We start from the raw sequence: 288,358 nt of genomic DNA on the forward strand, positions 1-288,358 counted from the left end.
TGATGGAGAGAACAGAGAGAACAGAGAGAACCAAAGAGAGGGATGGAGATAATGATAGTGGATGAGGTGATGAAGGTTAACTAGTTGTGATGGAGAGAACAGAGAGAACCAAAGAGAGGGATGGAGATAATGATAGTGGATGAGGTGATGAAGGTTAACTAGTTGTGATGGAGAGAACAGAGAGAACAGAGAGAACCAAAGAGAGGGATGGAGATAATGATAGTGGATGAGGTGATGAAGGTTAACTAGTTGTGATGGAGAGAACAGAGAGAACAGAGAGAACCAAAGAGAGGGATGGAGATAATGATAGTGTATGAGGTGATGAAGGTTAACTAGTTGTGATGGAGAGAACAGAGAGAACAGAGAACCAAAGAGAGGGATGGAGATAATGATAGTGGATGAGGTGATGAAGGTTAACTAGTTGTGATGGAGAGAACAGAGAGAACAGAGAGAACAGAGAACCAAAGAGAGGGATGGAGATAATGATAGTGGATGAGGTGATGAAGGTTAACTAGTTGTGATGGAGAGAACAGAGAGAACAGAGAGAACCAAAGAGAGGGATGGAGATAATGATAGTGGATGAGGTGATGAAGGTTAACTAGTTGTGATGGAGAGAACAGAGAGAACAGAGAACCAAAGAGAGGGATGGAGATAATGATAGTGGATGAGGTGATGAAGGTTACCTAGTTGTGATGGAGAGAACAGAGAGAACAGAGAACCAAAGAGAGGGATGGAGATAATGATAGTGGATGAGGTGATGAAGGTTAACTAGTTGTGATGGAGAGAACAGAGAGAACAGATAGAACCAAAGAGAGGGATGGAGATAATGATAGTGGATGAGGTGATGAAGGTTAACTAGTTGTGATGGAGAGAACAGAGAGAACAGAGAGAACAGAGAACCAAAGAGAGGGATGGAGATAATGATAGTGGATGAGGTGATGAAGGTTAACTAGTTGTGATGGAGAGAACAGAGAGAACAGAGAGAACCAAAGAGAGGGATGGAGATAATGATAGTGGATGAGGTGATGAATTTTAACTAGTTGTGATGGAGAGAACAGAGAGAACAGATAGAACCAAAGAGAGGGATGGAGATAATGATAGTGGATGAGGTGATGAAGGTTAACTAGTTGTGATGGAGAGAACAGAGAGAACCAAAGAGAGGGATGGAGATAATGATAGTGGATGAGGTGATGAAGGTTAACTAGTTGTGATGGAGAGAACAGAGAGAACCAAAGAGAGGGATGGAGATAATGATAGTGGATGAGGTGATGAAGGTTAACTAGTTGTGATGGAGAGAACAGAGAGAACAGAGAGAACCAAAGAGAGGGATGGGGATAATGATAGTGGATGAGGTGATGAATTTGAACTAGTTGTGATGGAGAGAACAGAGAGAACAGAGAGAACCAAAGAGAGGGATGGAGATAATGATAGTGGATGAGGTGATGAAGGTTAACTAGTTGTGATGGAGAGAACAGAGAGAACAGAGAGAACCAAAGAGAGGGATGGAGATAATGATAGTGGATGAGGTGATGAAGGTTAACTAGTTGTGATGGAGAGAACAGAGAGAACAGAGAGAACCAAAGAGAGGGATGGAGATAATGATAGTGGATGAGGTGATGAAGTTTAACTAGTTGTGATGGAGAGAACAGAGAGAACCAAAGAGAGGGATGGAGATAATGATAGTGGATGAGGTGATGAAGGTTAACTAGTTGTGATGGAGAGAACAGAGAGAACAGAGAGAACCAAAGAGAGGGATGGAGATAATGATAGTGGATGAGGTGATGAAGGTTAACTAGTTGTGATGGAGAGAACAGAGAGAACCAAAGAGAGGGATGGAGATAATGATAGTGGATGAGGTGATGAAGGTTAACTAGTTGTGATGGAGAGAACAGAGAGAACCAAAGAGAGGGATGGAGATAATGATAGTGGATGAGGTGATGAAGGTTAACTAGTTGTGATGGAGAGAACAGTGAGAACAGAGAGAACCAAAGAGAGGGATGGAGATAATGATAGTGGATGAGGTGATGAAGGTTCTGTTGTGATGGAGAGAACAAAGAACCAAAGACAGGATGGAGATAATGATAGTGGATGAGGTGATGAAGGTACAAACTTTTCTGATGGACAGAACAGTAAGAACAGAGAGAACCAAAAGAGGGATGGAGATAATGATAGTGGACAGAGGTGATGAAGGTTAACTAAAGTTGTGATGGAGAGAACAAAGAACCAACAGACAGGGATGGAGATAATTAGTGGATGAGGTGATCTAAAGTTAACTAGTTGTGATGGACAAACTTTTCTACCAACAGACAGAACCAAAGAGAGGGATGGAGATAATGATCTGGATGAGGTGATGAAGGTACAAACTTTTGATGGAGAGAACAGACAGTAACAGACTTTCCTCACCCATCCAAAGTCTGGGATGGAGAGTAACCTTTGATAGTGGACAGAGGTAACAACTTTCCTCACCCATCTAAAGTCTGTGATGGAGAGAACAGACAAACAGAGAGAACCAACAGACAGATGGAGATAATTTCCTGGACCCAGGTCTAAAGTCTGTAATCTGTTGTGATGGACAAACCTTTTCAACCAACAGACAGTAACAACTCACCCAAAAGTCTGGATCTGGAGTACAAATTTTCAACCAACAGACAGTATGAACTTTCCTACCCATCTAAAGTCTGTAATGTGTTGAGGCAGATACAAACCTTTTCAACCAACAGACAGTAACAACTTTCCTCACCCATCTAAAGTCTGTAATCTGTGAGAGTACAAACCTTTTCAACCAACAGACAGTAACAACTTTCCTCACCCATCTAAAGTCTGTAATCTGTGAGAGTACAAACCTTTTCAACCAACAGACAGTCAACCAACAGACAGTAACAACTTTCCTCACCCATCTAAAGTCTGTAATCTGTGAGAGTACAAACCTTTTCAACCAACAGACAGTAACAACTTTCCTCACCCATCTAAAGTCTGTAATCTGTGAGAGTACAAACCTTTTCAACCAACAGACAGTAACAACTTTCCTCACCCATCTAAAGTCTGTAATCTGTGAGAGTACAAACCTTTTCAACCAACAGACAGTAACAACTTTCCTCACCCATCTAAAGTCTGTAATCTGTGAGAGTACAAACCTTTTCAACCAACAGACAGTAACAACTTTCCTCACCCATCTAAAGTCTGTAATCTGTGAGAGTACAAACAAAAGGTTTCTGATCCTCCGGTTCTGAACATTCTGTTTGAGTTGGAGTCTTTATGGCTCAGAAATGTAAGTGTTCTTCTCCATTTATTTCTGACATGGAGAGCGCTGCAACGTCTTCCCTTTTGTGCATTCCACATTTCCTGTGGAAGGAAAATGGTTTGGGAGATGAAAGTCTGGCAAAGAAATAAGTATTGACTGGACACTATATTTTGGGAGAGATTGAGAGCTTTTCAGTGGAAAGCTGAATTAATATTAGCAGCACATATGCACAGAGCAGTTCTGTTCAGCAGTGGGAAGGACACGCAACACCTGAAACACACAGCCTAGTTTACATCAGCTTGTGAGCTGCACAGAAGCAAGCGCTGAGCATTGGCAGACAGGCTCAACTCCGGATCAGACTCGGATTATACACATCACCCAGGTGACTCTCTTGCTTTCCCATCTCCACCAGCCTTCTAGTTAGATACCCTTTGGCTGGTTAAGAAACACAAGATCCTTTATTAAATGAAAAACAATAGCAGTATTAAGTGTAATAGTAAAACAACAGTCTAGCTATGCTTTTCTATCCATTGATTAAATAAACGTTTTAGAATTTGTAGTTTCGCTCAACCCTCGCATTTTCCCATCTGCATTTCATAGCCAGGTTCTGTAGCCAAGGGATGACCCAAGTCTACCTCTTGATTGAAGCCATTACCATTCAAAAGATATGACCCATAATACCGGCGCGGAACGTTCTAAAACTAGGCTACTCGAGGACCGGACTGTCATCTGTTTAGGCTACAACTTGTTCAGTTATGTTACCTCATTAGCTAGCTAAAGATAACAACCTGGGGGTGCATTCAGCAGGACGCAACGTTTTGGAACGTTCAGATAGAAATATGCTATGTAGAACAAGCATGACATGTAGAATAAGGATTAACGTCGGCTCTATTGACATAATTTCCATCTGCGAATGAACGTGGCCCTGGTAACATTCCCAGTAGCATATATGTAAACATTTGGTGCCACAGAAAGAAAGGAACATGTGTAGAAAACAATTGATTCACAAAATCCCTCTTGCCACTACACAACACTGAGTGTACAAAACATTAGGAACACCTGCTCTTTCCTTGACATAGACTAACCAGGTGAATCCAGCCGAAAGCTATAATCCCATGTTTATGTGACCTGTTAAATCCACTTCAAATCAGATATAGATATGATATATGCCATTTAGCAGACGCTTTTATCCAAAGCGACTTACAGTCATGTGTGCATACATTCTACGTATGGGTGGTCCCAGGGATTGAACCCACTACCCTGGCGTTACAAGCGCCATGCTCTACCAACTGAGCTACAGAAGGACAGTGTAGATGAAGATCAGTGTAGATGAAGGGGAGAAGACCAGTTAAAGAAGCATTTTTAAGCCTTGAGACAGTTGAGACATGGATTGTGTATGTGAGCCATTCAGAGGGTGAATAAGCAAGACAAAAGATTGAAGTGCCTTTGAACGGGTTATGGTAGTAGGTGCCAGGAGCACCGGTTTGTGTCAAGAACTGCAACGCTGCTACCCTAAGTGTTCATTACTATTACAGGGCTCCAGACTAACATGTTCCCCTGAATCATCACCTACCCTAAGTGTTCATTACTATCACAGGGCTCCAGACTAACATGTTCCCCTGAATCATCACCTACCCTAAGTGTTCATTACTATTACAGGGCTCCAGACTAACATGTTCCCCTGAATCATCACCTACCCTAAGTGTTCATCACTATTACAGGGCTCCAGACTAACATGTTCCCCTGAATCATCACCTACCCTAAGTGTTCATTACTATCACAGGGCTCCAGACTAACATGTTCCCCTGAATCATTACCTACCCTAAGTGTTCATTACTATCACAGGGCTCCAGACTAACATGTTCCCCTGAATCATCACCTACCCTAAGTGTTCATTACTATTACAGGGCTCCAGACTAACATGTTCCCCTGAATCATCACCTACCCTAAGTGTTCATCACTATTACAGGGCTCCAGACTAACATGTTCCCCTGAATCATCACCTCCCCTAAGTGTTCATTACTATCACAGGGCTCCAGACTAACATGTTCCCCTGAATCATCACCTACCCTAAGTGTTCATTACTATCACAGGGCTCCAGACTAACATGTTCCCCTGAATCATCACCTACCCTAAGTGTTCATCACTATTACAGGGCTCCAGACTAACATGTTCCCCTGAATCATCACCTACCCTAAGTGTTCATTGTATCACGGAGGCGCTCCGCACCGCTAAAGCTAACTCTCTCTCCTCTGCTCTCATCCTTCTAGACCTATCGGCTGCCTTCGATACTGTGAACCATCAGATCCTCCTCTCCACCCTCTCCGAGTTGTGCACCTCCTGCGTGGCCCACGCTTGGATTGCGTCCTACCTGACAGGTCGCTCCTACCAGGTGGCGTGGCGAGAATCTGTCTCCTCACCACGCGCTCTCACCACTGGTGTCCCCCAGGGCTCTGTTCTAGGCCCTCTCCTATTCTCGCTATACACCAAGTCACTTGGCTCCGTCATAACCTCACATCGTCTCTCCTATCATTGCTATGCAGACGACACACAATTAATCTTCTCCTTTCCCCCTTCTGATGACCAGGTGGCGAATCGCATCTCTGCATGTCTGGCAGACATATCAGTGTGGATGACGGATCACCACCTCAAGCTGAACCTCGGCAAGACGGAGCTGCTCTTCCTCCCGGGAAGGACTGCCCGTTCCATGATCTCGCCATCACGGTTGACAACTCCATTGTGTCCTCCTCCCAGAGCGCTAAGAACCTTGGCGTGATCCTGGACAACACCCTGTCGTTCTCAACTAACATCAAGGCGGTGGCCCGTTCCTGTAGGTTCATGCTCTACAACATCCGCAGAGTACGACCCTGCCTCACACAGGAAGCGGCGCAGGTCCTAATCCAGGCACTTGTCATCTCCCTTCTGGATTACTGCAACTCGCTGTTGGCTGGGCTCCCTGCCCGTGCCATTAAACCAATTCAACTCATCCAGAACGCCGCAGCCCGTCTGGTGTTCAACCTTCCCAAGTTCTCCCACGTCACCCCGCTCCTCCGCTCTCTCCACTGGCTTCCAGTTGAAGCTCGCATCCGCTACAAGACCATGGTGCTTGCCTACGGAGCTGTGAGGGGAACGGCACCTCAGTACCTCCAGGCTCTGATCAGGCTCTACACCCAAACAAGGGCACTGCGTTCATCCACCTCTGGCCTGCTCGCCTCCCTACCACTGAGGAAGTACAGTTCCCGCTCAGCCCAGTCAAAACTGTTCGCTGCTCTGGCCCCCAATGGTGGAACAAACTCCCTCACGACGCCAGGACAGCGGAGTCAATCACCACCTTCCGGAGACACCTGAAACCCCACCTCTTTAAGGAATACCTAGGATAGGATAAGTAATCCTTCTCACCCCCCTTTTAAGATTTAGATGCACTATTGTAAAGTGACTGTTCCACTGGATGTCATAAGGTGAATGCACCAATTTGTAAGTCGCTCTGGATAAGAGCGTCTGCTAAATGACTTAAATGTAAATGTAAATGTAAATGTTCATTACTATCACAGGGCTCCAGACTAACATGTTCCCCTGAATCATCACCTACCCTAAGTGTTCATTACTATCACAGGGCTCCAGACGAACATGTTCCCCTGAATCATTACCTACCCTAAGTGTTCATTACTATCACAGGGCTCCAGACTAACATGTTCCCCGGAATCATCACCTACCCTAAGTGTTCATCACTATTACAGGGCTCCAGACTAACATGTTCCCCTGAATCATCACCTACCCTAAGTGTTCATTACTATTCCAGGGCTCCAGACTAACATGTACCCCGGAATCATCACCTACCCTAAGTGTTCATTACTATTACAAGGCTCCAGACTAACATGTTCCCCTGAATCATCACCTACCCTAAGTGTTCATTACTATTCCAGGGCTCCAGACTAACATGTACCCCGGAATCATCACCTACCCTAAGTGTTCATTACTATCACAGGGCTCCAGACTAACATGTACCCCGGAATCATCATCACCTATTACAGGGCTCCCTAAGTGTTACCCTAAGTGTTTGTTACTATTACAAGGCTCCAGACTAACATGTACCCCGGAATCATCACCTACCCTAAGTGTTCATTACTATCACAGGGCTCCAGACTAACATGTACCCCTGAATCATCACCTACCCTAAGTGTTCATCACTATTACAGGGCTCCAGACTAACATGTTCCCCTGAATCATCACCTACCCTAAGTGTTCATTACTATCACAGGGCTCCAGACTAACATGTACCCCTGAATCATCACCTACCCTAAGTGTTCATTACTATTACAGGGCTCCAGACTAACATGTTCCCCTGAATCATCACCTACCCTAAGTGTGCATTACTATTCCAGGGCTCCAGACTAACATGTACCCCGGAATCATCACCTACCCTAAGTGTTCATTACTATTACAAGGCTCCAGACTAACATGTTCCCCTGAATCATCACCTACCCTAAGTGTTCATTACTATTCCAGGGCTCCAGACTAACATGTACCCCGGAATCATCACCTACCCTAAGTGTTCATTACTATCACAGGGCTCCAGACTAACATGTACCCCGGAATCATCACCTACCCTAAGTGTTCATTACTATTACAGGGCTCCAGACTAACATGTACCCCGGAATCATCACCTACCCTAAGTGTTCGTTACTATTACAGGGCTCCAGAATAACATGTACCCCGGAATCATCACCTACCCTAAGTGTTCATTACTATCACAGGGCTCCAGACTAACATGTACCCCTGAATCATCACCTACCCTAAGTGTTCATTACTATTACAGGGCTCCAGACTAACATGTACCCCGGAATCATCACCTACCCTAAGTGTTCGTTACTATTACAGGGCTCCAGAATAACATGTACCCCGGAATCATCACCTACCCTAAGTGTTCATTACTATCACAGGGCTCCAGACTAACATGTACCCCTGAATCATCACCTACCCTAAGTGTTCATCACTATTACAGGGCTCCAGACTAACATGTTCCCCTGAATCATCACCTACCCTAAGTGTTCATTACTATCACAGGGCTCCAGACTAACATGTACCCCTGAATCATCACCTACCCTAAGTGTTCATTACTATTACAGGGCTCCAGACTAACATGTTCCCCTGAATCATCACCTACCCTAAGTCCAGGGTTCATTACTATTACCCAGGGCTCCAGACTAACATGTACCCCTGAATCATCACCTACCCTAAGTGTTCATTACTATTACAAGGCTCCAGACTAACATGTTCCCCGGAATCATCACCTACCCTAAGTGTTCATTACTATTACAGGGCTCCAGACTAACATGTACCCCGAATCATCAACATGTACCCAGGGCTCCAGATCATCCCCGGAATCTACCTACCCTAAGTGTTCATTACTATCACAGGGCTCCAGACTAACATGTACCCCGGAATCATCACCTACCCTAAGTGTTCATTACTATTACAGGGCTCCAGACTAACATGTACCCCGGAATCATCACCTACCCTAAGTGTTCATTACTATTACAGGGCTCCAGACTAACATGTACCCCGGAATCATCACCTACCCTAAGTGTTCATTACTATCACAGGGCTCCAGACTAACATGTACCCCTGAATCATCACCTACCCTAAGTGTTCATCACTATTAGGGCTCCAGACCTATCACAGGGCTCCAGACTAACATGTACCCCTGAATCATCACCTACCCTAAGTGTTCATTACTATTACAGGGCTCCAGACTAACATGTTCCCCTGGCTACAGGGCCCCAGACTAACATGTTCCCCTGAATCATCACCTACCCTAAGTGTTCATCACTATTCCAGGGCCCCAGACTAACATGTTCCCCTGAATCATCACCTACATGTTAGTCTTGCTTTTTTATGGTGTTTTTGGAGCAGTAGCATCTTCCTTGCTGACCGGCCTTTCAGGTTATGTCGATATAGGACTTGTTTTACTGTGGATATAGATACTTTTGTACCTGTTTCCTCAAGCATCTTCACAAGTTTCTTTGCTGTTGTTCTGGGATTGATTTGCACTTTTTGCACCAAAGTATGTTCTTCTCTAGGAGACAGAACGTGTCTCCTTCCTGAGTGGTATGAAGGCTGCGTGGTCCCATGGTATTTATACTTGAGTACTATTGTTTGTACGTGGCACCTTCGGGCATTTGGAAATTGCTCCCAAGGATGAACCAGGCTTGTGGAGGTCTAAAAACAATTTTATGAGGTCTTGGCTGATTTATTTTCATTTTCTCATGATGTCAAGCAAAGAGGCCCTGAGTTGGAAGGTAGGCCTTGAAATACATCCACAGGTACACACCTCCAATTGACTCAAATGATGTCAATTAACCTTTCAAAAGCTTCTATAGCCATGACATCACTTTCTGGAATTTTCCAAGCTGTTTAAAGGCACAGTCAACTTACTGTATGTAAACTTCAGACCCACTGGAATTGTGCTACAGGGAATTATAAGTTAAATAATCTGTCTTTAAACAATTTTTGGAAAAAATTACTTGTGTCATGCACAAAGTAGATGTCTTAACAAACTGTAGTTTGTTAACAAGACATTTGTGGAGTGGTTGAAAAACGAGTTTTAATGACTCCAACCTAAGTGTATGTAAACATCCAACTTCAACTGTTAGTACAGAGGGGATAATGTATCCTGTGTTCCCCATTATCCTTGTCGGTTATCGTTCCCCATTATCCTTGTCGGTTATCGTTCCCCATTATCCTTGTCGGTTATCGTTCCCCATTATCCTTGTCGGTTATTATTCCCCATTATCCTTGTCGGTTATTGTTCCCCATTATCCTTGTCGGTTATCGTTCCCCATTATCCTGGTTGGTTATTGTCCCCATTATCCTTGTCGGTTATCGTTCCCCATTATCCTTGTCGGTTATCGTTCCCCATTATCCTTGTTGGTTATTGTTCCCCATTATCCTTGTCGGTTATCGTTCCCCATTATCTTTGTCGGTTATCGTTCCCCATTATCCTTGTCGGTTATCGTTCCCCATTATCCTTGTCGGTTATCGTTCCCCATTATCCTTGTTGGTTATTGTTCCCCATTATCATTGTCGGTTATCATTCCCCATTATCCTTGTCGGTTATCGTTCCCCATTATCCTTGTTGGTTATTGTTCCCCATTATCCTTGTTGGTTATCGTACCCCATTATCCTTGTCGGTTATCGTTCCCCATTATCCTTGTCGGTTATTGTTCCCCATTATCCTTGTCAGTTATCGTTCCCCATTATCCTTGTCGGTTATTGTTCCCCATTATCCTTGTCGGTTATTGTTCCCCATTATCCTTGTTGGTTATTGTTCCCATGTCCACTGGTCTTTGAGTACCTGTACTTTGTTGTTTTGGCTTTCGTGCTCCGTGTAATTGTGCACTTGTTCTTTCGGGTCTCGTCCCATGTAATATTTAGAGGTTTAAACCTCGCTCTTTAGTAGTAGTCAAAAGTCATACTGTAGTAAAAGTATAGATAGATACTTTTTCAGACAATTACTCAAGTAAAAGTGAAAGTCACCCAGTAAAATACTACTTGAGCAAAACTCTAGAAGTATTTGGTTTTAAATATACTTAGGTATATAAAGTAAATGGAATTGCTAAAATGTAAGTATCAAAAGTAAAAGTGTTAATAATTCAAATTCCTTATATTATGCATATCAGACAACAGAATGTATTGCTTATTTATTTATTTACAGATAGCCAGGGGAACACGACCACACTCGGACATTAATTAGCAAATGAAGCATTTGTGTTTGGTGAGTCCGCCAAATCAGAAGCAGTAGGGATGTTCTGTTGATAAGTGTATCTGACTTAGAGCATTTTCCTGTCAAAATGTAGGAAGTACTTTTGGGTATCAGGGAAAATGTATGGAGTAAAAAGTACATTATTTTCTTTACGATTGTAGTGGAGTAAAAGTTGTACATAGGAAGCTTTAAGTGAGGTGACAATATACAACTTCTACATTTATAGTCACCCTTTCTGTTTTTTACGATCCATGATGTTGGCTGTCTTACTGATGACTTACTGATGACTTACTGATGTCTTACTGATGACAGAGCAGGTCTTTTTGATTCCATGTTTGACTTTGAATGTGAGTTTGTGTGAACACCGGGCTGACCCATGTTAGTAAAGTGTAACGGCTTTCTTCCTGGGAAGGAGAGGAGGACCAAAATGCAGCATAGTTCAAGTTCACGGTTCTTTAATAGGAGAAACTAAACATGAACAGAATACAAAACAATAAACGTGGCAAAACCGAAACAGTCCTAACTGGTGCAGAAAACACAAAGACAGGAAACAACCACCCACAAAACCCAACACAAAACAGGCTACCTAAATATGGTTCTCAATCAGAGACAATGACTAACACCTGCCTCTGATTGAGAAACCATATCAGGCCAAACATAGAAACAAACAAACTAGACACACAACATAGAATGCCTCACCCAGTTCACGTCCTGACCAACACTAAAACAAGGAAAACACACAAGAACTAAGGTCAGAACGTGACAGTAAGGGGGACTGGACAGCCAAAGGTTCATTATAGATTATTATGACAGAGAAATTGCACACAAAAAAAAATCATAAAACAAAAATACATCTTAACAGGCCCATGGGCTGCTAGATATGTCACCTTGTTCATTGTTTAATATTTAGTGCTCTCAGAAAGGATTCATACCCCTTCACTTATAGTACATGTTGTTGTGTTGCAGCCTGAATTCAAGATGGAGTAGCTTTCTCTTTTCTTTTTTAATTGTTTTTTACCCCTTTTTCTCCCTAATTTCGTGGTGTCCAATTGTTGTAGTAGCTACTGTCTTGTCTCATCGCTACAACTCCCGTACGGGCTCGGGAGAGACGAAGGTTGAAAGTCATGCGTCCTCCGATACACAACCCAACCTAGCCGCACTGCTTCTTAACACAGCGGGCATCCAACCCGGAAGCCAGCCGCACCAATGTGTCGTAGTGCAGCACCCTTAACCACTGCGCCACCCGGGAGGCGGAGTAGCTTTCTCACCCATCTACAAACAAACCCTTAAAAACATGTTTTTAGAAATGTTTTTCAAAATTTATTGAAAATGAAATACAGAAAAATCTTCACATACGGTAAGTGTTCCCACCCCTGAGTCAATACTTTTTAGAAATACCTTTTGGCAGTGATTACAGCTGTGAGTCTTTCTGGCTAAGTCTCTTCGAGCTATCCACACCTGGATAAGTATTCAATCCCTTTCTTATGGCAAGCCCAAATAAGTCCAGGAGTAGAAATGTGCATCATATGTCCCATAATAAGGTTGCATGGTGTAACACAGACGCTGGGAGTCGGGAAGCAAGTCCAGGGGGTCAATTTAATCATGCAAAAAATACATGGCCCAAAACAACAGTAGCATCTGGACATGAGACACACAACTTAATACTGCCTGGGGTCTGAACCAAATGGAGAGACAGATATGTGGGAGGTAATCATAGAAGTGATGGAATCCAGGTGAGTCTCGTGAGGCGCCGGTGGGCGTAACGATGGTGACAGGTGTGCATCATAATAAGTAACCTGGCGACAACGAGCGCCAGAGAAGAGGAGCGGGAGTAGACATGACACATGAACTCGCTTTTTTTTTTTATGATTACCTCATCTCTGTTCATTAAAATTACATTAAAATTACATTACAATAAAATACATTTGAATTTGTTTTACGTGTAACTCTGTGTTGCTGTCTGTTCACACTGCTATGCTTCTATCTTTGCCAGGTCGCAGTTGTAAATGAGAACTTGTTCTCAACGAGGCTACCTGGGTAAATAAAGGTGAAATAAAAATAAATATACAGTAATGCTTTCCCAAAAGATATGTTACTACTCTGGCCAGTCTAAATCAGGCCACGTGAGACCTATCCATTGAGTGCTTTATGGAGTTTCAGGCTGGGTATCTGTTAAACACTTTGTGAAAACTGCTAACAAAGGGCTTTATAAAAATATAATAAAATGTATGTATGTGATTGATTGATTGATTAATTCATTGATTGATTGATAAACCACTCTGTTTCTTCGTATTGCTCTGGACCTCACTTTTGGGAAAACAACATCTTCAGAGCGATGATAATTATACAGTAACCTCACTATGGATCACCTCTATAACTAAATGAATATTATCTGTCAAATCATTAGCTCTCTCACACACTACTACATATATGTAGTAAATATGTTCTCCCTCCGTTGTAACTGGACAATATTAGCTGTTGGAGACCATGGTGGAATGTATGTAAAAGTCAAGGACACACAGTGACGCAGTGCTACGCATTCAGGAGGGATTTTTTATTTTATTTTACCTTTATTTAACCAGGCAAGTCAGTTAAGAACACATTCTTATTTTCAATGACGGCCTGGGAACAGTGGGTTAACTGCCTGTTCAGGGGCAGAACGACCTTGTCAGCTCGGGGTTTAAACTCGCAACCTTCCGGTTACTAGTCCAACGCTCTAACCACTAGACTACGCTGCCGCCCCACCCAGCCCGGTATTAAGAAACCAAGCCTTGCGTGATCGGAGGTACTGACACAGGATTAGGCCTGTGTTTGCTTTATGTTCTGAACTGCTGGCCTTATGTGTGTCCTTCTGGCTGAGACACAACTCTCTGAGAGAAGCTAGAGTCAGGTACACTAAGCTCACGGAGTCCTTGAGGAGCAACAGTGTACTCCTCTGGTACTGTAGGGCGAAGCAGGAAGTGCCACGGAGAGACAGGCAGTGTGTTGCACAGATAAGAGATGACAGGACTGAACCAGGGCCCAGCTAGCTGTACATTTCAGTCCCCAACCAACAACGTAAGGCCTTGAAGAGGCAGAGGAAGAGACGGTGTCCCCACACAGCATAAGGCATGTCACTCTGGTTACCTTGTTGTGTCAACTGCTGTTAACACCTAAGCAAACAAACACTGTGTCTTCAGACCATGAGGTTCTGGGCTGACTCACTGCACGCTATATCCTCATCGGAAACATCTGGGAAGGAGGTTTAGGATATGTTTTTTTAGATATTCTTTGACTTAGCAGTTCATATGCTATTACGTGAAAGTGTGTTGTGCAATTCCGGCATTTGCTCTGACGTTTTATCATAGCTGGTTTAGATGTCTAAGGGAGTGGAATAATGTTTTGACGCATGTGACAATACATTACATTACATTTAAGTCATTTAGCAGACGTTCTTATCCAGAGCGACTTACAAATTGGTGCATTCACCTTATGACATCCAGTGGAACAGCCACTTTACAATAGTGCATCTAAATATTTTAAGGGGGGTGAGAAGGATTACTTTATCCTATCCTAGGTATTCCTTAAAGAGGTGGGGTTTCAGGTGTCTCCGGAAGGTGGTGATTGACTCCGCTGTCCTGGCGTCGTGAGGGAGTTTGTTCCACCATTGGGGGGCCAGAGCAGCGAACAGTTTTGACTGGGCTGAGCGGGAACTGTACTTCCTCAGTGGTAGGGAGGCGAGCAGGCCAGAGGTGGATGAACGCAGTGCCCTTGTTTGGGTGTAGGGCCTGATCAGAGCCTGGAGGTACTGAGGTGCCTTTCCCCTCACAGCTCCGTAGGCAGGCACCATGGTCTTGTAGTGGATGCGAGCTTCAGCTGGAAGCCAGTGGAGAGAGCGGAGGAGCGGGGTGACGTGAGAGAACTTGGGAAGGTTGAACACCAGACGGGCTGGGACCATAAAATATTGTTCTATTACCGCATTACAACCCTATTACCTCATTACAACCCTATTACCTCATTACAACCCTATTACCTCATTACAACCCTATTACCTCATTACAACCTGAGACCATAAAATATTGTTCTATTACCTCATTTACAACCCTATTACCTCATTACAACCCTATTACCTCATTACAACCCTATTGCCTCATTACAACCCTATTACCTCATTACAACCCTATTACCTCATTACAACCCGAGACCATAAAATATTGTCCTATTACCTCCTATTACCTCATTACAATCCAAACCATAAAATATTGTTCTATTACCTCATTACAACCCGGGACCATAAATATTGTTCTATTACCTCATTACAACCCTATTACCTCATTACAACCCGAGACCATAAAATATTGTTCTATTACCTCATTACAACCAGGACCATAAATATTGTTCTATTACCTCATTACTGTCACGCCTTGGTCTTAGTGTTTTGTGTTTTCGTTGATTGTTTGGTCAGGCCAGGGTGTGACATGGGTTTGTTTTGTTGTATTTCGTATTGGGGTTTTGTGGTTATTGGGATTGCGGCTGAGTAGGGGTGTTGTATGGGCTTGGCTGCATGAGGCGGTTCTCAATCAGAGTCAGGTGATTCTCGTTGTCTCTGATTGGGAACCGTATTTAGGTAGCCTGGGTTTCGCTTTGTATTTCGTGGGTGATTGTTCCTGTCTCTGTGTAGTTTCACCAGATAGGCTGTAATTAGGTTTAAACGTTCCGTTTGTTGTTTTTGTATTTGTATAGTTATTTCATGTGTCGCTTTTTTCATTAAAGTCATGAGTAACCACCACGCTGCATTTCGGTCCGACTCTCTTTCGACAAACGAAGAACGCCGTTACAATTACAACCCTATTACCTCATTACAACCCAGTACCATAAATATTGTTCTATTACCTCATTACAACCCAGGACCAGAAATATTGTTCTATTACCTCATTTACAACCCAGGACCAGAAATATTGTTCTATTACCTCATTACAACCCAGGACCAGAAATATTGTTCTATTACCTCATTACAACCCTATTACCTCATTACAACCCGAGACCATAACATATTGTTCTATTACCTCATTACAACCCAGGACCATAAAATATTGTTCTATTTACAACCCAGGACCATAAATATTGTTCTATTACCTCATTACAACCCAGGACCATAAAATATTATTCTATTACCTCATTACAACCCGAGACCATAAAATATTGTTCTATTACCTCATTACAACCCAGGACCATAAAATACTGTTATTTTACCTCATTACAACCCGGGACCATAAAATACTGTTCTTTTACCTCATTTATAACCCAGGACCATCAAATATTGTTCTATTACCTCATTACAACCCAAGACGATAAAATATTGTTCTATTACCTCATTACAACCCGAGACCATAAAATATTGTTATTTTACCTCATTACAACCCAGGACCATAAAATACTGTTATTTTACCTCATTACAACCCGAGACCATAAATATTGTTCTATTACCTCATTACAACCCAGGACCATAAAATATTATTCTATTATCTCATTACAACCCGAGACCATAAAATATTGTTCTATTACCTCATTACAACCCAGGACCATAAAACACTGTTCTTTTACCTCAACTACTACATCCCAAAGTGATTGTGAGCCCTGTCATGCTCCACCATATTGTCTGTGATTGATTTGTTTCTATATCAAGACAGAGTGCTGCTGTACCTCGGAGAGTATTCTGACCTTTTCCAACTCAAGGAAAATATTAGGAGTGTTCATTTGTATTGTTTATTTCACTTTTCTATATTATCTACTTCACTTGCTTTGGCAATGTTAACATATGAGAGGGAGAGAGAGAATTTGTGACCTGTTGCCACAAGAAAAGGGCAACCAGTGAAGAAAAAACACCATTGTAAATACAACCCATATTTATTTATTTTCTCTTGTGTACTTTAACTATTTGCACATCGTTACAACACTGTATACAGTAATAATATGACATTTGAAATGTCTTTATTTTTTTGGAACTCCTGCGAGTGTAATGTTTACTGTTCATTTGTGTTGTTTATTTCACTTTTGTATATTATCTACCTCACTTGCTTTGGCAATGTTAACATTATTCCCAATAAAGCCCTTGAATTGAATTGAATTGAGAGAAATCGAGAGACAACCTCCTGGTCACAATAGCTCCACCAGAACTAGTCTTTCTCATTCATCAACATCTAATATACTGTCCTCTGTTTGTTTGAAAAGTAATGTTACTGTAGACAGTCACTTTAAACAGAAGGTACACTGAAGAATGGTGTTGTCTGGAGTCAGAGATGTGCGAAGAAACAACCAAAGGTGTGAGGGTGGCACCAGGTTCAGAGACGAAAGAGGAAGATCACAAGCTTTTTTCTGAGTCACTATCAAATCAACCATGTAACGGGCAACGTGTTTTTTTACAGTGATGTTTTCATTATTTTCACTTGTTTTAAAGTTTCTAGCTTTTTTTAAAAGCCGATTTTCATTTTGTACCGTTCTCCTTTTTGACTGATTGTTCCTGGTCTTCTTTATCTCTGTGGGAAAGCTGTTAAATCAATGATAAAGATGTCAACCCTTTTTCTTCAACCCATTACACAAACAGAGTAGGCCCCTCAAAACACACCGAGGGATCGACAAATAGGTTCACGTCCTGGTTACAGACACAATAATACAGCAATAACAAAAGTCTCTATATCAAACACGTGTGTGTGTGTATACATGCGTGCAATCAGACATACAAAACACACAGGTCTATACAGTCACAGACAGACACCGACACAGACAGAGACATAGACACAGCCACAGACACAGACACAGACACAGACACAGACACAGACACAGACACAGACACAGACACAGACACAGCCACAGACACAGACACAGACACAGACACAGACACAGACACAGACACAGACACAGACACAGACACAGACACAGACATAGACACAGACACCGACAGACACATATAGCTCAACATGGAATAAAGAGCAATAACAAAGCTTCTGAGAGGACCTGCCAAATCTGTCAGTGCCAGTAGCAGACAGACGTGAGGTTCTCTGAAGATCAACAGTCACCAAGACACCTGAGACGAATGAACTTATACCGGGCTTAAGCATTTGACATTTAAAGAAAGAGGAGAAGAGTTGGGGTCAGGAGGAAGAGAGAGATTATCACTCCTCTGGGATGTTGGACATGTAACCATCACTGAGTTCCGCTTCGCGACCCCTTTATTCCCAACAGCAACTTCTCTTGCCATTCTTCAAATCAAAATCAAATAAAATGTATTTGTCCCATACACGTGTTTAGCAAATGCTTGTGTTTCTAGGTCCAACAGTGCAGTAATATCTAACAATTCACAACAATAAATACACAATACACACAACCTAATATAATAATAATGGAATTAAGCAATATATATGCAATGTCGAAGTGGCATAGACTAAATAGAGTAGAATAAAATACAGTATATACATATGAGATGAGTAAAGCATGTAAACATTAAAGTGACTCGTGTTCCATTATTAAAGTGGTCAGTGATTTCTAGTCTATGTTTATGGGGCAGCCTAGTGGTGGCTATTTAATAGTCTGATGGCCTTGAGATAGAAGCTGTTTTTTCAGTCTCTCGCTCCCAGCTTTGATGCACCTGTACTGACCTCGCCTTCTGGATGATAGCGGGGTGAACAGATAGTGGCTCGGGTGGTTGCTGTCCTTGATGATATTTTTGGCCTTCCTGTGACATCAGGTCCTGTAGGTGTCCTGGAGGGCAGGTAGTTTGCCCCCGGTGATGCATTGTGCAGACCGCACCACCCTCTGGAGAGACTTGCGGTTACGGGTGGTGCAGTTGCCGTACAAGGTGGTGATAAAGCCTGACAGGATGCTCTCAATTGTGCATTTGTAAAAGTTTCTGAGGGGTTTATTTAATTTGGCAAGTCAGTTAAGAGCAAATTCTTATTTACAATGACGGCCTACCCGGCCAAATCCGAACGATGTGGGGCCAATTGTGTGCCGCCCTATGGGACTCGCAATCACGGCCAGATGTGATGCAGCCTGGATTCAAACCAGGGACTGCAGTGACGCCTCTTGCACTGAGATGCAGCGCCTTGGACTTCTGCACCACTCGGGAACCCAATTTAGGTGACAAGCCAAATTTCTTCAGCCTCCTGAGGTTGAAGAGGCGCTGTTGCACCTTCTTCACCACACCATCTGTGTGGGTGGACCATTTCAGATCGTCGGTGATGTGCACGCTGAGGAATTTGAAGCGTTCCACCTTCTCCACTGCTGTCCCGTTTTGAAGCTTTCCTGAAGTCCATGACCAGCTCCGTTGTTTTGTCAACATTGAGTGAGAGGTTATTTTCCTGGCACCGTTCATAAATTCGCTCTGGCACCACACTTCCAGGGCCCTCACCCTCCTCTCTGTAGGCTGTCTCGTCATTGTTGGTAATCAGGCCTACTACTGTCGTGTCGTCTGTGAACTTGATGTTTGAGTTGGAGGCGTACGTGGCCACGCAGTCATGGGTGAACAGGGAGTACAGGAGGGGGCTGAGCACACACCCTTGTGTGTGCTCACTGACCCTAACCCTGCATCACTTCACTGACCCTAACCCTAACCCTTCATCACTTCACTGACCCTAACCCTTCATCACATCCACTGACCCTAACCCTAACCCTTCATCACTTCACTGACCCTAATCCTTCATCACTTCACTGACCCTAACCCTTCATCACATCCACTGACCCTAACCCTAACCCTTCATCACTTCACTGACCCTAACCCTTCATCACTTCACTGACCCTAACCCTTCATCACTTCACTGACCCTAACCCTTCATCACATCCACTGACCCTAACCCTAACCCTTCATCACTTCACTGACCCTAATCCTTCATCACTTCACTGACCCTAACCCTTCATCACTTCACTGACCCTAACTTTCATCACTTCACTGACCCTAACTTTCATCACTTCACTGACCCTAACCCTAACCCTTCATGACTTCACTGACCCTAACCCTTCATCACTTCACTGACCCTAACCCTTCATCACTTCACTGACCCTAACCCTTCATTGGTCTCCATCTGTCACATCCGTCACATCACATCACTTGCAGCAGAGCAGTGTTTAAAGGCAAAGCAGCAGACCTCTTTAAGCAACACAACCATCAGATCACATATGATGACAAGTCGTGTCATGAGAGACTACCCAGACCTTTCCTGTATCCCAAATGACACCCTATTTCCTACATAGTGCACTACTTTTGACCAGGGAGAGCTTGGTAGTACACTATGTAGGGAATAGGGTGCCATTTGGGACGGAACCCTAGACTTCGTTGACAAATCAGATAGTGTTGTTTTTCATAGTACAGATCTTTGAATGTCTCACAACTGTAATGAAACATCACAACAGGAATGTTGTCACAGTAGGAATGCTGTCACAGTAGGAATGCTGTCACAGTAGGAATGCTGTCACAGTAGGAATACTGTCACATTATGAATGCTGTCACAATAGGAATGTTGTCACAATAGGAATGCTGTCACATTGGGAATGCTGTCACAATAGGAATGCTGTCACAATAGGAATGACATCACAATAGGAATGCTGTCACATTAGGATGTTGAACATGCTTGAGAAATGAACCATAAAAAGTGGGTAAATGGTATGAGAACTGAACCAGCCTTTTAATAATTAGCTGTCTATTTGTCTATATTCATCATTCAGGGAGCCTTTCATCTAAATTGAACTAAAATGTAACACAACCAGTAAAGTGTTGGTTCTATGTTTCATGAGCTGAAATAAAATATCTAAACAATTCTTAATTTGCACAAAAAGCTTATTTCTCTCAAATGTTGTGCACAAATTTGTTTACATCCCTGTTAGTGAGCATTTCTCCTTTGCCAAGATAATCGATCCACCTGACAGGTGTGGCATATCAAGAAGCTGATTAAACAGCATGATCATTACACAGGTGCACCTTGTGCTGGGCCAATAAAATGCCACTCTAAAATGTGCAGTTTTGTCACACAACACAATGTCATAGATGTCTCAAGTGTTGGCATGCTGACTGCAGGAATGTCCACCAAAGCTGTTGCCAGAGAATTAAATGTTAATTTCTCTACAATAAGCTGCCTCCATGGGCAGGCATAAGCTATGGACAACGAACACAATTGCAATTTATCAATGGCAATTTTAATGCACAGAGATACCTTGACGAGATCCTGAGGCCCATTGTGCCATTCATCTGCAGTCATCACCTCATGTTTCCGATTAATAATGCATGGCCCCATGTCCCAGTTCACCAGACATGTCACCCATTGAGCATGTTTGGGATGCTCTGGATATATGTGTACAACAGCGTGTTCCAGTTCCCGCCAATATCCACAAACTTCGCACAGCCATTGAAGAGGATTGGGAGAACGTTCCACAGGCCACAATCAACAGCCTAATCCACTCTATGCGAAGGAGACGTGTCGCGCTGCATGAGGCAAATGGTGGTCACACCAGATACTGACTGGTTTTCTGATTTATTTTTACGACATCTGTGACCAACAGAGGCATATCTGTATTCCCAGTCATGTGAAATCCATAGATTAGTGCGTAATTATCTTTTTTCAATTTTCTGTAACTCATTCAAATCTTAGAAAATGTTGAATTTATATTTTTGTTCAGTGTAAAGCTGTATAACAAAACAGTACTGAAAGCTTTTTAAAGAGTTTAAAGTTCAAAGAGATCAAAGTTTGGAGATATTATATATTGGGTTTCTGGAATCATCGCAGGGGGAAGAAGGCGATAGAAAAGGCAGAGGAGGGTGATAGAAAACGTGGGGTAGAGAATTGAGCAATAAGATAAAAACATGAGCAAGAGACATAGAAAGGGGGAGGAACAGAGAGAGCTCAATGATAAATACAGACTCACAATGCTTGGGAGAAGACTCAACAAGAATAAAGAGAAGCCCAGAGTCTCAACGAGAGCCGAGAAAAGCCCAGAGACTCAAGGAGAGCAGAGAAACACCCAAGAAGAACAGTGAAGCAGCGAGAAGCACAAAGGACAGAGAAGCAGTGAGAAGCAGACATAAGCACAGGGAAGCAGAGATAATCCCAGAGAAGCACAGAGAAGTAGCTGGAATCACAGAGAAGCAGAGAGAAAGACAGAGAAGCAGAGAGAAGCCCAGAGAAAGACAGAGAAGCAGCGAGAAGCAGACATAAGCACAGAGAAGCAGAGAGAAGCACAGAAAAGCACAGAGAAACACAGAGAAGCAGAGAGTAGGATATGACTTCCAACGCCAAGATAATATTTCCCATGGTTCTGCACCTGTCTCCCACAGAGTGGGGGAAATCACTAACACTCTCACACACACCAGAGGACCTGTCAAACCCGTCAGATCACCACAGGCCTAGCAGCATTGTTACTACAAGGTCTTTCCTCCTAAACCATTATAATTGGTCCACACCAAACTCCTGTCGTTTTAACAGGTTGGCCCCTACGGTGCTACGGGAAATCCCATGAACATTACAGCAGCATAATTGGAAAAATAAAGATTCTCTTGAAAACAACAATCCCATTTGATATATCATGGCAAATTAAAAAGAGCCTTAGGACAGCAACTTGAACTAGAAATAGGACCCGATAACGAATGTTGTTCCCTCACATTTCCACCATAGTGTATTTCCATGGGAGAGAAAGGATAATTTGATTTACCATTGAAAGTGCACTTAACATACCTCACAATGGCATCAATATCTTCTGTACCTCACAATGGCATCAATATCTTCTGTACCTCACAATGGTATCAATATCTTCTGTACCTCACAATGGTATCAATATCTTCTGTACCTCACAATGGTATCAATATCATCTGTACATAACAATGGCATCAATATCCTCTCAACCTCACAATGGTATCAATATCATCTGTACCTCACAATGGTATCAATATCTTCTGTACCTCAATGGCATCAATATCATCTCAACCTCACAATGGTATCAATATCATCTGTACATCACAATGGCATCAATATCCTCTCAACCTCACAATGGTATCAATATCATCTGTTGCACATCAATGGTATCAATATCCTCTCAACCTCACAATGGTATCAATATCATCTGTTGCACGTCATTGGTATCAAATCAAATCAAATTGTATTGGTCACATACACATGGTTAGCTCGGGTGGTTGCTGTCCTTGATGATCTTTTTGGACTTCCTGTGACATCGGGTCGTGCCACCGGTGATGCGTTGTGCTGACCGCACTACCCTCTGGACAGTCTTACGGTTGTGGGCGGAGCAGTTGCCGTACCAGGCGGTGATACAGCCCGACAGGATGCTCTCGATTGTGCATCTGTAAAAGTTTGTGAGTGTTTTCGGTGACAAGCCAAATTTCTTCAGCCTTCTTTAGTACGCTGCTGCGCCTTCTTCATCATACTGTTTGTGGGGTGAACCATTTCAGTTTGTCCGTGATGTGTACGCCGAGGAACTTAGAACATTCCACCTTCCCCACTACTGTCCCGTCGATGTGGATAGGGAGGTGCTCCCTCTGCTGTTTCCTGAAGTCCACGATCATCTCCTTTGTTTTGTTGACATTGAGTGTGAGGTTATTTTCCTGGCACCACACTCCCAGGGCCCTCACCCTCCTCCCTGTAGGCTGTCTCGTCATTGTTGGTAATCAGGCCTACTACTGTCGTGTCGTCTGCGAACTTGATGTTTGAGTTGGAGGCGTACGTGGCCACACAGTCATGAGTGAACAGGGAGTACAGGAGAGGGCTGAGAACGCACCCTTGTGGTGCCCCAGTATCAATATCATCTGTAGCACATCATTGTCTCTGATTGTTTTCTTTTTCTCATAATTGTTCATATGAATCTTCGGTAACACCTCATTTTACAGGGGCCTTATTAGAGTGTATTTGCATATGTAATTACACATATTGTAATAGTTAATAGTTACAGTGTAATAACAACATGTAATTTGTGGTAATTGCAATCTGTAATTACAGAGGTGTAACAACAAATGCTTGTTACCGTGCTTGCTACAAATGTTAAAGTTTCCTATAGCAACCTTGCAAGGTTTCCACTGTTGAGGAACATTCTCACTTTTGGATGGGATGTGTTGGTGCAATGATTTATTTATGCCACAAGGCATCATGTCAAGATCTGCCCCTATGCGCAACAGAAATAACAGACATAACGACAACCTCGAACGTGTCCCACGTGTTGAGACTGAGGTAATGTAAAAGTGTGCAAAGAATGGGGTCGAGAAGGTCAGTGTGCAAATTCCAGACATTAAGGATTGCCATGAAAGAGAAGTGTTGTAGGTCAAAAAAACATCAACACGGGAGAGAGAAAGTAAGTTTCACATTAAATTTGTTTTGCTTTTTTGGATACATGAATTCTGCTGGATGATTTTGAATAGGTAGTTAGCTAGCTAGCTAGCAAACGTTGGCTGCCGTTTTTGTTGAGCCTACCAACTAGGCTTGCTTGCTAGCTAGTAGCCCAAGACATACTCTTAAGGAGACTACCGTTAGTCCTTAATTGCTAGCTAGTAGCCCAAGACATACTCTTAAGGAGACTACCATTCGTCCTTAATTGCTAGCTAGTAGCCCAAGACATACTCTTAAGGAGACTACCGTTAGTCCTTAAGGTCCAATGATCTGACAGTGACTTCAGAAAGTATTCAAATCAAATGTATTTATATAGCCCTTCGTACATCAGCTGATATCTCAAAGTGCTGTACAGAAACCCAGCCTAAAACCCCAAACAGCAAGCAATGCAGGTGTAGATGCATGGTGGCTAGGAAAAACTCCCTAGAAAGGCCAAAACCTAGGAAGAAACCTAGAGAGGAACCAGGCTATGTGGGGTGGCCAGTCCTCTTCTGGCTGTGCCGGGTGGAGATTATAACAGAACATGGCCAAGATGTTCAAATGTTCATAAATGACCAGTATGGTCCAATAATAATAAGGCAGAACAGTTGAAACTGGAGCAGCAGCACGGCCAGGTGGACTGGGGACAGCAAGGAGTCATCATGTCAGGTCGTCCTGAGGCATGGTCCTAGGGCTCAGGTCCTCCGAGAAAGAAAGAGAGAAAGAGAGAGAGCACACTTAAATTCACACAGGACACCGAATAGGACAGGAGAAGTACTCCAGATATAACAAACTGACCCCAGCCCCCCAACACATAAACTACTGCAGCATAAATACTGGAGGCTGAGACAGGAGGGGTCAGGAGACACTGTGGCCCCATCCGAGGACACCCCCGGACAGGGCCAAACAGGAAGGATATAACCCCACCCACTTTGCCAAAGCACAGCAAGTATTGACAACCATTAACTTTTTAAAAATGTTGTTGTGTTACAATCTGAATTTAAATGTAATCATATGGAAATGTATTGTCACTGACATACACACAACACCCCATAATGTCAAATTGAAATTCGTTTTTTCAAAATTTTTAACAAATGAATTAAAAATGAAAAGCTGAAATGTCTTGAATCATGAAGTATTCAACGCCTGTGTTATGACCTCAATAAGTTCAGGAGTAAAACTTTACTTAACGAGTCACATAATAAGTTGCATGGACTCATTCAGTGCAATAATAGTGTTTAACATGATTTTGAATGACTACCTCATCTCTGTACCCCACACATACAATTATCTGTAAGGTCCTTCATCTCTGTACCCCACACATACAATTATCTGTAAGGTCCTTCATCTCTGTACCCCACACATACATTTATCTGTAAGGTCCTTCAGTCCAGCAGTGATTTTCAAACACAGATTCAACCACAAAGACCAGGGAGGTTTTCCAATGCCTCACAAAGAAGGGCATCTGTTGATAGTTGGGTAAAAAAATACAGACATTGAATATCCCTTTGAGCATGGTGAAGTTAAGTACATTTTGGATGGTGTATCAATATACTGTACCTAGTGACTACAAAGATACAGGAGTCCTTCCTAACTCAGTTGGTGGAGAGGAAGGAAACAGTTAAGGGATTTCACCATGAGGCCAATGGTGACTTTAAAAACAGTTACAGAGTTTAATGTCTGTGATAGGAGGATGGATCAACAACATTGTAGTTACTACGCAATACCAGCCTAAATGACAGAGTGAAAAGAAGGAAGCCTGTACATATCACTGTTTTTCAAAAACATGTATACTGTTTGCAACGAGGCACTAAATTAATACTGCAAAAAAACGAGGCAAAGCAATTCACTTATAGTCCTGAATACAAAGTGTTATGTTTGGGGAAAATCCAATACAACACATTACAATACTTGTGGCTCAGTTGGTAGAGCATAGCACTTGCAATGTCCCATGAGGGACCAGTATGATAATGTATGAACTAACTACTGTAAGTTGCTCAAGATAAGAGAGTCTGCTAAATAACTCAAATGTAATTACTGAGTACCATTCTCCATATTTTCAAGCATAGTGGTGGCTGCGTCATGTTATTAGTAATCGTTAAGAACTGGTGAGTTTTTCAGGATTAAAAAAAAGAATGGAGCTAAGCACAGGCAAAATCCTAGAGGAAAACCTGTCTGCTTTCCACCAGACACTGGGAGTTGAATTCACCTTTCAGCAGGACAATAACCTAAAACACACGGCTAAATATACACTGGAGATGCTTACCAAGAATACAGTGAATGTTTATAAATGGCTGAGATACAATCTGGACCTAAATCTACACTGGAGATGCTTACCAAGAAGACAGTGAATGTTTTGAATGGCTGAGATACAATCTGGACCTAAATCTACACTGGAGATGCTTACCAAGAAGACAGTGAATGTTTATAAATGGCTGAGATACAATCTGGACCTAAATCTACACTGGAGATGCTTACCAAGAAGACAGTGAATGTTTATAAATGGCTGAGATACAATCTGGACCTAAATCTACACTGGAGATGCTTACCAAGAAGACAGTGAATGTTTATAAATGGCTGAGATACAATCTGGACCTAAATCTACACTGGAGATGCTTACCAAGAAGACAGTGAATGTTTATAAATGGCTGAGATACAATCTGGACCTAAATCTACACTGGAGATGCTTACCAAGAAGACAGTGAATGTTTTAAATGGCTGAGATACAATCTGGACCTAAATCTACAATGTACCAAGAAGACAGTGGTTTTAAATCTGAGATACAACTAAAAACAGATTTACCAAGAAGACAGTGAATGTTTTTTTAAAGAATAATGGGCAAATGAGTTGCACAATCAAGAAGACAGTGAATGTTTATAAATGGCTGAGGACCTAAATCTACAAGATCTACCAAGAAGACTTGAAGAGACTTAAATCTACACTGGAGATGAAAGACTCTCATCTGTAATCACTGCAAGAATGGTGCTTCTAAAAAAGTTTTGACTCATCTGGACCTAAATCTACACTGGAGATGTTTGAATGTTTTGAATGGCTGAGATACAATCTGACCTAAATCTACATATTTCTGTTTTTAATGGCTTTTCTAAATCTACACTGGAGATTTCAAGAAGAAAATGTTTAAATGGCTGAAAATCTGGACCTAAATACACTGGAGATTTCACTTTGTCTAAATTAGATGCTTACCAAGAAGACAGTATGTTTTGTTAGATAGACCTAAATCTACACTGGAGATGTACCAAGAAGACAGTGAAAAAATTATCCATTTAATACATTTTGAATTCCGACTGTAACACTGGAGATGCTTACCAAGAAGACCAAATGGCTGAGATACAATCTGGACCTAAATCTATACCAAGAAGACAGTGGTAAATGGCTGAGATACTGGACCTAAATTACACTGGAGATGCTTACCAAGAAGAATCTGACCTAAATCTACACTGGAGATGCTTACCAAGAAGACAGTGAATGTTTTGAATGGCTGAGATACAATCTGGACCTAAATCTACACTGGAGATGCTTACCAAGAAGACAGTGAATGTTTATAAATGGCTGAGATACAATCTGGACCTAAATCTACACTGGAGATGCTTACCAAGAAGACAGTGAATGTTTATAAATGGCTGAGATACAATCTGGACCTAAATGTACTTGAAAATGTATAGTACAATGTGAAAATGGTTGTCTAGCAACAAACAATTTCACATTTTTTTAAAGAATAATGGGCAAATGTTGCACAATCCAGGTGTGGAAATCTCTTAGAGACTTACCCAGAAAGACTCTCATCTGTAATCACTGCAAGAGGTGCTTCTAAAAAGTTTTGAAGGCAATGTTTTTAATTTTCAATTACATTTCGAAAAATGTTTATGTTATTTTCAGAGGAAAAATTATCCATTTACTACATTTTTTCTGGCAGCCAAAAGCCAAAAGAGACAAATACTCTATCTAAACATGAATCGATTCTCAATTGCAATACGGTTCTAGAAACATAAAGCCCTTTACTTTCATATCATATCAAAATAATTAAATAAATGCAAAATATATACTTACCGTACTTACCGTTTAATCTGCTTTATCACAGTTGCAGCCTACAGCATTTTTCAGTGACAACACATTTCTTACATTCCACACAGGTGTTCGGAGCATGCTTATATAGTTAATTAGCACAGGTGGTCCCTCTCTGTCTTCCGGCTGTCTTACATAAACATGTGCTGTAACATGGAGTCATGGCCATGTGGGAAAACTAACCAGAGATCCTCTTTCCTCACAATGAGGGTACAGGCCAGGCAGCAGGCTGTTAGCCAGCCTGGCAGATTAGTGGAGTCGACCCCTAGCACAGTCAGTGTAGTCAGCTCAGTTTTCTTCATTGAGTATGTGCCTGTGCCTCGATCTAGGTCGGGCAAAAGTAAACATGGTGGTGTTCGTTTTAGCAATCTCACTGGAATAACGTAAAGGCTAAATGTTTTTTCCTCATAATCCTGGACTATTGGACCACCATTTTATTACGTTAGCAATTGCAACAAATCATTTGCTTCCACTCCAACCAAGGATTATCCAAAGCTGCGCTATAAATTCTTGGACATTCCCCAAGATTCCTAGATGCCTACCCAAGGACATTCAGAGTACAAAAATAAGTTAACCATCTAACCTAGGCTCTAAATTTAAGCTTGCGGTAGTACCCTAAATGCAGTCGCACCGATAAAAACGAAAAGAAACTAGCTCCCTGGTATACATAAAATATGCGAGCACTGAAGCAAGCGTCCAGAAAATTGGAACTGAAATGGCCCGTCATGTAATTGGAAGTGTTTCTGACTAGCTTGGAAAGACAGTACCATACAATATCGACTGCCCTCACTGCTGCTCGATCAGCCCAGTTTTCCAATCTGCTTGAGTTGAATAAAAACTAAATGTATTTTTGATACTGTCGCATTCCCCAAGTGAGGATGGCCTTCACTTCAGCAGCGATGAATTCATGAATTTATTTGACAAAAAGATCTTAATCATGAGAAAACAAATGACAGACTCCCCTTTGGATAGGCATATTTCTTCAAAACTCATTTGTCCTGAGTCTGCACAGAACTGCCAGGACCTTGGATCAATAGAGACACTCTAACTTTTTTATCCTGTATCTCTCTACACATTTACAAAAATAGTCATGGCCTCTAAACCTTCCAGCTGTCTACCGGAACCCTATTCCAATTAAACTACTGAAAGAGCAACTTCTTGTGCATGGCCCTCCTACAGTATGTTGAACATAATAAACGGCTCCCTATCATTCGGATGTGTACCAAACTCACTAAAAGTGGCAGTAATAAAGCCTCTCCTAAAAAGACAAAACTTGTCCTGGAAATGTAAAACTATCGGCCTATATCAAATCTCCCATTCTAAAAAGGTTTAATTAAAAAGTCACTGCCTTCCTGAGGACAAATAATGTCTATGAAATTCTTTTAGACCCTATCATAGAACAGAGACCTCATTCGTGAAGGGGATAAATTACCTTTTAATGGTGTCATACCAAGGCTCTGCACCTGTCCTGGTCCTGCCAGACCTTAGTGTCACTTTCGACACCACATTCTTTCGGAGTAATTGGAAACCCTAATTGGTCTATGCAGGTTTATATCTTATCTGTCTGAAAGTTATCAGTTGGTCTCTGTGGATGGTTTGTCCTCTGACAAATCAATGGTAAGTTCCGGTGTTCAGTTCTAGGACCACTATATTGTTTTCACTATATATGCTGCCTCTTTGTGATGTCATTCAGGAACACAATGTCAACCGTTACTGCTATGCAGACGACACACAGTTCTAACATTTCTTTTTTCAGCAGTCTTGTCTCATCACTGCAGTTCCCGTACGGACTCAGGAGAGGCAAAGGACAGGAGCCTCCGAAATACAACCCAACCAAGCCGCACTGCTTCTGGACACAATGCCCACTTAATCCAGAAACCAGCCGCACCAACGTGTCAAAGGAAACACCGTACACAAGTGTCAGCGTGCACTACGCCCAGCCCACCACAGGATTTGCTAGTGCACAATGAGACAAGGACATCGCTGCCGGCCAAACCCTCCCCTAACCTGGACGACACTGGTACAATTGTGCGCCGCCCCATGGGTCTCCCGGTCACGTCCAGCTGCGACAGAGCCTGGACTCGAACTCAGGATCTCTAGTAACACAGCTAGCACTGCGATGCAGTACCTTAGACCACTGCGCCACTCGGGAGGCCTACGGTTCTATATTTTGATTAAATATTGTGTAACCACAAAATTGCCTACACAGGAAGCCTGTGTTTCAGAAAAAAGAAAATGTATTAAGGTCATACCAAGGATCCTTTAGCTATTAGATTTTGAATTTTGAGACCCCTTAAAAAATATTTGATGGCCGTACTGCTATAGGCCCACACAGATTAATTGAATAACAGATTCACTACATGGAACAACAGATTGTCCCCTCAGAAGGAAGTTTGTTCTGAAGTGTCTGTCCTGTATCTGAGAGATACAAGAAAGATCAGGATTTTATATTTTTTTACCCATTATGTTAGACACTAAACAGTCTAAGTCCTGTCTAAGCCGGGGGAAGGAGGGTTCTACTAAGCTATATGGAATTGTTTTAAGAAGGTCCTACCAAGGATCATTTTGCTGTTTGATTTTGAATTTTAAGACCCCTGGAAGTAAAAGTAATCTATAAATTATTTGATTTAAATTATTATTGGGTCCTATATCTGAGAGTTATAAGAAAGATTTTTTTTTAAATTCCATGTATTTGTCCCTTATTTTTGGGACTTAACAGTCTCCATATGTACCTCCATTCATGTTTTACAACTGGTACCAGGGGATCTTCAGACTAGTTTTGTGAAGCCTGTGGGCGTCCTAGAGGATAACAACCAACATGAACATGTTCATGAGAGTCTCACCTTTCCATATTAGTGTGTAGAACAACCTGTTTGGACGCAACAGACAGAAGTTGGCTAATGGTCTGTACTGACTTCAGAGGAGTCCAAAGATGTTTGTGGGGGGCTGTAGAGCAAAACAGAGAACACCATTGCGTTTGTAAGAGTCTTGTCTTACCAAAATGGGGGCATATTTTGTAGGCCAAACCATTTGGACGCTACAGACGATTTTGTGAGAAGATGTCTCATGGTTTGGCAAACACCGCTCTTTCTCCCGAGTGGCGCAGTGGTCAAAGGCACTGCATCTCAGTGCTAGAAGCATCACTACAGGCCCTGGTTTGATTCCAGGCTGTACCACTACAGGCTGTGATTGGGAATCCCATAGGGCGGCGCACAATTGGCCCAGCGTTGTCTGGGTTAGGGTTTGGCCGGGGTAAGAATTTGATAAGAATTTGTTCTTAACTGACTTGCCTAGTTAAATAAAATCGCTCTTTCACTGCAGATGTGGAAGTCAGACATAGATGGATCAAACCAAATTTGATTTGTTACCTGCGCCGAATACAACAGATGTAGAACTACCGGTGGAATGCTTACTTACAACCTCTTAAACAACAGTGCGGTTCAAGAAGAGTTAAGAAAATATGAACAAAATAAACTAAAGCAGAAAAATATATAAAAAGTTACAAAATAAAATGACTGAGATATCTCTATCTTAAATTGACAGATTTTTATTGTTGATTTCTTTATTAAGCTAATCTGATTTCCGCTGGGGCGAGGACATCAACCTTACGGGGGTTAAACTCCAAAAAGAGATGCTGACCTCAAGAAACAATCTGCTTTCAGATCTGACAATGAATCTCCATGGTTGAAACAGTCAAATAAAACTGTGAAGAACGTCCAGTTACTCTGGACACTGATCTCTCTATTTTCTTCTTTCTCTCCCCAATTGCGATCTTGTCTCATTGCGACAGATTCTCTGCAATAAAAGATTGGACAACATCTTGCCAGTTGTTTTTACAATGAGAATACCTTACACTGACAGTGGTGAAACATGGAGGGACTCAGTCTGGGTTGAACACATCTTCCCACACGCTTGTAGATTTGAAAGGACCAGTTCAAGTGATACAGGACAAGATCCTCCCAGTCTATCAAAAGGCATAGGGGCTAGGATTTAGAGACAAAAGGGTTGATTAGTAATCAGCATTGCAGGCTACCATGCTTCCATAACTTGGAGGCAGTAGTAGCTGGGGGTGGGAGATTAGATTCCTCATGTGATTCTAAAACACACAACAATATACTGTATAAAAAGCATGCCGAGTCAATGTGTTTAAACATACCAGTTATAAATGATTTGAATACCTGTTTTTGTTGTTGGTTTGTCTTGGAGATCTCCTCCACCTCGCTGGCGTCTGATTTCCAACATCTTCACATTGCCTGTTTTGATTCTGAATGGTTGGGTGAGGGTTCGAACAATTTAACAGTAATTTCTAACAACCAACAGTTTTTACTTATATTGCGTTTTCAAGTTGAAATATATTTGCTATTTACCTGATTTCAGTTTTATCCTCAGAAGCTGAAATGACTTCCCTTTCAGAGAGGCTGTGGACCAATCGCTTTACTGCTCATATTGATTTGGGGGACACCACAGTTCGGTTGTTTGAACCAATGCTCTGGAATAACACTTACTTCTCATTGCCCATCCACGCTGCTCTGGCCCACATCCTCTGAGATTACAACCTGCGGAAAAAGACATTATTAAACAATATAAAACTATTCCAATACATCTGATCTTACTTGGCAAAACTGTGCAAGAGAGCGATCACTATGTATTGCCTACGATAGTGCAGACGAGGTCAATGACGAGAGCGATCACTATGTATTGCCTACAATAGTGCAGACACACAGCGTGGCTGACGAGGTCAATGACGAGAGCGATCACTATGTATTGCCTACGATAGTGCAGACACACAGCGTGGCTGACGAGGTCAATGACGAGAGCGATCACTATGTATTGCCTACGATAGTGCAGACACACAGCGTGGCTGACGAGGTCAATGACGAGAGCGATCACTATGTATTGCCTACGATAGTGCAGACGCACAGCGTGGCTGACGAGGTCAATGACGAGAGCGATCACTATGTATTGCCTACGACAGTGCAGACACACAGCGTGGCTGACGAGGTCAATGACGAGAGCGATCACTATGTATTGCCTACGATAGTGCAGACACACAGCGTGGCTGACGAGGTCAATGACGAGAGCGATCACTATGTATTGCCTACGATAGTGCAGACACACAGCGTGGCTGACGAGGTCAATGACGAGAGCGATCACTATGTATTGCCTACGATAGTGCAGACACACAGCGTGGCTGATGAGGTCAATGACGAGAGCGATCGCTATGTATTGCCTACGACAGTGCAGACACACAGCGTGGCTGACGAGGTCAATGACGAGAGCGATCGCTATGTATTGCCTACGACAGTGCAGACGCACAGCGTGGCTGACGAGGTCAATGACGAGAGCGATCACTATGTATTGCCTACGACAGTGCAGACACACAGCGTGGCTGACGAGGTCAATGACGAGAGCGATCACTATGTATTGCCTACGATAGTGCAGACACACAGCGTGGCTGACGAGGTCAATGACGAGAGCGATCACTATGTATTGCCTACGACAGTGCAGACACACAGCGTGGCTGACGAGGTCAATGACGAGAGCGATCACTATGTACTGCCTACGATAGTGCAGACGCACAGCGTGGCTGACGAGGTCAATGACGAGAGCGATCACTATGTATTGCCTACGACAGTGCAGACGCATAGCGTGGCTGACGAGGTCAATGACGAGAGCGATCACTATGTATTGCCTACGACAGTGCAGACACACAGCGTGGCTGACGAGGTCCTCCGGATAAAAACGTTTTCTTTTGCATTTGTGTATATTTGAGATACTAATGATGTTGACAACTTTGGGGGCACATGGAAGAAAGATGGAGTTGTCAGTTTGAGTATGGTGAATGACATCACAGACAAGGTTTCCATTGCCTCTTGTTTATTTGACAGATCCATATTTGTCCCGGACGAGGAAGCAACCATCTGGCATGTTATTCTTGATGCATGGTTGGATGTTCTTGGCAGTATGTTTCACTTGGCTTGAGTCAGATAGTCGCCTCATCACTTTGTACCAAGGGATTATGTGGGCTTTTTGATGGCACGTTTATGCCACTGCAAATGGTTCTCAAACTCAAAGCAATTGAGGTCATTGAGCAGTTGTGAAATGCAACCATCAACTGCCAAGTGAGTGAGACCATGTACATTGTAAACTGTAAATTAATCATCATAGACATTCTTGCTTATCTCAAAGTGCATCAGCAGCTGTTCTGCATAATGTCTTCTCCGGCCATAATCTGGATCGATCTGACATGGCTACACTGAGGGACAGCAGCGATAGACCTTTTTGGAAACAAAATCCTTCAATTCTATGGGACCCGTGTAGAGCAAAGAACTGCCTGAACTCAGTGGCCTTCCATCGGTCAAGTTCTGCCAGTTACCGAGGTTTTCGGGCAAATTCTTTTTTTTGGCAATAAGCCTAGAAAAGAGATCAGAGCCTCTGACAACTTGGTTTCCTGAGAGAAAAACAAGTCTGCATGTTCTAGATCCTGGTTTAAGGGAAATCAACATCTTCCTCATGACAACCAAGCACACCATATGCATAGAATCTAATGGAAACCCTGAAATAAAATAAACTCTAGCGTCTATCGATGGAGATGATGGCTAGCCAGGTAGACCAAGTTATTGAATTCACCATCATTTCACTCCGGATGTGTGCCCTCAGAGTGCAACACTACCCTTCCGTTCCCAAAGCCTTTAATCTGACCTTTCTCATGCTAAATATCTACTATGGGATTTGATGCACTCTGGCATGGCTGGTCTCACTGGTGCATCACAAAGACAAGCTTCGATTGTGACATGGTAATGACCATTTGTCCGATTGACACTTGAAACCAGGAGCACCTTCAACTGAGACAGGACACCACTCAGGTAATCATCCGCAGCAGTCACTCCAATGAATGGATGGAAATCATTAATGCTGCACAAAATAGGCTAAAGTTGGCAGCTAGATGATTTGAAGAGAAAAACACCATCAATGTTGATTTTCAAATAAATATGAAACCTCAATGAAATCTGGATGCTCAGCCAGTCTTCATTATACCCTGCTCAACACCAGAAATAAAATAATTTGTTACCCTGACATTTCTCAATAGTGTTGTATTTTAGTACGATCACATCGAGAAAGTGTCACTTAGGGGACCATTTACACTAGTTTCAGTAGAAATGTCAGAAGTTCCATTAATTGCTAGACTCTGACAGATTCTAAAACATCCACATGGAATTTACTCCACCGTTTATGGTAAGACACTGTTTATGGTAAGACACCGTTTATGGTAAGACACCGTTTATGGTAAGACACCGTTTATGGTAAGACACCGTTTATGGTAAGACACCGTTTATGATAAGACACCGTTTATGGTAAGACACCGTTTATGATAAGACACCGTTTATGATAAGACACCGTTTATGGTAAGACACCGTTTATGATAAGACACCGTTTATGGTAAGACACCGTTTATGGTAAGACACCGTTTATGGTAAGACACCGTTTATGGTAAGACACCGTTTATGGTAAGACACCGTTTATGGTAAGACACAGTTTATGGTAAGACACCGTTTATGGTAAGACACAGCTAAATTGCAGTAGTCCCAACAAATCAAACTAAGTCCCATTTGCCTTTACAGGTGACAAAATGATTGTGTTTTACCTCTTCAAAGATCGTCTTCTTGTCCACCGGGCTTGATTAACTTGAAATTGGCTGTACTCTGTGTTCATTTTCTTCTTCTATGGTATTATGGTGGTCTGCAAACATATGTTAGAGGTGCATGCTGCTACCCACTGTATGGGGTAGTATACAATATTTTTTTTAAATATATTTTTTTAACATATTCCGGGAAATTAACAAGAGCATCTTCAAACAGTCTTTTTTGTTTCAGACATTTTTTGTTTCAGCCACAATTATGGCCAGTTTCTGAGACTTCTTGCTCGTTTGGGCAGTACAAAAAATCACATGCCATAAAATCAACCTTCTTCACGAGCTGCATGTCAGTTTCCCTCAACTGTTGAATGACAGTGAATCTCCACAGGCTACGGGGCATCCACCACCATATCTTCAGCTCCCTTCGGCTCCAACTATTTTGTGTGCCTCTGTGTAGGGGACCTGCTGTACAGCCCTGACCCTTAACCCTTCAAACTCATTTACCCTAATCGGGCACTCTGGGAAATTAGGAACGTGATTTCCAGCACAATTACAATACCGTATATACTCAGATTCTTCAACATTATCCCTTCAGCACACACTTGATACATGGCTTTATGCACGGCTTGGTGCACGGCTTGGTGCACGGCTTTGATGCACGGCTTGGTGCACGGCTTGGTGCACGGCTTGGTGCACGGCTTGGTGCACGGCTTGGTGCACGGCTTGGTGCACGGCTTGGTGCACGGCTTGGTGCACGGCTTGGTGCACGGCTTGGTGCACGGCTTGGTGCACGGCTTGGTGCACGGCTTGGTGCACGGCTTGGTGCACGGCTTGATGCACGGCTTGGTGCACGGCTTGGTGCACGGCTTGGTGCACGGCTTGGTGCACGGCTTTGTGCACGGCTTGGTGCACGGCTTGATGCACGGCTTGGTGCACGGCTTGGTGCACGGCTTGGTGCACGGCTTGGTGCACGGCTTGGTGCACGGCTTTATGCACGGCTTGATGCACGGCTTGGTGCACGGCTTGGTGCACGGCTTGGTGCACGGCTTTATGCACGGCTTGGTGCACGGCTTGGTGCACGGCTTGGTGCACGGCTTGGTGCACGGCTTGGTGCACGGCTTGGTGCACGGCTTTGTGCACGGCTTGATGCACGGCTTGGTGCACGGCTTGGTGCACGGCTTGGTGCACGGCTTGGTGCACGGCTTGATGCACGGCTTGGTGCACGGCTTGGTGCACGGCTTGGTGCACGGCTTGGTGCACGGCTTGGTGCACGGCTTGGTGCACGGCTTTGATGCACGGCTTGGTGCACGGCTTTGTGCACGGCTTTGATGCACGGCTTGGTGCACGGCTTGGTGCACGGCTTGGTGCACGGCTTTGATGCACTGCTCGGGCACGAGAGCTCTCAGCGCATATCTCACATATCTCAGCTTCACATGTGAAGGGAGATACTCTTTGTCAAACATCAATTATATGGACAGGTTCTCTTTTCTACCGTCCACTACACGGTTCGGACGGCGTGCTCCAACTACTCCTGGTACGTTCCTTGTAAACCACAAGGCCTCCACATCCGACTCAACCCCAGAGATAACACCTTTTAACCGTGTTCTGCTCCAAAAATCTTAACTCTCCACTTCATACGTTGATAGTTTGTAGAGCCTTATTGCCTTTTCCTTCTGCTAAACAAACCGACCTCGGGTCACTGTGACTGACACCTTTCCTAATAAATCCTTTACCTTTCCTCGATATTTCAAACGGATCTCAAAAAAAAGCTGAATTGTTTGTGAATCGTACTCGAACAAAAACAAAACATACGTTCATTTACAACTTTATCAATTTTGTATTTTTTATTTTGTATTTTAATTTTTTTATTTTTTTTATTTTTTTATGCTCCATGTGACATGTGCCATGTGCCATCAGACTCAATCCCGTCCATCCCACCTTCCATATCACTCCACTCCGGTAACCGTCACCCTTCTCGCCCTGTCATTGTATCTGGCGTCTCCATTCCGTCCGAACCATCCAGCTTCCTCGTGCCGCCGTCATCAGTGTTAATTACTATAACAATAAAGCAATCAGGTCAGTAGGGTGCAGTGGTCACACAACGTCACAAACAGGTTGAGAAGACACCTTTCTCACTGGTGTGAGACTTAGCACTATAAATAGAACGCTAAATACATTATATTAATATAATAACGATTTACATTGGGATGTTGTCTTATCCATATACAGTATATTATGCATAACATGTTTATAAAAAGGCAATATCCAAAGGTAAATCATTAGTATTAATATCACGAATTTGGCATCCTTATAAAGCTAATGGTGACTATTTCAAAACGTCTAAAGATCAATCATGAATGAACGATATACCAAGCTACACGTTGAAACTATGTTGTCCTTTGGGAAAATTAGATGTCAATGTACTACATTCAATGTAGCATTCTACATAAACCCAACGTCACTCCAAATTCACTTTCACAAAGCTTGTGTAAAACAAGTTTAGAGGAGTTACTTTCAACTATTCATCGTTATTAAGGTCGAGCGTAGCTACGCAGATGACAACATATACGTAGTTTGATGATTATGTTGAAATTTGATTGATGTAACAACCTGTTAGTCAGGTTAAGACATTGTATTTAAGTTGAAGGTTGACCCTAATTTCAATGTTTGCAACGCTGGTTGAAATGATATGAAAACAGCACTGGTTGATGACTTTTTGCAAATCCAAATGTCTTTCAAAGATAGATTCAATGTCACAATATGTTGACAAATTACGTTAAAACAACGTTGATTCGACCAGTTTGTGCCCAGCCAGGTATGTCTTGGTTGATCGGATTGTAGCTCCCAAGTGCGCTAGAAAGATAACAATATTGTCAAGAAAACGTAGATGAAATTCAAACATTTTAAAGAAAATGTTTACATGTTTGAGAATAGACAGCATTAATGACAGAAAATAACACAGGATTAATATTATTATTTGCTCAAGGACCTTTTTTGCTCATTCAACTGAAGTGAATTCACAGCCTGTATTCTTCTTGTACACACGTCCAAATGCACAACATGTAAGATGCTGGAGAGTTTAGCTGAAATAACGGTTTTGTAATACAGGAAAGGTCACCTCCAGTCCAAGGGACAGGAACACCTGTCTCTCAACAGGTCTGTTCTTGGGAGACGTCATAGCCGTGAATGAATGGAGACACGAGTATGAGAGTGATTGTATAGTGACATCTACTGGTAGTTGAGTAGTATTACACCTTCAGTTTATAAACCAGGGGGGTTGTTCAGGATCACAACATTTTACAACCGTTTGCAACGAATCAATTAATCGGAATAACTAGTACTCCCTGCTCAAACCTCCATGCTTCTGCAGTACACCCTGCAGAAGAAGAAAATATATATATCTGTGATAACAGGCTTACACACTCTTCTGAAGTGCAAGAGACCCGAGGTTCAAACTCCAGCAGGTCACTTAAATACCAGATGCATTTCCTTCGCAATAAGAGTCGCATTATTAGGAACCAACCATAGAATGGTTGAAAATTGTCTGGTGAATGTATCCGACTCAATAGCTCACTCAAAACTGGAATTTCAATGATGTTGACGGATGATTAACTAAATCCACTAGATGGCATCATTGTCACGAAAAAGAGGAAGAGGGCCTGGTGAAAGCCTGTTAGGTAGGCTTTACACACGGCCGCCGTTATGGGCAGGCCTTAGGGGGCATTGCCCGCCCTACCGTACCTCCTTGCCTATCCAAATAAAATATAGAAATATTGATCATTTATTTGACCGAGACGCAGGCCGACACAAAGACGCATCAATCTCAGTTAAAGCAGCCGAGCGAGCAAAACACCGCCCAGCTGTCTCAGTATATGTGGACTATGTATATCAGATACATTGGCTACATAGTGGGGCGCTGTTTCCCTATGCTTTCTCCGGTGATCTACCATAGTTTCAACCGAGAGGAAGAGGCGAAGCTAAAAAGGGCTCACTCTCGCCAAAATCTGTCCAGTATAAATCCAATGCGTTTCTATGGGAATCATTTGCAGACCTAACCTTGTCGCCTGCCTTCTCGAATTTTGGACAAGGAGTCCCATTGTTAGGGCGGAGACATGAGCATCTCGTCATTATAAACAGGTCTCTGGTTTCAACTTCTTGTGAATTGGAAAGGAAAGTATGCGGGTGCACTGTTAGGATGCTGGATTGCCCTAAAGTAAATTGATGTTTCGCATAAATTATATAATTACTTCTATCTAAATCCAATTTGTAAGTCGCTCTGGATAAGAGCGTCTGCTAAATGACTTAAATGTAAATGTAAATGTAAATAAAATACACCAGGGAGTATGACTTAGCCACGGGGATCATTTGCTTCTATTTAAACAATAGCTGTGGATTGTTTCAAGTCACAAGTGTGTTTAGGAAGATCAAATCAAATCGTATTTGTCACATGCGCCAATACAACAGATGTAGACCTCACCGTGAAATGCTTACTTACAAACCCTAACCAACAACGCAGTGCAATAAATAGAGTTAATAAAAATATTAACTAAATAAACTAAAGTAAATGCCAAGAGTGTGCAAAGCTGTCATCAAGGCAAAGGGTGGCTATTTTGAAGAACCTCAAATATAAAACATATTTTGATTTGTTTAACACTTTCTTGGTTACTACATGATTCAATATGTGTTATTTCATAGTTGATGTCTTCACTATTATTATGCAATGTACAAAATAGTACAAATAAAGAAAACCCTGGAATGAGTAGGTTTGTCCAAAAGTTTGACTGGTACTGTATATGTCCTGGATGTCAGGAAGCTTGGCCCCCAGCTTGGGCCTTATGCCTTACAGGTCAGATGCCGAGCAGTTGCCATACCAGGCGGTGATGCAACCGGTCAGGATGCCCCCGATGGTGCAGCTGTAGAACCATGCCAAATCTGTTCAGTCTCCTGAGGGGGATAAGGTGCTGTCGTAGCCTCTTCACAACTGTCTTGGTCTGTTTGGACCGTTATAGTTTGTTTGTGATGTGGACTCCACAGAACTTGAAACTCTCGACCTGCTCCACTTCAGTCCCTTCAAGGTTAATGGGGGCCTGTTCAGCCCTCCTTTTCCTGTAGTCCACGATCAGCTCCTGTGTCTTGCTCATATTGAGAGAGAGGTTGTCCTGGCACCACACCGCCAGGTCTCTGACCTCCTCCCTATAGGCTGTCACCACCGGTGATCTGACCTACCACTGTTGTGTCGTCAGCAAACTTGATGGTGTTGGAGTCGTGCTTGGACACGGAGTCATGGGTGAACAGGGAGTACTGGAGAGGAATAAGCACGCACCCCTGAGGGGCCCCAGTGTTGAGGATCAGCGTGGCAGCTGTGTTGTTGCCTACCTTCACCCCCTGGGAGCATTCCCATCAGGAAGTCCAGGTGCAGAGGGAGGTGTTTAGTCCCAGGGTCCTTAGTTTAGTGATGAACTTTGTGGGCACTATGGTATGTGTGAAGATAATGTGTCTGGAGTATAATTTTAAATGTTGCATAAAGAAAAAGGGGGCGGGGTGTGGCAAAGCTATGGTGCATCTCAGGAATGTTTGCCCAGATATGGTGCATCTCAGGAATGTTTGCCCAGATATGGTGCATCTCAGGAATGTTTGCCCAGATATGGTGCATCTCAGGAATGTTTGCCCAGATATGGTGCATCTCAGGAATGTTTGCCCAGATATGGTGCATCTCAGGAATGTTTGCCCAGATATGGTGCATCTCAGGAATGTTTGCCCAGATATGGTGCATCTCAGGAATGTGCCCATTTGGCAACGTCTTATTTCTGTGTCTTAACTCACCACGTACACCACTAGTTTTTTTCTTCGCATCACACAAGTCAACAAAGTCTGTTTTTTAACATCCATTGCGAATGATAGTTCCTCAGTATTTGAAAAATCTTTCCAACACTCCTGACCTCAATCACCAAGCCTCGGTGTGAAAGAGCCAAATATCATGATCTGATGAGCCCATATATCCAGTGGAAATGTATATTTTTTTAAAGCTTTCTGTTCTGAGCTCACAGGTGCAGGAAACTTTGAGAGCCCGAAATAGGCTAGTTGACACTGTTGCAAGTTCGTTAGCTACAACTTCATTCAGGCTGTTGATGTGATAACTTGGTACAAATGTTGAACACTAGCAATAGCTCAAGTCAAGACAGATAGAAAGGGAGGCAGTCAGGCAGAAAAGAGAGATGAATGTGAATGAAAGAACCAGAATTTTGAAACTGCCTGACTATGGTCTTTATTAAAACACCCGTTTTCGAAATGCACGTGCACACATAGGAGGTCCCATGAAAAATATAGAAATCAAACACCCCTCCAACTGATTCCTTCTGGTGCGTTGGTATGGCTACATGCAGAGAAATAGTACTGAATTATGGGGAAATCACTTCTGAAATATAAGAATACAAGGTCATATATAATAAATGCCATTTAACATTTAACACTTTTATCCAAAGCGACTTACATTTGCGGGAGGGGTGACAGGTAGCGGCAGGTAGCCTAGTGGTTAGAGCGTTGGACTTGTAACAGAAAGGTTGCAAGGTTGAAAAAAAATCTGTTCTTCTGCTCCTGAACAAGACAATTAACCCACTGTTCCTAGGCTATCATTGACTTGCCTAGTTAAATGCATACATTTTTCCTACGGGTGGCCCCAGCAGGAATCGAACCCATGATCACTGTCAGGGCCATGCTCTACCAACTGAGACACACAGGACCACAATGCAAAAAGGAATCTAAAGCATGGAGAACTGTCTCTACCGCCAAAACTATGGTAATCAGCGTTTTTGGACGGGCATTGTCACATCTGGATTAAATCCTTTTCGCCTTAATCCTGATACTATTGTTATATATAAACATAACCTAAATCAAAACATTGTAATACATTAAATGATGAATAATGTTTTATCTAAATGTCACATTCAGGGGTCGAAGATAAGGAGCTTTGAGAGCATTTTGTGCACATGTATTAATTAGAGGACAATTGAGTCACTGACATTGTGTGTATAGACACACACACACTTTACCAGAAGTGCACAGGGTCGACACTGAGGAAATATAATGGACAAGCTCCATACCTCTGGTGTGTATAGGCATGTTTATAATACTCTGTGTGTGTTTCTCAATATGCATACTAACTACTCAACACGCTTATGCTTCAAGTGCATTTCCGAGGAGAAGTTCTCTTAAGTACTTTCTTGTGAGGACGAGTGTGGAAAACGCATAAAACAATACATTTGAGAAGCATTCCACCTACTGTATTACCTCACAACACTGCACCTCACCATTCACTGAACCTTCTTCCAGCCAGAGATCTGTTTCCTGATGTGTTCCCCACGACGGGCTCTGACGTTATGCATCGGGTTAGGGCCTGTTTTTTTCCATCAATAACTAGAGTACGGTAGAGCTCGGCTATCACTAAATTGATCACGAAATCCTTTTGAAGTGGAGCCATTTGCTCATGCTCTGCTACACAGTACATAATATGGTTTCGGAAGTGCTTCAACCTCCTCAAATATAAGACAAGAGAGATTCTTTCACAGAAAATAATGTTCCTTGAGTTTTGTCAGAGTTTAGTGATGAAAAGTAGCTAACAGCTAACTGGTCTCATCAGTGGCGATATTAGCATGCAAATCTTAGTGGGGCAAACTTAAAAATAAATCAAATGTTTTAGATGCATGCCAGCAAAGCCACTACACTACACAACACTAAACAATACATGCATTGCACTATAACAGTGACTTGAGGTGCCCACAAACTGTTAGGACCTACATAAAGCTGTCCCAACAGCAGAGCTTTCTTTTCAGCACCATGGAGTGAATCCTTACCACCACTACACATGGCTATCTACCACAGCGCCACCTGGCTATCAGCAGAGCCTTGTCTGGTAGCCAAACAATTCATTCAGCCTCATTTACTGCCTTTTAAAAAACATAGATGATATGGCTGACTTGCTTAAGGATCTGACCCCTTTTCGCAATTTTGCCTAAAATGACATACCCAAATCTAACTGCCTGTAGCTCAGTACATGAAGCAAGGAAATGCATATTATTGAAACCATTTAAAAGGAAGTTTGTGGAAATGTGAAAGTAATGTAGGAGAATAAAACACATTAGATCTGGTAAAAAAAAAATTACATCATCTTTTAAATGAAAGAGAAAGGCCATAATGTACTATTACAGGTTAGGAGCTATTTAGATTTTGGCCACTAGATGGCAGCAGTGTTTGTTCAATGTCTTAGACTGATTCAATGAACAATTGCATTTCTATTCAACATTTTGTATCAAGTTGGCCCAAATGTGCCTGATTGGGTTTTTTAATACATTTTCAAGTTCAGAACTGTGCACTCTCCTCTAACAATAGCATGGTATTATTTCACTGTAATAGCTACTATAAATTGGACAGTGCAGTTAGATTAACAAGAATTTAAGCTTTCTGCCCATATCAGATATGTCTATGTCCTGGAAAAATGTATTGTTACTAAATGCTAATCACGTTAGCCTAAGTTAGCTCAACCGTCCCTGGGGGGGGCGAGGGGACACCGATGCCATAGAGGTTAAACAAATGTGGTTTGTACTGACAATGGAGATGTACAAACTATGGCATAAGGGAACGACAAGCGGATAAGAGGCAGTCCGTCTTATCAATTAAGACATTAACGAGCAAGCTAGAGATGGCCGCCTCGCTTCGCGTTCCTAGGAAACTATGCAGTTTTTTGTTTTTTTACGTGTTATTTCTTACATTAGTACCCCAGGTCATCTTAGGTTTCATTACATACAGTCGAGAAGAACTACTGAATATAAGATCAGCGTCAACTCACCATCAGTACGACCAAGAATATGTTTTCCGCGACGCGGATCCTGTGTTCTGCCTTACAAACAGGACAACGGAATGGATCGCTTGCAGCGACCCAAGGAAACGACTACGAAAAAGAGGGAAACGCGGCGGTGTTCTGGTCAGACTCCGAAAAAGGGCACATCGCGCACCACTTCCCAGTATTCTTCTTGCCAATGTCCAGTCTCTCGACAACAAGGTTGATGAAATCCGAGCAAGGGTGGCATTCCAGAGGGACATCAGAGACTGCAACGTTCTCTGCTTTACGGAAACATGGCTTACTGGGAAGACGCTATCCAGGGCGGTGCAGCCAACGGGTTTCTCCACGCATCGCGCCGACAGAAACAAACATCTCTCTGGTAAGAAGAGTGGCGGGGGCGTATGCCTCATGACTAACGGGACATGGTGTGATGAAGGAAACATACAGGAACTCAAATCCTTCTGTTCACCTGATTTAGAATTCCTCACAATCAAATGTAGACCGCATTATCTTCCAAGAGAATTCTCTTCGATTATAATCACAGCCGTATATATCCCCCAAGCAGACACATCGATGGCTCTGAACGAACTTTATTTAACTCTTTGCAAACTGGAAAACATTTATCCGGAGGCTGCATTCATTGTAGCTGGGGATTTTAACAAAGCCAATCTGAAAACAAGACTCCTAAATTTTATCAGCATATCGATTGCGCAACCAGGGGTGGTAAAACCTTGGATCATTGTTACTCTAACTTCCGCGACGCATATAAGGCCCTGCCCCGCCCCCTTTCGGAAAAGCTGACCATGACTCCATTTTGCTGATCCCTGCCTACAGGCAGAAATTAAAACAAGAGGCTCCCACGCTGAGGTCTGTCCAACGCTGGTCAGACCAAGCTGACTCTACACTCCAAGACTGCTTCCATCACGTGGACTGGGACATGTTTCGTATTGCGTCAGATGGGAATATTGACGAATACGCTGATTCGGTGTGCGAGTTCATTAGAACGTGCGTCGAAGATGTCGTTCCCATAGCAACGATAAAAACATTCCCTAACCAGAAACCGTGGATTGATGGCAGCATTCGCGTGAAACTGAAAGCGCGAACCACTGCTTTTAATCAGGGCAAGGTGTCTGGCAACATGGCTGAATACAAACAGTGCAGCTATTCCCTCCGCAAGGCTATTAAACAAGCTAAGCGTCAGTACAGAGACAAAGTGGAATCTCAATTCAATGGCCCAGACACAAGAGGCATGTGGCAGGGTCTACAGTCAATCACGGACTACAAGATGAAATCCAGCCCAGTCACGGACCAGGATGTCTTGCTCCCAGGCAGACTAAATAACTTTTTGCCCGCTTTGAGGACAATACAGTGCCACTGACACGGCCTGCAACGGAAACATGCGGTCTCTCCTTCACTGCAGCCGAGGTGAGTAAGACATTTAAACGTGTTAACCCTCGCAAGGCTGCAGGCCCAGACGGCATCCCCAGCCGCGCCCTCAGAGCATGCGCAGACCAGCTGGCCGGTGTGTTTACGGACATATTCAATCAATCCCTATACCAGTCTGCTGTTCCCACATGCTTCAAGAGGGCCACCATTGTTCCTGTTCCCAAGAAAGCTAAGGTAACTGAGCTAAACGACTACCGCCCGTAGCACTCACTTCCGTCATCATGAAGTGCTTTGAGAGACTAGTCAAGGACCATATCACCTCCATCCTACCTGACACCCTAGACCCACTCCAATTTGCTTACCGCCCAAATAGGTCCACAGACGATGCAATCTCAACCACACTGCACACTGCCCTAACCCACCTGGACAAGAGGAATACCTATGTGAGAATGCTGTTCATCGACTACAGCTCGGCATTCAACACCATAGTACCCTCCAAGCTCGTCATCAAGCTCGAGACCCTGGGTCTCGACCCCGCCCTGTGCAACTGGGTACTGGACTTCCTGACGGGCCGCCCCCAGGTGGTGAGGGTAGGCAACAACATCTCCTCCCCGCTGATCCTCAACACGGGGCCCCACAAGGGTGCGTTCTGAGCCCTCTCCTGTACTCCCTGTTCACCCACGACTGCGTGGCCACCCACGCCTCCAACTCAATCATCAAGTTTGCGGACGACACAACAGTGGTAGGCTTGATTACCAACAACGACGAGACGGCCTACAGGGAGGAGGTAAGGGCCCTCGGAGTGTGGTGTCAGGAAAATAACCTCACACTCAACGTCAACAAAACTAAGGAGATGATTGTGGACTTCAGGAAACAGCAGAGGGAACACCCCCTATCCACATCGATGGAACAGTAGTGGAGAGGGTAGCTAGTTTTAAGTTCCTCGGCATACACATCACAGACAAACTGAATTGGTCCACTCACACTGACAGCGTCGTGAAGAAGGCGCAGCAGCGCCTATTCAACCTCAGGAGGCTGAAGAAATTTGGCTTGTCACCAAAAGCACTCACAAACTTCTACAGATGCACAATCGAGAGCATCCTGGCGGGCTGTATCACCGCCTGGTACGGCAACTGCTCCGCCCTCAACCGTAAGGCTCTCCAGAGGGTAGTGAGGACTGCACAACGCATCACCGGGGGCAAACTACCTGCCCTCCAGGACACCTACACCACCCGTTGTTACAGGAAGGCCATAAAGATCATCAAGGACATCAACCACCCGAACCACTGCCTGTTCACCCCGCTATCATCCAGAAGGCGAGGTCAGTACAGGTGCATCAAAGCTGGGACCGAGAGACTGAAAAACAGCTTCTATCTCAAGGCCATCAGACTGTTAAACAGCCACCACTAACAGTGAGTGGCTGCTGCCAACACACTGTCATTGACACTGACCCAACTCCAGCCATTTTAATAATGGGAATTGATGGGAATTATGTAAATATATCACTAGCCACTTTAAACAATGCTACCTTATATAATGTTACTTACCCTACATTATTCATCTCATATGCATATGTATATACTGTACTCTACATCATCGACTGCATCCTTATGTAACACATGTATCACTAGCCACTTTAACTATGCCACTTTGTTTACTTTGTCTACACACTCATCTCATATGTATATACTGTACTCGATACCATCTACTGTATGCTGCTCTGTACCATCACTCATTCATATATCCTTATGTACATGTTCCTTATCCCCTTACACTGTGTATAAGACAGTAGTTTTGGAATTGTTAGTTAGATTACTTGTTGGTTATCACTGCATTGTCGGAACTAGAAGCACAAGCATTTCGCTACACTCGCATTTAACATCTGCTAACCATGTGTATGTGACAAATAAAATTTGATTTGATTTGATTTAGGATGGACGTAGTCAATATAACTATACGTTCAGCACTTTGTAAATGTACTGCGACAGAATTCAGAACAAAGGCCATTCTTACAGTATTCTCCCTGTACACCAAGTCAGAATAAATAAAAGTGGCATATAAGCAGACATTGAAAGCTTTTACAATATTGAATGATTTCATTTCTCTAAAACAGGTTACAGGCTACATGTGCACCACCAAGTCAGAACAGTAGGCTAGGTTATGAGGGGGAATGGGACCAAATTATTAGGATGAAGCAGATTGGCTACTGACAGCTTACTACACAACATACACTTAGTATTACTTTCTTATCTACAGCATAGATATCTCCCTGGCATATTACATCATTTATGTAGCAGTATACAACACATGTTTTGACTCACCTTGTTGTGCTGTGCTCAGTTGAACAGGAAGTGCTCAGTTGAACAAGTCCTTCTTGTGGTCAAATTTGTTCATCAAACTTTGTCATCAAAGTCTGGTAGTCTTTGGATTTATGGTGCTTTCAAGACAACTGGGAACTCTGAAAAAAAACAGGTTGAATCATGACGTCAGTGATCTTCAGGTCGGAGCTCTAGAAAGAGGCCTGAGATAAGATGGCACAGACGTTTTACGTGTCCCCAAACTATTGTGTTTTTTTTCTGTTTATTTGCATTGTTGTAACTTGTTTTTTTGCTTATTTTGTATATAATGTTGCCGCTACCGTCTCTTTTGACCGAAAATAACTTCTAGGCATCAGGACTGCTCACCACGGACTAGCAAAATCCTTTTTTTCCTTTCACGACTCTGACGAGCCCGGCACGAAGGATATACTGCATTCTCTGGAACAGGCCCAGATCCCCGCGATTTGCATGAAGAGGAGGCGGAGAAAAAGGGGCCAAATGGCAGGCTGCCTTCTGAGAATTTGTAGGCAATCGAATAAACCCCCACTTCCCTCCATTCTGCTAGCAATCTTTGGAGGATAAAATCGACGAGCTAAGCGGATGATTAAACAACCAACTGGACATTAAAAACTGTAACATCTTATGCTTCGCGGAGTCGTGGCTGAACGACGACACTATCAACATAGAGCTGGCTGATTACACGCTATACCGGCAGGATAGAACAGCGGTGTCTGGAAAGACAAGGGGTGGCGGACAATGTATTTTTGTAAATAACAGCTGGTGCACAGTATCTAAGGAAGTCTCAATCTATTGCTCGCCTGAGGTAGAGTATCTCATGATAAGCTGTAGACCACACCATCTACCTAGAGAGTTTTCATCTGTATTTTTCGTTGCTGTTTACATACACCCAGAGTCAGAGGCTGGCACTGAGACAGCATTGAATGGGCTGTATTCCGTCATAAGCAATCAAGAAAATGCCCAACCAGAGGCGGCGCTCCTAATAGCCGGGGACTTTAATGCAAACTTAAATCCGTTTTACCAAATTTCTATCAGCATGTTAAATGTGCAACCAGCGGGGGAAAAAAACTCTAGACCACCTTTACTCCACACACAGAGATGTATACAACGCTCTCCCTCGCCCCCCACTTGGCAAATCTGACCATAATTCTATCCTCCTGATTCCTGCTAACAAGCAAGAAGCACCAGTGACTACATCAATAAAAAAAGTGGTCAGATGAAGCAGATGCTAAGTTACGGGACTGTTCTGCTAGCACAGACTAAAATATGTTCCGAGATTCCTCCGATGGCATTGAGGATTACACCACATCAGGCATTAGCTTCATCAATAAGGGCATTGATGATGTTGTCCCCACAGTGACCGTACGTACATACCCCAACCAGAAGCCATGGATTACAGGCAGCATCCGCACTGAGCTAAAGGCTAGTGCTGCCGCTTTCAATGAGCGGGACTCTAACCCGGAAACGTATAAGAAATCCCGTTATGCCCTCTGACGAACCATCAAACAGGCAAAGCATCAATACAGGACTAAGATCAAATCGTACTACACCGGTGCTCATGCTCGTCGGATGTGGCAGGGCTTGCAAGCTATTACAGAATACAAAGGGAAGCACAGTCGCAATGGCAACTGCTCGGCCTCCGACCGCAAGGCACTACAGAGGGTAGTGCCAACGGCCCAGTACATCACTGGGGCCAAGCTTCCTGCCATCCAGGACCTCTATATCAGGCGGTGTCAGAGGAAGGCACTAAAAATTGTCAACGACTCCATCCACCCTAGTCAAAGACTGTTCTCTCTGCTACCGCACGGCAAGCGGTACCGGAGCGCCAAGTCTAGGTCCAAGATGCTTCAAAACAGCTTCTACCCCCAAGCCAGAAGACTCATGAACATCTAATCAAATGGCTACCCAGACCAATTGCATTGCCCCCCAACCCCCCTCTTTACACCGTGGATACTCTGTTGTCGTCATCTATGCATAGTCACTTCAATAACTCTACCTACAGTACATACTACCTCAACTAACCGGTGCCCCTGCACATTGACTCTTTACTGATACACTCCTGTATATAGTCTTGCTATTGCTGTTTCACTGCTGCTCTTTAATTACTTGTTACTTTTATCTCTTATTCTGGTCCGTATTTTTTGAAAATGCATGGTTGGTTCAGGGCTCGTAAGTGAGCATTTCGCAGTAAGGTCTGTTGTATGTAAGTAAGCATTTCGCAGTAAGGTCTGTTGTATGTAAGTAAGCATTTCGCAGTAAGTATTCGGCGCATGTGACTAATACAATTTGATTTGAGTTCCCGACTTGGAATTCCGAGTCGGATGACAGTTCAAAACATATTTTCCTAGTCGGAGCTAGTTTTTTTCTGAGTTCCCAGTTGTCTTAAACTCACTGAAGTCTGAGATTTCCCAGTTCCGAGTTTCCAGTTGTTTTGAACACGGCAGAATAAATTGTGGAATGATAGCATGGCCAATGTATTCAACTTTCTCTTGCCCCATGGCATGTGAATGTTTATCCTTTTAATCTTGGAAAAGAGACCCTTAAACCCAGATTTAGACCACACACCCACTCCATTGAATAGCAGGCTAGTGATTGCTTTGCAACTCTTGCAGTTGATTCCTTCAAACCACTCATTGTTAAATTTGCGATTTCCAACTTGTTGTGTAATGTTTATGTCCAATTGCCAATGAGCACCAATACGTTGTATCAATCATTTCTCTTCATTATTTATCTTCATATGACAAGGATTAAAAAGGTTTTGCCAGTAGATTGTCAACTTAATTCATGATGATGACTGCTAACTTGCTAGCTAAGATTTTGAATGTATGATGTTGACATGATCAGTCCAATCAAAACCACGGTAGATGACGATATGTGACACATACTAATGTCAAAATAACATGCAAAACAGGCAACAGGTGGGGTTCAAACAATTCTTATTATTATTTGTATTTTTTTTTTACCTCAACAGGTCAAGCTCAGACATTCCTGCAGTCAGCATGCGAATTGCACACTCCCTCAACTTGAGACATCTGTGGCATTGTATTGTGTGACAAAACTTCACATTTTAGAGTGGCCTTTTATTGTCCCCAGCACAAGGTGCACCTGTGTAATGGCATGCTTTTTAATCAGCTTCTTGATATGACACACCTGTCAGGTGGATGGATTATCTTGGCAAAGAATAAATGCTCAAAAACAGGGATGTAAACAAACGTGCGCACAACATTTTAGAGAAATAAGCTTTTTGTGCTTATGGAACATTTTTATGGTATTTTATTTCAGCTTTGCACCAACACTTTACAGGTTGCATTTAAATGTTTGTTCAGTGCATAGTTTGTTCAGACCATAAATTATGTGAAGAATTGTATAAACTGCAGACACATGAGTTCACTCCTGATTCAGTCTTTGTTTGTGCCCAGGACTGTTATTAAGATGCACGTTAGATATGAAGATCGGTGTTTCCCTTTAAGAACCAACGTAGCATTACGCATCTGCTTTCAACAACGCACTTGTCTTTCCGTGCGGCTCTCAAACGCAACTCAGGCATTCCGGTCATCCACCTCCAGCGCCTGAGCAGAGGCACACCGAGTCCTTACCGGAGACGGGAATCGCGGGGTAATCAAGAAGGCAGGCGGTAAACCATCCCGGGCTATAACGATGGAACCGTAAAAATAAATACGGAAGGGGGAACAGGTGAACCTCATTCTTTTTCGATTCAAGACGTTGTAGCCTAATGCCATTTGGCTTTGCTGTCATTTTACTAAGGATGCTCCGGTGTAGGGCACATCAACGACTGTGAATAAGTATGAATAGAGTATTTGATAAATGGAGAATGCAGAGAGAGCTGCAAGATGTTGCCAAGCCGAAAAAAAATATTGTTTATAAAGAGCAGAGTTACGCACGCACTTATAGCATAGGCCTAATGTTATGATGGTTGGTTGTTTGTTTGTGTCGCTGTCCAGCAGCGAGCCTGCTGCTGCTAGGATGCAGCGCAGATATGTGTTTACCTTGTCATCCTGCGCTATACGTTGGTAGTAAAGGTACTGGGCTATTCTCCGGCCAGGTGATCGCAACCCTTGCAGATTACGCGTCGGTCATTTGAGAATTGGCGTTATACATTATTGATGCAATCTATTTGGAAAGCTTTTGATAGAGATGGTTCATATAAATGGCAGGTTCAGTAAGCGTTGGGAAAAAGCACAGTAATCTCAAACCAAAGACCTGCCATTTTAGTAGCCTACTAAAGTCGTGACTGGTCTCCTGGCATGCAATTTGACCTTGCAGTAGTTTTCGATTTTCAGTAAAATAGGAAATCTCACGGAAATATAAACATCTGTCTTGTGAAAGGGCTCTGGACTTTGTGTTTGTTGGTGGGGACATTCTAGATTGTAGGTCAGGTTACTCACACTCTCTCCAAATGTCCTCTAGAAATATATGTTGTTTTCCCAGGAGTCTGCAGTGACTCAGCTTTGCATTGTGGTTGTTGGTGCATATGTTGATGACCTTAGGGGTAAAGGGCCCAGTTGTTGAGAACACATGCACCACACATACAACCTGCATACACCACGCATGCTCCACACATACACCACGCATACACCCCACATACAACCTGCATACACCCTGCATACACCACGCATGCTCCACACATACACCCCGCATGCTCCACACATACACCACGCATACACCCCACATACAACCTGCATTCACCCTGCATACACCCCGCATGCTCCACACATATACCCCGCATGCTCCACACATACACCCCGCATGCTCCACACATACACCACGCATACACCCCACATACAACCTGCATTTACCCTGCATACACCACACACGCTCCACACATACACCCCACATACAACCTGCATTTACCCTGCATACACCACACACGCTCCACACATACACCCCACATACAACCTGCATTTACCCTGCATACACCACACATGCTCCACACATACACCCCGCATACAACCTGCATTTACCCTGCATACACCACACATGCTCCACACATTCACCCTGCATTCACCCCACATATAACCTCTGCCTGGTTCCAAAACAACCTCTGCCTGGTTCCAAAACAACCTCTGCTTGTTTCCAAAACAACCTCTGCCTGGTTCCAAAACAACCTCTGCCTGGTTCCAAAACAACCTCTGCCTGGTTCCAAAACAACCTCTGCCTGGTTCCAAAACAACCTCTGCCTGGTTCCAAAACAACCTCTGCCTGGTTCCAAAACAACCTCTGCCTGGTTCCAAAACAACCTCTGCCTGGTTCCAAAACAACCTCTGCCTGGTTCCAAAACAACCTCTGCCTGGTTCCAAAACAACCTCTGCCTGGTTCCAAAACAACCTCTGCTTGGTTCCAAAACAACCTCTGCCTGGTTCCAAAACAACCTCTGCCTGGTTCCAAAACAACCTCTGCCTGGTTCCAAAACAACCTCTGCTTGTTTCCAAAACAAACTCTGCCTGGTTCCAAAACAACCATAGCCTGGTTCCAAAACAACCATAGCCTGGTCCTTTCCTGTCTAACAACATCCTCTTTAGTGTTTGCAGATTGGAGAGGACTGTCACCGGACTGATCACATCAAATCACATTTTATTTGTCACGTGTCATAAACAACAGGTGTAGACAAACAGTCAAATGCTTACTTACAGGGTCTTTTTTCAACAATGCAGAGACACAATATAAATATATATATATATAACAATTTAAATAGTGACCCAATTAATAAATACACAGTGAATATTGAATAACAATGACAAGTAAAAATAACATGGCTATATACAGGAAGTAGAAAATAACATGGCTATATACAGGAAGTACCAGTAGTGAGTCGATGTGCAGGGGTACGGGATAAATGGGCTAGATATGTACTGTACATATAGGTTGGGTTAAAGTGACTAGGCAACAGGATAGATAATAGACAGTAGCAGCCATTTGATTAGCTATTTAGCAGTCTTGTTTAGCAGTCTTATGGCTTGGGGGTAGAAGCTGTCCAGTTATTGTGCCACCACCTATAGCCTTCAATGGACTCAGTGATGCTTTCCCCTCAGATCTGCAAACACTGAAGGTGTAAGGGCTAGAGGTTGGACCAGGCCTGCAGGGTCAGGCAATTTTCTGCTGTCCAATCCCAGTGAACGAATGACCAATCCACTGCCAGTATCATATTCGCTAGCTACACACATCCTGATATTAAAAACACACCCTTGATCCAGTCTGTTACTGGGCATTGGGCAGCTCACCTTTTGGATAAGTGGCGGAATGACTGTCTCCATGGTAGCTTGGCCATCACTGTCATAGCATGCTGTTTCCTGTCAGTCTCCATTGTACATATCTCTCTCTCCAACTCCTCCTGAGGTAGAGTACCTCATGATAAGCTGTAGAACACACTATCTACCAAGTGAGTTCTCATCTATATTATTCATAGCCGTCTATTTCCCACCACAAACCAATGCTGGCACTAAGACCAGCTATATAAGTGATTCATCCAGTGGCACTGAGGAGTACACCACCTCAGTCACCGGCTTCATCAATAAGTGCATTGACGATGTCATGCCCACAGTGACCATAAGTACATATCCCAACCAGAAGCCATGGATTACAGGCAACAGCCGTACCGAGCTAAAGGCTAGAGCTGCCGCTTTCAAGTAGCGGGACACTAAACCGGACACTTATAAGAAATCCCACTATGACCTCAGATGAACCATCAAACAAGCAAAGCATCAATACAGAGCTAAGATTGATTCCTACTATACAGGCTCTGATGCTCGTCAGATGTGGCAGGGCTTGCAAAGTATTACGGACTACAAAGGGAAACCCAGCCGCGAGCTGCCCAGTGACACGAGCCTACCAGATGAGCTAAATAAATGCCTTTTATGCTCGCTTTGAGGCAAACGACACTGAAGCATGCATGAGAGCACAAGTTGTTAAGGACGACTGTGTGATCACACTCTCCGTAATCGATGTGAGCAAGACCTTTAAACAGGTCAACATTCACAAGGCCACACGGCCAGACGGATTACCAGAGCATGTACTCAGTGCATGCGCGCACCAACTAACAAGTGTCTTCACTGACATTTTCAACCTCTCCCTGACCGAGTCTGTGATACCCCCATGTTTCAATCAGACCACCATAGTCCCTGTGCTCAAGAATACTAAGGTAACCTGCTTAAATGACTACCGCCCCATATCACTCACAGTAGCCATGAAGTGCTTTGAAAGGTTGGTCATGGCTCATATCCACACCATCATCCCGGAAACCCTGGACCCACTCCAATTTGCATACCGCCCCAACAAATTCACGGATGACCCAATCACAATCACAATCCACACTGCCCTTTCCCACCCGGACAAACTCCATTGTTCAACACCATAGTGCCCACAAAGCTCATCACTAAGCTAAGGACCCTGAGACTAAACACCTTCCTCTGCAACTGAATCCTGGACTTCCTGACGGGCCGCCCCCCAAGTGGTAAGGGTAGGAAATAACACGTATACCACACTGATCCTCAACACCGGGGCTCCTCAGGGATGTGTGCTTACTCCCTGTTCACCCATGACTGCGGGGCCAAGCACGACTCCAACACCATCATTAAGTTTGCTGACGACACAACAGTGTTGGCCTGATCACCGACAACAATGAGGCAGCCTATAGGGAGGAGATCAGACACTGCCAGGACAACAACCTCTCCCTCAATGTGAGCAAGACACAGGAGCTGATCGTGGACTACAGGAAAAGGAGGGCCGAACAGGCCCCCATTAACATTGACAGGGCTGTAGTGGAGCGGGTTGAGAGTTTCAAGTTCCTTGGTGTCCACATCACAAACAAACTATCATGGTCCAAACACACCAAGACAGTTGTGAAAAGGGCATGACAACACCTTTTTCCCCTCGGGAGACTGAAAAGATTTGGCATGGGTCCTCAGATCCTCAAAAGGTTCTACAACTGCACCATCGAGAGCATCTTGACCGATTGCATACGACCCAATATATCACTGGGGCCAAGCTTCCTGACATCCGGGACCTATTTACTAGGTGGTGTCAGAGGAAGGCAGCAGGTAGCCTAGTGGTTAGAGTGTTGGGCCAATAATCAAATCGCAGAGCTGACAAGGTAAAAATATGTCGTTCTGCCCCTGAACAAGGCAGTTAACCCACTTTTTCCTAGGCCGTCATCGAAAATAAGAATTTGTTCTTAACTGCCTAGTTTAAAAAAAATACAAAAATTGTCAAAAACTCCAGTCACCCAAGTCATAGACTGTTCTCTCTGCTACCGCACGGCTATCGGTACCGGAGCGCCAAGTCTAGGACCAAAAGTCTTCTTAACAGCTTCTATAAGACTGCTGAACAATTAATAAAATGGCCACCCGGACTATTTACATTGACCCCCGTTTTGTTTTAAAACTGCTGATACTTGCTGTTTATTATCTATGCATCTATGCCACTTTACCCCTACCTACATCTACATTACCTTGACTAACCTGTACCCCCTGTATACAGCCTCGTTATTGCTATGTCATTTTATTCTGTTATTTTTTATTAATTTTTTTACTATAATTTATTTAGTAAATATTTTGTTAACTCCATTTCTGGAACTGCATTGTTGTTTAAGGGCTTGTAAAATCAGCATTTCACGGTAAGGTCTGCACCTGTTGTATTCGGTTTGATTTGATTTTGATTGACTTCTCCTCCTAGACCCACAAGCAGCTTTGTTAGTCCATTAAGCAGTAGTCTTTTCACCGGCCTTCTTGTCTCAATGTGCTCCCAAGCTTTCACCCGGACACTGCTCACTATATAAGATAACATAAGACATATGAGACAATTACTGCAGTGACTCCAGGCAAGGGAATTGCATTTCATGCTAAATGAAAGCAGTCCGAATGACTGAAGGATAGTCCTTCTGTAGCTCAGTTGGTAGAGCATGGCGCTTGTAACGCCAGGGTAGTGGGTTTGATTCCCGGGACCACCCATACGTAGAATGTATGCCCACATGACTAACCCTAACCCACATCACATAAGTCGCTTTGGATAAAAGCGTCTGCTAAATGGCATATTTATGGGTTGATTTAATTAGCATTATCTGACTGATTCTTTGTTCTTTGTTTCATTGGGGATTTGCATGCAGTGATATCCAACTGTAACACCATCTTGTTGAAGGGCAACAGGAATGTAATCTGAGCCAGTGACCCTCTCCTATAGCACTCTAACCACTGAACCCACAGTATCTTACTCTCTGGATGTCTGCATCTATCTTCTCTCTATTATTCACAATCCTGAAGTTTAGTTGGATAAGTCAATATGCTGAAACGGGCTACCAACGTTCTAGTTGGTGGAGCCTTCCTCTTCCAAGCTTCTTTCTTCCTGGAAAGACCTTTTCATGTCATTATTCCTGTGAGCCGGTCGCTCTCCACAGTACAAATGCTGAACTCTGGAATTCCAAGCATCTGTCCATAGTGCTGAAACAGAGATTGCCATATTACCGCTTATTCAGGGTATTCTTTTTTTTCAACATCGGACCTTTTTAAACTTGACAAAGTCAACATAGTTCTCCAGTTTAGTGCATTTTGACAGGTTCATTTCCTGTGAACTTGTCTCTTTGGGACATCTTTTTCAATTTGTCCCAGTTTTGCATGTTTTCCCAACAAGCTACTTTTGGTTTCTTCTTTGTTAATACTGTGATGTCCCTGTACACGATGCCATCTTCATCCTGAAGGCAATCTAATCGAAAGATTGAATTTAGAAAACATGTATTTCCTGTTCCACCATGTCCCTACACTGATCATGGCTCAGAGAGAAATATTGTGCTTAGTGAGATTACGAATCCACATGTACTTCATATTTTTGTTGTTGATTTTTGTTGTTGTTGCTTTCTTGGCAATGGGGGTGAATCACGGTGGACAATGCCCCGAGCCAAGCCTGTAAATAACACTCCTAACAGCAGTATGGAGCTAACAGGGAGCGCTAATGGCCATTGGGCACATGTACAGTACACTCGCACAGTCTCTGGTTAAACAGGGTTTCTAGAGGTCCTGATAACATCACAGATAGACTGCTCAGCGAGAGGGGTCTCTGGTCAGTTAGGGGCAGGATGCTGCAACGGGATGTCAGGATCTTTCTGGAGAGCGCTCAAATTGAAAAACTAAAGCTGTGTTCAAATACTCATACTAACCTTACTAACCGTACTATTTGTGATGTAAATTGAGTATGTAGTATGCTTATTGGTCATAGTATGGATATAGTTAGTATGCCAAAAGTTACCGGATGTCGTACAACAACGGCGAAAATACAAAGTATACAAGCAGTGGACACTATTTCCGTGCTTTTAGGGCCCATAATGCAATTCTTCAGAAAATGGGCGTGGCCTCACATCGTTTTCAGATTTGAAGAAAATGGACGAAAATATCCAATGAGAGTGGATACAAATTCATTGCTTTAACTAATTATGACAAATGTTTAGAAAATGTTGGGCAATGTAATAATGTTATGACTTTTCAAATAAGTTATGTTGGCTGAAAATGTGTTAGCTATGCTGTCCTTACGAACCACATCATTACAGCAGTATGTACCGGTATGTTGGCTAGCTACCTAACGTTAGTTGCCTACTAATACATCAAACCTGCCAGTATATTAACTATATGCTATCTAACTAACTACCAAACGTTTATTGACATGATGAATCCTGTAATTCTTAGCTTAGCGAAGTGGTATAGTCAATTGTGCGTTCTCAATGGACATTCTGTTTTTTTCGTAAATTCGCTCTGGTTATCTACTCCGATTACACTCTCATCTGAGTGTACCAGAGCGCAGACTAACTGCTGAATTTACGAACGCTGAACACCCCTTGAATATGGCTGGAGCAAAAATAGCATAATTACATTGTTGAAAGCAGCACAGTTACAGTCACCAACGCTCTGATAACATGAAAACTACCTAACCAGCTCTGCTAGGGCGAGTAAAATGGTCACAGTCACGTGTTCTCTCATTTGTTTCTGGAAGTAGCTGGCAAGCTAGCCAAGGGTCAACCCTAATCCTCGGTCAGAGCGTTCCAGTGTGGAAACAAACGCTCTGAATTTCCAAACGGCGAGAGCGCACTCTGAGCACCCTCTGGTACTCCAGTTTGTATTTAAGAACACACACACAAAGTCGTAAAATGTCTAGCTAGTCATTTGTTATGCTAAGAAGCTAGTAAGAGGTTGCAGAGCAACAGCATCAACTTCCGGGAGACAGGCGAAGAGCTAGTACGCTCAACTGAAAGGATACTGTTCGTTTACAGTGTACTAAAATTAACTAATAGTATGTACTCATTAAGTATGTAGTATACAGTATATTAGTATGGGTATTCAAACACATCTTAACTCTGGACCCAACAGATTAGAGCAAATCATGGTTAGCAATCTGGATAAGAGCGTCTGCTAAATGACTTAAATGTAAATGTAAATGTAAATGTTGGCTGTGACTCATCTGCTTAGGATCTCCACTGTCCAATGGGTGGAATTTCCCTCTTCGTACCAAAGTCATTTGAGTGGTTTCAAAACCCAACGTACGGAGAGAAAAGCAACATGGTTGTAACATGGGCACTGTAGTAGCGATGGTGGAAAAATCCATGCAGTTACATATCGGGATATTATATTCTACGATTAATTGCAATATTATATTTGACTTTATTGCAATATTATATTTGACATTATTGCAATGTTATATTTGACATTATTGCAATATTATATTTGACATTATTACAATATTATTTTTTTGTGCTAGTCAGATGTACCTGCACCAAAACTCTGGTATGTTTCCTCCTAAAGCTTGTTCTCTATCTACTTAAAAACAAAACAAATCTGTACTTTTATTTCCCATACTGATCAAAACTTGTTTCCTTAATGGATGTCTTTTGTGCCTCTGCAGCAGACATATGGTGAGCAATGTCTGGTACAGCAAATCGCAGTATCGAATCGCAATACATATAGGATCGTAAGAATCTTGAGAATTGCCATACATATCGTATCAGCACCTAAGTATGGTGATAATATGGTATTGTGAGGTCCCTGGGGGCAATTCCCAGTCCTAATATGTATACGGTGTTTATATATCAGGCCTGCTTGCTTAAACCACAATTCCAGGGCGAGGAGAGGTTCGTGAATATGTTAACAAAGATGGCAACACACATAAACATTGCATGTGGCAACATTTGTTATGATAATCTTTGTCACTTTAGTGGAGGTGCTCTTGCTGTTTCTCAGAAGGGGACCGGTGCTGGATCCTGACCTGTTATATCCAGATGTCAGCCCAATATGACTCCCCTCTCCTTAACTCCCCTCTCCACCTCGCTTCTCCTCCCCTCTTCCCTCTCCCACACTCCTTCCCCTCTCTTCCCTCACCCCTCTTCTCCATCCCCCTCTTCTCCCCCTCTCCACCTCGCTTCTCCTCCTCCTGCTCTCCACCTCTCTTCCCTCTCCCTCCCCTATCTTCCCTCATTCCTCTTCTCCACACCCCTCTTCTCCCCCTCTCCAAACCTCTCTTCCCTCACTCCTCTCCCCCTCCCTCTCCCGTTTTCCTCCCCCTCCCCTCTCGTAGCATTTTCGTGGATGGGTGTACAGAGCTCTGCTGCTGTAAGCTGCTCTGCAGTGCAGTGACTAGGCAGGATTTTTTTTTAAATGTGTTGTCCTGCCGAGTGCCACAAGCTACTCTCCACTTGGCCTCAGAGCCCACACTGTCCCCTTTGGACATACAGGAGAAGAATACCTGAAACCAGTTAGAGGCAGACTACTGCACTGGAGCTGTGTCCTGTCAGAGCTGAACCATGTCTTTAGGGTTGTAGCTGGGAGTCCTACTTAGCTGGGAGTCCTACTTAGCTGGGAGTCCTACTTAGCTGGGAGCCCTACTTAGCTGGGAGCCCTACTTAGCTGGGAGTGCTACTTAGCTGGGAGTCCTACTTAGCTGGGAGTCCTACTTAGCTGGGAGCCCTACTTAGCTGGGAGCGCTACTTAGCTGGGAGTCCTACTTAGCTGGGAGTCCTACTTAGCTGGGAGCCCTACTTAGCTGGGAGCCCTACTTAGCTGGGAGTCCTACTTAGCTGGGAGTCCAACTTAGCTGGGAGCCCTACTTAGCTGGGAGCCCTACTTAGCTGGGAGCCCTACTTAGCTGGGAGCCGTACTTAGCTGGAAGTCCAACTTAGCTGGGAGCCCTACTTAGCTGGGAGCCCTACTTAGCTGGGAGTCCTACTTAGCTGGGAGTCCTACTTAGCTGGGAGCCGTACTTAGCTGGTAGTCCAACTTAGCTGGGAGTCCAACTTAGCTGGGAGCCCTACTTAGCTGGGAGCCCTACTTAGCTGGGAGCCCTACTTAGCTGGGAGTCCTACTTAGCTGGGAGTCCTACTTAGTTGGGAGCCGTACTTAGCTGGGAGCCGTACTTAGCTGGGAGTCCAACTTAGCTGGGAGTCCAACTTAGCTGGGAGTCCAACTTAGCTGGGAGTCCTACTTAGCTGGGAGCCCTACTTAGCTGGGAGCGCTACTTAGCTGGGAGTCCTACTTAGCTGGGAGTCCTACTTAGCTGGGAGCCCTACTTGGCTGGGAGCCCTACTTAGCTGGGAGTCCTACTTAGCTGGGAGTCCAACTTAGCTGGGAGCCCTACTTAGCTGGGAGCCCTACTTAGCTGGGAGCCCTACTTGGCTGGGAGCCGTACTTAGCTGGAAGTCCAACTTGGCTGGGAGCCCTACTTGGCTGGGAGCCCTACTTAGCTGGGAGTCCTACTTAGCTGGGAGTCCTACTTAGCTGGGAGCCGTACTTAGCTGGGAGTCCAACTTAGCTGGGAGTCCAACTTAGCTGGGAGCCCTACTTAGCTGGGAGCCCTACTTAGCTGGGAGTCCTACTTAGCTGGGAGTCCTACTTAGTTGGGAGCCGTACTTAGCTGGGAGCCGTACTTAGCTGGGAGTCCAACTTAGCTGGGAGTCCAACTTAGCTGGGAGTCCAACTTAGCTGGGAGCCCTACTTAGCTGGGAGTCCAACTTAGCTGGGAGTCCAACTTAGCTGGGAGTCCAACTTAGCTGGGAGTCCAACTTAGCTGGGAGTCCAACTTAGCTGGGAGTCCAACTTAGCTGGGAGTCCAACTTAGCTGGGAGTCCAACTTAGCTGGGAGTCCAACTTAGCTGGGAGTCCAACTTAAAGTTGTTTTGATCTTTTGGTTGTGACTGGGAGTGTACTCTCCACTCATACATTTTGTCAGTGTGATGATGTTAATATCTGTGGCATTAGGAGCTGTTCTGGGCTGGTGTTGTGAGCGGGGACAAACTCCACTATCGGCTGGCTTTTCTGGGCTGGTGTTGTGAGCGGGGACATGCTCCACTATCGGCTGGCTGTGCCGGCCGTCCTGATAAGAGCGTGTGAGTTATCATCATCCAGGGAGGAGAAGTGCAGCGCTGAAAACAAAGATAGATCTATTATGCTTTAGAAAAACTGTCAGATCAACTATTGCGCCTAAAGCAAACTTGTATACAAACTTGCATACTTGTGAGTGACAGGAAAAACACCCTTTCTCTTTTCCATCTCTCTCTCCCTCTCTCTTTGTCTCTCTTCCCATCTCTCTCTCTCTCTCTCTCTCTCTTCCCATCTCTCTCTCTCTCTCTCCCCCTCTCTTTGTCTCTCTTCCCATCTCTCTCTCTTCCCATCTCTCTCTCCCCCTCTTTCTCTCTCCCCCTCTTTCTCTCTTCCCATCTCTCCCTCTCTTCCCATCTCTCTCTTTCCATCTCTCTCTCTCTTTCTTCCCGTCTCTCTCTCTCTCTTTCTTCCCATCTCTCTCTCTCTTTCTTCCCGTCTCGCTCTCTCTTTCTTCCCGTCTCTCTCTCTCTCTTCCTGTCTCTCTCTCTCTCTTCCCATCTCTCGCTCTCTCTCTTCCCATCTCTCTCTCTTCCCACCTCTCTCTCTTTCTTCCCATCTCTCTCTCTTCCCATCTCTCTCTCTTTCTTCCCGTCTCTCTCTCTTTCTTCCCGTCTCTCTCTCTCTCTCTCTTCCCATCTCTCTCTCTCTCTTCCCATCTCTCTCTCTCTCTCTTCCCATCGCTCTCTCTCTCTCTTCCCCTCGCTCTCTCTCTCTTCCCCTCTCTCTCTCTCTCTCTTCCCATCTCTCTCTCTCTCTCTTCCCATCGCTCTCTCTCTCTCTTCCCATCTCTCTCTCTTTCTTCCCCTCTCTCTCTCTTCCCCTCTCTCTCTTTCTTCCCATCTCTCTCTCTCTCTTTCTTCCCGTCTCTCTCTCTCTCTTCCCATCTCTCTCTCTCTCTCTTCCCATCTCTCTCTCTCTCTCTCTCTCTCTCTTCCCATCTCTCTCTCTCTCTCTCTTTCTTCCCATCTCTCTCTCTCTTCCCATCTCTCTCTCTCTCTCTCTCTCTTCCCATCTCTCTCTCCCTCTCTCTCTATCTATTATCTTTCTTCCTCAAACACATGTGCGCTGCAGCGTCCTGTACAGGAAGTTATTGGTTGTGTATGAGATTAGTCGAGGTCACTTTTCCCGGGGAGAACATGAACATTCCCTCTATTTCTTTCTCTCTCTAATATATGAAGACTCTCCATCGATCTCTGGCCTCCTTCCCTCTCTTCTCTCTCTGTCCACATGTCTCTGTCATCAGCGTTGAAGCATGCTGCTGGACTTTTCTGATCCTGCCAGTGGTTCTGGCTGGGGATGCTGTTACATAAGAGAGCTTAATAAATCCTGTATGAATGCCTTATGATGTAAGTAGTAGGAAATACTGCCTGCCTGCTCCTGTCAACCAGGGATATTGGTGCTGGAGCAGAGAAGAAGAGGATGGGAAAGTCTAGTGCTGAGTGATTAACACAGATGTCGTTTTTTCCCCGCTTATTAAACAACTAATTGTCCGATGTCGGTTCAATTACTTAATATAATAATATAAGCCATTTAGCAGACGCTTTTATCCAAAGCGACTTACAGTCATGTGTGCATACATTCTACGTATGGGTGGTCCCGGGGATCGAACCCACTACCCTGGCGTTACAAGCGCCATGCTCTACCAACTGAGCTACTTGAATTCCATTTCTGTTTTTTTTTTTGTGTGAGCCCAACGCAGCAATACTCTAGAGATAAATCAAATCATTCACGAGAGAAATTAAGTCAAGAATGATGTTTGACACTGGGCTTAAGGGAGTTGTAGTTTTCATTAAGCAAATATACATCCTAGTTCAGCGCAGAAACGTGGTAATTAACTACACTAACCATAATCCATTGAGGCTGACGAATGCACTTTTACGCACAGATCGCATGAGAGAGGAATGTAGGCTACACAACACAACAATGAGAGGGATAGAGAGTGACAGTTCGTGAAACATATCTACTTTGAAGAACTAGTCAAATGATTTCGTCAGACATCTGCGGCATACTTTGGCAGCCTAGATAAATATGATGACTACAGACGGTACAGTTTGGGGAGCACAGAGATAACGTTGTCGAGCTGGCTGCTACTGTCTGAGCAGAGATGATGACTTTGAGAAGAGACAAATAATAAAGTAATCAAATAAAAACTAAGTAATACATATTTTATTATTTCATAGTCATTTATTATTTTTATATCGATGTCTACCCAATGTGGAGCTGACAGAGACAATGGAATATTTTCTATGTTTTGGCAATTGAATGTCCACCATTTTTGTCTTTGGAATTTCCATCTAAAATGATTTTAATGCCATTATTTCATAATGCATTTAACGTGTCAAAAACATTATTGAAACCAACATTTTAAAACATAATTTTTTAATAATCGAATCTAACCAAAACTGACCTCAAAAAGCACTAATTGCTCAGCACTGCAGCAAACATCCCAGAGAGTTCAGCTCCTTTCGATCTGATCTTTACTCTGTTTACTACTACTTTATGGGAGCGTGTGTGTGTGTGTGTGTGTGTAAGAGGGATTGTTTATTTTTGTTTATTTTTGTATTTAATCATGTTACCCTGTTTTCCCGAATCAAAAGGCTTTGATTGGCGCAGAGGGTTTGACGTTGCTAAGTGACAGCCAATAACAGGAAAGCCATCATGGCTTCCTCCTCCTAGCTCACGCCCTGTGGCTGTAGAGATCCCAGAGGGGGTTATGAGTGATGAGATAAGGTGACACCCAGCTGGGTCTCTCTCTGTCAAAGGGTGATTCAGCACAGTTACTCTACACAGCAGGGTTGGAACAAACAGTACATTACTGCTCAATCCTGCAGGGCAAGGAAGGTGGAGCAACATAAGTGTGGCATTGTCTTTGAGAGTCTGATGGACTGGCTGTGTTCACATAAGAGTAGGGCCCTTTCATGATCAAAAACACTGTATAGATATAGATATATAATTTAGGAGACACTCTAATCTAGTAGTGAGTGCATACATTTTCATATTGGCCCCCCGTGGGAATCTAACCCACAACCCTGGCTTTGCAGGTGCCATGCTCTTCCAACTTAGCCACACGGGACCACAGATGGATGGATGGATAGAGTAGACCCCACCTCCACATTAGATCCCGCCTCCTAGCCAAACTATGGTTCCACATACAACACATAACTGATAACAGAGGGAAGGAAGATGGACAAGAAAGGAATAACTATATTGGAGAGTATTTTCAGAAGACGGGAGGAGAGGAAGAGAGGGGATGAGGTGGAGGAGAGGGGATGAGGAGGATGAGGAGGAGAGGAGGAGGTCAAGACCAGTCGTGAGAGAGTAAGGAGGGTTGGGAAACTGAGAAGGCCTCTTGAAGTCAGAACAGGGAGCAAAAGGAGGCCACCTCGGTAGCTCTGAGCCCACACAGACAGAAGGATGGGTGGGTTTATGGAGAAGCCTGAGGGAGGTTTAGGGCGCATCCTTAGGGTGGACACTTGGCTCCTGAGCTCACTAAATCCTGTGTTCTATTATTGATGGGTTTAATCCCCTCTTCCCCTGCATGTACTCTCCCCCCTCTCTCTCCTCTCATTATGCCTGCTGATCACTCTATCGCTCCCCTCTCTCTCTCTCCCCCCTCTCTCTCTCTCCTCTCATTATGCCTGCTGATCACTCTATCGCTCCCCTCTCTCTCTCTCCTCTCTCTCCCCTCTCTCCCCCTCTCTCTCTCTCCTCTCATTATGCCTGCTGATCACTCTATCGCTCCTCTCTCTCTCTCCCCTCTATCCCCCCTCTCTCTCTCTCCTCTCATTATGCCTGCTGATCACTCTATCGCTCCCCTCTCTCTCTCTCCTCTCTCTCTCCCATCTCTCTCTCCTCTCATTATTCCCGCTGATCACTCTACCTCTCTCCTCTCATTATGCCTGCTGATTGCTCTACCTCTCCCCCTCCCCCCCCCTCTCTCTCTCTCTCTCTCTCTCCTCTCATTATGCCTGCTGATTACTACCTCTCCTCCCTCTCTCTCTCCTCTCATTATGCCTGCTGATTGCTCTACCTCTCCCCTCTCTCCTCTCTGCCCTCTCTCTCTCTCTCTCTCTCTCTCTCTCTCTCTCTCTCCCTCTCTCCTCTCATTATGCCTGCTGATTACTACCTCTCCTCCCTCTCTCTCTCTCCTCTCATTATGCCTGCTGATCACTCTACCTCTCCCCTCTCTCCTCTCTGCCCCTCTCTCTCTCTCTCTCTCTCTCTCTCTCTCTCTCTCTCTCTCTCTCTCTCTCCTCTCATTATGCCTGCTGATCACTCTACCTCTCACTTTTTCCCTGCATGTACTCTCTCCCTCTCTCTCTCCCCTCTCATTATGCCTACTGATCACCCTACCTCACCCCTCTCTCTCCTCTCATTATGCCTGCTGATCACTCTACCTATCCCCTCTCTCTCTCTCCTCTCATTATGCCTGCTGATCACCCTACCTATCCCCCTCTCTCCTCTCATTATGCCTGCTGATCACTCTATCGCTCCCCTCTCTCTCTCTCCTCTCTCCCCCTCTCTCCCCCTCTCTCTCTCTCCTCTCATTATGCCTGCTGATCACTCTACCTATCCCCCCTCTCTCTCTCCTCTCATTATGCCTGCTGATCACCCTACCTATCCCCCTCTCTCTCCTCTCATTATGCCTGCTGATCACTCTATCGCTCCCTCTCTCTCTCTCCTCTCTCTCTCCCATCTCTCTCTCCTCTCATTATTCCGCTGATCACTCTACCTCTCTCCTCTCATTATGCCTGCTGATTGCTCTACCTCTCCCCCTCTCTCTCTCTCTCTCTCTCTCTCTCTCTCTCTCTCCTCTCATTATGCCTGCTGATTACTACCTCTCCTCCCTCTCTCTCTCTCCTCTCATTATGCCTGCTGATTGCTCTACCTCTCCCCCTCTCTCCTCTCTGCCCCCTCTCTCTCTCTCTCTCTCTCTCTCTCTCTCTCTCTCTCTCCTCTCATTATGCCTGCTGATTACTACCTCTCCTCCCTCTCTCTCTCTCCTCTCATTATGCCTGCTGATCACTCTACCTCTCCCCTCTCTCCTCTCTGCCCCCTCTCTCTCTCTCTCTCTCTCTCTCTCTCTCTCTCCTCTCATTATGCCTGCTGATTACTACCTCTCCTCCTCTCTCTCTCTCCTCTCATTATGCCTGCTGATCACTCTACCTCTCCCCCCTCTCTCCTCTCTGCCCCCCTCTCTCTCTCTCTCTCTCTCTCTCTCTCTCCTCTCTCTCTCCCATCTCTCTCTCCTCTCATTATTCCCGCTGATCACTCTACCTCTCTCCTCTCATTATGCCTGCTGATTGCTCTACCTCTCCCCCTCCCCCCTCTCTCTCTCTCTCTCTCTCCTCTCATTATGCCTGCTGATTACTACCTCTCCTCCCTCTCTCTCCTCTCATTATGCCTGCTGATTGCTCTACCTCTCCCCCTCTCTCCTCTCTGCCCCCTCTCTCTCTCTCTCTCTCTCTCTCTCCTCTCATTATGCCTGCTGATTACTACCTCTCCTCCCTCTCTCTCTCTCCTCTCATTATGCCTGCTGATCCTCTACCTCTCCCCCTCTCTCCTCTCTGCCTCTCTCTCTCTCTCTCTCTCTCTCTCTCTCTCTCTCTCTCCTCTCATTATGCCTGCTGATCACTCTACCTCTCACTTTTTCCCTGCATGTACTCTCTCCCCTCTCTCTCCTCTCATTATGCCTACTGATCACCCTACCTCACCCCCTCTCTCTCCTCTCATTATGCCTGCTGATCACTCTACCTATCCCCCTCTCTCTCTCTCCTCTCATTATGCCTGCTGATCACCCTACCTATCCCACTCTCTCTCCTCTCATTATGCCTGCTGATCACCCTACCTCTCCCCTCTCTCTCCTCTCATTATGCCTGCTGATCACCCTACCTCACCCCCTCTCTCTCCTCTCATTATGCCTGCTGATCACTCTACCTCCCCCTCTCTCTCCTCTCATTATGCCTGCTGATCACCCTACCTCTCCCCCCTCTCTCCTCTCATTATGCCTGCTGATCACCCTACCTCTCCCCCTCTCTCTCCTCTCATTATGCCTGCTGATCACTCTACCTCTCCCCCTCTCTCCTCTCTGCCCCCCCTCTCTCTCTCTCTCTCTCTCTCTCTCTCTCTCTCTCCTCTCATTATGCCTGCTGATCACTCTACCTCTCACTTTTTTTCCCTGCATGTACTCTCTCCCTCTCTCTCTCCTCTCATTATGCCTACTGATCACCCTACCTCACCCCTCTCTCTCCTCTCATTATGCCTGCTGATCACTCTACCTATCCCCCTCTCTCTCTCTCCTCTCATTATGCCTGCTGATCACCCTACCTATCCCCCTCTCTCCTCTCATTATGCCTGCTGATCACTCTACCTATCCCCTCTCTCTCTCTCCTCTCATTATGCCTGCTGATCACCCTACCTATCCCCCTCTCTCTCCTCTCATTATGCCTGCTGATCACTCTATCGCTCCCCTCTCTCTCTCTCCTCTCTCTCCCCCTCTCTCCCCCCTCTCTCTCTCTCCTCTCATTATGCCTGCTGATCACTCTACCTATCCCCCTCTCTCTCTCTCCTCTCATTATGCCTGCTGATCACCCTACCTATCCCCCTCTCTCTCCTCTCATTATGCCTGCTGATCACTCTATCGCTCCCCTCTCTCTCTCTCCTCTCTCTCTCCCATCTCTCTCTCCTCTCATTATTCCGCTGATCACTCTACCTCTCTCCTCTCATTATGCCTGCTGATTGCTCTACCTCTCCCCCCCTCTCTCTCTCTCTCTCTCTCTCTCTCTCTCTCTCTCTCTCCTCTCATTATGCCTGCTGATTACTACCTCTCCTCCCCTCTCTCTCTCCTCTCATTATGCCTGCTGATTGCTCTACCTCTCCCCCTCTCTCCTCTCTCTCTCTCTCTCCTCTCTCTCTCTCTCTCTCTCTCTCTCCTCTCTTATGCCTGCTCTCTCTTATGCCTGCTGATCCTCTACCTCTCATTATGCCTGCTGATTACTACCTCTCCTCCCTGCCTGCTCTCTCTCCTCTCATTATGCCTGCTGATCCCTACCTCTCCCCCTCTCTCTCTCCTGCCTCATTATCCCCCTCTCTCCTCTCTCTCTCTACCTCTCTCTCTCTCTCTCTCTCCTCTCATTATGCCTGCTGATTACCCTACCTCTCCCTCTCTCTCTCTCCTCTCATTATGCCTGCTGATCACCCTACCTCTCCCCCTCTCTCCTCTCATTATGCCTGCTGATCTCCCCTACCTCTCTCCTCTCTCCTCTCTCTCTCCTCTCATTATGCCTGCTGATTACTACCTCTCCTCCCTCTCTCTCTCTCTCATTATCCCTGCTGATCCTCTACCTCTCCCCTCTCCTCTCATTATGCCTGCTGCCCCCTCTCCTCTCTCTCTCTCTCTCTCTCTCTCTCTCTCTCTCTCTCCTCTCATTATGCCTGCTGATTACTACCTCCTCCTCTCTCTCTCTCTCCTCTCATTATGCCTGCTGATCACCTCTACCTCTCCCCTCCTCTCTCTCTCTCATTATGCCTGCTGATCTCTCTCTCTCTCCTCTCTCTCCTCTCATTATGCCTGCTGATCACTCTACCTCTCACTTATGCCTGCTCTCTCTCTCTCTCTCCTCTCATTATGCCTGCTGATCACCCCCTACCCCCTCCCTCCTCCCTCTCTCTCCTCTCATTATGCCTGCTGATCACCTCTACCCTCCCCCTCCTCTCTCCTCTCATTATGCCTGCTGATCTCTATCCCCCTCTCCTCCTCTCATTATGCCTGCTGATCTCTCCTCTCTCCTCTCTCTCTCTCTCTCATTATGCCTCTCTCTCTCTCTCTCTCTCTCTCTCCTCTCATTATGCCTGCTGATCACTCTACCTCTCTCCTTTTTGCCTGCATCACCCTACTCTCTCCCCTCTCTCTCTCCTCTCATTATGCCTACTGATCACCCTACCTCACCCCCTCTCTCTCCTCTCATTATGCCTGCTGATCACTCTACCTATCCCCCTCTCTCTCTCTCCTCTCATTATGCCTGCTGATCACCCTACCTCTCTCTCTCTCCTCTCATTATGCCTGCTGATCACCCTACCACTCCCCCCCTCTCTCTCCTCTCATTATGCCTGCTGATCACCCTACCTCTCCCCCTCTCTCTCCTCTCATTATGCCTGCTGATCACCCTACCTCCCCCTCTCTCTCCTCTCATTATGCCTGCTGATCACCTCTACCTCTCCCCCCCTCTCTCTCCTCTCATTATGCCTGCTGATCACCCCTACCCTCCCCCCTCTCTCTCCTCTCATTATGCCTGCTGATCACTCTACCTCTCCCCCCTCTCTCTCCTCTCATTATGCCTGCTGATCACCCTACCTCTCCCCTCTCTCTCCTCTCCTCTCATTATGCCTGCTGATCACCCTACCTCTCCCCCTCTCTCTCCTCTCTCATTATGCCTGCTGATCTCTCTACCTCTCCCCTCTCCCTCTCTCTCCTCTCATTATGCCTGCTGATCACCCTACCTCTCCCCCCTCTCTCTCTCCTCTCATTATGCCTGCTGATCACCCTACCTCTCCCCCTCTCTCTCCTCTCATTATGCCTGCTGATCACTCTACCTCTCCCCCCTCTCTCTCCTCTCATTATGCCTGCTGATCACCCTACCTCTCCCCCTCTCTCTCCTCTCATTATGCCTGCTGATCACCCTACCTCCCCCTCTCTCTCCTCTCATTATGCCTGCTGATCACTCTACCTCTCCCCCTCTCTCCTCCTCTCATTATGCCTGCTGATCACTCTACCTCTCCCCCCTCTCTCTCCTCTCATTATGCCTGCTGATCATCTACCTCTCCTCCCCCTCTCTCTCCTCTCATTATGCCTGCTGATCACCCTACCTCTCCCCCCTCTCTCCTCTCATTATGCCTGCTGATCACCCTACCTCTCCCCCTCTCTCTCCTCTCATTATGCCTGCTGATCACCCTACCTCTCCCCTCCCTCTCTCTCCTCTCATTATGCCTGCTGATCACCCTACCTCTCTACCTCCCCCTCTCTCCTCTCATTATGCCTGCTGATCACTCTACCTCTCCCCCTCTCTCTCCTCTCATTATGCCTGCTGATCACCCTACCTCTCCCCCTCTCTCTCCTCTCATTATGCCTGCTGATCACCCTACCCTCTCCCCTCTCTCTCCTCTCATTATGCCTGCTGATCACCCTACCTCTCCCCTCTCTCTCTCCTCTCATTATGCCTGCTGATCACCCTACCTCTCCCCTCTCTCTCTCTCCTCTCATTATGCCTGCTGATCACCCTACCTCTCCCCTCCCTCTCTCTCCTCTCATTATGCCTGCTGATCACCCTACCCTCCCCCTCTCTCTCCTCTCATTATGCCTGCTGATCACCCTACCTCTCCCCCCCTCTCTCTCCTCTCATTATGCCTGCTGATCACCCCCTACCTCTCTCCCCCTCTCTCTCCTCTCATTATGCCTGCTGATCACCCTACCTCTCCCCCTCTCTCTCTCCTCTCATTATGCCTGCTGATCACCCTACCTCTCCCCCTCCCTCTCTCTCCTCCTCTCATTATGCCTGCTGATCACCCTACCTCACCCCCTCTCTCTCCTCTCATTATGCCTGCTGATCACTCTACCTCTCCTCTCTCTCTCTCCTCTCATTATGCCTGCTGATCACCCTACCTCTCCCCCCCTCTCTCTCTCTCCTCTCATTATGCCTGCTGATCACCCTACCTCACCCCCCCCTCTCTCTCCTCTCATTATGCCTGCTGATCACCCTACCTCACCCCCTCTCTCTCCTCTCATTATGCCTGCTGATCACCCTACCTCTCCCCCCTCTCTCTCCTCTCATTATGCCTGCTGATCACCCTACCTCTCCCCTCCCTCTCTCCTCTCATTATGCCTGCTGATCACCCTACCTCACCCCCCTCTCTCCTCTCATTATGCCTGCTGATCACTCTACCTCTCCCCCCCTCTCTCCCTCATTATGCCTGCTGATCACCCTACCTCTCCCCCCCCTCTCTCTCTCTCATTATGCCTGCTGATCACTCCTACCTCCCCTCCTCTCTCTCCTCTCATTATGCCTGCTGATCACTCTACCTCTCACCCCCTCCTCTCTCCTCTCATTATGCCTGCTGATCACTCTACCTCTCCCCCTCCTCTCTCTCCTCTCATTATGCCTGCTGATCACCCTACCTCTCCCCCCTCTCTCTCTCCTCTCATTATGCCTGCTGATCACCCTACCTCTCCCCCCTCTCTCTCCTCTCATTATGCCTGCTGATCACCCTACCTCTCCCCTCTCTCTCTCTCCTCTCATTATGCCTGCTGATCACCCTACCTCTCCCCCCCCTCTCTCCTCTCATTATGCCTGCTGATCACCCTACCTCTCCCCCTCTCTCTCTCCTCTCATTATGCCTGCTGATCACCCTACCTCTCCCCCCCTCTCTCTCCTCTCATTATGCCTGCTGATCACCCTACCTCACCCCCTCTCTCTCCTCTCATTATGCCTGCTGATCACCCTACCTCTCCCCCTCTCTCCTCTCATTATGCCTGCTGATCACCCTACCTCTCCCCCCTCTCTCTCCTCTCATTATGCCTGCTGATCACCCTACCTCACCCCCTCTCTCTCCTCTCATTATGCCTGCTGATCACCCTACCTCTCCCCCTCTCTCTCCTCTCATTATGCCTGCTGATCACCCTACCTCTCCCCTCCCTCTCTCTCCTCTCATTATGCCTGCTGATCACCCTACCTCACCCCCTCTCTCTCCTCTCATTATGCCTGCTGATCACTCTACCTCTCCCCTCTCTCTCCTCTCATTATGCCTGCTGATCACCCTACCTCTCCCCCTCTCTCTCTCTCTCCTCTCATTATGCCTGCTGATCACCCTACCTCCCCCCCTCTCTCTCCTCTCATTATGCCTGCTGATCACTCTACCTCACCCCCTCTCTCTCCTCTCATTATGCCTGCTGATCACCCTACCTCTCCCCCCCTCTCTCCTCTCATTATGCCTGCTGATCACCCTACCTCTCCCCCCCCTCTCTCTCCTCTCATTATGCCTGCTGATCACTCTACCTCTCCCCCTCTCTCTCCTCTCATTATGCCTGCTGATCCCTACCTCTCCCCCCTCTCTCTCCTCTCATTATGCCTGCTGATCACCCTACCTCTCCCCTCCCTCTCTCCTCTCATTATGCCTGCTGATCACCCTACCTCACCCCCTCTCTCTCCTCTCATTATGCCTGCTGATCCTCTACCTCTCCCCCTCTCTCCTCTCATTATGCCTGCTGATCACCCTACCTCTCCCCCTCTCTCTCCTCTCATTATGCCTGCTGATCACCCTACCTCCCCCTCTCTCTCCTCTCATTATGCCTGCTGATCACCCTACCTCTCCCCTCTCTCTCTCTCCTCTCATTATGCCTGCTGATCACTCTACCTCTCCCCTCCCTCTCTCTCCTCTCATTATGCCTGCTGATCACCCCTACCTCTCCCCTCCTCTCTCTCCTCTCATTATGCCTGCTGATCACCCTACCTCTCCCCCCTCTCTCTCCTCTCATTATGCCTGCTGATCACTCTACCTCTCCCCTCTCTCTCTCCTCTCATTATGCCTGCTGATCACCCTACCTCCCCCCCCTCTCCTCTCATTATGCCTGCTGATCACCCTACCTCTCCCCCTCTCTCCTCTCATTATGCCTGCTGATCACCCTACCTCACCCCCCCCTCTCTCTCCTCTCATTATGCCTGCTGATCACCCTACCTCTCCCCCTCTCTCTCTCCTCTCATTATGCCTGCTGATCACCCTACCTCCCCTCCCTCTCTCTCCTCTCATTATGCCTGCTGATCACCCTACCTCCCCCCTCTCTCTCTCCTCTCATTATGCCTGCTGATCACCCTACCTCTCCCCCTCCCTCTCTCTCCTCTCATTATGCCTGCTGATCACCCTACCTCTCCCCCCCCCTCTCTCCTCTCATTATGCCTGCTGATCACCTACCTCTCCCCTCTCTCTCCTCTCATTATGCCTGCTGATCACCCTACCTCTCCCCTCTCTCTCTCCTCTCATTATGCCCTGATCACCCTACCTCTCCCCCTCTCTCCTCTCATTATGCCTGCTGATCACTCTACCTCTCCCCCTCTCTCTCCTCTCATTATGCCTGCTGATCACCCTACCCTCTCCCCCTCTCTCTCCTCTCATTATGCCTGCTGATCACCCTACCTCTCCCCCCCTCTCTCTCCTCTCATTATGCCTGCTGATCACTCTACCTCTCCCCCCTCTCTCTCCTCTCATTATGCCTGCTGATCACTCTACCTCTCCCCCTCTCTCTCTCTCCTCTCATTATGCCTGCTGATCACCCTACCTCTCCCCCTCTCTCTCTCTCCTCTCATTATGCCTGCTGATCACCCTACCTCTCCCCTCCCTCTCTCTCCTCTCATTATGCCTGCTGATCACCCTACCTCTCCCCTCTCTCTCTCCTCTCATTATGCCTGCTGATCACCCTACCTCTCCCCCCCCTCTCTCTCCTCTCATTATGCCTGCTGATCACCCTACCTCCCCCCTCTCTCTCCTCTCATTATGCCTGCTGATCACCCCTACCTCTCCCCCCTCTCTCTCCTCTCATTATGCCTGCTGATCACCCCTACCTCTCCCCCCCTCTCTCTCCTCTCATTATGCCTGCTGATCACCCTACCTCTCCCCCTCTCTCCTCTCATTATGCCTGCTGATCACCCTACCTCTCCCCCCCCTCTCTCCTCTCATTATGCCTGCTGATCACCTCTACCTCTCCCCTCTCTCTCCTCTCATTATGCCTGCTGATCACCCTACCTCTCCCCCCTCTCTCTCCTCTCATTATGCCTGCTGATCACCCTACCTCTCCCCCTCCTCTCTCTCCTCTCATTATGCCTGCTGATCACCCTACTCTCCCCCTCTCTCTCCTCTCATTATGCCTGCTGATCACCCTACCTCTCCCCCTCTCTCCTCTCATTATGCCTGCTGATCACCCTACCTCTCCCCCTCTCTCTCCTCTCATTATGCCTGCTGATCACCCTACCTCACCCCCCTCTCTCCTCTCATTATGCCTGCTGATCACTCTACCTCTCCCCCTCTCTCCTCTCATTATGCCTGCTGATCACCCTACCTCTCCCCTCTCTCTCCTCTCATTATGCCTGCTGATCACCCTACCTTCCCCCTCTCTCCTCTCATTATGCCTGCTGATCACTCTACCTCTCCCCTCTCTCTCCTCTCATTATGCCTGCTGATCACTCTACCTCTCCCCCCCTCTCTCTCCTCTCATTATGCCTGCTGATCACCCTACCTCTCCCCCCTCTCTCTCTCCTCTCATTATGCCTGCTGATCACCCCTACCTCTCCCCTCCCTCTCTCTCCTCTCATTATGCCTGCTGATCACCCTACCTCACCCCCCTCTCTCTCTCCTCTCATTATGCCTGCTGATCACCCTACCTCTCCCCCTCTCTCTCCTCTCATTATGCCTGCTGATCACCTCTACCTCCCCCCTCTCTCTCTCTCTCATTATGCCTGCTGATCACTCTACCTCTCCCCCTCTCTCTCTCCTCTCATTATGCCTGCTGATCACCCTACCTCTCCCCCCTCTCTCTCTCCTCTCATTATGCCTGCTGATCACCCTACCTCACCCCCCTCTCTCTCTCTCATTATGCCTGCTGATCACCCTACCTCACCCCCTCTCTCTCCTCTCATTATGCCTGCTGATCACCCTACCTCTCCCCCTCTCTCTCCTCTCATTATGCCTGCTGATCACCCTACCTCTCCCCCTCTCTCTCCTCTCATTATGCCTGCTGATCACTCTACCTCTCCCCCTCTCTCTCCTCTCATTATGCCTGCTGATCACCCTACCTCTCCCCCTCTCTCTCCTCTCATTATGCCTGCTGATCACCCTACCTCTCCCCCTCTCTCTCTCTCCTCTCATTATGCCTGCTGATCACCCTACCTCTCCCCCTCTCTCCTCTCATTATGCCTGCTGATCACCCTACCTCTCCCCCCCCTCTCTCCTCTCATTATGCCTGCTGATCACCCTACCCCTCCCCTCTCTCTCCTCTCATTATGCCTGCTGATCACCCTACCTCCCCCCTCTCTCTCCTCTCATTATGCCTGCTGATCACTCTACCTCTCCCCCTCTCTCTCCTCTCATTATGCCTGCTGATCACTCTACCTCTCCCCCCTCTCTCTCCTCTCATTATGCCTGCTGATCACTCTACCTCTCCCCCTCCCTCTCTCTCCTCTCATTATGCCTGCTGATCACCCTACCTCTCCCCTCTCTCTCCTCTCATTATGCCTGCTGATCACCCTACCTCACCCCTCTCTCTCTCTCATTATGCCTGCAGATCACCCTACCTCTCCCCCTCTCTCTCTCTCCTCTCATTATGCCTGCTGATCACCCTACCTATCCCCCTCTCTCTCTCTCCTCTCATTATGCCTGCTGATCACCCTACCTCTCCCCCTCTCTCTCCTCTCATTATGCCTGCTGATCACCCTACCTCTCCCCTCTCTCTCTCTCCTCTCATTATGCCTGCTGATCACCCTACCTCTCCCCCCTCTCTCTCCTCTCATTATGCCTGCTGATCACCCTACCTCTCCCCCTCTCTCTCCTCTCATTATGCCTGCTGATCACCCTACCTCTCCCCCCTCTCTCCTCTCATTATGCCTGCTGATCACCCTACCTCTCCCCCCCCTCTCTCCTCTCATTATGCCTGCTGATCACTCTACCTCTCCCCCTCTCTCTCCTCTCATTATGCCTGCTGATCACTCTACCTCTCCCCCCTCTCTCTCTCCTCTCATTATGCCTGCTGATCACCCTACCTCCCCCTCTCTCTCCTCTCATTATGCCTGCTGATCACCCTACCTCTCCCCCCCTCTCTCTCCTCTCATTATGCCTGCTGATCACCCTACCTCACCCCCTCTCTCTCCTCTCATTATGCCTGCTGATCACCCTACCTCTCCCCCTCTCTCTCCTCTCATTATGCCTGCTGATCACCCTACCTCTCCCCCTCCCTCTCTCTCCTCTCATTATGCCTGCTGATCACCCTACCTCTCCCCCTCTCTCCTCTCATTATGCCTGCTGATCACTCTACCTCTCCCCCCTCTCTCCTCTCATTATGCCTGCTGATCACCCTACCTCTCCCCCTCTCTCTCTCCTCTCATTATGCCTGCTGATCACCCTACCTCACCCCCTCTCTCTCCTCTCATTATGCCTGCTGATCACTCTACCTCTCCCCTCTCTCTCCTCTCATTATGCCTGCTGATCACTCTACCTCTCCCCTCTCTCTCTCCTCTCATTATGCCTGCTCCTCTCATTATGCCTGCTGATCCCCTACCTCTCCCCTCTCTCTCTCTCCTCTCATTATGCCTGCTGATCACCCTACCTCTCCCCCCTCTCTCTCCTCTCATTATGCCTGCTGATCACCCTACCTCTCCCCCTCTCTCTCTCTCCTCTCATTATGCCTGCTGATCACCCTACCTCTCCCCCTCCCTCTCTCCTCTCATTATGCCTGCTGATCACCCTACCTCTCCCCCCCCTCTCTCTCCTCTCATTATGCCTGCTGATCACCCTACCTCTCCCCCTCTCTCTCCTCTCATTATGCCTGCTGATCACCCTACCTCTCATTATGCCCCCTCTCTCTCCTCTCATTATGCCTGCTGATCACCCTACCTCTCCCCCCTCTCTCCTCTCATTATGCCTGCTGATCACTCCCTACCCCCCTCTCTCCTCTCATTATGCCTGCTGATCACCCCTACCTCTCCCCCCTCTCTCTCCTCTCATTATGCCTGCTGATCACCCTACCTCTCCCCCCTCTCTCTCTCATTATGCCTGCTGATCACCCTACCTCTCCCCCTCCTCTCTCTCCTCTCATTATGCCTGCTGATCACCTCTACCTCTCCCCCTCTCTCTCCTCTCATTATGCCTGCTGATCACCTCTACCTCTCCCCCTCTCTCCTCTCATTATGCCTGCTGATCACCCTACCTCTCCCCCTCTCTCTCTCCTCTCATTATGCCTGCTGATCACCTCTACCTCTCCCCCTCCCTCTCTCTCCTCTCATTATGCCTGCTGATCACCCTACCTCCCCCCTCTCTCCTCTCATTATGCCTGCTGATCCCCTACCTCTCCCCCTCTCTCTCCTCTCATTATGCCTGCTGATCACCCTACCTCACCCCCTCTCTCCTCTCATTATGCCTGCTGATCACTCTACCTCTCCCCTCTCTCTCCTCTCATTATGCCTGCTGATCACCCTACCTCTCCCCTCTCTCTCTCTCCTCTCATTATGCCTGCTGATCACTCTACCTCACCCCTCTCTCTCCTCTCATTATGCCTGCTGATCACTCTACCTCTCCCCCTCTCTCTCTCCTCTCATTATGCCTGCTGATCACTCTACCTCTCCCCTCTCTCTCTCTCTCTCATTATGCCTGCTGATCACCCTACCTCTCCCCCTCTCTCTCTCCTCTCATTATGCCTGCTGATCACCCTACCTCACCCCCCTCTCTCTCTCTCCTCTCATTATGCCTGCTGATCACCCTACCTCTCCCCCTCCTCTCTCTCTCCTCTCATTATGCCTGCTGATCACCCTACCTCTCCCCCTCTCTCTCCTCTCATTATGCCTGCTGATCACCCCTACCTCTCCCCTCTCTCTCCTCTCATTATGCCTGCTGATCACCCTACCTCTCCCCCCCTCTCTCTCCTCTCATTATGCCTGCTGATCACCCTACCTCTCCCCCCTCTCTCCTCTCATTATGCCTGCTGATCACCTCTACCTCTCCCCCTCTCTCTCCTCTCATTATGCCTGCTGATCACCCTACCTCTCCCCCCCTCTCTCCTCTCATTATGCCTGCTGATCACCCTACCTCACCCTCTCTCTCTCCTCTCATTATGCCTGCTGATCACTCTACCTCTCCCCCTCTCTCTCTCTCCTCTCATTATGCCTGCTGATCACCCTACCTCTCCCCCCCTCTCTCTCCTCTCATTATGCCTGCTGATCACCCTACCTATCCCCCCTCTCTCTCCTCTCATTATGCCTGCTGATCACTCTACCTCTCCCCCTCTCTCTCCTCTCATTATGCCTGCTGATCACCCTACCTCTCCCCGCCCTCTCTCTCCTCTCATTATGCCTGCTGATCACCCTACCTCTCCCTCTCTCTCTCCTCTCATTATGCCTGCTGATCACCCTACCTCTCCCCTCTCTCTCTCCTCTCATTATGCCTGCTGATCACTCTACCTCTCCCCCTCTCTCTCTCCTCTCATTATGCCTGCTGATCACTCTACCTATCCCCTCTCTCTCCTCTCATTATGCCTGCTGATCACTCTACCTCTCCCCCTCTCTCTCCTCTCATTATGCCTGCTGATCACCCTACCTCTCCCCCTCTCTCTCCTCTCATTATGCCTGCTGATCACCCTACCTCTCCCCCCTCTCTCTCTCCTCTCATTATGCCTGCTGATCACTCTACCTATCCCCCTCTCTCTCCTCTCATTATGCCTGCTGATCACCCTACCTCTCACCCCCCCCTCTCTCCTCTCATTATGCCTGCTGATCACTCTACCTCTCCCCCTCTCTCTCCTCTCATTATGCCTGCTGATCACTCTACCTCTCCCCCTCTCTCTCCTCTCATTATGCCTGCTGATCACCCTACCTCTCCCCCTCTCTCTCCTCTCATTATGCCTGCTGATCACCCTACCTCTCCCCCCCTCTCTCCTCTCATTATGCCTGCTGATCACCCTACCTCTCCCCCTCTCTCTCCTCTCATTATGCCTGCTGATCACCCTACCTCTCCCCCTCTCTCTCCTCTCATTATGCCTGCTGATCACCCTACCTCACCCCCCCCTCTCTCTCTCCTCTCATTATGCCTGCTGATCACTCTACCTCTCCCCCCCTCTCTCCTCTCATTATGCCTGCTGATCACACCCTACCTCACCCCCCCTCTCTCTCCTCTCATTATGCCTGCTGATCACTCTACCTCTCCCCCTCTCTCTCTCTCTCATTATGCCTGCTGATCACTCTACCTCTCCCCTCTCTCCTCTCATTATGCCTGCTGATCACTCTACCTCTCCCCCCTCTCTCCTCTCATTATGCCTGCTGATCACTCTACCTCTCCCCCCTCTCTCTCCTCTCATTATGCCTGCTGATCACTCTACCTCTCCCCTCTCTCTCCTCTCATTATGCCTGCTGATCCTCTACCTCTCCCCCTCTCTCTCCTCTCATTATGCCTGCTGATCACCCTACCTCCCCCCTCTCTCTCCTCTCATTATGCCTGCTGATCACCCTACCTCACCCCCTCTCTCTCCTCTCATTATGCCTGCTGATCACCCTACCTCTCCCCCCCTCTCTCTCTCTCCTCTCATTATGCCTGCTGATCACTCTACCTATCCCCCTCTCTCTCTCTCCTCTCATTATGCCTGCTGATCCTCTACCTCTCCCCTCTCTCTCCTCTCATTATGCCTGCTGATCTCTACCTCTCCCCTCTCTCTCTCTCCTCATTATGCCTGCTGATCACTCTACCTATCTCCCCCTCTCTCTCTCTCCTCTCATTATGCCTGCTGATCACCCTACCTCTCCCCCCTCCTCTCTCTCCTCTCATTATGCCTGCTGATCACCCTACCTCTCCCCCTCTCTCTCCTCTCATTATGCCTGCTGATCACCCTACCTCTCCCCCCCCTCTCTCCTCTCATTATGCCTGCTGATCCCCTACCTCTCCCCTCTCTCTCTCCTCTCATTATGCCTGCTGATCACTCTACCTCTCCCCCCTCTCTCTCTCCTCTCATTATGCCTGCTGATCACCCTACCTCTCCCCCCTCTCTCTCTCCTCTCATTATGCCTGCTGATCACCCTACCTCTCCCCTCCCTCTCTCTCCTCTCATTATGCCTGCTGATCCCCTACCTCCCCCCCCTCTCTCTCCTCTCATTATGCCTGCTGATCACCCTACCTCTCCCCCCTCTCTCTCCTCTCATTATGCCTGCTGATCACCCTACTTCTCCCCTCTCCTCTCTCTCCTCTCATTATGCCTGCTGATCACCCTACCTCTCCCCCTCTCTCTCTCCTCTCATTATGCCTGCTGATCACCCTACCTCTCCCCTCTCTCTCCTCTCATTATGCCTGCTGATCACCCTACCTCACCCCCTCTCTCTCCTCTCATTATGCCTGCTGATCACTCTACCTCTCCCCCCTCTCTCTCCTCTCATTATGCCTGCTGATCACCCTACCTCTCCCCCCTCTCTCTCTCCTCTCATTATGCCTGCTGATCACCCTACCTATCCCCCCCTCTCTCTCTCCTCTCATTATGCCTGCTGATCACTCTACCTCTCCCCTCTCTCTCCTCTCATTATGCCTGCTGATCACTCTACCTCTCCCCCTCTCTCTCCTCTCATTATGCCTGCTGATCACTCTACCTCTCCCCCTCTCTCTCCTCTCATTATGCCTGCTGATCACTCTACCTATCCCCCTCTCTCTCCTCTCATTATGCCTGCTGATCACTCTACCTCTCCCCCTCTCTCTCCTCTCATTATGCCTGCTGATCACCCTACCTCTCCCCCTCTCTCCTCTCATTATGCCTGCTGATCACCCTACCTCCCCCCTCTCTCTCTCCTCTCATTATGCCTGCTGATCACTCTACCTATCCCCCTCTCTCTCCTCTCATTATGCCTGCTGATCACCCTACCTCTCCCCCCTCTCTCTCTCATTATGCCTGCTGATCACTCTACCTCTCCCCCTCTCTCTCCTCTCATTATGCCTGCTGATCCTCTACCTCTCCCCCCTCTCTCTCCTCTCATTATGCCTGCTGATCACTCTACCTCTCCCCCTCTCTCTCTCTCCTCTCATTATGCCTGCTGATCACTCTACCTCTCCCCCTCTCTCTCCTCTCATTATGCCTGCTGATCACTCTACCTCTCCCCTCTCTCTCCTCTCATTATGCCTGCTGATCACCCTACCTCACCCCCTCTCTCTCCTCTCATTATGCCTGCTGATCACCCTACCTCACCCCCCTCTCTCTCCTCTCATTATGCCTGCTGATCACCCTACCTATCCCCCTCTCTCTCTCTCCTCTCATTATGCCTGCTGATCACTCTACCTATCCCCCTCTCTCTCTCTCCTCTCATTATGCCTGCTGATCACTCTACCTCTCCCCTCTCTCTCCTCTCATTATGCCTGCTGATCACTCTACCTCTCCCCTCTCTCTCTCTCCTCTCATTATGCCTGCTGATCACTCTACCTATCCCCCTCTCTCTCTCTCCTCTCATTATGCCTGCTGATCACCCTACCTCTCCCCTCTCTCTCTCTCCTCTCATTATGCCTGCTGATCACCCTACCTCTCCCCTCTCTCTCCTCTCATTATGCCTGCTGATCACCCTACCTCTCCCCCCTCTCTCCTCTCATTATGCCTGCTGATCACTCTACCTCTCCCCTCTCTCTCTCCTCTCATTATGCCTGCTGATCACTCTACCTCTCCCCCTCTCTCTCTCTCCTCTCATTATGCCTGCTGATCACCCTACCTCTCCCCCTCTCTCTCTCTCCTCTCATTATGCCTGCTGATCACCCTACCTCTCCACCCCTCTCTCTCCTCTCATTATGCCTGCTGATCACCCTACCTCACCCCCTCTCTCTCCTCTCATTATGCCTGCTGATCACCCTACCTCTCCCCCTCTCTCTCCTCTCATTATGCCTGCTGATCACCCTACTTCTCCCCCTCCCTCTCTCTCCTCTCATTATGCCTGCTGATCACCCTACCTCTCCCCCTCTCTCCTCTCATTATGCCTGCTGATCACCCTACCTCTCCCCCTCTCTCCTCTCATTATGCCTGCTGATCACCCTACCTCACCCCTCTCTCTCCTCTCATTATGCCTGCTGATCACTCTACCTCTCCCCTCTCTCTCCTCTCATTATGCCTGCTGATCACCCTACCTCTCCCCCCTCTCTCTCTCCTCTCATTATGCCTGCTGATCACCCTACCTATCCCCCTCTCTCTCTCCTCTCATTATGCCTGCTGATCACTCTACCTATCCCCTCTCTCTCCTCTCATTATGCCTGCTGATCACCCTACCTCTCCCCCTCTCTCTCCTCTCATTATGCCTGCTGATCACTCTACCTCTCCCCTCTCTCTCCTCTCATTATGCCTGCTGATCACTCTACCTATCCCCTCTCTCTCCTCTCATTATGCCTGCTGATCACTCTACCTATCCCCCTCTCTCTCCTCTCATTATGCCTGCTGATCACCCTACCTCTCCCCTCTCTCTCCTCTCATTATGCCTGCTGATCACCCTACCTCTCCCCCCTCTCTCTCTCTCCTCTCATTATGCCTGCTGATCACTCTACCTATCCCCCTCTCTCTCCTCTCATTATGCCTGCTGATCACCCTACCTCTCCCCCCCTCTCTCCTCTCATTATGCCTGCTGATCACTCTACCTCTCCCCCCTCTCTCTCCTCTCATTATGCCTGCTGATCACCCTACCTCACCCCCCTCTCTCTCCTCTCATTATGCCTGCTGATCACCCTACCTCTCCCCCCTCTCTCCTCTCATTATGCCTGCTGATCACCTACCTCTCCCCCTCTCTCCTCTCATTATGCCTGCTGATCACCCTACCTATCCCCTCTCTCTCCTCTCATTATGCCTGCTGATCACCCTACCTCCCCCCTCTCTCTCTCCTCTCATTATGCCTGCTGATCACCCTACCTCACCCCCTCTCTCTCTCTCCTCTCATTATGCCTGCTGATCACTCTACCTCTCCCCCTCTCTCTCCTCTCATTATGCCTGCTGATCACTATACCTATCCCCTCTCTCTCCTCTCATTATGCCTGCTGATCACTCTACCTCTCCCCTCTCTCTCCTCTCATTATGCCTGCTGATCCTCTACCTCTCCTCCTCTCTCTCCTCTCATTATGCCTGCTGATCACTCTACCTCTCCCCTCTCTCTCTCCTCTCATTATGCCTGCTGATCACTCTACCTCACCCCCTCTCTCTCCTCTCATTATGCCTGCTGATCACCCTACCTCTCCCCCCTCTCTCTCTCCTCTCATTATGCCTGCTGATCACCCTACCTATCCCCTCTCTCTCTCTCCTCTCATTATGCCTGCTGATCACTCTACCTCTCCCCTCTCTCTCCTCTCATTATGCCTGCTGATCACCCTACCTCTCCCCCTCTCTCTCCTCTCATTATGCCTGCTGATCACCCTACCTCTCCCCCTCTCTCCTCTCATTATGCCTGCTGATCACCCTACCTATCCCCCTCTCTCTCTCCTCTCATTATGCCTGCTGATCACCCTACCTCACCCCCTCTCTCTCCTCTCATTATGCCTGCTGATCACCCTACCTCTCCCCTCTCTCTCCTCTCATTATGCCTACTGATCACCCTACCTATCCCCCCTCTCTCTCTCCTCTCATTATGCCTGCTGATCACTCTACCTATCCCCCTCTCTCCTCTCATTATGCCTACTGATCACCCTACCTCTCCCCTCTCTCTCCTCTCATTATGCCTACTGATCACCCTACCTCTCCCCCCCTCTCTCTCTCCTCTCATTATGCCTGCTGATCACTCTACCTCTCCCCTCTCTCTCTCCTCTCATTATACCTGCTGATCACCCTACCTCTCCCCTCTCTCTCCTCTCATTATGCCTGCTGATCACCCTACCTCTCCCCTCTCTCTCCTCTCATTATGCCTGCTGATCACCCTACCTCTCCCCCCTCTCTCCTCTCATTATGCCTACTGATCACCCTACCTCACCCCCTCTCTCCTCATTATGCCTGCTGATCACCCTACCTCTCCCCCTCTCTCTCTCTCCTCTCATTATGCCTGCTGATCACCCTACCTCTCCCCCTCTCTCTCTCCTCTCATTATGCCTGCTGATCACCCTACCTCTCCCCCCTCTCTCTCCTCTCATTATGCCTGCTGATCACCCTACCTCTCCCCCTCTCTCTCTCTCATTATGCCTGCTGATCACCCTACCTCTCCCCTCTCTCTCCTCTCATTATGCCTGCTGATCACCCTACCTCTCCCCCTCTCTCTCCTCTCATTATGCCTGCTGATCACCCTACCTCTCCCCCTCTCTCTCCTCTCATTATGCCTACTGATCACCCTACCTCACCCCCTCTCTCTCCTCTCATTATGCCTGCTGATCACCCTACCTCTCCCCCCCTCTCTCTCTCCTCTCATTATGCCTGCTGATCACTCTACCTCTCCCCCTCTCTCTCTCCTCTCATTATGCCTGCTGATCACCCTACCTCTCCCCCCTCTCTCTCTCCTCTCATTATGCCTGCTGATCACTCTACCTCCCCCTCTCTCTCCTCTCATTATGCCTGCTGATCACCCTACCTATCCCCCCCCTCTCTCTCCTCTCATTATGCCTGCTGATCACTCTACCTCTCCCCCCTCTCTCTCTCCTCTCATTATGCCTGCTGATCACCCTACCTCTCCCCCTCTCTCTCCTCTCATTATGCCTGCTGATCACCCTACCTCACCCCCTCTCTCTCTCTCCTCTCATTATGCCTGCTGATCACTCTACCTCTCCCCCTCTCTCTCCTCTCATTATGCCTGCTGATCACTATACCTATCCCCCTCTCTCTCCTCTCATTATGCCTGCTGATCACTCTACCTCTCCCCCCTCTCTCTCCTCTCATTATGCCTGCTGATCACTCTACCTCTCCTCCTCTCTCTCTCCTCTCATTATGCCTGCTGATCACTCTACCTCTCCGACCTCTCTCTCTCCTCTCATTATGCCTGCTGATCACTCTACCTCACCCCCTCTCTCTCCTCTCATTATGCCTGCTGATCACCCTACCTCTCCCCTCTCTCTCTCTCCTCTCATTATGCCTGCTGATCACCCTACCTATCCCCTCTCTCTCTCTCCTCTCATTATGCCTGCTGATCACTCTACCTCTCCCCCTCTCTCCTCTCATTATGCCTGCTGATCACCCTACCTCTCCCCCTCTCTCTCCTCTCATTATGCCTGCTGATCACCCTACCTCTCCCCCTCTCTCCTCTCATTATGCCTGCTGATCACCCCTACCTATCCCCCCTCTCTCTCTCCTCTCATTATGCCTGCTGATCACCCTACCTCACCCCCTCTCTCTCCTCTCATTATGCCTGCTGATCACCCTACCTCTCCCCCTCTCTCTCCTCTCATTATGCCTACTGATCACCCTACCTATCCCCCTCTCTCTCTCTCCTCTCATTATGCCTGCTGATCACTCTACCTATCCCCTCTCTCCTCTCATTATGCCTACTGATCACCCTACCTCTCCCCCTCTCTCTCCTCTCATTATGCCTGCTGATCACCCTACCTCTCCCCCTCTCTCTCTCTCCTCTCATTATGCCTGCTGATCACTCTACCTCTCCCCCTCTCTCTCTCTCCTCTCATTATGCCTGCTGATCACCCTACCTCTCCCCCTCTCTCTCCTCTCATTATGCCTGCTGATCACCCTACCTCTCCCCTCTCTCTCCTCTCATTATGCCTGCTGATCACCCTACCTCTCCCCCTCTCTCTCCTCTCATTATGCCTGCTGATCACCCTACCTCTCCCCCTCTCTCTCCTCTCATTATGCCTGCTGATCACCCTACCTCTCCCCCCTCTCTCTCTCCTCTCATTATGTCTGCTGATCACCCTACCTCTCCCCCTCTCTCTCTCTCTCATTATGCCTGCTGATCACCCTACCTCTCCCCCTCTCTCTCCTCTCATTATGCCTGCTGATCACCCTACCTCTCCCCTCTCTCTCCTCTCATTATGCCTGCTGATCACCCTACCTCTCCCCCTCTCTCTCCTCTCATTATGCCTGCTGATCACCCTACCTCTCCCCTCTCTCTCCTCTCATTATGCCTGCTGATCACCCTACCTCTCCCCCCTCTCTCCTCTCATTATGCCTACTGATCACCCTACCTCACCCCCCTCTCTCTCCTCTCATTATGCCTGCTGATCACCCTACCTCTCCCCCCCTCTCTCTCTCATTATGCCTGCTGATCACTCTACCTCTCCCCCTCTCTCTCTCTCCTCTCATTATGCCTGCTGATCACCTACCTCTCCCCCCTCTCTCTCTCCTCTCATTATGCCTGCTGATCACTCTACCTCTCCCCCCTCTCTCTCCTCTCATTATGCCTGCTGATCACCCTACCTATCCCCCTCTCTCCTCTCATTATGCCTGCTGATCACTCTACCTCTCCCCCTCTCTCTCTCCTCTCATTATGCCTGCTGATCACCCTACCTCTCCCCCTCTCTCTCCTCTCATTATGCCTGCTGATCACCCTACCTCACCCCCTCTCTCTCCTCTCATTATGCCTGCTGATCACTCTACCTATCCCCTCTCTCTCCTCTCATTATGCCTGCTGATCACTCTACCTCTCCCCTCTCTCTCTCTCCTCTCATTATGCCTGCTGATCACCCTACCTCTCCCCCTCTCTCTCCTCTCATTATGCCCGCTGATCACCCTACCTCACCCCTCTCTCTCCTCTCATTATGCCTGCTGATCACCCTACCTCCCCCCCTCTCTCTCCTCTCATTATGCCTACTGATCACCCTACCTATCCCCCTCTCTCTCTCTCCTCTCATTATGCCTGCTGATCACTCTACCTATCCCCCTCTCTCCTCTCATTATGCCTACTGATCACCCCTACCTCTCCCCCTCTCTCTCCTCTCATTATGCCTACTGATCACCCTACCTCTCCCCCCTCTCTCTCTCCTCTCATTATGCCTGCTGATCACTCTACCTCTCCCCCTCTCTCTCTCTCCTCTCATTATACCTGCTGATCACCCTACCTCTCCCCCTCTCTCTCCTCTCATTATGCCTGCTGATCACCCTACCTCTCCCCCTCTCTCTCCTCTCATTATGCCTGCTGATCACCCCCCTACCTCTCCCCCTCTCTCCTCTCATTATGCCTACTGATCACCCTACCTCACCCCTCTCTCTCCTCTCATTATGCCTGCTGATCACCCTACCTCACCCCCTCTCTCTCTCTCCTCTCATTATGCCTGCTGATCACTCTACCTCTCCCCCTCTCTCCTCTCATTATGCCTGCTCACTATATCCCCCTCTCTCTCCTCTCATTATGCCTGCTGATCACTCTACCTCTCCCCCTCTCTCTCCTCTCATTATGCCTGCTGATCACTCTACCTCTCCTCCTCTCTCTCTCCTCTCATTATGCCTGCTGATCACTCTACCTCTCCCCCTCTCTCTCTCTCCTCTCATTATGCCTGCTGATCACTCTACCACCCCCCCCTCTCTCTCCTCTCATTATGCCTGCTGATCACCCTACCTCTCCCCTCTCTCTCTCTCCTCTCATTATGCCTGCTGATCACCCTACCTATCCCCCTCTCTCTCTCCTCTCATTATGCCTGCTGATCACTCTACCTCTCCCCCTCTCTCTCCTCTCATTATGCCTGCTGATCACCCTACCTCTCCCCCCTCTCTCCTCTCATTATGCCTGCTGATCACCTACCTCTCCCCCTCTCTCCTCTCATTATGCCTGCTGATCACCCTACCTCTCCCTCTCTCTCTCTCCTCTCATTATGCCTGCTGATCACCCTACCTCACCCCCTCTCTCTCCTCTCATTATGCCTGCTGATCACCCTACCTCTCCCCCTCTCTCTCCTCTCATTATGCCTACTGATCACCCTACCTATCCCCCTCTCTCTCTCCTCTCATTATGCCTGCTGATCACTCTACCTATCCCCCTCTCTCCTCTCATTATGCCTACTGATCACCCTACCTCTCCCCCTCTCTCTCCTCTCATTATGCCTACTGATCACCCCTACCTCTCCCCCTCTCTCTCTCTCCTCTCATTATGCCTGCTGATCACTCTACCTCTCCCCCTCTCTCTCTCTCCTCTCATTATACCTGCTGATCACCCTACCTCTCCCCCTCTCTCTCCTCTCATTATGCCTGCTGATCACCCTACCTCTCCCCCTCTCTCTCCTCTCATTATGCCTGCTGATCACCCTACCTCTCCCCCTCTCTCTCCTCTCATTATGCCCTGATCACCCTACCTCACCCCTCTCTCTCCTCTCATTATGCCTGCTGATCACCCTACCTCTCCCCTCTCTCTCCTCTCATTATGCCTACTGATCACCCTACCTCACCCCCTCTCTCTCCTCTCATTATGCCTGCTGATCACCCTACCTCTCCCCCTCTCTCTCTCTCTCCTCTCATTATGCCTGCTGATCACTCTACCTCTCCCCCTCTCTCTCTCTCCTCTCATTATGCCTGCTGATCACCCTACCTCTCCCCTCTCTCTCTCCTCTCATTATGCCTGCTGATCAGTCTACCTCTCCCCCCCTCTCTCTCCTCTCATTATGCCTGCTGATCACCCTACCTATCCCCTCTCTCTCCTCTCATTATGCCTGCTGATCACTCTACCTCTCCCCCTCTCTCTCTCTCCTCTCATTATGCCTGCTGATCACCCTACCTCTCCCCTCTCTCTCCTCTCATTATGCCTGCTGATCACCCTACCTCACCCCCCTCTCTCCTCTCATTATGCCTGCTGATCACTCTACCTATCCCCCTCTCTCTCCTCTCATTATGCCTGCTGATCACTCTACCTCTCCCCCCTCTCTCTCTCCTCTCATTATGCCTGCTGATCACCCTACCTCTCCCCCTCTCTCCTCTCATTATGCCCGCTGATCACCCTACCTCACCCCCTCTCTCTCCTCTCATTATGCCTGCTGATCACTCTACCTATCCCCCTCTCTCTCCTCTCATTATGCCTGCTGATCACTCTACCTCTCCCCTCTCTCTCTCTCCTCTCATTATGCCTGCTGATCACCCTACCTCTCCCCTCTCTCTCCTCTCATTATGCCTGCTGATCACTCTACCTATCCCCCTCTCTCTCCTCTCATTATGCCTGCTGATCACTCTACCTCTCTCCCCCCCTCTCTCTCCTCTCATTATGCCTGCTGATCACTCTACCTCTCCCCCTCTCTCTCCTCTCATTATGCCTGCTGATCCTCTACCTCTCCCCTCTCTCCTCTCATTATGCCTGCTGATCACCTCTCCCCCTCTCTCTCTCTCCTCTCATTATGCCTGCTGATCACTCTACCTCTCCCCCTCTCTCTCCTCTCATTATGCCTGCTGATCACTCTACCTCTCCCCTCTCTCTCCTCTCATTATGCCTGCTGATCACTCTACCTCTCCCCCCTCTCTCCTCTCATTATGCCTGCTGATCACCCTACCTCACCCCTCTCTCTCCTCTCATTATGCCTGCTGATCACCCTACCTATCCCCCTCTCTCTCTCTCCTCTCATTATGCCTGCTGATCACTCTACCTATCCCCCTCTCTCTCTCTCCTCTCATTATGCCTGCTGATCACTCTCTACCTCTCCCCTCTCTCTCCTCTCATTATGCCTGCTGATCACTCTACCTCTCCCCCTCTCTCTCTCTCCTCTCATTATGCCTGCTGATCACTCTACCTATCCCCCTCTCTCTCTCTCCTCTCATTATGCCTGCTGATCACCCTACCTCTCCCCCTCTCTCTCTCCTCTCATTATGCCTGCTGATCACCCTACCTCTCCCCTCTCTCTCCTCTCATTATGCCTGCTGATCACCCTACCTCTCCCCCTCTCTCTCCTCTCATTATGCCTGCTGATCACTCTACCTCTCCCCTCTCTCTCTCCTCTCATTATGCCTGCTGATCACTCTACCTCTCCCCCCCTCTCTCTCTCCTCTCATTATGCCTGCTGATCACCCCTACCTCTCCCCCTCTCTCTCTCTCCTCTCATTATGCCTGCTGATCACCCTACCTCTCCCCTCCCTCTCTCTCCTCTCATTATGCCTGCTGATCACCCCTACCTCACCCCTCTCTCTCCTCTCATTATGCCTGCTGATCACCCTACCTCTCCCCCTCTCTCTCCTCTCATTATGCCTGCTGATCACCCTACCTCTCCCCCTCCCTCTCTCTCCTCTCATTATGCCTGCTGATCACCCTACCTCTCCCCTCTCTCTCCTCTCATTATGCCTGCTGATCACCCTACCTCTCCCCCTCTCTCTCCTCTCATTATGCCTGCTGATCCCCCTCACCCCCTCTCTCTCCTCTCATTATGCCTGCTGATCACTCTACCTCTCCCCCTCTCTCTCCTCTCATTATGCCTGCTGATCACCCTACCTATCCCCCTCTCTCTCCTCTCATTATGCCTGCTGATCACCCTACCTATCCCCCTCTCTCTCTCTCTCATTATGCCTGCTGATCCTCTACCTCTCCCCCTCTCTCTCCTCTCATTATGCCTGCTGATCACCCTACCTCTCCCCCCCTCTCTCTCTCTCTCATTATGCCTGCTGATCACCCTACCTCTCCCCCCTCTCTCCTCTCATTATGCCTGCTGATCACTCTACCTCTCCCCCCTCTCTCTCCTCTCATTATGCCTGCTGATCACTCTACCTATCCCCCTCTCTCTCTCCTCTCATTATGCCTGCTGATCCTCTACCTATCCCCCTCTCTCTCCTCTCATTATGCCTGCTGATCACCCTACCTCTCCCCCCTCTCTCCTCTCATTATGCCTGCTGATCACCCTACCTCTCCCCCCTCTCTCTCTCCTCTCATTATGCCTGCTGATCACTCTACCTATCCCCCTCTCTCTCCTCTCATTATGCCTGCTGATCACCCCTACCTCTCCCCCCTCTCTCCTCTCATTATGCCTGCTGATCACTCTACCTCTCCCCCTCTCTCTCCTCTCATTATGCCTGCTGATCACCCTACCTCACCCTCTCTCTCCTCTCATTATGCCTGCTGATCACCCTACCTCACCCCTCTCTCTCCTCTCATTATGCCTGCTGATCACCCTACCTCACCCCCCTCTCTCTCCTCTCATTATGCCTGCTGATCACCCTACCTCTCCCCCTCTCTCTCCTCTCATTATGCCTGCTGATCACCCTACCTCACCCCCCTCTCTCTCTCCTCTCATTATGCCTGCTGATCACCCTACCTCACCCCCTCTCTCTCCTCTCATTATGCCTGCTGATCACTCTACCTCTCCCCTCTCTCTCCTCTCATTATGCCTGCTGATCACTATACCTATCCCCTCTCTCTCCTCTCATTATGCCTGCTGATCACTCTACCTCTCCCCCTCTCTCTCCTCTCATTATGCCTGCTGATCACTCTACCTCTCCTCCTCTCTCTCTCCTCTCATTATGCCTGCTGATCCTCTACCTCTCCCCCCCCTCTCTCTCCTCATTATGCCTGCTGATCACTCTACCTCACCCCCTCTCTCTCCTCTCATTATGCCTGCTGATCACCCTACCTCTCCCCCCTCTCTCTCTCCTCTCATTATGCCTGCTGATCACTCTACCTCTCCCCTCTCTCTCCTCTCATTATGCCTGCTGATCACCCTACCTCTCCCCCTCTCTCTCCTCTCATTATGCCTGCTGATCACCCTACCTCTCCCCTCTCTCCTCTCATTATGCCTGCTGATCACCCTACCTCTCCCCCTCTCTCTCTCTCCTCTCATTATGCCTGCTGATCACCCTACCTCTCCCCCCTCTCTCTCTCCTCTCATTATGCCTGCTGATCACCCCTACCTCACCCCTCTCTCTCCTCTCATTATGCCTGCTGATCACCCTACCTCTCCCCCTCTCTCTCCTCTCATTATGCCTACTGATCACCCTACCTATCCCCCTCTCTCTCTCTCCTCTCATTATGCCTGCTGATCACTCTACCTATCCCCCTCTCTCCTCTCATTATGCCTACTGATCACCCTACCTCTCCCCCCTCTCTCCTCTCATTATGCCTACTGATCACCCTACCTCTCCCCTCTCTCTCTCTCCTCTCATTATGCCTGCTGATCACTCTACCTCTCCCCCTCTCTCTCTCTCCTCTCATTATACCTGCTGATCACCCTACCTCTCCCCCTCTCTCTCCTCTCATTATGCCTGCTGATCACCCTACCTCTCCCCCTCTCTCTCCTCTCATTATGCCTGCTGATCACCCTACCTCTCCCCTCTCTCTCCTCTCATTATGCCTACTGATCACCCTACCTCACCCCTCTCTCTCCTCTCATTATGCCTGCTGATCACCCTACCTCTCCCCCTCTCTCTCTCTCCTCTCATTATGCCTGCTGATCACCCTACCTCTCCCCCTCTCTCTCTCTCCTCTCATTATGCCTGCTGATCACCCTACCTCTCCCCTCTCTCTCCTCTCATTATGCCTGCTGATCACCCTACCTCTCCCCTCTCTCTCCTCTCATTATGCCTGCTGATCACCCTACCTCTCCCCCTCTCTCTCCTCTCATTATGCCTGCTGATCACCCCTACCTCTCCCCTCTCTCTCCTCTCATTATGCCTGCTGATCACCTACCTCTCCCCCTCTCTCTCCTCTCATTATGCCTACTGATCACCCTACCTCACCCCCTCTCTCTCCTCTCATTATGCCTGCTGATCACCCTACCTCTCCCCCTCTCTCTCTCTCTCCTCTCATTATGCCTGCTGATCACTCTACCTCTCCCCTCTCTCTCTCCTCTTATTATGCCTGCTGATCACCCTACCTCTCCCCTCTCTCTCTCTCCTCTCATTATGCCTGCTGATCACTCTACCTCTCCCCCTCTCTCTCCTCTCATTATGCCTGCTGATCACTCTACCTCTCCCCCCTCTCTCTCTCCTCTCATTATGCCTGCTGATCACTCTACCTCTCCCCCTCTCTCTCTCTCCTCTCATTATGCCTGCTGATCACCCTACCTCACCCCCTCTCTCTCCTCTCATTATGCCTGCTGATCACCCTACCTCTCCCCCCTCTCTCCTCTCATTATGCCTGCTGATCACCCTACCTCACCCCCCTCTCTCCTCTCATTATGCCTGCTGATCACCCTACCTCTCCCCTCTCTCTCCTCTCATTATGCCTGCTGATCACCCTACCTCTCCCCTCTCTCTCTCTCCTCTCATCCAATTTGTAAGTCGCTCTGGATAAGAGCGTCTGCTAAATGACTTAAATGTAATGTAAATGTCATCATGCCTGCTGATCACCCTACCTCTCCCCCTCTCTCTCCTCTCATTATGCCTGCTGATCACCCTACCTCGACCCCTCTCTCCTCTCATTATGCCTACTGATCACCCTACCTCTCCCCCCTCTCCTCTCATTATGCCTGCTGATCACCCTACCTCTCCCCTCTCTCCTCTCATTATGCCTGCTGATCACCCTACCTCTCCCCCTCTCTCTCCTCTCATTATGCCTACTGATCACCCTACCTATCCCCCTCTCTCTCTCTCCTCTCATTATGCCTGCTGATCACTCTACCTCTCCCCTCTCTCTCTCTCCTCTCATTATGCCTGCTGATCACCCTACCTCTCCCCCTCTCTCTCTCCTCTCATTATGCCTACTGATCACCCTACCTCTCCCCTCTCTCTCTCTCCTCTCATTATGCCTGCTGATCACTCTACCTCTCCCCCTCTCTCTCTCCTCTCATTATGCCTGCTGATCACCCTACCTCTCCCCCTCTCTCCTTTCATTATGCCTGCTGATCACTCTACCTCTCCCCCCTCTCTCCTCTCATTATGCCTGCTGATCACCCTACCTCACCCCTCTCTCTCCTCTCATTATGCCTGCTGATCACCCTACCTCTCCCCCTCTCTCCTCTCATTATGCCTGCTGATCACCCTACCTCACCCCCTCTCTCTCCTCTCATTATGCCTGCTGATCACCCTACCTCTCCCCCTCTCTCTCTCTCCTCTCATTATGCCTGCTGATCACCCTACCTCTCCCCTCTCTCTCCTCTCATTATGCCTGCTGATCACCCTACCTCTCCCCATCTCTCTCCTCTCATTATGCCTGCTGATCACCCTACCTCACCCCCTCTCTCTCCTCTCATTATGCCTGCTGATCACCCTACCTCTCCCCCTCTCTCTCCTCTCATTATGCCTGCTGATCACCCTACCTCTCCCCCTCTCTCTCTCTCCTCTCATCATGCCTGCTGATCACCCTACCTCTCCCCTCTCTCCTCTCATTATGCCTGCTGATCACCCTACCTCTCCCCTCTCTCCTCTCATTATGCCTACTGATCACCCTACCTCTCCCCCTCTCTCCTCTCATTATGCCTGCTGATCACCCTACCTCTCCCCCTCTCTCCTCTCATTATGCCTACTGATCACCCTACCTCTCCCCCTCTCTCCTCTCATTATGCCTGCTGATCACCCTACCTCTCCCCTCTCTCTCCTCTCATTATGCCTGCTGATCACCCTACCTCTCCCCCTCTCTCCTCTCATTATGCCTGCTGATCACCCTACCTCTCCCCCTCTCTCCTCTCATTATGCCTGCTGATCACTCTACCTCTCCCCCTCTCTCTCCTCTCATTATGCCTGCTGATCACCCTACCTCACCCCCTCTCTCTCCTCTCATTATGCCTGCTGATCACCCTACCTCTCCCCCTCTCTCTCCTCTCATTATGCCTGCTGATCACCCTACCTCACCCCCTCTCTCTCCTCTCATTATGCCTGCTGATCACCCTACCTCTCCCCCTCTCTCTCTCTCCTCTCATTATGCCTGCTGATCACCCTACCTCTCCCCCTCTCTCTCCTCTCATTATGCCTGCTGATCACCCTACCTCTCCCCCTCTCTCTCCTCTCATTATGCCTGCTGATCACCCTACCTCACCCCCTCTCTCTCCTCTCATTATGCCTGCTGATCACCCTACCTCTCCCCCTCTCTCTCCTCTCATTATGCCTGCTGATCACCCTACCTCTCCCCCTCTCTCTCTCTCCTCTCATCATGCCTGCTGATCACCCTACCTCTCCCCCTCTCTCCTCTCATTATGCCTGCTGATCACCCTACCTCTCCCCCTCTCTCCTCTCATTATGCCTACTGATCACCCTACCTCTCCCCCTCTCTCCTCTCATTATGCCTGCTGATCACCCTACCTCTCCCCCTCTCTCCTCTCATTATGCCTGCTGATCACTCTACCTCTCCCCTCTCTCTCTCCTCTCATTATGCCTGCTGATCACCCTACCTCTCCCCCTCTCTCTCCTCTCATTATGCCTGCTGATCACCCTACCTCCCCCCCTCTCTCTCCTCTCATTATGCCTGCTGATCACCCTACCTCCCCCCCTCTCTCTCTCTCCTCTCATTATGCCTGCTGATCACCCTACCTCTCCCTTTCTACCTCCCCAATCAGGTCTGTCTCTCTCAATCCATCACTGATTGTCTCCCCAGACTATGTACCTTGATCACTAGACAGACTTTGTACCTTGATCACTAGACAGACTGTGTGCCTTGAACACTAGACAGACTGTGTACCTTGAACACTAGACAGACTGTGTACCTTCAGACCCATATCTTATAATTGGCCTTCACCCAACATTGCGATGAATTTCAACCTGAGCTTTGACAGCATGTTTATTAGGTCGTATTGAAAGATCAAAACAACTGTCTTGACAGACTTTATTTAGGTTTTGTTTATTATCACTAAATCAAATACAGAATTATTTTCTGTTGAAGCACAAACACTGTCAGACGAATGAGTGGTGATTGGCTGCTTCTCCCTAATGTTCTGTCTGGCCGGGCTGATCCCAGATCTGTGCCATCCCTGGCTCCTGCCATCTTGTGTCAGCTCTCAGCACAATGCTGAGACATCCATAGTTCTCACCAACGAAGCCTGCCTGCGCGCGCGCGCGTGTGTGTGTGTGTGTGTGTGTGTGTGTGTGTGTGTGTGTGTGTGTGTGTGTGTGTGTGTGTGTGTGTGTGTGTGTGTGTGTGTGTGTGTGTGACCTCACTGTCTTCTTCATGCTTGAATGTAATAGCTTGTTTTGTTGGTTTAAAACAGTATGTGATGTCATGTCCTGCCTCGTCCACAGAGTCAGTACCTGTTTGTGTGTCGTTTGTTTTCCTCTCAGGCTGGCTGTCACTGCAGAGTGATAGAGAGACACGGAGAAAGACGAGAGGAGGAGAGAGGAGTCTGCCTCCATGTCTGCTCCTGTCCCTTCCAGTCGGAGATCTGCGTCTGGCTCACGCAGGTACAGCACTGCAGACACAACTACCTACCTACCTATCTAAAACTCATACTCTCTCTGTCTGTCGTCATTTCTCTAAATCTTTCTCCTTTCACTTTCTTTTTAGATTAACTTAACTCTTATGTAGTCAACCTCTCAGTCAACCTTCCTCAATCAACCCCCTCAGTCAACCTCTCAGTCAACCCCCTAGGTCAACCTCTGTCAACCTTCTCAGTCAACCTCTTATTCAACATCTTAGTCAATCTATTAGTCAACCTTCCTCAGTCAACCTCTTAGTCAACCTCTTAGTCAACCTCTTAGTCAACCCCCTCAGTCAACCCCCTCAGTCAACCCTCTCAGTCAACCTCTTAGTCAACCTTCCTCAGTCAACCTTCCTCAGTCAACCCCTCAGTCAACCCCTCAGTCAACCCCTCAGTCAACCCCTCAGTCAACCCCTCAGTCAACCCCTCAGTCAACCCCTTAGTCAACCCCTTAGTCAACCCCTTAGTCAACCCCTTAGTCAACCCCTTAGTCAACCCCTTAGTCAACCCCTTAGTCAACCTCTTGGTCAACCTCTTGGTCAACCCCTTAGTCAACCTCTTGGCCAACCTCTTGGTCAAACCCTTAGTTAACCTCTTAGCCAACCTCTTAGTTAACCCCTCTCTCTCTTGCATCTCTGTTGTTCTCCATACCTCCTATTTTGTCATCTTATTATCACCCACAAGAAATAGTCAGTGGTGAAGATAATGGTTCTGTCCCACCCAGGGACCATTTCTAATGATGGGGAGTCTCCTTGGATAGTAAATGTTGTGTGTGAACTAGAGGTCGACCGATTATGATTTTCCAACGCCAATACCGATTATTGGAGGACCAAAAAAGCTCGGCCAATTTTTTTTTGTTTTGTTTGTTTTTAATAATGACAATTACAACAATACTGAATTAACACTTATTTTAACTTAATATAAATCATCAATAAAATCAATTTAGCCTCAAATAAATAATGAAACGTGTTCAATTTGGTTTAAATAATGCAAAAACAAAGTGTTGGACAAGAAAGTAATGTGTGCCATGTAAAAAAGCTAACATGAGAACATATGAAAGTTGGTGGTTCCTTTTAACATTGGGGTGGCAGCGTAGCCTAGTGGTTAGAGCGTTGGACTAGTAACCAGAAGGTTGAGAGTTCAAACCCCCGAGCTGACAAGGTACAAATCTGTCGTTCTGCCCCTGAACAGGCAGCTAACCCACTGTTCCTAGGCCGTCATTGAAAATAAGAATATGTTCTCTGAGTTGCCTGGTTAAATAAAGGTAAAAAAAAAAAAATTAAAACATGATTGAGACTTCAATATTCCAAGGTAAGAGGTTTTAGGTTGTAGTTAATATAGTAAAAGCCGCTAAAATAACTACTCCAAATCTAAAAGCGAGTGATGTTTGAAACAGTGTTAGCGCACAGCTAACTAGCTAGCCATTTCACATTGGTTACACCAGCTTGAAGGCATTGAAGAGCTAGCGAAGAGCTGCTGGCAAAACGCACAAAAGTGCTGTTTGAATGAATGATTACGGGCCTGCTGCTGCTCAGACTGCTCTATCAAATCAGACTTAATTATAACAAATTCTGGCAGAAATACGAGCCTTTGGTCATTAATTTGATTGAATCGGGAAACTATAATTTCGAAAACAAAACGTTTATTATTTCAGTGAAATACGGAACCGTTCGGTATTTTATCTAGCGGGTGGCATCCCTAAGTCTAAATATTCTTGTTACATTGCACAACCGTCAATGTATGTCATAATTACATAAAATTCTGGCAATGAGCCAGGCAGCCCAAACGTGCAATGAACGCAAGAGAAATGACACAATTTCACCTGGTTAATATTGCCTGCTAAACTGGATCAGTAGTTATAACTAGTGATTATGATTGATTGTTTTTTTATAAGATAAGTTTAATGCTAGCTAGCAATTTACCTTGGCTTCTACTACATTCGCGTAACAGGCAGGCTACTCGTGGAGTGCAATGTTTAGAGCCTTGGACCAGTTAACTGTGCGGTTGCAAGATTGGAACCCCTGAGCTGACAAGGTGAAAATCTGTCGTTCTGCCCCTGAACAAGGCAGTTAACCCACAGTTCCTAGGCAGTCATTGAAAATAAGAATGTGTTCTTAACTGACTTGCCTAGTTAAATAAAAGGTATACAAAAAAAACATTTAAAAAAATAAATAATAATATTCGGAAATCGGCGCCCAAAAATACAGATTTCCGATTGTTATGAAGACTTGAAATCTGCCCTAATTAATCGGCCATTCCGATTAATCGGTCGACCTCTAGTGTGAACGTGTGTTTGTCTATACTGCTACAGTACAGGGGCTCATAATCTCCTGAGAGAGCTGAGGCTCAGCGTTTGCTTCTGTCCCATCAGCTGCTGAGCTCCATAAATGGTTACAGGCCAATGCTTCTCTCTCTCTCTCTCTCTCTCTCTCTCTCTCTCTCTCTCTCTCTTTCTTTCTCTCTCTCTCTCTCTCTCTCTCTCTCTCTCTCTCTCTCTCTCTCTCTCTCTCTCTCTCTCTCTCTCTCTCTCTCTCTCTCTCTCTCGTTCTCTCTCTCTCTTCCGTTCCTCTCTCTCTTCCGTTCCTCTCTCTCTCTTCCGTTCCCCTCTCTCTCTCTCTCTCTCTCTTCCGTTCTCTTCTCTCTCTCTCTCTCTCTCTCTTCCGTTCCTCTCTCTCTCTCTCTCTCTCTCTTCCGTTCCCTCTCTCTCTCTCTCTCTCTCTCCGTTCTCTCTCTCTCTCTCTCTCTCTCTCTCTCTCTTCCGTTCTCCCTCTCTCTCTCTCTCTCTCTCTCTCTCTCTCTCTCTCTCTCTCTCTCTCTCTTCCGTTCCCTCCCTCTCTCTCGCTCTCTCTCTCTTTTCCGTTCCCTCCCTCTTCCGTTCCCTCCCCTCTCTCTCTCTCTCTTTTTCTCACTATCTCTCTCTCTCACTGTCTCTCTCTCTGTCTATCGATCCCTCTCTCTCTGTGTCTCTCTCTCTCTCTCTGTCTCTCTATCTCTGTTTGTCCCTCTGTCTCTCTCTCTCTCTCTCTCGGTCCCTCCCTCACTCTGCAGTCATGATTGTGTCAGTGCTTGAGAGATTTGCTTTTCTCTCTTTTTATCTGACAGTGATTGGACATTGTAATTGTTTTGTTAGCTTAAGTGAATGTGGTGGTGCATAGAGTTTCTATAAATGGGGTGAATAACTGGTCAGTAGTTCATTTATTCAACATAAGTGTTACTGTCCTGTCACCTTGCACTCCATGTCTTCACGTTGATATTTCACCTAAATGAATAACTAATGTGCAATGTCCTAGCTACAGAGCAGCGGTGGCATGAAATCTGTCTCTTGTCTCTCTTCCCAGATTCAACCCTCTGACTCCTCTGCAGCCCAAACGCCGCTTGCAGCAAATGCTGTCGTCGTCCTCCTCGCCCGTACCCGTACCGCTACCCACGCGCCCTGCGTGAGACACAATTCTGTTATACTGTCCCAGAGAGCATGCTCTGTAGCTGTAGCTGCAGAACCACTAGAATGTACTGTACATGGAGAGGAGGAGATGTGCTGTAGTCATAGCTGATTGATCTCCTGATATTCACTGATAAACCCTCAGATGCACTAAACAGATTGTGTGGTACACTGACATCGCCAATATTATAGCCAATAGCTTGATGAGGTGATTGACAACAGTAAATGTATTGTACAGCTGTGGTTAAAGTGACAGTGCTGGACAATCTCAAACCATCTTCAAACAGGACCACAGTTAGTTACTGTATGTTAGTTATAATAGCATTGTCTCTGTCCACATTCTCGTCTCACTTCTTGCAACCATTCTGTATAGGAGTATTCTGCACACAGCCTTGTCTTATACCACCCGGCCTTCTCTTATACCACCCGGCCTTCACTTGTACCTCCACGGCCTTCTCTTATAGCACCATGGCCTTGTCTTATACGATCCAGCCTTCTCTTATACCACCCGGCCTTCGCTTATAGCACCCGGCCTTCTCTTATACCACCCGGCCTTCTCTTATAGCACCCGGCCTTCTCTTATAGCACCCGGCCTTCTCTTATACCACCCGGCCTTCTCTTATACCACCCGGCCTTCTCTTATAGCACCCGGCCTTCTCTTATACCACCCAGCCTTCTCTTATACCACCCGGCCTTCTCTTATAGCACCCGGCCTTCTCTTATACCACACAGCCTTCTCTTATACCACCCGTCCTTCTCTCATACCACCCAGCCTTCTCTTATACCACCCGGCCTTCACTTGTACCTCCACGGCCTTCTCTTATACCACCCGTCCTTCTCTTATACCACCCAGCCTTCTCTTATACCACCCGGCCTTCTCTTATACCACCCGGCCTTCTCTTATACCACCCGGCCTTCTCTTATAGCACCCGGCCTTCTCTTATACCACCCGGCCTTCTCTTATACCACCCGGCCTTCTCTTATAGCACCCGGCCTTCTCTTATACCACCCAGCCTTCTCTTATACCACCCGGCCTTCTCTTATAGCACCCGGCCTTCTCTTATACCACACAGCCTTCTCTTATACCACCCGTCCTTCTCTTATACCACCCAGCCTTCTCTTATACCACCCGGCCTTCACTTGTACCTCCACGGCCTTCTCTTATAGCACCCGTCCTTCTCTTATACCACACAGCCTTCTCTTATACCACCCGTCCTTCTCTTATACCACCCAGCCTTCTCTTATACCACCCGGCCTTCTCTTATAGCACCCGGCTTTCTCTTATAGCACCCGGCCTTCTCTTATAGCACCCGGCCTACTCTTATACCACACAGTCTTCTCTTATACCACCCAGCCTACTCTTATACCACACAGTCTTCTCTTATACCACCCGGCCTTCTCTTGTACCTCCACGGCCTTCTCTTATAGCACCCGGCCTTCTCTTATACCACCCAGCCTTCTCTTATAGCACCCGGCCTTCTCTTATACCACACAGCCTTCTCTTATACCACCCGGCCTTCTCTTATAGCACCCAGCCTTCTCTTATACCACACAGCCTTCTCTTATACCACCCGTCCTTCTCTTATACCACCCAGCCTTCTCTTATACCACCCAGCCTTCTCTTATAGCACCCGGCCTACTCTTATACCACACAGTCTTCTCTTATACCACCCAGCCTTCTCTTATAGCACCCGGCCTTCTCTTATGCCACACAGCCTTCTCTTATGCCACACAGCCTTCTCTTATAGCACCCGTCCTTCTCTTATACCACACAGCCTTCTCTTATACCACCCAGCCTTCTCTTATACCACCCGGCCTTCTCTTATACCACCCGGTCTTCTCTTATAGCACCCGGCCTTCTCTTATACCACACAGTCTTCTCTTATACCACCCAGCCTTCTCTTATACCTCCCAGCCTTCTCTTATAGCACCCAGCCTTCTCTTATACCACCCGTCTCAGTCACCAGATCTCAACCCAATTGAACACTTATGGAAGATTCTGGAACCACCACCATCAACAAAACACCAAATTATGGGAATTTCTCCTGGAAGAATGGTGTCTCATCTCTCCAATAGAGTTCCAGACACTTGTAGAATCTATGCCGAGGTGCACTGAAGCTGTTCTGGCTGGTGGTGACCCAACGACCCCATTAAGACACTATGTTGGTGTTTCCTTGATTTTGGCAGTTACCTGTACATGAATATAATTTCAACAGAAGTTAATACTTCAAATGTTTTGGGGAGATTTTATTTATTTAATTTTTTAAAACTCTGATGACTTTTTAGTTAGTCGTTTTTGCTGTGTGTGTTTTTTTTTTCTTACGGGTTATGTGAGGTAAGAATTTCCCCAGATATTACAAGCATATTTTTGGTGTGACTTTGGGATGAGAATCATGCAGCCTAGGGATATTTTCAGCTCTGATGCAACTGCAAAAATAAAAGGCTCACCTTTCATGCTGAGGGGGGGGGGGGCAGGTAAGAACAGAGTGAGAAGTGGACCAGACATATGTTCACCATGTCAGCATGTCTTAATCATGGTTTGATTATCATTAATCATGGTTTAATCATGTTTTCGTTAAGGAGAATAATGTTGAGGTGAAGTCCTCTTCAGATGCCCTGTCAGCCTATAGCAGACCTCGACTGGGCAAGTTCATCATTAGTACTTGTTTCTCTGCCTTTGATCTTTCTCATAAAATAACAAAGTTGATGTTTGTACATTTAACCAGTGTGAAGGGATCTCCCAGGCCTAAAGAATACATTATAATGAGCCAGTTTTAAAGGAGCGGTAATACTTGAATCCACTATTAACCAGTGTGAAGGGATCTCCCAAGCCTAAAGAATACATTATAGTGAGCCAGTTTTAAAGGAGCGGTAATACTTGAATCCACTATTAACCAGTGTGAAGGGATCTCCCAGGCCTAAAGAATACATTATAATGAGCCAGTTTTAAAGGAGCGGTAATACTTGAATCCACTATTAACCAGTGTGAAGGGATCTCCCAGGCCTAAAGAATACATTATAATGAGCCAGTTTTAAAGGAGCGGTAATACTTGAATCCACTATTAACCAGTGTGAAGGGATCTCCCAGGCCTAAAGAATACATTATAGTGAGCCAGTTTTAAAGGAGCGGTAATACTTGAATCCACTATTAACCAGTGTGAAGGGATCTCCCAAGCCTAAAGAATACATTATAATGAGCCAGTTTTAAAGGAGCGGTAATACTTGAATCCACTATTAACCAGTGTGAAGGGATCTCCCAGGCCTAAAGAATACATTATAGTGAGCCAGTTTTAAAGGAGCGGTAATACTTGAATCCACTATTAACCAGTGTGAAGGGATCTCCCAAGCCTAAAGAATACATTATAGTGAGCCAGTTTTAAAGGAGCGGTAATACTTGAATCCACTATTAACCAGTGTGAAGGGATCTCCCAGGCCTAAAGAATACATTATAATGAGCCAGTTTTAAACGAGCGGTAATACTTGAATCCACTATTAACCAGTGCTTCTGCTCTGAACAACCCAGGCCACAGTCTTTAATGACTGTAAAGATTGTCCCTATCAGACTATAGATGTTCCCTTTACATATCCCATGATGCCCATGGTCGACGTGTTTGGCCAACACAGGACATAAGTCCTATTGATGTTGGTCACTTGGTTCTAGCCTGCATCTCAGTCTCACAGACACCACTATCAACACCACCTCACCGTATCAGCCTGTTGTCTTTGGTCAGGTTTGACTACTGCAGGTTTATAGAGCTAGACTACATTCCAATGGAGACAGGCTTTATGGTTTCAATGCGCCCAACGGATCGAGGATATCTCACTACCAAGTCTCCGGTGCAGCACTGTCGGTCAGCACAACTCTCCCTCTCTATATATATACACCTCTCTCTCTCTATATATATACACCTCCCTCTCTCTCTCTATATATATACACCTCCCTCTCTATATATATATACACCTCCCTCTCTCTATATATATACACCTCCCTCTCTCTTTCTATATATATACACCTCCCTCTCTATATATATATACACCTCCCTCTCTCTATATATATACACCTCTCTCTCTCTATATATATACACCTCTCTCTCTCTATATATATACACCTCCCTCTCTATATATATATATATATATATATATATATACACCTCTCTCTTTCTATATATATACACCTCTCTCCCTCTCTTTATATATATATATATACACCTCTCTCTCTCTCTCTCTCTTTATATATACCTCTCTCCCTCTCTTTATATATACACCTCCCTCTCTATATATATACACCTCTCTCTCTATATATATATACACCTCTCTCTCTATATATATATATATATTCTAAAACCATCACACGCAAGCTGATCTGTTGTTGGCTGGATTATAACCTTTCACCTTTGTCATTTATTGAAAGTCGATGACATTGTTGACGTCCTACTTTGTTTTTGCTTTCATCCATTCAGAAAGTCAAATGTAATTTAATGGTCTGTGTTGCAGAACATAATGTAATGTAATGGTCTGTGTTGCAGAACATAATGTAATGTAATGGTCTGTGTTGCAGAACATAATGTAATGGTCTGTGTTGCAGAACATAATGTAATGTAATGGTCTGTGTTGCAGAACATAATGTAATTTAATGGTCTGTGTTGCAGAACATAATGTAATTTAATGGTCTGTGTTGCAGAACATAATGTAATGTAATGGTCTGTGTTGCAGAACATAATGTAATGTAATGGTCTGTGTTGCAGAACATAATGTAATTTAATGGTCTGTGTTGCAGAACATAATGTAATGTAATGGTCTGTGTTGCAGAACATAATGTAATGTAATGGTCTGTGTTGCAGAACATAATGTAATGTAATGGTCTGTGTTGCAGAACATAATGTAATGTAATGGTCTGTGTTGCAGAACATAATGTAATTTAATGGTCTGTGTTGCAGAACATAATGTAATGTAATGGTCTGTGTTGCAGAACATAATGTAATTTAATGGTCTGTGTTGCAGAACATAATGTAATGTAATGGTCTGTGTTGCAGAACATAATGTAATGTAATGGTCTGTGTTGCAGAACATAATGTAATGTAATGGTCTGTGTTGCAGAACATAATGTACAGTTGAAGTCCGAGGTTATCATACACTTATGTTGGAGTCATTAAAACTAGTTTTTCAACCACTCCACAAATTTCTTGTTAACAAACTATAGTTTTGGCACGTCGGTTAGGACATTTACTTTGTGCATGGCACATGTAATTTTTCCAACAATTGTTTACAGAAAGATTATTTCAATTATAATTCACTGTATCACAATTCCAGTGGGTCAGAAGTTTATATACACAAAGTTGACTGTGCCTTTAAACACCTTTGAAAATTCCAGAAAATTATGTTGAAGCTTCTGATAGGCTAATTGACATCATTTGAGTCAATTGGAGGTGTACCTGTGGATGTATTTCAAGGCCTACCATCAAACTCAGTGCCTCTTTGCTTGACATCATGGGAAAATCAAAAGAAATCAGCCAAGACCTCAGAAAAAACATTGTAGACCTCCACAAGTCTGGTTCATCCTTGGGAGCAATTTCCAAACGCCTGAAGGTACCACGTTCATCTGTACAAACAATAGTACGCAAGTATAAACACCATGGAACCACGTAGCCGTCATACCGCGCAGGAAGGAAACGCGTCCTATATCGATATAACCTGAAAGGCCGCTCAGCAAGGAAGAAGCAACTTCTCCAAAACCGCCATAAAAAAGCCAGACTACGGTTTGCAACTGCACACGGGGACAAAGATTGTACTTTTTGGAGAAATGTCCTCTGGTCTGATGAAACAAAAATATCACTGTTTGACCATAATGACCATCGTTATGTTTGGAGGAAAAAGGGTGAAGCTTGCAAGCTGAAGAACACCATCCCAACCGTGAAGCACAGGGGTTGCAGCATCATGTTGTGGGGGTGCTTTGCTGCACGAAAGACTCATTCACTTCACAAAATGAATGACATCAGGAGGAAGGAAACTTATGTGGATATATTGAAGCAACATCTCAAGACATCAGTCAGGAAGTGAAAGCTTGGTCGGAAATGGGTCTTCCAAATGGGTCTTCCAAATGGGTCTTCCAAATGGGTCTTCCAAATGGGTCTTCCAAATGGGTCTTCCAAATGGGTCTTCCAAATGGGTCTTCCAAATGGGTCTTCCAAATGGGTCTTCCAAATGGGTCTTCCAAATGGGTCTTCCAAATGGGTCTTCCAAATGGGTCTTCCAAATGGGTCTTCCAAATGGGTCTTCCAAATGGGTCTTCCAAATGGGTCTTCCAAATGGGTCTTCCAAATGGGTCTTCCAAATGGGTCTTCCAAATGGGTCTTCCACATGGACAATGACCCCAAGCATACTTCCAAAGTTCTGGCAAAATGGTTTAAGGACAACTAAGCCAATGTACTGGATTGGCAATCACAAAGCCTCAACCTCAATCCTATAGAAAATTTGTGAGCAGAACTGAAAAAGTGTGCGCGAGCAAGGATCCTACAAACCTGACTCAGTTACACCAGCTCTGTCAGGAGGAATGGGCCAAAATTCACCCAATTTATTATTATTGGAAGCTTGTGGAAGGCTACCCGGAACGGTTGACCCAAGTTTAAATTGTTTAAGGCAATGCTACCAAATACTAATTGAGTGTATGTAAATTTCTGACCCACTGGGATGTGATGAAAGAAATAAAAGCTGAAATAAATCATTCTCTCTACTATTATTCTGACATTTCACATTCTTAAAATAATGTGGTGATCCTAAATGACCTAAGACAGGGATTTTTTATTATGATTAAATATCAGGAATTGCGACAAACTTGAGTTTAAATGTATTTGGCTAAGGTGTATGTAACCTTCTGACTTCAACTGTATGTCCTCCTCCATGATGGCCTTTTATGTCAAGTTCTGTCTCGTGGTGTTTTTGTTTTTGCATGATTACTGTTGGTTTAAGCGGATCATTGGTGTCTGTGTTGTATGATGTAGTAACGATGTCCCTCTCACTCTGGAACAGACGGACAGCTGCCCCAGTCCGCAACAGAGATCCCCATGGCAACGCCTCTCTCAGCAGCAGCAGCACTAACTCTGGCTCCTGCAAGGGCAGTGACTGCAGCCCCACCAAGGGGTAAGATTCAAAATGGCCTCCGCGTCCATCTTTAAGACAGGGCTCGATGCCCCTGATCGGTCAGCGTTACAACGACCTATGCAGCGGTTACTGTGAATCCAGCCTCCGCAAACGCAGGAACGTGGCCTTTGGTGCGGCTGGTAGCCTAGTAGTTAGAGGGCCAGTAACCGAAAGGTTGCTAGATCGAATCCCCGAGCTGACAAGGTAAAAATCTGCCGTTCTGCTCCTGAACAAGACAGTTAACCCACTGTTCCTAGGCCGTCATTGTAAATAAGAATTTGTTCTTAACCGACTTGCCTAGTTAAATAAAAAAACGTGCTGTACAGCGAATCTTCAGTGATACGTATTGAATGGAGCCCTAAGCCAAGGTAGTTATGCCTCATGTTGGTATCGTGCTGCTACATGGGAGAATGAGTGCCGAGTGAAAAGTAGCCTATGATCATGTTGTTATTTTGAACGATGAGGACATGTTATTCTAAGGCCTTTATAACTTGTTATAAGAATGTATTGACCTTTAAAAGCTCTAATCCTTGGTGAAATGGTCCGTTCTGGGATATTACAACAACAAAGACGTTACAACTCTCTGACATCATCATCACAGGCATCATAGAACAGCAGAATGTGTACTGCCCTTTATCATGGATTTACCCAACTCTCCCCGCTGACATCATCATCACAGGCATCATAGAACAGCAGAATGTGTACTGCCCTTTATCATGGATTTACCCAACTCTCCCCGCTGACATCATCATCACAGGCATCATAGAACAGCAGAATGTGTACTGCCCTTTATCATGGATTTACCCAACGCTGCCTGCAGGCTTACTACAGGAGGTAATGGGTTCTATACCTGTCCTCTCTGTCTCTGTCTCTGTCTCTGTCTCTGTCCCCCAAGGCGTCATATGAAGGCATACACCTCGTGTAAAGATAACCATGGCATCCGCCCCCCTCCCCCAGAGCAGTACCTCACACCCCTGCAGCAGAAAGAGGTGTGTATCAGACACCTGCGGGCCCGCCTCAAGGAAACCGTCGACAGGCTGCAGGACAGGTGAGACGCAGGGACACACACTGAAATATACATTTTCCCAGAGTAACCAGGGGCTCATTAAACTGGTTCTCTTTCTGAACGCGCATTAGTTACATTTAGATTTGAGCATTTTATGTTTTGGAAATGTTATGGTCTTTGAAGTTGTAATCAGTCAACTGCTACCCCATTTCCATCAAATGACCATAATAATGATTTAATTTTGTAATTATGTTGATATATAAATGTTTCAACATTTTTGCCAAATACATTAATTTGACAATTGCCCCCACATTCTCTCTCTCTCTCTCTCTGTCTCTCTCTCTCTGTCTCTCTCTCTCTCTGTCTCTCTGTCTCTCTCTCTCTCTCTCTCTCTCTCTCTCTCTCTCTCTCTCTCTCTCTCTCTCTCTCTCTCTCTCTCTCTCTCTCTCTCTCTCTGTCTCTCTCTCTCTCTCTCTCTCTGTCTCTCTCTGTCTCTCTCTCTCTCTCTCTCTCTCTCTCTCTCTCTCTCTGTCTCTGTCTCTCTCTCTATGTCTCTCTGTCTCTCTCTCTCTCTCTCTCTTTCTCTCTTTCTCTCTCTCTCTCTCTGTCTCTCTCTCTATGTCTCTCTCTCTCTCTCTCTCTCTCTATGTCTCTGTCTCTCTCTATGTCTCTCTGTCTCTCTCTGTCTCTCTCTCTCTCTCTGTCTCTCTGTCTCTCTCTCTCTCTCTCACACACACAACCATCCTTGTTTACTCTCTGCATGTCTGTCTCAGGGACTCTGAGATCGATGAGTTGAGGACCCAGTTGTCTCGTATGCAGGAGGACTGGGTTGAAGAGGAGTGTCACCGCGTGGAGGCCCAGCTGGCTCTGAAGGAGGCACGCAGGGAGATCCAGCAGCTCAAGGAAGTGGTGGACGTGGTGCGCACCAACCTCAGCTCCAGCGACTCCACGGACACCGGCGTCCAGAAATACTTCCAGGACATCAACGTCCAGAACCACAAGCTGGAGACCCTGCTGCTCAGCATGGAGCTGGCTCAGAATGGGGTGGCCAAGGAGCAGGAGGCTGCTGCTGCAGCACGAGGAGCGGCAGGGTGGGCTGGGAGGCCTGGGACTGCGGGGTCATGGCCTGGAAGTAGTCCCGCTGCATCAGGGACTGGATGGGGTGGTTCCAAGAGTCTGTGTGGGTCTTGTGACGGCTCCCCCGCCCGCTCTCTGCCCCGTAGCTTCACCTACACCAAGCTGAGCGACCATGCGCTGACGGATAAGAACGGGAACAGCGTTTTAGGGGAGGAGAACCATGACAGTGGCTTTGTGTGCTGTGGGGAGAGTCACAGTGCAGCCAGCACTCATAGTCACAGTCGCAGTGCAGCCAGCAGTCACAGGGCAGATCTGCTTCTGGAGGCAGCCTTCCTGTCTGAGGAGACAGCCTCTCTGCTCAGCACCTACTCCCTCCTGCCACACTTCTCCACCTACGACAAGCTGTGCCCCGGGAAAGACAGGGTGGCGCCCCTTCGCTGTGCCATGGGTGGGGCAGGCAGCGCCAGCCACCCCTGTCTGTCCCAGCACCTTTACCTGCACCACCCCAGGGAGCAGGCCGTCCAGACAGAGAGCTGCCACGTCCCCGGGGGGGTGGGCTACGCCTCTGACCTGGACACCATTGCAGAGCGCACATTCCGCTCTCAGGCCTGCAGCCCCACCTCCACCTGGGTCTCAGACGAGGGAGACGACCTGGACTCGGTTACCCCAACAACCCTCACAGCTACAACAGAGCCCGGTCCTGTCCCTCCGTTACCCAGCTCTTCCTGCCTCTCAGTTGATATGCCCTCCCTCTCAGTGGAGGAGGATGGGGAGGCGGTGGGGGAGTTGGAGAGGCAGACAGCGGTAGTGGGGGAGAGTGCCGGGGTGATGGTAGAGGCAGGCAAGCAGGAGGAGGATGGGCGATTGGTACAATTGTGTGAGCAGGAGGAGGTAAAGGGGTTAGATGTAGATAGTCAGAGGGAGGAAGTGGAGGTGAGGAATCAGGGAGAGTTGGAGGAGGTGTGGTCGGTGGAGGAGGTGAGGTCAGGGGAGGTGAGGTCAGTGGAGGTGGAGGAGGTGGAGGAGGTGAGGTCAGTAGAGGTGGAGGAGGTGAGGTCAGGGGAGGTGGAGGAGGTGAGGTCAGTAGAGGTGGAGGAGGTGAGGTCAGGGGAGGTGGAGGAGGTGAGGTCAGTAGAGGTGGAGGAGGTGAGGTCAGGGGAGGTGGAGGAGGTGAGGTCAGGGGAGGTGGAGGAGGTGAGGTCAGGGGAGGTGGAGGAGGTGAGGTCAGTGGAGGAGGAGGAGGTGAGCTCAGTAGAGGTGGAGGAGGTGAGATCAGTGGAGGAACGGCCCCACACTTCCCAGCCCAGGAGAAGTTTGTTACAGCAGGAGGAGATCGCTGGGGTGACGGTGGTAGAGGTTGATGATGATGAAGATCAGGCTCAGGGAGCAGAAGGGGGAGAAGAGGAGTCTACCTCGTCTGGGTCTGGACCAGCAGTGAAGAGCTACTGGAGCCGCCACTTCCTGGTTGACCTGCTGGCGGTGGCGGTACCCGTGGTGCCCACGGTGGCATGGCTGTGCCGGGGGCCGCGGGGCGATGCCCTGCCCATTTACCACTTCGGCTCCCTGCTACGTGGCTGCTGCACCGTGGCCCTCAGCTCCCTGCGCAGGGCTGGGGGTGTTAGGCACTACCCCGCAGGCACAGGTGGGGGAGCCATGGGAGGCACAGAGATCTGAGACGGGCCCCATGACACCCTGGGAGCTGCACACACACAACCCTGCCCTCTCTGGTCCTGGGTCGTCCTCCACCTGATGTACTGGGTAAAGGAATGAGTGGAGGAATGATTCTGAAGACAGGACAGCCTCCTAGCAAACCGTATAACTCTCTCCTTTGAGCCTTGCTCCTGGTGACCTCTTCCACCTCCTCTGCTGGACTGAGAAGAGACACAGGGATGTGTTGAAGTGACACTGAATGGTAGAACTGAATGATTGAATGGACACTGAATGACCTGAGGGTGTGATTGATGCTGATTGTAACTCCTCTCTCTGGTGTGCAGGGAGACTGAACGGTCTGTCAGTCTCTGTGAGTCTCTTCATTGGTCCAGTTCAATTTTGACTCGTGGTGTGTAAGTATATGTGCACACAAGGTGTGTGTGAGTGTGTTGCGTGTGTGTTCTTCTCTGTTGTGTCGATGTGTAGCCAAAGCACCTGGATGTCTGAAGGCAATCACAGCCATAGCTGTGCAGTAGTTGGTCTGCTCATTTTGGAGTGAATGATGGGACATATGGCCTTTCCCCCCTGAAGGTACCAGGCAGGCTGCTGCTGTACATTTCTGCTTCCTGTCACTGGTGTCCTAGATTAACAATCACTCTTGTAGCATTCAGTCCATGTCCACGGTCCAAGAGTTAGTCACTCCAGACCCATGAACCGGAAACATCTCAAGAAGGAATCATTTATAGAGATAAAAGAATTCAAACAAAGTTTATTGTTCTGTTAAAAATAGGGGGAAGTGTTATGGACTTGGTGTGAGGATTGTCACGGTAATCTGTTGTTATTTGTAATCTGTTGTTATTTGAATGTTTGCATTGAAATCAAATTATGACTTGAGTTGGCAGGATTTTAGTGTCTTGTTATTTTGGGCTGGAATGAATGTAAAGTCGTTGAGATGTAATATAACTGAAAGGATGAGCAAGCAGACGCTGTACTTAAGTCTTTGCTAGGGACTAATGAGCTAACTGATGTCCTATAAGATTGTGATGCAACCAGCAAGAACAGTCCTTTGAGTTGAAGTTCAGAGAGGAAACAGGAACAGATCTGGTCATTCCTTTACATTCACTTCCTTTCCATCCGCCATTTTGTTCTGCACTATTATTCACTTTATGAAGTTGAGCAATTCCCTTTTCCCCAGTTGCTTGAAGTCAAGTTTGTGTTTCCAAAGTCTAATACGTCTATGGTTTCCATGGTAACAAAATTGGTAGTTACAGTGTTGTCTCATCGCTGCAACTCCCGTACCGACTCAGAAGGGGCGAAGGTTGAGAGCCGTGTGTCCTCGGAAACACAACCCAACCGAGCCACACTGCTTCTTGACACCATGCCCACTTAACCCGGACTTAACCCAATGTATCAGCGTGCGCCGCACCCGACCCACCACAGGAGTCGCTAGTGCGCGATGGGACAAGGACATCCCTGCCGGCCAAACCCTCACCTAACCCAGGCCAATTGTAAGCCGCCCCGTGGGTCTCCCGGGTCGCGAACCCAGAATCTCTAGCCTTAGACCACTGCGCCACACCTTATGTCTGCAGTTTTGCTTCAGAGTTGTTGTTGTTGTGTGCAATATCATTTTGATATTCCATAACTATTCAATACCTGTATTATGGAATACGTTTCCAAAGCTAAAGTGAAATAACCAAGAAACAGTGAATTTGAATTTAGATTGTAGCATAGTTGAAGATCCTTTGCCTTCCATGACTTTCCATGACTTTCTTTCTTGTACACAATAGTGTTTTACTGCTTTCTGTAAGGTGCTGGATGTGTGTTTGTGTTGTTGCTCTGTAATTCCTGTTTGTTTTCTTCTGCTTGACAATCCCTCCTCTGCGTGGTTTTATTTATTTAACCTCTTCACTACGACCTCAGGCACTTATGACTAGTAAAATCACAAGCAACAATGACAAAATAGATTGTCTGGTGAATGGATGAACTGCTTGAAGGCCTCTTCACACACGTTTCACTGTTGTCGTGTGCTTTCCACAGCCCCTGTTGGGATTTGGAATATGACTCGATATTCTGTGTTGCTATAATTTCTCCCCCTTCATGTATCATTACCTATGAATGCCCCCCCCGTCATTTGTGAGGCCTGCTCGGTAAAGGCCTCTAAATGTTTCAGTAAAAGCCATAGGTGTTTGAGAATATCTCTAGCAGAATCCCTATCATGAAAGTATAGTGTGAGTGATAATCATATCGATATGCGTTTTATAGACTGACTCAGCTGAAGTCTCCCCGACAGAACATGACGTGCAGGGCCAACCTCACTCAGGCTGGGTTATTGATAGATCGCGAGTTCCTGCCCGACCGAGACTAGGATGCGCTGGCGTTGTGTGCCACGTCATCACACTGTGCAGTCTTGGCATCAGATTGCTACATCATATGATGTGGTTAGCTGATATTATGTTATAGACCTATCCAGACATTGTAAGATCTGGCATTCATCTGCAATGTAGTCGGGCGGGAACTCAATTATTTTATACATTTCTTGAGCAATTCACTGGTGTTTTTAAAAGGAAAAAAATCCCCTCGTAAATGTATATTTTGTTATTTGTTTTCATTAGTCCACTGTTGATACGGTTCCAAAATGTTTTGCATGTCAGCAGTCAAGTTTACAAGATATTGGACTTTCAAGAAGCAATGTGTCACAGTAATGTCTCTCAGTAATGTGGCATGTGACATATTGCTTCTTGAAAGTCCAATGTCTTGTAAACTTGACTGCTCACATGTAAAACATTTTGGGACCGTATCAACAGTGGACTAATAAAATATATATATACATTTTGAGGGGATTTTTTCTCTCACTTAACAGTAAAACACCAGCCCTGCACAAAATAAGCTTAATGAACTGTATTGTTTGTGTCTGGGGTATTCCGTTAATTAAAAGGCTTTTATAGGTAATGCTTATGTTAGAATCACAGTCTGCTAATTGCTTGTTATTGCCCAACAGCTTTGTATTTTTCTGGGTTTTGAAGCATCGTGTGATTTCTGATGTTCTGGCGTTGCCAGCATAGCACTTTAACAAGCCCAGTTCTTTCCATGTACACCGTTCCACCCGCTGCTCTGAAGCGTCATTTCATTTGGTAATGCACTGTCTATGATGTTAAGTGTCATCTGTCCTGTGACTTCTTTTATTTGGGAATAATTCCCAGCCTCCAGTATACCTGTTTTTGTGTGAAAAGCTTTTAGCATCAACACAGACGATCAGGCTTTTATTGGTGGCTCGGAAATAACGTCCCAAATCACATTTGGAGTCATCGGAGCTTGCATTAGTACCTAGTTCATGTAGTGTCATCGCTATATATAGCACTAAACACTGTCAAAATGTTTTAGAATTTTTTTTATTTTTTTATTGTTGTGACATTGCTAAAGGGGTAGACTAGTATTTTGCTTTGGAAACTAAAGAATATTCTTTTTTTAAACAGTTTGTCCTACTGTGTTACTGTATCCTACATCCATTTCACTCATCTTATTTCACAATAGGATTGAAAGATATATTACCTCAGAAATTGTCTGTGTTTCATTACGTTCACTCCAAGTAGACCTGGTGCACTTTAGTGTTAAGTCTGAGACTGGCCGGGTCATTAGCATTGGAAGAGTGCGGCTACAGTCAGATCTGAGATTGTGTGTTTCTCTTGAGATATACAGCACAATCTTTGGGGGAAATCATTTGAAGTTCTCCTTATTGTAGAGCTATTGTATTGAATGTGCACTCTTATTTTCTTTCTTTAATTGTCCAATTATTTGTTCTATGTGTAATGGGATCTATACCCAAGATGGTTGAGTTCTATAATATCTGTACCTGAAAAGGTATTTTCCCTCCTTAAATGCCTTGTATGGGGATAAAACAGCAATCAATATTAATAGCTGTAGCTAGTTAGATCAATTATCTTTAATGGCAATAGTAGCGACATCACTGTTCTTCATTACAGATCCATTTTCACTCCCACCATACTGAATAAAAACCAAATTACTATATTAAAACAGCATGGAGAACAACTGACAGTCGTCTCTTTTTTCATCCCTTTCTCTGTTCAGTTACACACCCAGTTTTCACCTAAATGGAGGTCATTTAAAATAGCTGTGGAAAGGGAATGTTTCCTCAGACACATTGGTGCACGCTGGCTTCTGACGACCAGCTGTAGTGTTTCCTCAGACACCTTGGTGCAGCTGGCTTGACGACCAGCTGTAGTGTTTCCTCAGACACCTTGGTGCAGCTGGCTTGACGACCAGCTGTAGTGTTTCCTCAGACACCTTGGTGCAGCTGGCTTGACGACCAGCTGTAGTGTTTCCTCAGACACCTTGGTGCAGCTGGCTTGACGACCAGCTGTAGTGTTTCCTCAGACACCTTGGTGCAGCTGGCTTGACGACCAGCTGTAGTGTTTCCTCAGACACCTTGGTGCAGCTGGCTTCTGACGACCAGCTGTAGTGTTTCCTCAGACACCTTGGTGCACGCTGGCTTCTGACGACCAGCTGTACAGTGTTTCCTCAGACACATTGGTGCAGCTGGCTTCTGGGTTAAACTAGCAGTGGGTCAAGAAGCAGTGCGGCTTGGTGGGTTTGTGTTTCAGAGGACGCAAGGCTCTCGACCCCCCTCCTCCCCCCTTATGGGAGTTGCAGCGATGGGTCAAGTGGATAACTACCAATTGAGAAGAACAATAATAGAATCCAAAGTGTCTAGCTACTTCCTCCTCCAGGCAGGAAATGGGTACACATTTAGTTGACATGTCGAAGGATATATCTTCTGTGAACAAAGGGGAGGGGACACTGATATAGCAGAATTTAAAATATGAAAATTATTATTTATTTGTTTTTACATTAATTATGAAGGGTTGTGTTAAATGCATTCAGTTGTACAACTGACTAGGTGTCCCCCTTCCCCCTTTACATTCATATAGAAACATTTAGATTCTAGCATTTACAGAATGATGGCTGTGTGTTGTTTATTAAAGATGTAAAAATGCAATACAAAACACACTTCCAAACAAGAACAACATTCTAATATTAAAAAGAAACTCACCGATCAGGGCCCAGATTCACAAAACCTTAAGAAGAGATTTCTTAACTGACATTTTTTTCTTCCCTTAACTATAGACCTATGAAGAGATTTAAGCAAAGTTGCTATTCCTCAAAAAGGTTACTGGAAATGTTAATGCTTTTGTTTCTTTAAGTTTTTGCGTGAGAAATGTTTTGTGATTCTGAGCCCAGGTCACGTTTTCTGTCTTGCCGTGCACATCAATCAACAAGTAGAGGGAATGATTGATTGAACCCCTACATAACGTACATATTAATAACTTCTGTTTCGTGATTACTTTGTGCAAACAAATCCATTCCCAGTTAATTTTGACTCGACTTGGATCAATACAAAAAAAAAACATTTTAATGGTTACAGGAAAGTGCACTTAGTGGGTCCGCCCTGCGTAATGTCCCAGCTGCATAGGGGAACAGGCTTATGATCAACAACCATGGAGATCATTGGCTTTTACAGCATTTTGACACAAAAGGTGAAAGGTCACGAGCCAATTAACCATTTCCTTGCTCTTTATGAGGACGCTCTGGACTCATGATAGTGCGCATGGCTTTAAAACAAAAAAGGTGTCCTCAATGCAATGCCACAAACATAATTATAAGAAAACAATACTGGACTACAAGAGTTATGTAAAAATAGACAAAGGGGATAGAAGTAGAAAAGGAACTGCATCGAATAACAATATTTGAGCCATCGGAGAAAAAAAAGAAGGTATATTTAGATTATGCTACGATGAAAGACGAAGGCGGTGACTGTGATACAAGACGTTTTTCAGTACAGAGAGCGAGTTGACCCTATTGGCTGTTTGGGGGCCCAATGGGAACTCTGGAGATTGTAGGCATCCTGTAGGAGACGTGGTCACGTTCCGGCCTTCACACCTCTGGCACAGAGTGGTCCATGGCTGACCGCATCAGACCACTGGACATTCTAAAAAGACAAACACAATCTATTAATCCAAATGATCATAAGTATTCCACCAACCTGAGACCTTATAACGCGATTCCTTAAAACTCCTAACTGCTTACCTCTTGACCATGTGTTCGTAGATGAACTTGGGCATGATGGTGATGGTCATGGCTGTAGGAGAGGTGGTCAGGATGTCCTTGATCTGAGCATCCTGCACATCAACAAACAGTATTAACATATACTGAGTGGCCAGTTTATTAGGTACACCACTCTGTTCACGAAACAGCAGAAACAGCTCGATAATGAGAGAGGTCGAAAGAAAATGGCAAGAAATGTGCAAGCTAACAGGCGGGCCACAAATCCCGGAAACACACACACACAACTCGTCGATCCTCGTCACGGATTGGCTATTGCAGCTTATATCCACACGGGTTCCACTCCTATCAGCTAAAACAAGAAGCGGGTCCAGTGGGCGTTCACCAACACTGGACAACTGAGGAGTGGAAAAACACTGCCTGGTCCAACGAATCACAGTTCCTGTCGCGTCATGCTGAGTCAGGATTTGGTGTAAACAGCGTGAGTCCATGGCCCCATCCTGCCTTGGTGTCAACGGTACAGGCGGGTGGCAGTGGTGTACTGATGTGGGGAATGTTTTCCTGGCACACGTCGATAACAACCGAGCAACGATTGAACGCCACAGTGAATCTGAACGTTGTTGCCGACCAAACCCAATAAGAGAGTCTTTGGGATGAGATGGAATGGGCTGTTGGCAGCATGAATGTGCCACCGTCCAATCTACAGCAACTGCATGATGCCATTGTGTCAGCATAGAGCAAGATCCCTGTGGAACGTTTAAGACACCTTGAAGAATCCATGCCCTGAAGAATTCAGGCTGTTCTGGAGTCAAAGCGGGGGTCAGACCCGGTAATAGACTTAATAAACTGGCCACTGATGTACATTCAACTTTGGGACACTGATTCATCGTCAGGGAGAAGTCACCATCAACATTTGAAGTCAAAGCTCACCTTGAGGCCGATAACATTCTGTCCGTTGATCTCACAGATGTAGTGGGACGTCAGCAGGCCGTTGCGAGCGGCCGAACCATCCTTGACCAGCGAGGTGATGTTGCCCGACTTGAAGATGAACCCAACGTGGCCTGAGCTGTCTTTGTGCATGGTGACAGTACGCTGGAACGGCCTGAAGTCAGAACACAAACACAAAAGACTCATGAGGTAGTTAATACTCAAGACGACCACTTAGTAGTAGTACAGTCCAAATCCTCCATTGTTCTTCATCGTGTCCTTTGCCTTTTCTAAAAATATCATACTGACCAAACAACCTCTGATTAATAGTAAAACACCACAACATGTAGTGTTGTGATATGACCAGCAGGAGGAGCCAGAGCTGTAGTGTTTGTCAGGTTCACAGAGCAACTAAGAACATTTTTACTCTCCACTTACTCAAACATTCCCTCTTAATGGCCAGACATATTGATGAACATCAACACCTCATGACATAATCCAAGGAACTACACCAAACTAATCAGACCGGACTACACTGCGGCCCTGCGTCGTCTGGGGTAGGGGAGGGTTTGGCCGGGGTAGGGGAGGGTTTGGCCGGGGTAGGGGAGGGTTTGGCCGGGGAAGGGAAGGGTTTGTCTGGGGTAGGGGAGGGTTTGGCCGGGGTAGGGAAGGGTTTGGACGGGGTAGGGAAGGGTTTGGACGGGGTAGGGAAGGGTTTGTCTGGGGTAGGGAAGGGTTTGTCTGGGGTAGGGAAGGGTTTGTCTGGGGTAGGGAAGGGTTTGTCTGGGGTAGGGAAGGGTTTGTCTGGGGTGGGGGAGGGTTTGTCTGGGGTGGGGGAGGGTTTGGCGGGGTGGGGGAGGGTTTGGCCGGGGTAGGGGAGGGTTTGGCCGGGGTAGGGAAGGGTTTGGCCGGGGTAGGGAAGGGTTTGTCTGGGGTAGGGAAGGGTTTGTCTGGGGTAGGGAAGGGTTTGTCTGGGGTAGGGAAGGGTTTGTCTGGGGTAGGGAATTTGTTCTTAAACTGACTTGCCTCGTTAAAAAAAGGTTAAATAAATAAAATAGTATCTGCATGAAATAACGGTGGTCGTCACCTCCTTACCTGTCCCGGACAATGAGCTCGATGCGGGTCTCCGCAGCAACCTTCAGGGCTTTGTGGGCCTTGTCCAGGCTCCAGCCAGCACAGTTCTGCCCGTTGATCTGGAGGACCTGGTCCCCGAAGCGCAGGCCCCCCAGGGCGGCCGGGGAGTTGGCCTGAACCAGCTGGATAAACACACCCTGAGGAGACGGATGGATAACTGTAATCTGTAGTCTGGTTTGAGGACAGATTGGTCGTAAAACTACAGATTACGGTTATCAGACTACGGATTAGGGATATGATAATGACTCACATTGTCGATGGCTCTTAGCCTCAGGCCGACCTTCCTATCCTGGTCCTTACAGAGGATGATCTCACGCAGGCCGGGACGGATCTCTGCCCTCTTGATGCCCACGTCTGACCCCGTCACGGGACACACCATGCCACGGATTCCCATGCCAGAGGTCACCGCCACTTGCTGTGGAGAGAGGGAGGTGACATTAAGATAAAAGGACGGAGATTGGAAAATAGATGGTAGTGGAACTTTTACCATTAATAAGCAGTTGGAGATGGAACTTTTACCATCAATAAGCAGTTGGAGATGGAACTTTTACCATCAATAAGCAGTTGGAGATGGAACTTTTACCATCAATAAGCAGTTGGAGATGGAACTTTTACCATCAATAAGCAGTTGGAGATGGAACTTTTACCATCAATAAGCAGTTGGAGGTGGAACTTTTACCATCAATAAGCAGTTGGAGATGGAACTTTTACCATCAATAAGCAGTTGGAGATGGAACTTTTACCATCAATAAGCAGTTGGAGGTGGAACTTTTACCATCAATAAGCAGTTGGAGGTGGAACTTTTACCATCAATAAGCAGTTGGAGATGGAACTTTTACCATCAATAAGCAGTTGGAGATGGAACTTTTACCATCAATAAGCAGTTGGAGATGGAACTTTTACCATCAATAAGCAGTTGGAGATGGAACTTTTACCATCAATAAGCAGTTGGAGATGGAACTTTTACCATCAATAAGCAGTTGGAGATGGAACTTTTACCATCAATAAGCAGTTGGAGATGGAACTTTTACCATCAATAAGCAGTTGGAGATGGAACTTTTACCATCAATAAGCAGTTGGAGGTGGAACTTTTACCATCAATAAGCAGTTGGAGATGGAACTTTTACCATCAATAAGCAGTTGGAGGTGGAACTTTTAACATCAATATGTGGGAGATTGACTGTACCATTTCCAGGTTAACCAGTATAATTTTCACTTGCTAAACCTCCCCCCAAAGATCTTATAGAAAATAGACTTGCTTTTAGTTCTCACTCCTATGTTATAAGACGGACTCGGACTGTAAATTTGCCAGATTCTAGAATTGTTATTTTTTGTGTTCTAAAGTGAGTGAGAGAAGTAATGTCAGTGGACATGATACAAGGCAGTATGAGAGATCACCCACACACTCCCACTAGCCTACACACTAAAGAGGAGCAGGGGCCTCCCAGACACTCCCACTAGCCTACTCACTAAAGAGGAGCAGAGGCCTCCCAGACACTCCCACTAGCCTACTCACTAAAGAGGAGCAGAGACCTCCCAGACACTCCCACTAGCCTACTCACTAAAGAGGGGCAGAGGCCTCCCAGACACTCCCACTAGCCTACTCACTAAAGAGGAGCAGAGGCCTCCCAGACACTCCCACTAGCCTACACACTAAAGAGGAGCAGAGGCCTCCCAGACACCTCCACTAGCCTACACACTAAAGAGGAGCAGAGGCCTCCCAGACACTCCCACTAGCCTACTCACTAAATAGGAGCAGAGGCCTCCCAGACACTCCCACTAGCCTACACACTAAAGAGGAGCAGAGACCTCCCAGACACTCCCACTAGCCTACTCACTAAAGAGGAGCAGAGGCCTCCCAGACACTCCCACTAGCCTACTCACTAAAGAGGGGCAGAGGCCTCCCAGACACTCCCACTAGCCTACTCACTAAAGAGGAGCAGAGACCTCCCAGACACTCCCACTAGCCTACACACTAAAGAGGAGCAGAGGCCTCCCAGACACTCCCACTAGCCTACACACTAAAGAGGAGCAGAGGCCTCCCAGACACCTCCACTAGCCTACACACTAAAGAGGAGCAGAGGCCTCCCAGACACTCCCACTAGCCTACACACTAAAGAGGAGCAGAGGCCTCCCAGACACTCCCACTAGCCTACACACTAAAGAGGAGCAGAGGCCTCCCAGACAGTCCAGGCTGTTGAGGAGTCCGTCAGTGCTGCTCTGGGAACACAGTGCTATGCTACACTGCACTCTGGTTTCTTTTTTTCTTTCTTTTCCCATGGTATCCAAATTGGTAGTTACAGTCTTGTCTCATCGCTGCAACTCCCGTACGGACTCGGGAGAGGCAAAGGTCGAGAGCCATGCGTCCTCCGAAACACAACCCACCCAAGCCGCACTGCTTCTTGACACAATGTCCGATTAACTCGGAAGCAAGCCGCACCAATGTGTCGGAGGAAACACCGTACACCTGGCGACCGTGTCAATGTGCACTGCGCCATGCCCGCCACAGGAGTCGCTAGTGCCTGATGGGACAAGAACATCAATGCCAGCCAAACCCTCCCCTAGCCCGGACGACGCTGGGCCAATTGTGCTCCGCCCCATGGGTCTCCCGGTCGCGGCTGGTTGCGACAGAGCCTGGACTTGGGACCCAGGATCTCTAGTGGCACAGCTAGCACTGTGATGCAGTGCCTTAGACCACGGCACCACTCGGGAGGCCTGTATTCCGGTTTCTAAAGAGCCTGCTAGGAGTCCGTAGGACCGGGACGACACCAGTATCGCAACACGAGTTAGTATCGTGGCAAGGAAACAAAACACAAAGCGGATTTAACTTCTTTAAGAACACAACCCTAATGTTGGAAACATGATGTCATCCAGAGTCACATGTATTTATTTCACAGGTTATAGAACACAATATTTGACATACAGCAGGTTTTTAAAGGACCAAAGAGTTTTGTTAGCTTTGTGTTTTCATTTTTGCCATGAAAAAGAAAATTCCAATACAGATACTGGTATCGTCCCGACACTATGAGTCCACTACTGAGAGCTCATGTAAAACCACTGTCCCTCCTGCCCCACCCTAAAACCTAGGCTACATGTCTCATTCATGTACAACTCTGACAAACCAAATCAAGCTCAAGTATCTCTCGTTGAACCCTGTGGTTTGAATGTGATCTCTCTCGTTGAACCCTGTGGTTTGAATGTGATCTCTCTCGTTGAACCCTGTGGTTTGAATGTGATCTCTCTCGTTGAACCCTGTTATCCAGGGCCGTGCAGTCTTCTCCAAAGACCTACAGGATGTGTTGTGTACTGGTGTTAGCTGGCCTGATGGCACTGGGGTCTGCTCTGCTGACGTCTGAGCATCACACAGAGGAAATATCACCCAGTAAAAATAGACCTTACATAATATGACATTCAGGCATCTTATCCCTCACTCAGCCAATGAGGAGGAAGTACCGCTGAAATGAGGTCACAACTGACATCCTTCATTACAGACACATAGGGACACCATCTGACATACATCAGCAACAAGAAGTAGGCCCTAAATCCTCCACACGCACAACTTACATTGTCTGCCACCGAGGCCATGTTCCTCTGCACCTCATCACTGTCGAGGCTCAGGCCCATGTACTCTCCCAGCTCCTCCAGGTTAGGGTACAGGGCTAGGAGATAACAACACACAGTTAATATATATTTTTTAAATCACATGTTATTTGTCACACGTACCTAGTACAAAGCAGGTGTAGACCTTACAGTGAAATGCTTACTTCCAAGCCCTTAACCAACAAGGGGGGAAAAAAAGTGTTAAGAAAGTATTTACTAAAATAAACTGAAGTTTAAAAAAAAAATCATAATTAAAGAGCAATAACAGTAACGAGGCTTCATACAGGGGGTACCGGTACAGAGTCAACGTGCAGGGGCACCGGTTAGTCGAGGTAATATGTACATGTAGGTAGAGGTAAAGTGACTATGCATGGGTAACAAACAGAGAAGCAACCGTGTAAAAATGGGGGTGGGGGCAATGCAAATAGTCCAGGTGGCCATTTGATTAGCTGTTCAGGAGTCTTATGGCTTGGGGATAGGAGCTGTTTAGAAGCTTTTTGGACTAGTACCGCTTGCCGTGTGGTAGCAGAGAGAACAGTCTATAACTAGGGTGGCTGGAGTCTCAACTTTTTGGGGCCTTTCTCTGACACCGCCTGGTATAGAGGTGCTGGACGGCGGGAAGCTTGCCCCAGAGATGTACTGGGCCGTACGAACTACCCTCTGTAGTGCCTTGCGGTCGGAGGCCGAGCAGTTGCCAAACTAGGTGGTGATGAAACCATGCTCTCGATGGTGCAGCAGTATAACTTTTTGAGGATCTGAGGACCCATGCCAAATCTTCTCCTGAAGGGGAATAGGCTTTGTTGTGCCCTCTTCACAATTGTCATGGTGTGTTTGGACCATGAAAGTTTGTTGGACACCAAGGAACTTGAAGCTCTCAACCTGCTCCACTACAGCCCCTTAATGATGGTGTTGGAGTCGTGCTTGACCATGCAGTCATGGGTGAACAGGGAGCACAGGAGGGGACTGAGCATGCACCCCTGAGGGGCCCCCGTGTTGAAGATCAGCGTGGCAGATGTGTTATTACCTACTCTTACCTGGGGGTGCCCCGTCAGGAAGTCCAGGATCCAGTTGCAAAGGGAGGCGTTTAGTCCCTGGGTGCTTAGCTCATCACTAAGCTAAGGACCCTGTAGTTCACGGTCCTCTGTAGCTCGGTTGGTAGAGCATGGTCCTCTGTAGTTCAGTTACTCAGTACCTTGTTGAAGCACCTTTGGCAGCGAATACAGCCTTGAGTCTTCTTGGGTATGATGCTAAAAGCTTGGCACACCTGTATTTGGGGAGTTTCTCCCATTCTTCTCTGCAGATCATCTCAAGCTCTGTCTGGTTGGATAGGGAGCGTTGCTGCACAGCTATTCACAGGTCTCTCCAGAGACGTTCGATCTGGTTCAAGTCCGGGTTCTGGCTGGAACACTCAAGGACATTCAGAGACTTGTCCCGAAGCCACTTCTCTGTTGTCTTGGCTTTGTGCTTAAGAGTTGTTTCTTCTGCTGGAAGGTGAAGAGGTCCTGAGCGGTCGGAGGTCCTGAGGTCCTGAGCGGTCTGGAGCAGGGTTTTCATCAAAGATCTCTGTACTTTGCTCTATTCATCTTTACCTGGATCCTGACTAGTCTACCAGTCTCCCTGCCACTGAACAACATCCCCACAGCATGACGCTGCCGCCACCATGCTTCACTAGTCTCCCAGTCCCTGCCGCTGAACAACATCCCCACAGCATGACGCTGCTGCAACCATGCTTCAGTAGTCTACCAGTCTCCCTGCCGCTGAACAACATCCCCACAGCATGATGCTGCCGCCACCATGCTTCACCGTAGGGATGGTGCCAGGTTTCCTCCAGACGTGATGCTTGGCATTCAGGCCAAAGAGTTCAATCTTGGTTTCATCAGACCAGAGAATCTTGTTTCTCATGGTCTGAGAGTACTTTAGGTGCCTTTTGGCAAACTCCAAGCGGGCTGTCATGTGCCTTTTACTGAGGAGTAGCTTCCGCCTGGCAACTCTACCATAAAGGCTTGATTGGTGAAGTGCTGCAGAGATGGTTGTCCTTCTGGAATGTTCTCCCATCTCCAAAGAGGAACTCTGGAGCTCTTTCAAAGTGACCATTGGGTTCTTAGTCACCTCCCTGACCAAGGACCTTCTCCCCCGATTGCTCAGTTTGGCAGGGCGGCCAGCTCTAGGAGTCTTGGTGGTTCCAAACTTCTTCCTTTTAAGAATGATGCCGTCCACTGTCCTTGGGAGACCTTCAATGCTGCAGACATTTTGTTGTTGTTCTGTGCCTCGATACAATCCTGTCTCGGAGGTCTACGGACAACTCCTTCCACCTCATGGCTTGGTTTTTGCTCCGACATGCAACCTTTCCAAATCATGTCTAATCAATTGAATTTACCACAGGTGTACCCCAATCAAGTTGTAGAAACATCTAGAATGATCAATGGAAACAGGATGCACCGGAGCTCAATTTCGAGTCTCATGGGCAAAGGGTCGGAATACTTACGTAAATAAAATATTTCTGTTTTTTATTTTTAATAAAAATATGTTTTTGCTTTGTCATTATAGATTGAAGAAATCGTTTTTGTGGAAAAAGGGAAAAGGTCTGAATACTTTCCAAATCCACTGTAAATCCCAAGTCTGTCTTTTACTGCGTCTTTGATATTTCACATGGACGACATTAAAGGTTAACAGTCGACGTGGACGACTTTACTAAAGGTTTACGGTCAACATTACTAAAGGTTTACGGTCGACATTACTAAAGGTTTATGGTCGACATTACTAAAGGTTTACGGTCGACATTACTAAAGGTTTGCGGTCAACATTACTCAAGGTTTACGATCGACGTGGACGACTTTACTAAAGGTTTACGGTCGGCGTTACTAAAGGTTTACGGTCGGCGTTACTAAAGGTTTACGGTCAACGTTACTAAAGGTTTACGGTCAACGTTACTAAAGGTTTACGGTCGACGTTACTAAAGGTTTACGGTCGACGTTACTAAAGGTTTACGGTCGACGTTACTAAAGGTTTACGGTCGACATTACTAAAGGTTTACGGTCGACATTACTAAAGGTTTACGGTCGACATTACTAAAGGTTTACGGTCGACGTTACTAAAGGTTTACGGTCGACGTTACTAAAGGTTTACGGTCGACGTTACTAAAGGTTTACGGTCCACGTGGACAACTTTACTAAAGGTTTACGGTCGACGTGGACAACTTTACTAAAGGTTTACGGTCGGCGTTACTAAAGGTTTACGGTCGACGTGGACGACTTTACTAAAGGTTTACGGTCGGCGTTACTAAAGGTTTACGGTCAACGTTACTAAAGGTTTACAGTCAACGTTACTAAAGGTTTACGGTCGACGTTACTAAAGGTTTACGGTCGACGTTACTAAAGGTTTACGGTCCACGTGGACAACTTTACTAAAGGTTTACGGTCGACGTGGACAACTTTACTAAAGGTTTACGGTCGGCGTTACTAAAGGTTTACGGTCGACGTTACTAAAGGTTTACGGTCGACGTTACTAAAGGTTTACGGTCGACGTTACTAAAGGTTTACGGTCGACATTACTAAAGGTTTACGGTCGACATTTCTAAAGGTTTACAGTCGACATTATTAAAGGTTTACGGTCAACATTAAAGGTTTACGGTCGACGTTACTAAAGGTTTACGGTCGACGTTACTAAAGGTTTACGGTCGACATTACTAAAGGTTTGCGGTCAACATTACTAAAGGTTTACAGTCGACATTACTCAAGGTTTACGATCAACGTGGACGACTTTACTAAAGGTGTACGGTCGGCGTTACTAAAGGTTTACGGTCGACATTACTAAAGGTTTGCGGTCGACATTACTAAAGGTTTATGGTCGACATCTGGAAGACAAGGTGCATTATGAACACCGTGGGGTTTTTCTTACAAATCAAAACAGAATATTTAAAAAAAGAAATAAGACCGACTATTACATCTGTAAATTATGTCATTATGAACTCAAACATATTGATGTGAATGTTGAATTGTATTCATGTGAACTATTTCTGATCGACATTACTAAAGGTTTGCGGTCAACATTACTCAAGGTTTACAGTCGACATTACTCAAGGTTTACGATCGACGTGGACGACTTTACTAAAGGTTTACGGTCGGCGTTACTAAAGGTTTACGGTCGACGTTACTAAAGGTTTACGGTCGACATTACTAAAGGTTTACGGTCGACATTACTAAAGGTTTACGGTCGACATTACTAAAGGTTTACGGTCGACATTACTAAAGGTTTACGGTCGACGTTACTAAAGGTTTACGGTCGACGTTACTAAAGGTTTACGGTCAACGTGGACAACTTTACTAAAGGTTTACGGTCGACGTGGACAACTTTACTAAAGGTTTACGGTCGACGTTACTAAAGGTTTACGGTCGACGTGGACAACTTTACTAAAGGTTTACGGTCGACGTTACTAAAGGTTTATGGTCAACGTTACTAAAGGTTTACGGTCGACATTACTAAAGGTTTACAGTCGACATTACTAAAGGTTTACGGTCGACATTACTAAAGGTTTACGGTCAACATTACTAAAGGTTTACGGTCAACATTACTAAAGGTTTACGGTCAACGTTACTAAAGGTTTACGGTCAACGTTACTAAAGGTTTACGGTCAACGTTACTAAAGGTTTACAGTCGACATTACTCAAGGTTTACGATCAACGTGGACGACTTTACTAAAGGTTTACGGTCGGCGTTACTAAAGGTTTACGGTCGACATTACTAAAGGTTTGCGGTCGACATTACTAAAGGTTTATTATGAACAAGGTGCATTATGAACAATGTGGGGTTTTTCTTACAAATCAAAACAGAATATTAAAAAAAAGAAATAAGACCGACTATTACATCTGTAAATTATGTCATTATGAACTCAAATATATTGATGTGAATGTTGAATTGTATTCATGTGAACTATTTCTGATCGTAAAATGTGAAAAACAATAAATATATGTTTTTAGGAATAAAGTTTGGGTGGAAAGTTAAAGGACACGTGTACACCAAGGCATGTGGGGGATTGACACGATAAGCCAGACAGTCACACAGCACCCCCACAAACATTAAAAGGCATAGGCTATAGGACACTATTTTTGGTTCAAACTAAGGAATACACATGATTGACACAGAACATCCACCCACACGGTCCACAGATGCTGCATGGGAGACGAATTTGCTGTCAGTGATTCAACTAACCACCGCCTACACGCATCATTAGAGGATCTCTTCCTATTGGACAGGAAAATATATATATAAAAGACCAAGCACTGCTCAGTCTACGCATTGGTTTGGTTTACACACATACTCATTTAATAATTTAACTATTGGCCTCTCTTCTCACACACACACAACTACCACTCAGCTAATACAGGATATGAACTGACCTTGCCCTGGTGTAATCTGCAATACCATTACCTCTCAGAGTTGCAGTGATCTGTAAACCCCAAGGATTAAATGATGTCTCAGTGTTAGTTTTACTCTTTCATCTAACCTCACCCCGGGCCCCTACGGATCACCGGGGCTGAGCCTGACGACAACACTGGCCTCTACGGATCACCGGGGCTGAGCCTGACGACAACACTGGCCCCTACGGATCACCGGGGCTGAGCCTGACGACAACACTGGCCTCTACGGATCACCGGGCTGAGCCTGACGACAACACTGGCCTCTACGGATCACCGGGGCTGAGCCTGATGACAACACTGGCCTCTACGGATCACCGGTGCTGAGCCTGACGACAGCACTGGCCTCTACGGATCACCGGGGCTGAGCCTGACGACAACACTGGCCTCTACGGCTCACCGGAGCTGAGCTTGACGACAACACTGGCCTCTACGGATCACCGGAGCTGAGCCTGACGACAGCACTGGCCTCTACAGATCACAGCATGGGGACATTTGCCGAGGGGAAGAATTATGAAAATGTAAGAGAGAAGGATTTTTTTTTTTTTAGAAAACGAAAATATATGAAAGATGAATAACAGAACAGAGGAGGAGGAGGTGTGTACTAACAGAACAGAGGAGGAGGAGGTGTGTAATAACAGAACAGAGGAGGAGGAGGTGTGTAATAACAGAACAGAGGAGGAGGAGGTGTGTAATAACAGAACAGAGGAGGAGGAGGTGTGTAATAACAGAACAGAGGAGGAGGAGGTGTGTAATAACAGAACAGAGGAGGAGGAGGTGTGTAATAACAGAACAGAGGAGGAGGAGGTGTGTACTAACAGAACAGAGGAGGAGGAGGTGTGTACTAACAGAACAGAGGAGGAGGAGGTGTGTACTAACAGAACAGAGGAGGAGGAGGTGTGTACTAACAGAACAGAGGAGGAGGGTGTGTACTAACAGAACAGAGGAGGAGGAGGTGTGTAATAACAGAACAGAGGAGGAGGTGTGTAATAACAGAAGAGGAGGAGGTGGAGGTGTGTAATAACAGAACAGGAGGAGGTGGAGGTGTGTAATAACAGAACAGAGGAGGAGGAGGTGTGTACTAACAGAACAGAGGAGGAGGAGGTGTGTACTAACAGAACAGAGGAGGAGGAGGTGTGTACTAACAGAACAGAGGAGGAGGTGATGTGTAATAACAGAAGAGGAGGAGGTGGAGGTGATGTGTAATAACAGAACAGGAGGAGGTGGAGGTGTGTAATAACAGAACAGAGGAGGAGGAGGTGATGTGTAATAACAGAAGGGGAGGAGGTGGAGGTGTGTAATAACAGAGGAGGAAGAGGTGGACGTGTGTAATAACAGAAGAGGAGGAGGTGTGTAATAACAGAACAGAGGAGGAGGAGGTGTGTACTAACAGAACAGAGGAGGAGGAGGTGTGTACTAACAGAACAGAGGAGGAGGAGGTGTGTACTAACAGAACAGAGGAGGAGGAGGTGTGTACTAACAGAACAGAGGAGGAGGAGGTGTGTAATAACAGAACAGAGGAGGAGGAGGTGTGTACTAACAGAACAGAGGAGGAGGAGGTGTGTACTAACAGAACAGAGGAGGAGGAGGTGTGTAATAACAGAACAGAGGAGGAGGAGGTGTGTACTAACAGAACAGAGGAGGAGGAGGTGTGTACTAACAGAACAGAGGAGGAGGAGGTGTGTAATAACAGAAGAGGAGGAGGTGGAGGTGTGTAATAACAGAACAGGAGGAGGTGGAGGTGTGTAATAACAGAACAGAGGAGGAGGAGGTGATGTGTAATAACAGAAGAGGAGGAGGTGGAGGTGTGTAATAACAGAAGAGGAGGAGGTGGAGGTGTGTAATAACAGAAGAGGAGGAGGTGGAGGTGATGTGTAATAACAGAACAGAGGAGGAGGTGATGTGTAATAACAGAAGAGGAGGAGGTGTGTACTAACAGAACAGAGGAGGTGGTGATGTGTAATAACAGAACAGAGGAGGTGGTGATGTGTAATGACAGAACAGAGGAGGGGTGATGTGTAATAACAGAACAGAGGAGGTGGTGATGTGTAATAACAGAACAGAGGAGGTGGTGATGTGTAATGACAGAACAGAGGAGGGGTGATGTGTAATGACAGAACAGAGGAGGGGGTGATGTGTAATAACAGAACAGAGGGGGTGATGTGTAATAACAGAACAGAGGAGGGGGTGATGTGTAATAACAGAACAGAGGAGGGGGTGATGTGTAATAACAGAACAGAGGAGGTGGTGGTGTGTAATAACAGAACAGAGGAGGTGGTGATGTGTAATAACAGAACAGAGGAGGTGGTGATGTGTAATAACAGAACAGAGGAGGTGGTGATGTGTAATAACAGAACAGAGGAGGTGGTGATGTGTAATAACAGAACAGAGGAGGTGGTGATGTGTAATAACAGAACAGAGGAGGTGGTGATGTGTAATAACAGAACAGAGGAGGTGGTGATGTGTAATAACAGAACAGAGGAGGTGGTGATGTGTAATAACAGAACAGAGGAGGTGGTGATGTGTAATAACAGAACAGAGGAGGTGGTGATGTGTAATAACAGAACAGAGGAGGGGGTGATGTGTAATAACAGAACAGAGGAGGTGGTGATGTGTAATAACAGAACAGAGGAGGTGGTGATGTGTAATAACAGAACAGAGGAGGTGGTGATGTGTAATAACAGAACAGAGGAGGTGGTGATGTGTAATAACAGAACAGAGGAGGGGGTGATGTGTAATAACAGAACAGAGGAGGTGGTGATGTGTAATAACAGAACAGAGGAGGGGTGATGTGTAATAACAGAACAGAGGAGGTGGTGATGTGTAATAACAGAACAGAGGAGGGGGTGATGTGTAATAACAGAACAGAGGAGGTGGTGATGTGTAATAACAGAACAGAGGAGGTGGTGATGTGTAATAACAGAACAGAGGAGGTGGTGATGTGTAATAACAGAACAGAGGAGGGGGTGATGTGTAATAACAGAACAGAGATGGTGATGTGTGAGGGAATGAAGGGAGAGCAATGAGAGGGGATGCAGAGATAAGACATGATTGGAGGAAATGAGGAAGCGGGCGGCAGTGAGAGCTGTGGTTGGGCTGAGGTCCAGTGGTGATGTCATGCAGGGCCATTTCCTTCACCACCTTTCCTGTCTGTCCCCTTCAGGCCTGAGGAAGAAAAGCTCCCCTCCCAGCGCTGCTACCAGGCCAGCCGTCTCCATGTCAACCATTAGCTAGCTCCACTGGGAGAAAACCAAAGCCCAGAGCACATCCCATACTGAGAAAGAGAGAATGGAAGAGGGGAACAAGTGAAAAAGAGCAGAAAACCAAATTTTTTCCCCCTCCCTGTGTGGGCTCTGTCCACCTTCCTTTTATCTGGTAGTCCTCCCTCCCTCTCCCTATTGGAATCCCTGCTCACTGTGGTCTCCCTGCCCATTTCCCCCTCACTCAATGAAAGACACAGACTGAGCGGAGACCGATCCACAGAGTAGGATCTGAGCTAAAGAACATTCAATGAGACCCCATACCCTCCAACTGCCTCTAATCCTCAGCGTGTATTTATCTCCTCTCAACACCACACTACAGAGCCAAAAAAGGCCTTTCACCACTAACAACAGCCTGATTCAGAGAAGAGCCCCAAAACAGACACAAAGATGGAAAGGGAAACCAAGAGACGAAAGGGAGAGTAGAAAGAGAGTGAGAGACCAGGGACTGTGCTCATAAAGTGTCTCAGAGTATAAGTGCTGCTCTAGGATCAGTGTTTCCTTTCAGATCATAATGAATAAGATTACATGGACACGGAAGGACCAGATCCAAAGAGCAGAAATCCTACTCTGAGAAGTTCTGTAAATAGGAACACCCTGGTCTGGAGGAGGGCAAACCAACAGGGAAACTACAGAATATGGTCTGTGATACTCAACGTATCTCTGCGTGCAGTTTGAAGGAAGTTGCACAGTAACTTTAGTGCAACGACAGGAAGACATAACAAAATGGTATCCACGTGTTCATACGACACTGCGGAAGTCCAGAGGTATCCCTTTAACATGTGGTATAGGCCTCACAGAAGGCAGTGGAGTCCCCTGATGATGGCATCCCCAGCACAGCAGCCTGCGGCTGGTAGGTCCCCTCAGCGATGGCTGGGGTAGCAGTGGTATGGGCAAATTGGGTCTGAGCCTAGGAGAAAGACAGTAAAGATGTTTATTAAGTCGCCACACTGAAACTAAATATATATATTTTCTTTCTTTTCAGCTTTATTCAACCAGGTAGGCCAAGTTGAGAACAAGTTCCCATTTACAACTGTGACCTGGCCAAGATAAAGCAAAGCAGTGCGACAAACAACAGAGTTACACATGGGATAAACAAACATGCAGACGATAACACAATTGAAAAATCTATGTCAATTTGATGGGCTTATGTCTGTTAAATTGAATGGTCTTGAATGGTGTGCCCCAAGGCTCTGTACTTGGTCCTCTCTTATTCACTATTTATATAAATGATTTAGACAAAAATGTCCAAAATGCACAACTTCATTTTTATGCTGATGATACTGTTATTTACTGTTGTGCCTCGTCTCTTACAAAAGCTTTCCAGAACATGCAAACGGCTTTTTATACTGTTCAACATACATTGTGTCAATTGAAGCTTATCCTCAATACTGACAAAACTAAACTAAATGGTGTTTTCTAATGCAAGAAATAGACCTCTGAACCTTTCACCTATGACTACCAGTCAGGGCAAGGAGATTGAGGTTGTAACCTCATATAAATATCTTGGAATTTTAATTGACGACGGCCTCGGTTTTAAATAGCATATTCAACAACTTACAAAAACATTGAAGCTGAAATTGGGATTTTATTTTATTTTAAGGCCTGTTTTTCTTTTGAAGCCAGAAGGAGGATAGTATCAGCTACATTTATGCCTTTACTAGACTATGGGGATATGTTATATATGAATGCTTCCACTCAGTGTTTGAGATCAATTGACACTCTTTACCATGGCACTATGAGATTTATTTTAAACTGCAAAACCCTTATGCACCACTGCACTTTGTATACCAGGGTTGGCTGGCCTTCTCTAGTCGCTCGTAGGCTCAGTCACTGGTATACTTTTATTTACAAAGCCATTTTGGGTTCACTAACTTTTTATTTGTGCATTTTTTATTTTTTATTGTTCAGAAATGTGGTGGGTAGTCTCTTCGTTCGCTGGACTTTATCCTGCTAACTGTTCCAAATGTCAAAACTGAATTTGGTAAAAGGGCTTTTATGTACTCTGCGCCATAGTCTTGGAACACCTTACAAAATACTTTTAAACTGGAAGAACTTGTCCCGATTGGTGTTGTTAAATCACTGATGAAGGATTTTGAGGCCGATTCCCTGACCTGTCAATGTTTTTAATTTGCTGTTTTATACTCTTGTGAATTCAATGTTTTTTACTAGATTACTTGTAGTTTTTCATGTTGTCTGTCTGTCATTTTTTTGTAATGACTTGGTGCTGCCTATCTTGGCCAGGGCACTCTTGAAAAAGAGATTTTAATCTCAAATGAGCCCTTCCTGGTTAAATAAAAAAAATGTACAGGGTATTGTAAGATTAGATGGGGAAATAAATAGGCCATAGTAGTGAAATAATTACAATTTAGCATTAACACTGGAGTGATAGATGTGCAGATGATGAATGTGCAAGTAGAGATACTGGGAGCAAAAAGAGCAACAACAACAAAAAATAACATGGGGATGAGGTAGTTGGGTGAGCTATTTACAGATGGGCTATGTACAGATGCAGTGATCTGTAAGCTGCTCTGACAGCTGATGCTTATAGTTAGTGGGGGGAGATATGTCTCCAGCTTCAGTGATTTTTACAATTCGTCCCAGTCATTGGCAGAGAACTGGAAGTAAAGGTGGCCAAAGGAGGAGTTGGCTTTGAGGATGCCCAGTGAAATATACCTATGGGGGTAGCATGCTACGGGTGGGTGTTGCTATGGTGACCGGTGAGCTGAGATAAGGCGGGGCTTTGCCTAGCAAAAACTTATAGATGACCTGGAGCCAGTGGGTTTGGCGACGAATATGTAGCGAGGGCCAGCCAACGAGAGCATACAGGTCGCAGTGGTGGATAGTATATGGGGCTTTGGTGACGAAACGGATGGCACTGTGATAGACTGCATCCAATTTTCTGAGTAGAGTGTTGGAGGCTGTTTTGTAAATGACATCACCAAAGTCAAGGATCGGTAAGGATAGTCAGTTTTACAAGGGTATGTTAGGCAGCATGGGTGACGGAGGCTTTGTTGCAAAATAGGAAGTCGATTCTAGATTTAATTTTGGATTGGAGATGCTTAATATGAGTCTGGAAGGAGAGTTAAGAGTCTAACCAGACACCTAGGTATTTGTAGTTGTCCACATTTTCTAAGTCAAAACCGTCCAGAGTAGTGATGCTAGCTGCGCGGGCGGGTGCGGGCAGCAATCGGTTGAAGAGCATGCATTTGGTTTTACTAGCATTTAAGAGCAGTTGGTGGCCACGGAAGGAGAGTTGTATGAAGCTCGTTTGGAGGTTTGTTAACACAGTGTCCAAAGAAGGGCCAGATGTTTACAGAATGGTATCGTCTGCGTAGAGGTGGATCAGAGAATCACCAGCAGCAAGAGCGACATCATTGATATATACAGAGAAAGGAGTCGGCCTGAGAATTTAACCCTGTGGCACCCCCATAGAGACTGCTAGAGGTCCGGACAACAGGCTGTCCGATTTGACACACTGAACTCTGTCTGAGGAGTAGTTGGTGAACCAGGCAAGGCAGTCATTTGAGAAGCCAAGGCTTTTGAGTCTGCCGATAAGAATGCGGTGATTGACAGAGTCGAAAGCCTGGGCCAGGTCGATGAAGACGGCAGCACAGTACTGTCTTTTATCGATGCTGGTTATGATATCGTTTAGGACCTTAAGCGTGGCTGAGGTGCACCCATGACCAGCTCAGAAACCAGATTGCATTGTGGAGAAAGTACAGTGGGATTTGAAATGTTCGGTAATCTGTTTGTTAACTTGGCTTTCGAAGACCTTAGAAAGGCAGGATAGGATAGATATAGGTCTGTAACAGTTTGGGTCTAGAGTGTGTCCCCCTTTGAAGAGGGGGATGACCGCGGCAGCTCTCCAATCTTTAGGGATCTCAGACGGTACGAAAGAGGTTGAACAGGCTAGTAATAGGGGTTGCAACAACTTCGGAAGAGCATTTTAGACAGAAAGGGTCCAGATTGTCTAGCCCAGTTGATTTGTAGGGGTCCAGATTGTCTAGCCCAGCTGATTTGTAGGGGTCCAGATTGTCTAGCACAGCTGATTTGTAGGGGTCCAGATTGTCTAGCCCAGCTGATTTGTAGGGGTCCAGATTGTCTCGCCCAGCTGATTTGTAGGGGACCAGATTGTCTCGCCCAGCTGATTTGTAGGGGTCCAGATTGTCTCGCCCAGCTGATTTGTAGGGGTCCAGATTGTCTAGCCCATCTGATTTGTAGGGGTCCAGATTTTGCAGCTCTTTCAGAACTTGGGTGAAAGAGAAGTGTGTGGGGGGGGGCTTGGGCAAGTTGCTGTGGGGGGTGCAAAGCTGTTGACTGGGGTAGTGGTAGCCAGGTGGAAAGCATGGCCAGCCGTAGAAATATGCTTCTCCATGGACTTTACAGTCTCCCAGAACTTTTTGGAATTAGTGCACAGTCCTAACTCACTGTGTATACAACTCTTACAGTATGATGGTACCCCCCACACTGAAACTCAATACAACTCTGAGTATGATGGTAACCTTAACCCCCCCCTCGATAAAGAACAACATTAAGCTTGCACATGCCAATAAGAACAGACATCCTCATTCTTTATGGAAGGGAAAAATTAATCACACTTTACGATAACATGCAGCTGGACACATATCCATGACAACCTTTATATGGAAGACATCACTAGACAGTAACGGACACCAGAACACCTGGAGCCTAGACAGAGTAACAGACACCAGAACACCTGGAGCCTAGACAGAGTAACAGACACCAGAACACCTGGAGCCTAGACAGAGTAACAGACACCAGAACACCTGGAGCCTAGACAGAGTAACAGACACCAGAACACCTGGAGCCTAGACAGAGTAACAGACACTAGAACACCTGGAGCCTAGACAGAGTAACAGACACTAGAACACCTGCAGCCTAGACAGAGTAACAGACACCAGAACACCTGGAGCCTAGACAGAGTAACAGACACTAGAACACCTGGAGCCTAGACAGAGTAACAGACACTAGAACACCTGGAGCCTAGACAGAGTAACAGACACTAGAACACCTGGAGCCTAGACAGAGTAACAGACACTAGAACACCTGGAGCCTAGACAGAGTAACAGACACTAGAACACCTGGAGCCTAGACAGAGTAACAGACACTAGAACACCTGGAGCCTAGACAGAGTAACAGACACTAGAACACCTGGAGCCTAGACAGAGTAACAGACACTAGAACACCTGGAGCCTAGACTAACAGACACAGAACACCTGGAGCCTAGACAGAGTAACAGACACTAGAACACCTGCAGCCTAGACAGAGTAACAGACACTAGAACACCTGGAACCTAGACAGAGTAACAGACACTAGAACACCCTAGACAGGTAACAGCCTAGACAGAGTAACAGACACTAGAACACCTGCAGCCTAGACAGAGTAACACAGACACTAGAACACCTGGAGCCTAGACAGAGTAACAGACACTAGAACACCTGGAACCTAGACAGAGTAACAGACACTAGAACACCTGGAGACTAGACAGAGTAACAGACACTAGAACACCTGGAACCTAGACAGAGTAACAGACACTAGAACACCTGCAGCCTAGACAGAGTAACAGACACTAGAACACCTGGAACCTAGACAGAGTAACAGACACTAGAACACCTGCAGCCTAGACAGAGTAACAGACACTAGAACACCTGGAACCTAGACAGAGTAACAGACACTAGAACACCTGGAGCCTAGACAGAGTAACAGACACTAGAACACCTGCAGCCTAGACAGAGTAACAGACACTAGAACACCTGGAACCTAGACAGAGTAACAGACACTAGAACACCTGGAGCCTAGACAGAGTAACAGACACTAGAACACCTGGAACCTAGACAGAGTAACAGACACTAGAACACCTGGAGCCTAGACAGAGTAACAGACACTAGAACACCCGCAGCCTAGACAGAGTAACAGACACTAGAACAGACTAGACAGAGTAACAGACACTAGAACACCTGGAGCCTAGACAGAGTAACAGACACTAGAACACCAGCCTAGACAGAGTAACAGACACTAGAACAGAGCCTAGACAGAGTAACAGACACTAGAACACCTGGAGCCTAGACAGAGTAACAGACACTAGAACACCTGGAGCCTAGACAGAGTAACAGACACTAGAACACCTAGACAGCCTAGACAGAGTAACAGACACTAGAACACCTGCAGCCTAGACAGAGTAACAGACACAGACACCTGGAGAACACCTAGGAGCCTAGACAGAGTAACAGACACTAGAACACCTGCAGCCTAGACAGAGTAACAGACACTAGAACACCTGCAGCCTAGACAGAGTAACGGACACTAGAACACCTGGAGCCTAGACAGAGTAACAGACACTAGAACACCTGGAGCCTAGACAGAGTAACGGACACTAGAACACCTGGAGCCTAGACAGAGTAACAGACACTAGAACACCTGCAGCCTAGACAGAGTAACAGACAGACAGAGTAACAGACACTAGAACACCTGGAGCCTAGACAGAGTAACGGACACTAGAACACCTGGAGCCTAGACAGAGTAACAGACACTAGAACACCCACAGCCTAGACAGAGTAACAGACACCAGAACACCTGGAGCCTAGACAGAGTAACGGACACTAGAACACCTGGAGCCTAGACAGAGTAACAGACACTAGAACACCTGCAGCCTAGACAGAGTAACAGACACTAGAACACCTGGAGCCTAGACAGAGTAACAGACACTAGAACACCTGAGCCTAGACAGAGTAACAGACACTAGAACACCTGGAGCCTAGACAGAGTAACAGACACCAGAACACCTGGAGCCTAGACAGAGTAACAGACACTAGACACACCTGACAGAGCCTAGAACAGAGCCTAGACGGACACTAGAACACCTGACACTAGAGCCTAGACAGAGTAACAGACACTAGAACAACAGCCTAGACAGAGTAACAGACACAGCCTAGACAGAGTAACAGACACCAGAACACCTGGAGCCTAGACAGAGTAACGGACACTAGAACACCTGGAGCCTAGACAGAGTAACAGAACACCTGGAGCCTAGACAGAGTAACAGACACTAGAACACCTGGAGCCTAGACAGAGTAACAGACACTAGAACACCTGGAAGCCTAGACTAACAGACACTAGAACACCTGGACAGAGTAACAGACACCAGAACACCTGGAGCCTAGACAGAGTAACAGACACTAGAACACCTAGAACACCAGCCTAGACAGAGTAACAGACACTAGAACACCTGGAGCCTAGACAGAGTAAGACACTAGAACAACAGACACTAGAACACCCACAGCCTAGACAGAGTAACAGACACCAGAACACCTGGAGCCTAGACAGAGTAACGGACACTAGAACACCTGGAGAGCCTAGAACAGACAGAGTAACAGACACTAGAACACCTGCAGCCTAGACAGAGTAAGTAACAGACACTAGAACACCTGGAGCCTAGACAGAGTAACAGACACTAGAACACCTGGAGCCTAGACAGAACAGCCTAGACAGAGTAACAGACACCAGAACACCTGGAGCCTAGACAGAGTAACGGACACTAGAACACCTGGAGCCTAGACAGAGTAACAGACACTAGAACACCTGGAGCCTAGACAGAGTAACAGACACTAGAACACCCACAGCCTAGACAGAGTAACAGACACTAGAACACCTGGAGCCTAGACAGAGTAACAGACACCAGAACACCTGCAGCCTAGACAGAGTAACGGACACTAGAACACCTGGAGCCTAGACAGAGTAACGGACACTAGAACACTGACATTTGCAAAATAAAATGTCACTAAACATGACATTCTAGTCATTTAGCAGACGGTCTTATCCAGAGCAACTTACAGGAGCAATTAGGGTTAAGAGCCTTGCTTAAGGGCACAGACAGATTTTTCACTCTCGTCGGCTCGGGGATTCTAACCAGCAACCTTTTGGTTTCTGGCCCAACGCTCTTAACCGCTAGGCTACCTACCTGCTGCCGAGAGAAAATATAATGGACACTAGAACACTTTGGCTGAAGCTTTGTATTTTTCTTCCTCTCTTTAACAAAGAACAATGTCGATTTTCATTTGGTTTTAGCCACCCGGGAGGAGGTCAGAGTAGCCTACATTTAAAAAAGTCCAGTATTCTGTCCGATACTGGGTTTACCTTACCTTCATGACCTTGTCCACCTTAAGATCCTCGAGGGATGGATACAGCGACATTCTGTGGGAAGAACACAAAGGAAACTGTCAATGTTGGCATGAGAAGAGTAAATACCACAAAACAAATGAGAGAGAATCTCACCCATAAACTGCTAACCTCTGATGGCAGATCACTAGCTGAGAATAATGTGGCAGAAGACAGGATCGGGGGGCTCTGGACCACACAGAGAGAGGGTTGGAGAACAGAGCGGTCTGTCTGTCTGTCCATAGACCCGTGCCCATACACAGCTCTGAAAGAGTGACACACATGGCATGGGGACTCCCAGGCCATAAAGCTCATAATGAGATTCCTGTTTTTCACCACTAATCCACCATGATCCATTTCTGCACTTCCAGACCCCTTCCCATAAATCACTCATCCTTTTCTTATTGTGAGACGGTAAAGAGAGAGAGAAGGGTAGCTAACGGCAACAAAGATGTGATGTAAGCTGAAAAGTGGGTGTGGTCAGAACACCCTATAAAAGACCTAACTAACAAGCAAACAAGTCAGAGATACCCTTCTTGTCCACATACTGTAGGCTGGGCGAGTTCTAGAACAAACAATGTAGGCTAGAAACTGACTGTAGTAAGTTAAGGTGGTTTTGATAAGAAAAATGTGATAAAGAAGAATGTTCGTACCCTTAAAAATGCCGAAAGCTCATATTTAATGTTATAATCTTTTTAAAAAATGGCCTCATCTGACTACTGCGTGCCTCCATCTTGATAACGTGTCATCAATGACATCACTTGAATGGTTCGTCTGACAAGCAGCCCAGATTAGATTGCATGTTTGTAGCCTCATTGAGAATGTTTTAAATTTTGACAATACAAAAATTCTGAAAATAAGTGCCTTTATAGAAGGCTATCCTGTTAATTAAGAGACTAGCCAGGTAACATGGTATGAACGATAAATTGACAAAAAATATATATACACACACCGTGCAAGGTGGGCTAGCTAGCCAACTAGTCCGAAACCACAGCAAGCTCAGCTACCATTGATATTTTGCTAGGTTGCCTAGCGACATTGGCAGCATCATTTGGTAACCGAAGAACGCTATTCCTAGAATTTGTTGATAACTGACTAGCCTAGTTAAATAAAAGGTTAAAAACATCATCTAAAGACTCACAACTAGCTGCAATTGATTTAATAAAAATGGACACTGTTAGCAACACTACATGTCTGGAGCGAATTCTTGCAGAACAGACACCTAGCTATCTAGAAGGAGGCTCCCGGTAAATCTATGCTAGCTAGCGGCAGTGTTATTGTGGACATCATGCATTCAGCTAGCTTGCTAATGTTGACTAACAGTTGATATGATGCCCCTGTCCATGTGAAAAACCACTAATGTAGCCTACAGCTGAATGAGCTCAAAAACGTTTGCAAGTGGTTTATTTTATAATATTTTTTACCCCTTTTTTTGTGATAGCCAATTGGTAGTTACTGTCTTGTCCTATCGATGCAATTCCCGTACGGACTCGGGAGAGGCGAAGGTCGAGAGCCATGCATCCTCTGAAACACGACCCCACCAAGCCGCACTGCTTCTTGACACACTGCTAGCTTAACCCGGAAGCCAGCAACACCAGTGTGTCGGAGGAAACACTGTACAGCTGGCGACCAAAATCAGCGTGCCTGCACCCGGCCTGCCACAAGTAGTCGCTAGAGCGCGATGGGACAAGGACATCCCGGCCAGCCAAACCCGGATGACGCTGGGCCAATTCTGTGGCGCCTCATGCATCTCCTGGTCGCAGGCGGCTGCGACACAGCCTGAGATCAAACACGGGTCTATAGTGACGCCGGGTCTGTAGTGTGGAAACGTCTTTCTATCCTGAGCTAGGAGCTGAGGCCACATCTTTCTATCCTGAGCTAGGTGCTGAGGCCACATCTTTCTATCCTGAGCTAGGCGCTGAGGCCACATCTTTCTATCCTGAGCTAGGCGCTGAGGCCACATCTTTCTATCCTGAGCTAGGCGCCGAGGCCACATCTTTCTATCCTGAGCTAGGTGCCGAGGCCACATCTTTCTATCCTGAGCTAGGCGCCGAGGCCACATCTTTCTATCCTGAGCTAGGCGCCGAGGCCACATCTTTCTATCCTGAGCTAGGCGCCGAGGCCACATCTTTCTATCCTGAGCTAGGCGCCGAGGCCACATCTTTCTATCCTGAGCTAGGCGCCGAGGCCACATCTTTCTATCCTGAGCTAGGCGCCGAGGCCACATCTTTCTATCCTGAGCTAGGCGCTGAGGCCACATCTTTCTATCCTGAGCTAGGCGCTGAGGCCACATCTTTCTATCCTGAGCTAGGCGCTGAGGCCACATCTTTCTATCCTGAGCTAGGCGCTGAGGCCACATCTTTCTATCCTGAGCTAGGCGCTGAGGCCACATCTTTCTATCCTGAGCTAGGCGCTGAGGCCACATCTTTCTATCCTGAGCTAGGCGCTGAGGCCACATCTTTCTATCCTGAGCTAGGCGCTGACGCCACATCTTTCTATCCTGAGCTAGGTGCTGAGGCCACATCATCTTTCTATCCTGAGCTATCCTGAGTGCTGAGGCCACATCTTTCTATCCTGAGCTAGGTGCTGAGGCCACATCTTTCTATCCTGAGCTAGGTGCTGAGGCCACATCTTTCTATCCTGAGCTAGGTGCTGAGGCCACATCTTTCTATCCTGAGCTAGGTGCTGAGGCCACATCTTTCTATCCTGAGCTGAGGCCACATCTTTATCCTGAGCTAGGTGCTGAGGCCACATCTTTCTATCCTGAGCTAGGTGCTGAGGCCACATCTTTCTATCCTGAGCTAGGCGCTGAGGCCACATCTTTCTATCCTGAGCTAGGCGCCTTAGCTAGGGCCACATCTTTCTATCCTTAGCTAGGTGCTGAGGCCACATCTTTCTATCCTGAGCTAGGTGCCGAGGCCACATCTTTCTATCCTGAGCTAGGTGCCGAGGCCACATCTTTCTATCCTGAGCTAGGTGCCGAGGCCACATCTTTCTATCCTGAGCTAGGTCCTGAGGCCACATCTTTCTATCCTGAGCTAGGTGCTGAGGCCACATCTTTCTATCCTGAGCTAGGTGCTGAGGCCACATCTTTCTATCCTGAGCTAGGTGCTGAGGCCACATCTTTCTATCCTGAGCTAGGTGCTGAGGCCACATCTTTCTATCCTGAGCTAGGTGCTGAGGCCACATCTTTCTATCCTGAGCTATCCTGAGCTAGGTGCTGAGGCCACATCTTTCTATCCTGAGCTAGGCGCTGAGGCCACATCTTTCTATCCTGAGCTAGGCGCTGAGGCCACATCTTTCTATCCTGAGCTAGGCGCTGACGCCACATCTTTCTATCCTGAGCTAGGTGCTGAGGCCACATCTTTCTATCCTGAGCTAGGCGCTGAGGCCACATCTTTCTATCCTGAGCTAGGCGCCGAGGCCACATCTTTCTATCCTGAGCTAGGCGCCGAGGCCACATCTTTCTATCCTGAGCTAGGCGCCGAGGCCACATCTTTCTATCCTGAGCTAGGCGCCGAGGCCACATCTTTCTATCCTGAGCTAGGTGCTGAGGCCACATCTTTCTATCCTGAGCTAGGTGCTCAAAATAAAATATTTTTATGTTCTAAAAGCATTTTCATAACATCAAGGTTACCGAACCTCGACATGTAAAACAATGTAGGTTGATTTGAGCATTTCAGTTTGTAACAGTCAAAACATACAACAGGCAGAATGTGTCATTGTTCACACACAGCAATCCCCCAGGGCACGTCATCAGTTAAAAACATGTTATGTAAGCCTCAACCTGCAGCCCGTTTGTACTGCTGCCTTGTCCCCAGTCACTGAACGAGCAACACAGCAACATATATCTCAAGGAGCTGGGCTTTTGATCTCCGGATGTCTACTATCAAGAAGAAAACATTGACGTCAAAGATTTTGTCAAGGAACATAAAATAGTTTCTATTAACTAAAAACAAGAAAGTACATTACATCTATTAACACTGAAACCTATTGAGGAAGCTTGTGGTGGTTTCTACCTGGTACAAGGCCTTCAGAAAGTATTCACACCCCCTAGACTTTTTCCACATTTTGTTATGTTACATCTTGAATTTAAAATGGATTAAGTTAAGATTTTTTTTTGGGGGGGGGGGGGTCACTGGCCTACCCACAATACCCCATAATGTCAAAAATACAATTATATATGAAATGTCTTGAGTCAATAAGTATTCAGCCCCTTTGTTATGGCGAGCATATGTTTTTATTTTTTATTGTTTAACAAGTCATTGCATGGACTGTGTGCAATATTGGTGTTTAACGTGATTTCTGAACGACTACCTCTGTACCCCACACATACGATTATCTGTAAGGTCCCTCAACTGAGCAGTGGTTTTCAAACACAGATTCAACCAGAAAGACTAGGAAGGTTTTCCAATGCCACACAAAGAAGGGCACCTATTGGTAGATGGATATTTTTTTCAAAGCTGACATTGAATAGCTCTTTGAGCATGAAGTTATTCATTACACGTTGGATGGTCTATCAATACACCCAGTCAGTACAAAAATACAGGCATCCTTCATAACTCAGTTGCCGGAGAGGAAGGAAATTTCACCGTGAGGGATTTCACCATGAGGCCAATGGTGACTTTAAAACAGTTAGAGTTTAATTAATGGCTGTGATAGGAAAAACATCAACATTGTAGTTACTCCACAAATTACAATACTAACATACAGTTGAAGTCGGAAGTTTTCATACACCTTAGACAAATACATTTAAACTCAGTTTCACAATACCTGACAGTTAATCCTAATAAAATTCCCTGTCTTCAGTCAGGTAGGTTCACCACTATATTTTAAGAATGTGACATTTCAATAACAGGAGAGAATAATAATTTATTTAATATTTTATGTCTTTCATCACATTCCCAGTGGGTCAGAAGTTTACATACACTCAATTAGTATTTGGTAGCATTGCCTTTAAATTGCTTACCTTGGGTCAAATGTTTCAGGTAGCCTTCCACAAGCTTCCCACAATAAGTTAGGTGAATTTTGGCCCATTCCTCCTGACAGAGCTGGTGTTACTGAGTCAGGTTTGTAGGATCCTTGCTCGTTCTGAACACAAATGTTCTATAGGATTCAGGTCAGCGCTTTGCGATGGCCACTCCAATACCTTGACTTTGTTGTCCTTAAGCCATTTTGCCACAAATTTGTAAGTATGCTTGGGGTCATTGTCCATTTCGAAAACCCCATTTCCGACCAAGCTTTCACTTCCTGACTGATGTCTTGAGATGTTGCTTCAATATATCCACATAAGTTTCCTTCCTCCTGATGCCATCTATTTTGTGAATTGCACCAGTCCCTCCTGCAGCAAGGCACCCCCACAACATGATGCTGCCACCCGTGCTTCACGGTTGGGATGGTCTTCTTTGGCTTGCAAGCCTTCCCCTCTTTCCTCCAAACATAACGATGGTCATTATGTCTAAACAGTTCTATTTTTTGTTTCATCAGACCAGAGGACATTTCTCCAAAAAGTATGATCTTTGTCACTATGTGCAGTTGCAAACCGTAGTTTGGCTATTTTATGATGGTTTTGGAGCAGTGGCTTCTTCCTTGCTGAGCGGCCTTTCAGGTTGTTGATATAGGACTCGTTTTACTGTAGATATAGATACTTTTGTACCTGTTTCCTCCAGCATCTTTACAAGGTCCTTTGCTGTTGTTCTGGGATTGAGTTGCACTTTTCGCACCAACGTACGTTCATCTCTAGGAGACAGAACGCGTCTCCTTCCTGAGCAGTATGACGGCTGTGTCGTCCCATGGTGTTTATACTTGTTCATCTGTACAAACAATAGTGTGCGTGGTACCTTCAGGCGTTTGGATATTGCTCCAAAGACGAACCAGACTTGTGGAGGTCTATATAAAAATTTGGAGTCTTGGCTGATTTCTTTTGATTTTCTAATGATGTCAAGCAAAGAGGCACTGAGTTTGAAGATAGGCCTTGAAATATATCCACAGGTACACCTCCAATTGACTCAAATGATGTCAATTAGCCTATCAGAAGCTTCTAAAGTCATGACATCATTTTCTGGAACGTCCCAAGCTGTTTAAAGGCACAGCCAACTTAGTGTATGTAAACTTCTGACCCACTGGAATTGTGATACAGTGAGTTATAAGTGAAATAATCGGTCTAAACAATTGTTGGAAAAATGACTTGTGTCATGCACAAAGTAGAAGTCCTAACCAACTTACCAAAACTATAGTTTGTTAACAAGACATTTGTGGAGTGGTTGAAAAACGTGTTTTAATGACTCCAACCTAAGGGTATGTAAACTTCCAACTTCAACTGTAATTGACAGAGTGAAAAGAAGAAAGCCTGTACATAATAAAAATATTTAAAAACATGCATCCTGTTTGCAACAAGGCACTAAAATAATACTGCAAAAAAATGTTACAAAGCAATGACCTTTTGTCCTGAATACAAAGTGTCCAATACAACACATTTCTGAGTGGCTGCATCATGTTATGGGTATGTTTGTCATCGTTAAGTACGGGGGAGTTTTTCCAAGAATAAAAAAGAAATGGAACGGAGCTAAGCACAGGCAAAATTCAAGAGAAAAATCTGGTTCAGTCTACTTTCCACCAGAGACTGGGAGATGAGGTCACCTTTCAGCAGGACAATAACCTAAAACACAAGGCCAAATCTACACCGGAGTTGTTTACCAAGAAGACAGTGAATGTTCCCGCGTGGCCAATTTACTGTTTTGATTTGAAAATCTACGGCAAGACCTGAAAATGGTCAACCAACTTGACAGAGCTTGAAGACTTTTTTATCATAAATGGGCAAAGATGTGGAAAGCTCTTAAGAGACTTAGCCAGAAAGACTCACAGCTCTAATCGCTGCCAAAAGTGCTTCTACAAAGTATTGACTCAGGGGTGTGAATAATTACGTAAATTCTATATTTATGTCATTTCATTTTCAATAAATTTGCAAAAATGTTTTAACTTTGTCATTATGTGGTATTGTGTGTAGAGAAAAGTATATTTAAACAATTTTGAATTCAGGCTGTAACACAATAAAATGTGGAATAAGTCAAGGGGTATGAATACTTTCTGAAGGCAATGTACAGTATGTACTGGGGCTGATATGGTCTGTGTTTTGGTACTGAGCCTTCGCTCTCTCAAAGCTGGTAAACAAATACACACAAGTTATCATGGAAAACTAGCATAATCACAGGACTGAGGGTGGAGCAAGACAAATGGACCTAGGCCTAATGGAATAGCAAGAGACAAACAGGATGAGAGAGCAGTTTCCCTTTTACTGGAAGAGATAGGCCTACAGCCAGAGTTAATAAGAAACTAAAAGCTCACTTACAACCACTAGAAAGAGAGAGAATGAGAGAGAGGGAGACAGAATGAGGGAGAGAGAAGGATGGAAGGAGGGAATGAGAATGAGAGAGAGAGAGAGGGAGAGAATGAGAGGGAGGGAGAGAGGGAGGGAGGGAGGGAGAGGGAGGGAATGACAGAGGGAAGGAATGACAGAGGGAGGGAATGACAGGGGGAGGGAATGACAGAGGGTGGGAATGACAGAGTGCATCACATGACAGAGTGCATCACATGACAGAGTACACACTTCCAGTCCAGAGTAAATAGAGATCAGCTGTACTATAGGGTGTGGCAGGTGAAACTGTCCCAGAGTCTACAGTAGACACCTACCATGCCGAGGAGTAAGAGCCCAGTCACTTATGAATGACTAATCATCATCATCATCATCCTCAACTACTCAAACATACAAGCCTTGCCTTTAAGGACCAGGCCTTTGGCTATGGTGTCCTTCTGATCAAATTGTTGCCGTAGGCCCTTGCGTACATTCGTTAAGATGTCACCTGAGCCATACGGGTCATTCCAGGAAGAAGAGAAGACATGAACTGGTCTGGTCGCATTTCCGGTACGACATCAGAATCACTGTGAATGACGGTTTGTTTATAAGTTGGTGTCTCCAGTGTGTTGTTGAGAATGGTGTTGAAAAGGAAAAGTACAAGAGAGATGTTCATGTCACATGCTGTTCCTTTTTATATTATACACTGTGGCATCCCACTTTGTGAACAAATCACAAGATAAGCCATGAACAGGAAACAGGAACTTAGAGGTAGTCAAAGATACACTGCTACCATGTCGACCACAGTCGACCACAGTCAGTGTCAATGTCCAAGTTCTCTCCCACACACACACGACGAAATGAAAAAAAACTACAACACACAGCGAACTTAGAGAACAAAACAAAAAAAACTCCTACACGTGTATACACCCTATCCCACAACATTGATGCAAATGTTACTCACGTGTAGCACTGTCAAACCGCACACCATGAAAATAGCCAAATCCTTGTTCCTCTACAAGAACAACATACAAGACAACACACAATTGTGAAAAGACATAACCCTACTAACACATTCCTACTAACAGGTGGTTGACACTACTACAAAGTTTAAAAAACAAGTGATAAAAATAAAGCACATCATGTGAACATTTAGCACAATCACTGAGCCAAGCTAAACATGCCCAACAATCACATTACTAAAGGCAAGACTACTGTACACTACACATCCAATTCACAGACCAGAGAGAGACACACTCCATTATGTCTCTGAACACCAAATGAAAACATGGGAAGTGCCCCACCCCAACCGGCCAGAGAAGAGGGGGGGGGGGGTAGAGACTATGACAATGATCACAAGGTCCACTATTATAACTAATGACATGTTTTATGTTCACTCACCTTCCTCTTTGTTTTCATCCAGTGTTTACCAAGTTGTGATCAAATATATGCCTAGCTACCCCATTCAGAATGTTCTTCTGTGCAGTCCTACAGTACTGAAGTTAGCTTCGTCCCTCAACTAGGCCATTTAAAATGACCATTTGTAGTAACAATTTTGACTTTTAATTTATTTTACAGATGGCTTACCCATTTACAACATTAAAAGTTACTTATTTTTTATTAGATATAAAATGGTCATTTAAAATGGCTATTTCGCAGGACGAAGCTACACTGAACTAAAGCATTGACATCCATATTCATTCACCTGTTTCAGGGCTGTCTGAGCTGATCAGTGACTAGACTGACCTAGGTCACTATACGCTTCTAAATCAGAATGGTTAATATTCTCCCAAAACATTAACCTAGATGTCTGGTTAAATAAAGTTTCAATAAAAAAATACAATTAAAACGTTCCATACAGCTCATACTTAATAAGACATCACACATTTCGCTAAGACGGTCTACAGCTGGCTAATTGTTTGGGGGGGGCTCTACAGTAACTTACACATCTCTCTAGTGTGACAGACATTTGTGAAACATGAGTCAAGAAATCACATGATGTCATGAGTCAGAGGTTTCAAAAACATTGAGATTTACTTGACATTTGTAAACAAATATAGTTTAAACATTAGTTAGGTATGTAGCTGAATGTGTAGTTTGCTAGCCAGTTAACTGTACTTACCTGGCCAGGCTAATAGCCTCACTGTGACAACATGTGATAAAAGACAACCACATGGAAGGCGCAGTGCATCTCGCTATAGCTAACTTGGCTAGATATATGCTAGCTAAAGACTTTCATCAGCAAAGTAACAAGCAGTTATGGCTAAACGATGAGATACATAAGTTAACGGGTTACCTAGTTTAACTGGTTAGTTACCTAGTTTAACTGGTTACCTCGTTACCTAGTTTAACTGGTTACCTAGGTTACCTCGTTACCTAGTTTAAGTTAACTGGTTACCCTAGTTTAACTGGTTACCTAGTTTAACTGGTTACCTCGTTACCTAGTTTAACTGGTTACCTAGTTACCTAGTTTAACTGGTTACCTAGTTAGCTAAATGTATCAAGACAAGATGTTACTCTTTTCTTTATTCCTCCAATCTCGGCTAACACGTCGCTGGTGAATAACTTTACTCACTTATGTTCAATCACCACCTTTGTTTCGATACATTTGCTAGCAAGCTAACAGTATTTAGCTAACCGGGAGAGCTACGCGAGCTAACGGGAAATGTTGTTGGACATATCTAAACTCACCTTAAAAGTTTTTGATGGTGAATGTCTCAGGGGGGGGAAAAAAAACTCGGACTTTTAGTTTCTATACTCCTTTTTCTGCTTCGTACTTGGGACGAAAGCACCGCTGTTGAGAAGTGATATTCTGAGTCACCGCTAATGTCCTGGTCGAGAAAAACCAAGTCAATCAGAGGCGGTGACACAACCAATGACCGCCCATCAGCTGTTGCTGTCTCAGGGCAGACATACATAATGCAGACATACTTAATGCATACATACATAATGGAGACATACATAATGCATACATACATAATGCAGACATACATAATGCAGACATACATAATGCAGACATACATAATGCATACATACATAATGGAGACAGACATAATGCATACATACATAATGCAGACAGACATAATGCATACATACATAATGCAGACATACATAATGCATACATACATAATGCAGACAGACATAATGCATACATACATAATGGAGACAGACATAATGCAGACATACATAATGCAGACATACATAATGCATACATACATAATGCAGACATACATAATGCAGACATACATAATGCAGACATAATGCATACATACATAATGCAGACATACATAATGCATACATACATAATGGAGACAGACATAATGCATACATACATAATGCAGACAGACATAATGCAGACAGACATAATGCATACATACATAATGCATACATACATAATGCATACATACATAATGCAGACAGACATAATGCATACATACATAATGCATACATAATGCATACATAATGCAGACATACATAATGCATACATGATGCATACATACATAATGCATGCAGCTATGGTCAGGAATCTCATTTTAAAGATTTTTCGCAAGTACTTGAAATTGTGCGATATGAGGTGGTTAAAGACAATCTGTGAATTTTGTTAGTTCAGTAACTGTTCATCAGTGGAAAATGGGGCATAGTGCTGCTACTACTACTACTGTGGAGCAACTTTGCCACTCTTCTACGTCTTGCTGTGGGGGATGGCTCATATATATTATAATCTCTATGAATATGAACGATGATCCATAAAACCCTATTCCAATCCCGAGATACCACTTCGGTTTCTATAGCAAAGCAGACACTAATTAAACACCTTGATACTTAAAAGGTGTCACTACACCTATAATATCTCAGCATGTCTCCCCTATGTTGAAGCGAGGTGAATTGCAACAGCACTAAGTAGGCTGTATTAAAAACACATCTCCCCCTCACCCGCAACATCGCAGAGACACGGGCTTGGCGCCTCGTATCATGTGGATATGTATGCAACAAAAAGATAAAAAATTATCCTTCTGCTACCATTTATGTAAGCCGTATAGACATACAGTTTGATTCATACTTTCGATAAGTTGAATTTGAAATGAATGTACAGTACTTCTGGTGTACCAACATTCAAAACACTCGGTGTGATCGAGGCGTGAGCCTTTTAGTTTCGGTTTTGGTTCACCGGTTTCAAACAGCTGTAAAAACAAAAATGTTTTGCTTTTGAAAAATACATTTCACAAGGATTTAGATGGTACAAGGATCCCCTACACGATTACTCAGTGCTTGTTTTTGAGCGAACAGTGTATTATTTTAGCAACCACGAAAAGAGCCATTTCCACTAGATAACACAGGCACAAAGTTCAGGCAGCTTCGACCGCTCCGGGAGGAGAAAGCAACAGGCGAATATCACAGCCAATCACAACACTGGCGGGTAAATAATACTGCGAAACGCTATCGTTCTACTATTACTGCAGATATAATATGTACATATTCTAAAATTACAACGAAACATTTCAACAAAAAAAAACATTATTTAATAACCCCAACCTCATTAATGCCAGATATCCCGGTAATTTAAGAAAAAAGTTGACTTTCCACAAAGCAGGTAGAGAGCACTTTATTGCAACTGCAAAAAACATTTATTGGTTGTGCCTGCGTATGTAACTCAGCACACAAATACACAGTACATAGGACTGTATTTGTGCCATGCTGCGCCTAGACAGCTGTAACATCAAGAGCAATGATGGCCAGCATCTGAACATGTTCTATATGCATTAGATTTAACTCTATTTCAACACTTTTAAATGTGATACAAAACATGGATGTCTCCCGTCACCTGACTACCACAACACAGCATTTTTATTTAGGCAGTGTGGTGTCAGTCTAATGACGCTGACCAAAAAACATTTACCATTCAATTACAGGTAAAAGTAGAAGTCATTCTTAGTTATCAAGTCAAATTGTATTGGTCGCATACACATATTTTAGAAAGATGGCATCTGAAAAATATATAATGTCAAGTTGTGAAACAAAATAAGGTGGTGGAGGTCACAATTGAATCGATTCCTCAACCCCCTTTTCAAAATCATCACTACTCCAATGAATGTGCGTATACAATAAGGATCCCATCACTGTTAATAACGCATGTATGGCTTTCAACAGGGTTAAAGATTTGACTTGGAAAGAAACATAAGCAACAACAACAACAACAAAAACAAAATATTAAAATGCAAAGCTTTGAAACGTACAGATCAGGATATCATTATGTAGGACATGCAGAACCGGTTAGTTGGTTGCTCGTATGTCTCGTAATGAGAGACACGCAATATGATACAACAATTCTCTTCTGTACTGGTTTCTCTGTGCAGAATGCTCACTAGCGCCTAATAAAGTGAATCAAAATGAAAGAAAACATCACTATTTAGTCTGGGTAAATACAACATATCAAAACAATGTTCCTGTTTTATACCATTAAGACATCCCATGACTCAATATTTTACTACACTTATGCCTCTCAACATTACACTAAGCCCTACAACTCTAAAAAAAAAAAAATCAATTCATATTTGTTCTGCTTTCAGCTGGGAGAGGTATGGATGCAAACATGTACTTTTCATATTCTCTTAGTTTTGTTCCTCGGGTAGGCTTCACGTCAAGCACCAGCCCTCTATGTTGTTGATAGGTTCTCTTGAAAAGAGATGAATGTCGCTGCTAATATTTCATTGGTATTTTGCATTACTCATATAACCATGCACAACCAATAATTTCACAAAACAAAGTAAAGCACAATTTAAAAATTCAGGATTAAAAACATCAAGGTTTGTAAGGTTTTAAGGTTATGGCCCATAGGTTTTTAAAGAAAAACAAAATAACCAGAGTCATTGATAACGCAGATTTTGTATATATGGATAAAATAATGACCAAAGTGGTGGAATTATAGACTCAGGTCTCTTAAAGAATCAGGTACAGACTTTCTTAGCCTTTCTACATGTTTCCTAGGTAGAAAGCAGCCTGCAAAGACAGAGGAGGAAGAGGAGAAAGGGATTAGATTGAATCCATAGACTTGTAGATGCATTTGTGCGATTATTTAAACTATGGATAATAACAACAAACAAAAACACACTTAGAAAATCTTTTTAAAAAAGTACTTACAAAAAAAACAAAACAAAAAAATCTTCATTCAAGGCTCAGTAGCTCAACATCAAAGATGAGGGTGGCGTTGGGCGGAATGATCCCCGGGTGGCCCTTTGCTCCGTAGGCAAAGTCAGGCGAGCAGGTCAGCTTGGCTCTCTGACCGACACTCATCTGCAAGGAAGTGAGGGGGACATAGGTCAAGCACAGCCACACTGAGATAAGCAGATAAGAAGAACCTCTATGCTTTATTTCAGAAAGAAGCATTTACTTTATGATACTGTTGACAATTTTTTTTTGTTCAAATTGTGTTCATTTATGCATCACTTTTTGGTTGTACATAAAGCAGCAATTGACCCCAGACCAGACGCTTAGTGTGTGTTTGTGTAATTGGGGGAGCGGTTTGTCATGCTGTAAGTGTGGAGCCTCTGATGAAAACGCCGAGGGCTCTTGTGGAGAACTGCCATTGGCTGGGAGAATGTCTAGCCAACACAACAAAGACTAATATGGGCACGTCTCTTCACCGCATCTGTCGCCCTTGATAAGAATATTATGTAATCTCTCTCCTGGCAAAAGCCCAGTGAACTGCTTTGAAGTACAACACAATGCCTCAGTCTCTCTCTCCTGTTGCACACATTTCCCTTTCAATCTGCTGCAGCTACACATCACAGAGCTGTACATCAAACAGACCGGACGGTGTGTACTGCCCTAGTAAAAGTGAAACTAATGTAAAGGTTTATGCAAATACTTCAAACCGTCTTGTACAGCCCACACAAAGCATGTCATATGTTCAGAGAAATACTATGTATGAAGGTCATTATGTTCCTACTGATAGAGACGGTGGTACCTGGAACAGTTCAATTCATCGAGTAAAAGAAATGTTTTTGCTCTGGATAATCTTGACCGATGAAATACACCGATGGGACATTCTATGCTTTGGCAAAAATGGCAACCTCTCCGTTACAATGACGTGGTAATTTCATTGTAAAACCCTTCTCATGTACTTCCTAGAAGTAGGGGCAGACAGACACCAGAAATGTCTGCACAGTACACCTACCTGCACGACTCCCTCTTCCCAGCCACGGATCACTTCCTGTTTTCCTATTTTAAACCTGAAGGGCTTGTCCCTGTCACGGGAGGAGTCAAACTTGCGTCCATCCGTCAGAGAGCCTGAGAAGGAGGAAATGAGAGGCAGAGAGGATTTATTTTGACAATCCGTAACAGAGATGGTGGCATGTCTTGTTACGTTTCAACGCAATCATTTCAGAACTGGACTAGGGGTGCAATTCCTGTACTAAAACCCAAACTAACTTGAGTTCCAGCAGGCAGACAAACACTTAAGGTGAAAGACGTACATCCTGTGGCTCTTGTCGGTCTACATCCATATCTACTGTTATGCAACACAACAAGGGACAAAACCGACAGTTAACGAAACATTAACAATATATATTCTGAGCTAGTGTAAAACTATATCCCTGAATGCAAATGAAGGGATTCCACCGATAGCAGAAATAGGCCCTGCAGCTGTCTCTGGGGGTGGGCAGCAAAGTGACAGGAAAATGTGGCCATAACTGGGCGTCTGCACTCGGCAATCCATCCCGAGGAGGCGTTCATTGTGTACTGTTGTTGTTACCACCAATCAGGCCAGGAGGGGGCTAATCTCTGGCGTGCACTGCTGTCGGAAACATCAGGGGGCAAGATATAGATAGTAGTAATCCCAGAGGTGGCGGGGTTGGGTGGCCAGATTTTTTTTTTTTTCTCTCTTTCCCTCTCTCTGCGTTGGCCAATATAATGATCTATTAGGGATGGAATTTATAATGCAAAGACTTTTTCAGTTGTAATTTCTTTGACGTCGAACGTTATCGTTGTTGACAGTCTCAAAAATATCCCGTCAGGGAGCAGATTTATGCAAATAGGAGACTGACTTATCATTACGTGAGGGCAGAGGAGTGTAATCATTGATGCCAATGGAAGCCAGGCTTCCCCCAAATATTTGACCGATAAAAAAATAAAAACAGTATAAAATAATTTAATCTTTCATCTCTCTGTGTTTTCATACTTTCCCTTAAAATTGGCAAATGGCTGAATCTCACTGGAGAAATCATCAGAGCGAGGGAAACAGCGCCCCCTCTGTCTCAGTATGTGTAGCCCATGTATCTGATGCTGTCTGAACAGGGAAACAGCGCCCCCTCTGTCTCAGTATGTGTAGCCCATGTATCTGATGCTGTCTGAACAGGGAAACAGCGCCCCCTCTGTCTCAGTATGTGTAGCTCATGTATCTGATGCTGTCTGGACCAAAAGAGTATCACATGTTGCCGCCACAGCATTTGATTGATTGATGCCAGCAAGCATTTCACCTCCGTTAATAAATGTAAAAAAGCTGAGCTCAACTGTCGGTTGTCCAGCCACATGCAAAATGTCCCCCAAAAGGAGGCCAGTTTGGATTTACACCAATCAAATCGCATCCAAAGCAAAAGGTTGTCAGAAAAACGTTGTCCGTTCCTAGTCTGCTTGTGTCGTTGTCCTGCCGTAGCTTTCTAAATCAGAAAACATTCACTTGATGGACCATGCTGTAGGTCATTTAACTATTTGTTACATGCAATATTTGTTTTTGTGGACACCGGGACATGTGTTGCTTTCTGGTATTGTGATGAAACAAGTGTATGCGTAGTCTAATTTATTCCGCCACTGTGACTGTTGTCTTTTTTGTTGTCTCGGCCATATTGCATATCAGAGTGGTGTATGAACTAAGGGCTATAGAGCAAACAACACAATTATCACAGGTTGTAAATATGGCTTTTTTTACTGGCTTGGCTTCCCCAGTGATTTAACTCAAGCACCAGCTATTGCATGGGGGTACAGTTCACACATGAATAACAGGAAAATATCATTTTCTGTCAGGAAATCAAAAAGTGAAGAAAAAAAACTACTGTTGCTATAGCAAACGTAGTAAAACATGTAGAATCTTGCCAGTGGTGTAAATATGTTGTGTATGCATGAATCCGAGTATAATAGAAGTTACATGATAATCCAATAAGAGTGTTAGGACTACAATAGCAGCTATCCTACAACTAGATAGCTAACAATTTAATAGTCTAAATCGTATGGAGACAATTGGAGAAAATTCTAAAAATATAACAACCCCTGCAACTATTACAATAACACACTAACTAACTCATTAGTAAACAATGACAACGAAAGGGGGGTCCATAAAAAGACATCAGACAGCAATACTCAGTTCTATCCGACGTCACCAATCCCCTCAACTTCAACAAAGGCAGGGTATCAGACTGCGTTTAAATCCCTCGCTGTCTCGTCTGTCTCGACCTCGGATTGAACCCTGCAGCTACCGACGTCTGAACCCTCAACACAGACACCTACCTACCTACCTGCGTGTTATATTACCCTACTGTAATCACCTATGAAGTGTCCGGTGGCTACACTGTAACAAAGTAGTCTTGACTTCGCACGCGATGTTACAATGTTGCTCAATTTATACAATGTAGTAATAACCGCATTCCAATACGAAGAAGCCACCTGCCTCCCTTGTACTGAAAGACGTAACGCAACACACTGTTTGTCGGGTGGCCAGAGCTAAAGATGTATTTGCAATTGCATCCAAATTAAATTCCCCTGAATGAAAATATTACTATTGAAACAAAAAAATGCACTCAATCGCCAAGGTTGTGGCCTGAGATTTAAGGGAATCTGCATTCAAACAGACACTGGAAATGAATCTCCCAAACTCACCAACATAATGCACCACGCACGTCTGTCCTTTTTTAGGGAAGGTCCTTCCTGTGGGAGAAAAAGCCACAGATAAACAGGATAACGGGCATGAAAAGACGACGAGACGCTAAAACAGGATAACTGGCATGAAAAGACGACGAGCCGCTAAAACAGGATAACGGGCATGAAAAGACGACGAGACGCTAAAACAGGATAACGGGCATGAAAAGACGACGAGCCGCTAAAACAGGATAACGGGCATGAAAAGACGACGAGACGCTAAAACAGGATAACGGGCATGAAAAGACGACGAGACGCTAAAACAGGATAACGGGCATGAAAAGACGACGAGCCGCTAAAACAGGATAACGGGCATGAAAAGACGACGAGACGCTAAAACAGGATAACGGGCATGAAAAGACGACGAGACGCTAAAACAGGATAACGGGCATGAAAAGACGACGAGACGCTAAAACAGGATAACCGCATGAGAAGACTAAGAGAAGCTGCATTTTTTTGTATGGAAATTAAAATGAATGAACGGAAATCCATCAGAAATCTTGAGCTAAAGATATGCATAAACATATTTTACCATCGCCCGGGGTTATTGTCTCAATTTCTACTCCCATTTCCTTCGTTAATATCCCTCCACCCTACCAAGAGACTATCTTCCTTCAATCTGCTATTTCAGCGGCTGTTGTCGTCTGTCTCCGTGCAGCGGCGTCTACCACGTGATGTGAATGTAGCGGTTAAACCGGAGAAAAAAAGTGGGAGTGTCACATTTTGAGCGCGATTTTTTTAATTTTTTTATTCTGTTAATAAATAATAACAATGTAATAACAATGCACGCACCATTAAACGATCGCGTGGTGTTTTTTCTTCTTCTGTTGGATGTTAGATTTACCTTCCCCATTTATTTATTTTAATATATTTGATCTGTAATGAAGCATCAGCATCCCAGACTAGAGTATACTTTAGGCCTACTGTATACTAGGTTAAAATACTTCAAATAAAATGTCGATCTTGATCCCTTTGAATATAAGTGGTTTATTACAAACATATTACTCTGAGGTCCTTGCATCCAGTGAACAGTACTGGACACCAGTGGTTCCCAACCAGAGCTACTAAGAACCCTGGTGGTACCTGCCCTACCCACAGGGGGTACCTGGTCTACCTACAGGGGGTACTTGAGAAGATCCATAAGACCATAGGCTTACTGGTAAAACGCACACGAGGGGGTACGTCAGGGGTACTCTGGGCAGAGAAAAATGAAGTCGGTGGTACATTAACAGAGAAAGGTTGGGAACCACTGTTGTACACAAAAGTGATTACAATGGTTGGATAAGAAAACACACACACATGCAGAAACACAATACATAGGCTGAGTCAAATGTCTGTGTTTCGGCCTGTGACCATGACAATCGTCTTCAGTGAAATAGGAAGCAGTGTCCTATAGCATGGTATCAGATGAGGTGTGAACAGTCATGCAACATGTCAGACAGAAGACACTGACAGATGGAAGTTTCCAGCTAGACAGGCTGGCTGTGTCTGAGCGGAGGCTACAATCCCACTGCCTCCATGTCTTGGTTTCCATCCACTTTCCTGTAAAGAACAAAATGTCATAGAATTATCAGGAAAGATTACATGTCTTCATAAAATAATAATAATGAATTATATTTTTTATAAAATCATACTGTAGATTCTATTATGTACATTATTTTCATATTACTATTTGTATTACTTTTTTTGAATCTACTTTTATTTTACTACTTGTTATTTTGGTACTATTGTATTTGTCATTGCTGAGGAGCATTAGCAAGTAAGCAAATGGCTGTACCATGTGCACGTGCCCAATAAACTTTTATTTGATTTGCGAGAAAAACAAAAACTAGACAGCTATAGTGATCTACCACTAGATGTCAGTCTAGCATACAATCAGCTCAACCAATTAATCCAAGTAATGTAGATCCACTGTAGGGTATTGGGACTATCAACAGGATGGAAACTCACTCTGCTTTCTGCAGTTCCTTTTGGATCTGGCCGCGCCGCTCCTCATTGATGGGGTAGAAATAAAACAGCACCAGACCAATGAGGAGGAGGACGACGGGCACAGGGGCGAACAGGACTCGCAACGCTGTGATCACAGCTGGGTTCTGCCTGCAGGCCCCAGGCTTATACCCTGCAAAGCTGAGGGTGGGGAGAGGAGGGTTACACTCGATAGACAAGCAATTACAGAAGAGGGGAAACGCTTCTGAAAGTGCCGCCGCACTACAGATAGAATCCAAGCATTGGTACAAATATAGATTGAGTCATGTATGGGGTTTATTTACATCAACATGACTCTTCATTGGATGCTGTTTAGAGACATGACAAACCCAAATGAAGAGTCATGTTGATGTAAAATAAATCCATACATGATTCAAATTCTATTTGTACCAATACTTAGGATTGTAGTCTCCAATCCTTGCAGGTGGAACTCACTGTAATGCCAGGGTAGAGATGCCCACAGACATCCCCCCTCCGAACTTGTTGAAGAAAACGTAGCAGGAGTAAAACATGGGCTCTAGGTCTGTACTGGTGGGATTCTTCACCTTGAAGTCATCAACTACATCCGGCAACATAGACCTGCACACAGACAGGATGACAAGGTACTGTGTGAGAATACATTGTAGACTATTTCACTCAATAAATAACACATTTATTACTGTCCACTTCTTCTTCCTTCCTTCCTTCCTTCCTTCCTTCCTTCCTTCCTTCCTTCCTTCCTTCCTTCCTTCCTTCCTTCCTTTAGTAGATGATTTAATAGTTGGGAGTAAAACACAGATGTTTCTCAGCTCAGAGAGCACTGCAGACCATTTCTTAACTTTCAAGTCTTAACTTTCAAGTGTGGTCCCCAATAGCTGTGGAAAAATAAGAATCTCAGAGTGTGTGGTAGGGAAGTGCCCCGGTCCAGAGTGTGTGGTAGGGAAGTGCCCCGGTCCAGAGTGTGTGGGAGGGAAGTGCCCCAGTCCAGAGTGTGTGGGAGGGAAGCGCCCCAGTCCAGAGTGTGGGAGGAAGCGCCCCAGTCCAGAGTGTGGGAGGAAGCGCCCCAGTCCAGAGTGTGTGGTAGGGAAGTGCCCCAGTCCAGAGTGTGTGGGAGGGAAGTGCCCCAGTCCAGAGTGTGTGGGAGGAAGCGCCCCAGTCCAGAGTGTGTGGGAGGAAGCGCCCCAGTCCAGAGTGTGGTAGGGAAGTGCCCCAGTCCAGAGTGTGTGGGAGGGAAGTGCCCCGGTCCAGAGTGTGTGGGAGGGAAGCGCCCCAGTCCAGAGTGTGTGGGAGGAAGCCCCAGTCCAGAGTGTGTGGGAGGAAGTGCCCCAGTCCAGAGTGTGTGGGAGGAAGTGCCCCAGTCCAGAGTGTGTGGTAGGGAAGCGCCCCAGTCCAGAGTGTGGGGGGAAGTGCCCCAGTCCAGAGTGTGTGGTAGGGAAGTGCCCCGGTCCAGAGTGTGTGGTAGGGAAGTGCCCCGGTCCAGAGTGTGTGGGAGGGAAGTGCCCCGGTCCAGAGTGTGTGGGAGGGAAGCGCCCCAGTCCAGAGTGTGTGGGAGGGAAGTGCCCCAGTCCAGAGTGTGTGGTAGGGAAGTGCCCCAGTCCAGAGTGTGTGGTAGGGAAGTGCCCCGGTCCAGACTGTGTGGTAGGGAAGTGCCCCGGTCCAGAGTGTGTGGTAGGGAAGTGCCCCGGTCCAGAGTGTGGGAGGGAAGTGCCCGGTCCAGTGTGTGGGAGGGAAGCGCCCCAGTCCAGAGTGTGTGGGAGGAAGCCCCAGTCCAGAGTGTGTGGTAGGGAAGCCCCAGTCAAGAGTGTGTGGTAGGGAAGTGCCCCGGTCCAGACTGTGTGGTAGGGAAGTGCCCCAGTCCAGAGTGTGTGGTCGGGAAGTGCCCCAGTCCAGAGTGTGTGGTAGGGAAGTGCCCCGGTCCAGAGTGTGTGGTAGGGAAGTGCCCCGGTCCAGAGTGTGTGGTAGGGAAGTGCCCCAGTCCAGAGTGTGTGGTAGGGAAGTGCCCCAGTCCAGAGTGTGTGGTAGGGAAGCCCCAGTCCAGAGTGTGTGGTAGGGAAGTGCCCCGGTCCAGAGTGTGTGGTAGGAAGTGCCCCGGTCCAGAGTGTGTGGTAGGGAAGTGCCCCAGTCCAGAGTGTGTGGTAGGGAAGTGCCCCAGTCCAGAGTGTGTGGTAGGGAAGCCCCAGTCCAGAGTGTGTGGTAGGGAAGTGCCCCGGTCCAGAGTGTGTAGTAGGGAAGTGCCCCAGTCCAGAGTGTGTGGTAGGGAAGTGCCCCAGTCCAGAGTGTGTGGTAGGGAAGTGCCCCAGTCCAGAGTGTGGGAGGGAAGTGCCCGGTCCAGAGTGTGTGGGAGGGAAGCGCCCCAGTCCAGAGTGTTGGGAGGGAAGCCCCAGTCCAGAGTGTGTGGGAGGGAAGTGCCCCAGTCCAGAGTGTGTGGGAGGGAAGCCCCAGTCCAGAGTGTGTGGTAGGGAAGCCCCAGTCCAGAGTGTGTGGTAGGGAAGTGCCCCGGTCCAGAGTGTGTGGTAGGGAAGCCCCAGTCCAGACTGTGTGGTAGGGAAGTGCCCCAGTCCAGAGTGTGTGGTAGGGAAGCGCCCCAGTCCAGAGTGTGTGGGAGGGAAGTGCCCCAGTCCAGAGTGTGTGGTAGGGAAGTGCCCCAGTCCAGAGTGTGTGGTAGGGAAGTGCCCTCGGTCCAGAGTGTGGGAGGGAAGTGCCCCAGTCCAGAGTGTGTGGTCCCCGGTCCAGACTGTGTTAGGGAAGTGCCCCAGTCCAGAGTGTGTGGTAGGGAAGTGCCCCAGTCCAGAGTGTGTGGGAGGGAAGCGCCCCAGTCCAGACAGTGGTAGGGAAGTGCCCCGGTCCAGACTGTGTGGTAGGGAAGTGCCCGGTCCAGACTGTGTGGTAGGGAAGTGCCCCAGTCCAGAGTGTGTGGTAGGAAGTGCCCCGGTCCAGAGTGTGTGGTAGGGAAGTGCCTCGGTCCAGAGTGTGTGGTAGGGAAGTGCCCCGGTCCAGAGTGTGTGGTAGGGAAGTGCCCCGGTCCAGAGTGTGTGGTAGGGAAGTGCCCCGGTCCAGAGTGTGTGGTAGGGAAGTGCCCCGGTCCAGACTGTGTGGTAGGGAAGTGCCCCGGTCCAGTTACCAGGGAGACAGGGCCATTATGATAGGCTATACTGACCTAACTGTTTATATAGTGGATTTCAAGATACTCTAGAGCACTGTTTCCTGAACTCAGTCCTCAGGACCCCTAGGGTGCACATTTTGGTTTCTGCCCTAGCACTACACCACTGTTTCAAATCAACAAAGGTTAATGATTATTTTAATCAGTTGTTTGCTAGGGCAGGCCTGGGCAGCTCCAGTCCTCGGGGGCTGACTGGTGTCACAGTTTTCTTAACACACCTGACTCCAATAATCACCTAATTATGATCTTCAGTTAAAAATACAATTAGTTTTACAACAGCTGTGTTTGCTAGGGACAAAAGTGTGACACCAATCTAGGGATGGGGGTAAAAGTGTGACACCAATCAGGCCCTAGGGATGGGGGTAAAAGTGTCAATCAGGCCCTAGGGATGGGGGTAAAAGTGTGACGCCAAATCAGGTCAAAATGGGTCTCCCGGTCACGGCCGGCTGCTACAGAGCTACTGGACTAGTGGCAAAGCCAGCTACTGCGATGCAGTGCCTTAGACCACTGCGCCACTCGGGAGGCACCAACAAATTCTTATTTGCAATGACGGCCTTCCCCAGCCAAACCCTATGGGACTCCTAATCACGGCCGGTTGTGATACAGCCTGGAATCGAACCAGGGTCTGTTGTAACGCCTCTAGCACGGAGATGTAGTGCCTTAGACCACTGCACCACTCAGGAGCCCTACACCATTGAACATGTAATGGTACTGTATCTCTAATGCTTGTTAATACGATCATCATTTTAGTCATCACATTTATTGTGTTTTGACCTACAGTGCATCTGGAAAGTATTCAGACCCCTTGACAAGGTTGTAGCGTCATACCCAAGAAAATTCAAGGCTGTAAATTGTTGCCAAAGGTGCTTCAACAAAGTACTGAGTAAAGGGTCTGAATACTTATGTAAATGTGATATTTCAGTTTGACATTTTTCGTAAATTTGCTAATATTTCTAAAAACCTGTTTTTGCTTTGTCATTATGGTGTATTGTGTGTAGACTGATGAGGGAAAGAGAAAAAAACAAACAATTTAATCAATTTTAGAATAAGGCTGTAACGTAACAAAATGTGGAAAAAGTCAAGGGATCTGAATACTGTCAGAATGCATTGTGTGTACAAACACAAACTCTCACCAGGGCAGCAGGTAGAGTGCCGATAGACTAGACCCAGATATGATGGACATAATGATGAAGACAGGCAGGTTGCTCTGTATGGACGCAATGATCACAAGGGCCGGTGCATACATCTGAAAAAAAGGAGAAACAACAGAGTGATGAAGGAAGTTCAGAAATGTTAAGGATCAGCTGAAACATATACATAACAACACTCTTGTTAAAGGGAACTTACACAGAGTCCTATGTACAGCGTCGTCTTCTTCCCCAGTCTCAAAAGCAATGTCTGCCACAGAGGGATGGACAATGTGGCAGCTGTCTAGACAAGGACACACACATACAAAAAAAAAAGACACTCTTGTTACCTAAATCAATGCATGAACCTGCTCTGAATGAGTGTCAAACGTGGTTACTTTACTCACTAGCAGGATAAGGACGAGGTGTTGGAAGTAGGCCCCCAGACCTGCAGCATGGGTACAGAAGAGGGCAAAGTTTCCTTGAGCCATCTGGGTAATGTCGCCGTGACAGGAAAGAAAGAGAATCATTTAAAAGTCATTAACTTTGATCATCATCATCATACACACAAAACACACAGTCCAGACCCTAGGGCGACCCTCACCTGGAAGGCAAGCGAGGCAAAGAGAAACCCGAATACGAGCTTCACGTAAGGGGTGTGTCCCACCACCATCTTCATACCTGCCAGGTAGGGCATACGGATACGGTCCAGGGTACTGAGAGGAGCTGGGGTGGAAAGTGAAACAAATCATCAATAAATAGCCTGATGTCTCTCGTACCCCAGTCAAAAAAAACAAAAAACAATCTACACACAACAGAAGCACCTAAGAAACCATACTCACCCAACTGCTCCTTCACACCCAGGAAGAGCACAACACAACACAGGAAATAGATTCCTCCCAAAACTAAAGCAGCAAGCACGTAAGCTCTCCTCTGAAGCCAAGACAGAAAAATAACAAAATGAATATTAAATCAGCGTATCTGTACTAAGACACACAACAACAAGCTCAGGGGAAAACATTAAAAAAATACTTGTCAGTTCAGACAAGACAAGATTACACTTCCTGTAATGACCACAAATAGGGAAGAACCTATAACTGGAATGCTATTGCTGCATTTCTACAGTGCAGGCAAATTCTAGTTGATAAGTTCTATTTCACACTTTTGACATATTGCAGAGAGGAAGTGATGCAAAATTGTCTTCTCGGTTACAGAAGAGTGTGATAGTGGTTATTGTAAGAGCGGGAAGAGAAAGACGGTGGGGGTTATGAATATGATGGACCAAACCGTGTTCTGAAGGGTATCAGTGAGGGGCGAGGAGACGTTACGGAGGGAGGCCTCGCTGTAGTTCAGCTGGCTGCAGACTTGTGCACTCTTAGCATGGTACACCCCCACAATCTGACCCTGAATGGTTGCACCCGCCAGTGTTGCAAACACCTCCATCCCCATTCCTGAGGGAAAAGAACTATTGAAGAGGATGGAGACATATACCATGAAAACAGTGACATGGAATTAACCAACCAGGGGTACTAGGAACCCTTGAAGTACCTGGTCTATCCACAGGGGGTACTTGAGAAGACTCATGAGACCATAGGTTAACTGGTAAAAGGCACATGAAGGGGGTACTTCAAGGGTACTCTGGGTAGAGCAAAATGTACTTGGTGGTACAGTAACAGAGAAAAGTTTGGGAAACACTGACATGGAGAACAGTGAAGAGGAAATGGAGAGGAAAAACATTTTACCTCAGGTGTTTTAGGGGTTAAAACCAAAGATGCTCTTTTTAAAAACAATATTACTGTGTGAGGCAACTCCACCACTTCTTTACCTACAGCACAACACCAGCGTCAACATATGTGAAAACGGTCCATTTCTACATTTTGTAGAAGAAAAAGTATATAGTTCTACCTGATAACATCAAAAGTTTAAACGTTTTAAAAACAGTGATTTTCAAACACTATTATCCCTTTCATACTGTAATGAAACAGCAGGGAGCAGGTCTCGAACCCTCGACCTTGCAGCCCGAGGTCCGGCGCGCTTATCGACTGTGCCGCAAAAAGAATCCTCCTGCGGCAGGGTCGATTTCCGCTTATAAACCCAGGATCGTTACAATACTAAGACGTTTTTCCCACCAACTTCACCACACCGTCAACTGTTATCTTATATCTGAAAGGTATTGCCGGTATCAATGTCAAAACTTTTATTTCTGCATAAGTAATCATTTCGATAAACGTTGGCCTAAGGCTTAGCATAGCATTTTGCCGCAATGCTGAGGCAGCAATCGTTGTAAAGGTATTCCCTTGTGTGGTCAAGAACATTTATGCAGCGTTTTTATTGGGACAGCGCCACCACGCTGCTTTGAGACATTTCTGTGGGGTCTCATCCTGATAAATCAATCAACATTTTCACTGAATCTCAGTTTGTATATTGGTTAGGCTACAATTAGGCTGGGGAAATGTTAGCTAAATTGAGGTGAGTGCTGCTCATGATCATCTCGTCTAGTTGGCTCATTTCTTACAACATTTTACCAGCATGTTATGTAGTTTAACAAGTGGATTATTTCGCAGTCCCTTAATAGCCTTGGCTTACTCCCGACCAAAAGCCGTCGACTTCACTGACTGTGATTTTGTTTCACTGAATCTCAGTTTGTGTAGAGAGGATTTGGTTAATTGGTTTCTTTCCCCAAAGCACACACATCCCTGGGTCGCTCCTCTTTTCAGTTCGCTGCATCTAGCGACTGGAACGAGCTGCAAAAAACAATCCAACTGGACAGTTTTATCTCCATCTCTTCATTCAAAGACTCAATCATGAACACTCTTACTGACAGTTGTGGCTGCTTCGTGTTGTGGCTGCTTCGTGTTGTGGCTGCTTCGTGTTGTGGCTGCTTCGTGTTGTGGCTGCTTCGTGTTGTGGCTGCTTCGTGTTGTGGCTGCTTCGTGTTGTGGCTGCTTCGTGTTGTGGCTGCTTCGTGTTGTGGCTGCTTCGTGTTGTGGCTGCTTCGTGTTGTGGCTGCTTCGCGTGATGTATTGTTGTCTCTACCTTCTTGCATTTTGTGCTGTTGTCTGCGCCCCAATAATGTTTATTACATGTTTTGTGCTGCCACCATGTTGTTTTGCTACCATGTTGTGCTGCTGCCATGATGTGTTGCTACCATGCTGTGTTGTTGTCTTAGGTCTCTCTTTATGTAGTGTCACTCTTGTCGTGATGTGTGTTTTGTCCTATAATTTTATATCCCAGCCCCCGTCCCCTTTTGCCTTCTGGTAGGCCTTCATTGTAAATAAGAATTTGTTCTGAACTGACTTGCCTAGTTAAAATAAAGGTTAAATAAATCAAATTAAAGTCGCTCTAGTTTATGTATTTGCTCATCTATCACTAATCAGAAACAATTAGCATGCAATAACGCCAGTCTAAAATATGCCAGCCTAAAATGTGTCAGCATATTATTTTTGCTCGACTTCGTATAGGCAAAAGCACGTGGTTACTAGTCCCAACGCTCTAACCACTAGGCGACCTGCCGCTCTGCCTCACAAACACACGCGATCGTCCTCCCTCAAGCGTCTTAGACGACCGTGCCACCTCAAAAGCTAACTAATGAGGTGAAGCAAGCACGAAACTTCAGGCTAAGGAGTTTCACACATCCCTATGTGCTACATCCACCCCTCAAACATCCTCAACAGCGACCCCAGCGTTGAGCTGAGCTCAACTGTAGATCTGAGCTCAACTGTAGATCCGAGCTCAACTGTAGATCCGAGCTCAACTGTAGATCCGAGCTCAACTGTAGATCCGAGCTCAACTGTAGATCCGAGCTCAACTGTAGATCCGAGCTCAACTGTAGATCCGAGCTCAACTGTAGATCTGAGCTCAACTGTGGATCCGAGCTCAACTGTAGATCCGAGCTCAACTGTAGATCCGAGCTCAACTGTAGATCCGGTTCACGGTACCACTGAGCGCTCACCGAGTGGCGCAGCGGTCTAATGCACTGCATCTCAGTGTCACAACAGTACCTGGTTAAAATCCAGGCTGCATCACATCTGGCTGTGATTAGGAGTCCCATAGGACGACGCACAATCATCCCAGCATCATCTGGGTTTGGCAGGGGTAGACCGTCATTGTAAATAAGAATTTGTTCTTAAACTGACTTGCCTAGTTAAATGAAAGGTTCTACTTAAAATAATAATAATAACTAAATACACAAAAGGATGTCAAGCTGCTTAGAAATAGGGGTGTGCTGAGTACAACAGATATGGAGAATTTTCTGAATACGTATTTTTTATGACAAGTGTTTTGTTTTTTTCAGCTGCCAGCATGCATCTCTGTTTCACTCAAACAGTGTGAAGCTGTGTGCTCTAAACAGCGGTTGGCTACATCTTCTGTAACAGTCAGTATGTGGTGTGGCCACCAGCTGCATTAAGTACTACAGTGCATCTCCTCCTCATGGACTGCACCAGATTTGCCAGTTCTTGCTGTGAGATGTCACCCCACTCTTCCACCAAGGCACCTGCAAGTTCCCAGACATTTCAGGGGGGGAATGGCCCTAGCCCTCACCCTCTGATCCAACAGGTCCCAGACGTGCTCAATGGGATTGAGATCCGGGCTCTTTGCTGGCCATGGCAGAACACTGACATTCCTGTCACGCACAGAACGGGCAGTATGGCTGGTGGAACTGTCATGCCGGAGGGTCATGTCAGGATGAGCCTGCAGGAAGGGTACCACATGAGGGAGGAGGATGTCTTCCCTGTAACACATAGCGTTGAGATTGCATGCAATGACAACAAGCTCAGTCCGATGATGCTGTGACACACTGTCCCAGACCATGACGGATCCTCCACCTCCAAATCGATCCCGCTCCAGAGTACAGGCCTCAGTGTAACGCTCATTCCTTCGACGATAAACACAAGTCCGACCATCACCCCTGGTGAGACAAAACCGCAACTCAGTGAAGAGCACTTTTTGCCAGTCCTGTCTGGTCCAGCGACAGTGGATCCATAGGCGACCTTGTTGTCGGTGATGTAAAGCAGGTCCTCACCAGACAACAGGCCTACAAGCCCTCAGTCCAGCCTCTCTCAACCTATTGCAGACAGTCTGAGCACTGATGGAGGGATTGTGTGTTCCTGGTGTAACTCGGCAGTTGTTGTTGCCATCGTGTACCTGTCCCGCAGGTGTGATGTTCGGATGTACCGATCCTGTGCAGGTGTTGTTACACATGGTCTGCCACTGCGAGAACGATCAGCTGTCCATCCTGTCTCCCTGTCGTGCTGTCTTGGTCGTCTCACAGTACAGACATTGCAATTTATTGCCCTGGCCACATCTGCAGTCCTCGTGCCTCCTTGCAGCATGCCTAAGGCACGTTCAAACAAATGAGCAGGGACCCTGGGCATCTTTCTTTTGGTGTTTTTCAGAGTCAGTAGAAAGGCCTCTTTAGTGTCCGAAATCTTCATAACTGTGACCTTAATTGCCTACCGTCTGTAAGCTGTTAGTGGCTTAACGACTATTCCACAGGAGCATGTTCATGAATTGTTTATGGTTCATTGAACAAGCATGAGAAACAGTGTTCAACCCCTTTACAATGAAGATCTGTGAAGTTATCTGGATATGTACGAATTATCTTTGAAAGACAGGGTCCTGAAAAAGGGACGTTTCTTTTTTTGCTGAATTTAGAAACACTGCTGTTTTCAGACACTGGTTTGGTGCTGGAGATAATGAATATGAGGTTGAAAAGTGGCAGATTTGGCATACTGTCCATAGACTGAAACCAAGCCAGTATTTATATTATCTCTAATGCACACAACACTTCTTCAATTAAGCGTTTTTTTTTTTTTTTTTACACTGAAGTTCAGGAAATGTGTCTGTGTCTCTGATCATTGACCTGTTAACTTTAGCTTGCTTTCAGCCAACACCCCGTCCACAGCAAACAGAGTCAGTCACTGCCAGGAAACCAAATCATCAACAGTCAGGCATGAAACTGACATCCTGTCTGGCCTGCCTACGTCTCTATACAAATAATAATAATAGTGATAACCACTACATAGGCTACATCACAACAACGGAGTACATTAGTGATGGTTGTACCATCATCATTATCATAAGAATGTGTTTACTAATCATTTAATCCGGGAAGTTCTGCTAAAATTACATGAAATCATAGTTTCCATGGGAAACCTGAAACAATATCTGATGAGTGATTTAACTCCAGAGGATGCCTTACTGTAGCCGGTGGCAGAGTCTCTGTCCTTCTGGTCACCCCCCAGGAACATGTTGAGTGAAGAGTAGGGGACATGATAGCACTGGAGAGGGAAGAGATGGACTTTAACCACAGGAACATGTTGAGTGAAGAGTAGGGGACATGATAGCACTGGAGAGGGAAGAGATGGACTTTAACCACAGGAACATGTTGAGTGAAGAGTAGGGGACATGATAGCACTGGAGAGGGGAGAGATGGACTGTAACCACAGGAACATGTTGAGTGAAGAGTAGGGGACATGATAGCACTGGAGAGGGAAGAGATGGACTGTAACCACAGGAACATGTTGAGTGAAGAGTAGGGGACATGATAGCACTGGAGAGGGAAGAGATGGACTTTAACCACAGGAACTGGACATGATAGCAGAGGGAAGAGATGGATGGACTGTAACATGATAGCACATGGACTTTAACCACAGGAACATGTTGAGTGAAGAGTAGGGGACATGATAGCACTGGAGAGGGAAGAGATGGACTGTAACCACAGGAACATGTTGAGTGAAGAGTAGGGGACATGATAGCACTGGAGAGGGAAGAGATGGACTTTAACCACAGGAACAATGCACAAAGAACAGTAGAGTATTTGGGTGTAACCATAGTTCTGTTAGAAGTTGGGTGCACCTAAACATTATAAGCACCGCTTGCAAAATGGAATAGATTGTGGCTACTAGCTTAGTAGTCGCCACAGAGGACCGAGCACACCTCCATCTACATTGACAGTGCTGTAGTGGAGCAGGGCAAGAGCTTCAAGTTCCTCTGTGTCCACATCACTAAGGAATTATCATGTTCCAAACACACCAACACAGTCGTGAAGAGGGCACGACAAAACCTCTTCCCCCCTCAGGAGGCTGAAAAGATTTGTCATGTTTTACAGCTGCACCATTGAGAGAGAGAATCTTGAATGGCTGCATCACCGCTTGGTACGGAAACTGCTTGGCACCCGACGCTATAAGTTTGGCACACCTGTATCTGAGGAGTTTCACCCATTCTTCTCTGCAGATCCTCTCAAGCTCAGTCAGGTTTGTTGGGGAGTGTTGCTGCACAGCTATTTTCAGGTCTCTCCAGACATGTTCTATTGGGCTCAAGTCCGGGCTCTGGATGTGCCACCCAAGGCCATTCAGAAACTTGTTCCGAAGCCACTCCTGCGTTGTCTTGGCTGTGTGCTTAGGGTCATTTTCCTGTTGGATGGTGAACTTTGGCCCCAGTCGGAGGTCCTGAGCAGGTTTCAATCAAGAATCGCTTTGTACTTTGCTCCGTTCATCTTTGCCTCAATCCTGACTAGTCTCCCAGTCCCTGCAGCTGAAAAACATCCCCACAGCATGATGCTGCCACCACCATGCTTCACTGTAGGGATGGTGCCAGGTTTCCACATGGGTTGTGACACTTGGCATTCAGGCCAAAGAGTTCAATTTTTGTTTCATCAGACCAGAGAATCTTGTTTCCCATGGTCTGAGAGTCTTTAGGTGCCTTTTGGCAAACTCCAAGTGGGCTGTCATGTACCTTTCACTGAGGAGTGGCTTCCGTCTGGCCACTCTACCATAAAGGCTTGATTGGTGGAGTTCTACAGAGATTGTTGTCCTTCTAGAAGGTTCTCCCATCTCCACAGAGGAACTGTAGAGCTCTGTCAGAGGGACCATCGGGTTCTTGGTCACCTCCCTGACCAAGGCCCTTCTCCCCCAACTGCTTATTTAGGCCGGACAGCCAGCTCATGAAGAGTTTGAGGTTCCAAACTACTTCCATTTAAGAATAATGGAGGCCACCATGTTCTTGGGGCGCTTCAAGGCTTCAGAAATGTTTGGTAACCTTCCCTAGATCTGTGCCTCGACACAATCCTGTCTCAGAGGTCTACGGACAATACCGTCGACCTCATGGCTTGGTTTTTGCTCTGACATGCACTGTGGGACCTTACAGCGCCTTGCAAAAGTATTCATCACCTCTTGGCGTTTCTCCTATTTTGTTACATTACAAATCTGTAATTTAAATAGATTTTTATTTGGATTTCAGGTCATGGACATACACAAAATAGTCCAAATTGGTGAAGTGAAAAAAATTACTTGTTTTAAAATTATAATTTTTTAATGGAAAAGTGGTGCGTGCATATGTATCCCCCCCCCCCCCTTTGCTATGAAGCCCCAAAATAAGATCTGACTTAACCAATTACCTTCAGAAGTCACATAATGAATTAAATAAAGTCCACCTGTTTGCAATCTAAGTGTCACATGATCTCAGTATATATACACTTGTGTCACGTTCTGTCCATCGTTCGTATGTGTTTGTGTTTTCCTTGTTTTAGTGTTGGTCAGGACGTGAGCAGGGTGGGCATTCTATGTTGTGTGTCTGGTTTGTCTATTTCTATGTTTGGCCTGATATGGTTCTCAATCAGAGGCAGGTGTTAGTCATTGTCTCTGATTGGGAACCATATTTAGGTAGCCTGTTTTGTGTTGGGTTTTGTGGGTGATTGTTCCTGTCTCTGTGTTTGCACCAGATAGAGCTGTTTAGGTTTTCACTTTTCTGGTTTTGTATAGTCTGTTCATGTAAAACATGAATAACCACCACGCTGCATTTTGGTCCGCCTCTCTTTCACCAGAAGAAAACCCTTACAGAATCACCCACCAACCAAGAACCAAGCGGCGTGGTAAACAGAGGCAGCAGCAACCGCAGCAGCAGGAGAAGCGACAGGTGCAGCAGGAGCAACAGCAGCAGCAGCAAAGGCAGCAGCAGGAGAAGCAACAGAGGCAGCAGCAGGAGAAGCAGCAGCAGCAGCAGCAGTGGGAGAGGCTGCACTATTTGGATAAATGGACTTGGGAGGAGATCCTTGACGGAAAAGGACCCTGGGCAGAGCCAGGGGAATATTGCCGCCCCAAAGCCGAGCTGGAGGCAGCGAAAGCAGAGAGGCGGCATTATGAGGAGCAAGCACGGCAGAGCGGCTGGAAGCCCGAGAGGCACCCCCAAAAATGTCTTGGCACAGGGAGAGTGTGGCAGAGTCAGGAGTCAGACCTGAGCCAACTCCCCCTGTTTACCGTAAGGAGCCATGGATGGAATTGGAGCTGTCGGCGAAGCTGAGTGCTGAGTCTGAGAGTGTTGAGGATGTATTGGACAGAGTAGAGAGAAAGCTGTTGGTTTGGCATAGTATGCACGGCATAGTATGCACGGCATTTGCCCTGAGGAGCGTGTTAGCTGTCCGAAGTCACCCGTGTCAGTTCCTCGTACTCAGCCTGAAACGTGTGTTGGAGTTCCGGGGGATTTGATGCCGGCTATACACACCAGGTCTCCAGTACACCTTCACAACCCGGTGTGTCCTGTTCCTTGCACTCACCTGGAGGTGTGTGGCCCGGTACCACCAATGCCGGCTCCCCGCACCAGGCGGTTTCTCCGTCCCATCAACACAGGTGCTCCCGCCTGTCCGGCGCTGCCAGAGCTCCCGCTCCTCAGTCCAGAGGCACCAGCGCTCCTCAGTCCAGAGGCGCCAGAGCTTCTCTGTCCAGCGCGGCCAGAGACTTCCTCCTCTCCAGCCCAGCCGGAGTCTCCCGCCTGTCCAGAGGCGCCAGAGCCCCTCATTCCAGAGGCGCCAGTGCCGCCAGTCTGCCCAGCGCCGCCAGTCTGCCCAGCGCCGCAAGTGCCGCCAGTCTGCCCAGCGCCGCCAGCACCGGCAGTCTGCCCAGCGCCGCCAGTGCCGCCAGTCTGCCCAGCACCGCCAGTGCCGCAAGTCTGCCCAGCACCGCCAGTGCCGCCAGTCTGCCCAGCGCCGTCTAAGCTACCCGTCTGCCCATGCCCGCCAGTGCCATCAGTCTGCCCAGCGCCGCCAGTGCCGCCAGTCTGCCCAGCGCCGCCAGTCTGCCCAGCGCCGTCTGAGCTACCCGTCTGCCCAGCGCCGTCTGAGCTACCAGTCTGCCCAGCGCCGCCAGTCTGCCCAGCGCCGCAAGTGCCGCCAGTCTGCCCAGCGCCGCCAGTGCCGCCAGAACTGCCAGTCAGCCAGGATCCGCCAGTCTGCCAGGATCCACCAGTCAGCCAGGATCTGCCAGGATCCGCCAGTCAGCCAGGATCTGCCAGAACTACCAGTCAGCCAGGATCCGCCAGAACTGCCAGTCAGCCAGGATCCGCCAGTCTGCCAGGATCCGCCAGTCAGTCAGGATCCGCCAGAACTGCCAGTCAGCCAGGATCCGCCAGTCTGCCAGGATCCACCAGTCAGCCAGGATCTGCCAGGATCCGCCAGTCAGCCAGGATCTGCCAGAACTACCAGTCAGCCAGGATCCGCCAGAACTGCCAGTCAGCCAGGATCCGCCAGTCTGCCAGGATCCGCCAGTCAGCCAGGATCCGCCAGAACTGCCAGTCGGCCAGGATCTGCCAGTCGGCCAGGATCTGCCAGTCAGCCAGGATCCGCCAGTCTGCCAGGATCAGTTAGATCCGCCATTCAGCCAGGATCCGCCAGTGTGCCAGGATCCGCCATTCAGCCAGGATCCGCCAGTCAGCCAGGATCCGCCAGTCTGCCAGAATCCTCCAGTCTGCCAGGATCCACCAGTCAGCCAGGATCCGCCAGTCTGCCAGGATCCGCCAGTCAGCCAGGATCTGCCAGAACTGCCAGTCAGCCAGGATCCGCCAGAACTGCCAGTCAGCCAGGATCCGCCAGTCAGCCAGGATCCGCCAGTCAGCCAGGATCCGCCAGTCTGCCAGAACTGCCAGTCGGCCAGGATCTGCCAGTCAGCCAGGATCTGCCAGTCAGCCAGGATCCGCCAGTCGGCCAGGATCTGCCAGTCAGCGAGGATCCGCCAGAACTGCCAGTCAGCCAGGATCCGCCAGTCAGCCAGGATCCGCCAGTCTGCCAGGATCCGCCAGTCAGCCAGGATCTGCCAGAACTGCCATTCGGCCAGGATCTGCCAGTCGGCCAGGATCCGCCAGTCTGCCAGGATCAGTTAGATCCGCCATTCAGCCAGGATCCGCCAGTCTGCCAGGATCCGCCAGTCAGCCAGGATCCGCCAGTCAGCCAGGATCCACCAGAACTGCCAGTCAGCCAGGATCCGCCAGTCTGCCAGGATCCGCCAGTCTGCCAGGATCCGCCAGTCAGCCAGGATCCGCCAGAAGTGCCAGTCGGCCAGGATCCGCCAGTCGGCCAGGATCCGCCAGTCGGCCAGGATCCGCCAGTCGGCCAGGATCCGCCAGTCAGCCAGGATCCGCCAGTCTGCCAGGATCCGCCAGAACTGCCAGTCGGCCAGGATCTGCCAGTCAGCCAGGATCTGCCAGTCTGCCAGGATCCGCCAGTCTGCCAGGATCCGCCAGTCAGCCAGGATCCGCCAGAACTGCCAGTCGGCCAGGATCTGCCAGTCAGCCAGGATCTGCCAGTCAGCCAGGATCCGCCAATCAGCCAGGATCTGCCAGTCAGCCAGGATCTGCCGGAACCCCCAGCCAGCCAGGATCTAGTAGATCCATCAAACTGCCTGAGCTTCCTCTCACTCCCGAGCTTCCTCTCACTCCCGAGCTTCCTCTCACTCCCGAGCTTCCTCTCACTCCCGAGCTTCCTCTCACTCCCGAGCTTCCTCTCACTCCCGAGCTTCCCCTCAGTCCCGAGCTTCCCCTCAGTCCCGAGCTTCCCCTCACTCCCGAGCTTCCCCTCAGTCCCGAGCAGTCCTGATCTACCTCAGTCCAGTGGGGCCCGTTGTTAGGTTTCCTAGGCCAAGGTTAGCAGCGAGGGTCGCCACTCAAGGGACGCTAAGGAGGTGGACTAAGACAGTTATGGAGTGGGGTCCACGTCCAGCGCCAGAGCCGCCACCGCAGACAGATGCCCACCCAGACCCTCCCCTATAGGTTTAGGTTGTGCGTTCGGAGTCCGCACCTTGGGGGTTTGTCACGTTCTGTCCATCGTTCGTATGTGTTTTCCTTGTTTTAGGGTTGGTCAGGACGTGAGCTGGGTGGGCATTCTATGTTGTGTGTCTGGTTTGTATATTTCTATGTTTGGCCTGATATGGTTCTCAATCAGAGGCAGGTGTTAGTCATTGTCTCTGATTAGGAACCATATTTAGGGTGCCTGTTTTGTGTTGGGTTTTGTGGGTGATTGTTCCTGTCTCTGTGTTTGCACCAGATAGGACTGTTTAGGTTTTCACTTTTCTTGTTTTGTATAGTCTGTTCATGTATAGTCGTCTTTATTAAAAACATGAATAACCACCACGCTGCATTTTGGTTCGCCTCTCTTTCACCAGAAGAAAACCCTTACAACTTGTTCTGAAAGGCCCCAGATTCTGCAACGCCACTAAGCGAGCGGTACCATTGAAGACCAAGGATCTCTCCAAACAGGTCAGGGACAAAGTTGTGGAGTAGTACAGATCAGGGTTGGGTTATAAAAAAAAGATCAGAAATTTTGAACATCCCACGGAGCACCATTAAATCCATTATTAAAAAAATAGAAAGAATATGGCACCACAAGAAACCTGCCAAGAGAGGGCCGCCCACCAAAACTCACAGACCAGGTAAGGAGAGCATTAATCAGAGAGGCAACAAAGAGACCAAAGATAACCCTGAAGGAGCTGCAAAGCTCAACAGCGGAGATTGGAGTATCTGTCCATAGGACCACATTAAGCCGTACACTCCACAGAGCTGGGCTTTACGGAAGTGTCCAGAAAAAAGCCATTGCTTAAAGAAAAAAATAAGCAAACACGTTTGGTGTTCGCCAAAAGGCATCTGGGAGACTCACCAAACATATGGAACAAGGTACTCTGGTCAGAGGAGACTAAAATGTAGCTTTTTGCCCATCAAGGAAAACACATGTCAGGTGCAAACCAAACACCTCTCATCACCCCAAGAACAACATCCCCACAGTAAGCATGGCGGTGGCAGCATCATGATGTGGGGATGTTTTTCCATCGGCAGGGAAACTGGTCAGAATTGAAGGAATGATGGTTGGTGATAAATAAAGGGAAATTCTTGAAGGAAACCTGGTTCAGTCTTCCAGAGATTTGAGACTGGGACGGAGGTTCAACTTCCAGCAGGACAATGACACTAAGCATACTGCTAAAGCAACACTCAAGTGGTTTAAGGGGAAACATTTAAATGTCTTTAGAATGGCCTTGTCAAAGCCCAGACCTCAATCCAATTGAAAATATGTGGTATGACTTAAAGATTGCTGTACACCAGTGGAACCCATCCAACTTGAAGGAGCTGGACCAGTTTTGCCTTGAAGAATGGCCAAAAATCCCAGTGGCTAGATGTGCCAAGCTTATAGAGACATACCCCAAGAGACTTGCAGCTGTAATTGCTGTAAAAGGTGGCTCTACAAAGTATTGACTTTGGTGGGGGTGAATAGTTATGCAAGCTCAAGTTCTGTTTTTTTTGTCTTACTTCTTGTTTGTTTCAAAATAAAACATATTTAGCATCTTCAAAGTGGTAGGCATGTTGTGTAAATTAAATGATACTAACCCCCCCAAAAATCCATTTTAATTCCAGGTTGTAAGGCAACAAAATAGGAAAAATGCCAAGGGGGTGAATACTTTGCAAACCACTGTATATAGACATGTGTGTGCCTTTCCAAATCATGTCCAATCAAATTGATTGTGGACAAGTGGACTCCAAGTGGACTTCTCAAGGATGATCAATGGAAACAGGATGCACCTGAGCTCATTTTTGAGTGTCATTGCAAAGGGTCTGAACACTTATGTAAATAAGGTTTTTCAGTTACATATAACATTTGCAAAAATCTCAAAATCTGTTTTCACTTGGTCATTATGGGGTATTTTGTGTAGATTGTAGAGGATTTTTAAATTTTATTTAATCCATTTTAGAATAAGGCTATAACGTAACAAAATGTGGAAAAAGTCCAGGGGTCTAAATACTTTCCAAATGCAGTTTCTATGTACATATCTACCTCAATGACCTCATACCCCTGCACATCAACTCAGTATTGGTACCCCTGCACATCAACTCAGTACTGGTACCCCTGCACATCAACTCAGTATTGGTACCCCTGCACATCAACTCAGTACTGGTACCCCTGCACATCAACTCAGTACTGGTACCCTGTGTATGTAGCCAAGTTATTGTTACTCATTGTGCATTTATTTATTGTGTTATTATTTTTAAAATTGTTCTATTATTTCTCTTTTTTACTCCTTTGCATCGTTGGGAAGGGCCCGTAAGTAAGCATTTCACTGTTAGTCTACACCTGTTGTTTACGAAGCACGTGACAAAATAACATTTCATTTGATTTGAGCTTACAGTCATGAAGACATCAAAGAGGCAGCTCCAGATGAAGAACCAGAAGAAACTGGAGGAGGGAGACATGGACTCCTGAGGCGTGAACCACATCATGATGTAGGCCAGGACGCCCAGAGGCATGGAGAATACGATCCTGAGGGGTGGAAGGGAGGGAATATCGCACATTGCTTGAATGGTGAAATCATGGGCAGTTTAATCGTGTTTTATCATCAGAATGTATCCTAAATCAGTGATGTGGTGTGCAGAGAAAGAAAGAAAGGATACCTAGTCAATTATACAACTGAATGCATTCAACTGAAATGTGTATTCCGCATTTAACACAACCCCTCTGAATAAGAGGTGCGGAGGGCTGCAGATATTATGGGCGTTGCTCTTCTGAAGTCACTAACCAGGGAATGAGTTTGCCGATGCGTGTCCTACCACTCTTGATGACCATATATCCCACCAGAGGGTCAGTGATGGCATCCCATGCCCGGCCAAGGAAGAGGATGAGAGATGCATAGAAGGCCCCCATCTAGAGGTGCAGTATAAAGGATCATTACTGGGTGGTGGGGTTGTTAAAAGGAATGAGCCTCTGCCTGGTGTTAATAGAACTCACTAACTAAAGTAATGGAGGTGACAGTGTTGTTAAATTACAGAGGGTGGCTGCTCTGTTGCATCATGGGATGAGGGCTGAGTGCAATACCACACCAATAAATATATATAACAAAAGCAGAATCTAAAATACACACTATGCTATTACCATCATATACGGTGCTGTTTGGTTGGTATAGTTGGCCTAAAGTAGTAGAATCTTACATTGAATTTCTAGGAGGTACTAATGAAGGGTTTATAGCCAAGGCTACACATAAAAGGGAAGTTACGAAATAACTTTTTTTAAACAACTCAACAAAGAGCATTTGATGCCAATAACTAAACTTCAGCCATGATGTCCGAGGCAGATTAATTATTTGATCATTTTCTGCATTATAAAAACAACTTTCTTTGGAGAAGGGATGAGAGTTACAGTAATAATACAAATAGTTGCATTCCCAACACACACACACACACACACACACACACACACACACACACACACACACACACACACACACACACACACACACACACACACACACACACACACACACACACACACACACGCTACAGGCATTACAAAACATGCTATAAGAATTGAACTGAGGACACTAATTCCAGTCAACTTGGAATAGTCTTCAGAAGAAAAAAACAACATCAATATATTACTACCATCCTTGTTGATTATACTGACATTATAATCCTCATTATTAATATGGGTGGGCGGGGGAAGTAAATATTTTCTACAAAAATTCCATCTCAGATCAATAGTTGAGGTTAAACATCAGTGTCATCCAGGCAGACCTCATCCGACCCCCAGCACTGACCTGTACAACATCCAGCAGGAAAATCTGCAAGAAGAATCCCTTTGCGTTGGCCGTCATTTGATAGGGCATGCCACCAACTGCATAACTTATCTTCCTGGAGAAAGGAATGCCTCTGGTTTTCTGCAAGAATATTACATGGTTTATTTAGCCTGCTCAATTAGCATTAGTCCGAAATTCGGTGGATACAAATTGAGAAAGGTTACAAAATAACGGGCAAAATAACATTACCAGTGTTGCGTTTCCATCCTTCGTTGTAGCCAACTCATACCCATCACTGATCACCGTGGTATGTGCCATTCTCTCGTTCACAACTTAAAAATAACTATAATTTTACGTGGTATGGTATTATTAGTAAGCGATTTGAACTTCAATAGAGTGAGTGGCGTATGCTCGCATCGGTTTAAAGCCGGTTTGCATTTTGCGGTGTTATTCAACACAGGGTATTGATGCTTTGTCTTTCGGAATATTGTGAAACCACCAGTAACCACTCCTTGTTGAGATGACAACACCACCAGAAGGTTCCGATTACTATGGCTGGAGTACAAAAGTTGCATACAACTAAAATAAATATAATAAACGTTTTAATGGGCTTACCCTACAGAAATAGCACTATAATGTACTAATAGACCAACAGAATTCCATATTAAAGCAGATTAGTTGGCCAACTAGGCTATGGTTCAAACCCGGGTCTCATCTGCACCACAAGACTGTTAGCCTGCTTTGTGAAGCAACAGCTGTGCTGGAATGCAAACAATATGGGTGTCACTTCTGATGGTATGGAGCGGGAGGATGAGGGTCAAGGGCTGGAATGGCTGGTAGTGGAAAGACACAGGAAGAAGAGAGATCACGATAGAGAAATACACAGGAAGAAGAGAGATCATGATACAGAAAGAGACAGGAAGAAGAGAGATCATGATAAAGACACAGGAAGAAGAGAGATCATCATACAGAAAGACACAGGAAGAAGAGACATCACGATACAGAAAGACACAGGAGGAAGAGACATCACGACACAGGAAGAAGAGAGATCACGATAGAGAAATACACAGGAAGAAGAGACATCACGATACAGAAAGACACAGGAAGAAGAGAGATCACGGTACAGAAAGACACAGGAAGAAGAGACATCACGACACAGGAAGAAGAGACATCACGATACAGAAAGACACAGGAAGAAGAGACATCACGACACAGGAAGAAGAGACATCACGATACAGAAAGACACAGGAAGAAGAGAGATCACGATACAGAAAGACACAGGAAGAAGAGAGATCACGATAGAGAAAGACACAGGAAGAAGAGAGATCACGATACAGAAAGACACAGGAAGAAGAGAGATCACGATAGAGAAAGACACAGGAAGAAGAGAGATCACGATACAGAAAGACACAGGAAGAAGAGACATCACGACACAGGAAGAAGAGACATCACGATACAGAAAGACACAGGAAGAAGAGACATCACGACACAGGAAGAAGAGACATCACGATACAGAAAGACACAGGAAGAAGAGAGATCACGATACAGAAAGACACAGGAAGAAGAGAGATCACGATAGAGAAAGACACAGGAAGAAGAGAGATCACGATACAGAAAGACACAGGAAGAAGAGACATCACGACACAGGAAGAAGAGACATCACGATACAGAAAGACACAGGAAGAAGAGACATCATAGAGAAAGACACAGGAAGGAAGAAGACACAGAACATCACGATAGAGAAAGATACAGAAAGACACAGGAAGAAGAGACATCACGATACAGAAAGACACAGGAAGAAGAGAGATCACGATACAGAAAGACACAGGAAGAAGAGAGATCACGATACAGAAAGACACAGGAAGAAGAGAGATCACGATAGAGAAAGACACAGGAAGAAGAGAGATCACGATACAGAAAGACACAGGAAGAAGAGACATCACGACACAGGAAGAAGAGACATCACGATACAGAAAGACACAGGAAGAAGAGAGATCACGATACAGAAAGACACAGGAAGAAGAGAGATCACGATAGAGAAAGACACAGGAAGAAGAGAGATCACGATACAGAAAGACACAGGAAGAAGAGAGATCACGATAGAGAAAGACACAGGAAGAAGAGACATCACGACAAGGAAGAAGAGACATCACGATAGAGAAAGACACAGGAAGAAGAGAGATCACGATACAGAAAGACACAGGAAGAAGAGAAAGATCACGAAGAAGAGAAAGACACAGGAAGAAGAGAGATCACGATAGAGAAAGACACAGGAAGAAGAGAGATCACGATACAGAAAGACACAGGAAGAAGAGACATCACGACACAGGAAGAAGAGACATCACGATACAGAAAGACACAGGAAGAAGAGAGATCACGATACAGAAAGACACAGGAAGAAGAGAGATCACGATACAGAAAGACACAGGAAGAAGAGAGATCACGATACAGAAAGACACAGGAAGAAGAGAGATCACGATAGAGAAAGACACAGGAAGAAGAGAGATCACGATACAGAAAGACACAGGAAGAAGAGAGATCACGATAGAGAAAGACACAGGAAGAAGAGAGATCACGATAGAGAAAGACACAGGAAGAAGAGAGATCACGATACAGAAAGACACAGGAAGAAGAGAGATCACGATAGAGAAAGACACAGGAAGAAGAGAGATCACGATACAGAAAGACACAGGAAGAAGAGAGATCACGATAGAGAAAGACACAGGAAGAAGAGAGATCACGATACAGAAAGACACAGGAAGAAGAGAGATCACGATACAGAAAGACACAGGAAGAAGAGAGATCACGATAGAGAAAGACACAGGAAGAGAGATCACGATACAGAAAGACACAGGAAGAAGAGAGATCACGATACAGAAAGACACAGGAAGAAGAGAGATCACGATAGGAAGAAAGACACAGGAAGAAGAGAGATCACGATACAGAAAGACACAGGAAGAAGAGAGATCACGATAGAGAAAGACACAGGAAGAAGAGAGATCACGATACAGGAAGAAAGACACAGGAAGAAGAGAGATCACGATAGAGAAAGACACAGGAAGAAGAGAGATCACGATACAGAAAGACACAGGAAGAAGAGAGATCACGATACAGAAAGACACAGGAAGAAGAGAGATCACGATACAGAAAGACACAGGAAGAAGAGAGATCACGATACAGAAAGACACAGGAAGAAGAGAGATCACGATACAGAAAGACACAGGAAGAAGAGAGATCGATAGAGAAAGACACAGAGAAGACACAGGAAGAAGAGAGATCACGATAGAGAAAGACACAGGAAGAAGAGAGATCACGATAGAGAAAGACACAGGAAGAAGAGAGATCACGATAGAGAAAGACACAGGAAGAAGAGAGATCACGATAGAGAAAGACACAGGAAGAAGAGAGATCACGATAGAGAAATACACAGGAAGAAGAGAGATCACGATAGAGAAAGACACAGGAAGAAGAGAGATCACGATAGAGAAAGACACAGGAAGAAGAGAGATCACGATAGAGAAAGACACAGGAAGAAGAGAGATCACGATAGAGAAATACACAGAGATGCAGTCAAAGAAGTGGAAGCTTATCAGTGATGCTGAGGTTTGAGAAAGTCTTGCTGAGAAAAGTACAGATAGGATTCCTTTCAATGTTAGAGAATTTGTCCCATATGCACTGCATTGTTTTAAATGGCAAAGAATGGGACATGTAGCTTCTCAATGTAAAGGAAAGAAAAGATGTGCCAAGTGTGGAGGAGAACATGATTATGGTGAATGTGGAAGCAATGTGAAGGTTAAGTGCTGTAGTTCGATCCCCGGGACCACCCATACGTAGAATGTATGCACACATGACTGTAAGTCGCTTTGGATAAAAGCGTCTGCTAAATGGCATATATTATTATATATTATAGTTGAGGGGAGAACACAGTGCAGCATTGGGTGGTTGACAGGTACAGAGAGAGGCTAGAGAGGATCAGAGATAAAGGATCAGTCATGATGTATCATACTCAGAGGACATAAAACAGATCAGTAGAACTACAGTGCAGACCGATGGAGCTGAGATGGATGTATCTGTAGTAAGTGGACCTACTGTCAGACTGATGGAGCTGAGATGGATGTACCTGTAGTAAGTGGACCTACTGACATGGATGTATCTGTAGTAAGTGGACCTGCTGATGGAGCTGACATGGATGTATCTGTAGTAAGTGGACCTGCTGTCAGACTGATGGAGCTGAGATGGATGAACCTGTAGTAAGTGGACCTACTGTCAGACTGATGGAGCTGAGATGGATGTACCTGTAGTAAGTGGACCTGCTGATGGAGCTGACATGGATGTATCTGTAGTAAGTGGACCTGCTGTCAGACCGATGGAGCTGAGATGGATGTATCTGTAGTAAGTGGACCTACTGTCAGACTGATGGAGCTGAGATGGATGTACCTGTAGTAAGTGGACCTACTGACATGGATGTATCTGTAGTAAGTGGACCTGCTGATGGAGCTGACATGGATGTATCTGTAGTAAGTGGACCTGCTGTCAGACCGATGGAGCTGACATGGATGAACCTGTAGTAAGTGGACCTGCTGTCAGACCGATGGAGCTGACATGGATGTATCTGCAGTAAGTGGACCTGCTGTCAGACCGATGGAGCTGACATGGATGTATCTGCAGTAAGTGGACCTGCTGTCAGACCGATGGAGCTGACATGGATGTATCTGCAGTAAGTGGACCTGCTGTCAGACCGATGGAGCTGACATGGATGTACCTGTAGTAAGTGGACCTACTGACATGGATGTATCTGTAGTAAGTGGCCCTACTGATGGAGCTGACATGGATGTACCTGTAGTAAGTAGACCTGCCGATGGAGCTGACATGGATGTATCTGTAGTAAGTAGACCTACCGATGGAGCTGACATGGATGTACCTGTAGTAAGTAGACCTACCGATGGAGCTGACATGGATGTATCTGTAGTAAGTAGACCTACCGATGGAGCTGACATGGATGTATCTGTAGTAAGTGGACCTACTGACATGGATGTATCTGTAGTAAGTAGACCTACCGATGGAGCTGACATGGATGTATCTGTAGTAAGTGGACCTACTGTCAGACTGATGGAGCTGACATGGATGTACCTGTAGTAAGTGGACCTACTGACATGGATGTATCTGTAGTAAGTGGACCTACTGATGGAGCTGACATGGATGTACCTGTAGTAAGTGGCCCTACTGTCAGACTGATGGAGCTGACATGGATGTACCTGTAGTAAGTAGACCTACCGATGGAGCTGACATGGATGTACCTGTAGTAAGTGGACCTACTGTCAGACTGATGGAGCTGACATGGATGTATCTGTAGTAAGTAGACCTACTGTCAGACTGATGGAGCTGACATGGATGTACCTGTAGTAAGTGGACCTACTGTCAGACTGATGGAGCTGACATGGATGTATCTGTAGTAAGTGGACCTACTGTCAGACTGATGGAGCTGACATGGATGTACCTGTAGTAAGTAGACCTACCGATGGAGCTGACATGGATGTACCTGTAGTAAGTGGACCTACTGTCAGACTGATGGAGCTGACATGGATGTACCTGTAGTAAGTAGACCTACCGATGGAGCTGACATGGATGTACCTGTAGTAAGTGGACCTGCTGTCAGACTGATGGAGCTGACATGGATGTACCTGTAGTAAGTGGACCTACTGATGGAGCTGACATGGATGTACCTGTAGTAAGTGGACCTGCTGTCAGACTGATGGAGCTGACATGGATGTATCTGTAGAAAGTGGACCTGCTGTCAGACTGATGGAGCTGACATGGATGTACCTGTAGTAAGTGGACCTGCTGTCAGACTGATGGAGCTGACATGGATGTACCTGTAGTAAGTGGACCTGCTGTCAGACTGATGGAGCTGACATGGATGTATCTGTAGTAAGTGGACCTGCTGTCAGACCGATGGAGCTGACATGGATGTACCTGTAGTAAGTGGACCTGCTGTCAGACTGATGGAGCTGACATGGATGTACCTGTAGTAAGTGGACCTGCTGTCAGACTGATGGAGCTGACATGGATGTACCTGTAGTAAGTGGACCTACTGATGGAGCTGACATGGATGTACCTGTAGTAAGTGGACCTACTGATGGAGCTGACATGGATGTATCTGTAGTAAGTGGACCTACTGATGGAGCTGACATGGATGTATCTGTAGTAAGTGGACCTACTGATGGAGCTGACATGGATGTATCTGTAGTAAGTGGACCTACTGATGGAGCTGACATGGATGTATCTGTAGTAAGTGGACCTGCTGTCAGACTGATGGAGCTGACATGGATGTATCTGCAGTAAGTGGACCTGCTGTCAGACTGATGGAGCTGACATGGATGTATCTGCAGTAAGTGGACCTGCTGTCAGACTGATGGAGCTGACATGGATGTATCTGTAGTAAGTGGACCTGCTGTCAGACTGATGGAGCTGACATGGATGTATCTGCAGTAAGTGGACCTGCTGTCAGACTGATGGAGCTGACATGGATGTATCTGCAGTAAGTGGACCTGCTGTCAGACTGATGGAGCTGACATGGATGTATCTGCAGTAAGTGGACCTGCTGTCAGACTGATGGAGCTGACATGGATGTATCTGCAGTAAGTGGACCTGCTGTCAGACTGATGGAGCTGACATGGATGTATCTGCAGTAAGTGGACCTGCTGTCAGACTGATGGAGCTGACATGGATGTATCTGCAGTAAGTGGACCTGCTGTCAGACTGATGGAGCTGACATGGATGTATCTGCAGTAAGTGGACCTGCTGTCAGACTGATGGAGCTGACATGGATGTATCTGCAGTAAGTAGACCTGCTGTCGGGACTGATGCTTCTGATGGTCCTGTCATGGTTTCAAGGCCTGTTCAGAAATCTTGTTCATGAATGTGTGGTGTCAAAGAACACTTTAATAATGAATAAAGTTGACATCATAGCTTTTATTAGTAAGGTTATCAATACGATTTGGGTTGTGGAAAGCATAAATACCAGGTTGAAGGTTATTGTGGAGATGGCAAAAGAGATATTGGGGTTAACAGATGTTACTGTTGAAATGGTTGTTGACATGCTGAACAATCCTAAGGGTGGAGTGTTTATACAAAATATACAGTACCAGTCAAAAGTTTGGACACCTACTCATTCAAGGGTTTTAACTTTATTGTAGAATAATAGTGAAGACATTAAAACTATGAAATAACATTTGCAATCATGTAGTAACAGAAAGTGTTAAACAAATCAAGATATATATATTTTTTAATATAAAATAACATGCAACAATTTCACATATTTGACTGAGTTCTCCCCCTCAGACGATCCTGCAGGGCAAGAAGCCGGATGTGGAGGTCCTGGGCTGGCGTGGTTACACCTGGTCTGCGGTTGTAATGCCGGTTGGACGTACTACCAAATTCTCTAAAACAACATTGGAGCCTGCTTATGGTAGTGAAATGAACATTCAATTATCTGGTAACAGCTCTGGTGGACATTCCTGCATTCAGCGTTCCAATTGTACGCTCCCTCAAAACTTGAGACATCTGTGATGTTGCGTGACAAAACTGTATCCCCGGTTTCAGCTCATGAAACCAACACTTAACATGTTGTATTTATATTTTTGTTCAGTGCAGGAGAGCCACTGAGGATGGCAGCTCTCTATAGCCATTCCTCACATCTGTCATATGTTTAATCTGAGCCTAGAGGAAAGTCTTTGTCCTCAGGCTTGGAGGGAAGCCAAAGTCATTCCGCTACCCAAGAGTGGTAAAGCGGCCTTTACTGGTTCTGACAGCAGACCTATCAGCTGCCAGCTCTTAGCAAACTGTTGGAAACAATTGCGTTTGACAATTGCATTCGGAAACATAATGTAAACTTTCACTGCTATGCGGATGACACACAGGTGTACATTTCGATGAAACATGGTGAAGTCCCAAAATCGCCCTCCCTGGAAGCCTGTGTTTCAGACATAAAAGCAAATGTTCTACTTTTAAACTCAGACAAAACAGAGATGCTAGTTCTAGGTCCCAAGAAACAAAGAGATCTTCTGTTGAATCTGACAATTCATCTTGATGGTTGTACAGTCGTCTCAAATAAAACTGTGAAGGACCTTGGCGTAACTCTGGACCCTGATCTTTCTTTTGACAAACATATCAAGAAATTTTCAAGGACAGCTTTTTTCCATCTACGTAACATTGCAAAAATGATGCAGAAAAATTAATCCATGCTTTTGTTACTTCTAAGTGAGACTACTGCAATGCTCTACTTTCCTGCTACCCGGATGAAGTACTAAATAAACTTCAGTTTGTGCTAAACACGGCTGCTAGAATCTTGACTGGAACCAAAAAAATGTGATCATATTACTCAAGTGCTAGCCTCTCTACACTGGCTTCCTGTTAAGGCAAGGGCTGATTTCAAGGTTTTACTGCTAACCTACAAAGCATTACATGGGCTTGTTCCTACCTAATCCTTCCGATTTGGTCCTGCTGTACATACCTACACGTACGCTACGGTCACAAGACGCAGGCCTCCTTAATGTCCCTAGAATTTCTAAGCAAACAGCTGGAGGCAGGGCTTTCTCCTATAGAGCTCCATTTTTATGGAACGGTCTGCTTACCCATGTGAGAGACGCAGACTCGGTCTCAACTTTTAAGTCTTTATTGAAGACTACTCTCTTCACTAGGTCCTATGATTGAGTGTAGTCTGGCCCAGGAGTGTGAAGGTGAACGAAAAGGCTCTGGAGCAATGAACCGCCCTTGCTGTTTCTGCCTGGCCGGTTCCCCTCTCTCCACTGGGATTCTCTGCCTCTAACCCTATTACAGGGGCTGAGTCACTGGCTTACTGGTGCTCTTCCAAGCCGTCCCTAGGAGGGGTGCGTCACTTGAGTGGGTTGAGTCACTGACGTGATCTTCCTGTCCGGGTTGGCACCCTCCCTTGGGTTGTGCTGTGGTGATCTTTGTGGGCTATACTCGACTTTTTCTCAGGATGGTAAGTTGGTGGTTGAAGATATCCCTCTAGTGGTGTGGGGGTTGTGCTTTGGCAAAGTGGGTGGGGTTATATCCTGCCTGTTTGGCCCTATCCGGGGGTATTGTCGGTTGGGGCCACGGTGTCTCCCGACCCCTCCTGTCTCAGCCTCCAGTATTTATGCTGCAGTCGTTTATGTGTCGGGGGGCTAGGGTCAGTCTGTTATATCTGGAGTCTTTATCCTGTCTATCTGGTGCCCTGTGTGAATTTAAGTATGCTCTCTCTAATTCTCTTTCTTTCTCTCTCTCGGAGGACCATGCTTGATGACTCCTTGTTGTCCCAGGTCCACCTGGTTGTGCCGCTGCTCCAGTTTCAACCTGTTCACCAGACGTGCTACCTGTCCTAGACCTGCTGTTTTCAACTCTCTAGAAACAGCAGTTGAATAATCGGCTATGAAAAGCCAACTGACATTTACTCCTGAGGTGCTGACCTGTTGCACCCTCAACAACTACTGTGATTATTATTATTTGACTCTGCTGGTCATCTATGAACATTTGAACATCTTGGCCATGTTCTGTTATAATCTCCACCCGGCACAGCCAGAAGAGGACTGGCCACCCCACATAGCCTGGTTCCTCTCTAGGTTTCTTCCTAGGTTCTGGCCTTTCTAGGGAGTTTTTCCTAGCCACCGTGCTTCTACACCTGCATTGCTTGCTGTTTGGGGTTTTAGGCTGGGTTTCTGTACAGCACTATGCGACATCAGCTGATGTAAGAAGGGCTTTATAAATTAATTTGACCAATACAATGCTTCTTCTCTGTAATCAAATTAACAGCAGGCTTTCAGCATGCTTATAGAGAAGGGGACTCAACATGTACTGCACTGACACACATTTTGAAGATTGTGAGAGTTGTACTGTTAAGATTTCAGTGCAGCCTTGATATTATTGACCATAACCTGTTGTTGAGAACTTATGTGTTCAAGCTTTTCAACCATATCGTGGATTAAGAGATATCTAATATAACATAGGGTTGTCTTTAATGGAAGCTTCTCTAATGTCAAACATGTAAATTGTGCTGTACCGCAAGGCAGCTCTCTAGGTCCTATACTCATTTCTATTTTTACCAATGACCTGCCACTGGCATTAAACAAAGCATGTGTGCCCATGTATCCTGATTATTCATCGATATACGCATCAGTTGCAGTCTGTTTTGGAATGGGTGGCCAGTAATAAACTGGTCTTAAACAGCTCTAAAACTAAGAGCATTGTTGCTTTCACTTCTTTGACTGCATCTCTCTTCTTCCTGTGTATTTCTCTATCGTGATCTCTCTTCTTCCTGTGTCGTGATCCCTCTTCTTCCCTAAGTTCTAGACCTCAGCTGAATCTGGTAATGAATGGAATGGCTGTTGAACAAGTTGAGAAAAAATTAACTTAGTTACCTTCGATTGTAAACGGTCATGGTCAAAACATATAAATTAAATGGTTGTAAAGATGGAGGAGAGTTCTGTCCGTAATAAAGAGATGCTCTGGAAAGACTGATTGCGTCACTTCTTGTTTTTATAAGAAGCATTGTGTTGGAAAGTCAACTTACACAAAGCACTGACACACACTTCTTTTTAGTCTCCAGGTCCAGGACAAATTCAAGGAAACGTACAGTATTATACAGAGCTATGAGAGCATGGAACTCCCATCTTATATAGCACAAGTGAACAGCAAACCTGGTTTCAAAAAAGCAACACCTCACAGCACTACGCCTCTCCCCAAATGTAACCCACTTGTGTTTATGTACTGACATGTACAGTATGTGTAACTGATAGATGCACACACACATTACATGATTATGTTTTTAAACGTCAATTGTGATGTCTTTCGTCTGTCTTTTTCGTTATGTCTCGGACCCCAGTAAGACTAGCTGTCACCATTAGCGTTGCCATGGGGATCCTAATATATTAAATCAAAACGGGTTGTAGTAGTAGGTGCACTGCTTTGTGTCAAGAACTGTAACGCTGCAGGGTTTTTCACGCTCAACCGTTTCCCTGTGTGTATCAAGAAAGGTCTGCCACCCAAAGGACATCCAGCCAACTTGACACAACAGTGGGAAGTATTGAAGTCAACATGGGCCATCATTCCTGTGGAACGCTCTCAACACCTTGTAGAGTCCATGCCCCCAACGAAATGAGGCTGTTCTGTTCTCAAATTAAGATCCTACATTTGGGCTCCAGAGTGGTGCAGCGGTCTAAGGCACTGCATCTCAGTGCTAGAGGCATCACTACAGACCCTGGTTCAATTCTAGGCTGTATCAAAACCGGCTGTGATTGGGAGTCCCATAGGGCGGCGCACAATTGGCCCAGCATCGTCCAGGTTTGGGTTTGGCTGGGGTAGGCAGTCATTGTAAATCTTTTTTTTTTTTTTTTTTATAAATTAAAAAGGCCATTCCTCTATGATTTTAGGCTGTCCTGAGGGCAAGGGGGGGGGGGTTGCAACTCAATATTAGGAAGGTGTCCTTAATGTGTTATACACCCAGTTTGTATTGGTAAAAGAAAGTCCCAATAAAACCATTCTGTCTTTAGTTGTTGATGGTTTGTTGTGAATTGATGGAAGCAGGCTATTGGTGTACGTCGGGGATGCAGGGGTACATTTTCAGTTGAGATGATGGAAACTTGTGTGGAAAAAGCAGGCAAGAGTTGAGCCAAAGAAGAGATGATTGGAAGATGAACAAAACAAAAAATGACAGTATTATAAACATCTTAAAGCCATCTCTGAAACTGTTAAGAAAGCTTTATTGTTACTGTGCATGTTCAACTGCTACTTTCTAAACAGGTTTTACCACCAGATCCGTCTTTCATCAAAAGCCTTATCCGCCCGCTCCCCACGTCCCCTCGCAAACAGCCGAAGAGGGAAAATGTATCATCACTATAGAAAGAAAAGAAAGTCCATAAGTCCATGGTGTCTCGTTCCTCCAGGAGGTAAAAGAGCTGTGAACCAGCTTGGCAACCAGGGGGCTCCATCACTTTAGTCGCTGCACAATGACTGCGTTGAGCAGGTTGGCATCCTGCAGCGACTGGCTCTCGTCAGTTAGCTCCTTGTTGGGGAAGGTTGTCATGAGCACAAACTCTGTCGCCGCCATCAAAGGGCGAGCTCCCACCACAAACTGACGCACGTCTGACACCCTGAGGATGGGAAGAGAAATGACGAGGAGCAAGTAGGTAATATGGGGTTGGACATGCCCTTCATTGAGGGGGTGATGTAGAGCTTCATGGCTTCATCACTGACCTGTGAGTGTGGTTGAACTTCTGCACCAGTCTCCCCCCGTCGGCCAGTCTGATCTGGATGTTGGTCACAGGCTGGGAGGCGTCCAGGTTCACAGAGGCGATGGCCTGGGTCTCACTGGCTACCGGATCCTGGTCCCCCATACACGGAGCAGACACCAGCTCAGGGGTGGCACTGAATGGACGGGTGAGGTGGGAAAGAGACATTTATTGTGATTATACTGTATTTTAAATGAACTTGAAGAAAATATTATACGTGCACATTTTCCCAGAAGATAATATCAAGTTTTGAAAAAATCTAAATGTAAACCAGCAATTTAACTTCAAAAGTCCATCAAATACAATATCACTTTGTGCCAAAATACTCCTTACTACCACCTTGTGGTAATAAGGTGTAACAGTCACTTTATTAAAGCATTGTGCTGAAAGGGGGGGAACATTTCATTCCTTTCCTCTGTGTTGAATTCTATTAAAATAGAACTCACCCACCTGCCCAGTTTCTGTCCTTCCCCACCGAATGCCTTGAAGGCAACCTTGGGTTTGGAGAAGTCCTCATCCCGATTGTCCTCCATATCCAAGTTGACTTGACCCCCTCGGGAACGCTGCCTCAACTCCAAAGGAATCTCCCTGAAAGGACGAAGGACTTCTGTTATTACAATGCTCCAGCAATAAGAAAACAGACTTCAGAGAGGGACATGTAGCCTCCAGCTGTCCAGTGCCATAAATCCATTTAGAACTTAGAATTAAATGGACTGACAAAAATGGTGATGTGTGACATGAGCTGTCGTCATATAAATAGTATGACAAGGATACGGTACAAACAGTGTACTCACCCCCTGCGGATGGACTCCAGGAAGATGGCGTTTCCAGGGTCGCTGTAGTTTCTGAGTTCACCGTCATCCAGGCTGAAACCTGTCTTCCACAGCTTCAGGACTATATGCACCTTCAGCACGTAGTAAAGAAAATACATAAGTAAGTAAAGAAGTAAACTGAAATGTATTTTTCTGAGATCTAATGTATACTGGCAATACAAAAAAAAAGAAACTAAAAAAATTTCACTGTCAAACACTCACATCCTGCTGGCTGTTAGCTGCTCTTCTCTCCCCAGCCACGTAAACAGGCTCCTCCTCAGGCGCTGCACCAAGCCGGTAGCCACCACCAATAAATGGCTAGAGGGAAAGAGGAGAGATAAGAGTTTGAAAAACATGACAACTAACGTCATACACCACTGCGACTTGTATGCTCTAGTCGGCTGGCCCTCGCTACATTGGATCCATCAATCCCAAAACATTACATTACATTTAAGTCATTTAGCAGATAACACATACATATGGTCACTAAATTAAAAAATAATGATCCTGGTGCAGAACGTATCACTGAGAAGCTTTTCATACCCTGGCTCGACTCGGCTCTCCTGGGCCCCTCCCAGCCTTCTCCACAGGTACAGCCCCATGCTCCTTAGCCCCCTTGAAGAGGTCCTCCACCACCTCATTAGAGCTCTTCTTTTTGGGGGGTCCCACTATCTGCTGCCCACTGCGTTCAGAGCCCCCAGCAAAGAACCTGGTGGGAAGCCGAGGGAGGATGTGGCCATTGAAGAGGGGAAACAACACAACCTGGATTTTGGATCCAGTCCAAGCTTCTGGTTACAACACCAGTGCTGCAATTGTGTGGACGATGAAAACAATAACACAGGGACCCACCCAGAAAAATCTGTTGATGCAGCAGAAAGCAATACCAGCCTACAGAGAACCGAATTACAGAAACATTCTGGAGGATCACTAGCCTGGGTACCAGTAGGTTTCTGTGTTTCTGCTCTCTTGCCAACTCCTCATGGAATTGTCATGCTGTTTGGCTTGACAATGACACTGGAGTAGGCAGAAACAGATCTGGGACCTAGAGCCTCACTACACTACTGTCCAAAATGCACATAGACTTACTACAATTCATTTTCAAATTCATTGAAAATACCCCAAAGTCACAGAAGTATAGTCAAACCTACCTTTGCCCTTCCTCCTCATCACTGTCATCTACTTCCTCATGCATCATATCTCTGAAGGAGGTCACCCTCTTTTCACTCCTTTACACAACAGAAACACACAAAAAATAACCATCAACATCTATCATGTAACATGAAATGTTTCATAGGAATTTATTTTATTTGAAGTTTGACAAGAGAAACACTGAAATGACTTAGATATTGCCTATCCTAAATTATACCGAGACTAACAGAGTAACAACAGATATACGGAGGTCAGTTAGTTAGTTATGTACCTGGGCCCCGTAGGACGAGGCACAGAGGATCCACCACTCTCTGGCTGAGGAAGTGTCACGATGTCATCCTCAGGACCATCTTCAAAGAAACTGGCCAGGGCAAGCTAAGGAAACAGACCAAAACGCCATGTCATCCAAACATCAAGATGTCAGTGTCTAGAAACAGTCTAAACTTGATCGCCAACTACTTTGCTAGAGCTTAATTGTGAACTTGGCAAATTTTTAAAAAGGTAGCTAACTAAAAAATTGTTATTAAACTAGAAATTAGATAGCTAATTGATCAGATTTTCGCATCCTATCATCTCAGTCACTTGATGAAGATTAATGTTAGCTAGTTATGATTATGAACTGGGTTAACTGGAGCGGCAGGTAGCCTAGTAGTTAGAGAGCTGGACTAGTAACCAAAAGGTTGCCAGATCAAATCCCTGAGCTGACAAAATCTGTCATTCTGCCCCTGAACAAGGCAGTTAACTTCCCAGGCCGTCATTGTAAATAAGAATTTGTTATTAGATTACTGTGGTTGAGAGAGAAGAGACATTATTAAATTACTTGCCTAGTTAAATTTAAAAAAGAATAATACAAAAAAACTGCTGAACAATTCTATCTGCAAGTTAGCTAACGTTAGCCAAGCTAACTATTAGACAGTGGTGGTAAAACATTGTAAACTGATTGGTAGATATAGGTCCTAGACAACAATGGTCATTCAAGCTTTTGTTGTGAGAAAGAGTGACTTGCACAAATCGTTACAAACTAGCTTCGTTAGTTATCTGGTACCGACTAGCAGTGGTGGTCTGGCAGCTAGCTAACCACTGTCATTCGTTGTGAGTTCAAATCAAATATCCCATTTAGTACAACTTGTACGTACCTGCAAATCCCAGCCGGCAGACTCCAAGAAAAAACGGGCCCTCTCCTCATCAACATCTGTAACAGCAACGAACTCCCTCACTGAGACTTCTTGGTCCGCCATTTTGATATGCCCATTCAATGAAAGCACCGACCTCAACTGGGGAAACAACTACCAACTTGGTTCCTATCCGTGCAAACTGTGGTTCCTATCTGCGAGAAATGTTTTTTTAATGAAATGTTGTATTTAGCACAAAGTAAATATATTTTATTTGAAGGAATAATATTTCACATATATTTGACATTTATATCTAAAAAAAATGTATTCTTTTGTATTACCATAACAAATACACCTGTATTTTCTGCCTAAGCAAAGGGGTAATCTGGGATTTGCAAAATAACAATTCAGACACCGCCACTTGTTTTTGTTAACAGCTGAGGGATTGGAGTGGAGAAGTGTAACCACTCTCAAATTCATAGACAGAGCTATGATGCAAGGACTGACAATACATGGGATCAACAACTATGTTTTGAAGCTATATTTATGTTTATTTACAATTAAAACAAGCTTATATTTTGGGTTCTGATGGGTTACAATAGTTGTACTGAGCCTATTTGGGCATCTATAAGTGATATTCTTCAAGACTCTTTGGGAAATGTGTATTGAAATGTTTTCATTGTTTCTAATAACGTGGACATTTAAACACTAACTCATCCAGTATAAAGATTGGTAGGATAAAGAATGGACCCTAGTGCTCGCCCCGTGAGGACTTAAGAAACACTACTGTTCCTGTTTTAAAACACCTGAGCCAGGCTAGGCATATAGCGTAGTAGTGATATGCATTACACAAATCCTAAACACAATTTATGACTGATAGCCTACAGGAATCATGTTTGTCTCACTTATAGGAATATTTTCACCATCGTTGTAAAGCCCTAGTTATTTGCTTTAACAAAGTCGTTTCAGAAAACTATTATTTATTTGATGTGATTCATTTAAATTTGTCCCCCAGGTTTAAAGGTCAGCTCAGTAACTGATAACTAATTTTAAAATTGGAAAACTATTCCTTTTTAAATATTATTTTTCAAAATAAACATTTAACATCTAAAAGTCAACTGAGCGGGTCGAGCATGACATGTCAACCCTGTTGCCCAAGTAGAAAAATACATAATTCATTAAAGCACTTAACCCTAATTGCTCCGGTAAGTCTCTGTGGATAAGAGCTCTGCTAAATGACTAAAATGTACTACGGAGTGGCATTTTTATATTGACAACAGTTTTACATAGCCTTCACATCAATAGACATGTTTGCTCATTTTAATCTGTGTTTATGATTTGGCTTTATAACTAGATATGAGATGATGTACCCTTTGGACTCATGACGCAGCAGTTTTTATTTTGATTAGGCGTCTGTGATAATAGTAAAGTATTACGCATCTTAGTCTATTTTGCTTCTTGTTCTTGTTGAAAATGTAAACAAACAATGTCTAATATATCCCTGCAACTAATGTTTTGGGGGTTGTAATGGTGAGATAAGAGTAGCGCTAAATTATTTCAAATACTTAGGCTATGTATCATATCTTTCAAAAACCATGAGGAAGACGTTATTATCAATAACAATATCAAGTTACACCATGTTTTCTGATGCACCTTTAGTGTAATGAGTTTAGTACTTTCATATTCGTACTATATAAGAGGGCGGAAAAATAGATAATTTCATGAAGACTTTGGCTACCATGAGAGAGAGAAGAGACATTTTGAAAATCTATGACCTTATAATGCCTATTTACTCAAAAAAAAAATGTTTTTACCTTTATTTAACTAGGCAAGTCAGTTAAGAACAAATTCTTATTTTCAATGATGGCCTAGGAACAGTGGGTTAACTGCCTGTTCAGGGGCAGAACGTACCTTGCACCTTGTCAGCTCAGGGATTTGAACTTGTAACCTTTCGGTTACTAGTCCAACCACTAGGCTACCCTGCCGCCCCTATTCCATCTGACTGCGCAAACCACTGTCTTATCAGCCCAGCCTGGCAAATTACAAACTTGTTCTCCACTATAAAAAGGTATCTAGACATGATCTCACAATTCTTTTAAACTAACAGTTAGTTTTCAACAGCAGAGATTTGTATAAATCTTGTTGTCTGTCTCTCTGACATTTGCAACATTGTTTCAATATTCAAATTGTCCCATAGTAATGTATGTGTAGGTGTCGGGACGAGACAGACAGGCAACGTTTATCAGCCAGTCGATCTCCGTCTGTCCCATAGTAATGTATGTGTAGGTGTCGGGACGAGACAGACAGGCAACGTTTATCAGCCAGTCGATCTCCATCTGTCCCATAGTAATGTATGTGTAGGTGTCGGGACGAGACAGACAGGCAACGTTTATCAGCCAGTCGATCTCCGTCTGTACCATAGTAATGTATGTGTAGGTGTCGGGACGAGACAGACAGGCAACGTTTATCAGCCAGTCGATCTCCGTCTGTCCCATAGTAATGTATGTGTAGGTGTCGGGACGAGACAGACAGGCAACGTTTATCAGCCAGTCGATCTCCGTCTGTCCCATAGTAATGTATGTGTAGGTGTCGGGACGAGACAGACAGGCAACGTTTATCAGCCAGTCGATCTCCGTCTGTACCATAGTAATGTATGTGTAGGTGTCGGGACGAGACAGACAGGCAACGTTTATCAGCCAGTCGATCTCCGTCTGTACCATAGTAATGTATGTGTAGGTGTCGGGACGAGACAGACAGGCAACGTTTATCAGCCAGTCGATCTCCGTCTGTCCCATAGTAATGTATGTGTAGGTGTCGGGACGAGACAGACAGGCAACGTTTATCAGCCAGTCGAAATCATTAATCAGCTGGTATCATTTTTATGGATACATACAAAGAAATGTCAGTTGAAAAAAAGGTACAACAAAATGAAGTGAAGCTAGTTTATAGTCTTTACAACTTCATCTAAAAGTTGTATATAAGTGATAATGCCCGATAAGCTGTTGTTTGGAGGAAATATTGGCACGTTTTGCAACACCTGTGCAAATATATCCTCCAAATATCAGCTTATAGGGCGTTATCATGCTTAAATAAAACTTTTTACAACATATTAAAATAAAATAACAATGAATGACATGTTTTCATTAAAACGTTATTCTGAAACGTAAAACGTACTTCTTCCACCAAAAGATATAGTCCGGACAAAATTCAAGTTGTTGGTTCTTTTGGTCGTGTTGCTACAGACGCGACCCAGTCATTAATTCATTTTGCATAGTTGCAATGTAAAAGACCTGGTCTTCCGTTATAAACAAAATGTTTGCTATGCAAAAGGCCTGGTCGTCCGTTCTAAACCAAAATGTTTGCTATGCAAAAGGCCTGGTCGTCCGTTCTAAACTAAATGGTTGCTATGCAAAAGGCCTGTTCGTCCGTTCTAAACTAAATGGTTGCTATGCAAAAGGCCTGGTCGTCCGTTCTAAACTAAATGGTTGCTATGCAAAAGGCCTGGTCGTCCGTTCTAAACTAAATGGTTGCTATGCAAAAGGCCTGGTCGTCCGTTCTAAACTAAATGGTTGCTATGCAAAAGGCCTGGTCGTCCGTTCTAAACTAAATGGTTGCTATGCAAAAGGCCTGGTCGTCCGTTCTAAACTAAATGGTTGAAATGCAAAAGGCCTGGTCGTCCGTTCTAAACCAAAATGTTTGCTATGCAAAAGGCCTGGTCGTCCGTTCTAAACTAAATGGTTGCTATGCAAAAGGCCTGGTCGTCCGTTCTAAACTAAATGGTTGCTATGCAAAAGGCCTGGTCGTCCGTTCTAAACTAAATGGTTGCTATGCAAAAGGCCTGGTCGTCCGTTCTAAACTAAATGGTTGCTATGCAAAAGGCCTGGTCGTCCGTTCTAAACTAAATGGTTGCTATGCAAAAGGCCTGGTCGTCCGTTCTAAACTAAATGGTTGCTATGCAAAAGGCCTGGTCGTCCGTTCTAAACTAAATGGTTGCTATGCAAAAGGCCTGGTCGTCCGTTCTAAACTAAATGGTTGCTATGCAAAAGGCCTGGTCCGTTCTTAACAAAGTGGTTGCTGTGCAAAAGGCCTGGTCGTCCGTTCTAAACTAAATGGTTGCTATGCAAAAGGCCTGGTCGTCCGTTCTAAACTAAATGTTTGCTATGCAAAAGGCCTGGTCGTCCGTTCTAAACTAAATGGTTGCAATGCAAAAGGCCTGGTCGTCCGTTCTAAACCAAAATGTTTGCTATGCAAAAGGCCTGGTCGTCCGTTCTAAACTAAATGGTTGCTATGCAAAAGGCCTGGTCGTCCGTTCTAAACTAAATGGTTGCTATGCAAAAGGCCTGGTCGTCCGTTCTAAACTAAATGGTTGCTATGCAAAAGGCCTGGTCGTCCGTTCTAAACTAAATGGTTGCTATGCAAAAGGCCTGGTCGTCCGTTCTAAACTAAATGGTTGCTATGCAAAAGGCCTGGTCGTCCGTTCTAAACTAAATGGTTGCTATGCAAAAGGCCTGGTCGTCCGTTCTAAACTAAATGGTTGCTATGCAAAAGGCCTGGTCGTCCGTTCTAAACTAAATGGTTGCTATGCAAAAGGCCTGGTCCGTTCTTAACAAAGTGGTTGCTGTGCAAAAGGCCTGGTCGTCCGTTCTAAACTAAATGGTTGCTATGCAAAAGGCCTGGTCGTCCGTTCTAAACTAAATGTTTGCTATGCAAAAGGCCTGGTCGTCCGTTCTAAACTAAATGGTTGCTATGCAAAAGGCCTGGTCGTCCGTTCTAAACTAAATGGTTGCTATGCAAAAGGCCTGGTCCGTTCTTAACAAAGTGGTTGCTATGCAAAAGGCCTGGTCATCCGTTCTTAACAAAGTGGTTGCTATGCAAAAGGCCTGGTCATCCGTTCTTAACAAAGTGGTTGCTATGCAAAAGGCCTGGTCATCCGTTCTTAACAAAGTGGTTGCTATGCAAAAGGCCTGGTTGTCCGTTATAAACTAAATGGTTGCTATGCAGTCCGGATAACGTAATTGTCACTTGCTAGATAGCTAGCCAACTTCAGCTAACTCAGTCACGTCAAACATTGAACCTAGAATTACAGTACACTTTTTAAAATATATTTGTATCTACTTGGATATGTCCATGATAACGATGTTGATGCTTGATTTCGACTGGCTCAGAAAAAGTTGTCTCGTCTCGTCTGGACACCACCGAGGTAAAAACAGTTTTACGTTGGATATTTGACGGATATTCGCCTGTAGTTTTCCTTACGTCCACCGCAGTTAGGGACCGTCAACATAGTGACAAATCAAAATTGGTCCAATTTCAATAGCTCTTTAACCATTACTCCTAACACTTTAAAAACTGGTTGTATCTAACCCGATGGCACACCCTTTAGTTTGTCCAATTTCATCTCACATCACACGGGTGGCAGCGTAGCGTAGTGGTTAGAGCGTTGGACTAGTAACCGGAAGGTTGTGAGTTCAAACCCCTGAGCTGACAAGGTCGTTCTGCCCCTGAACAGGCAGTTAACCCACTGTTCCCAGGCTGTCATTGAAAATAAGAATATGTTCTTAACTGACTTGCCTGGTTAAATAAAGGTAAAATAAAACATGGTTTTACATGAATTTGTCCAAATGTAGAATTCCAATAGCTCCTTGGTCTGCTGACAACCCTTCTATATTGCACACTCTTGTCTGTGTACTGTAAAATCATGAGGTGAAACGTACATTTTTCATAGTTTTAAATTTGCAGATGTTTAACGGATTTGAAACAGTAGCTTAGTTAGCGGTGTGCGCTAAATAGCGTTTCAATCGGTTACGTCACTTGCTCTGAGACCTTGAAGTAGTAGTTCCCCTTGTCTGCAAGGGTGAGCGGCTGTTGTGGGTGATGGGTAACGATGCTTCGATCAGGGTGACTGTCATGTCGTTGTGTGCAGAAGGTCCCTGGTTCGCGCCCGGGTATGGGCGAGGGGACGAACGTCATTTAAGTTGTACTGTTACACAGATCTGTTTTACATTTTTCCACAGTATTTAACAGTGGTACACAATAGGAGAGAGACAGATAATATCTCCTTTCGTCGTTAATATCAACCATAAAGGAAAAGGGCAAAGTACGAGAGTCATTGTCCAAAGCAGGGATGGAGAGTGAGCTGGTGAGGTGGGCTGCAGTGGGTTTACTGCTCAATACATATTCTGATCATGTAACCACAGTCATGGTGGCCAGTAAATCAATGAATAAAAATGTCATATTGACAAATTAAACAAATTGTAGACCTTTAATCTTTTCCAACATGTCAACAGAAACTGAACTTCATTTAAGTATGAAACATTTCACAGTGTTAACTTTCACTTTATTCCTGGTTGTTGTACATATCAGAGCCTCTTCAGTGTTGATGGGGTAGAGCAGACATTAACCCTGGTTGATGTACATGTCAGAGCCTCTTCAGTGTGGATGGGGTAGAGCAGACATTAACCCTGGTTGATGTACATGTCAGAGCCTCTTCAGTGTGGATGGGGTAGAGCAGACATTAACCCTGGTTGATGTACATGTCAGAGCCTCTTCAGTGTGGATGGGGTAGAGCAGACATTAACCCTGGTTGATGTACATGTCAGAGCCTCTTCAGTGTTGATGGGGTAGAGCAGACATTAACCCTGGTTGATGTACATGTCAGAGCCTCTTCAGTGTGGATGGGGTAGAGCAGACATTAACCCTGGTTGATGTACATATCAGAGCCTCTTCAGTGTTGATGGGGTAGAGCAGACATTAACCCTGGTTGATGTACATGTCAGAGCCTCTTCAGTGTGGATGGGGTAGAGCAGACATTAACCCTGGTTGATGTACATGTCAGAGCCTCTTCAGTGTGGATGGGGTAGAGCAGACATTAACCCTGGTTGATGTACATGTCAGAGCCTCTTCAGTGTTGATGGGGTAGAGCAGACATTAACCCTGGTTGATGTACATGTCAGAGCCTCTTCAGTGTTGATGGGGTAGAGCAGACATTAACCCTGGTTGATGTACATGTCAGAGCCTCTTCAGTGTTGATGGGGTAGAGCAGACATTAACCCTGGTTGATGTACATGTCAGAGCCTCTTCAGTGTGGATGGGGTAGAGCAGACATTAACCCTGGTTGATGTACATGTCAGAGCCTCTTCAGTGTGGATGGGGTAGAGCAGACATTAACCCTGGTTGATGTACATGTCAGAGCCTCTTCAGTGTTGATGGGGTAGAGCAGACATTAACCCTGGTTGATGTACATGTCAGAGCCTCTTCAGTGTTGATGGGGTAGAGCAGACATTAACCCTGGTTGATGTACATGTCAGAGCCTCTTCAGTGTGGATGGGGTAGAGCAGACATTAACCCTGGTTGATGTACATGTCAGAGCCTCTTCAGTGTTGATGGGGTAGAGCAGACATTAACCCTGGTTGATGTACATGTCAGAGCCTCTTCAGTGTGGATGGGGTAGAGCAGACATTAACCCTGGTTGATGTACATGTCAGAGCCTCTTCAGTGTGGATGGGGTAGAGCAGACATTATCCCTGGTTGATGTACATGTCAGAGCCTCTTCAGTGTGGATGGGGTAGAGCAGACATTAACCCTGGTTGATGTACATGTCAGAGCCTCTTCAGTGTTGATGGGGTAGAGCAGACATTAACCCTGGTTGATGTACATGTCAGAGCCTCTTCAGTGTTGATGGGGTAGAGCAGACATTAACCCTGGTTGATGTACATGTCAGAGCCTCTTCAGTGTGGATGGGGTAGAGCAGACATTAACCCTGGTTGATGTACATGTCAGAGCCTCTTCAGTGTTGATGGGGTAGAGCATACATTAACCCTGGTTGATGTACATGTCAGAGCCTCTTCAGTGTGGATGGGGTAGAGCAGACATTAACCCTGGTTGATGTACATGTCAGAGCCTCTTCAGTGTTGATGGGGTAGAGCAGACATTAACCCTGGTTGATGTACATGTCAGAGCCTCTTCAGTGTTGATGGGGTAGAGCAGACATTATCCCTGGTTGATGTACTGTACATGTCAGAGCCTCTTCAGTGTGGATGGGGTAGAGCAGACATTAACCCTGGTTGATGTACATGTCAGAGCCTCTTCAGTGTGGATGGGGTAGAGCAGACATTATCCCTGGTTGATGTACTGTACATGTCAGAGCCTCTTCAGTGTGGATGGGGTAGAGCAGACATTAACCCTGGTTGATGTACATGTCAGAGCCTCTTCAGTGTGGATGGGGTAGAGCATACATTATCCCTGGTTGATGTACATGTCAGAGCCTCTTCAGTGTGGATGGGGTATAGCAGACATTATCCCTGGTTGATGTACATGTCAGAGCCTCTTCAGTGTTGATGGGGTAGAGCAGACATTAACCCTGGTTGATGTACATGTCAGAGCCTCTTCAGTGTGGATGGGGTAGAGCAGACATTAACCCTGGTTGATGTACTACATGTCAGAGCCTCTTCAGTGTGGATGGGGTAGAGCAGACATTAACCCTGGTTGATGTACATGTCAGAGCCTCTTCAGTGTGGATGGGGTAGAGCATACATTAACCCTGGTTGATGTACATGTCAGAGCCTCTTCAGTGTGGATGGGGTAGAGCATACATTAACCCTGGTTGATGTACTGTACATGTCAGAGCCTCTTCAGTGTTGATGGGGTAGAGCAGACATTAACCCTGGTTGATGTACATGTCAGAGCCTCTTCAGTGTGGATGGGGTAGAGCATACATTAACCCTGGTTGATGTACATGTCAGAGCCTCTTCAGTGTTGATGGGGTAGAGCAGACATTAACCCTGGTTGGTGTACATGTCAGAGCCTCTTCAGTGTGGATGGGGTAGAGCAGACATTAACCCTGGTTGATGTACATGTCAGAGCCTCTTCAGTGTGGATGGGGTAGAGCATACATTAACCCTGGTTGATGTACATGTCAGAGCCTCTTCAGTGTGGATGGGGTAGAGCTTACATTAACCCTGGTTGATGTACATGTCAGAGCCTCTTCAGTGTTGATGGGAACCATTTACAGAGCAGACATTAACCCTGGTTGATGTAGACTTTGTAAGTGCCAGTTTCATCAGAGCCTCTTCAGTGTGGATGGGGTAGAGCAGACATTAACCCTGGTTGATGTACTGTACATCAGCTGTTGCCTCTTCAGTGTTGATGGGGTAGAGCAGACATTATCCCTGGTTGATGTACATGTCAGAGCCTCTTCAGTGTGGATGGGGTAGAGCATACATTAACCCTGGTTGATGTACATGTCAGAGCCTCTTCAGTGTGGATGGGGTAGAGCATACATTAACCCTGGTTGATGTACATGTCAGAGCCTCTTCAGTGTGGATGGGGTAGAGCATACATTAACCCTGGTTGATGTACATGTCAGAGCCTCTTCAGTGTTGATGGGGTAGAGCAGACATTAACCCTGGTTGATGTACATGTCAGAGCCTCTTCAGTGTGGATGGGGTAGAGCATACATTAACCCTGGTTGATGTACATGTCAGAGCCTCTTCAGTGTGGATGGGGTAGAGCATACATTAACCCTGGTTGATGTACTGTACATGTCAGAGCCTCTTCAGTGTTGATGGGGTAGAGCATCACATTAACCCTGGTTGATGTACTGTACATGTCAGAGCCTCTTCAGTGTGGATGGGGTAGAGCATACATTAACCCTGGTATTTGATGTACTGTCCACATACATGTCAGAGCCTCTTCAGTGTTGATGGGGTAGAGCAGACATTATCCCTGGTTGATGTACATGTCAGAGCCTCTTCAGTGTTGATGGGGTAGAGCATACATTAACCCTGGTTGATGTACATGTCAGAGCCTCTTCAGTGTGGATGGGGTAGAGCATACATTATCCCTGGTTGATGTACATGTCAGAGCCTCTTCAGTGTGGATGGGCCCTCCCATTTGGGTAGAGCATACATTAACCCTGGTTGATGTACATGTCAGAGCCTCTTCAGTGTGGATGGGGTACAGCAGACATTAACCCTGGTTGATGTACATGTCAGAGCCTCTTCAGTGTGGATGGGGTAGAGCAGACTTAACCCTGGTTGATGTACTGTACATGTCAAGGCCAGCCTCTTCAGTGTTGATGGGGTAGAGCATGGACATTAACCCTGGTTGATGTACATGTCAGAGCCTCTTCAGTGTTGATGGGGTAGAGCAGACATTAACCCTGGTTGATGTACTGTACATGTCAGAGCCTCTTCAGTGTGGATGGGGTAGAGCAGACATTAACCCTGGTTGATGTACATGTCAGAGCCTCTTCAGTGTTGATGGGGTAGAGCATACATTAACCCTGGTTGATGTACATGTCAGAGCCTCTTCAGTGTGGATGGGGTACAGCATACATTAACCCTGGTTGATGTACATGTTGAGCCTCTTCAGTGTGGATGGGGTACAGCATACATTCTGGTTGATGTACATGTCACCTCTTCACAAACTCTGATAAATTGTCCAGGGGCGCAGCTGGGGGCTGAGGGGGTCTTCAGTGAGAGTTGAAATGGGGTAGAGCAGACATTAACCCTGGTTGATGTACATGTCAGAGCCTCTTCAGTGTTGATGGGGTAGAGCAGACATTTTCAACAACACTGCACTTCCAGTTTGTGTTCTTTACTCTGTTGAACTCTATTGTCTTCATTCCTCGGCACAGCACATGGAACCACCGTTGGCATGCAACAATAAAATCAGATATCAATGCGGTATGACGAATGACGAATTAGCCGTCCATTGTGTTGTAATCATAAATTGTCTTACATGCCGTCACTGTTGTCAAAAGATTATAAACATGTTAAATAAAGTTACTAACCCGGTCAGTCTTTGGGCCACATCCAGGTTCTTTATCAGTGGCACACATGAAGCAGGCTTTGTTGAAATCATAGGCATGAACTGAACATATGGGTGTCCCCACACAAGTACATAAAAATAAAGACTTTACATTTACTTTGAATTAAATGTCATTACATACCAGACATTTTTAGTATATCCTCAGACATTTGTGTCCAGTTTTGAAGGTTCCATATCAATTGGGATGGGATGTTGGGGAAGTTCTGTGCAACGGGTTTCTCCACGCATCGCGCCCGACAGAAACAAACATCTTTCTGGTAAGAAGAGTGGCGGGCGTATGCCTCATGACTAACGAGACATGGTGTGATGAAAGAAACATACAGGAACTCAAATCCTTCTGTTCACCTGATTTAGAATTCCTCACAATCAAATGTAGACCGCATTATCTACCAAGAGAATTCTCTTCGATTATAATCACAGCCGTATATATATCCCCCAAGCAGACACATCGATGGCTCTGAACGAACTTTATTTAACTCTTTGCAAACTGGAAACCATTTATCCGGAGGCTGCATTCATTGTAGCTGGGGATTTTAACAAAGCTAATCTGAAAACAAGACTCCCTAAATGTTATCAGCATATCGATTGCGCAACCAGGGGTGGTAAAACCTTGGATCGTTGTTACTCTAACTTCCGCGACGCATATAAGGCCCTACCCCGCCCCACTTTTGGAAAAGCTGACCACGACTCCATTTTGTTGATCTCTGCCTACAGACAGAAACTTAAACAAGAGGCTCCCACGCTGAGGTCTGTCCAACGTTGGTCCGACCAAGCTGACTCCACACTCCAAGACTGCTTCCATCACGTGGACTGGGACATGTTTCGTATTGCATCAGATAAAAATATTGACGAATACGCTGATTCGGTGTGCGAGTTCATTAGAACGTGCGTTGAAGATGTCATTCCCATAGCAACGATAAAAACATTCCCTAACCAGAAACCGTGGATTGATGGCAGCATTCGCGTGAAACTGAAAGGGCGAACCACTGCTTTTAATCAGGGCAAGGTGTCTGGCAACATGACCGAATACAAACAGTGCAGCTATTCCCTCCGCAAGGCTATTAAACAAGCTAAGCGTCAGTACAGAGACAAAGTAGAATCTCAATTCAACGGCTCAGACACAAGAGGCATGTGGCAGGGTCTACAGTCAATCACGGACTACAAGAAGAAACCCAGCCCAGTCACGGACCAGGATGTCTTGCTCCCAGGCAGACTAAATAAGTTTTTGCCCGCTTTGAGGACAATACAGTGCCACTGACACGGCCTGCAACGAAAACATGCGGTCTCTCCTTCACTGCAGCCGAGGTGAGTAAGACATTTAAACGTGTTAACCCTCGCAAGGCTGCAGGCCCAGATGGCATCCCCAGCCGCGCCCTCAGAGCATGCGCAGACCAGCTGGCCGGTGTTTTTACGGACATATTCAATCAATCCCTATACCAGTCTGCTGTTCCCACATGCTTCAAGAGGGCCACCATTGTTCCTGTTCCCAAGAAAGCTAAGGTAACTGAGCTAAACGACTACCGCCCCGTAGCACTCACTTCCGTCATCATGAAGTGCTTTGAGAGACTAGTCAAGGACCATATCACCTCCACCCTACCTGATACCCTAGACCCACTCCAATTTGCTTACCGCCCAAATAGGTCCACAGACGATGCAATCTCAACCACACTGCACACTGCCCTAACCCACCTGGACAAGAGGAATACCTATGTGAGAATGCTGTTCATCGACTACAGCTCGGCATTCAACACCATAGTACCCTCCAAGCTCGTCATCAAGCTCGAGACCCTGGGTCTCGACCCCGCCCTGTGCAACTGGGTAGTAGACTTCCTGACGGGCCGCCCCCAGGTGGTGAGGGGAGGCAACAACATCTCCTCCCCGCTGATCCTCAACACGGGGCCCCACAAAGGTGCGTTCTGAGCCCTCTCCTGTACTCCCTGTTCACCCACGACTGCGTGGCCACGCACGCCTCCAACTCAATCATCAAGTTTGCGGACGACACAACAGTGGTAGGCTTGATTACCAACAACGACGAGACGGCCTACAGGGAGGAGGTGAGGGCCCTCGGAGTGTGGTGTCAGGAAAATAACCTCCCACTCAACGTCAACAAAACTAAGGAGATGATTGTGGACTTCAGGAAACAGCAGAGGGAACACCCCCTATCCACATCGATGGAACAGTAGTGGAGAGGGTAGCAAGTTTTAAGTTCCTTGGCATACACATCACAGACAAACTGAATTGGTCCACTCACACAGACAGCATCGTGAAGAAGGCGCAGCAGCGCCTCTTCAACCTCAGGAGGCTGAAGAAATTTGGCTTGTCACCAAAAGCACTCACAAACTTCTACAGATGCACAATCGAGAGCATCCTGGCGGGCTGTATCACCGCCTGGTACGGCAACTGCTCCGCCCTCAACCGTAAGGCTCTCCAGAGGGTAGTGAGGTCTGCACAACGCATCACCGGGGGCAAACTACCTGCCCTCCAGGACACCTACACCACCCGATGTTACAGGAAGGCCATAAAGATCATCAAGGACATCAACCACCCGAGCCACTGCCTGTTCACCCCGCTATCATCCAGAAGGCGAGGTCAGTACAGGTGCATCAAAGCTGGGACCGAGAGACTGAAAAACAGCTTCTATCTCAAGGCCATCAGACTGTTAAACAGCCACCACTAACATTGAGTGGCTGCTGCCAACACACTGTCATTGACACTGACCCAACTCCAGCCACTTTAATAATGGGAATTGATGGGAAATTATGTAAATATATCACTAGCCACTTTAAACAATGCTACCTTATATAATGTTACTTACCCTACATTATTAATCTCATATGCATACGTATATACTGTACTCTATATCATCGACTGCATCCTTATGTAATACATGTATCACTAGCCACTTTAACTATGCCACTTTGTTTACTTTGTCTACATACTCATCTCATATGTATATACTGTACTCGGTACCATCTACTGTATGCTGCCCTGTACCATCACTCATTCATATATCCTTATGTACATATTCTTTATCCCCTTACACTGTGTATAAGACAGTAGTTTTGGATTTGTTAGTTAGATTACTTGTAGTTAGATTGCATTGTCGGAACTAGAAGCACAAGCATTTCGCTACACTCGCATTAACATCTGCTAACCATGTGTATGTGACAAATAAAAGTTGATTTGATTTGATTTGAGGGGAAGTGATACATTTCAGATGGAGCTGTTGCAAGTCATAGGTGTGTCTTTGACAGCCAATACAGCACGGGTTGGAACGCTGCTCGTCCTATCAGCATCCAGGATCCAAACAACCCGTTTTATAAAACGAAATACATTTTGAACTAATGTTAGTGTATTGTCTACGAAACAAACTGTCATTTTCAAGACTGTACATATTCACATTTGTTCTAATTTTACAGTTTCAGTACTTTTCCAACAAAATTGTTTGTACCATTTCTACAAACCCACACAGAATCCATCACCTTAGTTATTACATCGTCTCTTCTAGATTGACCAATCAGGAGTGACAATAATAACAGCGTCAAACCTCCTCTCTCCCCTGGTGTTCCTGGGTCTCTTGGCTCTCTCTCATCTAGATGGAGTGTTCACCTGTCACCCAGGGACCTCAAAATAATGTAATTCTCTTCTCTTTGTGCCTGGCTACAAACTAGCTAGGGAGGGCTATGATGTGGTGACACTGCAGAGCAAAGGGGTCTATGTGCTTGATGTTTATAACTACTTATGAACCTTTATTTAACTAGGCAAGTCAGTTAAGAACAAATTCTTATTTACATTGACGGCCTAGCAAACCCTAACCAGTACGACGCTGGGCCAATTGTGCGCCGCCCTATCACGGCCGGTATGATACAGCCTGGAATCAAACCGGGGTCTGTAATGATGCCTCTAGCACTGAGATGCAGTGCCTTAGACCGCTGCGCCACTCGGGAGCCCAACTACCAACTCATGCACTGTATGTAATAAGCCATTTATGGGAAGTCAGCTGCAGAAACTCCCTCTCTACATGGTGGCCTGGCAATCCCAAAACAACTGTAGGAAGAACATTCACTGGTCCTCATTTACACCTGTCCGCTCTCTTGTACAGAGCTCCACCTCTATAATACAGAATGACTGGAAGGTGGGGCTCAACCTGAAGGATGTAGGGTTGCAGCTTGCGGGCAGCAAAGTGTTGCATCCTCGTACTTCAAGACAGACAAGTCCTCCTTCACCTTCCACCAGTTTGCCTGCTCTCACTACAGGTCAGGTCATGTCTGAATGATCAGTTTGTGATCAGTGTAACTCATGCACATAAACTGTATGACAAGATTATTTAAGAATGGAATGTAGACGAGGCCTACCAGTGCAATATAATTCACATTTCTTCATAGCTAACAAAAACAACAAACACTGTCAACACCACCCACCCTCACATTAACCTGTCAACACCACGCACCCTCACATTAACCTGTCAACACCACCCACCCTCACAGTACCCTGTCAACACCATCCACCCTCACAGTACCCTGTCAACACCATCCACCCTCACAGTACCCTGTCAACACCACCCACCCTCACATTAACCTGTCAACACCACCCACCCTCACATTAACCTGTCAACACCACCCACCCTCACAGTACCCTGTCAACACCATCTACCCTCACAGTACCATGTCAACACCACCCACCCTCACAGTACCATGCCAACACCAACCACCCTCACATTAACCTGTCAACACCACCTACCCTCACAGTACCATGTCAACACCACCCACCCTCACAGTACCATGCCAACACCAACCACCCTCACAGTACCATGTCTACACCACCCACCTTCACAGTACCATGTCAACACCACCCACCCTCACAGTACCATGTCAACACCACCCACCCTCACATTAACCTGTCAACACCACCCACCCTCACATTAACCTGTCAACACCACCCACCCTCACAGTACCATGTCAACACCACCCACCCTCACAGTACCATGTCAACACCACCCACCCTCACAGTACCATGTCAACACCACCCACCCTCACAGTACCATGTCTACACCACCCACCCTCACAGTACCATGTCAACACCACCCACCCTCACATTAACCTGTCAACAACACCCACCCTCACATTAACCTGTCAACACCACCCACCCTCACATTAACCTGTCAACACCACCCACCCTCACATTAACCTGTCAACACCACCCACCCTCACAGTACCATGTCAACACCACCCACCCTCACAGTACCATGTCAACACCACCCACCCTCACATTAACCTGTCAACACCACCCACCCTCACATTAACCTGTCAACACCACCCACCCTCACATTAACCTGTCAACACCACCCACCCTCACAGTACCATGTCAACACCACCCACCCTCACAGTACCATGTCAACACCACCCACCCTCACAGTACCATGTCAACACCACCCACCCTCACATTAACCTGTCAACAACACCCACCCTCACATTAACCTGTCAACACCACCCACCCTCACAGTACCATGTCAACACCACCCACCCTCACAGTACCATGTCAACACCACCCACCCTCACAGTACCATGTCAACACCACCCACCCTCACATTAACCTGTCAACACCACCCACCCTCACAGTACCATGTCAACACCACCCACCCTCACAGTACCATGTCAACACCACCCACCATCACATTAACCTGTCAACACCACCCACCCTCACATTAACCTGTCAACAACACCCACCCTCACATTAACCTGTCAAAGGAGTACACGTCCAACAGCAGTGACCCGTACCAGCAGTTCATTGACACTTATGGAACCCACTACATTCACCTGGTGGACCTTGGGGGGAGGATGAAGAGGGTGACTGGAATCCGCACCTGCTTGGCCACCCTGAACCAGGTGTCTGTGTCCCAGGTGCAGACATGTCTTAGTATGGGGTTGTCTGATGGCATGGGGTTGTTAAATGTGTTGAGTGGGCAGGGTTCTTTCTCTCCCCCCCCCCTCTCTCTCTCTCTGATCGCTGCCCTCTGTTGGTAGGGAGAGGCAGACTGACTGTCTTTGTGGACCGTGGGTTCAGTATAAGGGGTGATGGGTGCACCATTTGTATGGTCTGAGGGGTGATGAGTGGGCCTGAACCAGAGGGTTACGTCAAATTGTGGCATGAAAATCCATACAGACCCATTGGTATACTACCCATGATCCACTTTGGTAATGTAAATACCCATCACCGTGGTATAAGCCCCTATATAAACACAACCCCCCAGGTCGGTGATATATAAACACACAGCATGGGAACCATTATCATCACCGTCTAACGCTCCAGGTGTGGTATATAAACACACAGCATGGGAACCATTATCATCACCGTCTAACGCTCCAGGTGTGGTATATAAACACACAGCATGGGAACCATTATCATCACAGTTTAACGCTCCAGGTGTGGTATAAGCCCCTATATAAACACAACCCCCCAGGTCGGTGATATATAAACTCACAGCATGGGAACCATTATCATCACAGTGGACTGAACCATGGTACTTTCTCCTTCTCCTACACATTAACTTGTGACAAACACCTGACTGCTCCTAAGCGTGACCGTTATGTCCCCATCCCAAACTAGAGGGGAATCAATATTAGTGGTTTGAGGATGAAGATTATTCAAGACAACAGTTTTTCTTAGAAGATTGCCAATGTATTTTCGGCATATTTAGTCTATGCATTTTAGTGATTGATCAATGTGCAGTATGGTCCATATTTATTGTCATATGCTAACTAACTGCAAGTCAGAGGGACATACTGAGGTGTCTGAGCCCACTGAGGTATCTGAGCCCATTGAGGTGTCTGAGCCCACTGAGGTGTCTGAGCCCACTGAGGTGTCTGAGCCCACTGAGGTATCTGAGCCCATTGAGGTATCTGAGCCCACTGAGGTATCTGAGCCCACTGAGGTATCTGAGCCCACTGAGGTGTCTGAGCCCACTGAGGTATCTGAGCCCACTGAGGTATCTGAGCCCACTGAGGTGTCTGAGCCCACTGAGGTATCTGAGCCCACTGAGGTATCTGAGCCCACTGAGGTATCTGAGCCCATTGAGGTATCTGAGCCCATTGAGGTGTCTGAGCCCACTGAGGTGTCTGAGCCCACTGAGGTATCTGAGCCCACTGAGGTGTCTGAGCCCACTGAGGTGTCTGAGCCCACTGAGGTATCTGAGCCCATTGAGGTATCTGAGCCCATTGAGGTGTCTGAGCCCACTGAGGTGTCTGAGCCCACTGAGGTATCTGAGCCCATTGAGGTATCTGAGCCCACTGAGGTGTCTGAGCCCACTGAGGTATCTGAGCCCATCGAGGTGTCTGAGGCCACTGAGGTGTCTGAGCCCACTGAGGTATCTGAGCCCATTGAGGTATCTGAGCCCATTGAGGTGTCTGAGCCCACTGAGGTATCTGAGCCCATCGAGGTGTCTGAGGCCACTGAGGTGTCTGAACCCACTGAGGTATCTGAACCCACTGAGGTGTCTGAGGCCATTGAGGTGTCTGAGGCCACTGAGGTATCTGAACCCATTGAGGTATCTGAACCCACTGAGGTGTCTGAGCCCACTGAGGTATCTGAACCCACTGAGGTGTCTGAACCCATTGAGGTGTCTGAGCCCACTGAGGTGTCTGAGCCCACTGAGGTATCTGAACCCACTGAGGTATCTGAACCCACTGAGGTGTCTGAGGCCATTGAGGTGTCTGAGGCCACTGAGGTGTCTGAGCCCACTGAGGTATCTGAACCCACTGAGGTATCTGAGCCCACTGAGGTGTCTGAGCCCACTGAGGTATCTGAACCCACTGAGGTGTCTGAGGCCACTGAGGTGTCTGAGCCCACTGAGGTATCTGAGCCCACTGAGGTGTCTGAGCCCACTGAGGTATCTGAACCCATTGAGGTATCTGAGCCCACTGAGGTGTCTGAGCCCACTGAGGTATCTGAACCCACTGAGGTATCTGAACCCACTGAGGTGTCTGAGGCCATTGAGGTGTCTGAGGCCACTGAGGTGTCTGAGCCCACTGAGGTATCTGAACCCACTGAGGTATCTGAACCCACTGAGGTGTCTGAGGCCATTGAGGTGTCTGAGGCCACTGAGGTGTCTGAGCCCACTGAGGTGTCTGAACCCACTGAGGTGTCTGAGCCCACTGAGGTGTCTGAGCCCACTGAGGTATCTGAGCCCACTGAGGTGTCTGAGCCCACTGAGGTGTCTGAGCCCACTGAGGTGTCTGAGCCCACTGAGGTGTCTGAGCCCACTGAGGTGTCTGAACCCATTGAGGTGTCTGAGCCCACTGAGGTGTCTGAGCCCACTGAGGTATCTGAGCCCACTGAGGTGTCTGAGCCCATTGAGGTGTCTGAGCCCACTGAGGTGTCTGAGCCCACTGAGGTGTCTGAACCCACTGAGGTGTCTGAGCCCACTGAGGTGTCTGAGCCCACTGAGGTGTCTGAGCCCACTGAGGTGTCTGAACCCACTGAGGTATCTGAGCCCACTGAGGTGTCTGAGCCCACTGAGGTATCTGAGCCCACTGAGGTGTCTGAGCCCACTGAGGTGTCTGAGCCCACTGAGGTATCTGAGCCCACTGAGGTGTCTGAGCCCACTGAGGTGTCTGAACCCATTGAGGTGTCTGAGCCCATTGAGGTGTCTGAGCCCACTGAGGTGTCTGAGCCCACTGAGGTGTCTGAGCCCACTGAGGTGTCTGAGCCCACTGAGGTGTCTGAGCCCACTGAGGTGTCTGAACCCATTGAGGTGTCTGAGGCCACTGAGGTATCTGAGCCCACTGAGGTATCTGAACCCATTGAGGTGTCTGAACCCACTGAGGTATCTGAACCCATTGAGGTATCTGAGCCCACTGAGGTATCTGAACCCATTGAGGTATCTGAACCCACTGAGGTGTCTGAGGCCATTGAGGTGTCTGAACCCATTGAGGTATCTGAGCCCACTGAGGTATCTGAACCCATTGAGGTATCTGAACCCACTGAGGTGTCTGAGGCCATTGAGGTGTCTGAGGCCACTGAGGTGTCTGAGCCCACTAAGGTATCTGAGCCCATTGAGGTGTCTGAGCCCATTGAGGTATCTGAGCCCATCGAGGTGTCTGAGCCCACTGAGGTGTCTGAGCCCATTGAGGTGTCTGAGCCCATTGAGGTGTCTGAGCCCACTGAGGTGTCTGAACCCATTGAGGTGTCTGAGCCCACTGAGGTGTCTGAGCCCATTGAGGTGTCTGAGCCCACTGAGGTGTCTGAGCCCATTGAGGTGTCTGAGCCCACTGAGGTGTCTGAACCCATTGAGGTGTCTGAGCCCACTGAGGTGTCTGAGCCCACTGAGGTGTCTGAGCCCATTGAGGTGTCTGAGCCCACTGAGGTGTCTGAGCCCACTGAGGTATCTGAGCCCACTGAGGTATCTGAGCCCACTGAGGTGTCTGAGCCCACTGAGGTGTCTGAGCCCACTGAGGTGTCTGAGCCCACTGAGGTATCTGAGCCCATTGAGGTGTCTGAGCCCATTGAGGTATCTGAGCCCACTGAGGTATCTGAGCCCATTGAGGTGTCTGAGCCCACTGAGGTGTCTGAGCCCACTGAGGTATCTGAGCCCATTGAGGTATCTGAGCCCACTGAGGTATCTGAGCCCACTGAGGTATCTGAGCCCATTGAGGTATCTGAGCCCACTGAGGTATCTGAGCCCACTGAGGTATCTGAGCCCACTGAGGTATCTGAGCCCACTGAGGTGTCTGAGCCCACTGAGGTGTCTGAGCCCACTGAGGTGTCTGAGCCCACTGAGGTATCTGAGCCCATTGAGGTGTCTGAGCCCACTGAGGTATCTGAGCCCACTGAGGTATCTGAGCCCATTGAGGTGTCTGAGCCCACTGAGGTGTCTGAGCCCACTGAGGTATCTGAGCCCATTGAGGTGTCTGAGCCCACTGAGGTGTCTGAGCCCACTGAGGTATCTGAGCCCACTGAGGTGTCTGAACCCATTGAGGTGTCTGAACCCATTGAGGTGTCTGAGCCCACTGAGGTGTCTGAGCCCACTGAGGTGTCTGAGCCCACTGAGGTATCTGAGCCCATTGAGGTGTCTGAACCCATTGAGGTGTCTGAGCCCACTGAGGTGTCTGAACCCATTGAGGTGTCTGAGCCCACTGAGGTGTCTGAGCCCACTGAGGTGTCTGACTGTTATGTCATGCCTACATCTTAAAATAAACAATCTGTTGTCCTACTGTATTGTTCATTGCAAGAGTATTGGTCTAATGTTTGTTTAAGTTCTAATTTAAATTAAGACTAGCTCCTTCCAAAAGTTATCCTCCAGTTCACCTAAAATCAATCGGATGTGCTGCACTAAATTAGAATACTGCATTGTCATGCTGCACCACTAGGTGGCAATATAATATAACAATTTTGTTTAGACCGAGAGAGTCTGCTCCCTCACATTGGAAATACAGCTAGCAGCTTTAATAGCTGGTCTTGGGGGAAAAGTAATTTAAGTCTCCTTACTTAGAAAGAAGGGAAATAACTCTTCACAAAGCTCACAAGCTTGACACCGGTCCTGACCGTGGTACATTTACTCCAGAAACCCATACGTTGGCTCTGGACTGAGATTCTTCTGTGTACATGTTTCTTGAAACACAATACCTTGCTCTTGGTAAAGATTTTTAGAACAAAGATAATCCATCACTGTTCTAAACCTGTGATCACAGATCTTTGTTCCTGAAAACAAAGATAATCTGCTACATCACAGACCCCTCACTGAGAGCCAGATGGCATGGTTGTACAGACATCACATAGTCTTAATTGTTTCTGTTTGATCTTCAAGGCTAATTAAGTTAATAAAATGATTGTTGTCACCAAGTACCTCTCAGTCCCCATCCGTCCACATACTGTATACGCACGCACGCACACACACACACACACACACACACACACACACACACACACACACACACACACACACACACACACACACACACACACACACACACACACACACACACACACACACACACACACACACACACACACACACACGTACGGGCACACACACATACAACACACACACACAGAGACTAAGTATACAGAACAAAAAAACTTTACATTTCAGAAGGGTGATGACATTTTTTTGTTTTCCACTCAGTTTTTCTTCAAGCCCAGGGTCTGAACGATGAGGCAACAGTACATAGATACAGAGCAAGAGAGAGAGAAAGAGAGAGAGAGAGAGAGAGAGAGAGAGAGAGAGAGAGAGAGAGAGAGAGAGAGAGAGAGGAGAGAGAGAGAGAGAGAGAGAGAGAGAGAGAGAGAGAGAGAGAGAGAGAGAGAGAGAGAGAGAGAGAGAGAGGGAGAGTACACCCAGTGACTGTGCTTTAAACGGAACACCAGCCCCCTCAGACATGAAGATTCATAGACCTGTCACTCAAGAAAAAATACAATAATGTGCACTGTGGAATGAACCATCCTCTAGGACACCCCAAGGACTGAGATTTGATCTTGTTTGAGACTACCTTTGGGATCTGTGAGCGATGTTGACTTCCCTAAAGCGTTACTATCATTATGTGGTTAGTGGTAGGACAAATAGGGGACAGTATGTCGGCCCACACATTTAAAAACAAATAAAAAATAAGAGGCTTGGAAAGACAAATGTATTTAAAAAAAAAAAAAAAAAAACTTTTTTAAAAAACATTTTAAATAGGAAGATACATTTGTTTCCAAAGAAGATCACTTTGAGAGAAGAGAGCTTAAGATGGCTGAGACTGTAGCGAAGGCAGACAAGGAAGCAAACACAATTATTGTTTGTTGGGTTTACATGTTTGATTTGCAGTAAGGCCATAAGATTTTGTAGTATAAGGTAAGTAACAACCGCAATCAAACGTGTAGCTTGTGGGAGTTGATAAGGTCATCTGCCAAGCATCCATAAACCACAGAAGAGAGAGAGGGGGGAGAAAGAGAAAGAGAGAGAGAGAGAAAGAGCACTCACAAAGAGTAGTGGTGAAATTACCCTGCTCTCAATTCCCACCTCAGGCAATAGCACCATGTTGTAAAATAACCTTGCATCCTTTATGACTCCTGACAGCCTTTATGACTCCTTAAAGACTTCTTTATGACTCCTCCCTCTCACAGCATACTTGTCAGTTGAAAGAAAAGGGCTGACCTTATGACCTAACATAATTGTTAACTGTATTTAACGAGGCAAGTCAGTTTAGAACAAATTCTTATTTACAGTGACAGCCTACCCCGGCCAAACCCGGACTACGCTGGGCTAATTGTGCGCCACCCTATGGGACTCCCAATCCCGGCTGGATGTGATTCAACCTTGATTCAAACCGGGAACTGTAGTGACACCTCTTGCGCTGAGGTGCAGTGCCTTAGACAGCTGCGACACTTGGGAACATTGTACTATCTGCCCAGAACAATTTCTCGCAGTGGTTGAATTTGTGCTTCATCATCAGACGACCGCTGAGCACTGCCCGAACAGACGACCGCTGAGCACCGCCCGAACAGACGACCGCTGAGCACCGCCCCAACAGACGACCGCTGAGCACCGCCCCAACAGACGACCGCTGAGCACCGCCCCAACAGACGACCGCTGAGCACCGCCCCAACAGACGACCGCTGAGCACTGCCCGAACAGACGACCGCTGAGCACCGCCCGAACAGACGACCGCTGAGCACCGCCCGAACAGACGACCGCTGAGCTCTGCCCGAACAGACGACCGCTGAGCACCGCCCGAACAGACGACCGCTGAGCACCGCCCCAACAGGCAGGGGAGCACCGCCCGAACAGACGACCGCTGAGCACCGCCCGAACAGACGACCGCTGAGCACCGCCCCAACAGGCAGGGGAGCCGACTTCCATGGAAGTTGTGACAAGTTCTAAAATGTTGTACCTACAGTGCTGCCGTTTAGTGGACAATGTCTAAATTGTGCCTGGGCTAGAATAATTCATTATGCCCTTTCTCTTGCGTTTCAAAGATGATTTATTTTTAAACAGTTGTTTTTTTCTTTGTATTATCTTTTACCAGATCTAATGTGTTATATTCTCCTACATTCCTTTCACATTTCCTCAAACTTCAAAGTGTTTATTTTCAAATGGAATCAAGAATATGCATATCCTTGCTTCAGGTCCTGAGCTACAGGCAGTTAGATTTGGGTATGTAATTTTTGGTGAATTATTTTTTTAAAAGGGTTGGATCCTTAAGAGGAGAGATAAAAAAGTATAATCCTCTGAAATGAATGTGATGTATATCTACAACCGTAGTTACCTAAATACGGATGTGCTATTCCCCAAAGGCATTCCCTGGGTTTTAACATGGTATTGTGAGGTTGCACATGCTCAGATATAGAGATGGTGTGGTATCAACAGGAAAGAGACAACTAAGAGACTGGAGACACAGGAGATGGACTGGAGACAAGAGATGGACTGGAGACAAGAGATGGACTGGAGACACAGGAAATGGACTGGAGACACAGGAGATGGACTGGAGACACAGGAAATCGACTGGAGACACAGGAGATGGACTGGAGACAGAGGAAATGGACTGGAGACACAGGAAATGGACTGGAAACACAGGAGATGGACTGTAGACAAGAGATGGACTGGAGACACAGGAGATGGACTGGAGCGAAGAGATGGACTGGAGACACAGGAAATGGACTGGAGACACAGGAGATGGACTGGAGACACAGGAGATGGACTAGAGACACAGGATATGGACTGGAGACACAGGTGATGGACTGGAGACAAGAGATGGACTGGAGACACAGGAGATGGACTGGAGACACATGAGATGGACTGGAGACACAGGAGATGGACTGGAGACAAGAGATGTACTTGAGACACAGGAGATGGACTGGAGACAAGAGATGGACTGGAGACACAGGAGATGGACTGGAGACAAGAGATGGACTGGAGACAAGAGATGGACTGGAGACAAGAGATGGACTGGAGACACAGGAGATGGACTGGAGACAAGAGATGGACTGGAGACACATGAGATGGACTGAAGACACAGGAGATGGACTGGAGACACAGGAGATGGACTGGAGACACAGGAGATGGACTGGAGACAAGAAATGGACTGGAGACACAGAAGATGGACTGAAGACACAGGAGATGGACTGAAGACACAGGAGATGGACTGGAGACATGGGAGATGGACTGGAGACACAGGAGATGGACTGGAGACAAGAGATGGACTGGAGACACAGGATATGGACTGGAGACACGGGAGATGGACTGGAGACATGGGAGATGGACTGGAGACACATGAGATGGAATGAAGACACAGGAGATGGACTGGAGACACAGGAGATGGACTGGAGACACAGGAGATGGACTGGAGACATGGAGATGGATGGAGACACAGGAGATGGACTGGAGACACATGAGATGGAATGAAACACATGGGAGATGGACTGGAGACACAGGAGATGGACTGGAGACACGGGAGATGGACTGGAGACACAGGAGATGGACTGGAGACACAGGAGATGGACTGGAGACATGGGAGATAGACTGGAGACACATGAGATGGAATGAAAACACAGGAGATGGACTGGAGACACAGGAGATGGACTGGAGACATGGGAGATAGACTGGAGACACATGAGATGGAATGAAAACACAGGAGATGGACTGGAGACACAGGAGATGGACTGGAGACACAGGAGATGGACTGGAGACATGGGAGATGGACTGGAGACACAGGAGATGGACTGGAGACACAGGAGATGGACTGGAGACACAGGAGATGGACTGGAGACACAGGAGATGGACTGGAGACACAGGAGATGGACTGGAGACACAGGAGATGGACTGGAGACACAGGAGATGGACTGTAGACATGGGAAGAACTTGCCGCCGAGTAGGTAAACCACCAGTACCCTCCGTATTATTGGCCAACTTGCCAATAATAATAATTGGAAAATAAACTGGACAATCTACATTTAAGACTATCCAACCAACTGGACATTAACTGTAATATCTTATGTTTCACCGAGACGTGGCTGAACAACGGCATGGATAAGCTGGCTGGGTTTTCCATGCATCGGCAGGACAGAGCAGCTACGTCTGCTAAGACGAGGGGCGGGGTGTGTGTGTCTATTTGTAAATAACGGGTGGTGCGCGATGTCCAATATTAAAGAAGTCTCAAGGTATTGCTCGCCTGAGGTAGAGTACCGTATGATAAGCTCTAGACCACACTATCAACTATTCGTAGCCGTCTATTTACCACCACAAACCGATGCTGCACTAAGACCGCACTCAACAAGCTTTATAAGGCCATAAGCATGTCACGCCTGCTTCCGCTCCCCATCTCTGGCGCTCGAGAGCACATCTGTCACCATCATTACGCGCATCTGTCACCATCATTACGCATATCTGCGCAATATTGGACTCAACTGGACTCCAATACTTTGTTGATTGCCCCTCTATATCTGTGTGCTCCCCAGTTTGTTCCCAGGAGTTTTTTGTTTTTGTTGGTGAAGTCGGGTCCGGGTGCCGCTGCCGGAGCAGAGGAACCGGGGGTGCCTCAGTTGGCTCGCTGGCTCGAGAGGTTACCTTGCCTTGGTTGGCTCGGCGGGCTCCCATCCCACGTCATGCCTCAGCTGGCTCATCGGGCTCCCACGCCTCAGCCGGCCCGTCAGGCTCGCCCAGGTGGGACATCGGGTAGCGCCCCTCGAAGGGGGGCACTCATGCCTGCTCCCACTCCACCTCTCTGGCGCTCATCACCATCATTACGTGCATCTGATTGCCCCTCTATATCTGTGTGCTCCTCAGTTTGTTCCCCGTGTCAGCATTTATGTCGTTATGTTTTCCCCTGACCAGACGCAGGCCTTGTTTGTTTCTTGTCTGTTATCCATTAATGTTCACTCCCTGTACTTGCTTCTCATCTCCAAGTGTCCTTACAAAGCGAACAACAAAATGCTCACCCAGAAGCGATGCTCCTAGTGGCCGGGAACTTTAATGCAGGCAAACTTAAATCCGTTTAACCTCAACTCTACCAGCATGTCACATGTGCAACCAGAGGGGGAAAAAACTCTACTCCACCTTTACTCCATACACAGAGATGCATACAAAGCTCTCCCTCACCCTCCATTTGGCAAATCTGACTATAATTATATCCTGCTTATTCCTACTTACAAGCAAAAACCAAATAGGAAGTACCAGTGACTCGCTCAATACGGAAGTGGTCAGATTAATTGGATGCTACGCTACAGGATTGTTTTGCTAGCACAGACTGGAATATGTTCTGTGATTCATCCAATGGCATTGAGGAGAATACTACCTCAGTCACCAGCTTCATCAATAAGTGCATCGGTGACATCATCCCCATAGTGACCGTACGTACATATCCCAACCAGAAGCCATGGATTACAGGCAACATCCACACAGAGCTAAAGGCTAGAGATGCCACTTTCAAGGAGTGGGAGAATAATCTGGATGCTTATAAGAAATCCCGCTATGCCCTCAGATCATCAATCAGGCTAAGTGCCAATATAGGAAAAAGATTGAATCCTACTACCTTTTATGGTCGCTGAGGCAAGCAACACTGAAGCATGCATGAGAGCACCAGCTGTCCGGACGACTGTGTGAACACGCTCTCCGTAGCCGATGTCAGCAAGACCTTTAAACAGATCAACATTCACAAAGCAGCGGGGCAAGTCGGATTACCAGGACATGTACTCAAAACATGCGCGGACCAACTTGCAAGTGTCTTCACTGACATTTTCAACCTCTCCCTGACAAGTCTGTAATACCTATATGTTTCAAACAGACCACCATAGTCCCTGTGCCCAAGAAACCATAGCTAACCTGACTAAAAGATTAACGCCCATAGCACATCGGTTTCCATGTAAGTGCTTTGAAAGGCTGGTCATGGTTCACATCAACAAGCAATCTCAATCGCACTCCACACTACCCTTTCCTACCTGGACAAAAGGAACACCTATGTGAGAATGCTGTTCATTGTCTACAGCTCAGCGTTCAACACCATAGTTCCCACAAAGCTCATCACTAAGCTAAGGACCCTGGGACTAAAGACCTCCCTCTGCCACTGGATCCTGGACTTCCTGACGGGCCGCCCCCAGGTGGTATGGGTAGGCAACAACACATCTGCTGATCCTCAACACTGGGGCCCCTCGGGGGTGTGTGCTGTACCTCCTGTATTCTCTGTTCACACACAACTGTGTGGCCAAGCACGACTCCCACACCATCATTAAGTTTGCTGACGACACAACAGAGGTCGGTTTGATCACCGACATGATGAGACTGCCTATAGGGAGGAGGTCAGAGACCTGGCAGTGTTGTGCCAGGACAACAACCTCTCCCTCAAGACAAAGGAGCTGATTGTGGACTATAGGAAAAGGAGGGCCAACACGCCCCCATTGACATTGACGGGGCTGTAGGGGAGCGGGTCGAGAGTTTCAAGTTCCTTGGTGTCCACATCACCAACAAACTATCCTGGTCCAAACACATCAAGACAGTTGTGAAGAGGTCACAACAACACCTTTTCCCCCTCCGGAGACTGAAAAGATTTGGCATGAGTCCCCAGATCCTCAAAAATGTCTACAGCTGCACCATCGAGAGCATCCTGACCGATTGCATCACTGCCTGGTATGGCAACTGCTCAGCATTTTACCGTAAGGCAGAACAGAGGGCAATGCGAACGGCCCAGTACATCACTGCAGAAAGCTTCCTGCCATCCAGGACATTTATACTAGACGGTGTCAGAGGAAAGAACAAAACATTGTCAAAGACTCCAGTCAACCAAGTCATAGACTGTTCTCTCTGCTACCACACGGCAAGCTGTACTGAAGCGCCAAGTCGAGGTCCAAAAGGCTCCTTAACAGCTTCTACATCCAAGCCATAAGACTGCTGAACAATGAATCAAATGGCATCCCAGACTATTTACATTGAGTAGAAACTGCATGCAGTGGTACCCCGTCATCCACATGCAGTCGCTTCCTTTTAATCTTCCTCACTCCCTTCCTCCCTTCCTCTCTATCCGCCTACTTACCCACGGAACTACCTAACTAACCTTCCCGTCCATTGTATTTCCATCTGTCCAAACGTCCCCACCTCTCTCGGAGAGCAGGGATGCACAACATGACATCACCAAAACAATCTCACACCTGTTCTATTCTCCATGGCAACTGGAAATAAAATGTCCTCCTGGTTATAGAATGACTGGTTATAGAACGACTGGTTATATAATAACTAGTAACAGAAGGACTGGTTATAGAATGACTAGTTACATAATGACTGGTTATAGAATGACTGGTTATAGAATGACTGGTTATAGAATGGCTGGTTAAAGAATGACTAGTAACATAATGACTGGTTATAGAATGGCTGGTTAAAGAATGACTAGTAACATAATGACTGGTTATAGAATGACTGGTTATAGAATGACTGGTTATAGAATGACTGGTTATAGAATGGCTCTTTAAAGAGATTCCTACCATGTAACCACATTATTTCTTGTTATCAGGTTGCAGGGCCATAAGGCCGAGCTGCCCCTTGGCTCCAGCTAGTTCTCTGTCTCTTTGTGATTTGATTGACAACAAATGAGAAACAGCAGATCCAGGCCCTCTGGGCGTTTTCAGATGTTTGAGGAAAAGGAGGATCCCATTCCAGTCTCTTAACAAGGTTTCAGACAACCATAAATCTTGGCCTCTCAGCCAAGATTTACTACAAGTTACTGTGTTTATTTCAAATTCTTCTCCCTCCTACAGCAGGGAAGGTCTAGCACTTAGCACACGCCATTGTTCCTCGAGGTCACACTGGCCTTCCATCGCTGCTCCACAAAGTTTATGGTGATTTTAAAACACAACCAAAACATAACCCAAAACACAACCAAAACATAACCTAAAACACAACCAAAACATAACCCAAAACACAACCAAAACATAACCTAAAACACAACCAAAACAAACGGCAAAACTTGATGTAGTCATTGCGTGCAAGGAATATGAGACCAAATGCTAACCTTTTGACAACTTTACCACACTAAAAGTGATATACTTATGACTTATATGGGGGGACTAGATACATAAGAGCTTTAATTTCTAAACGGTAAAACAGATATGTATGGAAATACTGTCAAATAAAAGCTGACATTATGTACCGTCTCTTTAAGTTTATTTAAAGATGGTGATTTACGGTGATCAAGACGGCACAGAACAGCAATTATATGTCGGACACATGAAAACAATCTATGTTGTTCAGAAAAACATATTTAACGTAAAATGATATTTCATTTGAATTATTACGATCACGTTGAGCATTTTCTGTTCCGAATCAGAAAATCGAATGAAAATGGTAGTTGATTGAACTGTGTTACTGGACCAGTTATGTTGTTTAAAGAGCCGCTTGCTTACATGTAGAGTACTGCCCTTTATTGAATCGTGTGCTTTTCTGGTTGAATTGCTTTGTTTTTCGAATTCATTAGGGTTTACATTCCCCCAAAATAATACATAAGGGAAAACATCTGTGAGTGTATGCACATGTCGACAGGTGCCTAATATACACACAATACACAATAATATATACATAATACACAATAAATACACATAATATACAATAATATACACATAATTTACAATAATATACACATAATACACAATAATATACACATAATACACAATAATATACAGATAATACACAATAATATACACATAATATACAATAATATACACATATTAAACAATAATATACAGATAATACACAATAATATACACATAATACACAATAATATACGGTTCCAATAATATACAATAAATACCAATAGACAATAATAATCAGCAATATACAATCCACATAATATACAATAATATACGCCTCACAATAATATACACATAAGCACAATAATACATAATACACAATAATATACACATAATATACAATAATACACACAAATACAATAATATACACATAATACACAATAGTATACAGATCATATACAATAATATACACCACAATAATATACACATAATACAATAATATATAAACCAATAATGTCATATTATACAATAATATACACCAATATACAATAATATACACATAATACACAATAATATACCCAATAATATACACATAATAACAATAATATACAATAAAACACATAATATGCAAGCGTATACAATAATATTGTCACGGCTTTCTTCTGTTGAAGGAGAGGCGGACCAAACAGTGTGGATTTTGACATCTTTAATGAAGATGATAAATTAACAATATACAAAAACAAGAAACGTGAAAGTTATGTCTGTTTAAAGACAGGCAAAACAGGCTAAATATGGCTCCCAATCAGAGACAATGTAACACCTGCCTCTGATTGAGTCAGGCCCAAACACAGAAACAGACAAACTTTATTCAGATCTGACCAAACAAATCTTTTCTGGTTGACAAATTGCATTAATTGTTTTTCATAATATACACATAATATACAATAATTTACATTACAATAACCAAAATAATACAATAACCTACACATAATGATATACAAAATCATATATCATATATAATGTATGCACAAAATATACGACAATAAGGTGCCATAATATACACATAATACACAATAAATAATATATACATAATACACAATAAATACACATAATTTACAATAATATACACATAATACACAATAATATACACATAATACACAATAATATACAGATAATACACAATAATATACACATAATATACAATAATATACACATATTAAACAATAATATACACATAATATACAATAATATACACATAATACACAATAATATACAGATAATACACAGTAATATACACATAATACACAATAATATACACATAATACACAAAAATATACACATAATAAACAATAATATACACATAATATACAATAATATACACATAATACACAACAATATACAGATAATATACAATAATATACACATAATATACAATCATATACATATAATATACAATAATACACACAATACACAATAATATACACATAATACACAATAATATACACATAATACACAATAATATACAGATCATATACAATAATATACACATAATACACAATAATATACACATAATACACAATAATATACACATAATACACAATAATATACACATAATATACAATAATATACACACAATATACAATAATATACACATAATACACAATAATATACACATAATATTCAATAATATACACATAATACACAATAATATACAATAATATACAATAATAAACACATAATATACACCGTATACATATAATATTGTCACGGCTTTCTTCTGTTGAAGGAGAGGCGGACCAAACGCAGTGTGGTTATTTTGATACATCTTTAATGAAGATGATAAATTAACAATATACAAAAACAAGAAACGTGAAAAAATTAAAACAGCCCTATCTGGTGTAACAAACACAAAGACAGGAACAATCACCCACAAAACCCAACACAAAACAGGCTATCTAAATATGGCTCCCAATCAGAGACAATGACTAACACCTGCCTCTGATTGAGAACCATATCAGGCCCAAACACAGAAACAGACAAACTAGACATAGAACATAGAATGCCCACTCAGATCACACCCTGAGCAAACAAATCATAGAAACATACAAAGCAAACTAGGGTCAGGGTGTGACAAATATACATTAATATACACATAATATACACAGTATACACATAATATACACATAATATACAATAATATACACACAATATACAATAACCTAAACATAATATACAATAACCTACACATAATGATATACAATAATCATATATCATATATAATAATATACACAAAATATACAATAATACACAATAATATACACATAATATACACATCTGAATTCATGGCTTATAGAATTATAGACTTATTTAGCCATTTTCAGAAACAAAGGAAGTCAATCTGCTTCTGTAATTAACGGTGCTACAAAGCCTCGGGAACTCACTTGGTTGGTGTGAATGCACAATAAAAACCCAAGTCAAACAAGCATAAAAACAGCCCACTCTCAGTGCATGTTTCATCTCAGGACCCCCCTGTTCCCCACTCCAGGGGAATTCTTTCCTCTTCATGCCTTTTTAGCGGGGTCACCATGGTAACCACATGCTCCACTGGAGGACCTCATCTGGCCAAATGGGCATTTGGGACGTGCCTGCAAGCCAATGCCCCAGATCTCAGCTGACATTTGGCAGTCTTTAGTGTCTGTCTGGCTGTGTATATGTGTGTGTTTATGTATGTGCTGATGTGCATGTGGGGGGAGGGGCTCTGTCTGGCAGAGTGTTCATCTGGGCCATATAGAAATTACTTCTGTCTGGCGGCAAAAAGACACAACTGAGCTGATCTAAAGAATATAGAGGAGTGGTGGTGTGGCCCAAGGCTCAGCTGTGTCTGTGTCCTCGCTGATATCTGTGTTATGGGATCATTTATTTTTGGGATCGATATCTGAGAAACAGATTTGGTCCTGTTGTGTTGTTACCACTGGAAATATGGAGACGTGTTAAATATGGAGATGTGTTAAACATTTATGTCCCGGCTTGAAACTGGTCCCTTGAAATACCATAGTATACTGTATATGGTTGACGTTCTTTAAAGGGATATTTTGTGATTTTGGCAAAATAGGCTTATAGAGTTATTTATTTGTTTACCTTCAAAGCGTACGTAGACACATAAAAATGGTATCCATCAGTTCATCTGAGTCTGTGGAAATAGATAAAGAGCCTCATCTGACTCTGGGTCAGTAGATAAAGAGCCTCATTACCAAAATCCAGAAGTATCCCTTTAAAGATTCAGACATGGCTCTTCCGCTTTCATCTTTTCTCTCTCCCTCTCTCTCTCTCTCTCTCTCTCTCTCTCTCTCTCTCTCTCTCTCTCTCTCTCTCTCTCTCTCTCTCTCTCTCTCTCTCTCTCTCTCTCTCTCTCTCTCTCTCTCTCTCTCTCTCTCTCTCTCTCTTTCTTTGTCACACTGTATCAAGTGAATAAATAACTATATAACTGCTGAAAATGTGTGTCTGTTGGTTATGTTGAGGGAAGTCAAAGGGGTGAGGAACCGTTTCATTTCTTAGGGAGGGAACAGAGAAAAGAGATTTAAAAAAAGGAGCAGAACAGCAGACAGGTGAAAGAATGCGTTACTTATCCCATCACTGTCACCCAGATCAACGAGTCACCACATTAATATAAACCCTGATCAATACATCAGCAGGGCTTTGTTCACATGAGGCTTGGTGAGATCCACCCTCTGCACACAGCATGCAGTGTAAGGTACTCCCCATGTCAAAGGGATAACATTCTCAGTCTTTGAGGTAGCACATACAAATCACATGCAAATGAAAGGGATTTTGGAGGCAGGGTTGTGGTCCCGGCTCGGTCCCATGAGGCCACCCCTTCTCGTCAGCTTCTGATTGTCTTCCAGACAAAACAAAGCCTTGAATCAAACGCTATCCTTACTAAACCATCTCTGTCTTTCTGTCTTGTTCGGGCCTTTTTTTTCTCTCAATCTGCCTGCCTTTATCCTCTCTATCGTCTTTATCTCTCCCATCCCTCTCTTCCTCCCTGTGACTGATTGGGCACATCCTTGGCAGGTTCTGTCTCAAGGCTCTCCTGACCTATTTCAACAACAGGAAATACATGTTTTGATATAATTTAATCAAGTCCCTAACGCGCCGTCTACTACTACTTCTACATCTTCTTAGCCTCTGTTTCCTTTCCATTTCCCTTCCGTTTCTGCTATTGCTCTAACAAGTTTAATTATCTCTCTCTTAGAAATCTCCTTTTCTCTTTCTCGACCAATCAGTCGCTGTCTTTTTTTCAGTTTTTTTCCTTCCTTCCTTCCTTCCTTCCTTCCTTCCTTCCTTCCTTCCTTCCTTCCTTCCTTCCTTCCTTGCTTCCTTGCTTCCTTGCTTCCTTTCTCTCTTCCTCACTCTCATCCTTTCCTCGGTCCCTTGTTATCTCTCGTCTCTCTTCCTTTCCTATGCCTTCCTAAATCTGTCTCGGTCCTCTCCTCTGGTGGGGGTTTCCTCCAAGCTCTCGTGGCTCTAGTTCTCTCTGTTATCAAACAGGAAGTGGCTGAAAGTGGCATCCTGTTCCACATACACAGGGCATGATAATACCCCAAAAATTGCCACCACTATTTATGAAATATTCAGCCGAGAGCTCACTGCGACACTGCCGGGAGCTCACTCTATCACGGCTTCTATATTTCATTGTGTGTCATTGAATGTTCTGTAGACTTTTGATATCATCATGACATGTTATCAAACTCCATGACAAATCAAATCAAATGTTATTTGTCACATGTGCCCAAATACAACAGGTGTTACAGTGAAATGCTTACTTTACTAGCCCTTAACCAACAATGCAGATTTAAGCAAAATAAGTGGTAAGTAAAAAAATAGATAAGTAAAAAAATGTAAATAACAAATAGTTAAAGAACAGCAGTAAAATAACAGTAGCGAGGCTAAATGCAAGGTGTACCAGTAATATGTACATGTAGGTAGAGTTAAAGTGGATATGCATAGATAATAGCCAGAGAGTAGCAGCAGAGTAAAAGAGAGGGGGGGGCAAATAGTCTTGGTAGCCATTTGATTAGATGGTCAGGAGTCTTTGTGGGTTTGGGGGTAGAAGCTGTTAAGAAGCCTTTTGGACCTAGACTTGGCGCTCCGGTAACACTTGCCGTGCGGTAGCAGAGAGAACAGTCTATGATTACGGTGGCTGGAGACTTTGAAAATCTTTAGGGCCTTCCTCTGCCACCGCCTGGTAAAGAGGTCCTGGCTGGCAGGAAGCTTAGCCCCAGTGATGTACTGGGCCGTTCGCACTACCCTCTGTAGTGCCTTGCGGTTGGAGGCCGAGCAGTTGCCATACCAGGCAGTGATGCAACCAGTCAGGATGCTCTCAATGGTGCAGCTGTATAACTTTTTGAGGATCTGAGGGCCCATGCCATATCTTTTCAGTCTCCTGAGGGGGAAAAGGTGTTATCGTGACCTCTTCATGACTGTCTTGGTGTGTTTGGACCATGATAGTTTGCTGGTGATGTGGACACCAAGGAACTTGAAGCTCTCAACCTGCTCCACTACAGCCCCGTCAATGTCAATGGGGGCGTGTTGGCCCTCCTTTTCCTATAGTCCACAATCAGCTCCTTTGTCTTGAGGGAGAGGTTGTTGTCCTGGCACAACACTGCCAGGTCTCTGACCTCCTCCCTATAGGAAGTCTCATCATGTCGGTGATCAAACCGACCTCTGTTGTGTCGTCAGCAAACTTAATGATGGTGTGGGAGTCGTGCTTGGCCACACAGTTGTGTGTGAACAGAGAATACAGGAGGTACAGCGCACACCCCCGAGGGGCCCCAGTGTTGAGGATTAGCAGATGTGTTGTTGCCTACCCATACCACCCGTCGATGAGAATGGGGGTCAAATCAAATAAAATAAAATCAAATCTAATTTTATTTGTCACATACACATGGTTAGCAGATGTTAATGCGAGTGTAGCGAAATGCTTGTGCTTCTAGTTCCGACAATGCAGTGATAACCAACAAGTAATCTAACTAACAATTCCAAAACTACTGTCTTATACACAATGTAAGGGGATAAAGAATATGTACATAAGGATATATGAATGAGTGATGGTACAGGGCAGCATACAGTAGATGGTATCGAGTACAGTATATACATATGAGATGAGTATGTAGACAAAGTAAACAAAGTGGCATAGTTAAAGAGTAGTGCAACAGTAGCTCAGTTGGTAGAGCATGGCGCTTGTAACGCCAGGGTAGTGGGTTCGATCCCCGGGACCACCCATACGTAGAATGTATGCACACATGACTGTAAGTCGCTTTGGATAAAAGCGTCTGCTAAATGGCATATATATTAAAGTGGCTAGTGATACATGTATTACATAAGGATGCAGTCGATGATATAGAGTACAGTATATACGTATGCATATGAGATGAATAATGTAGGGTAAGTAACATTATATAAGTTAGCATTGTTTAAAGTGGCTAGTGATATATTTACATAATTTCCCATCAATTCCCATTAAATTAATTCCCATGTCTCATCGTTGTCGGTGATCAGGCCTACCACTGTATTGTCGTCTGCAAACTTAATGATGGTGCTGGAGTCGTGCCTGGCCATGCAGTCGTAGGTGAACAGGGAGTACAGGAGGGGACTGAGAACGCATCCCTGAGGGGCCCACGTGTTAAGGATCAGCGTGGTAGATATGTTGTTGCCTACCCTTACCACCTGGGGGCGGCCCGTCAGGAACTCCAGGATCCAGTTGCAGAGAGAGGTGTTTAGTCCTAGGGTCCTTTGAGGGCACTATGGTGTTGAACGATGAGCTGTATCAGCCTCATATTCAACACAGAAAGCATGACTGTATGGGAGAAATGTGGAATGACCAGAGAACTGATCTCTGTGCTGCTGTGTGAACTCAGACGTAGCATTCAACAGGAGGTCATTACTTTGCCCGTTATGAGCTCCATCTCTTCTCCCATAAGCATGTACTGTATCTGGCAAACACTGGGACCACACAGGCAAGCCAGCTATGTTTCACGCACAGACCAGCTACATGCTGAATCAAGCCCTTTCAACAGACCAGCTACAGGCTGACTCAAACCCTTTCAACAGACCACTTACATGCTGAATCAAGCCCTTTCAACAGACCAGCTACAGGCTGACTCAAGCCCTTTCAACAGACCACTTACAGGCTGGATCAAGCTTTCAAAAGGAGCCTGGCAGAGAGGAATATAGAGTGAGGAAATACAGAGAGACAAGACATAAAGAGACAAACAAGACAGAAATAGAGACAAATAAGAAAGGAGAAAAGACAGACAGAGAGAAACAAGACAGACAGAGAGACAAACAAGACAGAAAGAGAGACAAACAAAACAGAAATGAGGAAAGTGTAAGTGGAGTACACCTTGTGTACCCTAGTAAGAATATAGCAGGGACTCACAGCTAATGGGGACTCAAATAAACAAAACTAAACCTGAAGAAATGTACAAAGACAGAAACTAGGGACATTCTGAAAAGCATATTGCTGATTCAACATGCATGTTTTTTCCCAATGGTCTGATAGGAGAGTAGAAAGTAAAGAGGGGTGCTGTGGGAGGAGGGCTGGGAGGAGGGCTGGGAGAAGGTCCAGGAGGAGGGCTGGGAGGAGGGCTGGGAGAAGGTCCAGGAGGAGGGCTGGGAGGAGGGCTGGGAGGATGGCTGGGAGAAGGTCCAGGAGGAGGGCTGGGAGAAGGTCCAGGAGGAGGGCTGGGAGAAGGTCCAGGAGGAGGGCTGGGAGAAGGTCCAGGAGGATGGCTGGGAGAAGGTCCAGGAGGATGGCTGGGAGAAGGTCCAGGAGGAGGGCTGGGAGAAGGTCCAGGAGGAGGGCTGGGAGAAGGTCCAGGAGGAGGGCTGGGAGAAGGTCCAGGAGGAGGGCTGGGAGAAGGTCCAGGAGGAGGGCTGGGAGGAGGTCCAGGAGGAGGGCTGGGAGAAGGTCCAGGAGGAGGGCTGGGAGAAGGTCCAGGAGGAGGGCTGGGAGGAGGGCTGGGAGAAGGTCCAGGAGGAGGGCTGGGAGAAGGTCCAGGAGGAGGACTGGGAGAAGGTCCAGGAGGAGGGCTGGGAGAAGGTCCAAGAGGAGGGCTGGGAGAAGGTCCAGGAGGAAGGGTTGGAACAGACACAGAGAATGTCCAGAAACCATACCTGGTTGCGAGTAGGAGGCAGAGGGCAAGTCCAGCCAAGAAATTAACAAAACAAAGTCAGCCCACATGTTACGCAATCTGGGTTTGTCTTTCCCTTTCAGCTAGCCAACAGGTGAGTCAGGTGACTCACACACACACACACACACCGACTGAGAAATTGCTACAGAGGATGAGATTACACATTTTTCTTGTGCCGTTCCTGAATATATTCTGAAATACTGCTGGGCCTCTGCTATTTCAAACTGCGCCAGCGGCTAAATTAGCAATGGAAATGGTTACATGAATTAGAGATACACATCCGTTCCGCCTCATTGATTTATACATCACAAGCAATCAGACAGAGAGCTTTGGGGCAAAGGTCATTGTATTACAAATACAGATAAAAAGAGGAAAACAACGAGACTCTTGAGTGGCGCAGCGTCATCCGGGTTAGGGGAGGGTTTGGCGTGGGGGGGGGGCTTTATCTGGCACATCGCGCTCTAGCGACTCCTTGTGGCGGGCCGGGCACCTGCAAGCTGACTTCGGTTGTCAGTTGAACGGTGTTTCCTCCAACACATTGGTGTGGCTGACTACCGGGTTAAACGGGTGGGTGTTAAGCAGCGCAGTTTGGCGGGTCATGTTTTTGGGGACGCATGAGTCCTCCTTCGCCTCACCCGAGCCCGGTGCAGCGATGAGACAAGAACATAAATGAAATTGTGAGGAAAAGGGGGTAAAATACAAAAAATATATATATTTTAAAGGAACAAAAAAAGGAAAAACCACAATGATTCAGCTATCATATTAAAATGAGCCTTTGTGAAAATCCCTGTTAGTGAATCACTGGAGAGTTGTACACTATGTCCCTCCTCATAGACAATAGTCACATGGTCAGTCACATGACCTATCCAAACCAGAAGTGCTCCAGATGCATTTCACCAGAGCTGACTAACTGGTATGGCGTCTCTGGAGGGGATTCATGCTCCAGTCATGGTTGTTGTGGATTGCTGTGTGTCCCGGGGTGGATTAGATTGGGTTGGGCAGGTAAGAGGATTGGCACAGCGGGTCGGGGTCAGCACCCCGCATTAGCCAGCAGGTCAAACAGGCAGCTGCACAGTCAACCATAATCTTGCCTTCGCCTCTCTTCTCCCAGATCCACCAGTAATCTCAGCCGTACTCCCAAATGAGAACCCCATCTCACACTCAGAACCACAGGATTCCAGGTCACCTGACCTGGTTCTATCACGTCGGCCAGCCGTACGTATGCAGAGGCAATGCATTCACACACATCTCATCTCCACGTCTCAGTTTTTTCCAGCTCCACTCATTCCACCCCCCGACACACATCTCATCTCCACGTCTCAGTTTTTCCAGCTCCACTCATTCCACCCCCCCCCCCGACACACATCTCATCTCCACGTCTCAGTTTTTTCCAGCTCCACTCATTCCACCCCCCCGACACACATCTCATCTCCACGTCTCAGTTTTTCCAGCTCCCCTCATTCCACCCCCCGACACACATCTCATCTCCACGTCTCAGTTTTTCCAGCTCCACTCATTCCACCCCCCCCGACACACATGCATGAGTCAAAAAGACAGATTTTTATCACGTCATCTAGCTCTCTACCAATACGATCTACCCAATAAAATATACCAATACGATCTACCCAATAAAATATACCGATACGATCTACCCAATAAAATATTCCGATACAATCTACCGATACAATCTACCCGATACAATCTACCAATACAATCTACCAATACAATCTACCCGATACAATCTACCCGATACAATCTACCCGATACAATCTACCAATACAATCTACCCAATAAAATATACCGATACAATATACCCGATACAATATACCCGATACAATCTACCCGATACAATCTACCCGATACAATCTACCAATACAATCTACCCAATAAAATATTCCGATACAATCTACCAATACAATCTACCCGATACAATCTACCAATACAATCTACCCAATAAAATATACTGATACAATCTACCCGATACAATATACCCGATACAATCTACCCGATACAATCTACCAATACAATATACCCGATACAATCTACCCGATACAATCTACCCGATACAATCTACCCGATACAATCTACCAATACAATATACCCGATACAATCTACCCTATACAATCTACCCGATACAATCTACCAATACAATATACCCGATACAATCTACCAATACGATCTACACAATAAAATATACCGATACAATCTACCAATACAATCTACCCGATACAATCTACCAATACAATATACCCGATACAATCTACCCGATACAATCTACCGATACAATCTACCCGATACAATCTACCCGATACAATCTACCCTATACAATCTACCCGATACAATCTACCAATACAATATACTCGATACAATCTACCCGATACAATCTACCCGATACAATCTACCCGATACAATCTACCCGATACAATCTACCAATACAATCTACCCGATACAATCTACCCGATACAATCTACCAATACAATCTACCAATACAATATACCCGATACAATCTACCAATACGATCTACCCAATAAAATATACCGATACAATCTACCAATACAATCTACCCGATACAATCTACCAATACAATATACCCGATACAATCTACCCGATACAATCTACCCGATACAATCTACCAATACAATATACCCGATACAATCTACCAATACGATCTACCCAATAAAATATACCGATACAATCTACCCGATACAATCTACCAATACAATATACCCGATACAATCTACCAATGCAATATACCAATACAATATACCTGTCACGGTCGTCATATAGAAGAGACCAAGGTGCAGCGTGATAAGCATACATTCTCCTTTTAATGAAGGAAACCACTAAATAAAGAAACAAAACGACTGTGCCGCTATATAACACGAGTGCTGACAGGCAACTACACATAGACAATAACCCACAAAACCAAAATGGAAAATGGCAACCGAAATTGGATCCCCAATCAGAGACAATGATAAACAGGCCACCATAGACCTACAAACACCTAGACATACCAAAACCCCATAGACTTACAAAAAACCCTAGAGAAGACAAGAACACACATACCACCCTCGTCACACCCTGACCGAAACAAAATAATAAATAAAAGATAACTAAGGTCAGGGCGTGACAGTACCAATACAATATACAATACAGTCTACCAATACAGTGTACAATACAGTCTACCAATAGAATCTACCAATACAATATACCAATACAATATACCAATACAGTCTACCAATACAGTGTACAATACAGTCTACCAATAGAATCTACCAATACAATATACCAATACAATATACCAATACAGTCTACCAATACAGTGTACAATACAGTCTACCAATACAATATACCAATACAATATACCAATACAGTCTACCAATACAGTGTACAATACAGTCTACCAATACAATATACCAATACAATATACCAATACAGTCTACCAATACAGTGTACAATACAGTCTACCAATAGAATCTACCAATACAATATACCAATACAATATACCAATACAGTCTACCAATACAGTGTACAATACAGTCTACCAATAGAATCTACCAATACAATCTACCAATACAATATACCAATACAATATACCAATACAATATACCAATACAATATACCAATACAATATACCAATACAATATACCAATACAATATACCAATACAATATACCAATACAGTCTACCAATACAGTGTACAATACAGTCTACCAATAGAATCTACCAATACAATATACCAATACAATATACCAATACAGTCTACCAATACAATATACCAATAGAATCTACCAATACAGTCTACCAATAGAATCTACCAATACAATATACCAATACAGTCTACCAATACAGTCTACCAATACAATATACCAATACAGTCTACCAATACAATATACCACTACAATATACAATACAGTCTACCAATACAATATACCCATACAATATACCAATAGAATCTACCAATACAGTCTACCGATACAATATACCAATACAGTCTACCAATACAATATACCAATACAGTCTACCAATACAATCTACCAATACAATATACCAATACAATATACAATACAGTCTACCAATACAATCTACCAATACAATCTACCAATACAATCTACCAATACAATACACAATACAATATACAATACAGTCTACAAATACAATATACCAATACAATATACCAATACAATATACCAATACAATATAGCAATACATTATACCAATACAATATACCAATACAATATACCAATACAGTCTACCAATACAATCTACCAATAAAATCTACTATACAGTCTACCAATACAATAAACCAATAGAGTCTACAAATACAATATATCCATACAATATACCAATACAATCTACCAATACATTCTACCAATACAACATACAATACAATATACCACTACAATATACAATACAGTCTACCAATACAATATACCCATACAATATACCAATAAAATATACAATACAGTATACCAATACAATCTACCAATACAATCTACCAATACAATCTACCAATACAATATACCCAATACAATATACCAATACAATATACAATACAGTCTACCAATACAATATACCAATACAGTCTACCAATACAGTCTACCAATACAATATACCAATACAGTCTACCAATACAATATACCAATACAATATACAATACAGTCTACCAATACAGTCTACCAATACAATATACCAATACAATATACCAATACAATATACCAATACATTGTACCAATACAATATACCAATACAATATACCAATACAGTCTACCAATAGAATCTATCAATACAATATACCAATACAGTCTACCAATACATTCTCCCAATGCAATCTACCAATACAATGTACCAATACAATATTCCAATACAATCTACCAATACAATATACCAATACGGTCTACCAACACAATCCACATCTTCAGCACTGGGTTGGTCCTCCCCTCTCCACAGCTTCAGTACTGGGTTGGTCCTCCCCTCTCCACAGCTTCAGTACTGGGTTGGTCCTCCCCCTCCCCCTCTCCACAGCTTCACCACTGGGTTGGTCCTCCCCCTCTCCACAGCTTCAACACTGGGTTGGTCCTCCCCTCTCCACAGCTTCACCACTGGGTTGGTCCTCCCCCTCTCCACAGCTTCACCACTGGGTTGGTCCTCCCCTCTCCACAGCTTCACCACTGGGTTGGTCGTCCCCCTCCCCCTCTCCACAGCTTCACCACTGGGTTGGTCCTCCCCCTCCCCCTCTCCACAGCTTCACCACTGGGTTGGTCCTCCCCCTCCCCCTCTCCACAGCTTCACCACTGGGTTGGTCCTCCCCCTCCCCCTCTCCCTCTCCACAGCTTCACCACTGGGTTGGTCCTTCCCCTCCCTCTCTCCACAGCTTCACCACTGGGTTGGTCCTCCCCCCCTCTCTCCACAGCTTCACCACTGGGTTGGTCCTCCCCTCCCCCTCTCCCCTCTCCACAGCTTCACCACTGGGTTGGTCCTTCCCCTCCCTCTCTCCACAGCTTCACCACTGGGTTGGTCCTTCCCCTCCCTCTCTCCACAGCTTCACCACTGGGTTGGTCCTCCCCTCTCCACAGCTTCACCACTGGGTTGGTCGTCCCCCTCCCCCTCTCCACAGCTTCACCACTGGGTTGGTCCTCCCCTCCCTCTCTCCACAGCTTCACCACTGGGTTGGTCCTCCCCTCCCCTCTCCACATCTTCACCACTGGGTTGGTCCTCCCCCCCCCCCCCTCCACAGCTTCACCACTGGGCTGGTCCTCCCCCTCTCCACAGCTTCAGCACTGGGTTGGTCCTCCCCCTCTCCACAGCTTCACCACTGGGTTGGTCCTCCCCCTCCCCCTCTCCACAGCTTCACCACTGGGTTGGTCCTCCCCTCTCCACAGCTTCACCACTGGGTTGGTCCTCCCCTCTCCACAGCTTCACCACTGGGTTGGTCCTCCCCCTCTCCACAGCTTCACCACTGGGTTGGTCGTCCCCCCCCCTCTCCACAGCTTCACCACTGGGTTGGTCGTCCCCCTCCCCCTCTCCACATCTTCACCACTGGGTTGGTCGTCCCCCTCCCCTCTCCACAGCTTCACCACTGGGTTGGTCCTCCCCCTCTCCACAGCTTCACCACTGGGTTGGTCGTCCCCCTCCCCCTCTCCACAGCTTCACCACTGGGTTGGTCCTCCCCCTCCCCCTCTCCACAGCTTCACCACTGGGTTGATCCTCCCCCTCCCCCTCCCCCTCTCCACAGCTTCACCACTGGGCTGGTCCTCCCCCTCTCCACAGCTTCAACACTGGGTTGGTCCTCCCCTCTCCACAGCTTCACCACTGGGTTGGTCCTCCCCCTCTCCACAGCTTCACCACTGGGTTGGTCCTCCCCTCTCCACAGCTTCACCACTGGGTTGGTCCTCCCCCTCCCCTCTCCACAGCTTCACCACTGGGTTGGTCCTCCCCCTCCCCTCTCCACAGCTTCACCACTGGGTTGGTCCTCCCCCTCCCCTCTCCACAGCTTCACCACTGGGTTGGTCCTCCCCCTCCCCCTCTCCACAGCTTCACCACTGGGTTGGTCCTCCCCCTCCCCCTCTCCACAGCTTCACCACTGGGTTGGTCCTCCCCCCCCTCTCCCTCTCCACAGCTTCACCACTGGGTTGGTCCTCCCCTCACCCTCTCCCCTCTCCACAGCTTCACCACTGGGTTGGTCCTCCCCCCCCCCTCTCCACAGCTTCACCACTGGGTTGGTCCTCCCCTCTCCACAGCTTCACCACTGGGTTGGTCCTCCCCTCTCCACAGCTTCACCACTGGGTTGGTCCTCCCCTCTCCACAGCTTCACCACTGGGTTGGTCCTCCCCTCCCCCTCTCCACAGCTTCACCACTGGGTTGGTCCTCCCCTCTCCACAGCTTCACCACTGGGTTGGTCCTCCCCTCTCCACAGCTTCACCACTGGGTTGGTCCTCCTCCCCTCTCCACAGCTTCACCACTGGGTTGGTCCTCCCCCTCCCCCTCTCCACAGCTTCACCACTGGGTTGGTCCTCCCCCTCCCCTCCCTCTCCATAGCTTCACCACTGGGTTGGTCCTCCCCTCACCCTCTCCCTGTCCACAGCTTCACCACTGGGTTGGTCCTCCCCCTCCCCCCTCTCCACAGCTTCACCACTGGGTTGGTCCTCCCCCTCCCCCTCTCCACAGCTTCACCACTGGGTTGGTCCTCCTCCCCCTCCCCCTCTCCACAGCTTCACCACTGGGTTGGTCCTCCCCCTCCCCCTCTCCCTCTCCACAGCTTCACCACTGGGTTGGTCCTCCCCTCCCCCTCTCCACAGCTTCACCACTGGGTTGGTCCTCCCCCTCCCCCTCTCCCTCTCCACAGCTTCACCACTGGGTTGGTCCTCCCCCCCTCTCCCTCTCCACAGCTTCACCACTGGGTTGGTCCTCCCCCTCCCTCTCTCCACAGCTTCACCACTGGGTTGGTCCTCCCCCTCCCTCTCTCCACAGCTTCACCACTGGGTTGGTCCTCCCCCTCTCCACAGCTTCAGCACTGGGTTGGTCCTCCCCTCTCCACAGCTTCACCACTGGGTTGGTCCTCCCCCTCCCCCTCTCCACAGCTTCACCACTGGGTTGGTCCTCCCCCTCCCCCTCTCCACAGCTTCACCACTGGGTTGGTCCTCCCCCTCCCTCTCTCCACAGCTTCACCACTGGGCTGGTCCTCCCCCTCTCCACAGCTTCGGCACTGGGTTGGTCCTCCCCCTCTCCACAGCTTCACCACTGGGTTGGTCCTCCCCCTCCCCCTCTCCACAGCTTCACCACTGGGTTGGTCCTCCCCTCTCCACAGCTTCACCACTGGGTTGGTCGTCCCCCTCCCCTCTCCACAGCTTCACCACTGGGTTGGTCCTCCCCCTCTCCACAGCTTCACCACTGGGTTGGTCGTCCCCCTCCCCCTCTCCACAGCTTCACCACTGGGTTGGTCCTCCCCCCCCCCTCTCCACATCTTCACCACTGGGTTGGTCGTCCCCCTCCCCCTCTCCACAGCTTCACCACTGGGTTGGTCCTCCCCCTCTCCACAGCTTCACCACTGGGTTGGTCGTCCCCCTCCCCCTCTCCACAGCTTCACCACTGGGTTGGTCCTCCCCCTCCCCCTCTCCACAGCTTCACCACTGGGTTGGTCCTCCCCCTCCCCCTCTCCACAGCTTCACCACTGGGTTGGTCCTCCCCCTCCCCCTCTCCACAGCTTCACCACTGGGTTGGTCCTCCCCCTCCCCTCTCCCTCTCCACAGCTTCACCACTGGGTTGGTCCTCCCCCTCCCCCTCTCCACAGCTTCACCACTGGGTTGGTCCTCCCCCTCCCAGCTCCCCTCTCCACAGCTTCACCACTGGGTTGGTCCTCCCCCTCCCCTCTCCCCCTCTCCACAGCTTCACCACTGGGTTGGTCGTCCCCCCCCCTCTCCACAGCTTCACCACTGGGTTGGTCGTCCCCCTCCCCCTCTCCACAGCTTCACCACTGGGTTGGTCCGTCCCCCTCTCCACAGCTTCACCACTGGGTTGGTCGTCCCCCTCCCCCTCTCCACAGCTTCACCACTGGGTTGGTCCTCCCCTCTCCCCCTCTCCACAGCTTCACCACTGGGTTGGTCCTCCCCCTCCCCCTCTCCACAGCTTCACCACTGGGTTGGTCCTCCCCCTCCCCCTCTCCACAGCTTCACCACTGGATTGGTCCTCCCCTCTCCACAGCTTCACCACTGGGTTGGTCCTCCCCCACCCCCTCTCCACAGCTTCACCACTGTGTTGGTCCTCCCCTCCCCTCTCCACAGCTTCACCACTGGGTTGGTCCTCCCCCCCCCTCTCCACAGCTTCACCACTGTGTTGGTCCTCCCCTCCCCCCCCTCTCCACAGCTTCACCACTGGGTTGGTCCTCCCCTCTCCACAGCTTCACCACTGGGTTGGTCCTCCCCTCTCCACAGCTTCACCACTGGGTTGGTCCTCCCCCTCTCCACAGCTTCACCACTGGGTTGGTCCTCCCCTCTCCACAGCTTCACCACTGGGTTGGTCCTCCCCTCTCCACAGCTTCACCACTGGGTTGGTCCTCCCCCTCTCCACAGCTTCACCACTGGGTTGGTCCTCCCCTCCCCTCTCCACAGCTTCACCACTGGGTTGGTCCTCCCCCTCTCCACAGCTTCACCACTGGGTTGGTCCTCCCCTCCCCCTCTCCACAGCTTCACCACTGGGTTGGTCCTCCCCCTCTCCACAGCTTCACCACTGGGTTGGTCCTCCCCCTCTCCACAGCTTCACCACTGGGTTGGTCCTCCCCCTCCCCCTCTCCACAGCTTCACCACCCTTTTGGCCTGCTTTCAGAAAGCTGATTCCTCTCCATAATTCATCTGACTGCTCAACACACATGGAATAGATTCAGTAACAGACCTGCTCACAGTCACACCTGCCATATTTAATGACTCATATATGCAGCTGAAGTCTTAATGGAGAATCCAAGTCAAATTATGGTCTCTGGGGTACAATGTCTCCCACTGTTCGAGACAAATGCACGAGCGCTGGTTGAGACACTCACACGCACACACACACACACACACAAAACACACACACACACACACACACACACACACACACACACACACACACACACACACACTCCTTGTCAAGCAGTAACATTAGCTTGCCCATTAGATTGAGAAGGGGATTTCACCTCTTAAATGGTTGTAGGACACTTAGGCTCTTATTGCTGTTGATGTTTACATACTAGAGAAACCCCCTGACCATCATATACGCTAGGGGGAAAGCTTAGTGGTGTGACACCTTCATGGGGCGGCAGGGTAGCCTAGTGGTTAGAGCGTTGGACTAGTAACCGGAAGGTTGCAAGTTCAAACCCCCGAGCTGACAAGGTACAAATCTGTCGTTCTGCCCCTGAACAGGCACTGTTCCTAGGCCGTCATTGAAAATAAGAATTTGTTCTTAACTGACTTGCCTAGTTAAATAAAGGTTAAAAAAATATATATTCAAAAAAATATTAAAGAGACAGTGTCATTACACACTACATCCAGAAGCCTGGGGTGCATCTGAACTCCTTCCCCTCACAGTTCAATACATTGCATAACCGACAGCTAGCTATAATAAGGACAGATATTCAAATGAATTATGTAAACCAATTAAATGTTGTCCTCACTTCCCGTTTCCTTGGTGACTCCTTACTTCCTGTTTCCTTGGTGACTCCTTACTTCCTGTTTCCTTGGTGACTCCTTACTTCCTGTTTCCTTGGTGACTCCTTACTTCCTGTTTCCTTGGTGACTCCTTACTTCCCGTTTCCTTGGTGACTCCTTACTTCCTGTTTCCTTGGTGACTCCTTACTTCCTGTTTCCTTGGTGACTCCTTACTTCCCGTTTCCTTGGTGACTCCTTACTTCCCGTTTCCTTGGTGACTCCTCACTTCCTGTTTCCTTGGTGACTCCTTACTTCCTGTTTCCTTGGTGACTCCTTACTTCCCGTTTCCTTGGTGACTCCTTACTTCGCTCCCAGTGATCCTATGCCGTCTATGTCCGAGATGTAAACAAATAACCAAAACAAGGCCAGGGATAAGAGAACATGAAGCTACTGAACGCAGACATACCATAACCATGAGGCTGTGTCACGTCATTTGGATGGATTCAATTTATCCATCCAGGCAAACCCATTATAACTGTGAATGTACTCATTCCAGTGCTACCGCCGAAACGTTTCTCTCTTGTAAAATCCTTCGCTACACTGACGACCCAGTTTAGTGATATCGCCTCAGAGACATTAGCGTTTCCCTTTGAAGACGCGTTGGGCATCCACATTACAGAGCCGGGGAGAGAAATCCTTCAATTACTGATGCTGATTCCAGAGGAAGAGTGAAAATGCAACATTCATTTGACAAAATCAGTACTTTATCAAAATATGTTAGCGTAGATAGTGTAAAGGTAAAGTCTGTTCCATTCTATGGCGTTTAGTGAGATACCCAACGGGTTGGATGATTCTCTACACATCACTCATCTTGAAAAAAACGTGTACTAAAAAGTTGGAAATCAATACAAGTATTTGGTATGTACAGTGGGGCAAAAAATAATTTAGTCAGCCACCAATTGTGCAAGTTCTCCCACTTAAAAAGATGAGAGAGGCCTGTAATTTTCATCATAGGTACACTTCAACTATGACAGACAAAATGAGAAAAACAAAATCCAGAAAATCACATTGTAGGAATTTTTATGAATTTATTTGCAAATTATGGTGGAAAATAAGTATTTGGTCACCAACAAACAAGCAAGATTTCTGGCTCTCACAGACCTGTAACTTCGTCTTTAATTAAGAGGCTCTTCTGTGCTCCACTCGTTACCTGTATTAATGGCACCTGTTTGAACTTGTTATCAGTATAAAAGACACCTGTCCACAACCTCAAACAGTCACACTCCAAACTCCACTATGGCCAAGACCAAAGAGCTGTCAAAGGACACCAGAAACAAAATTGTAGACCTGCACTGGCCAAGACTGGTATCTAAAAATTGAAAATAGGCACAACATCTTATATGGGATAAATCAACGAGCCAAGCTATACCGTTATCCTAACACACTGAGGGTTCTCTGAGCTGATGAGCCAAGCTATACCGTTATCCTAACACACTGAGGGTTCTCTGAGCTGATGAGCCAAGCTATACCGTTATCCTAACACACTGAGGGTTCTCTGAGCTGATGAGCCAAGCTATACCGTTATCCTAACACACTGAGGGTTCTCTGAGCTGATGAGCCAAGCTATACCGTTATCCTAACACACTGAGGGTTCTCTGAGCTGATGAGCCAAGCTATACCGTTATCCTAACACACTGAGGGTTCTCTGAGCTGATGAGCCAAGCTATACCGTTATCCTAACACACTGAGGGTTCTCTGAGCTGATGAGCCAAGCTCTCCGTTATCCTAACACACTGTTGGTTCTCTGAGCTGATGAGCCAAGCTATACCGTTATCCTAACACACTGAGGGTTCTCTGAGCTGATGAGCCAAGCTATACCGTTATCCTAACACACTGAGGGTTCTCTGAGCTGATGAGCCAAGCTATACCGTTATCCTAACACACTGAGGGTTCTCTGAGCTGATGAGCCAAGCTATACCGTTATCCTAACACACTGAGGGTTCTCTGAGCTGATGAGCCAAGCTATACCGTTATCCTAACACACTGAGGGTTCTCTGAGCTGATGAGCCAAGCTATACCGTTATCCTAACACACTGAGGGTTCTCTGAGCTGATGAGCCAAGCTATACCGTTATCCTAACACACTGAGGGTTCTCTGAGCTGATGAGCCAAGCTCTCCGTTATCCTAACACACTGAGGGTTCTCTGAGCTGATGAGCCAAGCTATACCGTTATCCTAACACACTGAGGGTTCTCTGAGCTTCCATATCCTGCAACTGCAGAAGAAGGTGCTATCTAGAACCCTAAAGGGGTTATTTGGCTGTCCCCATAGGAGAACCATTTGAAGAACCCCTTTTCTTCCAAGTATAACTATTTTGGGATACATGTAGAACCTTTTCCACAGTGGGTTCTACATGTGTGTGTGTGTGTGTGTGTGTGTGTGTGTGTGTGTGTGTGTGTGTGTGTGTGTGTGTGTGTGTGTGTGTGTGTGTGTGTGTGTGTGTGTGTGTGTGTGTGTGTGTGTGTGTGTGTGTGTGTGTGTGTGTGTGTGTGTGTGTGTGTGTGTGTGTGTGTGTGTGTGTGTGTGTGTGTGTGTGTGGGTCTGTGTGTGTGTGTGTGTGTGTGTGTGTGTGTGTGTGTGTGTGTGTGTGTGTGTGTGTGTGTGTGTGTGTGTGTGTGTGTGTGTGTGTGTGTGTGTGTGTGTGTGTGTGTGTGTGTGTGTGTGTGTGTGAAAGACTGAAAGAATGAGAATGAGAAACACAAGCCTTCTATGGTGGAGGAAAGCAGCCCTGCTTTAGAAGCAGTTTTACGGACATTAAGCTGTAACTGAAAGTGGGGTAGATTTTGCATCTTTAATTAGTTGAGGGATTTATCCCCTGAAAGGTTCCTGTGTAGACTGAATGGAAAAGAAGGTGGGATAGGATGAGAGAGAGAGAGAGAGAGAGAGAGAGAGAGGAAGGATGAGAGAGAGAGAGAGAGAGAGAGAGAGAGAGAGAGAGAGAGAGAGAGAGAGAGAGAGAGAGAGAGAGAAAGAGAGAGAGAGAGAGAGAGGAAGAAAGAAAGGCTGTTGTTTTTGTTGAAGATGAGCTGCTCTTACTGTTAGTACTCTTTAACACAGTACCCTGGGTGTCTTAGCTGTCTGTCTGTCCTCTAAGCTGTCTGTCCTTTCTCTGTCTGTCCTCTAGCTGTCTGTTCTCTATCTGTCCTCTAGCTGTCTGTCTGTCTGTCCTCTAGATGTCTGTCTATCTGTCCTCTAGCTTTCTGTCTATCTGTCTGTCTGTTCCCTAGCTGTCTGTCTGTCTGTCTGTCTGTCTGTCTGTCTGTCTGTCTGTCTGTAGCTGTCTGTCTATCTGTCTGTCTGTTCCCTAGCTGTCTGTCTGTCCTCTAGCTGTCTGTCTGTCCTCTAGCTGTCTGTCTGTCCTCTATCTGTCTGTCTGTCTTTTTATATCTCTCAGTGACTCAATATTTGTCTCAGTGTTTATCAGACTCTCCCTCTGTCATGATATTCACTCACAGTACAGAGTCGGAGCCATTGGGTATCTGCTCACGCTTGTCTCAGTCCAGGGCACCAGCTATGTCCCAACAGACAACTAGTCTACTAGGACAACTGGCTCCAGCATATCAGCAGAGCTAACAAGCCAAGGCTCTCTTCCAACTCCAGCAGAACACACGTGCTGACCTCTCTATGGACGTGTGTTAGCATGCATTTTTATAATGACAGATGTAGGGCACATGTAGAGGAAGTCTGCAAAACAAGATTCTTTATACAGTGCATTTATTGACATTAAAAATAAATAATAATACCTACATCAGATACATTACATACAGTACCAGTCAAAAGTTTGGACACACCTACTCATTCAAGGGTCTTTCTTTATTTGTACTATGTTCTACATTATAGCATAATATTAAAGACATCAAACTATGAAATAGCACATATGGAATCACGTAGTAACCAAAAAAGTGTTCAATCAAAATATATTTTAATATTTTAGATTCTTCAAAGTAGCCACCTTCTGCCTTGATGACAGCTTTGAACACTCTTGGCATTCTCTCAACCAGCTTCACCTGGAATGCTTTTCCAACCGTCTTTGAATGAGTTCCCACATATGCTGAGCACTTGTTGGCTGCTTTTCCTTTAATCTGTGGTCCAACTCATCCCAAACCATCTCAATTGGGTTGAGGTCAAATGATTGTGGAGGCCAGGTTCAAGGGTTTTTCTTTTTTTTAAATAAAGAAAAACCCTTGAATGAGTAGGTGTGTCCAAACTTTTGACTGGTACTGTACATCAGACCAGTTTGAAAAGCAATGTACAAGCAGAGAAATGAACCAATATTTCAATACACTCTAGTTCTTTTAATTCTATTTAATCCAGCATTCAATGTTATTTAAACCATACTTTGTGCTGATCCTACATGTGACGCCTGGAGCCACAGTGACAGAGAAACAGTGATTATGTTTTCTAGGTCACTACAGGTCATGAGGCCGGATACTCCTTTGTGTAATCCACCCATCAACTCAATCACTTGTTGATCTGTTGCTTTAGGTCAATTGCCACGTTGAAGGACAGAGACACACTAACCTAAAATCCTATGTAATATCATGCAATTATAGTAGTTCTGTAATGATATTCTTCGTCCTCCTCTGGCGAGGAGTAAGAAATGTCGGACCAATGCGCAGCGTGGTACGTGTCCATGATGTTTATTGACTGAACACAAAAAAATACAAAAAATAACAACGTGAAATAAACGAAAACCGAAACAGTCCTGAAAGGTGCAGAAAACACTAGACAGAAAATAATCACCCACAAAACACAGGTGGGAAAAGGCTACCTAAGTATGATTCTCAATCAGAGACAACGAACGACACCTGCCTCTGATTGAGAACCATACCAGGCCAAACACATAAACACATCATAGAAAAAAAGAACATAGACTACCCACCCCAACTCACGCCCTGACCAAACTAAAACAAAGACATAACAAAGGAACTAAGGTCAGAACGTGACAATATCACACACATCGTTTAAAAAACCTTGTTAATGACAGACCATCTGTGCATATCTAAAGTGCATTATAAAGCACCACTGTAATAAAGTCTTCACTATACTATAACGTATTACATCATTATTAACATGCTTGTACTATGATCTGGTTGGCCAACTACAGTACCGATGGGCTGGTCTCCCCCATGCTGCCTGTGTTACGTGGGCAGACCTTTGACGAGAGAGTTATTTATTACAGGACATCGAGGGCCAGGGTTCACAACAACAACAGGGTGGGAGACTTCCTATAAAACTTGTGATGTCAGTCAAGGAATTTTTTCAATGGAAGAGGTTAGGCAATCACTAATAATCGTGGAATTGCCCAACTCTGGCCTAAGGTACTCCCGGTACATGACATCAGACGTGGGCGGTTTAAATCCGTTGTTTCCGTTGATTACGGCTCCTGGCCTGACATTGTTATTGCCAGAGAGAGGAGGGTTGTGAGGCAGGCAGGTGTGGATGTGTTTGTCTGTGTGCAGCAGACAGGTCAAAGTGGAAGACATATCTCATCTGATTATCTCAGAGATTTAAGGTATTTTACTGTATGTACATATTTCCAACAGGAAAGGCTATATGTTTCCCAGAAAACCAGACAGGAAGTTAAACCCCCCAAGCAGATAAAGACACGTTGATCACTGAAATAACACATTCCTCAAAGCCCTAATACACTAAAAGAAGCTCATAGGGTTGAAGTGACAGGACCAATTGAAGTGACAGGACCAATTGAAGTGATAGGACCAATTGAAGTGACAGGACCAATGGAAGTGACAGGACCAATTGAAGTGACAGGACCACTTGAAGTGACAGGACCAATTGAAGTGACAGGACCAATTGAAGTGACAGGACCACTTGAAGTGATAGGACCACTTGAAGTGATAGGACCAACTGAAGTGATAGGAGCAACTGAAGTGATAGGACCAATTGAAGTGATAGGACCAATTGAAGTGACAGGACCAATTGAAGTGATAGGACCAATTGAAGTGATAGGACCACTTGAAGTGATAGGACCAATCGAAGTGATAGGACCACTTGAAGTGATAGGACCAACTGAAGTGATAGGACCAATTGAAGTGATAGGACCAATTGAAGTGTTAGGACCAATTGAAGTGATAGGACCAATTGAAGTGACAGGACCAATTGAAGTGATAGGACCAATTGAAGTGATAGGACCAATTGAAGTGATAGGACCAATTGAAGTGATAGGACCAACTGAAGTGACAGGACCAATTGAAGTGATAGGACCAATTGAAGTGATAGGACCAATTGAAGTGATAGGACCAATTGAAGTGACAGGACCAATTGAAGTGATAGGACCAATTGAAGTGATAGGACCAATTGAAGTGATAGGACGCCTTTAAGTGATAGGACCAATTGAAGTGATAGGACCAACTGAAGTGACAGGACCAATTGAAGTGATAGGACCACTTGAAGTGATAGGACCAATTGAAGTGACAGGACCAATTGAAGTGATAGGACCAATTGAAGTGATAGGACCAATTGAAGTGACAGGACCAATTGAAGTGATAGGACCCAATTAGGACCAAGTGACAGGACCAATGAAGTGATAGGTGACAGGACCAATTGAAGTGATAGGACCAATGAAGTGAAGTGATAGGACCAATTGAAGTGATAGGACTTGAAGTGATAGGAATTGACAGGAAGTGACAGGATAGTGACAGGACCAATTGAAGTGATAGGACCAATTGAAGTGATAGGACCAATTGAAGTGATAGGACCAATTGAAGTGATAGGACCACTTGAAGTGATAGGACCAATTGAAGTGACAGGACCAATTGAAGTGACAGGACCAATTGAAGTGACAGGAAAACATGTTTCATGCTACACCAGCCCAATTCATATTGTGTTGAGTGTGTCTCAGATGTTTCTTCTGCCTTAGCCTGCTCGTTTACAAGCTCCATACACTATTAAAAGGAGTTGCTTTTCATACCTCCTTTAGGAGATCCATTAAGGTCAGCGACCCCTGTCAGAGATCCGCCCTGTTGAGACATGGCTCTGCACTCCCACGCTGCTACTTATTCTTGCAAAACAGTAGCAAACACAGCCACCTTGCTCATTGCCTCATGTTTGCCATCATCCTCGTCCTGTTTCTCTGTTGTTGAAACATTCAGTGGTGGAAAAAGTACCCAATTGTCATACTTGAGTAAAAGTAAAGATACCTTCATAGAAAATGACTCAAGTAAAAGTCTGAATCTATTTTGTTTTAAATATACTTTAATTATATACTGTAATTGCTCAAATATACTTAGTAAAAATATATTGTAAAAGTATGAATCATTTCAAATTGCATATATTAAGCAAACCAGACAGATAGCCAGGGGAACACTACAGCACTCAGACTCACTCTGTTTAGTGAGTCCACCAGATCAGAGGCAGTAGGGATGACCTGGGATGTTCTTTGTTTAGTGAGTCCTCCAGATCAGAGGCAGTAGGGGTGACCTGGGATTTATCTCTGTTTAGTGAGTCCTCCAGACCAGAGGCAGTAGGGATGACCTGGGATGTTCTTTGTTTAGTGAGTCCTCCAGATCAGAGGCAGTAGGGGTGACCTGGGATGTTCTCTGTTTAGTGAGTCCTCCAGATCAGAGGCAGTAGGGGTGACCTGGGATGTTCTCTGTTTAGTGAGTCCTCCAGATCAGAGGCAGTAGGGATGACCTGGGATGTTCTCTGTTTAGTGAGTCCTCCAGATCAGAGGCAGTAGTGATGACCTGGGATGTTCTCTGGTTAGTGAGTCCTCCAGATCAGAGGCAGTAGGGATGACCTGGGATGTTCTCTGTTTAGTGAGTCCCCAGATCAGAGGCAGTAGGGATGACCTGGGATGTTCTCTGGTTAGTGAGTCCTCCAGATCAGAGGCAGTAGTGATGACCTGGGATGTTCTCTGTTTAGTGAGTCCACCAGATCAGAGGCTGTAGGGATGACCAGGGATGTTCTCTGTTAAGTGAGTACTCCAGATCAGAGGCTGTAGGGATGACCAGGGATGTTCTCTGTTTAGTGAGTCCACCAGATCAGAGGCAATAGGGATGACCTGGGATGTTCTCTGGTTAGTGAGTCCTCCAGATCAGAGGCAGTAGGGATGACCTGGGATGTTCTTTGTTTAGTGAGTCCCCAGATCAGAGGCAGTAGGGATGACCTGGGATGTTCTCTGTTTAGTGAGTCCCCAGATCAAAGGCAATAGGGATGACCTGGGATGTTCTCTGTTTAGTGAGTCCCCAGATCAAAGGCAGTAGGGATGACCTGGGATGTTCTCTGTTTAGTGAGTCCCCAGATCAAAGGCAATAGGGATGACCTGGGATGTTCTCTGTTTAGTGAGTCCCCAGATCAAAGGCAGTAGGGATGACCTGGGATGTTCTCTGTTTAGTGAGTCCCCAGATCAAAGGCAATAGGGATGACCTGGGATGTTCTCTGTTTAGTGAGTCCCCAGATCAAAGGCAGTAGGGATGACCTGGGATGTTCTCTTGATACGTGTATGAATTGGAGCACTTTCTTGTCCTGCTAATCATTCAAAAATGTAACGAGTACTTTTTTGTGTCAGGGAAAATGTATGGAGTAAAAAGTACATCATTTTCATTAGGAATGTAGTGAAGTAAAAGTTGTCAAAAATATAAATAGTAAAGTACAGATACCCCAAAATCTACTAAGTAATACTTTAAAGTATTTTTACTTAAGTACTTTACAACCCTAGAAACTGTCACGCCCTGACCATAGTTTGCTTTGTATGTTTCTATGTTTTGTTTGGTCAGGGTGTGATCTGAGTGGGCAATCTATGTTGGATGTCTAGTTTGTCTGTTTCTGTGTTTGGGCCTGATATGGTTCTCAATCAGAGGCAGGTGTTAGTCGTTGTCTCTGATTGGGAGCCATATTTAGGTAGCCTGTTTTGTCATTGTCACTGACCTGAGCCCTAGGACCATGCCCCAGGACTACCTGACATGATGACTCCTTGCTGTCACCAGTCCACCTGGCCATGCTGCTGCTCCAGTTTCAACTGTTCTGCCTTACTATTATTTGACCATGCTGGTAATTTATGAACATTTGAACATCTTGGCCATGTTCTGTTATAATCTCCACCCGGCACAGCCAGAAGAGGACTGGCCACCCCACAGCCTGGTTCCTCTCTAGGTTTCTTCCTAGGTTTTGGCCTTTCTAGGGAGTTTTTCCTAGCCACCGTGCTTCTACACCTGCATTTCTTGCTGTTTGGGGTTTTAGGCTGGGTTTCTGTACAGCACTTTGAGATATCAGCTGATGTACGAAGGGCTATATAAATCAAATTTGATTGATTGTGGGTTGTGTGTGATTGTCTATGTTATGTTGCTTGTTAGCACAGTGGTTCAGTAGCGGCACGGTTGTTGTTTTGTAGTGGTCAGTTTTTTTCATTAAAATGACAACTTACCAAGCTGCATCTCGGTCCAATCCTTACTCCTCTTCAGATGAAGAGGAGGTCTGCCATGACAGAAACATGGGAATCTTCAGGTCTGGGAAGGGTTTCAAGCTAGGTGAATGTTCTAATTCACTTCTCTACATTCAGATCCTTAACAACCTCCCAGTGGGCACAGGCACCAATTCCAATGTCTATTCCACATTGGGGTTAACAATTTTATTGAAATGAGGTGGAAATTATGTTGATTCAACCAGTGTGTGCCCGGTGGGATGGTACTTTGACAGATAGAAAAAGTAGAGGAGAAATGATAGAATCAGTCACTGACTGTGGTAAACAGAATCTGCTGGTGGTTTCTGAAGCCAATGTGGCATTTTTTTCAATGGATTTGGCTGTAGCATTTGAACTGGTTTGGCTATGAGCTATTATGACCCCACTGCTGAAAGCTAAGACTCTATGGAGCATGAATGTGCCTTCTGTTCAAATCTATGATGATCACAGGCTGCGGTAGAAGGGATTGTCACAAAAACAAAACTGTCCCTCATAAGAATATAGTTGACATGCACTGTCATAGCCTTTCCACTCCATATTTAATATTGCACTTGCGACTGATTGACAAACCAGGTCTCCTGCATGTCACAAGACTGTGTTAGCCCACTTAGCTAAAGCCTATAGGGGTCAGTAAGTTCACGTAAAGGACAACACTGCTTGCTCAACGAGTACCACCTCCCCCTGATTCAGCTCATACCGAGACTCTAACTCAGGACCCCTGCTTCACAGAGGCTTCATGCCCATAGGGGGCACAGGGGCACGTGCCCCCTCAGATTTGTCCCGTTAAAATAATAATATTTATTATTATTATGAAGTTGGCTTTAGCTAGCCCGGATAGTTTTCCAATCTCCCATCATAACTAGCTAGCAAGAAGACATTTCAGGATATCAAGTTAGAGAAACTAGCTTGCAGAAGTACAGGTAACTGCCTAAATCAAGGACACATCAACATAAAGGGTCTTAATAGGGTTGTTGGGCGACCACCAGCCAGAACAGCTGCAATGTTACCGTGACATAGATTGGAGGGATGAGACACCCTTCTTCCATGAGAAATTCCATAATTGTAAAGAGCATCACGCTGCCTGCTTAGCGAGTACCGGGTTCCCTCTGATTCAGCTCACATTGAGACTCAAACTCAGGACTTCTGCCTTGAAAACACATGTGAAGAATTTCAACACATTGACCTATTTAAAAAAAAAAGAAGTCCTTCTTCAATTGTACAAGAGGTGACTCTCCAGGCGGTGGAGTGAGTTTAACTAATGCAAGTCTTCAAGATCAAGCAAAGTTACTCGCATGGTTTGGGGATCCATGAAAATCTTGGGGGGTGAAATGTAACCGAGGTGGTTCAATGAACCTTGCTGGAGAATTGAAGGCTTGTGTTAGCTTCCTGAACAAATCCCTATGGGCTTTATCTAAGTGTGTTAATTAACACAGTCTTGTGACATGCAGGAGACCCAATCAGTCGCAATATTAAATAGGGAATGGAAATGCTATCCTTAGAAGGGCTATGACGGGGCTATTCAACTATTCTTATATTTCACTTTGATCAACTTTAAATGATGGTTTGTAAACTTGATACACAGACAATGAATGCAATATCTACCATATTGCAACTGAATATATAAATAATATAGTTTACAAAGAAAACTGAATGCAATAATAATTCAATTTTAAATCATGAAATACAAGTTCAATCTTACATTTTAGTAGACACTCTTATCCAGAGCAACTTACAGTAGTGAGGGCGTACATTTTCATACTGGTCCCCCCATGGGAATCGAACCCACAACCCTGGCATTGCAGGTAACATGCTCTACCAACTCAGCCACATGGCTCAGTTCAAAGATTAAATTGGTGCATTAAACAATGAACAATATTAAAATCAAATTCAATATCCTAATACAAATAAAAAATTAAAATACAAATTATCTCCATACCTGTCTCCCCTGCTCAACCAACACTCATTCTGCCCTTTCACCTAGTCTAAATCTCCTGAGTGGCGCAGCAGTCTAAGGCACTGCTTCTCAGCGCTAAAGGTGTCACTACAGTACCTGGTTTGAATCCAGGCTGTATCACATCTGAGTCCCATAGGGCAGTGCACAATTGGCCCAGTGCCATCTGTGTTTGGCTGAGGTAGATCGTCATTGTAAATAAGAATTTGTAACTGACTTGCCTAGTTAAATTTTAAAAAAATAATAGAGATGGTTTCACATTTGAGCTTTTAAAAGGCTTTAGGAGACGAGACAGAGACCCCATCTGCCCCTTGTCCCTAATCAGCTTATCACTGCACATGCTCCTCCTACTTCCTGCCAGTGGGTTAGTGTGTCACCAGCAGCAAGCCCTCAGTTTACAATAACACTCACCCAGCCCCCCAGAAATCAACACACACAAAGTGCATTCCCCTTTTAACACAGCCCTCCTAGTCTAAAGTCAAACAAGCTCTACACACACATACAAAAGCCCTAAACTGATACACAGAGCAAACATACACAGTGACACACAAAACTGAACATGCAGTTCACACACTAACAGATGGCTACATTTCCATGTGACTGTGTGTGTTTGTGGAGAAATGCAGATGTGTGTGTGTATCTGTGTGTGTTTTTCCCCTTGCAGAGCACCAGAGCCCAGCTGATCTCTCAGTAAATATGGACATATGGCCTCCTCTGTGCCTCGCTTCCTCGCTCCCTCACTCCCTTGCTCCCTCACTCCCTCGCTCCGCCTGAGAACTAGGTGATCCTCTGCTTGTTAGACTGTGAGTCTAATGGGAAACGACAGACCACAGGAAAACACAGGAAATATGCTAAAATTTCATCCCTGTCCCACACTCCCTAAAAATGTGTCTTGTCTCTTGAAATTGCTCTAGAGTGGTCATAGTATCTTCTGCTGTTGCTGTACTCCAGGTTAAGTTATTGGATACGAATTTGAGAGGTGCCAATAAGTCATCCTAAAAACACTGTGGCAGTAGAGCCCCTGGCCTGTTGTCCTTATCCCTGTATTCCTCTATGACATCAGTCGTTAACCACTGTCTTCCCGGGGCCACGGTAGTCTGCTCCTTCAGAATACAAAGGGCCTCTTTACACCACGTTGACGACACAAACTAGATCCAGGAGAGGTACAGTGCTTGTGTAGTGTAAATAGACAGATCTAGATTCAAACCTCTCTTTAAGAGATGTCCTAATCTACACCACATACCCCCCTCTCTGAGTGGTACAGTGTAAAGACAATGGCTCTCCAACACCACAAGTCCCTGCAAGAATAACCTTTATTAACTTAACTATGTTATTACTTGCATTTTTTTTTGCCTCTGTTAGTCAAATAGGCCACAATTAAAATATCCACACGTTTGTGAATCAATGCATTAGTCAATTGTGCAACACTAGTGCAATATGGTTTAGATCAGCCTTTTGTTAAAGTATGGGTCGCAACCCAAAGTGGCTAGCGGACATGTTAATGGTGGGTCGCGTTAAATGTGTAATTTTTCACAAATTACTAGAATTTATTTGGCAAAGTGCAAATGCGCTCTCTGTGACAGTACGTACATATCCCAACCAGAAGCCATGGATTACAGGCAACATCCACACTGAGCAAAAGTGTAGAGTTGCCACTTTCAAGGAGCGGAACTCCAATCCAGACGCATATAAGAAATCCCTCTATGCCCTCCGACAAACCATCAAACAGGCAAAGCGTCAATAGAGGACTAAGATTGAATCGTACTACACCGGCTCTGATGCTCGTCAGATATGGCAGGGCTTGCAAACTTTTACGGACTAAAAAGGGATACCCAGCCGCGAGCTGCCCAGATGAGGTAAATGCCTTTCATGCTTGCTTCGAGGCAAGCAACACTGAAGCATCCATGAGAGCACCAGCTGTTCCAGACAATAGTGTGATCATGCTCCCCATAGCCGATGTGAGCAAGACCTTTAAACAGGTCAACATTCAAAAGGGCGCGGGGCCAGACGGATTACTAGGAAGTGTACTCAGAGCATGCGCAGAACAACTGGCAAGTATCTTCACTGATATTTTCAACCTCTCCCTGCCTGACCGAGTCTGTAATACCTACATGTTTCAAGCAGACCACGATAGTCCCTGTGCACAAGAAAGCAAAGGTAGGGCCTCCCGGGTGGCGCAGTGGTTAAGGGCTGCGCCACCAGAGACTCTGGGTTCGTGCCCAGGCTCTGTCGTAACCGGCCGCGACTGGGAGGTCCGTGGGGCGATGCACAATTGGCCTAGCGTCCATAGGGGTCAATGACCTGGCAGTGTGGTACCAGGTTAATAACCTCTCCCTCAACGTGATCAAGACAAAGGAGCTGATTGTCGACTACGGGAAAAGGAGGGCTGAACACGCCCCCATTCTCATCGACAGGGCTGTAGTGGAGCAGTTTGAGAGTTTAATTTTCCTTGGTGTCCACATCACCAATGAACCATCATGGTCCAAAACAGTTGTGAAGAGGCCACGACAACACCTTTTCATTTACATTTACATTTAAGTCATTTAGCAGACGCTCTTATCCAGAGCGACTTACAAATTGGTGCATTCACCTTATGACATCCAGTGGAACAGCCACTTTACAATAGTGCATCTAAATCTTTTAAGGGGGGGGGAGGTGAGAAGGATTACTTTATCCTATCCTAGGTATTCCTTAAAGAGGTGGGGTTTCAGGTGTCTCCGGAAGGTGGTGATTGACTCCGCTGTCCTGGCGTCGTGAGGGAGTGTGTTCCACCATTGGGGAGCCAGAGCAGCGAACAGTTTTGACTGGGCTGAGCGGGAACTGTACTTCCTCAGTGGTAGGGAGGCGAGCAGGCCAGAGGTGGATGAACGCAGTGCCCTTGTTTGGGTGTAGGGCCTGATCAGAGCCTGGAGGTACTGAGGTGCCGTTCCCCTCACAGCTCCGTAGGCAAGCACCATGGTCTTGTAGCGGATGCGAGCTTCAACTGGAAGCCAGTGGAGAGAGCGGAGGAGCGGGGTGACGTGAGAGAACTTGGGAAGGTTGAACACCAGACGGGCTGCGGCGTTCTGGATGAGTTGTAGGGGTTTAATGGCACAGGCAGGGAGCCCAGCCAACAGCGAGTTGCAGTAATCCAGACGGGAGATGACAAGTGCCTGGATTAGGACCTGCGCCTCTTCCTGTGTGAGGCAGGGTCGTACTCTGCGGATGTTGTAGAGCATGAACCTCAGGAGACTGGAAAGTTTTGACATGGGTCCTCAAAAAGTTCTGCAGCTGCACCATTGAGAGCATCCTGACCGGTTGCATCACCCTTGGCATGGCAACTGCTCGGTACCGACCATAAGGCGCTACAGAGGGCAGTGCATACGTCCCAGTACATCACTGGGGCTGAGCTTCCTGCCAGCCAGGACCTTTATACTAGGCGGTGTCAGAGGAAAGCCCAAAAAATGGTCAAAGACTCCAGTCAACCAAGTCATAGACTGTTCTCTCTGCTACCACACGGCAGCGTTACCGGAGCGCCAAGTCTAGGTCCAAAAGGCTCCTCAACAGCTTCTACCCCCAAGCCATAAGACTGCTGAACAATGAATCAAATGGCCATCCGGACTATTTGCATTGACACACAATTTTGCTACTTGCTGTTTATTATCTATGCATCGTCACTTTATCCCTACCTTCACGTACAAATTACCTCGACTAACATGTACGCCCGCACATTGACTCGGTATCGGAACCCCCTGTATATAGCCTCGTTATTGTTATTTTATTGTTACTTTTTATTTTTAAGAATTGTTTTGTTTTAAAAAAAAAATCTTAACTCTATTTCTTGAACTGCATTGTTGGTTAAGGGCTTGTAAGTAAGCACTTCCCCGTAAGGTTGTTGTATTTGGCACATTTGATTTTTGTTCCGTACGCACTCTGCTTAGCGGCTTGCGTCTCTGCTCAGCTTGGCGACGTAGGGGGAAGGAGATGCCTGTGTGATTCGGTGGCTAACTGGATCTTTTTTCTGCAGTGTTCTTGAAGATCACTCCAAACCCACACGCTGCAAAAGTGTGCAACTGCAGCCTGCAGTTTGGGGTGTTCCTGCATCTGCCGGAATGGACCCCCTCTCGAGCATCCCATTGGTTCCTGTATGAAGACCCCCCTCTCGAGCACCCTATTGGTGCAGTCTTTCGGATGAGACGTTAAACGGGTGTCCTGGCTAAATTCCCATTCTGGCCCTCATGCCATCATAGCCACCTAATTATCTCCAGCTTCCAATTGGCTCATTCATCCCTCAGGTCATTGCTGTAAATGAAAATGTATTCTCAGTCAACTTGCCTGGTAAAATAAGGGTAAAATTAAATTAAATAAAAATTCCTGCAGGAACATCCCCCATTGAGCATGACACCTTCATGCTTGTGCACCATGTTTCTTTCTGTGGCTCAAAGTGGAAATAAAAGTCTTATCTGACGTAGACAGTGTCCTTCGCTCCAGCCTGCCTTTACCAGACACTGGCTGGGGGGGCACTCTGTGTACTAGCTATAGCTTTGCTACCATTGGTCGTCATTACCTGGGGGGCTCTGTGTACTAGCTATAGCTTTGCTACCATTGGTAGTCATTACCAGACACTGGCTGGGGGGGGCACTCTGTGTACTAGCTATAGCTTTGCTACCATTGGTCGTCATTATCAGACACTGGCTGGGGGACACACACACACACACACACACACCCACACACACTCTGTGTACTAGCTATAGCTTTGCTACCATTGGTCGTCATTACCAGACACTGGCTGGGGGGGACACACACACACACACACTCTGTGTACTAGCTATAGCTTTGCTACCATTGGTCGTCATTACCAGACACTGGCTGGGGGAGGGGGGACACTCTGTACTAGCTATAGCTTTGCTACCATTGGTCGTCATTACCAGACACTGGCTGGACACACACACACACACACACTCTCTGTACTAGCTATAGCTTTGCTACCATTGGTCGTCATTACCAGACACTGGCTGGGGGGGGGGCACTCTGTGTACTAGCTATAGCTTTGCTACCATGGGTCGTATTTACCAGACACTGGCTGGGGGCGGGGACACTCTGTGTACTAGCTATAGCTTTGCTACCATTGGTCGTCATTTACCAGACACTGGCTGGGGGCAGGGACACTCTGTGTACTAGCTATAGCTTTGCTACCATGGGTCGTATTTACCAGACACTGGCTGGGGGGGGGACACTCTGTGTACTAGCTATAGCTTTGCTACCATGGGTCGTATTTACCAGACACTGGCTGGGGGGGCGGGGACACTCTGTGTACTAGCTATAGCTTTGCTACCATGGGTCGTATTTACCAGACACTGGCTGGGGGGCGGGGACACTCTGTGTACTAGCTATAGCTTTGCTACCATGTGTCGTCATTACCAGACACTGGCTGGGGGGGGCACTCTGTGTACTAGCTATAGCTTTGCTACCATGGGTCGTATTTACCAGACACTGGCTGGGGGCGGGGACACTCTGTGTACTAGCTATAGCTTTGCTACCATGGGTCGTATTTACCAGACACTGGCTGGGGGGGCGGGGACACTCTGTGTACTAGCTATAGCTTTGCTACCATGGGTCGTATTTACCAGACACTGGCTGGGGGGCGGACACTCTGTGTACAAGCTATAGCTTTGCTACCATGGGTCGTATTTACCAGACACTGGCTGGGGGGGCGGGGACACTCTGTGTACTAGCTATAGCTTTGCTACCATGGGTCGTATTTACCAGACACTGGCTGGGGGGCGGGGACACTCTGTGTACTAGCTATAGCTTTGCTACCATGGGTCGTCCCGGCCTCTTCTTCTTCCGTTGGGTTTATTGGTGGGTAACATCCAACGTTATGGTGCATTACACCTGAGAGTCCAAAATGTTCACATCTCCATATCATAAAACTATATTTTATGTAGAGTGAACAGGATAACATGGCGTCATACCCTGGGCTGTTCTGAATGAGCCTCAGTTTGTCTATTGTGAAAAAAAGTTACAGTGGAACACGCACCTGAATATGTGCACACCAAAATGGTTGATCTGTTTCTCTGAATTGGGGGCCTCCCGAGTGGCGCAGCGGTCTAAGGCACTGCGTCTCAGTGCAAGAGGTGTCACTACAGACCCCGGTTCGATTACAGGTTTTATCACAAAAGGCTGTGATTGGGAATTGGCCCAGCGTAATCCGGGGTAGGGTTTGGCCGGGTTGCTGCACCAATACCATCAAAACTATAACCCTCCCCAAAACAACTAAAACCTGCACCTTAAATCAGAACACATCCTTGGGTAAGTAGGGGGTGTTAAAATGACGTGCCATGGAACATGGTTTGGCAGGCAGAGACACTGTAGAATGAGGATTCGGAGCCTGGGTAACAGCCCCCTCCTGTACCCACTACCCATTCCATTCTCCCTCAGTATGGAGGGCAAGTGGGGACAACCACCTTAGGAAGAAAAGAGAAGGACATCTTTCTCTGGTGTGTAATATCACATCAAGTACTGACCAGGGAAATACTTTTTTTTTTTTTAAACATTATTCTTTATTGACATGTTAAGAAAGACACCATGTTGCAGCATAAGAGGATAGCTTGACTTTTCTTTGGGCAGCCAGACAGTGTTGAACTCAACAGACCATGGAGCTCAGGCCCAGACCCACATCATCATAACACCAGACCAGACCATGGAGCTCAGGCCCAGACCCACATCATCATAACACCAGACCAGACCATGGAGCTCAGGCCCAGACCCACATCATCATAACACCAGACCAGACCATGGAGCTCAGGCCCAGACCCACATCATCATAACACCAGACCAGACCATGGAGCTCAGGCCCAGACCCACATCATCATAACACCAGACCAGACCATGGAGCTCAGGCCCAGACCCACATCATCATAACACCAGACCAGACCATGGAGCTCAGGCCCAGACCCACATCATCATAACACCAGACCAGACCATGGAGCTCAGGCCCAGACCCACATCATCATAACACCAGACCAGACCATGGAGACCATGGAGCTCAGGCCCAGACCCACATCATCATAACACCAGACCAGACCATGGAGCTCAGGCCCAGACCCACATCATCATAACACCAGACCAGACCATGGAGCTCAGGCCCAGACCCACATCATCATAACACCAGACCAGACCATGGCCCAGCAGACCAGACCATGGAGCTCAGGCCCAGGCATAACACCAGACCAGACCATGGAGCCAGACCCACATCATCATAACACCAGACCAGACCATGGAGCTCAGGCCCAGACCCACATCATCATAACACCAGACCAGACCATGGAGCTCAGGCCCAGACCCACATCATCATAACACCAGACCAGACCATGGAGCTCAGGCCCAGACCCACATCATCATAACACCAGACCAGACCATGGCTGAGCCCTCTGTCTGTCTCCCCTGAGAGGAACAGGAAGTCGAATTAAATAGTCTTCCCTTTTCTTTCCCACAGAGCAGAGTGCATATTACACTATCATCACACGTACTTCAGCATTCAGTTACACACAACATTCACACTCATGTTGTGTGGCTGGTGCCTAGGTGTGTGTGTGTGTGTGTGTGTGTGTGTGTGTGTGTGTGTGTGTGTGTGTGTGTGTGTGTGTGTGTGTGTGTGTGTGTGTGTGTGTGTGTGTGTGTGTGTGTGTGTGTGTGTGTGTGTGTGTGTATAGTGTGTCTGTGTGTATGTGCATGGTCACATAGATACGATCAGATTGTACTTTTGTAAACATTTTTAACGCTATACACTGGTTGTTGAATATTACAATAGTTTGTAACTTCAAATGACATTGTAAAAATAAATATTGGTCCATTTCAGTAGACTATGTCGTGTACACGGTTTCCTTTTGAGATAATCCACTCTTTCCTGTATCAACCTGTCTCACACTCTTTCCTGTATCAATCTGTCTCACACTCTTTCCTGTATCAATCCGTCTCACACTCTTTCCTGTATCGACCCTGTCTCACACTCTTTCCTGTATCAATCCGTCTCACACTCTTTCCTGTATCAATCCGTCTCACACTCTTTCCTGTATCAATCTGTCTCACACTCTTTCCTGTATCAATCTGTCTCACACTCTTTCCTGTATCAATCTGTCTCACACTCTTTCCTGTATCAACCCTGTCTCACACTCTTTCCTGTATCGACCTGTCTCACTAGACCGTCCTGATCCCTCTTCCATTGAGCCGCGTGTCTCTCCTCCAACCCCAGACAGCAACCTACTCATCCAACCTACACTTACCTCAACCCTCCACTCATCACAAGACTATCTTTGTCATCCGTGCCCAGACATATACCTTGTTCACTGAATAAACTAACTGAACCAATGCAGCCATGTTTGATTAGAGACAGTGTTCAATTGCGGTGCAGAAAACGCCGACAGAGTACTCAGCTATAGACGATACTCTATCACTGACCTGAACACGTCTGTTTCAACGGTGAGTCGTGAGGTGATTGTGCTTTGTTGAGATGAGGACACATATTAACTTTGACTTGTGTGCTTGACAGCAACGGTATTAATGAACAGTTTTACAGACAAGGTTACAAGAAAGAAAAACAGGTTCTTTTACAGAAGCTTTCATGTTTCACAGTATCAATGAAGTCCCACACACACACACACACACACACACACACACACACACACACACACACACACACACACACACACACACACACACACACACACACACACACACACACACACACACACACACACACACACACACACACCTGAATGTGTGAGAGCTGTGAAACACCCAGAACCTTTTCTTGCATCATTAGATTCTGTAAATTCAGAACAGGGCCTGGACCCCTGTGCAGAGAGAACAGGGCCCTGGACCCCTGTGCAGACAGAACAGGGCCCTGGACCCCTGTGCAGACAGAACAGGGCCCTGGACCCCTGTGCAGACAGAACAGGGCCCTGGACCCCTGTGCAGACAGAACAGGGCCCTGGACCCCTGTGCAGACAGAACAGGGCCCTGGACCCCTGTGCAGACAGAACAGGGCCCTGGATCCCTGTGCAGACAGAACAGGGCCCTGGACCCCTGTGCAGACAGAACAAGGCCCTGGACCCCTGTGCAGACAGAACAGGGCCCTGGACCCCTGTGCAGACAGAACAGGGCCCTGGACCCCTGTGCAGACAGAACAGGGCCCTGGACCCCTGTGCAGACAGAACAGGGCCCTGGACCCCTGTGCAGACAGAACAGGGCCCTGGACTCCTGTGCAGAGAGAACGGGGCCCTGGACCCCTGTGCAGACAGAACAGGGCCCTGGATCCCTGTGCAGACAGAACAGGGCCCTGGACCCCTGTGCAGACAGAACAGGGCCCTGGACTCCTGTGCAGAGAGAACGGGGCCTGGACCCCGGTGCAGACAGAACAGGGCCCTGGACTCTAAACACAGCCTCCGAAGTACCTGTATTTCAGACAGACAGTGACAGCAGGAACCACAGCATCTGGTCAACATCACCATCATCCTCAGCATTCAGTCATTTCTACCACTGCCATTATTGCTTTGAATGTTTGTTTAGAGAGGAGTGTGATTTCTGGTCCTTCATCTCTTCGAAGAAATTATACTATACATGCCGTAAGGCAACACAATACAGAATGACAATGTCCTCCTGGAAAATATGTACCCCTCAATGGTCTGTGGGATTTATCAATAAATAAAAAACAACCTGTGTTAGTCCTGGGTATCATTCCAGAGCCTCCCCCTCCCGTCTCTTTCCTCTAGGCCTGGGTATCATTCCAGGGCCTCCCCCTCCTGTCTCTTTCCTCTAGGCCTGGGTATCATTCCAGAGCCTCCCCCTCCTGTCTCTTTCCTCTAGGCCTGGGTATCATTCCAGAGCCTCCCCCTCCTGTCTCTTTCCTCTAGGCCTGGGTATCATTCCAGAGCCTCCCCCTCGTGTCTCTTTCCTCTAGGCCTGGGTAGCCTCCCCTCCTGTCTCATTCCAGAGCATCCCCTCCCCCGTGTCTCTTTCCTCTAGGCCTGGGTATCATTCCAGAACCTCCCCCTCCTGTCTCTTTCCTCTAGGCCTGGGTATCATTCCAGAGCCTCCCCCTCCTGTCTCTTTCCTCTAGGCCTGGGTATCATTCCAGAGCCTCCCCCTCCTGTCTCTTTCCTCTAGGCCTGGGTATCATTCCAGAGCCTCCCCCTCCTGTCTCTTTCCTCTAGGCCTGGGTATCATTCCAGAGCCTCCCCCTCCTGTCTCTTTCCTCTAGGCCTGGGTATCATTCCAGAGCCTCCCCCTCCTGTCTCTTTCCTCTAGTCCTGGGTATCATTCCAGAGCCTCCCCCTCCTGTCTCTTTCCTCTAGGCCTGGGTATCATTCCAGAGCCTCCCCCTCCTGTCTCTTTCCTCTAGGCCTGGGTATCATTCCAGAGCCTCCCCCTCCTGTCTCTTTCCTCTAGGCCTGGGTATCATTCCAGAGCCTCCCCCTCCTGTCTCTTTCCTCTAGGCCTGGGTATCATTCCAGAGCCTCCCCCTCCTGTCTCTTTCCTCTAGGCCTGGGTATCATTCCAGAGCCTCCCCCTCCTGTCTCTTTCCTCTAGGCCTGGGTATCATTCCAGAGCCTCCCGCTCCTGTCTCTTTCCTCTAAACGTTGGACACAGCGTCCCGCGCCTGCCGGATCCCGTACAGCCACTTGATGACACGAGCATTCCTCTCGATGATTGAGATTCCGTAGGGGACACGCTCCCCGGGTCGGGCAGGACCCTCCTCGCCCTCCACCTCCCCTTGTTCCCGCGCCTGCTCACACTCAGAGCTGGGGGTGCTGGCGCTGCGCAGCTTGGACACAGACACAATGTCTGAGCTGGCCCTGGCGAAGCGCTCCACTCCCCCCATGCCCTCTACCTCCTCTGGGTGCAGCCCACAGTAGTTGAAGAAGCGCTCCAGGTCGGCTGTGGCTCGTGAGTACCGGTCGCTCAGGTCAGACTTGGAGCGGTGTAGGGAGGGGTGTTTCCGGGCCGAGCTGGGCCGAGACCCCCTGGAGCTGGCTGAGGACAGGCGGGTGAAAGCAGGGGAGGCTGGGGGCATCACGCCGGCCCGGATCAGCATGGGGCTGGGAGGCAGGCAGGTTGGGGGAGAGGACAAAGCCTGGGTGGGGGTGAGAGGCTGGGGCTTGGCCTGCTGTGAGGGTGGTGGTGATGGGGCCTGGAGCTGAGCCACCTGGGGCTGGGAAGTTTGTCTGGGCTTGATCTGAGGCTGAAACTGGGTCCTCTGGGGCTTCCTCGGCTCAGCCTGGGGCCTCACATCCACTCTGCGCACTGTCACGGAGTTAGGAGAGCTGTAGGGCGCTGGCACCCCCACCCTGATGCCCCGTGCTGGGACAGGGGGCGGCCGGTGGCTGGGCTCGGCAGGGCAGGTCTGGCTGTTGTTGTTGTTGTTGAGGGGAGAGGAGGTGGAAGAAGAGGAGATGGTGAAGGAGGAGGTGTTGCAGTTATTAACAGGTTTAAGGTTGCTCAGGACTCGATTGCTCCTCTCCCGGTCAGCTGAGAGACCATTCTCCATGCTGTTCCCCCCAGATGAAGGAGAGGAGGTGTAGGGCGAGGTGGGGACGGAAGATGGGGAGCAGAGAAGGGGTCCATCACACACATTGTTGATGAGGTTGTTGAGGATCTCCAGGTTAAGAGGTGGTCCCCTCCGCCACCCTATCCCTCCTGTCCCTCCTCCGTTCTCTGAGTCGGCAGGCCGCCGGGGAGCCTTGCGGGCCGGGGGGGCGTTGATCCGACACTGCAGCATCATGCCCGGGGACAGCAGAGGCTTGCGGATGATGGGTGGTTTGACAGGCTCCTGCCTGGTGAGCACCACCTGCTGGCTCTTCACATACTTGGCCTTGTCCGCCTCCAGACGCTCCACCGCGCTCAGCTTACGGGCTCCAGGCTCCGCGGGCCGCCGGAAGTAGTCGGGTCCCTTGTTGAGGATACGGAAAGGCATGGCTGAGGTGAAGGGGACCCCCGCCAGACGCCCGTCTGAGGGCCGGAGGGTCTCTACAGGCATTCTGGAGCTGTGAAGGAGGAACAGAGCATTAGGAAAAGAGGGTGAGACGGGGGGGTCCTAAATGTCCTAAACCAGAGAAAATAGGAATCTTCTATTTATTCCACCTTTTACCCCCCAGTCTCCTATTCTCCCTCCCACCCAAGGCCTTTAACTATCTTACTGGCTCGTCTGCTGCTGTTCGTCCTGCTCTCTTCAGCGTCGTTCCTCTGGTCTATTGTCTGTCCTCTTCGCAGTCTTCCTCACTGAAAGGCTTCTTGTGGGACAGAGTCACCATGGCTCGCACACCACATCAGTACGGCTCAGTGACCCAACCGGGGGCATATCCTGGGGTGCTGGTTGGTCCCTTTAACTAAATCACACAGCAGAAAACTGTCAGACTGTCTGAGCGACTAAATCTCCTGATCCTGCTCCGTCTGTCCGGTCCTCCCACTATCCTCAAACGCAGCGGATCAACTGGCAGCTCCACAGATTCCCAGGGTCCCCGGAGTGATGCTCCAGCAGGGCTCCTGGAGAGGAGAGACAGAGCGAGGAAGACTGTGTCAGACCGATAGGACTTCCTGTTGTGTTACTGCTCCACATTAACACAAGCACACAGGAGCACTCTAAAGCAAAGGAGAGCAGACAGCCCGGCTTTAATATGCCATCTGACTCCTCCCCTAAACACGCTCACAGCCTCTGGGTGACAGGGTCCCACAGCAGCCAATCACAGGCCAGACAGGGAATCTCAGCAGGGCAGGGAGGAGGGGTGGAGGGTGGGAGCTGCACTGCTATTGGCTGTAGTCAAAGGCTTGACCAATTGCACCCCTCCCCCACTGACAACAAAACACAGACTGACACAGACACACACAGATCTTCATTCAAATTAAATTACTTGAAAGGAAGAATAATAATTTTTTTTTAAAGGAGAGAAAGTGGGAAAAACAGCTGAAATATTTTCCATTCAGTTGCATCAAACACTGCAGGATCTTATGAAAACATTTCAACTTCCTCAATTACTCCACTTGTTCTGCTCTTTGTTCAACACCACAAGACAGACAGTGAGAGAAAGTCTTTGTGATGAAATATGGGCTGGTCCAACCTGTCAAGGCAGATGATATGAAGATGATTTATATCCCCTCCACAACACCAAACCTGATCCTCTAAATCCCAGTACAACAAACACTCTGGCACACCACCACCTCTTCCTGGTAATGATGAGCCCTTTTTTAATACTCCTAATGCATGACTGGAGAAAAAAAGAGAATTGCTCCATTGCTGTTCTGGTCTCACAGCAGATTACAGCTCTCATCCACCACTTAGTTCTCCTCTTTTCTTCATCCTCAGTTTCAGAGGAATTGAAAAGCAATTCCGTTTTCTTTTTGTGTTTTTTTTTTTTAAGTCTTCGCACATCTTTTTTTTTCATTACAGTTACACCATCAAACTCCCGGATTACATCACACTAAGTTCTACCGGGTTCATCTCTTTCCCCTTCGTCATCGTCATCATCAACATGACCATATTCATCCGTCAATTATTTGATGAATCTTTTTCAAGCCTTGCTGTCTCCCAGAGCCCAAGTAGCATCAGAGAGAGAAAGCAGGGCCGGCTGGTACCAGGCAGCTCAGACTGCTGTAATTCACCTCACACTGCTGCTCTGTATGTGACGAACTAAAGAAGAACTCTCCACCCAAATAGACATTAGAGTCCCAGCAGTAAAATCCTTCGCTAATCTAGCTACATCCTGTATTAAAATAATCATGTGAAATATCACATGACCCTGATTCTACCAATCAGGAGACGGGATGGATATACAAATATTGGAGTTGAATGGTTACTGTACGCAGACAGTCAGCAATAAAGCAAATCATTAAGAAATGATCAGCAAAGGTGTTGAAGCATGGAGAGAGGACAGGAGAGGACAGGAGGGGACAGGAGAGGACAGGAGAGGACAGGAGGGGACAGGAGGGGACAGGAGAGGACAGGAGAGGACAGGAGAGGACAGGAGGGGACAGGAGGGGACAGGAGAGGACAGGAGAGGACAGGAGAGGACAGGAGAGGACAGGAGGGGACAGGAGGGGACAGGAGAGGACAGGAGAGGACAGGAGAGGACAGGAGGGGACAGGAGGGGACAGGAGAGGACAGGAGAGGACAGGAGAGGACAGGAGGGGACAGGAGAGGACAGGAGAGGACAGGAGAGGACAGGAGGGGACAGGAGAGGACAGGAGAGGACAGGAGGGGACAGGAGAGGACAGGAGGGGACAGGAGAGGACAGGAGAGAGGACAGGAGGGGACAGGACAGGAGGGGACAGGAGAGGACAGGAGGGGACAGGAGAGGACAGGAGGGACAGGAGAGGACAGGAGGGGACAGGAGAGGACAGGAGGGGACAGGAGAGGACAGGACAGGAGGGGACAGGAGGGGACAGGAGAGGACAGGAGGGGACAGGAGAGGACAGGAGGGGACAGGAGAGGACAGGAGGGGACAGGAGAGGACAGGAGGGGACAGGAGAGGACAGGAGGGGACAGGAGAGGACAGGAGGGGACAGGAGAGGACAGGAGGGGACAGGAGAGGACAGGAGAGGACAGGAGGGGACAGGAGAGGACAGGAGGGGACAGGAGAGGACAGGAGGGGACAGGAGAGGACAGGAGGGGACAGGAGAGGACAGGAGAGGACAGGAGGGGACAGGAGAGGACGGGAGGGGACAGGAGAGGACAGGAGGGGACAGGAGGGGACAGGAGAGGACAGGAGGGGACAGGAGAGGACAGGAGGGGACAGGAGGGGACAGGAGAGGACAGGAGAGGGCAGGAGAGGACAGGAGGGGACAGGAGAGGACAGGAGGGGACAGGAGGGGACAGGAGAGGACAGGAGGGGACAGGAGAGGACAGGAGGGGACAGGAGGGGACAGGAGGGGACAGGAGAGGACAGGAGAGGACAGGAGGGGACAGGAGGGGACAGGAGAGGACAGGAGAGGACAGCAGGGGACAGGAGGGGACAGGAGAGGACAGGAGGGGACAGGAGGGGACAGGAGAGGACAGGACAGGAGAGGACAGGAGAGGACAGGAGAGGACAGGAGAGGACAGGAGGGGACAGGAGAGGACAGGAGAGGACAAGTTAGGGTGAAGCATGGAGAGAGGACAGGAGAGGACAGGAGAGGACAAGTTAGGGTGAAGCATGGGGAGAGGACAAGTTATGTTGAAGCATGGAGAGAGGACAGGAGAGGACAAGTTAGGGTGAAGCATGGGGAGAGGACAAGTTATGTTGAAGAATGGGGAGAGGACAGGAGTGGACAAGTTATGTTGAAGCATGGAGAGAGGACAGGAGAGGACAGGAGAGGACAAGTTAGGGTGAAGCATGGGGAGAGGACAGGAGAGGACAAGTTATGTTGAAGAAAGGGGAGAGGACAGGAGTGGACAAGTTATGTTGAAGCATGGAGAGAGGACAGGAGAGGACAAGTTATGTTGAAGCATGGGGAGAGGACAGGAGAGGACAAGTTATGTTGAAGCATGGAGAGAGGACAGGAGAGGACAAGTTATGTTGAAGCATGGGGAGAGGACAGGAGAGGACAAGTTATGTTGAAGCATGGGGAGAGGACAGAAGAGGACAAGTTATGTTGAAGCATGGAGAGAGGACAGAAGAGGACAAGTTATGTTGAAGCATGGAGAGAGGACAGAAGAAGACAAGTTATGTTGAAGCATGGAGAGAGGACAGGAGAGGACAAGTTATGTTGAAGCATGGAGAGAGGACAAGTTATGTTGAAGCATGGGGAGAACACAGGAGAGGACAAGTTATGTTGAAGCATGGAGAGAGGACAGGAGAGGACAAGTTAGGGTGAAGCATGGGGAGAGGACAAGTTATGTTGAAGAATGGGGAGAGGACAGGAGTGGACAAGTTAGGGTGAAGCATGGGGAGAGGACAAGTTATGTTGAAGAATGGGGAGAGGACAGGAGTGGACAAGTTATGTTGAAGAATGGGGAGAGGACAAGTTATGTTGAAGAATGGGGAGAGGACAGGAGAGGACAAGTTAGGGTGAAGCATGGGGAGAGGACAAGTTATGTTGAAGCATGGAGAGAGGACAGGAGAGGACAAGTTAGGGTGAAGCATGGGGAGAGGACAAGTTATGTTGAAGAATGGGGTAGAGGACAAGTTATGTTGAAGAATGGGGAGAGGACAGGAGAGGACAAGTTAGGGTGAAGCATGGGGAGAGGACAAGTTAGGGTGAAGCATGGGGAGAGGACAAGTTATGTTGAAGAATGGGGAGAGGACAGGAGTGGACAAGTTATGTTGAAGCATGGAGAGAGGACAGGAGAGGACAGGAGAGGACAAGTTAGGGTGAAGCATGGGGAGAGGACAGGAGTGGACAAGTTATGTTGAAGCATGGAGAGAGGACAGGAGAGGACAAGTTATGTTGAAGCATGGGGAGAGGACAGAAGAGGACAAGTTATGTTGAAGCATGGAGAGAGGACAGAAGAGGACAAGTTAGGGTGAAGCATGGCGAGAGGACAGAAGAGGACAAGTTAGGGTGAAGCATGGCGAGAGGACAGAAGAGGACAAGTTAGGGTGAAGCATGGGGAGAAAGGAAGAGGACACGTTATGTCGAAATGTAGATGTCAGTCCCCACACAGAAAGGACATAATCATGATATTGGCACATAAAACAAGGTTGAATTGTCTCGTGTAGCTCAGTCTCTCCTCACACACTGCTGTCCCGAAGAGGCAGGTCTTTTAATAGCTGGCCCAGTTGCTCAGGCAGAGTGTTGATTGGGTGAAGTGGCAGGCTAGCAGGCAGGCAGGCAGGCTCTCTAGTGTCTGGGCTTTACCTGACCCAGTCATCATTCACATCCAGAGCGACTGTGGAGCCATGATGCAGCCCTACAGGCCCAGAGACATACACACAAGGACAGGACACTGTCAAACACTCCAACATGGCAGCTTCCGGTCAAAGGCAAGACCAATCTCACACAGACAGTGATCATTCCAGAACACACTCAACCCAGATTATTGTCCCCCCCCCTCATCTCCTTTTCTCACTCCTGACCTAATCAACTGTCCAGTTAACTAGCACACTCATGCTATTGTGTGATTAGCATTCTTGTATGGTTAGCATACTGGGTGTAATCACACCAACAAATGAGTCTCATTGTTCAGGTGGTAATTAGGGTAAACCTCTCCTGTTCCTGGTGATAAAACAGAGGGTTAATCTTTTCTCCCTAGACGGTGCCGTTGCCTCCTGCCCATTCAAACCCAGCCTAACTGATGGTGTTATCCTCAAATCCAGTCGCTTTGTTATCTGTGGCCCCAGCCAGCAATACGGCCATGAATACCAAATACTGTGCACTAAGAAGGATGATGTGGAAACACAACCCACCAACACAGACCAACAACTACCCACCCATCTCCTCCTGAAGCAATGGCTTGTGGCATTCAGAGGTAGATAGGTAAACACATGGTCATTTTAACCCCCAAACCAATGGCCCGCCAGAGTCTCACGTTGATACATCTCTAGTGTTATTGTTTCTATCAGGACAGTGACACTAAAGACTTGGGGTGAACAGGATCCACAAGCTCTGCATCATTCAAAACTGTTGTTTTGTGTGAAGGTGTTAAGGTACAGAGTTAGCCATTGTTATGTAAATGCAGGGTGAAAAGTGGTATGGAGCTAAACCCCCTGGGGGGTAATAGGGGAGGAGGGACTGGTGGAGCTAAACCCCCTGTGGACCTAATCCCTGGTAGACCTAATCTCTGGTGGAGCTAGTCCCTGGTGGAGCTAAATCCCTGGTGGAGCTAATCCCTGGTGGAGCTAATCCCTGGTGGAGCTAAATCCCTGGTGGACCTAATCCCTGGTGGACCTAATCCCTGGTGGACCTAATCCCTGGTGGACCTAATCTCTGGTGGAGCTAATCTCTGGTGGAGCTAAATCTCTGGTGGAGCTAAATCCCTTGTAGAGCTAAACATAGAGACACTGAGATCTGCCATTTGTCCACATTAGCCCACGAGAACAAAAAAATTCAAAGAGAATAGTTAAAAAGCCCTCATCATCAGTCACGATGTTGACACAGGCTTTGTGCCGTAACCTTTGCCCTCAACTCTGCTTCACCTACAAACGACTGACGATTAGACAGTGTTCCACATATTCCTAAATTACCCTAAAACATCTATAGTGCTCCAACTCAATCTATCATCATACTGTTCACAACCATTCATGTTCCTCTGAAATTCCTAAACCTAGGGCTCAGTCCCCAGCCCTGCTAATCGTAGGTAACACAGTATAGACAATTCCACAGGCCTTTACTGTGGTAGTAAAACTCAGCCTAAGAGGAGAGAGAAAGGGAGCACAGAGCAATGAATGCATTACAAAGATATGCAGGCACGGGCGCAATCACAAACATATCCATAGTCAGCCAGCCAGTCAGCCAGTCAGCCAGCCAGCCAGTCAGCCAGTCAGTCACCCAGTAATCACAGAGATGTGATTCTGGAGGAGAGAGTGGCCAGGCTGAGTCACCAGCTGGTGCCTCCCTTTGGCTTTGCCAGAGAACCCACTTTCCCACTTTCCCCCAGATCTCAGTCATCATCCAACGATTAACCCCTGGAATCCCAGTTCGTTTCGCCATAGGCAGGCAGAGAGCCTCTCAAAGTCCAAAGTGTGCAGGAGAGAGTGGGGCAGTTTGTTTGTTGTAACTGACGGCCTGAGGATATTACAACCTCTACGGTGCATTAGAAAATATTCAGACCCCTTTACTTTTTACACATTTTGTTACGTTACAGTTGATTACATTACTATTTTTACACGTCAATCTACACACAATATCCCACAATGACAAAGCCAAAACAGGTTTTTAGAAAAAACCTTACAGAGCTTGAGAGGATCTGTAGAGAAGAATGGGAGAAACTCTCCAAATACAGGTGTGCCAAGCTTGTAGCGTCATACCCAAGAAGACTAGAGGCTGTAATCTCTACCAAAGGAGCTTCAACAAAGTACTGAGTAAAAGGTCTGAATGCTTACGGTATTTTAAAAAACAAAAAAAATCGACTTGTGCAGAAATGTCTGAATCTGTTTTTGCTTCATCATAATGAGTTAAGGCTGTGACGTAGCAACATGTGGAAAAAAGTCAAGGGGTCTGAATACTTTCCTAATGCACTGTACACACTAGTCTATACACAGACTGGCAACAGAGACCACCAGCCAACCTGTGGATCTGACTTAAAGCTACATCATCCCAGTTCGGTATTACAACTGTCCGAACTACATCATTATCAACAGCATGATCCGTTTTCAACATTCTCATTCTGAAATGCATGGTTGCTAAGTGTTTACACTTCAATTATTCCACTGCCATACATACTTTCACCCGACTAAGGCGAGAGACGATTGTCTTCGAGCAGAGTTGCCATATGTTATAATCAAGGCCAGTATTTTTAGGAACATTCCAGCAACAATGAGGCCACAAGGGAGCCAGAGACGAGAAGACACAGACAGAATGGATGGTCTCTGTGTCTTCATGGATAGAAGTCTCCACAGGTGTTGGTTTTTTTAATAAAATTTGTTCAGCAAACTTACAACAAATGTATCTAGGTTAGTTTCAAATGGAATGTGCTTCTGGTTAATATAAATGTCACTTACATGTCTGGAGTACAAAAAAGTTATTTCCCTTGAGTCAAAGTTTGGTTACCTCAACTAACAGAGACCAAAGCCTCCTACCTTAGAAGCACACAGACACAAACCACGTCTAAACTCTGGCTGTTTGATCTGCTCGTTCAGACAGTCCTAGTTTACATTACATTACATTTAAGTCATTTAGCAGACGCTCTTATCCAGAGCGACTTACTTACTTGTGAGTGTTCACCAACGGAATCTCCAGTGGAGTCTCAAGAGACCTGGAACAGAACACTCCCTGGGGCACTGAAGATTCCTCTCGTCTAGGTGAAAAGCTGGCTATGAGAATGTAGATCATGAGTCTGCGTCTTGTGAGCATGTGCTGAGTGCTGTCTGAAGACAAGCCTTTAAAAGGCTGGCTCACTCCTCCTCCTGCTCTCACTCCGCCCTACGTCATGAATCAGGAAGAGCCACTCTCAGCCACATGACATCCCTTCTACTTTCTGACACTCTCTACACTCTGGATGCAGGACGTAAGGACTTTTGCTCTCAGCCACATGACATCCCTTCTACTTTCTGACACTCTCTTCCTCACTTCCTTTTAAAAGGTTGGACACATTTTCCTCGACCTGTGACAGATGACCAAGGGAATGGTGCCACTGTTCCAGGGTAGGATTTCAGTACACTGTCAGTCAAACTGTCATTTAGTGCAGGCATTCCTTTTATCCAGCATAAAATCACCTTCTTTGTCCCTAACAACCCCCATGAACAAACAATATGAACTCTGACCTATTTTTTATTTATTTATTTATTTTATTTACCTTTATTTAACTAGGCAAGTCAGTTAAAAACAAATTCTTATTTTCAATGACGGCCTAGGAACAGTGGGTTAACTGCCTGTTCAGGGGCAGAACGACAGATTTATACCTTGTCAGCTCAGGGATTCGAACTTGCAACCTTTCGCTTACTAGTCAAACGCTCTAACCACTAGGCTACCCTGCCGTGTATGGGCATACACGTTCATTCCAGTTGAAACACACCTCTGGTCTGCTGGACAGGAAGTGACATTACATCATAGAAAAGGATGGGTAAAGGAAAGAAAATCATGAGTTACATCTCTGAGTTACAGTCTGATAGGCCTGAGTTACAGTCTGATAGGCCTGAGTTACAGTCTGATAGGCCTGAGTTACAGTCTGATAGGCCTGAGTTACAGTCTGATAGGCCTGCGTTACAGTCTGATAGGCCTGCGTTACAGTCTGATAGGCCTGAGTTACAGTCTGATAGGCCTGCGTTACAGCCTGATAGGCCTGCGTTACAGCCTGATAGGCCTGCGTTACAGTCTGATAGGCCTGCGTTACAGCCTGATAGGCCTGCGTTACAGTCTGATAGGCCTGCGTTACAGTCTGATAGGCCTGAGTTACAGTCTGATAGGCCTGCGTTACAGTCTGATAGGCCTGAGTTACAGTCTGATAGGCCTGCGTTACAGCCTGATTAGCCTGCGTTACAGTCTGATAGGCCTGAGTTACAGCCTGATAGGCCTGAGTTACAGCCTGATAGGCCTGAGTTACAGTCTGATAGGCCTGCGTTACAGTCTGATAGGCCTGCGTTACAGTCTGATAGGCCTGCGTTACAGTCTGATAGGCCTGAGTTACAGTCTGATTAGCCTGAGTTACAGTCTGATTGGCCTGCGTTACAGTCTGATTAGCCTGAGTTACAGTCTGATAGGCCTGCGTTACAGTCTGATAGGCCTGAGTTACAGTCTGATAGGCCTGCGTTACAGTCTGATAGGCCTGCGTTACAGTCTGATAGGCCTGAGTTACAGCCTGATTAGCCTGCGTTACAGTCTGATAGGCCTGCGTTACAGTCTGATAGGCCTGCGTTACAGTCTGATAGGCCTGCGTTACAGTCTGATAGGCCTGAGTTACAGCCTGATTAGCCTGCGTTACAGTCTGATAGGCCTGCGTTACAGTCTGATTAGCCTGCGTTACAGTCTGATAGGCCTGCGTTACAGTCTGATAGGCCTGCGTTACAGTCTGATAGGCCTGAGTTACAGCCTGATAGGCCTGAGTTACAGTCTGATTAGCCTGCGTTACAGTCTGATAGGCCTGCGTTACAGTCTGATAGGCCTGCGTTACAGTCTGATAGGCCTGAGTTACAGTCTGATTAGCCTGCGTTACAGTCTGATAGGCCTGCGTTACAGTCTGATAGGCCTGCGTTACAGTCTGATTAGCCTGCGTTACAGTCTGATAGGCCTGCGTTACAGTCTGATAGGCCTGAGTTACAGTCTGATTAGCCTGCGTTACAGTCTGATAGGCCTGCGTTACAGTCTGATAGGCCTGAGTTACAGTCTGATAGGCCTGCGTTACAGTCTGATAGGCCTGAGTTACAGTCTGATAGGCCTGAGTTACAGTCTGATTAGCCTGCGTTACAGTCTGATAGGCCTGCGTTACAGTCTGATTAGCCTGAGTTACAGTCTGATTGGCCTGCGTTACAGTCTGATAGGCCTGAGTTACAGTCTGATAGGCCTGCGTTACAGTCTGATAGGCCTGAGTTACAGTCTGATAGGCCTGTGTTACAGTCTGATTAGCCTGCGTTACAGTCTGATAGGCCTGCGTTACAGTCTGATAGGCCTGGGTTACAGTCTGATTAGCCTGCGTTACAGTCTGATAGGCCTGCGTTACAGTCTGATTAGCCTGAGTTACAGTCTGATTAGCCTGAGTTACAGTCTGATTAGCCTGCGTTACAGTCTGATTGGCCTGCGTTACAGTCTGATTAGCCTGAGTTACAGTCTGATTGGCCTGCGTTACAGCCTGATTAGCCTGAGTTACAGTCTGATTGGCCTGCGTTACAGTCTGATTAGCCTGAGTTACAGTCTGATTGGCCTGAGTTACAGTCTGATAGGCCTGCGTTACAGTCTGATAGGCCTGCGTTACAGCCTGATTAGCCTGAGTTACAGTCTGATTAGCCTGCGTTACAGTCTGATAGGCCTGCGTTACAGTCTGATTAGCCTGAGTTACAGTCTGATTGGCCTGCGTTACAGTCTGATTAGCCTGAGTTACAGTCTGATTGGCCTGCGTTACAGCCTGATTAGCCTGAGTTACAGTCTGATTGGCCTGCGTTACAGCCTGATTAGCCTGAGTTACAGTCTGATTGGCCTGCGTTACAGCCTGATTAGCCTGAGTTACAGTCTGATTGGCCTGCGTTACAGCCTGATTAGCCTGAGTTACAGTCTGATTAGCCTGAGTTACAGTCTGATTAGCCTGAGTTACAGTCTGATTAGCCTGAGTTACAGTCTGATTGGCCTGCGTTACAGTCTGATTAGCCTGAGTTACAGTCTGATTGGCCTGCGTTACAGCCTGATTAGCCTGAGTTACAGTCTGATTGGCCTGCGTTACAGTCTGATTAGCCTGAGTTACAGTCTGATTGGCCTGCGTTACAGCCTGATTAGCCTGCGTTACAGTGGCAGACCTACTGGGAACACCTGGAAAGGACTGTGCTATGTCCAACCAAGTACATTCATACCAGCGGCTTTATGGCTTCATGTGAGACAGAGCTTCTCTTCTACAGTTCAAAACACACATCTTGACCTGAGTTACAGTCTGATAGGCCTGCATTACAGAGCTTCTCTTCTACAGTTCAAAACACACATCTTGCTTATTTATGGGAGACTACATGTAGGGTGGAGTGTTATTTTTCTGACACAGCACAAACTAGCACCGTCTTTCCTCTTAAACACTGGCTAGCTGTCTGCACTCTGCAGCGAAAGAACACAAACACTACAATAATATAATAGCCCCATATGTCATCAGGATTTAAAGACATCCAGTCAGTTGATGTGAAAACAAACCGTTAGTCTAGTTAGGACAGTATCCCACCACATAACATCCTGTCTCAGTCTACTGTCTCAGTGTCCCATCAAACACAGAGAACAGCAGAACCAGTCAGATCACAGAGAACAGCAGAACCAGTCAGATCAGAGAGAACAGCAGAACTGCAGAACCAGTCAGATCACAGAGAACAGCAGAACCAGTCAGATCAGAGAGAACAGCAGAACCAGTCAGATCACAGAGAACAGCAGAACTGCAGAACCAGTCAGATCACAGAGAACAGCAGAACCAGTCAGATCAGAGAGAACAGCAGAACCAGTCAGATCACAGAACAGCAGAACCAGTCAGATCAGAGAGAACAGCAGAACTGCAGAACCAGTCAGATCACAGAGAACAGCAGAACCAGTCAGATCACAGAACAGCAGAACCAGTCAGATCAGAGAGAACAGCAGAACTGCAGAACCAGTCAGATCACAGAGAACAGCAGAACCAGTCAGATCGCAGATCAGCAGAACCATTCAGATCAGAGAGAACAGCATAACTGCAGAACCAGTCAGATCACAGAGAACAGCAGAACCAGTCAGATCACAGAGAACAGCAGAACCAGTCAGATCAGAGAGAACAGCAGAACAGCAGAACCAGTCAGATCACAGAGAACAGCAGAACCAGTCAGATCACAGAGAACAGCAGAACCAGTCAGATCAGAGAGAACAGCAGAACAGCAGAACCAGTCAGATCACAGAGAACAGCAGAACCAGTCAGATCACAGAGAACAGCAGAACCAGTCAGATCACAGAGAACAGCAGAACCAGTCAGATCACAGAGAACAGCAGAACCAGTCAGATCAGAGAGAACAGCAGAACAGCAGAACCAGTCAGATCACAGAGAACAGCAGAACCAGTCAGATCACAGAGAACAGCAGAACCAGTCAGATCAGAGAGAACAGCAGAACCAGTCAGATCACAGAGAACAGCAGAACCAGTCAGATCACAGAGAACAGCAGAACCAGTCAGATCACAGAGAACTGCGACAAACAGCCCTCTGATCCTTCAAATGTATGTAGTTCTGTCCTTGGGCTGATAGGCCTGTGTTACAGTCTATTAATGCTGTAGTTGTCTATTAATGTTCTGTATTATGTCATGTTTCATGTGGACTCCATGAAGAGTAGCTGCTGCTTTTGCAACAGTGAATGGGGATGCTAATAAAATACCAAAATACCACCCACTCCTTTAGCCTTCTGCTAAACCAGCGCCTGTACAGACAGACCATCAACCCTGGTCCATGTGAGTTAGCCCCCTCTCTCCACTTCTTCACCCCCTGCTGCTTAGAAACACACACCACTCTGACAGAGGAACACACCTCAGCAGAACAATTATTGAACATTCCTAACGACTTCCAAAGTATCTATGGTAATGTTTCACCATGGAAACTCAAGTTTAGCTGAGCGTGTACCCTAACAACCTAACACCTGCTCCTGTTCCACCTGCGTTAGCCAGCTGCCAGGTAGGTGTCAGAGAGGATTAAACAGACACAGTGTATGATTGGTATTCTCCAGCAGGGGTTGAATATAATAACCTACGACATGGACCATCCATCTACAGCGCCAGACGTCTTGGACAAATCTACAATAACAAAATGTCCGCTTTATGAACAGATAGCCAGAGTTACACGATCAGACTTCCCATTTTGATCCATGTTTTGTATTACTAGTTTCTAGCTGAGGTTGAAAGGGCTTAACGAATGCTCCTCTCAGATCTGAGCGACAATTACCAGCTCACCTCGAACCCATAACGCTTCAAAGCCTATAGCCTACATATTTGTTATTTAACTTTTCAAATGTATTAACTTTTATGTGTGGCATAAACACAACCAGTCACAATGTTGGAATCTGATTAGGCTGCTTTAAAAAGTCTGTTGTCGGTTACCTGGGCACATATATCCAAAATATAATTCCAGCATCCTAACTGTGCAGATTGTGGTGTCAAATACACAAACCATGATGTTGAAGCTCCCAAAGTCAGAAGGATTTGCTTATTGGTTGTAGTGCAACCAAGTTGATGCTATATTTATAATAGACATAATGCTATAATGCTATAAATACAGAATCAACATGTTGAAAATCTGATTACCACCTAACTGATCATTGTCTACAGCCGGCTTGTGTTGTAGTCTAATGAAACAGGCAGGGAGACAGGAGACAGGCAGGGAGACAGGAGACAGGCAGGGAGACAGGAGACAGGCAGGGAGACAGGAGACAGGCGGGGAGACAGGAGACAGGCAGGGAGACAGGAGACAGGCAGGGAGACAGGAGACAGGCAGGGAGACAGGAAACAGGCAGGGAGACAGGAAACAGGCAGGGAGACAGGAAACAGGCAGGGAGACAGGAAACAGGCAGGGAGACCAGGCAGGGAGACAGGCAGGGAGACAGGAAACAGGCAGGGAGACAAGAAACAGGCAGGGAGACCAGGCAGGGAGACAGGAGACAGGCAGGGAGACCAGGCAGGGAGACAGGAGACAGGCAGGGAGACAGGAAACAGGCAGGGAGACAGGAAACAGGCAGGGAGACAGGAGACAGGCAGGGAGACAGGCAGGGAGACAGGCAGGGAGACAGGAAACAGGCAGGGAGACAGGAAACAGGCAGGGAGACAGGAGACAGGCAGGGAGACAGGAGACAGGCAGGGAGACAGGAAACAGGCAGGGTGACCAGGCAGGGAGACAGGAGACAGGCAGGGAGACCAGGCAGGGAGACAGGAGACAGGAGACATGCCTCCCTGCATGAATCAACCTTCTGGCCCTTAGCCCTGCCTGGCATCAACCTTCTGGCCCATAGCCCTGCCTGGCATCAACCTTCTGGCCCATAGCCCTGCTTGGCATCAACCTTCTGGCCCATAGCCCTGCCTGGCATCAACCTTCTGGCCCGTAGCCCTGCCTGGCATCAACCTTCTGGCCCATAGCCCTGCTTGGCATCAACCTTCTGGTCCGTAGCCCTGCCTGGCATCAACCTTCTGGTCCGTAGCCCTGCTACGAGGGGAGGTTGTGCAATTCTTCAAATCCCTTCACAGAACAAGGGGAGGTTGTGCAATTCTTAAATTCCATTCACAGAACAAGGGGAGGTTGTGCAATTCTTCAATTCCCTTCACAGAACAAGGGGAGGTTGTGCAATTCTTCAATTCCCTTCACAGAACAAGGGGAGGTTGTGCAATTCTTCAATCCCCTTCATAGAACAAGGAGAGGTTGTGCAATTCTTCAATTCCCTTCACAGAACAAGGGGAGGTTGTGCAATTCTCTATCTCACAGTCTCAAAAGTCTCTATCCAGCTAACTAAATGGCCCCACAGTCTCTATCCAGCTAACTAAATGGCCCCACAGTCTCTATCCAGCGAACTAAATGTCCCCACAGTCTCTATCCAGCGAACTAAAATGGCCCCACAGTCTCTATCCAGCGAACTAAATGGCCCCACAGTCTCTATCCAGCGAACTAAATGGCCCCACAGTCTCTATCCAGCTAACTAAATGGCCCCACAGTCTCTATCCAGCTAACTAAATGGCACCACAGTCTCTATCCAGCTAACTAAATGGCCCCACAGTCTCCATCCAGCTAACTAAATGGCCCCACAGTCTCTATCCAGCTAACTAAATGGCCCCACAGTCTCTATCCAGCTAACTAAATGGCCCCACAGTCTCTATCCAGCTAACTAAATGGCCCCACAGTCTCTATCCAGCTAACTAAATGGCCCCACAGTCTCTATCCAGCCAACTATGGAGAAATGAAAGACCTGAAACATAACAGCACTATAATGATGCAATAAAACGTACCTTGTTATCTACTCACATTTGCATTCATTGTAAATTTGCCTATGATACACTACAGTTCAAATTCAAATGTCTTTCAGTTAGCTTATCAGGGTCAATGAACTGCAACAGACCCACAAGGTGAACAGGCACAGGTATTGTAACTGCAGCACACTGCCAGTGGATTACAGTATGACCTTTCTTTTGAGAGATAAAACTCTACAAAGAGTCTGGCACAAATAGAGCCAAAACACCAAGTGAAGAGATACTTTGCACAATAGCACAAGTTCACGTGAAGATGTGAATAGTTGCCATGGAGAGTTGACTCCCTGCCTACCTCTCAGTTTTACTACCCTAACGGTCCGACTCCCACTTCGAACCCAGGAGACACAGCGTGAACCAATAACACAGAGCAGCTCACACAGCTCACTGTTTAAACACACAGCTCAGTTGGTCAACGGTCCCTTTGGTAATGAACGAAGGGAAGGTCTCAGCCTCCATCTGGAGGATTGTCTTTGGAAGGTGGAGAGCAGAGCAGACACGAGAGATCCTGCACACATTCCTCACAGACCTGGAGCTGAACAGCATTTCAAAACACCAGAGAATCAGACAAGAGAAGTCTGTCTGTCCCAAGTGTCGGTGAATGATTGTGATCTTGGTCGAAGTTGGCACGGCCTCTAGCATTTTGTTCTGGCACATAACATCACGAGTCGCAAGTTAAAACACTGAAAAGGGAGGCAAAGGGGAAAACGTGCACCTAGAAACGCAAGACCTGAAAAAATGATCAAGACAAGGGGAAATGTAACTGTACCTGTGACTCGTTTTCCACACAAAATCATCTTCAATGCATAACTGAAAACAGCATTGATTTATTTTTTATTATTCAGTAGATGGCAAAAGCCAGCACAAAATTACCCTCTGTTATCTTGTGCTTCAGAGTCAAAGCTTTAGCTATCCATTTAGGCACGTCACCATCACTACCATACTCCTAACTTCTGTTTGGCTTACCTCTGATGCAAGAAAAGAGAGATGCAAAGACAACTTCAAAATGAGTGGGGTGGTATATTAGTGTATTATTTAATTGCATACATTTTTGTAAAATTATGTCATTTAGAGAGTTGTTTTCAAAATAGGACGCTGCCCCTTTAAGACAATTGTGTTCTGAAAGATATTTATTTTTATTTTACCTTTATTTAACTAGGCAAGTCAGTTAAGAACAAATTCTTATTTTCAGTGATGGTCTATGGGTTAACTGCCTGTTCAGGGGCAGAACGACAGATTTGTACCTTGTCAGCTCTGGGATTTGAACTTGCAACCTTCCGGTTACTAGTCCAACGCTCTAACTATCAACAGTAGCTAGTATATTTGCTAGTATGTTCACTATTGACGGTTTACTTTTGTAAATCACTTTCTCTCAAATAAATAATCTCAGCGAATAGATTGAGGGGCGATTCTTTTTGCTCAGGGGAGGACAGTTTGCATGTGCTGTGTGAACCAACAATTTATATAAACCCTGGATTGCTGATGCCTATGTATTGGCCATTGAGATGCTTTGAAGCCATTGGTCGGCCATATTGGCACTCCCCAGGAAGAGCAGTCCTCCATAGGAATGAATGGAATTCTACACTTTTTCAATTCAATGTTTCACAGAAAAATTACTGTCAGGAAAATATTTAAATATTTTTTTTCATTTTATGTTTAGATAACATAATATAATTTAAAAGTATGCATTAAGGTGTCTTTATTTTAATAAATGTGGCAAATGCTATGCTTTATCTTGGCCAGGTCGCAGTTGTAAATGAGAACTTGTTCTCAACTAGCATACCTGGTTAAATAAAGGTGTTCTCAACTAGCTTACCTGGTTAAATAAAGGTGTTCTCAACTAGCCTACCTGGTTAAATAAAGGTGTTCTCAACTAGCCTACCTGGTTAAATAAAGGTGAAATTTAAAAAAAGGGCAAAATGTAAAAATTCTTTCCAACGTGAGGGAGTGCCAAGATGGAGGCACGGCGGCTTCGACACAGCGCCCCTCTATCGATCATCTAGCGTATATATAAATCATTGGTGTTAAGTATCAAATTCTGTACTGTTCGCATGCTCGAGAACTTGTGGCTCTTGGTAGCGTGGTGCTGCTTGAATGAACAGTAAATCATATTGCTCAAATACAAAATAGTGTGACTTTTCCACACGTAGTCTTCAATGGTTTTCAATGGTAGATTGCGATAGAGCAGGTAAATGTTGAAATGGAATGCAAATATGCGCTGAGAAGTTACTAGTGACTGACGAGATCCACTGCCCCCACATGTTTTTTACCCTCAGCTCAGTGTCAAGTGCCCTCACATGCAGAGAGTCAGTCTGACCCCATTCCAAAAGTGTTCCTATTGGGAGGGTGAGGGGTCATCAGACCCCACAGTGATCACAACAAATCATTTGGAAAGGGCGGCGTTGGGAGTTTGTATGGATGTTTTATGAGTGGCATGGCGTGAGTGAGTGCATACACTCACTAACAATCTGTTATTTAAATCTGACAGTTTGGTTTAAATAAAGTTGCATAATGCTGTGGAGGTGGTGTGTGGACTGGTAGATTACTTGGCTGGCAACGTAAGCCGATCTCATCACATGGTAGATAAGTCAGATAGTCAGCAGCAGACAGTCAGTAACAGACAGTCAGTAACAGACAGTCAGTAACAGACAGTCAGTAACAGATAGTCAGCAGCAGATAGTCAGCAGCAGACAGTCAGCAGCAGACAGTCATTAACAGACAGTCAGTAACAGACAGTCAGTAACAGACAGTCAGTAACAGACAGTCAGTAACAGACAGTCAGTAACAGGCAGTCAGTAACAGACAGTCAGTAGCAGATAGTCAGCAGCAGACAGTCAGTAACAGACAGTCAGTAACAGACAGTCAGTAACAGACAGTCAGTAACAGACAGTCAGTAGCAGATAGTCAGCAGCAGACAGTCAGCAGCAGACAGTCAGTAACAGACAGTCAGTAACAGACAGTCAGTAACAGCACTGACAACAAGCAGAATAAGTCGGAGAACAGGGCAACCTGACATCCAGTCAGCCCCTGAGGGAACGGACTAACATCTTTACAAAACTATTACCCCACCAGCAATGTGGGAGTTTTCCTATCCCATCCCAAAAACAGACAAACCACCCAAAACTATTACCCCACCAGCAATGTGGGAGTTGTCCTATCCCATCCCAATAACAGACAAACCACCCAAAACTATTACTCCACCAGCAATGTGGGAGTTGTCCTATCCCATCCCAAAAACAGACAAACCACCCAAAACTATTACTCCACCAGCAATGTGGGAGTTGTCCTATCCCATCCCAATAACAGACAAACCACCCAAAACTATTACTCCACCAGCAATGTGGGAGTTGTCCTATCCCATCCCAAAAACAGACAAACCACCCAAAACTATTACTCCACCAGCAATGTGGGAGTTGTCCTATCCCATCCCAATAACAGACAAACCACCCAAAACTATTACTCCACCAGCAATGTGGGAGTTGTCCTATCCCATCCCAAAAACAGACAAACCACCCAAAACTATTACCCCACCAGCAATGTGGGAGTTTTCCTATCCCATCCCAAAAACAGACAAACCACCCATAACTATTACCCCACCAGCAATGTGGGAGTTGTCCTATCCCATCCCAATAACAGACAAACCACCCATAACTATTACTCCACCAGCAATGTGGGAGTTGTCCTATCCCATCCCAATAACAGACAAACCACCCAAAACTATTACTCCACCAGCAATGTGGGAGTTGTCCTATCCCATCCCAATAACAGACAAACCACCCAAAACTATTACTCCACCAGCAATGTGGGAGTTGTCCTATCCCATCCCAAAAACAGACAAACCACCCAAAACTATTACTCCACCAGCAATGTGGGAGTTGTCCTATCCCATCCCAAAAACAGACAAACCACCCAAAACTATTACTCCACCAGCAATGTGGGAGTTGTCCTATCCCATCCCAAAAACAGACAAACCACCCAAAACTATTACTCCACCAGCAATGTGGGAGTTGTCCTATCCCATCCCAATAACAGACAAACCACCCAAAACTATTACTCCACCAGCAATGTGGGAGTTGTCCTATCCCATCCCAAAAACAGACAAACCACCCATAACTATTCCCCCATCCCAATAACAGACAAACCACCCAAAACTATTACCCACCAGCAATGTGGGAGTTGTCCTATCCCATCCCAATAACAGACAAACCACCCAAAACTATTACTCCACCAGCAATGTGGGAGTTGTCCCATCCCATCCCAAAAACAGACAAACCACCCAAAACTACCCAAAACTATTCCACCAGCAATGTGGGAGTTGTCCTATCCCATCCCAATAACAGACAAACCACCCATAACTATTACTCCACCAGCATTGTGGGAGTTGTCCCATCCCATCCCAAAAACAGACAAACCACCCAAAACTATTACCCCACCAGCATTGTGGGAGTTGTCCTATCCCATCCCAATAACAAACCACCCAAAACTATTACTCCACCAGCAATGTGGGAGTTGTCCTATCCCATCCCAATAACAAACCACCCAAAACTATTACTCCACCAGCATTGTGGGAGTTGTCCTATCCCATCCCAACAACAAACCACCCAAAACTATTACCCCACCAGCATTACCCACCAGTGGGAGTTGTCCTATCCCATCCCAATAACAAACCACCCAAAACTATTACTCCACCAGCATTGTGGGAGTTGTCCTATCCCATCCCAAAAACAGACAAACCACCCAAAACTATTACTCCACCAGCAATGTGGGAGTTTCCCATCCCATCCCAATAACAGACAAACCACCCAAAACTATTACTCCACCAGCAATGTGGGAGTTTTCCTATCCCATTAACAGTCCTATCCCATCCCAATAACAGACAAACCACCCATAACTATTACTCCACCAGCAATGGGAGTTGTCCTATCCCATCCCAAAAACAGACAAACCACCCATAACTATTACTCCACCAGCAATGGGAGTTGTCCTATCCCATCCCAATAACAGACAAACCACCCAAAACTATTACTCCACCAGCAATGTGGGAGTTGTCCCATCCCATCCCAAAAACAGACAAACCACCCATAACTATTACTCCACCAGCAATGTGGGAGTTGTCCTATCCCATCCCAAAACCAGACAAACCACCCAAAACTATTACTCCACCAGCAATGTGGGAGTTGTCCTATCCCATCCCAAATCCCAAAAAAACCAGACAAACCACCCAAAACTATTACTCCACCAGCAATGTGGGAGTTGTCCTATCCCATCCCAAAAACAGACAAACCACCCAAAACTATTACTCCACCAGCAATGTGGGAGTTGTCCTATCCCATCCCAAAAACAGACAAACCACCCAAAACTATTACTCCACCAGCAATGTGGGAGTTTTCCCATCCCATCCCAAAAACAGACAAACCACCCAAAACTATTACCCCACCAGCAATGTGGGAGTTTTCCCATCCCATCCCAAAAACAGACAAACCACCCAAAACTATTACTCCACCAGCAATGTGGGAGTTGTCCTATCCCATCCCAAAAACAGACAAACCACCCAAAACTATTACTCCACCAGCAATGTGGGAGTTGTCCTATCCCATCCC

General features: G+C 46.3%; 9 protein-coding genes and 7 long non-coding RNA genes across 132 annotated transcripts in view; 6 read left to right on the forward strand and 10 right to left on the reverse strand.

Moving 5' to 3' along the window:
• Positions 1-36,553: 36,553 nt before the first annotated feature.
• Positions 36,554-37,516, reverse strand: LOC127912615 (transcriptional regulatory protein AlgP-like). Its single transcript, XM_052482635.1, has one exon. It carries the CDS (start codon positions 37,514-37,516, stop codon positions 36,554-36,556), a length of 963 nt encoding a protein of 320 aa, XP_052338595.1.
• A 377-nt stretch (positions 37,517-37,893) lies between these two features.
• LOC118359515 (uncharacterized) lies at positions 37,894-39,148 on the reverse strand. Its single transcript, XR_004820690.2, has 3 exons — positions 39,043-39,148; positions 38,829-38,906; positions 37,894-38,108 (listed from the first exon to the last, which is right to left on the reverse strand). It is a non-coding gene; the product is annotated as an uncharacterized LOC118359515 (long non-coding RNA).
• Positions 39,149-52,119: 12,971 nt separating this feature from the next.
• LOC118360254 (syntaphilin-like) lies at positions 52,120-112,973 on the forward strand. Its single transcript, XM_052482636.1, has 7 exons — positions 52,120-52,304; positions 97,740-97,859; positions 101,215-101,313; positions 108,342-108,452; positions 109,348-109,500; positions 110,232-111,552; positions 111,730-112,973. Exons 2-7 carry the CDS (start codon positions 97,810-97,812, stop codon positions 112,207-112,209), a joined length of 2,214 nt encoding a protein of 737 aa, XP_052338596.1. The 5' UTR covers positions 52,120-52,304; positions 97,740-97,809; the 3' UTR covers positions 112,210-112,973.
• A 4,033-nt stretch (positions 112,974-117,006) lies between these two features.
• LOC118360255 (syntenin-1-like) lies at positions 117,007-150,978 on the reverse strand. 4 transcript variants are annotated; one of them, XM_052481659.1, is made up of 9 exons: positions 150,819-150,978; positions 140,761-140,812; positions 133,397-133,508; positions 123,889-123,983; positions 120,575-120,739; positions 120,286-120,461; positions 119,194-119,365; positions 118,288-118,379; positions 117,007-118,189 (listed from the first exon to the last, which is right to left on the reverse strand). In XM_052481659.1, the coding sequence occupies exons 2-9, from the start codon at positions 140,809-140,811 to the stop codon at positions 118,135-118,137; spliced, it is 918 nt and encodes a 305-aa protein (XP_052337619.1). In that variant the 5' UTR covers position 140,812; positions 150,819-150,978; the 3' UTR covers positions 117,007-118,134. The 4 variants fall into 4 exon arrangements, with proteins under 4 accessions (XP_052337619.1, XP_052337618.1, XP_052337616.1 ...); XM_052481658.1 differs by lacking the exon at positions 150,819-150,978 and adding an exon at positions 150,250-150,317; XM_052481656.1 differs by lacking the exon at positions 150,819-150,978 and adding an exon at positions 140,909-141,048.
• LOC127912435 (uncharacterized) lies at positions 120,755-121,549 on the forward strand. 2 transcript variants are annotated; one of them, XR_008082716.1, is made up of 4 exons: positions 120,755-120,990; positions 121,023-121,086; positions 121,151-121,406; positions 121,439-121,549. It is a non-coding gene; the product is annotated as an uncharacterized LOC127912435 (long non-coding RNA). The 2 variants fall into 2 exon arrangements; XR_008082715.1 differs by lacking the exon at positions 121,023-121,086.
• On the forward strand, positions 125,586-128,692 carry LOC127912434 (uncharacterized). Of its 46 annotated transcripts, none has more exons than XR_008082713.1 (4): positions 125,586-126,644; positions 126,815-126,837; positions 126,953-127,480; positions 127,593-128,692. It is a non-coding gene; the product is annotated as an uncharacterized LOC127912434 (long non-coding RNA). The 46 variants fall into 46 exon arrangements; XR_008082701.1 differs by lacking the exon at positions 125,586-126,644 and having other exon boundaries at positions 126,675-127,388; positions 127,547-127,615; positions 127,717-127,762; positions 127,982-128,692; XR_008082711.1 differs by lacking the exons at positions 125,586-126,644; positions 126,815-126,837 and adding exons at positions 126,734-126,791; positions 126,838-126,860 and having other exon boundaries at positions 126,930-127,480.
• LOC127912433 (uncharacterized) lies at positions 129,084-133,390 on the forward strand. 50 transcript variants are annotated; one of them, XR_008082654.1, is made up of 9 exons: positions 129,084-129,965; positions 130,116-130,235; positions 130,413-130,499; positions 130,715-130,837; positions 130,868-130,927; positions 131,264-131,317; positions 131,613-131,732; positions 132,152-132,211; positions 132,302-133,390. XR_008082654.1 is itself a non-coding variant. In XM_052481621.1 (9 exons), the coding sequence occupies exons 1-9, from the start codon at positions 129,909-129,911 to the stop codon at positions 132,362-132,364; spliced, it is 1,254 nt and encodes a 417-aa protein (XP_052337581.1). In that variant the 5' UTR covers positions 129,084-129,908; the 3' UTR covers positions 132,365-133,390. The 50 variants fall into 50 exon arrangements, 31 of the variants coding, with proteins under 31 accessions (XP_052337581.1, XP_052337586.1, XP_052337588.1 ...); XR_008082655.1 differs by having other exon boundaries at positions 131,613-131,702; XR_008082656.1 differs by having other exon boundaries at positions 131,613-131,672.
• On the reverse strand, positions 137,544-139,315 carry LOC127912436 (uncharacterized). Of its 6 annotated transcripts, none has more exons than XR_008082720.1 (4): positions 139,231-139,315; positions 138,376-138,410; positions 138,026-138,305; positions 137,544-137,808 (listed from the first exon to the last, which is right to left on the reverse strand). It is a non-coding gene; the product is annotated as an uncharacterized LOC127912436 (long non-coding RNA). The 6 variants fall into 6 exon arrangements; XR_008082719.1 differs by adding an exon at positions 138,446-138,480 and having other exon boundaries at positions 138,026-138,410; XR_008082722.1 differs by having other exon boundaries at positions 138,026-138,235; positions 139,231-139,301.
• Positions 150,979-152,715: 1,737 nt separating the features above from the next.
• Positions 152,716-158,852, reverse strand: LOC118359533 (peptidyl-prolyl cis-trans isomerase FKBP1A-like). Its single transcript, XM_035738036.2, has 5 exons — positions 158,566-158,852; positions 157,995-158,042; positions 155,302-155,414; positions 154,266-154,418; positions 152,716-154,124 (listed from the first exon to the last, which is right to left on the reverse strand). Exons 1-4 carry the CDS (start codon positions 158,600-158,602, stop codon positions 154,290-154,292), a joined length of 327 nt encoding a protein of 108 aa, XP_035593929.1. The 5' UTR covers positions 158,603-158,852; the 3' UTR covers positions 152,716-154,124; positions 154,266-154,289.
• Positions 158,853-159,000: 148 nt separating this feature from the next.
• On the reverse strand, positions 159,001-180,840 carry LOC118359531 (sodium-dependent lysophosphatidylcholine symporter 1). The gene is made up of 14 exons (XM_035738035.2): positions 180,353-180,840; positions 180,125-180,244; positions 179,111-179,235; positions 178,722-178,854; positions 170,488-170,566; positions 165,573-165,736; positions 165,128-165,218; positions 164,890-165,011; positions 164,693-164,776; positions 164,506-164,589; positions 164,292-164,404; positions 160,455-160,598; positions 159,984-160,160; positions 159,001-159,575 (listed from the first exon to the last, which is right to left on the reverse strand). The coding sequence occupies exons 1-14, from the start codon at positions 180,419-180,421 to the stop codon at positions 159,533-159,535; spliced, it is 1,548 nt and encodes a 515-aa protein (XP_035593928.1). The 5' UTR covers positions 180,422-180,840; the 3' UTR covers positions 159,001-159,532.
• A 4,296-nt stretch (positions 180,841-185,136) lies between these two features.
• Positions 185,137-186,701, reverse strand: LOC127912439 (uncharacterized). Of its 4 annotated transcripts, none has more exons than XR_008082728.1 (3): positions 186,552-186,701; positions 186,276-186,501; positions 185,137-186,041 (listed from the first exon to the last, which is right to left on the reverse strand). It is a non-coding gene; the product is annotated as an uncharacterized LOC127912439 (long non-coding RNA). The 4 variants fall into 4 exon arrangements; XR_008082726.1 differs by having other exon boundaries at positions 185,137-186,091; XR_008082730.1 differs by having other exon boundaries at positions 185,137-185,657; positions 185,892-186,501.
• LOC127912438 (uncharacterized) lies at positions 186,498-191,457 on the forward strand. Of its 3 annotated transcripts, none has more exons than XR_008082723.1 (3): positions 186,498-186,941; positions 187,445-187,571; positions 189,396-191,457. It is a non-coding gene; the product is annotated as an uncharacterized LOC127912438 (long non-coding RNA). The 3 variants fall into 3 exon arrangements; XR_008082725.1 differs by having other exon boundaries at positions 189,427-191,457; XR_008082724.1 differs by having other exon boundaries at positions 186,498-186,891.
• A 385-nt stretch (positions 191,458-191,842) lies between these two features.
• Positions 191,843-195,655, reverse strand: LOC118359534 (NSFL1 cofactor p47-like). 2 transcript variants are annotated; one of them, XM_035738038.2, is made up of 9 exons: positions 195,488-195,655; positions 194,623-194,726; positions 194,351-194,428; positions 193,746-193,911; positions 193,425-193,520; positions 193,185-193,294; positions 192,841-192,978; positions 192,356-192,526; positions 191,843-192,252 (listed from the first exon to the last, which is right to left on the reverse strand). In XM_035738038.2, exons 1-9 carry the CDS (start codon positions 195,587-195,589, stop codon positions 192,090-192,092), a joined length of 1,128 nt encoding a protein of 375 aa, XP_035593931.1. In that variant the 5' UTR covers positions 195,590-195,655; the 3' UTR covers positions 191,843-192,089. The 2 variants fall into 2 exon arrangements, with proteins under 2 accessions (XP_035593931.1, XP_035593930.1); XM_035738037.2 differs by having other exon boundaries at positions 193,185-193,297.
• A 17,389-nt stretch (positions 195,656-213,044) lies between these two features.
• LOC127912616 (calphotin-like) lies at positions 213,045-216,479 on the forward strand. Its single transcript, XM_052482637.1, has one exon. It carries the CDS (start codon positions 213,045-213,047, stop codon positions 216,477-216,479), a length of 3,435 nt encoding a protein of 1,144 aa, XP_052338597.1.
• A 31,951-nt stretch (positions 216,480-248,430) lies between these two features.
• On the reverse strand, positions 248,431-260,048 carry LOC127912440 (uncharacterized). The gene is made up of 2 exons (XR_008082731.1): positions 250,884-260,048; positions 248,431-250,335 (listed from the first exon to the last, which is right to left on the reverse strand). It is a non-coding gene; the product is annotated as an uncharacterized LOC127912440 (long non-coding RNA).
• Positions 260,049-263,082: 3,034 nt separating this feature from the next.
• The window catches only part of LOC118378011 (protein FAM110A-like), a 30,787-nt gene continuing 5,511 nt past the window's right edge, over positions 263,083-288,358 (reverse strand). The window contains exons 1-4 of one of the 8 annotated variants that reach the window (XM_052481667.1): positions 275,335-275,507; positions 265,542-267,538; positions 265,212-265,241; positions 263,083-264,949 (exon numbers count right to left, since the gene is read on the reverse strand). In XM_052481667.1, the coding sequence (XP_052337627.1) occupies positions 266,128-267,538; positions 275,335-275,477 (1,554 nt within the window). In that variant the 5' untranslated portion in view covers positions 275,478-275,507 and the 3' untranslated portion in view covers positions 263,083-264,949; positions 265,212-265,241; positions 265,542-266,127. Of the gene's footprint in view, positions 265,430-265,541; positions 267,539-267,691; positions 268,038-275,334; positions 275,508-288,358 lie in introns of those variants that run through there. The other 7 variants (XM_052481664.1, XM_052481669.1, XM_052481668.1 and 4 more) reach the window with 7 other exon arrangements.

The sequence above is a fragment of the Oncorhynchus keta genome, chromosome 27 (genome assembly GCF_023373465.1).
Source record: "Oncorhynchus keta strain PuntledgeMale-10-30-2019 chromosome 27, Oket_V2, whole genome shotgun sequence".
NCBI lineage: Eukaryota > Metazoa > Chordata > Actinopteri > Salmoniformes > Salmonidae > Oncorhynchus > Oncorhynchus keta.

What these genes read in the sequence shown, in the direction of transcription:
- LOC127912615 (XM_052482635.1), bottom strand. Translation starts at nt 37,516, where the DNA reads ATGTTTGACAAAGAGTATCTCCCTTCACATGTGAAGCTGAGATATGTG.
- LOC127912433 (XM_052481621.1), top strand. Translation starts at nt 129,909, where the DNA reads ATGAATAACAGAACAGAGGAGGAGGAGGTGTGTACTAACAGAACAGAG. An exon ending in ACAGAACAGAGGAGGAGGAG is followed by an intron (nt 130,056 to 130,175) that starts GTGTGTAATAAC and finishes GAGGAGGAGGAG; the next exon opens with GTGTGTACTAACAGAACAGA. An exon ending in ACAGAACAGAGGAGGAGGGT is followed by an intron (nt 130,266 to 130,382) that starts GTGTACTAACAG and finishes GAGGAGGTGGAG; the next exon opens with GTGTGTAATAACAGAACAGA.
- LOC118359534 (XM_035738037.2), bottom strand. Translation starts at nt 195,589, where the DNA reads ATGGCGGACCAAGAAGTCTCAGTGAGGGAGTTCGTTGCTGTTACAGAT. An exon ending in CCTCGTCCTACGGGGCCCAG is followed by an intron (nt 194,429 to 194,622) that starts GTACATAACTAA and finishes TGTTGTGTAAAG; the next exon opens with GAGTGAAAAGAGGGTGACCT. An exon ending in GAGAGCCGAGTCGAGCCAGG is followed by an intron (nt 193,521 to 193,745) that starts GTATGAAAAGCT and finishes CTTTCCCTCTAG; the next exon opens with CCATTTATTGGTGGTGGCTA.
- LOC118360255 (XM_052481655.1), bottom strand. Translation starts at nt 141,033, where the DNA reads ATGGGCACGGGTCTATGGACAGACAGACAGACCGCTCTGTTCTCCAAC. An exon ending in AGGTGGACAAGGTCATGAAG is followed by an intron (nt 133,509 to 140,760) that starts GTAAGGTAAACC and finishes TCTTTCTCCTAG; the next exon opens with GCTCAGACCCAATTTGCCCA. An exon ending in AGAATGTTATCGGCCTCAAG is followed by an intron (nt 118,380 to 119,193) that starts GTGAGCTTTGAC and finishes GTTGATGTGCAG; the next exon opens with GATGCTCAGATCAAGGACAT.
- LOC118359533 (XM_035738036.2), bottom strand. Translation starts at nt 158,602, where the DNA reads ATGGGAGTAGAAATTGAGACAATAACCCCGGGCGATG. An exon ending in GACAATAACCCCGGGCGATG is followed by an intron (nt 158,043 to 158,565) that starts GTAAAATATGTT and finishes TTTCTCCCACAG; the next exon opens with GAAGGACCTTCCCTAAAAAA. An exon ending in GTGCGTGGTGCATTATGTTG is followed by an intron (nt 155,415 to 157,994) that starts GTGAGTTTGGGA and finishes CCTCCTTCTCAG; the next exon opens with GCTCTCTGACGGATGGACGC.
- LOC118359531 (XM_035738035.2), bottom strand. Translation starts at nt 180,421, where the DNA reads ATGGCACATACCACGGTGATCAGTGATGGGTATGAGTTGGCTACAACG. An exon ending in TTGCCTCGCTTGCCTTCCAG is followed by an intron (nt 164,777 to 164,889) that starts GTGAGGGTCGCC and finishes GACATTACCCAG; the next exon opens with ATGGCTCAAGGAAACTTTGC. An exon ending in GCACTCTACCTGCTGCCCTG is followed by an intron (nt 160,599 to 164,291) that starts GTGAGAGTTTGT and finishes GTCTGTGTGCAG; the next exon opens with GTCTATGTTGCCGGATGTAG.
- LOC127912616 (XM_052482637.1), top strand. Translation starts at nt 213,045, where the DNA reads ATGCTAACTAACTGCAAGTCAGAGGGACATACTGAGGTGTCTGAGCCC.
- LOC118360254 (XM_052482636.1), top strand. Translation starts at nt 97,810, where the DNA reads ATGTCTGCTCCTGTCCCTTCCAGTCGGAGATCTGCGTCTGGCTCACGC. An exon ending in CCGCTACCCACGCGCCCTGC is followed by an intron (nt 101,314 to 108,341) that starts GTGAGACACAAT and finishes ACTCTGGAACAG; the next exon opens with ACGGACAGCTGCCCCAGTCC. An exon ending in GGTCAGTGGAGGTGGAGGAG is followed by an intron (nt 111,553 to 111,729) that starts GTGGAGGAGGTG and finishes GAGGTGGAGGAG; the next exon opens with GTGAGGTCAGGGGAGGTGGA.